Source organism: Saccostrea cucullata, unplaced genomic scaffold, assembly GCF_032062105.1.
Source record: "Saccostrea cucullata isolate Sc308-1 unplaced genomic scaffold, CSIRO_AGI_Scuc_v1 ctg44, whole genome shotgun sequence".
Taxonomy (NCBI): domain Eukaryota; kingdom Metazoa; phylum Mollusca; class Bivalvia; order Ostreida; family Ostreidae; genus Saccostrea; species Saccostrea cuccullata.
Window position 1 is genome coordinate 211,709 of NW_026938421.1, and position 282,458 is coordinate 494,166.

General features: G+C 33.8%; 19 protein-coding genes across 21 annotated transcripts in view; 8 read left to right on the top strand and 11 right to left on the bottom strand.

Moving 5' to 3' along the window:
- LOC134250184 (zinc finger and SCAN domain-containing protein 2-like) overlaps positions 1–18,586 on the top strand; it is a 58,501-nt gene extending 39,915 nt beyond the window's left edge. For 2 of the 3 annotated variants that reach the window (XM_062732535.1, XM_062732534.1), the window contains one exon: positions 15,363–18,586. In XM_062732535.1, coding sequence (XP_062588519.1) covers positions 15,393–18,236 — 2,844 coding nt within the window. In that variant the 5' untranslated portion in view covers positions 15,363–15,392 and the 3' untranslated portion in view covers positions 18,237–18,586. Of the gene's footprint in view, positions 1–9,307; positions 9,501–15,362 lie in introns of those variants that run through there. The other variant, XM_062732536.1, reaches the window with a different exon arrangement.
- Positions 18,587–28,425: 9,839 nt separating this feature from the next.
- LOC134250190 (solute carrier family 23 member 2-like) lies at positions 28,426–40,992 on the bottom strand. Its single transcript, XM_062732542.1, has 12 exons — positions 40,625–40,992; positions 37,343–37,541; positions 34,531–34,688; positions 32,625–32,728; positions 32,100–32,179; positions 31,652–31,833; positions 31,408–31,528; positions 31,001–31,145; positions 29,464–29,717; positions 29,011–29,284; positions 28,814–28,909; positions 28,426–28,717 (listed from the first exon to the last, which is right to left on the bottom strand). The coding sequence occupies exons 2-12, from the start codon at positions 37,526–37,528 to the stop codon at positions 28,551–28,553; spliced, it is 1,767 nt and encodes a 588-aa protein (XP_062588526.1). The 5' UTR covers positions 37,529–37,541; positions 40,625–40,992; the 3' UTR covers positions 28,426–28,550.
- A 7,250-nt stretch (positions 40,993–48,242) lies between these two features.
- LOC134250165 (uncharacterized) lies at positions 48,243–49,556 on the top strand. Its single transcript, XM_062732515.1, has 2 exons — positions 48,243–49,176; positions 49,284–49,556. The coding sequence occupies exons 1-2, from the start codon at positions 48,610–48,612 to the stop codon at positions 49,554–49,556; spliced, it is 840 nt and encodes a 279-aa protein (XP_062588499.1). The 5' UTR covers positions 48,243–48,609.
- Positions 49,557–49,582: 26 nt separating this feature from the next.
- LOC134250156 (uncharacterized) lies at positions 49,583–50,439 on the top strand. The gene has a single exon (XM_062732509.1). The coding sequence runs from the start codon at positions 49,599–49,601 to the stop codon at positions 50,034–50,036; it is 438 nt and encodes a 145-aa protein (XP_062588493.1). The 5' UTR covers positions 49,583–49,598; the 3' UTR covers positions 50,037–50,439.
- Positions 50,440–50,747: 308 nt separating this feature from the next.
- On the bottom strand, positions 50,748–51,410 carry LOC134250166 (uncharacterized). The gene has a single exon (XM_062732516.1). It carries the CDS (start codon positions 51,408–51,410, stop codon positions 50,748–50,750), a length of 663 nt encoding a protein of 220 aa, XP_062588500.1.
- Positions 51,411–54,908: 3,498 nt separating this feature from the next.
- On the bottom strand, positions 54,909–65,626 carry LOC134250157 (uncharacterized). The gene is made up of 12 exons (XM_062732510.1): positions 65,378–65,626; positions 61,941–62,009; positions 61,650–61,745; positions 61,268–61,370; positions 60,888–61,005; positions 59,153–59,217; positions 58,905–59,053; positions 58,494–58,780; positions 58,376–58,422; positions 58,226–58,298; positions 57,624–57,677; positions 54,909–55,374 (listed from the first exon to the last, which is right to left on the bottom strand). The coding sequence occupies exons 2-12, from the start codon at positions 61,984–61,986 to the stop codon at positions 55,243–55,245; spliced, it is 1,170 nt and encodes a 389-aa protein (XP_062588494.1). The 5' UTR covers positions 61,987–62,009; positions 65,378–65,626; the 3' UTR covers positions 54,909–55,242.
- A 3,078-nt stretch (positions 65,627–68,704) lies between these two features.
- LOC134250168 (histidine-rich glycoprotein-like) lies at positions 68,705–69,325 on the bottom strand. Its single transcript, XM_062732517.1, has one exon. It carries the CDS (start codon positions 69,323–69,325, stop codon positions 68,705–68,707), a length of 621 nt encoding a protein of 206 aa, XP_062588501.1.
- Positions 69,326–71,733: 2,408 nt separating this feature from the next.
- On the bottom strand, positions 71,734–72,354 carry LOC134250169 (histidine-rich glycoprotein-like). The gene has a single exon (XM_062732518.1). The coding sequence runs from the start codon at positions 72,352–72,354 to the stop codon at positions 71,734–71,736; it is 621 nt and encodes a 206-aa protein (XP_062588502.1).
- A 12,278-nt stretch (positions 72,355–84,632) lies between these two features.
- LOC134250187 (large ribosomal subunit protein P1-like) lies at positions 84,633–90,913 on the bottom strand. Its single transcript, XM_062732538.1, has 5 exons — positions 90,709–90,913; positions 89,947–90,007; positions 89,144–89,272; positions 88,596–88,652; positions 84,633–84,707 (listed from the first exon to the last, which is right to left on the bottom strand). Exons 1-5 carry the CDS (start codon positions 90,778–90,780, stop codon positions 84,694–84,696), a joined length of 333 nt encoding a protein of 110 aa, XP_062588522.1. The 5' UTR covers positions 90,781–90,913; the 3' UTR covers positions 84,633–84,693.
- Positions 90,914–91,067: 154 nt separating this feature from the next.
- LOC134250185 (thioredoxin domain-containing protein 5-like) lies at positions 91,068–101,165 on the top strand. The gene is made up of 9 exons (XM_062732537.1): positions 91,068–91,274; positions 94,648–94,738; positions 96,409–96,567; positions 96,680–96,883; positions 97,132–97,218; positions 97,599–97,751; positions 98,158–98,240; positions 98,430–98,556; positions 99,006–101,165. The coding sequence occupies exons 1-9, from the start codon at positions 91,123–91,125 to the stop codon at positions 99,138–99,140; spliced, it is 1,191 nt and encodes a 396-aa protein (XP_062588521.1). The 5' UTR covers positions 91,068–91,122; the 3' UTR covers positions 99,141–101,165.
- Positions 101,166–102,054: 889 nt separating this feature from the next.
- On the bottom strand, positions 102,055–122,347 carry LOC134250189 (WD repeat-containing protein 35-like). The gene is made up of 33 exons (XM_062732540.1): positions 122,205–122,347; positions 117,510–117,627; positions 117,235–117,309; positions 116,125–116,217; positions 115,890–115,991; positions 115,567–115,646; positions 115,302–115,382; positions 114,978–115,143; positions 114,672–114,817; positions 114,427–114,552; positions 114,052–114,144; positions 113,766–113,858; positions 113,334–113,530; positions 113,076–113,148; positions 112,259–112,279; positions 110,677–110,730; positions 110,468–110,577; positions 109,903–110,044; positions 109,223–109,291; positions 107,892–108,020; positions 107,685–107,773; positions 105,990–106,107; positions 105,735–105,820; positions 105,370–105,513; positions 104,580–104,712; positions 104,421–104,483; positions 103,911–104,123; positions 103,509–103,646; positions 103,220–103,352; positions 103,012–103,098; positions 102,755–102,884; positions 102,598–102,666; positions 102,055–102,394 (listed from the first exon to the last, which is right to left on the bottom strand). Exons 1-33 carry the CDS (start codon positions 122,226–122,228, stop codon positions 102,229–102,231), a joined length of 3,561 nt encoding a protein of 1,186 aa, XP_062588524.1. The 5' UTR covers positions 122,229–122,347; the 3' UTR covers positions 102,055–102,228.
- Positions 122,348–122,571: 224 nt separating this feature from the next.
- On the top strand, positions 122,572–124,070 carry LOC134250188 (large ribosomal subunit protein eL30-like). The gene is made up of 4 exons (XM_062732539.1): positions 122,572–122,703; positions 122,835–122,980; positions 123,730–123,860; positions 123,980–124,070. The coding sequence occupies exons 1-4, from the start codon at positions 122,632–122,634 to the stop codon at positions 124,027–124,029; spliced, it is 399 nt and encodes a 132-aa protein (XP_062588523.1). The 5' UTR covers positions 122,572–122,631; the 3' UTR covers positions 124,030–124,070.
- A 3,372-nt stretch (positions 124,071–127,442) lies between these two features.
- Positions 127,443–132,463, bottom strand: LOC134250191 (NADH dehydrogenase [ubiquinone] 1 alpha subcomplex subunit 4-like 2). Its single transcript, XM_062732543.1, has 4 exons — positions 132,305–132,463; positions 128,525–128,613; positions 128,181–128,241; positions 127,443–127,640 (listed from the first exon to the last, which is right to left on the bottom strand). The coding sequence occupies exons 1-4, from the start codon at positions 132,383–132,385 to the stop codon at positions 127,548–127,550; spliced, it is 324 nt and encodes a 107-aa protein (XP_062588527.1). The 5' UTR covers positions 132,386–132,463; the 3' UTR covers positions 127,443–127,547.
- A 734-nt stretch (positions 132,464–133,197) lies between these two features.
- On the top strand, positions 133,198–151,071 carry LOC134250193 (PHD finger protein 14-like). The gene is made up of 23 exons (XM_062732545.1): positions 133,198–133,329; positions 134,378–134,497; positions 135,649–135,860; positions 136,058–136,140; positions 138,170–138,225; positions 138,357–138,457; positions 140,268–140,323; positions 141,196–141,307; positions 141,413–141,507; positions 142,012–142,060; positions 142,152–142,292; positions 142,719–142,794; positions 143,028–143,122; positions 143,675–143,765; positions 143,961–144,067; positions 147,339–147,434; positions 147,676–147,770; positions 147,907–148,038; positions 148,311–148,455; positions 148,965–149,051; positions 149,192–149,310; positions 149,632–149,749; positions 150,318–151,071. The coding sequence occupies exons 1-23, from the start codon at positions 133,269–133,271 to the stop codon at positions 150,360–150,362; spliced, it is 2,292 nt and encodes a 763-aa protein (XP_062588529.1). The 5' UTR covers positions 133,198–133,268; the 3' UTR covers positions 150,363–151,071.
- Positions 150,907–153,169, bottom strand: LOC134250194 (uncharacterized). The gene is made up of 4 exons (XM_062732546.1): positions 152,840–153,169; positions 152,303–152,452; positions 151,903–152,052; positions 150,907–151,651 (listed from the first exon to the last, which is right to left on the bottom strand). The coding sequence occupies exons 1-4, from the start codon at positions 152,928–152,930 to the stop codon at positions 151,488–151,490; spliced, it is 555 nt and encodes a 184-aa protein (XP_062588530.1). The 5' UTR covers positions 152,931–153,169; the 3' UTR covers positions 150,907–151,487.
- Positions 153,170–153,641: 472 nt separating this feature from the next.
- LOC134250170 (uncharacterized) lies at positions 153,642–170,394 on the top strand. Its single transcript, XM_062732519.1, has 12 exons — positions 153,642–153,761; positions 160,624–160,768; positions 161,580–161,657; positions 161,847–161,975; positions 162,715–162,884; positions 163,131–163,242; positions 163,507–163,613; positions 163,933–164,045; positions 165,650–166,034; positions 167,290–167,435; positions 169,191–169,281; positions 169,737–170,394. Exons 1-12 carry the CDS (start codon positions 153,642–153,644, stop codon positions 170,010–170,012), a joined length of 1,872 nt encoding a protein of 623 aa, XP_062588503.1. The 3' UTR covers positions 170,013–170,394.
- Positions 170,395–170,506: 112 nt separating this feature from the next.
- LOC134250192 (major facilitator superfamily domain-containing protein 6-like) lies at positions 170,507–187,907 on the bottom strand. Its single transcript, XM_062732544.1, has 8 exons — positions 187,752–187,907; positions 184,765–185,662; positions 177,839–177,992; positions 176,380–176,545; positions 174,479–174,682; positions 172,625–172,860; positions 171,717–171,831; positions 170,507–171,382 (listed from the first exon to the last, which is right to left on the bottom strand). Exons 2-7 carry the CDS (start codon positions 185,451–185,453, stop codon positions 171,727–171,729), a joined length of 1,554 nt encoding a protein of 517 aa, XP_062588528.1. The 5' UTR covers positions 185,454–185,662; positions 187,752–187,907; the 3' UTR covers positions 170,507–171,382; positions 171,717–171,726.
- Positions 187,908–208,285: 20,378 nt separating this feature from the next.
- LOC134250159 (solute carrier family 35 member F3-like) lies at positions 208,286–226,060 on the top strand. The gene is made up of 8 exons (XM_062732511.1): positions 208,286–208,415; positions 211,280–211,604; positions 211,829–212,054; positions 212,382–212,507; positions 222,518–222,584; positions 223,484–223,603; positions 223,814–223,903; positions 225,815–226,060. The coding sequence occupies exons 1-8, from the start codon at positions 208,391–208,393 to the stop codon at positions 226,024–226,026; spliced, it is 1,191 nt and encodes a 396-aa protein (XP_062588495.1). The 5' UTR covers positions 208,286–208,390; the 3' UTR covers positions 226,027–226,060.
- Positions 226,061–232,113: 6,053 nt separating this feature from the next.
- LOC134250149 (uncharacterized) lies at positions 232,114–239,425 on the bottom strand. The gene is made up of 3 exons (XM_062732500.1): positions 238,906–239,425; positions 232,588–232,743; positions 232,114–232,310 (listed from the first exon to the last, which is right to left on the bottom strand). Exons 1-3 carry the CDS (start codon positions 239,423–239,425, stop codon positions 232,114–232,116), a joined length of 873 nt encoding a protein of 290 aa, XP_062588484.1.
- Between the last annotated feature and the right edge of the window lie 43,033 nt (positions 239,426–282,458).

The window sequence follows — 282,458 nt, forward strand, 5'->3', positions numbered from 1 at the left end:
AAATAGTAGCCTTCAAGAATTCTGTGATTTTGAGAATCAATGACTGTTTTGTTCTGTTTTTATGCTTGGGTTGCATGTTCATGCACATCAATAGCATGATATTTATGTTAGGATGGAAATGTTTAAAATGGCAAATTAAGATCATTAGGCAGTTTTGAAAGCCATTTAAATTACCTTTAAAATGGAATGTTAAAAAGAACATTTATTGCCTTTTTTGGTATCTTCTGTTGATCAGTAGTTGCATTATATTTTCTTTAGAAAACAAAAACATATATATCAGAGGCCTAGTCCACTGACAGAGCTGATTAAATTTACATCTCCTCTGATCTGGAAATATTCATGTACATGTGTGGTTGAAGTGCACATATTGGACAGGAAAAAACAACTTACGCAGTTTTACGTGAATGGAGTGGGAGAGCGATATCTGCATTGATTGCTTGACTGATCATAACCCGAAAAAGCTACGCTGAGTTAATTGCTTGTTGCGTACATTAAAATTTTTGTTCTATATGAGTGCAGCAAAATATTTATCTAGAGATGAAAACATTTCTTTTGAATTTCTTGGCTTGAATTCAATATAATCTCCAGGGGCCGTGGAAGGGATTTCCGTGCACATTTTTTTGCAGTCGTAGGCCTTGTGACTGTATACAGTCACTGGCCATGTGAATTTCCTTTCACTGGCAGTTATATAGGTCAGGGGTTTGCATAATTGCACCTTTTATAAAGAGGCCCTTATGAGATTAAGATTATTGTGGAAACCCAGTGATGCACAAGCCTTGTTTAAATAATAGTTTGTTTTTTGTTAGATCAAATTCCCTGCACAGCTTCATTCATAGATGCGCCTGATAGTAAAGGAAAGAAGTATGTTTAAAACAATCCTGGGCTGGCGTTTTTTTTTTAGGAGTAGGTAATGGGGTGAAACCTACGTGCCACGTACCCTATGCCAATTCCAGAGAACAAATATCTTTTTAAAAATGTTTTCTCCTCTCTTATCTTTAAAATTTTAAGATGAGTTTAATAATGGGATATGTATAACTTTACAGTTTTTTTCTATGCTTCATTCTTGTTGGAATTCAACTTTTTAACCATTTATATACTCTACCACTGATATACAGGATTTTATCATACAATCGGTTAATGCGACAAAGAAAAAAGTTATTTATTAAAAATTACAAGACATTGGAAAATTGATTTTAGGGATTCATCTAAATTTATCATTTATCGTTTAAATGTTGGAAAGGGTAACAATCATGACATATATAAAATTTATTTTTGTACTCCTATTATTGAAGATGCAGGGGCATATTTGGTCTGCCTCTCAATTTGTATGTTTTAAATCTGTTAGTTGGCAAAAACTTCTGAATAGTTTGTGTCGGGGTTCTGATATTTCAATTGTCATTTTGGCAAGACCTTTCTTTTGGAACTGATATATTCTACCTTTTGACCTTGACTTTGGAGTTTCTCTACTTTTAAAAATTTTACCAAACTTAATTTGGCCATTCACTTTTGACCTCTGGTGTAATGGCCTTTAAATTTCATATGTGTACCGGTATTCCATGTGACCAGACCTTTCTTTGGATACCAACATTTTTTACCTCATGACCATTGTGTTTGGCTTACTTTTGTTAAAATGTTACCGTAGTAAACTTTAAAACTTTAAAATGGTGCTAAGGCTCTCAGTGTCATATATTACCTACTTATAAAATGGTGCTAGGGCACTCGTATATTACCCTTTTTTTTTTACTTGTAATAAGACGTTCCTGTGGGTACCAGCACATTTGACCTTTTTTTCTTGACCTTTGAGTTTTGACATAATGTACATTTGAAAATTATGTAAATTGACTGGAAGTTTTAAACAGTTGGTGCTATGACATTCAAATTTTCTATTAATGTACTTCCTGTTACAAGACCTTTTCTTTAATGGTACCAAAAATTTTTGACCTCATGACCTTTGAGTATGACCTTCTTTTGAAAAACCAACCATAAGCAATATTTTATGAATAATTGGAGTTATGACATACATATTTCACACATGTACAAATGTATTTTTTGTGATGAGACCTTTCTTTGGGTACAGATTTTTTTAATTGACCTTGAAGCACTACACTCCAGTTCATTTGAAAAAAATAACTTTGACCTTGAACTACCATACAGGTGCAGCATTGTTTTAAAAACTGATAACACACCTTTCCTTGCTAATTTTATTGTTCTATAAAAATATTTTCCAATACTTAATTATCCATTTTTCCTGCAGTAATTGACATTTGTTCTATTTTTAAAATAAGGATCAACAATTTGAATGCCAAATTGAAAAATCGGGAAATTCTTGCATTTATTCAAAAAAGGAATACATGCAAGATACAAATCATCTACCCAGCTGCATCATTCAGTCACTGTAAAATATGGCACTACATATTTCACTCCCAGTGGTGCCATTTTCATTAGTTCCTGTATGGATCCAACCAACTGAAAACTTGGGTGGAATTTTGCAAAGGGACTACATGCACAAATATATGTGAATGATGTACTGTGTTTAGTTTGAATGCATGAGGTTAGGATGAAGTTGTTTTGAAATTTCAACAGATTTTATTGGCATGTAGTCCTTAAACCTTTAAAACTAATTTTGATTGGAGGAAATCATGCCAATGAATGGCCTGACCTTAAAAATGCTGTTAGTCGATGAGAACAATTGGTTGAATTTTGATATGTATCAAAAAAGTAAAAAAAAAAAAAAAAAAAAAAAAAACCAGAGGAAAAATTGTCAAGTATTTCTTTTAGTATCTTTATGCAGATAAATCTTAATTAAAAATGAACACCAAATATGGGGAGCAATTATTCTGCACCTTTGCATGCTTTATGGTACATAAATTTGATCCTTCGTTTGCATTGTAATTGCATCCTACACATAAATCACATAAAATTTAAGATTTCCTCAAATGTTTTTCATCTAAATCATGGCCCTAAATAGTCTTACTCTATCTTGAATAAATACATTAATTTGTGACAAATAAAAAGTTTCAAGTGACTTTACATAATCAATAATATGACCTTTAACTTTCTGCACTCACAAAATGTCATTTTTCCAACAATAAATTTGTAACAAGCAGTAGAGCTATTTTCTAGGTCTTAAAAGCTCTAATTGGCTCATGCTGCACAGGATGGTCATCTTCTATATTCAGAAATAAAATTAAAAGAGCTTATATGTGATAATTTGTTTTAAATATTACTTAAATTACTACAGGATGGTCCATCTTCTATATTCAGAAATAAAATCAAAAGAGCTTATGTGTGATAATTTGTTTTAAATATTACTTAAATTACTTATAAAATTATTGTACTTTTTAAGTAAAAATTGGGTTCAAGATTTAAATTCATAATACTTTACATCTGTTTTATAATTATAAAGACCAGCATAAAAAAGGACTTCTATGGCACAAAATAACTCGATCTAATTGTCCAGCCTACATGGAAAAAATGGGAATCTAAACATAAGATTAGTGTAAATATATACTAAAAAAGAGGAAATAAATGATCAATTTTTTAAAATGTCATTTAACCACAATATATGTTTCTTCGCTGAATGTGTTTTGTATAAAATTTAAGCATTTTTTTTCAATGAATATAGTTTAATTGGTGTTGTCGAGTCCATGCAAATTTAAATTGATAGAAGATAGAATGAATGAATGAGTCTTAATTCTTAGGACTGTCTGATTTAGGTTATTTAGTTTGAGCTTTCTTTCAAAAACAATTAAGTGCCATATCCTTAAATTATAAGTGCAAAAACAATTGTGATAAAGTGACCGAAATGGGAACAAAGTGCCCAAGGTTGCAGCAAAAGGTTTCCTTCCCTCCCCCTCCCCCCTCCCAAAGTCTTTAGGAAATGTGAAACAAAACTTCCTAAATCCTACTTTGTGCTTAATTGTGCATCTAAATGCTCTAAAGGCAACCTGTTTTTCTGCAACTTTAGTTTTGCGACTCTGCTTTTCCATGACTACTCCATTTACTGCTTTTAAGTCATGAAAAAATTCTTATGATAAGTGATCTAAGTTTGGCCATTGACTATATGTCTTAATGATTAAGTACTTTGAAATCATATCTAGTGTAATCTAAATGTCCTTGTGTACATGAAGTGGTAGATTTAAAAATGTGGCCAGCATATTTTGAAGCCATTTAGCAGATGATGATCTATAGTTTTGTGATACACAGAAAGAAAGTATGTTACATATGCCAGCATGCAGTATACTTTAACTCCGGTAGAAAACTTAAAACCCGATCTGTAGGATGTTTAGTTGAATTGATTACCAAGGAATGTTGGTTCTGCGCATCTGCACTGATGGTATATACTTCAGGAGAGGTAGCCTTGAAGTAAATATTAAACGTTCTCTAAAATGATCTTTGTGCAAGATCACTGAATTTATTTATTACAAACAAATTAGGATATATATAAGTATAGTATTTATAATTGGTGTGTCATTTTATTTCCTAATCTCTTTTTGAAAGTATATATCTGAAAAAAAGAAAATTTAATGAAATTCAAATATTGAAGCAAAGCGTGTAAATTTCTCAAGGAATTGCAGTACCATTGTACATGTGTATTTATATTCACATGATTCAATAAACAACTTTAGCTCAGATGCTTTGGAGCTCAACATTTTGGGTGCAGAGTCCATTAAAAGTATAAAGCTAGGTTATATACAAAGCATTATTATATTACAACTTGATGAAAACAAGTACAGTAAATCTTACAATGTTTTTAGTACCGTAGCTGTATGAAATATAAATTTTATTCTGATTGATGTTTAGTTCACCTTGACAAATTGAAATGAGCTTGTTTTAAAACCACCACAATCATGACAATGGATTTGGCATTGCAGTTAATATTTAAGGAGTCAGGAGTGTGTCCATTTCCAAGTATTAAACTATAAGTCTTACTTGGACCAAACTTGCATGATTGAGACATTTAAGGATAGAAACTACCAGATTTACCTCATATGGTGAATTTGACATACATTATCCAGAGGAGTAAACTTAGTTAATGTATTTGGGGCCAAAGCTAACCCAAGCATAAAGCTAAATACATGTACTTGTATTAGTTTATTCAGAATACAGTAAAACATGCTTCTAACAATTTAGTTTCAGGGATGTAAAAGTTTGCTTCTTTGTAAGTGAAATTTTTAATACATTGTCTGTTAAGTATTGAAGTGTTCAAAACATTTTAAAGTCAAGTTGAATGAAAATCACTTTGCTATAAGTGTAAATTTATTGTATTAAGCATGTTGGCTTTAAGTGTGTTTTACTCTATAACTTTGAGCAGAACACCCCTTCGGTATACTAATAACGACATATAGTTTTCTTTGTATGATCAGTAGATATTATAGGCCATTAAATTGCATTTATTGATCTTATAACACCAAGAGTATTCAATGTAAAAAAGATAAATGTCATCTAGGTCAAATGCAATCATTAACAAAAAGATTCCAATTATTCTAAGGTTGGGCATTATGTATGAATTATGAAGTGATTTTCCAAGTCTTTAACATAACACATTGAATAGTTTTGGTGGTAACACTTCACCCTGTAGCAGTCCAGTGTTTACTGGAAATCTTGGCTATCTCACCAGCATTCTTGACACTGGCATGCACAGCAATCTCAACTGGAGGATTCAAAGGAACTTTCCAGTGCATGGGTTACATTAGAATTATACAGTTTACAACAGTCAGCAGACAATTTATAATTATAAATCATTATATACCAGACAGGCTAGGGTATAGACCAAAATCTGTGAAACTGACCAACTAGCTAATATTACCCCCACAAAGTCAATCTGGAAAGATTTAATTATCTCTAAATCAGCTTAGATAAATGGATGAAAATGCTTACATTCAAAAACATTTTTGTGATTTTTACCGGGTAATTGAATTAAAAAAAAAAAAATGTGTTAAAAATTGCATATATTTTTTCTTTAACAGAATAACCATTCTTCCAACCAAGTAACTCGGGTTAAGTGGTTACAAATTACCATCCACAATATTTATCTTTGACTAATTATATACATGCAGTAAATGCAAAATCAGTAATGCTTTTATCAAATTCAAACGAATTAAAAAATTCATATAAATGGATTTACACTACATATCAGAGATACTAAGAAATATGATACATTTACAATACCTGCATATCACTTTGAATTCATTTTGTTGAGGAAATTCCAATCAATTTTTTGACCTAGCAAATGGTAATGTTCTGACCTAGCAATAGTCCGAAATATCTGACGTTTTTCTGGCTTTTTTACGATTTTGATATTTTACATGCCAGGAAAACGTCAGAACCGGCACCATTACGAAAACCGGGAATTTCACCGTCTCCACCCGAAGTTGATTTTCTATACTTGGGAACCGAATTAGATGCCGAAATCACAATTTATCAATGACACAATGCTCCTAGAATTCACCAATATCGATGAAAAGAAATTACCACTCCACATACCGATTCAGAACTTGCACGATTTTAAAATGCACGAAATGAAAACAATTCTCAACAGTCAGATAAAATGTGTTCATCGGATTATATTATTTCATAAACGAAACATAAAAACGATGTTGGTGAGTACTAAAGGTGTTGTACTATTGATAAAATGTAAATTCAGCATTTAATTCGGTTTACAAGTATGGAAAACAAACCTCTGAATGCCGCCTCCAGTTGGAGGCGGCGATTTCCCAGTTTTCGTAATGGCGCCGGTTCTGACGTTTTCCTGGCATGTAAAATATCAAAATCGTAAAAAAGCCAGAAAAATGTCAGATTTTACGGACTAACCTAGCAAATGATACTGTTTTTACCTAGTAATTTTTTTTTTAATTTTGACCTAGCAAATATCATATACTTGTCCTTATATATGTCATTAATGTTAAAAAAATTATGAAGGAATCGACCTTACTGCCATTTCCTACATTATATCTCATGTTTCGAGACATTTCGTACAATCTGCAATTTAATTATTTCCTGCACTTTTCTCTTGACTTTTCTTTGTATTACCTGATTTTCTAGAAAAAGTTGGATGAATTTAAGCTGAAACATTATATTTTGACATTTTCTGCTTAATAGATATGAGCTATCAATACTCTTTTACGTTTTTGACCTTTCAAATGACCAGATTTAGCTATTTGTTATCTGAATTTGCATCCATATTAATTTGCAAATTGAATCCACCAAGGGATATTCAAGTCTTCATGAATATTTTTAATTGATATGTGTGTATTGTACTAGGAATCAACAGGAGGAAAAAGTAGAATCTGTTTCCTTGAATTGGGCATTGCAGTGTAAAAAGTGTCTCTCTTGCATTTTCTTATAATAAGCTTGAAAAGGGTGAGGATAAGGAAGTAAAACATGGAGCCCTGGAAATCCCAGGAATGGGATCAGGTGCCTAGGAGGAGTAAGCATTCCCTGTCAATTAGTCACACCAGATGCAGGCCTTATGTATTGATCAGGTACACAGAATCATATTAAGTCCAAAAAATTTGTTTAAGGATTAAAATTTTTGTTTTTGAGGACCAATGCTGCAGGAAATTTCAAAGATCCAGAAAGGTTGTTTAAAAATATAAAAGTTTTGGGTTTTATATTTTGACCAATATTGGGTTATTCTGTATCATCAACAATATCAAGAATTTTTTTATTTTTTCAAGATATTGCTGATTGTGAGTAAAAATATTATAGAGGTATTTTTGAAAGTCCTAGTCAGCTTAAAAATAGGCAATATTTATCACCTGTGGTGCAGTACAAAACGTTAAGATTTCAAAAGACAACTCATTTACATAGTCTAAATAAGTTTAACATTTTAGGGTTATAAATATTCAATATTTCACCTGTACAAGTTTCACATATGTTTCTGATCTGATGATTTTTTGGTGATGTTCATGATTTATATTTATTAGAGAATAAAGTTTGTGTCATTTCTCTGATCTTTACATTAAATGTAAGTAGAATTGAGAAAAAACTCCCTAACAAATGTTATGAAATATTTCAGACAAGAAAGGATCCAGTTAAAACAAGTGTATTAATATATAAAAGCCATAGAATTAATGAAATGTTGACTTGAAACCAAATAATTAGAATCCCTATAATAACTTCTTTGTGAGTAGCCCACATCTGTTTAAAATAAATTGTATTCAATAATTTTGATTGACTTATAATTATTTCAAAATATAACCGTGACTACCTTATAGATTACATCAGATTTTGTTCAAAAATTAAAGTTCAAAAGTTAGCAAAAAGACAAAGATGAAGCAATTACAATATAAAACACACACCAAAAAAAATTTTTTATGAAGTTCACCTGATTTTAATTTTTAATTTAAGCAGCTTTGAAAATCTGTTTTGAATAACAATAATTTGAATATAATTAACTTGTTATTAGAAGATTACACATTTAACTTCAAAAATTAAATACAGCATGTATATAAATTGTTTAAAGGCTATCAACAAATTTCTGCACATTATCTTTGGGGGAAAAGGGGGGGGGGGTTGCTGTGGTCCATTTGTTGAGTTTTAAATACTATTTGCTTGTCAATATGCTTTTCAATATTTGTATGGATTGGCCTTATAAATGGCTATTCCTTTAAGGCAAATACGACAAAGTCAATATTGTATAATATGGTCATTTTTTCCCTTATAATGTAAAAATATAAAATATATTCTAAAATTGTTATGTCCAAACAATTTTTCACGTTTTCCCCACAGTGGAATTTGTCAAGATATCACAATGTTGTTTATAGTTCAAACTAAAAATTAAAACTATTTAAAACTGAAAAAAGGGAGCATGTCAACTTCTGCTTCTGATATAACTTGTACAATTACTGTGTTTCTAGGTGTCAAGCTGAACAGGACAAAACCAGTAGTAGGTCTTTTGTGTGGGTTTTTGCAGGCCAGTTCTTTTGTTAAGGTGAACAATGAATGCATTCCCAGGATTTACAAGGGTTATGTAATAACTGCTTGACCAATACCAAAGCTTGTGTCACACATTCTTCTTTGCATTTTATCTCAGTGGGGCCTTCCAGAGGGAATTTCAAAAATTAATCAGGTTAATTTTTTTATTTCTTGAACAAAAAAAATACTTTTTTATTTCAAACCATGAAAATGCATTGTGAAGCTGTGTTTATTCATCTTTCTTTTTGACACAAGATTGATCAATACTTTTTGATATTTAGCTTTTATCTCGCACACTCTTTCTCACTTTCTGAGCCCCAAAGCTATAAGTTTAGAACTGTTTTTCTTGACTGCATCCATTCTATTTGGGTAAACAGTCTACTCCTCCTACATGTAATGTGAAGGACTTGCATTGGCCATGTATTCACAGCCAGTTCTGTCAACTACTAATTTCTGTGTCTTTTTATTAACCAATGAGGCTTCAGCGGAGAATTTAACTGTTATTTGCACAAAACTGCAGTAAATGTTGTTAAACGAGCAATTGGATCCATATGCAGGAGCCCAGAAAGTACCCTTATATTGTAAGTGAAAATATAACTTCAATTAACTGTTTATCAATGTAAAAATGGCCAAAAATCCATTTGGCCTCATAAAATTGTACTCTTGGAATTAAACCCCTCTCAAAATGTTTTTGTACCATATCATATTCTTTAAAATTTAGGATGGGACCAAGTTTTTCCCAAATGGAAAATGAATTATACCCAAAATTGGACCTATAGTGTATACATTTTATTTTGGTGTAAAAATGATAGAAACTCTTCTTTTCGATTTGTTTTTAATTTTGAAATTCATGATCACTAAATTTTTAATTTTGAAATTGATCACTAATTTTTTGGCAGACCTGCAGTTTTATTTCTGTAACCTAGCTAGCTAATACTGTCTGTGAGATTGATTTTCTAGAAGTTTACAACTTAATTCTGAGATTCATTGAACAAATCATCCCAAATTTAACATAATAATTTAAAATCTTTCCAATTATTTTAATAATGTTTTAATGCTTTTACCTGTAGTATTGTTACATGATGAAAATAATTCTGTGATGTTAGTAATTAAAGTACATCTTTTTAGCTTGAAGAAATGATGGGGAAGAAAACATAAGTAATCATAATACCTGTAATAAAAATAAGCATAAATTGAACCATTAGTATCAACTGCAATATTGAAAAATATTATGATAAATTTCAAAATTCATTTCTATAATGAAAAAAAAAAACATGAAAGGTTGGTCTTTTTCCTTTATTTATTTTATATTCTCAAGCTCTGTATTGATAAAAATAATTATAAAATTAATGTATATATTATTTAATTCTTTTATGCAATGATAATTTGGGCAGAGTTTCTGGTTTTGATCAAGAAAACTGAAAATCAGAAGTTCTACAGCAAAACTTGGTTATAACGAAGTCACAGGAACCTATGAAAATACTTCGCTATATCCATAATTCGTTATAAACGTATAAAAAATTCATTAAATTTATATAGCTGGGGATCCAAGACGACTTTGCTATATCCATAAATTCACAATATCTGTGTTCGTACTAAACGAGTTTTGCTGTATTTGAATTATAAAAAAAGTATTAAGAAGCAAGTGAGAATGAAAACCTCAGTAACACACCAAAATAGAAACACACACCAAAAAAAAAATGGTGAAATGCAATGTGGCTGACAAGCTGTGCATCTGTTCTTATAAATATAGATATCTTGGAATCCTTTTTTTCTTTTTGTGTTTTGACAAGTACATGACAATTTCCCCTACTTTTGATTTAGTGTCATTTCACTTTTTTTTTCTCAGTGCTATTATAAAACCTATTTGCGTTTTAGAATTCATGTCACTCATTAGAATGCATTAGAAACTTCTTGGTCACATTAAGCTCAAACTGTAGTGTCAAGAAAGATATACTGTTAAAGGTTATTTTAAGAGGCATCTAAAGCATCTTACTGATATTCATGATATATACTAAATACTTCTTCTCACCCCCCCCCCCCCTTCAAACACACACTCTTTGTAAAAAATGTCTCTGTCTTCCTCTCTGTCATTCCTTTGATCATATATTCAATTCCAAATTTAGTATAAATTCATGGTGTTTTAATTTCACAATTAACAAAAAAAAAAACCCAAGAAAACTTTGTTTCAATGATCATGTTTTTCTTAAAGATCATCACATTTGTCTGAATGTACATGACTGTAATATGATTTCATGCACACTAGCTAGCCTTTTTATAGCTCCAGGCCAATTCATCTTTTAAATTTAACCTCAGAAGAGTATATTTTGATTAATTATATTTTATAAGCTAATTGAATATTTTTTTTTAGTGATAATGATTTATAATAAATGAATATTTGACACTACATTGGTCTTTGGTGAGTTTGATTGATTTCATTTCTACATCTATCTACTAGATATTTATAGAATTTTTCATGATCAAATCTTTATATCACATCTGTCTCTGCAGATTTTATTTAATTCCCAGTATTTGCTGCTAGTGTTTAATGTTTTACTAATTATTCATTTTCATATTTTTAATATTGATTGGCTTAGAATAAGCCATTTTTCTAGAAGAAGAATATATCAATCTTACATAAGACAATATCTTTATGAAAATATCGCCAAAATCTTAAATATTATCTCAAATTTCACATTTTTTATTGAATCTTGCATAATAGAAGGAAATAAAATTTTGATTTTTTTTAAAATTTCAACTTGAATTTTTTTTTTACATTTATATACGTTAATAATCCTTTCCATTTAAATACAGTAGTAAGGCAATGTACATATTTTCAATGAATTATGAATGAAAGAAAGAAAGCATAAGTTAAGTATTTAAAGCACAACATTTAACAAATCAATCTCAAAAAAAAAAAATCATTGCACAGAGTGATAAGCCTTGAGAGAAAAATAACTGTTGGAGCCCAGGTATTTTTGCAAAGCTTTCCGATGACATCAATATTGGTGCAGGAGCGAGTGTGGTAAACATATATTTACTTAGGGTTTAAACTGTAGAACTGCATTTAAATGTCCACTCCCATAACATGCCTGGGAACAGTGGTCAAGGCAAAACAAATATTCCCCATACAGAGTGTTCATTGATTTAAATGTGTGGGTATCAAGCCTTGCTTTACAGGTGCACATGGATTAATTTAAGCCGATTAAAGGGCAGTTACACAATTAGGACAATGCACAATACTAAGGGATATTTGTCTATTTATAACCTATTACCCCTGTTTTTAATTGTTACGTAAAGTGAAGGTCTTAGACTTAAATTACCTTGATTTTTTTTTATTGGGTTATAGGTTTAATTTTATATATTGAGCTGAAAAGTTGAAGAAAAGAATAGAGTATTGAACATGCAGAATGAAAGAAAAAATGTCAATAATTCTTTGAAACCTGCATTTTCTTGCGTTTCCAATCATCTATGTATGATAATAAACTGGTAACAGAAGAATCTGCCGTTTAAATCACTGGCATCTCATTCTGTTCTGGGAATGCTAATTAGAAAATGTTCAAATATCAGTACACTTTAACGACAATATACACTTTTGTGAAAATATTGATGTTTGCGATTCCCAATGCCTTTAACATGTAATGCTTAATACACTAAATATGCATAAAGGATAATGAATGTTTCATAAATTCATCATCACAAGCAGAAGTGCAACCAAATATGTCATGTTGTTGACTGCTAGCAAGGGTTTACTTCTACTGCATTCAAGTCTTTGGGAGGTGATAATGAAATATTGTTTTATTTTGCAGATAAAAATATCCACATATCATATTATGATCACGTAATGTCATAATGCCGTTAGGTGCAGTCATATCAAAATAATGTCATAGTAATTTATCAATAATGTATCAATTTTCGTTGTCACTCAGATTTAGACTTGATCAGTTTATTCCAGTATTTAGCGCTACCCATTTTTTACACAAATCATGGAGTAAAAGATATTTATTTTGTAAATGTACAAGTAACAGGGTGTATACATATTGCTTATTTAAATTTGAAGCTTAAACACTGATGCAATGGTCACACTAATTTTTTTTTTCCAACATGAAATCCCCTACTTTCTTTAGTCAGGTCCAGTCCAAAGACTATTTCTACCTACGTAGGTATTAATAGCTACGTAGGTATTTAAAGCTACCCAAAGTAGCTATTTTTACCTACTTTCTGCTTTACTTGCATTTTGTAGCCAAATGCAGGAACGGCGCAACATGGTGAGCACACAATTTCTTGATACAGTCACACTGATGATGAATATGACAAAAATTTGGCCAAAAAATGAAAACTTCGTATATTATCAATTTTGCATAGAAACTAATGTAAAATTGCCGATTCAGGAAGTAATCATTTTTTGGCAAAATTTTTGTCGTAATTAGTGTTCAAAAAATATGGTATTTACCATGGTGCGCCGTTTTGTTTTTTGGTCGCAAAATGCAGAAATTATATAAAGTAGGTAAAAATAGCTACTTTTGGTAGCTTTAAATACCTAGGTAGCTATTAATAGCTACGTAGGTAGAAATAGTCTTTGGACTGGACCTGTTAGTGTATGCACAGAGGATTTGGATGTTAGCATTCTTTAGCAATTTAATGCCCTGCAGTGATGGTCATTTAAGATTCCAGAGAATGAGAAATCTACAGCCTTTCATGTATCTCCTATCTTACAAACAATCAGAACACTTATGTCGATTTTTCCATATATAGACCAAGGTCAAATTGGTCATGCCCAGTGGAGCTTTCACAAATTGACCAGAGAGTGTATGTTAATATCTCTAGTGCAAACTTACACCTAAGTCATGTCAATTATCTTATGAATGCAAAAAGGATTGATTTTTAATCCATGATTTTTTTTTCTTTTTTAACATATGAAATTAGAATTTCCAAATGGGATAAAACTATACGTTTACCATATCTTATTACTATATGTTCCAGTATCAAAACTTTAAATATCTGTGAATTGATCTAGATCTGCATTAATTATTTCTAATGAATTTCTCTAAAACTATTCAAGGATATCCTGATAATCTCATTAATGTGCATAGAATTTATAGGCTGATATCTCTCTCACCTAATACAGCCAATCTCTACCATTGAATTTTTTTTTTAATTTTAAGTGACATATGTGTCCTGTTTTATTTCTTTTTTTTAAATTAGCGCATGTGTGATTTTTACTCAAAAGTGAACCTAACTGTCACATCTGTTTCGGGGCAATTATGACACCCGCTATAAGCAACAAACAAATTGAGCAACTCAAATCAGCTAGATTGATCTAGTTGTTACATAATTGTTACACTGTTATTACACCCAATTACAGGCCTAGATAAACACAGGAATGTAGAGATTATTATCAAACAACATGCAGAATGTTAAAAAAGAAATTAAAAAGCACCATAGTGAATGAGGGATTTTCTGGGATGCATGTGCTCATTATCTCGACACACTGAATGAGTGGATTTAACAAAAACATCTTATTTAGATTATATGGACATTAATTAATGCAATTGAATTCAAAATGAAGAATTAATGATACAATATATGGTATGTTCTTTTAAAACTTTTTTTTGGCCCTTTATTCTAAATATATTTGATTTATTAATTAATAAGGACAGATGATACAAACTTTTATAACATTTAAAAAAAAAACTGTTTATCGTAAAGTAAAATAAAATAAGTTGCATTGATTTTCATTTTTCTATTCAAATGAGATTTTAAAAGACAAAAGCTTGTATATAGTAATGATGATTGATGCAGAAAGGTGGAATTTTGGACACCATAGAAAGTTTACAACTTCTTGATAATTAAGAAGTTAATTGTTTTGCATCTAGTACAAGCATAAAAGAGAAAAAATTATACCAATATAGGCATCCATTTCTTGTTTGTATCTTCTGTCCTTAGATTTTAATAAAAATTGTTATTGAAATTTTAGTTTTTCTTGCTAATTGAAGCCTTAAGAAGAAAACATTAGGATCATGACTTTAAAAAGTCAAACCTAAAAAATAACACAATGTCATGAAGTTGTATGATAAAAAGTAGTCAACATGTAAAGAAGGAAATTTGTGGAGCCCTAGGCACTTTTCATTCAAGGAAAACATGCATTGAATTTAATTATATATGTAGCTTTATTGCACTGTGTTCGTAAGGCATTGCATAAAAAACTATTTACCTTTGTTTGTCAGGTTATAAATAATTGCCACATATACCAGGAAAACATTTTACTTGTGTTTTACTTGTGTGGTTTTTAAAAGAAAGGTCCTAATTAAAGATTCATTTTTCTGATTATTGCGAAGTTTGTTCACATAAGTTGTTTTTAATGGTTTGGGTTAAATAAATTAAACGTATTATAAATGGTTGCAGTTGAACTGATGACTGATGTGGTCCGTAATATTTTGCAGGTAATAAAGGAATCTTGATCTTCTGGATCTATGGTGGTTCAAGGCGAACAGAAGAAAAAAACTTTAAATCAGGGAACTGTTATAGACTTTTATAAGGATATTTATTCTACAATGGATTTGAGTAATAAAGCTCAAACGAGTGCTCAGGGATTACTGGCAGCTGCTGCCTCCAGTATGGGGGCATTGAACTTCAGTCAGGGGGATACATTTAGGGGGGACAGCCCCCTGGGTGGAGGGCGGAGTGGGACAAACGATTCATTTCCATACGGACTGAGTGGTGTTGCTATGCCAAATTACGGGTACCCTAGTGATCTATACCAATTTACCTCAAACGGTTATCCTCGAAAGTCCCGCACTTGCAGCTACTGTGGGAAGGTGTTCACCAGATCCACAACAAGACGTTATCATGAGAAGCGCTGTCCTCTTCTTCGAGCGGCAGTCTGCAGCATGGTACCTCAAGAGGACACGAAGAAACTTGGAGCCAGCACGGCATCCGATCATAGCGCTTCATGGCCTCTGTCATCATCTTTATCGGAATCTCGGAAATCAGGGGAATCTAAAGTTGTTCAGTCAGGGAAAATCTCCAACTCACTTAACAAATCATTACCTCCTCTCATGACCCCTCCCTTTTTAATGGATCGGAAGTACCTCAAAGAGATGGAATCCGCGGGGTACCCAGGAGTCATTGTCAAAAAAGAAGCTCAGGAACATCGTACATCTCAGGGCAGCAAACTGTACGACGCGTCATCTGATCTCTCCTCCTCTCATTACATGACCGAGCCCCGGAGGTCACCTCACCTCAAGCGAAGCGAAACTCGGGGTCATTCAGTGTCCCCTTACAGCACCTCGGCAGGACTGGACCTGTCCAAATCCCCCTCAGGAGCCTCACATGATGATGCCAGCTCAGTCACACACGAGGACCAATATCAAAGGGAACTCATTCAGGAAGAACTGCAGAGAGAACATGGAAAGGTGGAAAATGGTCGGGATGTAGATACAGAAAAAGATCTGGCAGCGAACGAGAGGATGAAAAGAGGAGAGCGAAGTACACAGCCTGGTCAAGATGATTCAGACTTAATGGATATTAATGAACCTACCTCAATGCCAGTGTCACAGGATGCTTCTCTCTATTCAGCAACAAATGGCGAGAACAGGATAGACTCAAAAGAGGGTGTGGAAGGAGGGGAAACCAAATGTGAAATCTGTGGTAAGAACTTCCCTTCATCCTGGCAGCTTCATGTACACAAACAGATCCACACCAAATTTAAGCCGTATGCCTGTCGATTTTGTGGGGACAGGTTCTCGAAGGCAGGACTGAGAATTACCCATGAAAGAGCTCACTTAGGAGAGGTTGCTTTTACTTGCGCTTTATGTACAATCTCTTTCAATAGCAAAAGCAGCCTCCAACTACACATCAAGAGCCAGCATGCAGAGAGTCCTTGGACCTGCAAGCACTGCGGAGAGACAGTGGAAGCTCAGAATGATCTGATCAGCCATTTACAGAGTCACAGTCTAACCAAGGAGGAGCAGGAGTCTCTGCAGTACATGCCTGGGGCCCCAGGAAGTGGTGACTATGACGACGATTCACTGGAAGATGGAGATGAAGAACAGGAGACAATGGACTCTGAAGCCCTGTCAGACTCCATCGAGGCCTCGCCAGAGAGAGAGGTTGAAAACCTGGAACAGACACCCAACTCCTCAGGACTGGCAGACTCGGACGAACCTAAGGAGATGTGCAGTATATGTGGGCATGAGTTTCCTGCAAGTCACATGGCATTTCATATGAAGGTCCATGAAGGTCAAAAGCCCTATAGCTGTCCTATCTGTGGTAAAAGATTTGGCTACAAAAACAACATGAAATCTCACATTAAGCTACACGCAGGCATCAAGCCTTACCAGTGCTCAATTTGTGGAGCTAAATTTACCCGAGGATCAACCCTGCGCAGACACGCCCGTCGTCATGGTATATCGGCTGAAAGCGTCTGGGACCTCTTTGTGAAAAACAGCGCATCTTCTCAGGAAAACATGCTACCACCTACAAACGGCAGCAACGGCACTCCTCTTAAAAACAACAGCAACAGCATGCCTCTGCATGCTTCACCAGATGAGCGCAAGGAGGAAGTCGCTCCTTATGCTGACTCAGCATACAACAGTTTCTTCAACGCACCTACCTCAGTTGCAATGTCAAATGCATTATTTATGAGTTACCAGAATCACCAGGCGGCTGTTGCTGCAGCGGCCTCGTCATTTCCGTCTATTTTTAATACCTCATTACCGACCTCTACCTCAGAGATCCCTCTCCGATCCTCGGCCGGATTTTTGGAGACTAGTCACCACACACCTCAAGCTGATGCCCTCAACCTCAGCATTCAAAAAGCAGAGAAAATTAGAAGCAGTGAAAGTCAGGAAAACATCCTCTCTCCTCCTACCTCAGATGAAAAACCCTGGGCGGTAACAGGGTCAAGTGTTCTAAGGCCATCTGTTACCCTGGCACCAGGAATCAAAGCTAACTCAGTGGACATTGGTATTCAGGTTAATAAATGCTGCAAAAGCAGTCTAGAGCCACTCCCAGAAGAGGTAAGGAGTCCAAGTGAAGCCAGCGTTCATTCAGATCACAGCGGCTCCACCTACCAGCAGGTTTCCAGCTCAGGGTTAGACAACTCCACAGAGAGTATATCAACACTACTTGCCACTGGTAGGCTCTACAAATGTGACCACTGTGAGTGCTACTTTTCGGAGTACGCAATGTATCGTATTCACAGCAAGCTGCATGCTCGAGGTGGAGACCAGAAGCCCTTCGCCTGCCCTGTGTGTGATGAAAACTGCCAAGACAAGACTTACTTCTGCATGCATATTGCAGATCATCTGAGATAAAGCTCAGATCGGTTAAAACGAACTATAGTATATACCTCAACGTTCTGTATTTTTCAGTGCATTTGTGTATTTTTGTTACATTTATCATATTTGTATGAATGTGTCATAGTTAAGAAGGGTAATATGTAAATGCCCCAGATATTTACATTTTTTGTCAATGATATATGTAGTACCTCATTCAATTTTTTTTCTGAAGTGTTGTTGAGAATGATCTGTCAAGGGGAATAACTCCAGTTTATCTCTTCATTATTTGATATACCTCATCTGTTGTGTGAATTTGTGATGTTTGTTGATTAAGTAAGCAGCAAAACTAATTGTTTATTTATGGTTTTTGTTAATATATATATATTTGCCTTTTTTGGGTCAGTTTTATAACTGTCATACTTAATAATAATGAAATACCTCATCCCCTAGCCAAATGACATGCCTCTGAATTCAACAAAGCAGAAAATATTTTCAAAGATATATATTTTATTCTACTGCAAGTCTTCAAAGTCAGCTAAACATACAATGACTATTTTTGTGCAATGTGAATGATATATATTATCGATTGTTGTATGATTTATATAAAAGGGGTGGATTTTTTGTCACGTTTTGCTCACAATGTAACAGTATTGTCATTCTCTGATGTTCAGTTACAATTCAGAAATTAGTTCCCCTCATAAGATTACAGAATGTTTGATATACCAGGTAGTTTACACTAGCAAAGCAATAATTTTAAGCTGAAATTTTGTTTATTCCAAATTTACATTTCAGTACACAAGAGCTGTTGTATTTTGTTTGTTTATGCTGAATTCGTTGTCCATTTCCACCCTAGATACATTCTTGTTGATCATCATTGTTCACTCCTGATGTTTGATCTGATGTGTGACTGACTAGTTTTTTTTTTCATGTAATTTACAACAGTTTTTAAAAAATTAACTAATGCAGCATTAAAGATATTCTGAATTTTTAAAGCATAAATTTTGAGATAAAAATGATGTACTACGGGTGAAAATGATATTCTTCCTCAAATAGAAACTATTTTGTGTGTATGTTTAAGTATTTTCTTGTGTGGAACTGTTTTTTTTTTTTGTTGTTTGTTGTAAGAGAGAAAAAGAATTCAGGCTCTCACAATATGGGTAATGTAAAGTCTTTTTTTTTCTAATTACAAAGGAATTGCTGCCATCTCATAATTTTTTCGAATATATTTTTTTCGCTACCTATTAAGAGATGACAAAGATATTTGTGTGAACAATTTCAAAGCAGACATTTGTAAAAAAATGTCTGCATGTGAAAATAATTTGTTCTTTGAAATAAATTCCCTTAATTATTATGAAAAAATTTACTCTGAAAAAGGTTGCAAAACTGGGATGCAGTTTGAAAGTGACCTATCATTGAACGTAAATGAAGTATATTTCCTGTTTGTGATTCCTGGGGGCATAAGAAGCTCGGACATACATTAATATTATCAATGATAAGTACGGGTATTATTCATCTTGGTCATTCAATATTTTGTATTGTTAGTTGTACATGTATTTGTTAAATGAAAGTGCTGAGTTTTCATGTACTAGTACATAACTATATATAAATATATATATTTGTATCATGTAAAAATTTCAGGAAACTTGTATATATGTATACATATTTGAACATGCATTTGTACATCTACATTTTTCTGATTGATTTTTGTTAATTTTCATCCCTCACCCCCACACATCTTATTGCCTAATACTAATCTAAAATAGGGGGGTTTTTTTCTTCAGAATTAGAAGATCAGAATATCAGTATACAACATGAAATCTCCAACTATGTGATGAATCTAAGAATTCTGCAGTTGACTTCTTTGGGTTAAATGTATCTTAAGTGTCAGTCCAGACCATATTGTCTACCTCTTGTATCTTTTGGTTCATTGAGGGATCAAAACAAATATCTAATTCTAAAACTTGGGGGTAAAATTATCAAGCAGTAAAGAGAAAAATCTCTTGAGTGAAGGAAGACATTCTTTTGAATTACTTCTCTTCCATTTTTTGCCAATTTTTCTGCATTGATATTTTTTTAGAGTACATTTGTGCACAGATTCATGTACATTAGATTATTTTTTCATTTTATGATATAGATATATATACAGTGTAGCTGTCTTTTTTTTTCCTCAATTTTTTTTTTCTTTGAAATCTTAAGGACACCTGTCTGATATTGCTACAAATGATTATTTAATACTGATGTTGAAAACACAAAAATAATCTACAATTGAATTACCAGAAGGTAACATTTTGATACTGTTTATTTGAGGTGTTAGCAAGTACTGTTGTCATATTTTGATTCATCTGCTCTGGCAAAGAAATGCAAAGGTCTTTTTTTAGTTGGTTTTGTATTTTTATTAAATAGGTCAACTGTGGTGCATTTGTGATCAGGAATTTCCATGGTGATAGTTGTCATAGACAACATGTTAGACTAGGTGTCCCTCTACAAATCTTAGTAAAATTTCCATCAAGGCCGGACACTTGGGAAACTTGTCTTTTTGATGTAATTTTTTTCCCCCTTATATACTGTAAGTATGGGGATATTGACAAGGAGGAAACAGGAAAGGCTTACAATTGACTAAATTGTCAATCAATATCTCGCATAGTTGGATCCACACTTGATAAGAGTTATGTCCCTTGTCACAGTTGTCATCTATGGGGAAACTTCCAAAGAAGCCTCGCAATTGTTTTTTGGGTTGTAATTTTGTCATCTGATTAAAAAAAATTTCAAAATATTATTCATATACAGTCAATTTATACAAATACACACAGTATTCAGTTGTTTAAAGAGGAGAAACCTGGTTTGTTTCCCTTTTGTAATTTTATTGTCCCTTAAAAGGACACAACTTTTGCAAAGTGAAGATTGGATTTTACTTGGAAATCAAGACTTAAATTAATACTAAATTATCAAAGTTTCCAAAATTTTCAATATAACCAGGTTTACAGAAAATAATGTGGAGGATGCTCTCTTATAAGTAACTTGTTTTGAAAATATTTGTAAAATACTGTCTCAAAAGAAGAGTTTTTTATAAATGGGGGGTAGTTTTAATTTAAAACATTTTATTTTATAGTAACATGTAAACTATAATTTACAGAGAAGACAAAAGTTGTGAAATATGTGGTTTAAGTTTATTTATAATGACTACAGTGTACTGTTTTAGAATTACTACATGATGTTAGAATTTTTTTTGTTTTTGTGATGGAAAAATCATAGAAATTGTAATTGAGTGAAATGAAACTAAAATATAGGAGTGAGAAATGTTCAAAAAGAGATGGAAATATAACGAATAACTTCTTTAAGGAGGCTTGTTAATTATGGCACAAAGTGCACGTTGATAATAGGGGGGCCATGTGATCTGGAAGGGAGCAGGATTTGTCGATTCTTTTCTCTGTTGATTTTTTTTTTTTTTTAGTATTTTCTTATTTTTTGAATGTTTTGAAGGACTACATGTTTTGCTCAGAGGATTGGCTGTACCACAAAGCTATCTATTTTTATAACCATTGAAATTGTATGTATGAACATTTGTGACAAGATTAGATTGAATACAAATTTTATAGAGGGAAGTTACCTCCAAGTTCAACACCCAGCAATGCATAAACTGAGCAAAAGTCAAGTCAAATCAGACAATTTGTATAAGTAACTCTTAGTACACAATTTTTTGAATTATGTTTTTTTACATGAATTTTTTGTTTGTTTTTTTTTTTTGATATGTTTAAATAAACGGGTCTCCAGTGTAATGGAGTAAATCATATGATTTCAATGGTTTTAAAATAATAGATGAGCAATTTATAAATATTTTATGTATACATATATTATTACCATTTATATATATATCACTTGTTAATACTTTATTATTTTCCTGTTAACTTGTTATCATTCTGTCTGCAGTCTTAGGTGAAAAGTAATTTTTTTCCTTCATTTTTTATTATATACACATGTATCATGATTTTGAACTTAGGGAAACTACAGCATTTCTGAATAGCTCACTTTTTTTTGTATTTTCTGTATGGTAGCCTTGTACCACAGAAACATGACGTCAGCTTTGCGGTGGTTTCTGTGGTCCAGGGCTCTACAAGTACCTGTTGTGTAGTACAGTGTAGATCGAGATAAACAGACTTAGCGTCACATGTACCTCAGGCAAAGCTGCCTTGTAGTTATATCAAATAATAAATATTTTGACATACTTACTATTTTGATTTTCATATATTTGTAAATTAAGTGTAATGAGAACTTGCTAATTGTACTAGATGTTAATTTAAGTTGACATTATACCTGCTGCAATAACAAATGAATTCATGAAAGCGTTGTAATAGAGTGCCTTGTAGAAGGAAGGCAGTTTGGGCTATATGGACACTGGAAAGGGGCTCAGCAGGTAAACGTGACTTGTTTGAATTCTATTTCTGATACAGCAGTAACTTTTCTCCTTTCCTATTACAGATTCCCTTGACCCCCCTTCCCTCTTAGGAATGTTAAGAATTAATTTAAATGGTGAATGTCTTTGAAAACTAAGACAATTTAATGTAGTGCATTGGTTAATATGGACTGTGCATATTGGCCTCAATAGCTCAGTGGTGAGAGCAGGGATCCCAAGTTCAAGCCCTGTAACTGTACAAAGTTCCCTGGATGACTCAAGACATTCTTTAAAGCAGAACTGTAACAGGAAATTAATCCTTTGAGAAGTTTTATAATAAAGATTATTGAAGCAAAATTTGGGCTTGCACAGAGGTAAAAATTACAACCACAACAAAAAAGAGCCCAGTCAGGCTTATGAGTCATCTGAGTATGAAGTTTTTCATGAGCAAAGATTTCTCTTCAAAAATGTTTGTGTGTCATGGTCATCATTTTTTTTAAAAACTTCATTTTCTGCCAAACAAACTAAGTGCATGGTTATGATGAGCAAGGGGGCCTCTTCCAGAATTTAGAACTTGTGGTCCATTTGCTTGGGGTCCAGGTGATAACGTTGGGCTCCTAGATTATACACAGAGCAATCAAACTAAGTGCATGGTTATGATGAGCAAGGGTACCTCTTCCAACTGGCTTTGAAATTCACCTGAGGAATGGCTAAAAGACATTTTTTTGGGGGGAGGGGGGTAGGTTACAGGGTACATAAGTAAGATAAGTATCCGTTCAAAAACCCAGTTTCCTGTCACACTGACATGCAGCTTTCCACTTGTTACACATTTCTATTTTATGAATAAAATCGTAAATTGATGCCGTAATCCGACACAGTTTTGTTACCATCTTCGCTAGCCAAGGGTGACAATCCGCTCGTCTAGAGGGGAGGAGTACATCATCACCCTTGGCTAGCGAAGATGTTTTGTTACCAGACTGTTGCTTCTTGTTTCCAATGCCATTTGGGTTTGGAATGTATTTGGCCAAATCTTTAAATTTGATATCATCTGTTCTATGGGGCACCGTTTTAATATTTTTAAGGTATTTTCTGATATCAAAAAATCATTTTGTGATATCAGAAATTTGATTTTTTGATATCAAAAAATCATTTTCTGATATCAGAAAATATATTTTTTGATATCAGAAAATAAGCAAGATTTTTTGATATCAAAAATTCGATTTTCTGATATCAGAAAATCATTTTTTGATATCAAAAATTCTAATTTCTGATATCAAGAAATCATTTTCTGATATCAAAAAATCTTCGGAATTTTATGATATCAAAAAATGTAAATTCTGATATCAAAAATTCGAAATTCTTGATATCAAAAAATATAATTCATTTTCTGATATCAAGAAATCATTTTCTGATATCAAAAAATCGATTTTCTGATATCAGAAAATGATTTCTTGATATCAGAAATTCAAATTGATTTCTTGATATCACAAAATTTATTTTTTGATATCAGAAAATAAAATAAAATCTCGAGCTTCAGATTTTAAGAATATTGTTTGAATGAAAGAATTTAATAAGTGTTTTTTGGTCATATTTATTTGCATGAAATTCAAATATATTACAATTGTATTTTTCAATTCATTCAATTTTGGATAAATCTGAGTAAACAAGCATTCTGAGAGTATTGCATAAGCAATACATGTCCCCTACCGGGTTCCCCCTTTTTCTCAGGATGTCATTTTATAACATGCAAAAGTTATGTCCAAGGTAAAGCTGCATGATTTTTATTTTGTGAATGCATTAAACCTATTAAAATAATCCACTTTAAGACAAAAATTCAATTCATTTTTCCAACGTCTTTTTCTCGCTTCATATTTATGTCGACCATCGGAAGTTAGCGCAACACGAACCCGATCTTAATTAAACAAATGTGAAAAATTCAAAATGCCATAATTCTGTCAAAAATCAATTAAGCTATGCAAAATTCAAACTTGATCTGTAACTAATCAAGATAAACTGGCATACCAAAATTCGGCTCACTATCTACAAGCGTTTAGAAAAAAAGTGCGGAAAACCCTGAAAAATTGAAAAGGCCCTAATTCCGTAAAAAATCATTGAATCGCAACGATATTCAAACTTGATCTGTAACTCATAAAGATACACCCACTTACCAAAATTCAGCACAATATCACCAGCGTTTAGAAAAAAATGCGGATTTTCTGAATTAAACAGACGGATACAAACAGACGGACGGACAGACAACAGACAGACGGACGGACGGACGGACGCTTGAGATCAAAAAATATAAGTCCCCTCCGGTTTCACCGGTAGGGGACTAATAATGTAGGTGTGCTAAAGGTCGAGCTTAGACTGAGAATTTCTCTGTGACCCCTATTAACAGCAGCCATTAGCTTCCCCAGTTGATTTTGTGTAAAGTGATGTTACATCACAGCTGACCAGCAGGTACGCGTTGAGTGGTCGCAGAAGTCCATTCTTCAAGGTGAAGTCTGAGCTATCCATAAACTTTTTGAATTGATTAAAAATATAGTCAATACTGAAAAATACCCAAACAACCCCCCTCCCCCCCCAAAAAAAACAGACGGCATCCTAACATCCAGACATGTTTTAAACTTATTTGAATTCAACAAAGTTTGCAACTAATTTGTGTGACGGGAAGCTACATGTTCATCACGGGGAGCATTCATTAAGTCAATTGTAATTTTACTTGGTTCTTATTTTCTGATATCAAAATTCCTGATTCTTTTTTTATATCAGAAAATATTTTTTGATATCAAGAATTCGAATTTTTGATATCAAAAAATCGATTTTTTTGATATCAGAAAATAAACAAGATTTTTTGATATCAAAAATTCGAATTTTTGATATCAGAAAATCATTTTTTGATATCAAGAATTCGAATTTTTGATATCAAAAAATGATTTTCTGATATCAAAAAATCTATTTTCTGATATCAAGAATTATTTTTTTATATCAAAAAATATTTTTTGATATCAAGAATTCGAATTATTGATATCAATAATTTCTTTTTTGATATCAGAAAATACCTTAAAAAAATATTAAAACGGCGCCTCATACTGTTCTGGTCTCTCACGTATATTCCAAATTCTACACTAGATAACGTGCTAAGAGCAATAACTCTTAAATTACGAAGACTGTCGGCCTAGTGTAAACTAACGTGATGGGCAAAAGACGCATTATACATTAAAAAATTTGTAAAAATGAAGAAATTTGCATAATATTGCTGCAAGTTGAATATTAAAATTAAGAAATTATACAATACAGATTCATGTAAAAAGATTTAACTCAAATGGAAACAATTTAAAAAACAAATAAAACATATGTATCTTAAACCTTATGAGATGTTTCATTATGCCTAGTCTGGTCTCTATCACGTTATGTACAGTTAGTGCACAGCCAGAACTGAAGGCTACCACAGCGACAATTTTCATAAAGCTCAGAATGGAGAAGGTAATTAATAAAAGACGTTTTTTTTTGTTTGGTTTTTTTTAACTACAGTATCAGTGAAATATGTATCATATAAGAACCATTCATAGGGAAATGAAATCGTTGTGGGAGAAGGCGATGAATACTGAGGTTTTAAGATAACATTTGCTGTAAAATATGTAAGTCTCCTACATATATAACAAGTTTGAGGTGGGGTTAATTATTTCTATGAAATGGGATAGGAAAAGCACGTACTAGTATCTATAATTGTTATAAATTTAATTTCTGGTGAGGATGACAATGAACTTGGCGGCACGTCAGTAACACTGTACGCCATTTATTTAAGAATGGTCACGTATTCCTTGTAAACAAAACCATTTTATATTATCGTTTGGCCATATTTAAAATAATTTTTGCTTGCTCTCTCCCGACTCAGGTTTAAAAAAGTAGGGTCGATAGGTAAGTAGGTAATTTTTTTTCATCCAGAAAATTTTAACATCGTTGATGGGATTGAAGAAGTTTGAAAAAAAGTTTTTGAGTCTGGACATTTTTAGCCAGTCAGTCGGGAGAGGGCAAACAAACAATTTTTGAAAAGCGGCCTTGCCTTTAAAAATCGTCCTACTAGCAGACTTAACAAAAATTAGATTCAGCAACACGATCCAGCCTCACGTTTGTGGAATTCTGAGCACACTGCATGTAAAATATCTCGTACACAAACATCCCATGCCTAAACATTTCTCTTTATGAATAGATAAGTTTCGTATCGTCATAATTTAACCAGTTGTTCGATGGGGTAAAAATTAATTCCATTTGAAAAAAAACTTTGTTATACCTTTAAAAATTTGTTCCTATACAAATCTATACGAAAAAAGTCTAACATTTCTAATGTTTTGCTGAGCGGGCATAAAAAAAAATCGATGTTGGACCGCTGAATGAGATGTTGGACCGCTGAGTGAGATGTTGGACCACTTACGTCACAGAATGGGCGGAGCTTAATCTCATTTTCATTCGTTGGTTTTTAAAAGTGACGGTCTTGTTGTTACATTACGAAATTAAAGACAGTACAAAATACATGTTTTAAAAAAAAAATAATAAACTGAAAGGTATAACAAAACATTTATTGACTGAGTTCTCGGGCAAAATGCGTTTTGTCGACCCTCGAACCAAACTGTCTGCCTTCGGCCTAATGGCCTCAGGCAGACAGTTTGGTTCTTGGGTCCGACAAAACGCATGTTGCCCGAGAACTCAGTCAATAAATGTATAATGTTGCGTAAGTTTTAATGACTTGCGTCAAAAACGTATCGATTAGAAGTCATAAGAGTAATCGTCTTATTTTCTTATGATAAGTGATTGAAAATTAAATTATAAATAGATAAATATTTATATGAAAAATTAAAAAAAAATAAATATAAGGAAAGAATTTAATAGCCATCCAATTTATACGCTATAAACTGGGTTGGAGCACTTTGGCTTCGAAGCAACTGAAAAAAAGGTCGTACGACCAGTAAATCTACGCTGGCGTCAGAGGCGATTGTCGTTTTCAACCTTTCTTTTCATCAATAGAAAATCCCCCCATTATTCATAGTATGGGGGATTTTTCTATTTATGAAAAAAGGTTGAAAACATCAAAGGCCCCTGTGGCTGGCGTAAATTCAGCACTGCCAGGACGACTTGCGTTTCAGTAAGAGCGTTTCATTACGTTAGCCGAAATTTAATCGGAAGGTGCATGTTCGTGCGTAGACATCAATTTTAGTTTGTGGTGGTGGTGGGGGGGGGGGGGGAGGCACAGCCATATATTTTCAGTCGGGGCCTTATCGACTACTAAAAATTTCACATACACACCCTCTCTCTCTCTCACCCTAGTGATCGGGATGTTCGTCCGTCGGTACGTCATCCGTCCGTCTGTCTCTACGTCCATCCGTCTGTTACGCTTTGGGGTAGCCATCTCTTATATTCAACTCCTCCTAAACCACTGGATAAAATTTTAATAAGGCTTTCATTGATTCTTTATTATAGAATGCCATTGTGCACCTCTTTTATTTTTACTTTTTGATCCAACACTTATTTCTGTTCTCTCAGAACAAAACATTGCTCACAGCACCTCTAGATCTAGTTCTACTAACTTGTCTTTAAAATAAAAAATCAAATTAAGACTTTATCAAGAGACATATAGCTTTACTTTGATAGAAATCTAGGTAAAATCTTAACCATTGGCTTTTGAAACTTTTTCAAGACTTAATTTGGTTTAAAATCTCCAAAGATCTCTCTCTCTCTCTCTCTCTCTCTCTCTCTCTCTCTCTCTCTCTCTCTCTCGTGTATAAACTTAAATAAGATAAGCATAAGATTTCTCAGAAAAAATAATGTAACTGCACATTCATTCATTCTTCTTTATTACAGTACAATGTATAGGTGCCTTTGTATAAAAATATTAAAAAGCATTATAAAATTAAGAATAAATAAAATGTAAAATGCTTATTCGTTCACACTACAAAAGGTTCTTAATCCCGTAATGGAGGAATAAAGGGAAGTCGTTGGATGAACCGATTGCGTTTTAATTTTTCAGGAATATAAATATTATAAACACTAGAGTCGCCTTGTAGTGAGTTACCTCCCTTATCGTCAATCATCTTTTTCCAGGCTGCTATCCCTCGCTCCTCTAGAGAGCCTAAACACAGAACATTTATAAACTTAAATATAAAACTACTTAATATCTGTTCTGAATACAATGTAGATTTAAAGCATGAAAAAATAAAATACCTACCCTTTACCGTGTTGTCAAGGAAACATGCTAAGACACCTCCACATAGATTGGGATTAGCCAGTAACATTTTTATCACGCCATCACGTGATTCCGAACCTGTTTAAAATCATTTTAATATTGATTTTTGAATATCTATAATTCAATTTCATTTCATAATAATTTCCAATTTTCGAAAGGTTTTTAAATCCGTAAAATACCTGTCTGTATTGCGTCCGGGGTAGTTTCCAACCAATACGGCACCATCATTCCAAACAAGATCGCGATGCCAATGATAGCGAGATTTCGGCTAGAATTCAGGTTGATGACTTGCAGATTGGACAGGACCACTCCGTTGAACATTCCGTACATAAGCACCAAAGCTCCGCCCAAAACAGGATAGGGTATTATGAGGAAAACTGCCGAGATTTTTCCAATGATTCCAAACAACACGTAAATGATCCCAACCACTATAAAAACGTCACGACTGGCTACCTAAAACAAAAGTCCTCATAAGCTTGAGTTTAATGGAAGCATACTAAAGGTTTACGAAACATTCTTGTGATATTCTTTCAGGTTTAGAAATAATGAAATATTAATTAAATCTTTGCTTTTTTTGCTCTTGCTACCCTTCCCCATCATTTTAAAGTAAAAATAGCAAAAACATTTCCTACCCTCGTTGCCCCGACTGCCCCAATGTTTCCACCATTAGTTGTTGTTGCATGACCGCAACCCAGCAACCCTGCAACAAGGCTACACAGTCCCTCTATCGCTATACCACGGTTAACACTATGAGAAGGGGGCGGAGGAACATTGCACGTTTTAGCAATAGCGTAATAATCTCCGATAGAATCTAGGATGGAAGTAATAGTCCCGAGAAGAAAGCCAGTAAAGACACTGGTGCTCCAAGAAATTCCTCCGAACTGACCTAAAGGTATTCAGTTTCTAATCACGATAACATCATTTTCTTCAGAAAAAAGCAGCATTAAAACAAATCCAAAATAAAAATAAGCATTACAATTATATGTTTAATAAAAACCAGAAGTCTCTGTCGAGACTGTAGCTCTACTGGTTTGTACATATAACAAAGGATGAGAAAAGAAGCCATTGCCATCAGACCAAAACTGTAGAAGGAGTAGCGTTTTAAAGGAATTTCACAGAAAATTCTATTTTTAGTAACCATGGCAACACTGTTCATCAAAATCGGAAACCGATGCATAGTTTTATGTATCTTAGTGTAGTCTACTTGTGTGCAAAGTTATTTTAAAATCAGACCAAAACTGTACAAGGAGTAGCATTTTAAATGAATTTCATAGAAAATTCTATTTTTAGTAACCATAGCAAAACTATTCATTGAAATCAAAATCCGATGTTCTATTTTATGTATCTTAGTTTAGTCTACTTGTATGCCAAGTAATATTGAAATCAGACCAAAACTGTAAAAGGAGTAGCGTTTTAAATGAATTTCACAGAAAATTCTATTTTTAGTAACCATGGCAAAAACGTTCATCGAAATCAAAATCCGATGCTCTATTTTATGTATCTTAGTTTAGTCTACTTGTATGCCGAGTAATATTGAAATCAGACCAAAACTGTAAAAGGAGTAGCGTTTTAAAGGAATTTCACAGAAAATTCTATTTTTAGTAACCATGGCAAAACCGTTCATCGAAATCAAAATCCGATGCATTATTTTATGTATCTTAGTGTAGTTTACTTGTGTGCCAAGTTATATTGAAATCAGACCAAAACTGTAGAAGGAGTAGCGTTTTAAAGGAATTTCACAGAAAATTCTATTTTTATTAACCATGGCAACACCGTTCATCGAAATCAAAAACCGATGCACTATTTTATGTATCTTAGTGTAGTCTACTTGTGTGCCAACTTATATGGAAATCAGACCAAAACTGTAGGAGGTGTAGCGTTTTGAAAAATTGTTTACAGACAGACAGCTAGACATACGGACGGATGACGGACACCTTACTATCGCATAAGCTCTTTTGGTCTCTGACCAGTAGAGCTAAACACCGTATACAGGGCAACTTTTAAAGAAGTTAGTACTAAATCATGGATTTCACTCATTCACTGATTTTCTTATTATTAAGTGTTTCTTACAGAAACAAATACCGGGGTACTATATCACACGTTTTTGTTTTGTTTCTTTAATTGCACATTATATCGTTGGAGCAAAAATATTCTTTTTTCACAATTTACCTGGATATGGTAATTGAAACCAAGCAGCATCGTATACTATATTGAGTCTGGAATCTGTTCGAGTATAAATGTCATCCTTATCGAACACGCCACAAGCGGTCAAAATGGCGGAAAATATCCAGCCTATCACAATGGCGATTAGAATCTGTAAATATACAGATGTTTTTTATACTGAAAGGTAAAAGAAAGGCATACATGTAATTAAATTCCACAATGGAAACAACAAATAACAATGAATACTTAGTAATTTCTATTTTCATTAAATATAGTAAAATCTGCAATGGGGATAGGGTTAAACACAAATCAGATCAAGACGATGATTTGTAATGTAAAAAGGCATATCATTGAATACTTGTAAAATATTTGTTTTGCACAAACAAATCTAGTAAACATGCAGTTAAACTCACAGAGTATATTTGGTGCAGAGGAAACCAAAATATATGGAATCTTTTCTTCTTGGTCCACATAGGTACCGGTGTTTTCTTATGACCGAGATAAAGGAATAAAATCATAGAAATAGCCGCAACACTGAAAATGTATTTTAAACAAATCATGTCATTTTGGTAATAAAATGTAAGGTGGGTCTTTAAAAATCGGAAAGACGGTCAAGAAAACAGTTCTGAGTGCTTAAATTGATAGCTTACTACTTACAGAAAAGCTATTCCCCAGTGGAACTTGACGAATTTGACTGCAGCGCGGACGAGAAAGACGACACTGAGAAAGAGTGTAGGAACGATTGTGATTGGTCCAATAAAACGTAGCAGAAGACTTACGAGACCTGTCGCTCCAATCAGAAACTGGAATGCTCCAGCTGCAACCAAACTTCCCTGTAACTGAATTAACATCATGATACAGAGTTCGTTTGCTCATTTGGTAATGCTTATTGTGATTTTGTTCATTCTTCTTATAACTTCCGAACAAATTAAACAGAGAGAAGAGACTTAATTCATGTAAACACAAATTGGAATCTGGAATGCTCGAGGAAGCTTAATTTGTGTTTAGTTTATTTGCTTATTTATCTATGTACTTCCAGAAAAGACGACCATACACAGAACGATTTTATAGAGACATATATGATCTAAACAAAAAATGGACATACCTCACGGATATTGTCCAGTACAAATTCCCTTTGATCAGATTCATGGTCACTTTCATTCATTGCAAGACTTATATTTTGAGCTGAAAGGTTAAAGTACATGATTGAATATAATTATATTAAATAGAGCTATCTACCAGATATGTGTCTTTTTATGTCGCGTGCAGTGCAGAACGTATAACGATAATTTCAAATCTCTAGAATAGGAAGTCGTAGGAACAAAACAATAAAATGCCATTAGCTGGTTTTCAATCCAATACCGGTATTTGTAAGAAAGAGAAACGTGGAATAGAAGAGCGTATCCCTTAGAGTTCCTGTTAATTTTTTTTTAGCATGGTAATAAAAAGCATTTCAATATAACTGTCATGCCTGATATTTACTTTTGGAAAAGGACAAGGGGTGGGAAAACAATCTAAAGGTGAAAAGACCATGGTTCATGCAGAAGTATAGCTGGAGTCTCGCTAATTTTTTGTTTTTGGAATCTCTATTTTTCTGAAGTATAATATGAAATACAAATCAATACCATACCTATAGCAATATGATTGGTCGGGTCACATTTAGTGGGATCCAATACCTGCATGGCTAACAAAGGAATGAGAAAATCTGAGGCCGCTCCTTGAAATAATGGAAGACTACAAAAAATGGGAAATGTTCTTTTTCCTGAGAGACCCACAAGTAGAGCACATTTTTTCTAGAAAAATGTTAGAACATGTAAAACACAATGCCGTGTGTCACAAAATTTCTGGCCATAACTTTTGATTGAGAAGAGATAGGGCTTTCGTATTTCACAAGTACAATACTTTTGACAAAATATTTCCAAATATGCTATAATTTTTTACCCCTTGACCTTAAAGTTTGACATACTTTTCAAAAAAAAAATTTAATAGTGCTTTTTACTTTCGATTGAGAAGAGAAAGGTCTTTCATATGTGACATGCGCATTTATAATTTACCTTTGACAAGATATTTCAGAGCATGCTTTCATTTTCGACCCCTTAACCTTCACGTTGATCAATTCTCAAAAAAATCCGTAACTTTGGTGATATCTTTTTGAATGACATATGATAGGTTATTCATATTTGACACAATATGCCATAAATAATAGCATCACATCCATTAAGACACCGAAAATGGGGGACCACAAATCTTTAAATCTGCTTGTTTTCTTTTCAAATTCCTCCATGCCATTTTGTAAATTTTATTTTTCCCTTGGAGCTGAACTTCTTTTACATTTTCGCAGTAGCCAAATAATATATAATTTAATGGTTTACGATTTAAATTTTATTTTTCCCTTGGAGCTGATTTAAGCTCCGAAAATTTAATGGTTTACAAAAAAAAAAGAAAAAAAAAAGGATTCCCTGAACTATTCTTACATATTTTGCAGCAGCCAATCTTTTTTGGAGAAGTTGTTTGTTAAATTGTTTACAGAATGATTCATCAATATGAAAATGGGGAGAAGGGAGGGAAAGACCGACCTATGAGCAAAATACGTTGCAACTACAAGAAAATTAATTGTCTCGTTTAAAGTCGATATTCACATAATCTTCTATCTGTTGAAGCAATGAATGCTGACGTTTTTCATATAAATTGTTATGCCATGATTTTTCTTTTTTTCAGATTTTTCCGTTTGTCTGATTATTATAAGAAGCACAAGGTAGGTGTGACCGGTCGACATGAAATGCTTAATCCTACAGTGTACATGATATCTGATACAACCTCTGATGTTTTTCGAGTTCTGTGTTTGCTCTACTTTCTACCTGTATTGTTCCAATGAACTTTTGAACCTAATTACCTTTCATTATTTTCATACGTTTGAACTTAATTAGGCCCAAATTTCGTTATCTTTACTATAGACTACTGGTATCCTTGTTTCATCAACTATTTGTTAGTAGTTTGCCTCATTTAGAAATTGTTCGTACGTAAAGCATGCTACAAGCATAAACCTAAGATTAGGTCTATGCTCCTAGCTATCGAATCAACTGAGAGAAGTAACCCCTGTTTGAAGGTGATATGGGTATTTTTCTTCATATGTAAAGGAAGTTGGTGGTTGGAAAGTTGAAGTCATAACGTTAAACATATAAAGTTTTAAGATACGTACTATTAACGTCTTTTTCTAAAAAAAAAAAAAATCAAGCTATGAAAAATATGCGTCAGTCTCTGTGGTATCTTTAATTTTAACAAACTCACTGGGATATATCGAGTCAACATTAATTGAAGTAACAATTGATAATGAGTTCGTCAGTAGGCCTATATCTAAATTTCGAGTTGAAGGTCACGACCTGTGTTTTTTTTCTCATGTATAATATTTAGAATAAACTCTGCTTCATTTGAATTCAAAATAGATCTGGTAATAACGGGGCACAATTTGTACCCATGAAATATCTCCAGTTTTTGAATTTCAAAAAGGATGCTTTGAAAGGAAAAAGAAGCTTTACCGAGAACCTATTAGCGACATAAGAAGAGTACAAATTCCACACATCAAGAGGGATGAGCTAAGGAGCCTGGTTTTGATGTCGTCATATCTCTCAGCACATGTGACGTCAGCAACCAGGAGAGACACGGCCACCACACCAGAGAGGGAAATCAAGGCATGCTGCAATATTGACATGGATATAAATTTACATGATCAAGTAAACGTTTGTTCCCTATATACTGAATACAAGTAAAAGTTAATATTGTCTGGCATTGCATGGAGTCGAAAGACGTGGCTATATTATTAAATATTTAGACTGAGAAGAGACGCCGAACTACAGGACACCCCGTGCTTTTTTAAGAAGGGGTGCCACATATATATACGAAACGGGTGCCTGTGCGCCGAACGGGCCAAAAATTAGGGAAACAATGATTTTTTTTTAGTGAATTAGCTTGATAACAAACATACAAGGACATGATAACTTTTTAGCAAAAAAAAAAAATTCCAAAGAAAACGCAAAAAATGCTCGGCTTCACGGTCGTGCATTCTGGGAAAACTGGGAAAACTACTATAGATAGACCGTACGATAACAATTTCGTTGTATCATTGTCATCTCCCTCGGGAGATGACACATTAAGATTGTATGCCGGCTCATACATAAAGTCCTGAGAGAGTAAGCCGCCATTAATTTGTAGGAGATTGGCAACTAACGTCTTTTACAATATCACAGTGAGAATCTACACAAGGAGTTCAGAGAGAAGCCTGTAAACTGGTTTACTTTTTTAGAAGAACTAGCTTAGAAGTGTGTGATCTACTTTCGGTTTAGGCCCATTTGCCTTGAAAGCCAAGGAAAATTTAGAAAAGAAGTACGATGCTTATAAAAAAAAAGTTTTGGTGTGTCGTATATATATATAGATCCTCAACACTATGCCTTATAAAATTGGTAACCCACACAAGGAGAATTGACAATGACGTGATTTCTATATATATATTTGTAGTAGTATCCATAGTTAAATCACTCCTAAAAGCACACTGCCCCTAGGACTTTTTCCTAAAAGTGAGCGAAACGTAGGTATATTTGGCTTCTTGTCGAAAGGTTTAAATACTTAAGCTACGTGGGTAGGAATAATCTTTGGACTGCTCTTGCTTTAGTTAGAATGATCTAACTTGGATCCGTACAAAACATCATTTTAAAGATATGCAACGTTCCATCTACCCTTGCTTATTTTAAAATACCTGTCAGTTTAGTTTTCTGTTTGCTGAATAAGTCATTGGGAACTTCAGGTATAATAATCCATATATTCATTGCATTAAGGTCAATTCCTAGTAAATATTTTTAGACTAATTTTTTGGTGCTAGATCCATTATGACGTCATAATCAATTTCAACTTTGTTTTTCCCGTACTTTACGGCTTTTCCAGAATTATGTAGAAAATAGGGTATTTTCATGACATTCAATTTGAAATCATATGAAAAAAGCCGGATACCTACATTAATTTTGATATTAGTTTAAAGAAGAGGCCATGAACATACTAATTACCGTTTTCTAAGAGACTGTAGGCAATCTGAATACATTTTCTTTGTTGAATATGAAAAAAACTCCCATATTCATGACTGGTTCTCTTAATTTTTCATTGAAAATGACAATATAAACTACAGTTTTTCATCTTGTTTACCTACAAATTATGCCTATATAAAATATTTGACCTAGCTAAAGTTGTAAAGCATCAATAAAGGAACTTATTTCTCAAATTTGATAAATCTGTAGGCACCTGTCATTTACTAGATCTCGACCTTAAAATATTTCCCTTCTGTTTTATTTCTTTGACATTATTGATACCAAAGAGATGACATTTCAGGCTTTCTGGAAAGCCAAACTTGTTAAATAACTATGTTTATCTATTGTGTAGCTTACAGTTTAAAGATTACTACGTAATTGTAATACTTCAAATTTCCTTTTTTTTCTGACGAAAAAGCCCGAGTCATTATCTGATTGTTCTAAACAAAGACGAGGGAGGTTTTTCTTTAGTCTAAGCACAACCAAAGATAGACTCTAATTTCTGATTGGTCAATTCAGCCAATCTTACAAATTCAAGAAACAAGAATTTACACTAAAAATAACGAATAAATCCAATTTTTATATAAAAAAAAATTCTGATGTGTATGACTTTTAACCGTTCTTGACAAAAATGACCCAAAGAACCAAACTACTTCACATCTTCACATTCGGAACTCTCTGGATTTCTTTATACAACATACACTTTGAGTTATTTTCTATATTCCTTTTAACTCCCCTGTATTTTCTTTGCTACATTGCCAAGAAATTCTATTTCTAAACCAGCTCGTACAATATAAAGAGTCCCCCCTCTCCAGTAAAGGTCATAAATGTTCCGTTGCGCCAACACTCCAATAGGTCAACCCCCCCCCCCCCCTCGTTTCTTACATATGAGTCTATAAAATACACTTCACAAAACAATTTATAACTTTATCACACTCCAGCCTCGATAAACATTAAAGAATTCTGAAAAATGAATCACTTGATCACGGACATTCCTTTCTGTGTTAAAAAATTGCTACGGCGCTAGCTCACCTATCTTTTTTAAAAGATAAACTTGTATGATTTCAATGCCATGCACGTTTAGGTTTTGCTGACAAAGGGAGACCATATCTTTTGGCATAATTGTCTATGATCGACTTATTGAAGGATTCAGTTATATCGTTAAGGATTCAAACTATGAAATAAAAGCTTTCAAAATTTATATTCTGCAATTAATTTTTATAGAAAAAAAAATTTTATATTGTAATATTGTTATATATTTAAAACCAATTTTTACCTGAAAGCCTGAGATGACGGTAAGGTAGATTGGGGGATGTTCCTCGACCCCGTATATGATGTGTCGATCAATTCGTTTGTTAACATTGACCTCATTTTCTATAACGCTGACCTCGTTTTGGTTCACAAATATCGTTTGCTCTACATCGTCCTCTGTTGCCTCTTTATGATTTGTCACGTCTGACATCTTAAAACGTTTGCTAAAAAAAAAAAACAAACACGAACGTACTCTTTCTATTGATAAAATAGGTTTAAGTCCAAAAAGGTCTTGCTATGAAATGCATAAAAATTTCTTGTACATATATATAAGCAAAGATAGTAAATGTTTATACAATATATTAGCATTTCTTGGTATTCGCATGTAAAAGAATTTCATTAAAATGAATCTTAGTCCATTCTCATTTAAACTGCTGCATTTTTTAATTGTCTAAATACTAAGTATCTTATAAATGTATTTCATATAGAATTTAAAACAAAGGGTAAGAAAACAGAAAAGTATTACTCGTTTGAATTTCCTGTGCGAATTAACAAATTTTTGGTCACCTGAGTTTTTCGGATGACCAGTGCATCCTTTTTCCGTCCGTCGTTGTGAGATGTGCGTCGTTCGTAATTTACATTTTCAATTTTTTTCCGTGAACAACTGAATATATTTCTGCTTAAATCATTTTTGGCATGTGGCATCAATTGATGGAGGGGAAAAATCGAATATCATCGAAAATCATTGAACCCTTGAGGGGTGGGGCTAAAACCATTTAAACACTATCTTTAAAAATCGCCTTCTTTACTCTTGAACCACAGACGCTTGTTTCGGAAATAATTTTTTAACCCACAGTAGAAGAATAACGCATATTATTGTCCTCTACAAAAATTTGAATTTTTCAATTAAAATTTATATATGACAATTACAAATTTTAATTGAAAAATTCAAATTTTTTTAGAGGACATTATTATACTTTGGGTTAATAATTTATTTCCGAAACAAGTACCTATATGTCTTGAACATCGAGTAGTCAAACTGTTTATAAATATTAAGCCTAAGTCTACCTTCCACCAAACCTGTGAATTTTGAATTGATTTTCAAAGCAACTAAGTTCAGAGATTCGAGTGTTAGGGTTGAGCTACAAATTCGAAATTTTATTTTAATTTCCTTGTTTTACTGCGTTTATTGTTTACTCATTTGTTTAGTATAATCATATGTATTTTAAGTTAAATTATTATTACATGTATTTTTTTTTTTTTTGTTATAGAGATCCATTGCAATCATGCCTCCTAAAATTAAAGGCTGTTCTCTGAAAATAAAGTTTTAGAGCATTCTGTAAGTTTTTGATCCTTCCGTCAACATTGCTGACATTATTTGTATCACATCACCCCCCCCCCTTTTTTTTTTGGTAATATAAAGATTAGCCTTAATATATTGCGCTTTGATTGAATTCAGTTTCAAGCTACATCGGCTCTCTCCACATTGTAAAACCATTGTAACAACAACCATCCCCCTTGGTGGGTGGGGGAAAGGGCAATGATTTTTTTCACTTAGCTGGCAGAAGTAGCAGTTTTAAGCGATCAGGGCCTCGACTCTCGTTATTTTTAAGGAGTAGACAAGTGATCGGACTTCAAACCCTATTCTACAAAACGTTACAAACACTTTAAAGATTTTGTCTACATTGTATCACAGAATGATTCCCCGCGGAGACAATCATATATGAGGCATCTTTCTGTACGCGGAGTTAGGTTTTGTTTTGCTTGGACATAAATAGCAGAGGAGTAGCATTGCATGTAACACAGTGAGTGGCAAACATGCTCATCAAAATTTAGAATATATATCTTTTTAATTTATTAGAAACAAAAGTTTTATTCTGGTTAAGGACCCTCTCTACACCAGTGCAAAACGTTTTTTGGACATTGAGAAAAATATATTCTATAAAGGTGTTAATATTAAGCTTCTTTGATTAATTTTCACTATATGGTACGTGGCATTTACCCCCAGGAAAAATAATCAAACACAACACAGTATCAGTAAATAGAAATTAACTGTTAATTACTTCAGTAGAGAAAATACATGTAAATAACATGTTCAGTTAATTTACTAGTACCTTGACCTTTTAAAATGCTAAGAATACTTGAATTGATTATGAATTTCTATTTTTTTTAGAATTTAGATCTAAGGGCAGATCACTCTAATTGCTAAAAAATACCATAGAATCAGAACTCTTTAGTGTGCAGTGTAGAGAGGGTTCTTAAATCTTTTGAAAATTATAGGTTTGTTTTAAAAAAAAGGTAGATATGGCCCAAGTCACAAAAAAGTTTATGTCTTCCTAAAAAGAACAAATAGTTAAAGGTTCCGTCACACAGAATAACGTTTGGTCAGGTTAACACCAGAAGCAGCACGTCATCACACGAGATTGATGTTTGTTGTTTTAGCAGCAGCAGACCTATTTCGGCAAATAGGAAAACATGAATTCTTGCAATACTCTTCAAGTTAGTATCAATCACATTATCCAGCGATAAGGTACACGATGGGCAACCAATGCGGTTTTTAAAATAAAAATGACGTGGTTGCCAGCCCAACACCCATAGTAATCGGACGGTGAATGAGGCCATCGGGCGAATTGATAAGGATTATCGGGAAAAAAATAAGTTGTAGTTAAAATTAAGCGATGTCTCTACCGAAGCCCACATCGCTCCTCATCGGCAACCCATCATTAATACATCCTTCAAGGATTAGTCGATGTATGGCCGATCATCGTTCAGTGTCCGTTGAATCTAAGGTCATCGGGAGTGAGTGGTGGGCAACAGACATCGATCATCGGTCAATATTCGATCAAATTATTGGAAAAACCAAACGATTTAAAATAATTGTAGATAATAAGTAAATGCCACCAAAGACTTTGAAGAATATCATGAAAGAATACAAATTTAACAGAAAAACTACACGTACAGTTACTTGTTCATATAAGCATTGTTTTCTAACTTCTAAAATCAATGTAGTCTGTAATCGTCGAAACTTTATTTCATTATATTAATTTTATATCATCTAAAGAAATGTCCATTAATTTGTTATTAACTTTATTCGTTTGAAGACGTGTTTTGAATATATTAACCATTTATATACATATTTTTTAAAAAGGTTTTGTTGTAATTCCAGGTTTTTTTTTTTTTTTGGATAAATACGCTAATACGCTAAATATTTGATTCAGCAATTTAAAATTTTTGCAAATAGGAAATTGAAAAAGTTTCAAGTTTTGAATTAGCTTTCCCCTATACCTGTTCTGAGCACACTTCTTACCTGGTGAATCAGGTGCTTCCTCAGACCAATATCAGAATACCGCCAGTTCAATATTTTGGTTAGAAATGAAATTTTGAAAAAAAAAATAATCCACGTGCTCTATTCACTCCCAAACGCAGCAATGGCGACCGTTTCCTCGGAGCATGCTTCTCTAAGTATGGGATCAGGTCAGGAGGGCAGACTCGTGTTTTGACAGGCTCTGCCAAAACTTAACACCTGTGCTAAGTGCACAGAGGGCTGATAACGATTAACGTCATCATTTGCAACTTTAGGAGAGATCGACCATGCAGAATCAAATAAAAGTCCCCAGGTATTATTTATCTTTTACCTCCGGCAATTAATAGTCACATCTCGTTATCTCGAATGAGATGGAAAAAAGAAAAACTTCGAAATCTACAAAGATTTGAGGTATAAAGGGAAACTAAGTAAATAAAGAAAAAATTAGTAGACTTCAAGCTCACTTTGACAATCCATGGTATTCGAGAAATCGATCTTCGAAAAATCGAAGTTCAACTTTCCCCCCAGATTTATCAGTACTAAAAAGAGCTTATTTAATGAAGATATCTGATATTTTCGTATGATGGTCCATGAGCTTACATATTTTTAGCTCACCTCAACGATGTTGGGGGGAGCTTATGTGATACCCTCGGCGTCGGTGTCGGCGTCGGCGTCCTGGCTTAAGGTTAAGTTTTTTGGAGCAGTTTTCTTTTTAAGTACTTCTATGTCCTATATTGATTAGACATGCATGGAAGATGTTTCTAATGTCTTTCATTGTACCAGTCAAAGTTTCAGATGCTGCAATTTCAGCAGAGGAATGACCAGGTTAATGTTTTTGGTGCAGGTTAACATTTTTGGTGCAGTTTTTGGTGTAGGTCTCATTTCCGAGTAAGTATAAGCCCTATGTTGACCAAACTTACATGGATGGTACATCTTAGGATGCATACTACCAGACTTGCTTCGGATGCTGAATCTGACCTACATTTTCCGGTTTAGTGAACAGGTTAAAATTTTTGGTGCAGGTTTCATTTCCAAGTTTCTATGAGCCCTATAATGACCAAACTTGCATGGATGGTACATCTTAGGATGCATATTACAAGACTTGCTTCGGATGCTGAATCTGACCTACATTTTCCGGTTGAGTGAACAGGTTAAAGTTTTTGGTGCAGGTTTCATTTCCAAGTTTCTATGATTATAATGACCAAACTTGCAATGGTACATCTTAGGATGCATATTACAAGACTTGCTTCGGATGCTGAATCTGACCTACATTTTCCGGTTGAGTGAACAGGTTAAAATTTTTGGTGCAGGTTTCATTTCCAAGGTACTATGAACCCTATAATGACTAAACTTGCCTGGATGGTACATCTTAGGATGCATAATACCAGACTTGCTTCGGATGCTGAATCTGACCTACATTTTCTGGACGAGTAAACAGGTTAAAGTTTATGGTGCAGGATTCATTTCCAAGTAACTTTGAGCCCTATAATGACCAAACTTGCATGGATGGTACATCTAAGGGTGCATTCTACTAGGCTGGCTTCAGAAGCTGAATCTGACCTACATTTTCCGGATTAGTGAAAAGATTAGTTTTTTATACAGGTTTCATTTCCAAGTAACTCTGAGCTCTATGTTGAACAAACTTGCATGGATGATACATCTTAGGATGCACACTAATGGACTTGCTTCAGATGCTGAATTCGACATACATTTTCCAGATAATAGACCTTGTAAAAGTTATGGGTGCAGGTCTATCACCTTTAACTATAAGGCTTATATAAACCAAAGTTGCACAAATGATGCATCGAGGGATGAAAACTTCAATCTTTTCAGATGCTGGATTTTAATTACATTTTCATTATGAAGAACTAGTTTTAAGTTTTTATATAGGTCTATTCCAAAGTATCAAAATTGCACAAATTTTGCATTTTTGGATGTACACTTTTTGTTGGTTAATTGTGTGACTTAATTTGCCTTACTTAAAGACAACATTCGTTGAGGTGAGCTCTGTAATCTCTGATCACCTATGTTTAATATAGAAAAAAATGTGAAACACTGATGTCCTGTCACGTGTAGGGGGACGGATTAGAGCCCAACCGGCCTCCCCACAACACTCAGGGATCGCGTCTGATAAGAATCAGACCTTAGGGATAGAACTAAGACACTGATGTGCGCTGCCAAAATATACAAATATGCGCAACGTATATACAGACTAAATATATTCAACGTTTTTACAGAACATGCCAAGAAAACATACTAAGCCAACGAAAGTGAAGACGAAAAGCAAACCAGTGCTCTACCGCACAGACAGATCCACAACAGAACAAGACACAGGGTACCACACTTTACAAACACCGTAAAGCGACAGTCATACACTTAATTAAATATGACCAAAATTCCAGCACCCTCAACAGGCCATGAATCAACAAATATTAAAGCAGGACAAAACAGTCCAACAACCCTATTGTCTAATAATAGTTAGATACTAGGAAATATAGTTTTAACTCCCCCAATCTTCCTAACTCAAGTACCGATGTACATACAATCAACCTAACTACGTCTGCATAAACCTAAATACGTCTGCCTATCTAAACAGCCTTCTTTGTTCTTCTCAAACCGCGTGCTCTGCACTTCCCACATCTACTTAGACCCCAGGTGTTACATGCCCCCTTGGGATCAAGTAGATAACCCGTCCACGCGTATTTCGTTGGACATCAGGTAGCAAATACTATTTTATTCACTGCAATGGCAATATTAAATACACAAATATACTAAAATGTTAATGCACAGCTTAGATTATCCAACTGATGCTAAGAATTCACTAAAATAAGAGAGTTGGAGAACTGAAGTCGAATAAATCAGGTACAGGTTAATTGACAAAAAAAGTTCAACATAAATTTAGATTTTTCATGGCCGATTCTCCGAATTCCGGAATACATCCGCGACATTACCCCCTCCTTAATTTTATGCGTCCTCGCATAAGCATTTTATATTTTATATATTTTTTCTTTTCTTTTTTTTTATTAGCCAATAAACATATAACATGCTCTATTTACATTAATCTATACCTCTACATTAATATACATATCAGCCCTCCCTTCACCAATATGTTCACTGGACATAGTCTTTATGCCAGATGGGCTGTTTTCTAATCCTCTTGTCAGATCTACATCTTGTCCCTAAACATGGGTATCTACCAAATCTTGTGTGTTGAACGATTCAACCTCATCTTCTTCATTGTCTACAACGACCTCATCTGCCAAAATCTGAGGTTTTAGCAGTCAACCTATCGGCATGTATTATCTGCGACTGTTCCTTCTACCTACAGTTGACTTCATACAATAGATCTGATTTCTTTGAAACGATGGTGAATGGGTCTCCAAAAGCTCGTAAATTTCGGGGAGTGACCCACCTTTCTCCGAGGAAAGAAAACATATACTTCATCCCCTTTATGAAAGCTTTGCCAGTTTATCTTTGCGTCGTGATATCTCTTCTGTCAACGCATTTCCTGACCCGTATGTTGGCGAACTGCACTATGAGCTTCTTCTATACGCTGTTTCAGTTCACAAGCCCATACATTATGCGGGACGACAGAGGCAGTGGCTGGCATTTCAAACATCACATCAAGTGGTGTCGCCATTTCCCTTCCAAGCATTAGGGCATTAGGAGTGCACCCTGTCGTCTCGTGTTCTGCAGATCTATAGGCCATCATCACGTACGGAAGGTGGATATCCCAGTCTTTCTGGTGTTCATCTACATATCCGCTGAGCATAGTTGCTATCGTTTTATTAAAACGCTCCACCATTCCGTCGGATTTGGGGTGGTATGGAGTGGTTCGTGTCTTTTTAATACCAAGAAGCTGACAGACATCTGCAAACAATTTGCTTTCAAATTGTGCCCCCTGATCAGCATGGATGACGTAAGGCACACCGAACCGAGTAATAACTTGTTCAACGATGACTTTTGCCACAGTCTCGGCTTCCATATTTCTCATCGGAAAGCTCACCGTCCATTTTGAATAGTAGTCCGATACTACAAGTATATACCTATTCCCCTTGTTTGTTATGGGTAATTCCCCAAGTATATCTGTTGCTATACGCTCCATTGGTGCCCCAACCTGGACAATTTGCATAGGCGATTGCTTTGTCTTTTGAAAACCTTTCCGTTTATAATTACTGCATTTTTCACAGCATGCGATGTACGCACGGACATCTGACTGAAGACCTGCATGGCCAATAGTACCGCTGACGGATCTTCGCAACTGCCTTTGTCATACCTAAGTGACCCGACACCCTGTTTTCATGATGTTCACCTAGAACTGTGCGCCTCTCACTAAACGGCACAGCAGCTTGTAACTTAGTGCCTTTACCATCGATGCATCTCCTATACAGTATGTCATCATCAACAATCAAAGCCTCAAATTGTGACCACAGCGATTTGACTACGCGTCCCTCACTACTTATAGCAGAATACTCAGGTCTCTTGCCCTCTAAAACCCAATTTTGACCAGTTCTAAAGCAGCATCTTCCTTTTGTAGAGACTTCATATTTGTGTCCGGAGCTATGTTGCGCACTTGCGATACAATCGGTTCCTCAGGCATGCAGCACTTCTTGCAAGGAAGTCGACTTAGCGCATCAGCATTACTATGTTGTTTTCCAGGACGGTGTTCTATTTTCATTTTAAAATTCCCTAGCGCCTCGATCCATCGCGCTAGCTGACCCTCCGAGTTTTTAAAATTGAGCAACCAGCGCAATGAACTGTGGTCTGTTCTCACGGTGAATTGCTTGCCGTACAGATAATGTTTGAAATATTTCGTGAAGTTTACCACCGCTAGCAGTTCTTTCCTCGTGACGCAATACTGGCACTCAGCTTTTGACAGGGTGCGACTTGCATACGCAATCGGTCTTTCAATGCCATCTAATTCATTCATCTGGGATAAAACAGCTCCAATGGCTTGGTTGCTTGCGTCTGTATCCAGAATGAACTCATGATTATAATCTGGCATTGCAAGTATCGGAGCCTTGCATAATCGCTGCTTTAGATCCCTAAATGCATCCTGACAATCCTGCGTCCAGTTCATCGCAGCCCCTTTTTCTGTAAGCTTTGATAAAGGTTTGGCCCTTTCCGAAAATTTCTCAACAAAACGCCGATAATACCCGCAGAGACCAAGAAACGAACGGAACTCACTGACGTTGCAAGGCTCTGGCCAATCCTTTATCACTTTAACTTTCTCTGGACCTGTGGCAACCCCCTCCTCAGATATAACATGGCCCAAATATAAAACTTCCTTCGCAAAGAGAGTACACTTTTTCGCCTTGAGCTTGAGACCTGCTGCAATGAGACGATCAAAAACAGTCATCAAATTCTGAATCATTTGCTCGAATGTTTTACCGACAATGATTACATCATCCAAATATATCAAACAGAACTCCCATTGAAGCCCCGTCATTATCTTCTCCATGAGCCTCTGAAATGTCGCGGGAGCGCAACTCAGTCCAAAAGGCATTTTCATAAATTGGTATAAACTCTTACGAGTAACAAAGGCCGTTTTTGGAAGGTCCTCTGGTTTGACAGATACTTGCCAATAACCGGAAAACAAGTCAAGGGTCGAAAACCATTTGTTACCTTTCAGACTGTCGAGGGACTCGTCTATGCGAGGAAGAGGATACGCATCCTGAATGTTCAACTTGTTCAGCTTCCGATAATCAACACAAAAATGTGTCGAACCATCCTTCTTCTTCACAAGTACAACCCCTGCAGCCCAAGTACTGGATGATGGCTCAATTATTCCATCTCTCATCATTTCTTGCACTTGCTTGTCAACCGTTTCAGTGGCATGATATGGGAGACGGCGAGGGGGTTCTTTTACAGGTTTAGCGTTCCCCACATTAATTTCAAGCTCGATAACATTGGTGAAGCCCAAGTCCTAATTATCTTTTGCAAAAAGATGGCCATAGCTTTTCAGCATATCACGAACAGTCTTGACTTGATCCTTTGTTAGGTCCTCACTACATCGTCCGAGAAGGTCCACCAGTTGCTCATTGACTTCCGTAGCAACTACCTCTTGACAATTGTTACTCACTGAAAACACCGGGCTTATCTGGCCCAAGCTTGTGCCCTTATGAATAAGACAAGGTTCATCAGTGTAATTGAAGACACGAACTGGTACTACATTCGCACCAAGAACCAAAGATCTACCAACTGCAGTAGACGACTCTGCAGTATTTTCCTCTAACGGTTCAACCAAACTTTCACGAGAAGGCAGCTGACCACCCTCTGGTATACAAACCTTTCCAGGTATTAAAACCTCTTTGTTTGCAGGAATGGTCACTGTGTTCAACGTTACCACCCTAAAGCACCCAAAGTGACCTTTCTTTTCCATGGTGAAGTTGTTATGTCGTCCCACGACTAACTCTTGGCTTTTCAGGTCTACACTACAGTCATGTTGTGTTAAGAAATCAAGGCCTAACCATCAACATTCAGCAACAACAGCTTTAACAGAACATTGAAAATTGCTTATTTGAAAAGTGAACATACCCTTTCCCATCACATTTAAATTATTTCCACCTGCGTCTAAAACATCTCGTTCCATTCGAAATAATTCTGGGGTGTCCTGGCTTACGATATGTTCCATCAATTTAGCAGAAACAAGGGTCAAAGTTGCTCCTGTGTCAACGAGAAGTTTTGAATTCAACCCATTGACTTTAGCATTAACAAACAACCCTGCTTCCAGACCAATAGTATTAGAACCCACAGAAGCATGGGAGAATGTCTCCCCATTGCTTTTAAAATCGCTACTGCTGCCTTTTGCAGCTTCCTTACCAGCTTCCATGCCCTTGGCTTTAAGATTTGGGCAATGTTTACGCATGTGACCCTGTTTATGACAATAGAAGCATTTAACCCTGTCCTTACCCCCTTCTTTGTGACCACCCTTACTCCAAACAGGGGAAGATGGAGATCTCCTTTGTTTTATTTCTTCTACATCTTTAGAAAGCTTCTCGAATTTGTCAGAGAGCTTCGTAATCAGGGATATAAGGTCACCCTCTTTATATTCATACACTTTATTGCAAACTTCAGGGGTCGCACTCCTGAGATGCCTTTTACGCTCTGCCCTGTTTTATGCCTCTAACTCTACAGCCAACCTTATGGCCTAATTTAAATTTGCTGGCCTAGCTTGCTTTATTCGTATCCTCATCTCGGAATCAACAAGCCCGTCAATAAATTGATCTTTAGAAAGAGTCTCTCTTATCTCGGCGTCTGCTGTTCGATACGCGAGGTTGGCAAGTCTCCGAATAGCCTGACCGAGTTCTGGCAAAGTTTCCCCTGGCTTCTGCCGACGCTCTCGCATCTGTACTCTATATAACTCTGTCTGACTTGGTGGAGCAAACCTCTCTTCCAAAACACGCACCAACTCTTCATATTCTGGAGATCTTCCTCTAGAAAGATTCCCCAAGACCCCCAGGGCATTACTACGCAAGGAAACAGCAAGGTAGGTACCTTTACTTTCCTCGTTCCAGTCGTTTATTTGCGCACGCGCTTCAAAGTGACTGCGGTAGTCTTGCCATGCTATCGTTCCATCATATGTAGCAGGCTTCAAGGCTACAGTGGCTGCCTTAAGGCCCTGTCACACCAACCGCCTCCCCACGGAGTTGTTACGGCGTTGTTAAAATTTGAAAATAGCCGTGGAATCGCAATGAAACTGCACAAATTTCTGTCAAATTTTCAGAATGTGAAGATGTCACGGAGTCCTTACGGCGACTGGCGCGTTTCTACGGCGTTCTCGCAGCGAGCTACTGCGATCCCACGGAGATCTCTAAGCGATTTATTGCGCTTCCACGGCGTCTTCCCGACGTTTTTACGGCGTTCAAGGAGTTGTCACCTCGCGTGCACGGCGTTCTCAAGGCGCGTGTTCGGCGTTCACAATACGTTCTTCACCTTGCTATATAAACAAAAGCAATACAAGCATCGTCATTCAGTTGCCTTTCACCATGACAAGGAAAAGGAAAACGAAATCTAAAAGAAGGACAAAAAATAGTCCTCGGACATTGGATTCAAATCCTACAGATTTAGAACCAAAGCAAAATCCAATGCCAACAAATTTGAATCAAGAATCACACTGTCAACCTCATCCAGAGCGCGAGAAATCACCTTGTTCGATTTCCTCTAGAGCAAGCAGTCCATCAAACCCTTCAACCTCAGACAGTCTTCCAATACAGTCACAGAAAAGATCTAAGACTAATCTCACCGATGAACAAGAGGATGAAATGGCTTCTTGGCTTGAGGCAAACGAAATTTTGTACAACAAAAAGCTGAATGCCTACAAGGATTTCAAAAAGAAAGACTCTCTTTGGGAATCCAAAGCAGCTAGCCTTGGCAAGGACGTTAAAACTTTGAAGACCTGGTACCGGTCCATCCGTACCCGGTATACCCGCCTCTTACATAGAAAATCTGGTGATGGTGCAAGTGAGCTAACAGAAAGAGACCGCTGGATCCTTCAAAATTTTGCCTGGCTGAAGGTTCATATCTTTGAAATCAAGAAGAAAACTACAGTCAGTGTAAGTACAAAAAGCCCTTTCATTTTAATGTAGACCTATTTAATATTTTAATGTCCACAAAGTTCCCAACTTGTGATCTACGTTTCTTATTTTTTGTGCTTTTACAGATGAAAGAGAAGATAGCTTCCACTAAATCCACAGAGGATGATAGTAATTTAGAGAAAGAATTTGAAACAGAAACAGAAACTGACACTATCTCTCATCAACAGCTGGAGCCTTCATCATCAGTATCGTCCAGAAAGAAAGCCATTCAAGAGGAAGATAGATTGCTCAGCAATATTGTGAACAGTCCATGGCTTTCCAGACGAAAGTATTGGAGATGCTGGCTCCTCCAAAGGCTACGGAGAGAACGGCATTTGCTGACTGGACAAAGGAAGTAATGATTAACCTGCATCCGTCCCCAAAGGGAATGCTCCAACCTAATGTACACATACCAAGAAAAGAGTGAAGAGCTCCTCAATCCAGTTGTTCATCAACAGCCATATTCTGCTCATCAACTGCCATTTTCACCACCACAGCAGCAGTTCTATGCCTTTTCGCGGCCTTCTCCTTGTACTGGATCGACTAGCGCACTTTGGCAGCCTCCGCCTCCGCAGTGGCCTACAACGGTCCAACGGAATATGTCTGTTTGGGGATCGCAGAGTCCGGCTTGGGTTCAGACACAGATGACTGAGCTACAGCCGACAACAGTAGTGACCCAAGGGCTATCTAACATAGCCACTACCAGCACCCCAATTCAATCTGGAGAACAGTCAGTAAACTTAACTAGCCTGGTCAATAGCAGTTTGGAAATGTGTAACTCCCCTCTTAACAGAGTTTCCGGACCATATGGTGAGTGTCGGGATGGGGAAGGACAGTAAACAATTGAGGGTTTTTCGATACACAAGAAAATATGAACTGTAACTGACTTCTTATTTCCTCTTTAACTGATACTCAAGAAACACAGGAAGTGTGAAATATGTTCTTATTTTGTTTGTTTGAATTTTTTTATCTGAACCGTTTTACAATGTACATGTATACAGATGGGAGTGGTGAACTTTATTTTCTACATTTATAGGTAAATAAATGATTTCAACATAGTTTTTTTACTTTGCTTATTCTAATGAAAAGTGGGTAATCATGAAATTTCATAAAATGCAAATAAAACAATAGGAAATTGATGAACATTCATAAAAATCATATTTAAGTAAATCGATTCATAAACACACATAAAAAATTAAACTTCTGTCCTATTCTCTAATGTTATCTTGGTAGAATTCAAATCATACGATCCTGCGAAGGCACAGAACCAGCTGTGGAGTTGAAATACAACTTCTGTCCTATTCTCTAATGTTATCTTGGTAGAATTCAAATCATACGATCCTGCGAAGGCACAGAACCAGCTGTGGAGTTGAAATACAACTTTAGATACTCCCGTAGTTTCTTTGCTGCTGTGCTATCTCGATTGGGGCCCACAGCATTCTCCACATCATGCATATTTGTCGTATCCCGCCATGAACCAGGGATTATTTGGTGGTCTGCGTTTTCTACGTGTATGTCAGGGTTTTGGAGTGCAGGGTAGTGCATACGCATCAAAATGTTTCGACGATTATAGCGATTGTTTCGGGTTCTTGTTGCATTGTTGTAAATAGAATCTGCCAGCTCTGCGCCATGATTCCAAACGCATTCTCAACAATACGTCGACTCCTCGACACTCGGTAATTAAAAATTCTTTGCTCTTTTGTCATTTGGCGCTGTGAATATGGCTTCATGAGGTATGTGCAAAGCCCGAAAGCATCGTCACCCAGAATGAAGTACGATGTTGGTATTTCATCATTCGGAAGTGGGTCTGCAGCAGGAAATCCAATGCTGCTGTCCTCTAAACATTCCTTCAGCTCGGACGCGTTGAAAATCTGAGAATCGGACATGTGTCCATATCCACCTACATCAATCCACAAGAATTTATAGTCTGCATCAACAAGGCCCATGAGCATGATTGAGAAAAAACCTTTATAGTTATAATACAAACTACCGCTGTTGCGAGGACGTCTACAAGCAATGTGCTTTCCATCAAGTGCGCCACATGCATGGGGCATGTTCCATTTGCGACAAAACTCTGCAGAAATTTCACGCCATTCTACTTGAGTGATTGGACATTGAAGACACTCGTCCTTATACTCATTTATGATGGCCTGACATACTTCACGAACGCATAGAGAAATTGTGTTGTGGGGTACTCTGAAGTCAAATTTCATGCTTGCATATCTTTCCCCGGTCGCAAGGTGGCGTAAAATCATAGCAAGTTTCAAACCTGGTTCGATTGCTTTACGATAATTAGTGTCTTAATTGCTTGGTAATATATGGTCGCAATCTTGCAAGGAGCTCATCAAACATAGCAGGCGGCAAACGGAGAAAATTTATAAAACTTGCAGGATCTTCGTTCCGTAACTCAGGCATTAGTCGATGAAAGTGACCGTAATCAAGCCTTCTGTTGACGCCCAGCCACAGCCGTACCCAGACTCTCCTACGCCTTTTGGCTCTCCTCAGTCTTCGTCTTTGGACAATAAATAAAGCGTCTTCTTCTTCTTGAGCTTGTTGCACGTGTATCAATGCAAGGAGCATTCCTGTTTGTCGTTGTGCAGCAGCCATTGCTGCTGTTTTTGTAAAGTGGCTGACAACGATTTAACAACGCCGTGAAAGCGCATTGTGATCGCCAACGGACGCTGTAGAAACGCCACGGGAGCGCAGTGATCGCAGTGACAACGCCGTGTTGTCGCATTGAAATCGCAGTCGAGAAAATCACAAGACGATAAATTTCATTAGAAGCGCCGTAAAAACGCGATAGAAACGCAGTGACATCTCCAAGGACTCCGTGGGGTCTCCGTAGGGTCTCAGTGGAAGCGCAGTCTACTATCACTGCGTTCATGCCGCGATCATGTGCGTCTTCACGGCGTTCGTACGCAGCTCCCACTACGTTGTTGGAGATCCTACCGCGCTGCTACGGCGATCATACAACGTTTCTACTGCGTTCTTATCAGACGGCGATCACACGGCGTGTACTTTGTGCATGCCCAAAGTGATCGCCGTCCCCTGGCGTTCCAGGAGACCCTACGCGACCCTACGGCGTTTAGTGGAGATCTCGTCGCGTTGTCACGGCGCTGTAGGAGACTCTACTGCGATCACCTCGGCGTTTTGCAATTTTTGAGGACGCCGTGCAGTCGCCGTGAGGACGCAGCCCCGGTGTGACAGGGGTTTTAGGAGAAGGTTTTTCTTTGGCGCTTACACGTGTCGGTGATGAAAACCTTACTCTTGAAGGTTTTCTCATAGTAATACCAGACGACAAATAGTCATCATCATCTGTTGGCCAATGCTTTGTCTATAACTAGGATTACCGATATTTTCTTTAGGCCTTGCACCCGAAAAAATGTCTGAGGTAGGGTGATGCCTCTCTACTTTAGGAGTTTCATGCAACAAAGATGAACTTTTTCTTGAAAACACTAACGGTCGCGCCGTCTCCATTCCCGAGTCAAATGATCTCGACCCTATTGTCTAATAATAGCGAGCGCAGCGAGCGTCGCGAAGCGAGCTCAATAGACTAACGTGTATGATCAGAGGAAATTCGGATTTCTGTACATACGTCAGGCAAATTTCTCTGTGAAACATTCCCAGAATTCCTGCACTACCCAATGTCCTTTGCGCAAATAAATAAATAAATAATAACGTAAAGTATAAAAGGCATTCAGTTTGTAGAAAAATTTTCAAAGAAACAAAAAAAACTCTGCAATGTTTCTCGACCAAAATTGCACAAGGTCTATAGTTGCAACCAGGCGCTCGGCTGTCTCCGTAAGCTCCGACGAGCTCCGTGACGACGTGTGACGTCACAGCTGGTCGAGATGTCTCGTTGCGGCTTGATGTTCGAAGTGGCTGATCAATTTTTCAAGAAATTTCAAGTGTTTTTGATGGTACAACTGCGCTTAGATAGAACGTTCTATCGTTAAAATGATATTGTCCTACGGACCCGGTTTAACGATAGAATTCGTTCCGTGTATTCGTAATGTAGCAAAAGAAACATGGGCGATAACTCGTACTCACTATAACTCAGTGCATTTACTACGAACAATCTAGAGAGTTCCGAATGTAAACATGGCAGGTAAATTTGAAGCGAGAGAAAAACGTTGAGAAAATTAATTAGATTTTCGTCTTTAGATGGATTATTTTCTGGGATAAAAGGCATAAGCAATCTCAAAAAGGTTTGTTTTGATTAATTTGGTAGTTATTTCCAGTGCAAATCCTTTTATATTCTTCAAAATCATTTTGGTGCGGATCTGCTCCAATTTGCTACATTGCAAGTACATGGGACGTATTCTAACTGTGGTGAGGGCTTGTACCGAGACACAGTTAGATCATTCTAACTAAACTGCGCTCGCCCCAATGGTCACACCGTAAAACATATTAGTTAGATACTAAGAAATATAGAGTTTTAACTCCCCCCAATCTTCCTAACTCAAGTACCGATGTACATACAATCAACCTAACTACGTCTGCATAAACTTAAATACGTCTGCCTATCTAAACAGCCTTCTTTGTTCTGCTCAAACCGCGTGCTCGGCACTCCCCACATCCACTTAGACCCCAGGTGTTACAAGCCCCCTTGGGATAATATTTACAATTCTAATGTCTTTTCCCCAGATAAAATTACAAATAGTTAATGTACTTTATTTCTACATAAATGTACTAGTTCTTCAATAGGCGCGGTTAAAAAAATCACGTGCAGGGCGGGACAAATAGCTAGACAGAAGCAGGGCTTGTAGAACGTGGATTGACGAAATCTAGAGCATGTAAATATAAGGAATAACTGTCTTATTTTTTCGATTTCTTGATGTGATCAATCGATTGGCTTGCGTGATAATTTTATGCATAAACGTCTTCCGCGTTTATGCAAATTATCACGCAAGCCAATCGATTGATCACATCATGAAATTGAAAAATAAGACAGTTATTCCTTAAATGAAATTATAAGGAATCATTGCCTAGTTTGTTGGGTATGCCAGGGACATATGATCAACGATATAGTTGGAAACGTAAGATAATTTATTCATACCAGGCTTTGCCCGTTATGCAAATTATCCCACGTTTCCAACCCAACCATTGTTGATGCCCTGGCATACCTAGCAAACTAGATGGTGTGATATCTTAAATATCCACAACCTTTAAACGTGATCATGACTGCGAGATTGTAGTACGACATAATGATTTATAGCTGTATAGTATTAATGTTTTTAGCCTCTAAATTCATTTCAAGAGACTGCACAGAAAAGTACAAAATACAATTCTGACATTTTTTATCTCACTATCTAAAATAATAAGATATAAGTCTCAATGTTTTTTAATAACAATATGAGTAATAAAATACAGGTCATATAAGCAATACTTTTTAAAATAGTAAAATCAACAATAAACAAAAGAAGTCAAAAAATAATTCCAGAATGCATAAAGTTATGTACAGTTCATAAGCATTACAGTAAAACTCGTTTATTACGAACACGAATATAGCGAAGTTATTTTAGATCCCTAGCTATATGAATTTAATGAATTCCTTACACGGATATAAGGAATTACGGATATAGCGAAGTAATTTCTCTGGTCCCTGTGACTTCGTTATAACTGAGTTTTACTGAAGTAATATAAATTTTGTAATTTATAAATAATACACATAATGGAAGATATGGAGATAATGGTAAAAAAGTCTTCTAAATCAGAGAGTTGAAACAGTCAAATCCGCGACGATTGAGTAGTGTTTCCAAACAAAACCCCAAAGACAGGAACATTCTTCAATGAATCAAGAAAATAAATTGAAATTCAACATTGCTCAGAAGAGTGAAGAACCGAAAAACTTAAGAGGGATATTCATACGCCAATCATACCGGTGTTACTGTGTTATTCGGTTGTCCAGCGGATACAGACAATTTCAAGATTGCCGCTAAATATAAAAAGTTTACTGTTGCATGTATTTTTGGATTAAAAATACTCAACTAAAGCATTAGCTCTAAATAAGTATTTCAAGCCCCTGTGTAATCTTGCTTTGCTTCATAATTCCATGTGTCCATAATGTTTTGTCAGCTTGCGTTGACATGGAAGATCATTTTTTCTATAATGATCCACAAGTTCTGAAAGTCGCTCAAAGTAGGTTTTCTCTTCAAGATAAATTTTGTCTTCTTCCTAGAATGACAAATTGTTTTTTTGTAATTAAAAGAAACAAGATGTTTTTGTGAAACACTGATGCCCCCGTATGGCAATATGGCAAAGATTAAACTTTTCTCAAGTGCAAATTTTTAAATATATTGAATATAATATATTAAATAATCATATTGGTACAAAAAGTAGGGTATTCTCACTGGAAATACAATTCTCAAATATGAAAGTAGGCCAAGGTTAAAGTTTTTTCATAAGTACGGAAATCTTCAAGGTTAAGGTAATCCAATGCAAGGTCTTGCCACAAAAAATACATACGTAAATTATGGAAGCCTTAGCCCTCGTTTAGAACTTATAGCCAAGCTTAAAAAAATTTAAAAGTAGGTCAAACTCCAAGGTCAAGGTCAAATTTGCTATCAAATGAAAGGTCTTGTCACAAGGATTAAATATGTAAAGTATGAAAGCACTAGCCCTAACCCTTTAAAAGTAGTGGTCAAGGTTTGCTTTTTAAAGAAGGTCAAATGTCAAGGTCAAAGGGTCAAAGTTCTTGGCATCCAATGAAGGGACTTCTCACAAGGGTTACATATATGAAGTATGAAATTACTAGCCTTTACCGTTCAAAAGTTATGGCCAAGGTTTAAGTTTTTTCTTGAGTACGGAAATCTCCAAGGTCAAGATCATAATGTCAAAATTGTTGGTATCCATTAAATGGTCTTTTCTTCACAAGGAATACATGTATGAAGTATAAAAGTCCTAGTGTCTACTGTTCAAAAGATATGGCCAAAGTAAAAGTTTGGAATTTTTGTGTAAAAGTGGGTCAAACTCCAAGGTCAAGGTCAAAAGGACAAATTTGGTGGTACCCAAAGAAAGGTCTTGTCACAAGGAATACACATGTGAATATGAAAGTCATAGCTCCACTAAATCAAAAGTAATGGGCAAGGTTAAAGTTTTTGCGGACAAACAGACAAACAGAGAGACAGACTGACAGACAGACGGACGGGCGCGACAAAAACTATTTACCCCGAAACTTCATTTACGGGGGCATAAATACTTCGTTTACGGGGGCATAAAAATATCGACTGTATCAGCTTTAAGTTTAAAATGGTACTTCCAGTTCCAGTACACGACCACTGTGGCACAGAGGTCGTGTACTGGAACTGGAAGTACGCGAAGTATGTCTACTCCATACACTGAAATACTATTTCTATAAACTTTATATAAAGAAAAAAATCAAATTGGTTCTAAAGAACTGCGAATGATAGTATTGTTCTCCCGCCTACCTCTAAGTCAATTTTCAAAAGTTAACATATTAGATGAATTTTTAATGTATTTTATAGAAAATTATATGGATTTTCATAAAATATTACTTATTTGGAAAAACAAAGAGAGATAACTTTAAAATTTTGGAAAATACTGTGTTTTTCACTATAGAAATCAACGGAAAACGGAAAATATTTTTAAAACATCTTTCCCCCCAGTGTCACAAAAATTCCTTTTTACAGGTAATATGGAATGTTATTTCACAAATTCATACCAAAGCTTTTTGTGTGACACTGGGGGGAGGGGGGGCATTATGTTTATTGACAAAAAACGATAAAACTGCTTATTTTTCACCAATTTCAAAGCGATTTACAACTGAAACATTATATTTTATTAATATATTTATGTTTTATTTATTTGCCAAAGACATAAGAAAAGATATAAAGAACATTTAATCATATCCAAGACTATTTCAAAATATGGTGATGCTTGAAACTCCGATTTCAATGGAAAATATCGTCTACCCCCCTTTTTTCAAGAGCTGGAATTATGGATAATTTACTGTTTAGCCCTGGTATTAAGACAATACATCAATTAGCATTGAACTGTTCTTTGTATTAAACAAAGATTTTATGGCCAAATTGCTATTTCTATTAAATTAAATGGTTCCAGAATGTAGGCGGGAATCGAGAGTTAGCGTGCGTATTTCTTTTCCGCATTTGGTCAAATTAATATATTTTGGTAATTTTAAAGCTGTAGATTGTCATCTTTATCAGAAAATGTCAAAATTTGCGATTTGCTAGAAACAAGCATGCAACAGTATCCCCACCCCAACCAATAAAACGCACATGAACAGAAACAAATAATATGCATATTAATTACAACATGAAAATGATTGTGATTTAAAGTGACCCCATCGTCTCAAGCCACGGTCCGGAGTCCGCATATAGCTCTCTCCTACAGAATGGGAGAAGATCGTACATTTTGGTCGCAAACGACGATGAAGTGCCGCATACCTTTTTGTATATCCTGTATTGTAATTCACCAGCAGGACCTGAGACAACCAATACCTACAGGCAAAAATAGGTATTGAATAAAATAAATAAATTACTTTATAACTATTTTAAAAATCCATTCCTTAATTACCCTATTTATATTGCAATTTACGTGTATCTGTTTTTGTTTGTATGCTACTGCACTGACCAGTGCAACTGTTATAAGTTTCTTGGTTTCTTACTCTCCTGGAATAAGCGCTAACTGTTACTTTTGTTGCTACCCAGTGTGTACATTAGTGATATAGCATACATGAAAGTCCGTCTACACAGGCACTGAACAATGACTAAGTGAACACCTTATATAGAGATCCTCAGATATAACGATTGAATAGAGGAATATGGCGGACGAATTCCTTCTACGAATCGATTCCAGCTTTACTGATCGAAGAGCAAAAAGGACTATGAACAAAACTCTTTTCGGACTTAATTTGTGTACGCCGTATTAAAACATAATCAAATACCAGGTATCTTTGTGCACAGAAATTTAATCGCATGTGCCACTTTTAAGTCCAGTTGGTTGTCTGTCAATTACATAACTTAAATTAGACTTGTTACATACTTACAAACATGACTTTATCGCCACCCGTATTAGACTTCCGAATGAGAAATGTTCCAACAGCTTCATCTTTTATTGCACTATAACAAATTTAAAGATTATCTAAATATTGATTTCAAATCTCTCTCCTCCTCCTCCTTCTCTCTCTCTCTCTTACCTTTTAGCCTCTGGAGAATTCCCTTCAAAGAGAGGCAAGTCAGCCACCTGAAAAATTGAGATTTCCCATAAAAAATAATATAATTCAATCACGGAATTATTAATGAAAGGATATTTACCTCAGCCTTAGGACTGAGATACGAATCCGGGCGCGATATTTCGTCTCTTTCATTTACGGGAACGGCTGGTTGGGGTCTAGCTTTATATGACTCAGACACAGACCGAGCTAGTTTACCCGGTTTAGCGGTCGGTGGCTCGGGCTTCGTGGTTGGTGGCTCCATTAGAATGTCGTCATAGTTATCAGATGGCGAGTCGTCAGAATCATTGCTCACCGAGTCGTTAGAACTACTCTTTGGTGTCATGGGACGAGCTGGCAAACTTTTGGTTCTGTTTATTGATGGTATTGCTGAAAAGATGGTCGTTTCATGTAAGTCTAGTAAAAAGCTCTTAAGAGTATTACCGGTATATAATGTATGTATATGGTACTGAGTATTTTAGAATTATAAAGACAAATATCAAATAAACTTTACGTGGCAACTTAGAGTAGCGTTTTTTGGCGGTTTTCGGTGAGTCCTTAGGGAGGTCTTTCAGGAAGTCTTCTGGCATCTCATCTATGTAGCTGTAACGATTAGGATCAGTCCCTTTCCCGAAAATATCCACCTTCCAACCATCTTTCGTTCTAGAAGTAAAATAGCTTTCAATGAATTGTTAAAAACACACGTGCATATTGTGAACACAACATTTCTGGGTTCTTTTTAATTCTATCACAGTCACTTACATTTCAGTTGGCAATGTCAAGTTGTTTGCAACATGTAAAGCCTTGTATATAGCGATAAGCCACCCCTGCAAAAAAGGGAGTACCCAACATTAAAGAGACGAGTATAATTTATTTGAGAACGATCCAGATCAAAAAATGAGAAATATTTGTAAGATGTAAGTTTGCCATCACGTATTGTTTCGATTCTGGAAGTCTTGGATAAGTGGAGGTTGGTATAAAAAATTAAAAGAATGAAACGTTTGTAGACATGTTACTACATGAAACTTTTTTTTTCAATCTTAACGACAGAGGAACGATATCAATCTGAAATGCAAACATGAACCAGAAATCTCTCACGAGACTGTAGCTCTGCTGTGTGTGTGTGTGTGTAATCATATGAATTGTGGTCCCCCGCTTTCGGTTCTTTGTGGGTGAGATGTTATTTTTATGACATACCGGTATTGTGTCTAATATGAACACCCTATCATATGTCATTTATTTAGAAATCATCATTGAAGTTCATTTTTTTTAAATAATCGTGAAGGTCAAGGTCAAGGGGTAAGAAATCATAACATGCTCAGAATCATCTTGTCACAGGTAATGCACATGTCATATATGAAAGCCCTATCTCTTCTCAATATAAGAAATAAGATGTGTTTATGAAACACTGATGACCCCGAACGGCAATATACATGTAACCAAGATTAAAATTTTCTTAAATGCAAATTAAATATATTATTACCCAAAGTAGGGTTTTTCTCACAACAAATACAATTGTGAACTACAATATCTCCAGAACCACCTGTTCAAAAGCTATAGTCGAGGATAAATATTTGAAAAGTAGGTCAAACTCCAAGGTGAAAGGGTCTGAGTTGTTGGTTTCTTAAGAAAGGTCTTGTCACAAGTAATACATATGTGAAGGATGAAAACCCTAACCCTTACCGTTCAAATGTTATGTAAAGGTTTAAGTTTTTCATAAGTAAGTAAATCTCCAAGGTCAAGAGGTCAAAATTGTTGGTATCCAATGAAAGGTCTTGCCACAAAGAATACATATGTGAAATATGAAAGTCCTAGTATCTACCGTTTAAAAGTTGTGACCAAGGTTAAAGTTTTTAAAAAATAGTTCAAACTCCAAGATCAAGGTCAAAGGGTAAAAGTTCTTGGTGTCCAATGAAGGGTCTTCTCACAAGAATTACACATGTGAAGTACAAAAGCCCTAGCCCTTACCGTTCAAAAGTTATGGTCAAGGTTAAAGTTTTTACATAAGTACATAAATCTCCAAGGTCAAAAGATTAAAATTGTTGGTATCCAATGAAAGGTGTTGTCACAAAGAATATATATGTGAAATATGAAAGTCCTAGTACCTGCCATTCAAAAGCTATGGCCAAAGTAAAAGTTTGGAATTTTTGTGTGAAAGTCAAACTCCAAGGGCAAAAGGTCAAATTTGGTGGTACCCAAGAAAGGTCTTGTCACAAGGAACACACATGTGAAATATGAAAGTCATAGCTCCACTAAATTAAAAGTTATGGGCAAGGTTAAAGTTTTGTGAGGACAGTCGGAGAGGCGAATGCGAAAGCGGGGGACAAAAAAGCAGCATTTGGTCTTAAACTTGTAGGTATGGAAACATTAATAAATAAATATTTTGATTATACGCTATTCAATCTGGCAGAATAAGTAAATAAATGTTGATTATGGTAATGTGTATACATAATGATATATTAAGAATAGATTAAAAAATGACTGAAGTTTGACTGGCCTGTCGCGTTTGGTTGTCAGAGGCAGAAAAGCAGTGCTCCTTCAGGAATTCCTCATGACCGGACCTAGGGATAACCTTAAAACAATTCTCCATATCTGCTCGGGTAAAGCATTCTAATCTAAAAATAGATTATTATAATGAATTGCCGAGAGTTTTTTCACAATTTTGTTTTGTTTTTAATTTAAAGTTTAGTATAATTTTTGCTGAACTTCTATTCTTCGGAAACATCTCAAACATTACTCGGATTAAAGATGTTCATATTTAATTTTTTGCAAAAAGACTAATATTTAATAGGACTGGAATTCTTTGCAATGATTATTAATATTCTACACTTTGTACACGATATCAGTTTACTAAATGGGTAACGTTATAATACCTACCGACAATAGTTCTCAAATGAGAACGCCGTTTTTGATTGTGTAGATTGGTCATTATCGAAAACATAACAACACCCATTTCTTAAGACGACAAAGAATTGTCTCCCTGTAATAAAACATCGAATTTTGATCTAAGTATGTATATGCAAAAATGTTTTAAGGTTCTTTTTAATAGCTACTATATAACTACAGATATGGATTATTTCGATGAGATTTCATATCCTTACCACAAAGAAAATTTTCCTTCAATCTTTTAAAAAAAAAAATCGGTGAACGGATGTAAATCTAAAATATTAATGTTTAACTTTGATCTATAAATGATTTCAGCCTATGATTAACGAGAGTATAAAAGAACAGTCGAAATGAGTTGAACATTAACACTTACACTTAACAAACTTGCTGAGCAGGGTCCTCTCTAACCCTCCCTCTTTTCTGAGATGTCCACATTTGTCAAATTCTAGTTTCAGGATATCTTGAGCACCTGTCAAAAATATCTTACTTATGTAAATTAGGTGTATAAATATTTTTGACCTTTTATCTTCATCTTACAGTTTGAGTATTACGAATACCGTTTTCGATGCAAGAATTACCTCACTTGTCAAGGAAACCATTCACATCCAACGATTCAATTTTACATAAGAAAAATCAGCAAAAAATAAAAGTCACTCTTTCTTACCTATTGATTTCAAAGGCGTTTTCTGGACAAAACCAGGGCGGTCCATTTCATTGATTCATAACGTAATTGCTTGGAGAGAAAAAAGGAATCAAATATATCTTAATTATTTTGTGTGTGTGTGTTTTGGATACTACATGTCATTCAATCAAAACAAGTCTTTTAAGAATTCCAAATTACTAGAAGTTGAATGATAACAGTAAGCATTTATTCTATTCAATTACATTAGAATAATATAAGATTATGGGGATACTAGTTCTAAATTTTAGAACAGTGTTTTAATTCGGAAAAGAACAATTTTAACATTGCAGAAAAACAGGTAATATTCAGGCAAGTAGTAATGGTAAGAAGGGACCCTCAATTTTCTTCTAAACGAAGCCTTTAAAATGTTCATAAAATGGGCGACTGAACCACTTTTGTGTAGCAGCATTCAAATCGATTTATGTAAATGCACACGTTTTATTAAAATTTGTTTGTGGAAAAAAGGCTAACCCCCTAACCCACCCACCCCACCCCCGAAAAAAGGGATTGTCGAGTTTTAAGAATTTTTTGGCTGTAAGTTGTCAAAAAAAAAAAACCAACTAACCAAAAAAAAAAAAAACTCTGCCCAACCCCACATTGATGAATGAACATAACAGTTAATCTTGATATATACTCGTATATTTTTTTTTATTTTCATGCAGTTTTAATAAAACTGGATTTAACAAGGTTAAAAGTTTGATTGTGTTTATGATCAACAGTATAATAACAAATATTGGATGTGTTTTCATATTTTTTCTCTCTTTATTCAATATAATATATAATGAAAGTAAAAAAAAGCAAACAAATATCTTCAAAGTTTTGTAATGACTAATACACATTAATCCACTTGATTTGATCATAAGACGTTTTGACAAACAATATGGTGGCATAGTTCTGCCTACACTTGTCAAATTATAATTTTTAAAACATTACTGTATCGACTGCTTGTCAGATCCTCTCACTGACTTGCCAGTTATTTACGTTACAAAAAAATAATCAAGAAATAGTGTCCACTGTTACAACGCACTTTGAAAAATTACGCACTTTGAAAAAAATTTTCAAAGTGCGTTAAATTTTGGGACCAAGTCAACGCACTTTGAAAAAATAAAATTTCTTTTCAAAGTGCGTTAATATGGACCATATTAACGCACTTTGAAAAAAATGTGTATGGATTTGTCAACATTTTTGCAAATCTTAGGTATGATAAATAATTGAACCTGTTTGATAATTCTTCTGTGAAGATGTCACTTCAGGATGTGAAAGTGAGCGATTTTTCTATACTTTGAAAATTCTTTCTCGCTTAAATGCTTTACTGTACTTATTTTTTTTTCAAGTTTGAATGCATTTTATCTAAAATTAAATTTATTGAAAGTTTTCAACGTCATACCAGTTATGGTAACACATGTATTTGGGTGTAGCATAGGCATCAGTTCTGGAAAAGGGGGTTACATGTAGGCATATAAATATTTTGAAAATATATACATTATATGTACATGTATGCATTAAAAATTGGGGCTTTCCTGTGGGGTCAACATTCAATTTGCTACCGACGGCTATGCACAATGTTTAAGAAAAAAAAGTTGGGATGAGAGACCTTCTACTCGTCTTCTCCTTGTTCTCAATGAGGTTAAATGAGTTCATGTAAATTTTAAAAAGTTTTTCAAATGATATAATTATTACAATTTGATTTCCTCTATTACTAAAATCTAAGTCTAGAATTTTTATTTTCATACATATCTTTTTTTTCAAAGTGCGTTAAATGCCTCCATGGTAAAAAATGTTTATGTGCATTCTTAACGCACTTTGAAAAATTTTTTCAAAGTGCGTTGAGTGTGTCCAAAATTTAACGCACTTTGAAAAAAATTACGCACTTTGAAAAATTTTTTCAAAGTGCGTAATTTTTTCAAAGTGCGTTGCCACAGTCCACACTATGGTTGTGTTATCTAGTTGACAATTTTTTTTTATCGACAACAGTCGACGTGATAATTAAGTATCTGACAAAATCAAAATAATATCTGACAAGTCGACTTATAAAATAATAATGTTGACTTGTATTAATATGGGTAATGTTATTTCGACTTATCAGATAAATAAGTAACCTTTTCAGATACTTGTGAGAAAATTATGTCTACTTGTCAAAAAAAGTATCATGTCGACTTGTCAGATAATTTTAATTTATTTACATGTAACAACTTGTCAGATGTAATGACACGAGTAGATATCAGTTTGTGGCATATATAATAACGAGTTGATACAAGATACCGAGTTTTTGTCAAAATGATTTTTACTGACAAGTCGACAGAAACTTTTGACAGGTTAACATAAATGTCAAAAATACGCCACCATATAACCGTAAATACTTAAGTCTTAAATTTCAATTCTATTTTTTTTGGTTTAAATTCAAGCTTTGCAAACAGTGCGCTATAGCGAAATTGATACCGTGTACTTCTCTTTTATTTATAATCACGGCAGTGAATTCTCCCTATAAAAATTTACTACATATTTCCTTACAGAGACCTTTGATGATAATTTATAAAAATTATTAGATATCAAATAAAATGTCACAAGACCCCGGAAACTGCTGAATTCTAGAGATTTCTCTGGGGAAATTGAAGCCTTCTACTATTTCCTTTGCCATGATTAATTATTTTCAGATAATATGAATCAAGCCCCCAGAAGGACAAGAATTGCAAGGAATGAATTAAGTTTTTATCAAACACTTTTACCCGATAAATCAGTAAGAAAAAAAAATCTATCTTAAATTTGACAATTTGGGGTGATACCCCCTTAAATCCAATGTTTTCCTCATAAATTTCTTGAAGTGTATAATTATACTGTTGATATTACTAGTATTTAGGAATTATTGAATTGGCTTTCCATGGAAGAATGAAATTGTATAAAAGGGTCAGAGCTTCAGGAGTAGTGCTTCAATCTTATTCACTAGTTTAAACATTTAATTGCCAGTTCTAAAATGAATACATGGATTCAAGGTCACAATACAAAACCTGTTGTAATTTTCGGTTCGCGGGTAAAAATAATTGCTTTAAAAAACGTGGAATTTTCTTTACATATATACCTGGTAGATATATCAATTTTTGAATACTGAGTAGGTTTCAAATGTCTGCAATATAGTACAACATATACTTATATATCAAATTATGAAATATTACTTAACAATCTCCAATCATATCGTCTGTAGGGTACAAAAGTCTGTTACTCATTGAACTGAAGAATAAAAAAAAATACGCTTAGAACTTACCAGGACCAGTTATGTATAACTCCTATCACAAGAGACGCTGACTCTTTAATATTGTCTCACCCCCATGTTGTATGTACACTGTGTACATGTTGTATATACAATATAACAAAATTTATATAATAATTGAAGTAAATCATAAATTGAGTGCACGTATACCTACCTGCTTGCTCAGGTGCACACGCACGGGTAGAACCAGGAAGTGTTAGATTTCAATTTTCTGTCCACAGTCCGAAGCTAGGAGCCCATACAAAAATCACTCTAAAATCAGCAAATATTCACCCAAACTCTCAAATTCAGATTCCGTATTACAAGTATTTCTTTTAACCTACTGACAAAACAAAATAAGTTCCATATCATTGGTAACTTAGGAATTTTATCATCATTAATGAAAGCTTTTCATATGCGTGGTAACTTTATATTCTTTTCAGACAAATGTTATTTAATATCTGGTTCTCAGTACACTTGTAACCCTCCTGGCCTTTCTTTCTCCCAACCAATTAAGTTCGTTATCATCCGGAAGTTCATTTTAAAATTCTGATTGCAACCATGTGTAAAATATAATGTAGAATGTAGTGATTTTGGATTACTGTCTAGTGCTTGAGTGATGTTTTAAACGGATGCAGCCAATCCCATATAAGGATTATTTTACTTCCACTCTGATCAAATAGTTTATACGTTTTTCATGTTATACTTCAAGAGCACAATTAAACTGTTGGAGTGAGTGTACGGAGTATATTGATATATCAGCGTTATTCAGTGAAAATTAACAAATTTGTAGAAATCTTTTCATACAATGCATTACCCTTTCTTCAAAAAGATGAAAAAAACCACCTACGGTGATGATTTTCAAAAGAAATATATAAATTAATCTATTATTAAAATGCACAAATTTTCAGCACATTTTTTCGGTCAAAATTAGGCAGAAATGTTTTTTATTTGATAACTTTAAAAGTCAATTTTCCCAGTGAGTGTTATCTCTATTAGAGATAAAATATGAAGACAAGCTATATAACAATGATGTGATGAAATGTGGTGTGATTGTAGGATGGTGTGATTATGGTGGCATCAACAAGCGCCGACTTTATATCTTGTCCAGTCAAGATAAACAATCGTATTTTTGCGATAGGACAGCTATTTTATTCCTGATGCAAGATAAGTTATCTCATCATGTCAAGATGGTTAACAGTACAAATGTGATAGCTTATCTTGACTGGACATGATATAAATTCGATGTTTGTCGACAAACCAGAAAGTTATCATGACCTGACGCGATAGTTATCTTGACTTGGCATGATACAAATGTTAACAGAAAGTTATGTGGATATTATCAATACGCCACCATATGTGAGACAGGATGGTGTGATGACATAAAGGTGTGATGACATAAAGATGTGATGACAGGATGATGTGATGATAAGATGGTGTGATGACAGGATGAATGTGATGACTGGATAGTGTGATGACAGGATGGTATGATGACTGGATAGTGTGATGACAGGATGGTATGATGAAAGGATGGTGTAATGACAGGATGGTATGATGATAAGATGGTGTAATGACAGGATGGTGTGATGACATAAAGGTGTGATGACATGATGGTGTGATGACAGGATGGTATGATGATAAGATGGTGTAATGACAGGATGGTGTGATAACAGGATGGTGTGATGATAAGATAGTGTAATGACAGGATGGTATGATGATAAGATGGTGTAATGACAGGATGGTGTGATGACAGGATGGTATGATGATAAGATGGTGTAATGACAGGATGGTGTGATAACAGGATGGTGTGATGATAAGATAGTGTAATGACAGGATGGTATGATGATAAGATGGTGTAATGACAGGATGGTGTGATGACAGGATGGTATGATGATAGGATGGTGTAATGACAGGATGGTGTGATGACAGGATGGTATGATGATAAGATGGTGTAATGACATAAAGGTGTAATGACAGGATGGTGTGATGACATAAAGGTGTGATGACATAAAGGTGTGATGACATGATGGTATGATGATAAGATGGTGTAATGACAGGATGGTGTGATAAAAGGATGGTGTGATGATAAAATAGTGTAATGACAGGATGGTATGATGATAAGATGGTGTAATGACAGGATGGTGTGATGACATAAAGGTGTGATGACAGGATGGTATGATGATAAGATGGTGTAATGACAGGATGGTGTGATGACAGGATGGTATGATGATAAGATGGTGTAATGACAGGATGGTGTGATGACAGGATGGTATGATGATAAGATGGTGTAATGACATAAAGGTGTAATGACAGGATGGTGTGATGACATAAAGGTGTGATGACATAAAGGTGTGATGACATGATGGTATGATGATAAGATGGTGTAATGACAGGATGGTGTGATAAAAGGATGGTGTGATGATAAAATAGTGTAATGACAGGATGGTATGATGATAAGATGGTGTAATGACAGGATGGTGTGATGACATAAAGGTGTGATGACAGGATGGTATGATGATAAGATGGTGTAATGACATGATGGTGTGATGACAGGATGGTGTGATGATAAGATGGTGTAATGACATGATGGTGTAATGACAGGATGGTATGATGATAAGATGGTGTAATGACAGGATGGTGTGATGACATAAAGATGTGATGACAAGATGGTGTGATGATAAGATAGTGTAATGACAGGATGGTGTGATGATAAGATGGTGTAATGACAGGATGGTGTGATGACATAAAGATGTGATGACAGGATGGTGTGATGATAAGATGGTGTAATGACCGGATGGTGTGATGTCATAAATTAGGGAATAACTATCTTCTAATTTGGTATTTGCGACCGTTAATGCTGATTTAACGGTCGCAAACATCCGTTTTACCGGCTCCGCTTACGCGTCGCCGGTAAAACTCAAGCGGAGCCGGTAAAACGGATGTTTGCGACCATTAAATCAGCATTAACGGTCGCAATTACCAAATTAGAAGATCAGTTATTCCCATTGTAATGCAATCTATATGCATTTTGTTTGTTGTTTACGTCTTATTTTGTTGAGTTTTGTTACATAAAATACGTCACGGGGCATTGTGTTTTTGCGTCGCTCTATTATGACGTCACAATGAAAAGCTCTCTGCCTCGTTAATGCTCGTTTCACTGCTTCAAACATCAGTGCAATAGCCAATGAAAGCGTGTTTTACAAAATAATTGCATTAGAAGATGTGATGACAGGATGGTGTGATGATAAGATGGTGTAATGACAGGATGGTGTTATGACATGATGGTGTGATGACACAATGTTGTGATGACACGATTGGGTAATGATAGGAGTGGTGTAATGAGAGGATGGTGTAATGATATGAGTGGTGTGATGACATGATGGTGTGATAACAGGATGGTGTTATGAGTTGATGGTGTGATGACATAATAGTGTGATGACATAAAGGTGTGATGACAGGATAAGATGGTGTAATGACATGATGGTGTGATGACAGGATGGTGTTATGACAGGATGGTGTGATGACAAGATGTGATGGTGTAATGGTAGGAGTGGTGTAATGATAGGAGTGGTGTAATGACATGATGGTGTGATGACATGATGGTGTGATGATAAGATGGTGTTATGACGGATGGTGTGATGACATGATGTGGGATGACATGATGGTGTGATGACATGATGTTGGATGATATGATGGTATATGACAGGATGGTGTGATGACATGATGGAGTAATGATAGGAGTGGTGTGATAACAGGATGGTGTTATGACAGGATGGTGTGATGACATAAAGGTGTGATCACAGGATGGTATGATGACATGATGATATGATGACTCGATAATGTGATGATATGATTGTGTTATGACAGGATGGTGTGATGATAGGATGGTGTGATGACAGGATGATGTGAAGACTGGATAGTGTGATGACAGGATGGTGTGGTGACAGGATGACGTGTTAACAGGATGTTGTGATAACAGGATGGTGTGTTGATAGGATGGTATGATGGCACGATGGTGTGATAACATAAAGGTGTGATGACATGATGGTGTGATGACATAATGGTGTGTTGACATAAAGGTGTGATGACAGGATCGTGTCATGATAAGATGGTGTATTGGCATGATGGTGTGATGACAGGATGGTGTTATGACAGGATGATATGATGACAGGATGGTGTGATGATAAGATGGTGTAATGATAGGAGTGGTGTGATGACATGATGGTGTTATGACACGATGGTGTGATGACGGAATCGTATGATCATATGATAGTGTGATGATATGATTGTGTTATGACAGGATGGTGTGATGACAGGATGGTATGACAGGATGGTGTGATGACAGGATGATGTGAAGACAGGATGATATGATGACAGGATCGTGTAATGTTAGGAGTGTTGTGATGACAAGATAGCATGATAACAGGATAGTGTGATAACAGGATTGCGTGATGACACGATGGTGTTATAACATAAAGGTGTGATGACATAATAGTGTGATGACATAAAGGTGTGATGACAGGATAGTGTGATGATAAAATGGTTTAATGACATGATGGTGTGATGACAGGATGGCGTGATGATATGATTGTGTTATGACAGGATGGTGTGTTGACAGGATCGTGTGATGATAGGATGGATGGTGTGATGACAGGATGATGTGAAGACGTGAGAGTGTGATGACAGGATGGTGTGATGACAGGATCGTGTAATGTTAGGAGTGGTGTGATGACAGGATGGCATGACAACAGGATAGTGTGATAACAGGATGGCATGATGATAGGATGGTGTTATAATATAAAGGTGTGATAACAGGATGGTGTTATGATAAGATGGTGTTATGACATGATGGTGTGATGACAGGATGGTGTGATGACAGGATGATGTGATGACAGGATAGTGTTATGACACGATGGTGTGATGACAGGATGGTGTAATGATATGAGTGGTGTGATGACACGATGGTGTAATGATAGGAGTGGTCTGATGACATGATGGTGTAATGATAGGAGTATCAAATTGTACTCTAAACGCACTTTGAAAAAATTTTTCAAAGTGCGTTGAGTGTGTCCCAAATTTAACGCACTTTGAAAATTTTTTTCAAAGTGCGTTGATTTTGTCCCAATTTTTACGCACTTTGAAAAAAAATTTTCAGAGTGCGTTGCCACAATGGTGTGATGACAGGATCGTGTAATGATAGGAGTGGTGTGATGACAGGATGGCGTGATAACAGGATGGTGTGATAACAGGATGGCGTGATGATAGGATGGTGTGATAACAGGTGGGTGTGATGATAGGATAGTGTGATGACACGATGGTGTGATGATAAGATGGGGTAATGACATGATGGTGCGATGACAGGATGGTGTGATGACATGATGGTGTTATGACAGTATGATGTGATGACAGGATAGTGTGATGATAGGATCGTGTAATGTTAGGAGTGGTGTGAAGACAGGATAGTGTGATGACAGGATGGTGTGATAACAGGATGGTGTAATGACATGATGGTGTTATGACAGTATGATGTGATGATAGGATAGTGTGATGACAGGATGGTGTGATGATAGGATGGTGTGATGACAGGATGATGTGATGTCAAGATGACGTTATACTGACAGGATGGTGTGATGACAGGATGGTATGATGATAAGATGGTGTAATGACAGGATGGTGTGATGACAGGATGGTATGATGATAAGATGGTGTAATGACAGGATGGTGTGATGACAGGATGGTGTGATGACAGGATGGTATGATGATAAGATGGTGTAATGGCAGGATGGTGTGATGACATAAAGATGTGATGACAGGATGGTGTGATGATAAGATGGTGTAATGACTGGATGGTGTGATGTCATAAATTAGGGAATAACTATCTTTTAATTTGGTATTTGCGACCGTTAATGCTGATTTAACGGTCGCAAACTGAGTTTTAACGGCGACGCGTAAGCGGAGCCGGTAAAACGGATGTTTGCGACCATTAAATCAGCATTAACGGTCGCAATTACCAAATTAGAAGATCAGTTATTCCCATTCTAATGCAATCTATGCATTTTGTTTGTTGTTTACGTCTTATTTTGTTGAGTTTTGTTACATAAAATACGTCACGGGGCATTGTGTTTTTGCGTCGCTCTATTATGACGTCACAATGAAAAGCTTTCTGCCTCGTTAATGCTCGTTTCACTGCTTCAAACATCAGTGCAATAGCCAATGAAAGCGTGTTTTACAAAATAATTGCATTAGAAGATGTGATGACAGGATGGTGTGATGATAAAATGGTGTAATGACAGGATGGTGTTATGACATGATGGTGTGATGACACGATGTTGTAATGACACGATTGGGTAATGATAGGAGTGGTGTAATGAGAGGATGGTGTAATGATATGAGTGGTGTGATGACATGATGGTGTTACGACAGGATGGTGTTATGACATGATGGTGTGATGACATAATAGTGTGATGACATAAAGGTGTGATGACAGGATAAGATGGTGTAATGACCTGATGGTGTGATGACAGGATGGTGTTATGACAGGATGGTGTGATGACAAGATGTGATGGTGTAATGGTAGGAGTGGTGTAATGATAGGAGTGGTGTAATGACATGATGGTGTGATGACATGATTGTGTGATGATAAGATGGTGTTATGACGGATGGTGTGATGACATGATGTGGGATGACATGATGGTGTGATGATATGATGTTGGATGACATGATGGTATACGACAGGATGGTGTGATGACACGATGGTGTAATGATAGGAGTGGTGTGATAACGGGATGGTGTTATGACAGGATGGTGTGATGACATAAAGGTGTGATCACAGGATGGTATGATGACATGATGATATGATGACACGATAATGTGATGATAGGATTGTGTTATGACAGGATGGTGTGATGACAGGATGGTGTGATGACAGGATGATGTGAAGACTGGATAGTGTGATGACAGGATGGTGTGGTGACAGGATGACGTATTAACAGGATGTTGTGATAACAGGATGGTGTGTTGATAGGATGGTATGATGGCACGATGGTGTGATAACATAAAGGTGTGATGACATGATGGTGTGATGACATAATGGTGTGTTGACATAAAGGTGTGATAACAGGATCGTGTCATGATAAGATGGTGTATTGGCATGATGGTGTGATGACAGGATGTTGTTATGACAGGATGATATGATGACAGGATGGTGTGATGATAAGATGGTATAATGATAGGAGTGGTGTGATGACATGATGGTGTTATGACACGATGGTGTGATGACGGAATCGTATGATCATATGATAGTGTGATGATATGATTGTGTTATGACAGGATGGTGTGATGACAGGATGGTGTGATGACAGGATGGTGTGATGACAGGATGGTATGACAGGATGGTGTGATGACAGGATGATGTGAAGACAGGATGATATGATGACAGGATCGTGTAATGTTAGGAGTGTTCTGATGACAGGATAGCATGATAACAGGATAGTGTGATAACAGGATTGCGTGATGACACGATGGTGTTATAACATAAAGGTGTGATGACATAATAGTGTGATGACATAAAGGTGTGATGACAGGATAGTGTGATGATAAAATGGTTTAATGACATGATGGTGTGATGACAGGATGGCGTGATGATATGATTGTGTTATGACAGGATGGTGTGTTGACAGGATCGTGTGATGATAGGATGGATGGTGTGATGACAGGATGATGTGAAGACGTGAGAGTGTGATGACAGGATGGTGTGATGACAGGATCGTGTAATGTTAGGAGTGGTGTGATGACAGGATGGCATGACAACAGGATAGTGTGATAACAGGATGGCGTGATGATAGGATGGTGTTATAATATAAAGGTGTGATAACAGGATGGTGTTATGATAAGATGGTGTAATGACATGATGGTGTGATGACAGGATGGTGTTATGACATGATGGTGTTATGACATGATGGTGTGATGACAGGATGATGTGATGATAGGATGGTGTCATGACAGGATGGTGTAATGATATGAGTGGTGTGATGACACGATGGTGTAATGATAGGAGTGGTCTGATGACATGATGGTGTAATGATAGGAGTGTCAAATTGTACTCTAAACGCACTTTGAAAAAATTTTTCAAAGTGCGTTGAGTGTGTCCCAAATTTAACGCACTTTGAAAAATTTTTTCAAAGTGCGTTGATTTTGTCCCAATTTTTACGCACTTTGAAAAAATTTTTTCAGAGTGCGTTGCCACAATGGTGTGATGACAGGATCGTGTAATGATAGGAGTGGTGTGATGACAGGATGGCGTGATAACAGGATGGTGTGATAACAGGATGGCGTGATGATAGGATAGTGTGATGATAGGATGGTGTGATAACAGGTGGGTGTGATGATAGGATAGTGTGATGACACGATGGTATGATGATAAGATAGTGTAATGACATGATGGTGCGATGACAGGATGGTGTAATGACAGGATGATGTGATGACATTATGGTGTTATGACAGTATGATGTGATGACAGGATAGTGTGATGATAGGATCGTGTAATGTTAGGAGTGGTGTGAAGACAGGATAGTGTGATGACAGGATGGTGTGATAACAGGATGGTGTAATGACATGACGGTGTTATGACAGTATGATGTGATGATAGGATAGTGTGATGACAGGATGGTGTGATGATAGGATGGTGTGATGACACGATGATGTGATGTCAAGATGACGTTATATCATAATAGTGTAATGACAGAATGTTGTGATGACGTGATACTGTAAATCAATAGGCCTAAAGAATTTAATATGAAATTATATATCAAGTTCAAGGGTCATGCTCCAAATTATTAACCGAGTGATTTGTCATGATCCCGGATAGCATTTACCAATTCATTCGGTTCATTTTACATTTTAAAAATCTTTTGATGTTATTCAGACCTCATTCCGATACTGTTTTAGGAATATCTCATCGGCATACTTCATATAGAATTTTATAAATTTTAGAGATAAAACAACTGCCTTTCATTGATCTAAATTTGATTATAAAAAAAAAATAGAACGTGACAAATTATTTGTCATGCATTTTATTTCAACTTTTGGCTCAAAATTAATAAAAGACCCCATGATATAAAATATCATATGCATTCCTCCTTTTTTCATTAAAACTTGGCAAACACAGTGTAATAGTGAAATGGATAAAATTGATGATAACACTTGATTAAAATTTATTTCCTTAGAGCGAATTTAAAATAAAATTTGTTTGAAAATATTATGAGTAGTTACTACATGTGCGATACTGAGAACCCATCTTCACTCCATTCTGATACCAACAGCTGACCAAGTGTAAATGAATCTAATTTTCCATTACATATGTCACATAACAAAAATTCGTTCAGGACTTCTTTATCTTTTAACTAGTACTTCATTAAATTACATTCGCTTTGCTTCAACGTAATGCACAAAATAAAGCATTCAAGATGCGTTGGAGTAATTGGCATTTATCATACATACTAGTAAATCAAGAGTGTCCTTCTTGTTCATTTGTTTAATCAGAAGCATCCTTATGGTTTTGTATTTTTGTACTCATATTTCAAGTACAAAAAGATAGCGATAGGGCACCAGTCATGCTAAAGTAGTAAAGTGTTGCACTATTTGAAGCGTTACGTCAATATACTTCCGTAGAATAAAACGTTAAAAACGTCACCAACATCAAGAATAACGTCAAGTAGGTGATATGACATATTAATAAATCAAAATTCAAGAAGAAAAAAAAATGTACAATGTGTATATAAACCTACCTGCTTATAAAAGCATCTCTAACAAGGAAGTGTTCAATTCTGCTTTGACAATGATTGGAATTTAACTCAGTTCGCTCTATCAAAACGCGGAATGGAACACCGGACAATGTTAAAAAAAGAAATGGAAATGTCAATCGTTTGCAGTACTGTAAAGTACCTTCATAGTGGTATATGAGAACTCATTAACTAAGCTTACTCTTAACTCATTTTCAGTTCTTCCTCTTTTGATATGGAATGTCAACTGTAACTACTTTGCCAGTTGAGCTGTATACAAGTGTTCGAAATATTCACTGTCATTACCATGAGACAGGTGCAATAGTAACTAGTGCTAATTGTAACGGGAACCGTTACAGATGTTCCCCAAACGCTCCCCAACTCCCTTTTGGTGCCATATTCCCTGTAAGCCTATTTAATAAGACAACATCTGTGCATTTTTGACTTTAAGAACCTTTTCCCAAAAGGATACCAATTATATTCAAATTTTAACATTGCACGCGTGCCTATGTGAATGCACGTGCATAATGATCATATAATCTTGTCTACACTTTTTATATATTTAAATATACTTTATATGAAAGCATTTAGTCCAAAAGTATTAAAAATCACTCATTCAAGTGTATTTTCAATTTCACTCGTTCCAAATGCACGCACGTGCGTGCACGTGCATGATGACCATACCTTCTTGTAGGAGGCCCTTATATCTATCTATGTTCTAAATCTCAACCTGTTTGGTTGAAAATCAAGGGAATTATAGCCATTTCAAGTTTCAGCCAATCAGATTGCAGCACACGTGCATCCACGTGATTTCAAGAATTTTTTCTTAATCATATTGTAGAATATCGTAACGCATAACTATGTTTTAAATTTCAAAGCATTTCGTCAAAAATCAAAGGAGATATGTCCATTTAAAGTTTCAGCCAATCAGATTGCAGCACACGTGCATGCGAGTGATTTCTTGAAATTATTTGTATATCATATTGCAGGATATCCTAATGCATGACTATGTTTTAAATTTCAAAGCATTTCGTCAAAAAATAAAGGAGATATAGCCATTTAAAGTTTCAGCCAATCAGATTGCAGCGCACGTGCATGCGCGTGGTTTCTTGAAATTTTTTGTATATCATATTGCAGGATATCCTAATGCATGACTATGTTATAAATTTCAAAGCATTTCGTCAAAAAATAAAGGAGATGTAGCCATTTAAAGTTTCAGCCAATCAGATTGCAGCGCACGTGCATGCGCGTGGTTTCATGAATTTTTTTTCCATATTATGTTGTAGGATATCCTAATTCATGACAATGTAAACCAGAAGTCTCTGTCGAGACTGTAGCTCTACTGGTTTGTACTGATCAAAAACCGATGCACAGAATTATGTATCTTAGTGTAGTGTACTTGTGTGATAAGTTATATTGAAATCAGACCAAAACTGTAGAAGGAGTAGCATTTTAAAGGAATTCCACAGAAAATTCTACTTTTAGTAACCATGGCAACACCGTTCATTGAAATCAAAAACCGATGCACTATTACACTGTAAATAAGTGTAGTTTACTTGTGTGCCAAGTGATAATGAAATCAGACCAAAACTGTAGAAGGAGTAGCGTTTTAAAGGAATTTCTCAGAAAATTCTATTTTTAGTAACCATTGCAACACCGCTCATCGAAATCAAAAACCGATGCACTATTTTATGTATCTTAGTGTAGTCTACTTGTGTGCCAAGTGATATTGAAATGAGACTAAAACTGTAGAAGGAGTAGCGTTTTAAAGGAATTTCAAAGAAAATTCTAATTTTAGTAACCATTGCAACACCGTTCATTGAAATCAAAAACCGATGCACTATTTTATGTATCTTAGTGTAGTCTACTTGTGTGCCAAGTGATATTGAAATGAGACTAAAACTGTAGAAGGAGTAGCGTTTTAAAGGAATTTCTCAGAAAATTCTATTCTTAGTAACCATGGCAACACCGCTCATCAAAATCAAAAACCGATGCACTATTTTATGCATCTTAGTGTAGTCTACTTGTGTGCCAAGTGATATTGAAATGAGACTAAAACTGTAGAAGGAGTAGCGTTTTAAAGGAATTTCACAGAAAATTCTATTTTTAGTAACCATGGCAACACCGTTCATCGAAATCAAAAACCGATGCACTATTCTATGTATCTTAGTGTAGTCTACTTGTGTGCCAAGTTATATTGAAATCAGACCAAAACTGTAGAAGGAGTAGCGTTTTAAAGGAATTTCTCAAAAAATTCTATTTTTAGTAACCATGGCAACACCGTTCATCGAAATCAAAAACCGATGCACTATTTTATGTATCTTAGTGTAGTCTACTTGTGTGCCAAGTTATATTGAAATCAGACTAAAACTGTAGGAGGAGTAGCGTTTTGAAAAATTGTTTACAGACAGACGGACAGACAGACAGACAGACAGACGGACGGACGCCGGACGCATTACTATCGCATAAGCTCTTCTGGTCTCTGACCAGTAGAGCTAAAAATTTCAAAACATTTCGTTGGAAAACAAAAGAGATATTGAGATTTTTGTTTCAGCCAATCAGAGGAAGGCGCACGTGCATGCGCGTGAGTTCATGCTAATTTGACAGTGTCATATTATTAACACTTTTAATATATCTTTATGTAATGAGTTTCAAAGCATTTCATCAAAAAATGTAAAAGGTATAGCTATATTAAGTATGTCAGTCAATTCACTCATTTCACGCGCACGCACGTGCAGGCGTATGCGCGCAAAATGACCTTCGTTCCGCACACCTACACTACACACCTATTAACCCTAAAAAGGTTTTAGCTCAGTTGGGTGAACAGTTTCTGAGAACACTCGCGGACAAAAAAGTACCGGAGAACAAATAAGAAAAAAAATAATAATAACTAGTGCTAATTGTAACGGGAACCGTTACAGATGTTCCCCAAACGCTCCCCAACTCCCTTTTGGTGCCATATTCCCTGTAAACCTTATCAAATAAGACAACAACTGTGCATTTATGGCTTTAACAACGTTTCCCAGAAGGATACCAATTATATTCAAATTTTAACATTGCACGCGTGCACATGTGAATGCACGTGCGTAATGATCATATCATCTTGTCTACACTTTCTATATATTTAAATATACTTTAAATTAAAGCATTTAGTCCAAAAGTATTAAAAATCACTCATTCAAGTTTATTTTTAATTTTACTCGTACCAAATGCACGCACATGCGTGCACGTGCATTATGACCATACGTTCTTGTAAGAGGCCCTTATATCTATCTATGTTCTAAATCCCATCCTGTTTGGTTGAAAACCAAGGGAATTATAGCCATTTCAAGTTTCAGCCAATCAGATTGCAGCACACGTGCATCCCCGTGATTTCATGAATTTTTTTCTAAATCATATTGTAGGATATCCAAATGCATGTCTACGTTTTAAATTTCAAAGCATTTCGTCAAAAAACAAAGGAGATATAGCCATTTAAAGTTTCCGCCAATCAGATTGCAGCAGAGATGCATGCGCGTGATTTCTTGAAATTTTTGGTATATCATATTGTAGGATATCCTAATGTATGACTATGCTTTAAATTTCAAAGCATTTCGTCAAAAAACAAAGGAGATATAGCCATATAAAGTTTCAGCCAATCAGATTGCAGCGCACGTGCATGCGCGTGATTTCATGACATTTTTTCCATATCATATTGTAAAATATCCTAATTCATGACAATGTTCAAAATTTCAAAGCATTTCATCAAACAAAAGAGATATTGAGATTTCTGTTTCAGCCAATCGTAGCATGGCTCACGTGCATGCGCGTGAGTTCGTGCTAATTTGACAGTGTCATATTATTAACACTATTAATATATCCTTATATAATGAGTTTCAAAACATTTCATTAAAAAATGTAAAAGTTATGGCTATTTTAAGTATATCTGTCATTTCACTCATTTCACGCGCACGCACGTGCAGGCGTATGCGCGCAAAATGACCTTCGTTCCGCACACCTACACTACACACCTATTAACCCTAAAACGGTTTTAACTTAATTGGGTGAACAGTTTCTGAGAACACTTGCGGACAAAAAAGTACCGGAGAACAAATAAGAAAAAAAAGAATAATAATAATAATAATAATAATAAGAAACCGAGTAAAAACAATATGTTCCCAAACTCCGTTTGGGGAACATAATAACTAGAAACTCTTGTTGCTACAGCAACAAATAAGGTCTTCCGTTCTCCTCTATTTATCTGTATGCAGGATGTTTTTTTCTATTTAAAAAAAGACAGATATATCATAAACTAGTAGACTAATTGTTCAGTGAACAATTATCGGCCTTTCCATCTTTTTAAGCATTTCAATATCATTTGGGCTGAAGAAAGTAGAAAAAAGCCAAAAAATAAATAAAACAGCAAAATTTTCATTTCTCTACAAGGATTTTAGATCGGGCTCGTAGTTGGTATAAATATACTCTAAACAGACTTCCTGGATTATACGAGTCGACTCGGGGATAACCACGATTTCATTGATCACGCAAAGAGAGCGCCTTCAAAACATTGTAACACGCTCCTAGGTGCATATATCAGCTTGAATGAGATTGTTTTCGAGTTAAGATGTAAGGGGTAGGGTCTGATTAAAATCATGATATACCTAATAATATGAATAACATGCATTTGATCTGCGCATCAAGACGGAAGCGTAAGTGAAAACGTTGTGAAATGTCCCATGTGTACCTGCATCATATGTGCATTATACATGTATTAAAGAGATGTTTGAAAAATATCCGATTTGAGTTGTTTTATGTTTGAAATGAATGGCGATAAATTATTTAAGAGCATGTGAGAAACATGAGCGAGAGATGCAAGCCAGTTTGTAATTATAGAAAAGGAAAACAGAGAATCGGGTTCGGATTTTAATAATCCTGACCGAAATAGGTATGGAATATGTGTGTGGATTAAATTCATTGTAAGTAGCATAAATAAATTCCAAATAGGTATTTCTAGATGTGAAACACAGGGAACAAATGTGTATTGCTTTTTACTATGTTGAAAGCCGCTATTTCTTATAAGATTGTGTTATTCTAGAAAAAAAAAAATCAAATTTCAAATGAAATCAAGATTCATTCAATTAATATTAAATCTAAATAAAATTGAAATAAATTCCACATAGCAAAGAAAGCTAGAATACTTGGTATTAAAATGTCGTATTAGAGCAGGAGAATCGAATGATATTAGCAACAAATGAAGAAATAGCCAATGCAAGCTTTAATTTATTTTATGCCCATCAGAATTTAAATTTCAGACAGAAACAAATGCAGTTTTTGCCGATATTCCGTAGAATTTCACTAAACTCAAGAGACTCACCTTAAAACTCTTAGGACACTTTCTTTAAGGTGTCTACTACTCAAATCCTTTATCTTATGTCGATCTGTGGTGTCTTTTCAGAGGTAGAAGTTTTTTCTATGTTGCTATTGATTTTTTTCTAGGGACGGGAGGGGGGGGGGGGTTTAATAAGCATTTGTTAAAATGAGAGTTGTTAATACCTGCACAAACTTAAGCTTGATTGTGACCTTTGGGTCAATGGGGGTCAAAAGTCAAGGTCATTATCAAGGTCAAAGGTCAAGGTCATCAAAAAGAGAGAGAGAGAGAAAGAGAGATATTAACTTGAGATTAACACTTGAAGCTGAATCTAGATAAAGGTAATGAATGTTTCTTTATTACTTTTTGAGTAAGGGTCAAAGGTCTCATTTTGAGGACAAGAAATCACATGACCTGAATAAAGTAAATTTTAAAAGAAGATATTTGAGGTTACTCTAGACATTTGCAGTCTGAATAAAATGTCCCAAAATCATATCAAATACTTTCTTATCAAAGATATGTATGGGATAGTGCGATACTCAATTTATGCAATTTTTCTCTCATAATTGAAAGTCGTCGTTTTTCTTACCAGTGGGACTACATATCTCGAAACTACAAGTAAGATGCTATAAGGTAACACTAAGAAAAATTCCATTAAGAAAAATTTAAAATTTTGATTTATTTGATCACTTCCTGTGACAACCGGAAGTGACGGCGGACAATCTTAAACTCAAAAGATGTATCAACTCATCAAGGCCTACCATCCCTATTAATTTGGTGTCTTAGTCTCTTACCGTTTACGAGATCTAGCTATGATAACTTCTGATTTTGAGGACAGGAAGTCACGCGACCGGAAGTGAATTTTAATGAGATATTAGACATTACTGTAGACATTTGCAGTCTGAATAACATATCTAAAAATCACTACAAATACTATAACTATAAAAAAATTTTAAGGGAAAGAAAGATACTCAAATTATGTAGTTTTCCTCTTTTAACCGGAAGTTGTCATTTTGTTTCCGTTGGGACTGATACATTTCGAAACTTCAAATAAGATGCTATAATGTGATGCAAAACAAGTTTCAAAAAAGAAAAGTTGATTTTTTTTTAATTTCTTTGATCACTTCCTGTGACGACCGGAAGTGACGGCAGACAATCTTACCCCAAATAGTTTTGCCTACATATCAAGATATATTACTCATACAAGTTTGGTGTCTTAATCTTTTACTGTTTACGAGATCTAGCTATGATAACTTCTGATATTGAGGACAGGAAATCATGCGACCGGAAGTAAATTTTACTGAGATATTATACATTACTGTAGACGTGTGTAGTCTGCATAAAATATCCAAAAATCATTACAAATACTTTATCTATTAAAAGAATTTATGGGAAAGAAAAATACTCAATTTATGTAGTTTTTCTCCTTGAACCGGAAGTTGTCATTTTTGTTTCCGTTGGGACGGATACATTTCGAAACTACAAATAAGATGCTATAATGTAATGCAAAAAAAGTTTCAATAAAGAAAAGTTGAATTTTTCGATTTCTCTGATAACTTCCTCTGACGACCGGAAGGGACGGCGGACGATCGTACTCCAAATGGTTTTGCCTCCTAATCAAGATCTACCACTTGTATAAGTTTGGTGTCTTAATCTCTTTCCGTTTACGAGATCTAGCTATGATAATTTCTCATTTTGAGGACAGGAAATCACGCGACCGGAAGTGAATTTTACAAAGATATTTGACGTTACTGTAGACATTTGCAGTTTAAATAACATATCCAAAAATCATTACAAATACTTTATCTATAAAAACTATTTATTGGAAAGAAAAATACAGAAAAAATGCAGTTTTTCTCTTATAACCGGAAGTTGTCGTTTTTGTTTCCGGTGGGACTGACATATTTCGAAACTACAAATAAGATGCTATAATGTGATTCAAAAAAAGTTTCATAAATGAAAAGTTAAAAATTTCAATTCCTTTGATCACTTCCTGTGACGAACGGAAGTGACGGCGGACAATCTTATCCCAAATGGACATGCCTACTAATCATGATCTATTACTCGTGTAAGTTTGGTGTCTTAATCTTTTACCGTTTCTGAGATATGACTCAGACAAAACTTTTTTGAAAAAAGCGGAAATCGGACATATCTGACGACCGGAAGTGAATTTTGAAAAACTGAAAACTGCATCTGAAAGATATTTTTACACTCTATCAACCCTGAAAATTTCATGAGAATCTGTCCTGTCATCTCTGAGAAATCGTGCTTTTAAAAAGGGAACAAAAATAATAATAGGAAAAAGAAAAAGAAAAAGAAACAGTAGAATCACTATAAGGTCTTCCGTCTGAAACGGAAGACCTTAATAAGAAACAGAGTAAAAACAATATGTTCCCAAACTCCGTTTGGGGAACATAATTAACGGTTGATGGGTCGAATTAATCTTGAAGAAGTAAAACACCATTTTTTTAAAGCAATATGAGCTGCAACTTTGAAATCAAAATTTTTTTTTGTAAATAACTACCAGGTGTAAGAGTCTGAACTAGGAACAGAATCCATTGCTAACCTTCGCTGCAGAACTGTAGCGTTATGACTTTAAGCATTAGTCTTTGACCATAACACTATAGATCCCCTGAAAGTTAAGGAATGTGGCTAAAACGAAGTGAAAGGTCTTTGACTGACTAATGCTGGGAGGTGAAGAAATTCTTCCCAATGATGCGCACAAAATCGCGCTCTGTAAATTACACTTTATTTGCATTAAGGGATCTGCGGCGTTTTCGTCGGAGACTAATTCAGTGGAAGTGTGTAACTTCATATTGAAACGCCATCACTTATCGGTGGCGGGCGTCATTTAGACCTAAACTTGACACTCAAGCCATTGATCAGTGAAGGATCTTTTTCGTTCCTGCACTTAGTGCGAAACGGGACTTCGGTTTATATGATCTCGTCCAAAGGATGGGTCTCTACGTCCCGCAATGGTATGAATCGAACCCGCAACGTAAGGATCAACTTCTTACTTCGCAATTTAAGAACTGCGTCACGCTGGCGACTATGACTGTTGAATGAATTACTTTTTATAAAAAATTAAAACAATGAAAAATCACATAACTTACTGGCATTCACGGTTGGTAGTCCGCATTGTAGAGCTGGCGTTTGCTCTAGAGTCGCAGTACAAGGAGTTGACCCTTATGTCGCTCGAATTCCACCGTAGGACGCTGAGACCGGTCCTTCGGATAAGACTGTAAAAACCGAGGTCTCGTGTCGAATTAGACCGGTGCTGGCACAAAAAAGGTTCCTCAGAGTACACGTTACATTGAAATAAGACAAACTCTAGGAGTAGCGTTTTGATAGAATTTCACAGAAATTGTGTTCATTAACCATGGCAACGCCCTTCAACATAATCAAAAACCGCTAAGGCCATGCAAAATTAATTACTTGGTTCTCAGGCCTTTTTTCAAGAAATATGATGAGGGAGGGAGGCATTTTTTTTTTCTTTTTTATTGCCCCCAAAACATGATGAGGCAGCTTTTTACATTGTACAAAACCTCAAAAAATGATGAGGGAGGTGATTTGGTATTTATATTTTATTGATTTAGCAATAAAAAGGGTCAATGAGGCACCCTTGGAAGAGATGAGGGAGGGCCTGAGAACCAAGAAATTAATTTTTTTTTGCCTAAATGGAATTATGTCTCAGTGAAGTCCAATTATTCTAATACTCGGGTATACACTGTATTAGAACAAAACAGTAGGAAAAATAGTATTTAAAATAATTTTCACAGAAATTTTTGTTACCATGACAACGCTGTTCAACAGGAACGAAAATATATGTTGTGTACCAAATTACATAAAAATGAACTTTAAACTGAAAGAAAAGAAACGTTTTGAAAGAATTTCAGAAAAATCATTTTTAGCAAACATAAATACATCTTTAAAATCGAAAATTGACAAAATTATGCATCTTTGTTCATTGTGTACCTATAAATTGTGTACCAAGTTATACATAAATTGGACCAATATGAAATCCTAAGCCAAACTTTCCTTTTCTGACACTTGCATGATGAAGGCACACTCCACAATGACATGCTCAAGTTGTTGCAAAATAGGTACAATCAGAAAGGGTCCAAAAAAATAACTGCCTTGTGATGTTGTCTAGAGTCCCTAGACACTACAACAGATGAACAAACTGGGCAGTATCCTACATAAGGACACCTGAATTCAATAAGGGAACACTTCACTGACAATGAAATACACCACTCCATACTGCTATCTTCTGTTGTTTTAGAATACCAATAAAAACATATCTGTTTGCTTTTTTTTTTTAATTTGGATTTTTTGTTTTTACACATATAAAAACTTGGTCTTGCTTTAGTCGAACAGACCTGAAATAGATAAAACAGAAAATTAACATTTGATTAATACCAGGAAGATTTATCAATCAGGTAATATGTTATTAAACTTACTCTTATGTCCTACATTTCAATCATTTTCCTATACACGTGTATATATTAAATTCTTGAAGTAAAATTACAAATTGCGGTTTTCATGTTCTTGACGATGTCTACATTTTTCTACATAAATCTAGGATCACTAATTTGTGACCCCAGCACTATCACTAGAGCACTGTTCAGTACAAACGTAATCTAGCCATTGTGACAATGCTTGTATATCAATTAAAGCTGACATGAATTCTTAAAAACGCAACTTTTTCATCTATGTACGACTTGTTTCATACCAACTATAGCCGTATTCCGCCATATTTCTTTCAGATACCTTGTCTTATTGTAACGATATATACCCCAATGCCCTCGTTACACTTGAATTATTTTTTGGCTTGGCTATCGACTTGTGCACATCTCCGATGGTAAAACATTTGAGAACACATGGGTTGATCAAGACATTTCAAAACCACAACAAACAACATAATAATCATATTTCTGAATAATTATTGATTTTAATCAAATGTAATAATTATAAAAAGAAAGAAAATGCAAGTTTGAAAGAAAGATTTAGTTGCAAGACAATGTATTTTCACAGGGCGCCAATTTATGCAGAATAAACTTGAAATAAAAAGCAGTAAAACCCGTAAACACACTTTGAAATTATTATCATTTGAATGGAACAAAACAACCAGCGTCTTTGATTTGCAAGTTTTATGCAGTTGATGCATGTCGAGAAAACGCGTCGAACGCTGTAAAAGTACCCATACCTGGTAATAAGATCACTGCATCGGTTCGAAGATGTGCACAAGTCAAGTGATATACACCCTGAATTCCATTTATTGAAATATGCATCACAAAAAAAGAAATAAACTCCATAAAAACTCAAAAGTAAACACACTGTTACTACTCCGTACAGTCTAGGGGGGGGGGGGCTAAAGTATAATTATAACGGCTTTATAAGGTATAACTGAAAATTGTCTATCTAGTTCTAATAACATTCTATTTATAGTCTGCAGTTGTTTTGCATCACAAAATTTTCATTTGTCAATTACAACTGATTATTTTAGTACTAATCTCAAATCTAAGCCAAGTAATTTGATATACGGTAATTATTTACTTCAAGACTTAAAAGCATTAAACCATGGCCAGTATACATAATTTCATGTGTACATCTGTACGTTCTTTAACACACACGCGGAAAAAAAAATCCCCTGTTTAGATTGACATTTAGGGGGGGGGGGGGGGGGAGGGGGCAGAAAGAATTGACATGACCATTACCTAAATATTTTAAGAAGACAGACATTTCTGCCTAATCCATTTTTGAGATTTTTTATTGTCTCACTCCGACCACAAATTATGTACATTTTTGCGGAATGTGGCTGTTTTATAATTATTACAGGAAGTCTTTCGAGATTTCAGTAATCAGTATCCCTGTCTGACAGTCTAGTTTTTTTTTTTAAATGAAAATAATTTCTGTTGCAATATTTGGGAGATATTTTTAAAAACTAGGGTAGGGATGCTTGAAACCTGGTTGAATACAGATAGGTTTTAATTACTCTTTTATTCATTGAACTCTCTCTCTCTCTCTCTCTCTCCTCCTGTAACCATCCGTAAGCGCAATAATAGATATAAAATCATATGCACTTTGTGCTGTACCATTTATCAGATCTTGGGACAGATCAAGGATTTTTTTTCAGGCGGGGATGTCGAAACTTGTCAGTTCAAAAATTAAAATACTAATTTTACTTTTGACAAAAAAATAAACCTAAATGCCGAAAATGAAAGGGAAATAAACATGAAATCTACATCATAGGAATGGGAACGTTAGCCGATGACTTCCAATTCTTCAAACCTTAGACTTTTCATACCAATTTAACACAAATTCGTGTTTACCTGGTAGTCTGCGTTTTCCGAGGGGATTCAAGGTAACTTTTTTCTTCCTTTAGTATATAAATTTAAAAACCTTGCAAATCGCAGGGGGGGGGGGGGGTCCTGACCCCCCTCTAGATCTGCGCATGGCACTCATGCATAGAATCACACCACGGCCACTTCAAATTATATTGAAGGGGGACCTCCAAAATTAGTTGACAAGGACACAAAACAAAACAAAACTAAAAAAACTATGCACCACACTCTAAAATCCTTTTTTTGGTAGGGGATAGAGGGGGGCTTCCTGTAACTTTTCTGTTTGATACATTACTTTTGAATGCTTGAATCTGCGTATTTTCCGGCAACAAAATATGTGGCGGGAGCTTCCAAATCAAAATATTATGTTTACAACTGCAGCAAAAGATTATCCTCAGAAAATTGAGCCCCCCCACATTATGAATAACATTAAACACTGTTTTCTGAGAAAATTGTGCTCGTTTATAAAGAAAAAAAAATAAAATATGCCCCCGGCCTAAATTCCCATACTTCACATTTATAGCAACCTACAATTTTTTGTTTAGTTTCTTATTCACGCATGCTTTATAGATCTACTGTTATGTATAAAATCACCTATATATTTTTGTGGTCTCTGTATACTGTTGTAAAATGGTGAAGAGATTCAAATAAATGATCGAAAAATGATTGCAGATACACGGAGGGAAGCAAATCCGCGAAAATCTACAGATCTAGCGAACAGAAAGGACAGAGATTTTTTATATTTCTTCAAATTATTAGACGTATAAATATCTATATTCTATATGACAGAAAAAAATTCTCTCTCTGTGTGTGTATGTGTGTACAAAAATAAAGGGGGTTCCAATCTCCGGAACCCCACCCCACCTCTGGATCCGCCAATGAATTCTATTTTGATCATTCATGTACCACAGAATCAAACTCGTTTATTGTGTATAAAATTATAAAACAAGTTTAAATCAAGTTATATTAAGTCTATATTTTAAAAAATAAAGCCAATACACAGTATTTAAAATGAAAATGTTTGATCGCAATGAAATCTGATCTTTTTAGAGAGCGTTATGCATTTTTTTTTATTACCCCCCCCCCCCCCCCTTTCACGGGAGAATCTCGTCAAAGGATAAATGATTCGTTTTGTTGCATGCTATAAAATAAATTTAATGTAGTTAAACCATGTTTATAAATTTTGTTTTCATTTACATATACAGACAAGAGTTGAAAAAAAAATTATTTGCGTTTTTTCAATCAACCAAAATACCAGTAAGTTTTCCACCTTTGAAATTTCCCCTAACCAAATAGACTGATCGTCATGGACCACGTGTGTCCAAGTGCTATGTGGTGACAATTTTATACTGTTCAGTTAGCAATGGATTACATGACTTCTGAGATGCATATTTCAATAAAAGTAAAATAGGATATTTCTTTCGACATGTGCACATCCCTGTAACGATAGCAGTATTCAGGTAAATGTCTTTATCACTGCGTTCGATGCGTATTCTCGACCTGCATGCGTGCATATCCAAACGGTTTTTGCTGTTTTCCGTTGTTTTTTCTTATTTGCAGCAAATGCATTCTAAAATAATTTACTTCTCAGTATAGTTCTAGTTTTTGTTGGATTTTAACTTTTAAAACATGTATTTGGTCAGTTTATGGATTTATGACAACTATGCTATCGGAGATGTGTACATGTCGACAGCCAGGCTAGAAAATCACTCAAGTGAAACAAATGTACCAGGCTTTATATAACAGGTACAGGTGGCCAAAAATTTTCAAGTAAATATGGCGGAATCAGAGAAATATGGCGGACAAAGGCGCACAGGAATGTAGTAAGTCGTACAAAGATGAAAAATGATGCCTTTTTAAGAGTTCATGTCAGCTTTAATATGAATCTATTTGTGAGTGGTCAATAAAACAAGTAAATCTCACCAAATCCCATGTCTTCATCAGACTCTGATTCTTCTTTCTTCTCCTCCTTCTTGGGAGCTATAAATAGAAATCACAAACTCCATTTAAATATACTGGCAATATCTTGTCACACACAGATTAAAACTGAACTCGGCTAATTAAGTTTCCTTTCAGAAGTATCCATTTCCCCACTGATTTCAATTTACTATTATCGGTCTTTTTTACTGATTTTCAATTTGATAATTTTTTTCCCTAAAGATCTGTTGTGAAATTGAAGCTGCACCAACTAAAATTATTTTTCCCTCGTAATACTGAATACTTTTACTGTAATACATTATACAAATGTAAAAAAAAAAATCATCCCCACTTTTATTTTCACCACTCTGCCCTATACACAGGTGGGAGAATTTAAACCCAGGTGAATTCAAAGAACAGGGTATAATTTCTTAAACAGATCTATGACTGTTACCTAACTTAGCTACCTGTATAAGGTAAGTAAATAGAGTAAACAGATGATTAATTTTCTAAGCTACCTATATAAGGTATACATGAAGTAAACAGATTTTTACCTTTCTTGTCATCAGCTGGGGCAGCAGCAGCAGCAGCTGGGGCGGCAGCAGGGGCAGCTCCGGCACCACTGGAAATGTTGGAGATCATCTCCTTAACATTGACACCATCCAAAGCCTTAGCAAACAGGGCTGTAATGCAGAAATTCATAAATCAATCATCTTTTATAAAATATCAGTTTTGTTCATACATTCTTGCAATGCCAGTATGGCTCAAGAGCTTAAATTCCTATCAACCTACACGGCCAGTAGGGTTCATCTGCATTTGAATTAAATATCTACTTTAATGCATCAAGATAGCTTGAATTCATATCTATACTTAAAAGGCCAGTACGATTCGACAGAGCTTGCAGAGATTTTAAACTACCCCGTGTAGGGCCGAATATGGACCCCATTCTCAATTGCAAAACTCCTCCCTTTTTCCCAAAAATGAACTGCCTATATTCAATTTTTGAAAGAACAAGAACTCAAGAAGGTTACCTGAACATAATTCACAAAATACAAACATACATGTTTAGGTTTGGAAATTTGAATGAAATTTGAATGAAATAAACAAAATTTTGAAGAATCTTGGGTAAAACTTTATTATAATGATCAATTCTCCAATTCATAGTTCTGAATAACTAAGTAAAGATCAATTTTTATTCATCTTAAGTATTTATTTCTTGAAAAACATCATACAATAAAATTTCCCAATAAGTGATAAAATGTCGTAAAATTCCCAATTCCAAGGGCCTGGGCCCCATTCCCAAAAGTGAGTGGAAAATCCCTGGCTTGAATTCAGTATGATCTATACATGTACTTACAAGGCCAGTATGGTTCAACTGAGACTCCAGCAGCCTTCAAGATGGTATTGATTTTCTCCCCCTGAGGAAAAAAAAAATTACTTCAGGGATTCTGGAATTACAGGATTCATACAATATCATTAAACTGCATTTCTTCTAGACATGTAATTCCCCTTTCAGTCTTGTGTACTTTCATTCTAAGAGTACTTGGTTGTATACATTTTGCTTTGAACCCAGCATAAAAATTATTGGAAATGTGACTGGTCCCATTTTAGTATGCTACTGATTCATGGAAAGTGATGAAAATCACAAATAAGGTCCTCATCCTAAGCTTCATTTGTCAAGTCCAATGAAGAACCAGTTATACAATGATTAACAGAAATATTTTAGAGCTGCCCTGAATCACTTGAGTATGATGGGAGATTGCAACAATACATTGGGTAGCTGGCTAGATGCACAATATGTTTTACAGAAGTTTCTCTACAAGTAGTCACTAGATGGTCACTTAAACTAATGTTTTGATTAAAATATCAAAGATTGTTGCACACTTATTGTTAAATACCATGTGGGTAGATTGAATTTCCTCTACATACCAAATGCTTTCGACAGTCGACACATAAATAGAATACTATGATCGACTTTTATACATCGCTTTTCCTCAGTTTCCACACTCTGTTATAAAAGCTCTGCTTTCTTGCGGTACCTTACAATGGGCAAAACATTAGAAACACCGAAACTCTTCAACCAATATATACACCTACATGTGAAAAGGGGGTTACTTACTGTGATCGCTACTTGATCGTCTGCGAGAATCAAAGCTGCATAAACGCAAGCAAGTTCGTCTGAAGAAGACATTGTTTTTACTTCTACTGATTTCGTTAATTGATGCCTAAGTATAACAGTGTAAGTCGCCGGATTGGCCTTAGCTCTTTTTGAGAACTGTACACTTTACGAAGGAAAATTGCGGAAGAGGCCGGAAGTAGATAAAAATTAAAGAATAGAAGTCAAGACTTCCAAATATTCACGAGGTCCTAGAAGATGTGTCCTAAGAAACATAATATAAAGCAAAATGCATAATTTGTATTTTGGTTAAAGGTTTCTGAATTAAATAAAATTGTATTCTCTTTGGTTTAGAGATTATATGAGGATTATACAATTTGAATCGGTATCGATTCATTCCGGCAAATAACTGTCAACATGAAAAACGTGTACATCTTTGTTTTGACAGTACTTTTTTCTCAAGTTGTGTCTGATTCGGACCATGGGGATGCAGTTATCAGTTACACATCAGAGAACTTTGATGACGCTTTAGACAAAGCTAAACATTTCGTTATGTTTTATGCTCCATGGTAAGATAAGCGTGATTCATTCGAATTTCCTCGGTTGAAATTACTATGTTGATTTTATCATGAGCTGAATATTTCATCTGCTTATTCATTTGAATTTTGACACAGAAAATTTATTCAGTGAAAGATATACTTACAAGTCACGTATGCCTCAAAATTGGTGATAATTTTTAGGAGAAATAAATTATTTTTCTTTTACACGCATCATCAAATATGTGAAAAAATTATGAACCATGTTTAAATATTTAAAGTAGTGTAGATTCTGATCCATTTTGGAATTTTATGGATAAATATCTACATTTTATAGAACTTAGAAGAATATGAATATAAGGTGCTCTCCATTAGTACATTTATGCTGTATCTACTGATATTTGTATTAACAGACTTTAAGAAAGGATTGTGCTGTACAATAAAACAAATGTATGTATATTCATTCGTCAGATAAACTGTTACTTGGATGAGCATTCTATGCAATATGGTCCATGCACTTTTTATATAAACGAAGATTAATGTGATGAATTACAGAAATCAAGCTTCTTTTTTTCAAATATATAGTCAGACAATACAACTAAGCAAGTTTCAATGAAACTAACAGAAAATGCTTATTTTGATACAAGTGTAAGTTTTTATGAAAATTTGTCCTATAATTAAAATGATAGTTAATATTAATTTTATTATCTTTATTATGTATTCTGATATATACTTGTAAATTATAAATAAATTTTAATTTATGGTAAATTAAATTAATGAAAAATCAAAACAGAACAGCTACACAAGAACTGCATGTATAAGGCACATATCATATAAAAAAACATCTATGATAGAGTTTACTAAAGATAAACCAAATCAACGCTGATTCGTAAAGCCTTTCATGAGTAGCCATGTTAACTTTAGATGAACTTATCAATGGATTTATATTACATTGTATGTGTATTACAGCCTTATACTTATAAGATAAAATATTATGCTACAGGTAGTTTTTTTTTTAATTCTTTAAAGTTATTTAGGCTCTTCTGACAATATATTGATTAAAACATCATTGAATCAAATCTTAGTAACACAGAATTTTAATGGGAATATACTCAGTAGAATAAATTGAAAGTGTTAATATGAGTGTGGGAGCTAGCCAGTAAGAATTGTTAAATTGTAAACTTAGATATATGGTATTGTGTTTACAAGTGTTCTACGAGTGGAGGAAAAAAACCCAATATCTTTAAACCTTTGTCAGTGGTATTGATCTTTACAGGAAAGGGATTAAATTTGTAACAGCTCCAGTTCTTTTAAATGTCCTTTTAAACTGTTTTAAGCCACTCGATCCTTAAATACTTTGAGTGCGTTATTGATTCTGAGAACTGTACATTATTTTCCTATGAATACGAGTGAAAGTGACATGACATAAATTAGGAATGAAGTCATTTAATTCCTATGAATGAAAAAAAAAATCCTCATGTACACATTTTAAGAGGGACACAATAGTGGACTAGTGCAGCCACTAACATATGGCATCCAAAACTAATGCCATTTCGAGACTGTTCAAGCCTTCTGCAAGAACTCTTTCGATAAAATTTAGTGGAACAAAAACAGTCAATATGTTACCTTTATGTAGGGTTTCATACTAAGTCAAATTCCCCCATCCTCACAATATGTCAGGGTCCTGTATAACCTCCAAACATGGTCATGGGACCCCTGACAAACTTTGTTCAATATTTTACAGGCTGACTGTAGCAATGTGGTTTGGGGAAAATTATAAATCTTGAATGTTTTTCTTATCTTTGGACAAATCACATTAAGCCTTTGATGTAAAACAACCTGAATCATATTTTTTCACATTTTATTACAATCTCTAACAGGTATATTTAAATTGTTTTGATTTCCAAATCTTTATTTTAATTCTCTGTAGCAAAAAAGGTGTGGGTTTTTTCATCTTTCATCATGCTCATTGTTTAATGCATAATGAAAAATCAAATTCGTGAAATCATGAATTTTTAGCTCACCTGAGCCGAAGGCTCAAGTGAGCTTTTCTGATCAAAATTTGTCCGTCGTCTGTCGTCGTTGTTGTCGTCGTTGTTGTCGTTGTCGTAAACTTTTCACATTTTCATCTTCTTCTCAAGAACCACTGGGCCAATTTCAACCAAACTTGGCACAGAGTATCCTTGGGTGAAGGGGATTCAAGTTTGCTCAAATGTAGGGCCACACCCTTTTCCAAGGGGAGATAATCATGAATTTGTTAAAAATTAATGGCATTTTTAAAAAATCTTCTTCTCCAGAACCGCTGGGCCAGGAAAGATGAAACTCATGTGGAATCATCCTCAGGTAGTGTAGATTCAAGTTTGTTCAAATCATGACCCCGGGGCAAGGGTGGGGCCAAAATGGCCGACCCAAGTTTTACATAGGAATATGTAGGAAAAATCTTTAAAAATCTTCTTCTCCAGAACCACTGGGCCAGGAAAGATGAAACTCATGTGGAATCATCCTCAGGTAGTGTAGATTCAAGTTTGTTCAAATCATGACCCCCGGGGCAAGAGTGGGGCCAAAATGGCCGACCCTAGTTTTACATAGGAATATATAGGATAAATCTTTAAAAATCTTCTTCTCCAGAACCACTGGGCCAGGAAAGATGAAACTCATGTGGAATCATCCTCAGGTAGTGTAGATTCAAGTTTGTTCAAATCATGACCCCCGGGGCAAGAGTGTGGCCAAAATGGCCGACCCAAGTTTTACATAGGAATATATAAGAAAAATCTTTAAAAATCTTCTTCTCCAGAACCACTGGGCCTGGAAAGATAAAATTCATGTGGAATCATCCTCAGGTAGTGTAGATTCAAGTTTGTTCAAATCATGACCCCCGGGGCTAGGGTGGGACCAAAAATGGCCGACCCAAGTTTTACATAGGCATATATAGGGAAACCTTTTAAAATCTTTTCAACAAGTACTTCAAAGCTATGATTAGTGATATTTATATGGAATCATCCTCAGGTAGTGTAGATTCTAATTTGTTCAAATGATGAACGCCTGGAGGGGGGGGGATAAATTCAAGCCCGATGTGCTCAGGTGAGTGCTGTGGCCCCTGGGCCTCTTGTTAGATTGTACTAGGAAATCTTTAGAGAAAAAATGGTACTTATCTTATTAAAATATTGCTCCTTCCTTAAAAAATTCAGAAAATGGCCCAATGACTTCTCAGTAATTTGATTCAGGTGAGCATTATGACCATAAACATTTTGGTGTAATCACAGGCACCTGACGCTACTTATTTTTCTTTTAATAAAAAAATATTCCCCCACCTAATAATTAGTAACGTCAGGTGCCTGTGGGTTTAATGTACTGTTTTATGTCTCTAGAAAATCAAGTATGGTATAACTATTTCTTTTCTTTACAGGTGTGGACATTGTAAGAGATTGTCCCCTACATGGAACGAGTTAGCTAAGTTATACAACCCCATGATAGATCAACCACTTATTATTGCTAAGGTAACACACTCTGAAGCATAAAACATGTAAATACATATAATATACACATAATCTCATTTAAGGACAGATGATACAAACAAATATTTGTCAAAAGCTATGAAATTAACAACCTGAGTCATGTTTAATTAAGTAAAATGAATATCTTTCACCGTGTAGTTTTTAATTTTTTATTCAAATTTGCTCAAAAATGGAATCTGAAGTGAAAAATATTTGTATAGATTAATATGGATGGTTTCAGAAGGGCAGACTTTTGAACAATTCACACAGGGTTTACAATTTCTTTATATTCTAGAAATTTATTATTTGCATCATTTGCAATAAAATTAGGCCAAAAAATATATACCAATCCAGGCATCCATTTTTAGCTCTACTGGTCAGAGACCAGAAGAGCTTATGCGATAGTAATGCGTCCGGCGTCCGTCCATCTGTCTGTCTGTCTGTCCGTCTGTCTGTAAACAATTTTTCAAAACGCTACTCCTCCTACAGTTTTGGTCTGATTTCAAAGGAACTTGGCAGACAAGTAGACTACACTAAGATACATAGAATAGCTAGTGCATCAATTTTTGATTTCGATAAACGGTGTTGCCATGGTTACTAAAAATAGAATTTTCTGTGAAATTCCTTTAAAACACTACTCCTCCTACAGTTTTGATCTGATTTCAATATAACTTGGCACGCAAGTAGACTAAACTAACATACATAAAATAGTGCATCGATTTTTGATTTCGATGAACGGTGCTGCCTTGGTTACTAAAAATAGAATTTTCTGTGAAATTCCTTTAAAAAGCTACTCCTTCTACATTTTTGGTCTGATTTCAATATTACTTGGCACTCAAGTAGACTACACTAAGATACATAAAATAGTGCATCGGTTTTTGATTTCGATGAACGGTGTTGCCGTGGTTACTAAAAATAGAATTTTCTTTGAAATTCCTTTAAAACGCTACTCCTTCTTCATTTTTGGTCTGATTTCAATATTACTTGGCACACAAGTAGACTACACTAAGATACATTAAATAGTGCATCGGTTTTTGATTTCGATGAACGATGTTGCTGTGGTTACTAAAAATAGAATTTTCTGTGAAATTCCTTTAAAACGCTACTCTTTCTTCATTTTTGGTCTGATTTCAATATTACTTGGCACTCAAATAGACTACACTAAGATACATGAAATAGTGCATCAGTTTTTGATTTCGATGAACGGTGTTGTTGTGGTTACTAAAAATAGAATTTTCTGTAAAATTCCTTTAAAATGCTACTCCTCCTACAATTTTGGTCTGGTTACAATATACCTTGGCACACAAGTAGACTACACAAAGATACATAAATTAGTGCATCAGTTTTTTGATTTCGATGAACGGTGTTTCCATTGCTACTAAAAATAGAAATGTCTGTGAAATTCCTTTAAAACGCTACTCCTTCTAAAGTTTTGGTCTGATGGCAATGGCTCCTTTTTACTCATCCTTTGTTATAAGTACAAACCAGTAGAGCTTCAGTCTAGACAGAGACTTCTGGTTTTGTTTGTATCATCTGTCCTTAAGCAACATAAACACAATTTTATGAATACAAATATATGTCATCTACAAGATGAAAAATTTTGTTGAATGAGAATGTTGATAATTGAAAATCGATGTTTTTTAACGAACTGAACACTGGAATTTGTTATTCAGGTGGATTGTACAGTAGAAACTGCTCTTTGTGCCAAACATGAAATCACAGGATACCCCACTCTGAAGTTCTTCCCTGACAGATATTCTGAAGTTGTACGCTACAAGTCAGCAAGAGATCTGCAGTCCCTTCAGACTTTCATTGAGGAACAGCTGTCAAATGTAAAGTAGACCTTGTTATGTACCAAATTGAATTACTTAAAGCAGCAAAACATAAGAATGGAGACATGTTTTCAGTCTGTTCCTCCTGACCTGTGTTTTGTCTTTGGGACAGGCTCCAGAACAGACAGAGGAGAAGAATCAGCCGTCGTCAGGACTGTTTGATCTGACCGACGACTCCTTCCCTAAACACATAGAGAGAGGGAGCCACTTCATCAAGTTCTACGCTCCGTGGTGCGGTCACTGTAAGCGACTGGCCCCCACCTGGGAGGAACTGGCCATGCATTACCTGGGGCAGGAAGAGGTGTCTGTGGCTAAGGTACAGGATACTGTATACAGGGTTAATTACACTTGTTGTGCTTGCTTTTCACACTTACAAACGATTTTGTCTTGTTCTGCCCAGACACAGTTGTTTTTAGAAATAACCTTGTCTTTTTATTATTCATGCCATTTTAAATTCATTCACTTGCAGTGAGGATGAAAGGAATAAAATAAACGAGGGAAACTGTGCATATTCGAAACTGCATCTGTTGTGGTATGACCAATCTTTTTATGATTATTTTATAGGTGGACTGTACTGTACATAGGGCTACGTGTGATTCCTATGGAGTCCGGAGTTATCCCACCCTGTATTTCTTTAGGAATGGAGAAAAGGTTTGTGTTAAAGATTTAAAAAGAAGTGTTGAAAATTATAGCTATTCTTCATCAGAGTATCCATTTAGTCAAATGCTGCTATTAAAACAAGAAAAGATTTCAACCTAGCTTGATTACAATTATCTTGTTTACATTTAGCTTGTTTACAGTTAGCCTGTTTACAGCTTGTTTACAGTTAGTTTGTGTACAGTTAGCTTGTTTCCATTTGGTTTAAAGTTAGCTTGTTTACAGTTTTTTATTTACAGATACAATGTAGTTTGTTTACACTTAGTTGTTTACAGTTATCTTGTTTACAGCTTATTTACAGTTAACTTGTTTATAGCTTGTTTACTTTTAGCTTATTTATAGCTTGTTTACAGTATTTCTGTTTTGATTTACAGGTGGATGAGTACCAGGGAGGTAGGAGCCTGGAAGATCTACTGAACTATATGGAGATCCAGCTCTCTGCGAAGAATGAAAATGCTGATCGCACTGACGAGAAAATTCCCGACGCCATACCAGAAGAAAAGGAACAGGAACAGGAGGAAAACCTGGTACAGTTAACACACCCAATCAATTCTAAGCTCATTTTGTTACTTGATCCCAGTAGTAGGATAGGTATACTGTATTGGAATTCTTTTGCTTTTTATCTTACAGCCAATATCAGTCCTGACAATAATTCAATACAATTGATATTCCCCCCTCTCAAAAAAAAAAATTAAATTAAAACAAAAAGAATAAGCAGTTGGGACTTTTAACTTACTTCAAAATATCTAAAGTGTTTTCAGATATAGAAGTTCTAAAGTTCCAGATGTCAAACTAAAGTTCCAGATGTCAAAGTTACCCCCCTTCAAAAAAATTAAATTAAAACAAAAAGAATAAGCGGTTGGGACTTTTAACTTACTTCAAAATATGTAAAAGTGTTTATGTTATATTAAATTTTCCTTTATTTCTTTATAGGAAGCTGTCTTTGAGTTGGAAGCTGACAGTTTTACAGGGGGAATCAGTGAGGGACTTGTCTTTGTCAAGTTTTATGCACCATGGTAATATTTTACTCACTGTTGTTCATAGCGTACAGATTTCTCTGCAGGATCCCTAAATTATTGATTTTGATGCATCGCCTGTTGGAAATACATGTACCGGGTATTCTGCACAGAAATGAAGAATTTAAAATAAAGTGAATTAGAACCTCCCACTATAAAGAAACCTTTCATTATTATCTGTATGTACAGGTGTGGTCACTGTCAGAGACTGGCCCCCACATGGAAGGAGCTGTCCAAGGAGATGGCCCGCTACCCTGTGGTCACCATCGCTAAGGTGGACTGCACCGTCAGTACGAACATCTGTAAGGAGAATGGGGTCAGTAGTCATATTCCGTAGGCCAAGGTTTACTCTAGAGTACTGTATCTGCCAAGACATGTATGCCTAATTGTAAAAAGAGTTTTTAAATGTTTTGGAAGAAGTGTACACATTTTTTGCCCCTTACTAATTAAAACTTTTATCAAACTCAAAAGTGTTCTTCTGCACTGGGCATGGTGAGCAGGGGAATTAATTTAATTTAAGAATTTCCCAATAAAAAAATATTAAATACAGTGTATTTAGATTTTTCAGCAATAACTGTATTTTGTTTTGGAAAGAGTTGAAAGAAGAGTCTGTTAAAGTGGAAAGTCATTTTCCAAAATATGATACCAATTTTCACATAAATTACATATTAAGTTTAAATTTATTAAAATAGATAAAACTATCTAAGACAGTCGCAGATAGAATATAGCTGATTGAACAAATCAAATCTTTCATTTCAAATTTAGGTCAGAGGATACCCGACACTGATTCTCTTCAAGGATGGACAGAAAGTAGCAGAATACACAGGAAGTCGTGACCTTGGTGACCTTGTGGAGTTCATGCTTGAGCACATCCAACAGGAAGTCCATGATGAGCTGTAACCATAGCAATCTGATCAAATTATTAATGATTTAGACTGTGAATGAAACCTGCTGAAATTTTCTTTTCTCTTTGATAGGAAGACAGATATATTAGTCCCACTTTTTATCAATTTTTGTTTTATGTTTTTCCGTCCAGTTTATATCAGGGTGGGTAAATACTGGTGGAATTCCCTCATTCATACATGGAAATTAATCAGTCAGTTTGTATTCTGAAGATCAGAGATATTTTCTTAGATTGATCTGGTCAAATATTTTTAAGTAAAAAAGATAAATTCATTTGTCTTTTTATGACTTTCAAGTATCGTATGCACTTTGTAGATATGTAAATTTTTAAGGAAAAAGTTTTTTTGATGAGTAAAATGCAGTCGTTGTCCTGTAAATTTAGTCCTTGTGACCATTAGGACTGCAATGACAATGTTTTTCTGATTGAATTTAGCTGCCTCTTTGAACATTTTACATTTGTCAGATGTATTTAAAATTGTGTTCTTTAGTGAGTGAAAGATATTACTACATGTAGTTCTTTGGTAATTGCTGATTGTGATGGAAGAGTGCTTTTATGATCTTTGAATATTCTTGTAAGCATTTTATGCATGCTGAGTCCTCCATTGTACTAAGAGCCTTTTCTAGAGAGGGTTGGGGTAAAGTGAACAGCTGAGAATCAGATTCATCATTATAGTACAGTATCACCAAATAACGCTTTATGTCACACATGTAAAAGAATCTGTCCCTTTGAATAGTGCAGAAGATGTTGTGTCCGAGTACCTACCCGTTCATAGTATAGAGACGGAAATTAAGTATATAATTATACACAGATTATATTTCTTATGAATTTGATCTATTTTGATTACCTTGGTAGATTGTGTATATTTAGCTCCAATTGCATACATGTACATGTATTTGTGTTCGGTAAAAAAGGTTGTGTGTCATGCTGCTTGGGATTTTTGTCATCATACCATGTAATGTACCAGCATTTAGTGTACTGGGTATATCACAAGTATTTATGTAATGAAGTTATAAACATCTACTTATATGAGACATATGATATTCAATTTGATCAAATTCAGTACATACACAACCAAGAGTTATAAAATGTTACTTATGGAAAATACACATGTATACAAATATCAACTGTGAATGGTTCATGAGCCATTGAAATGGATCAACAGAGTAACTAATGTAAAAGGATTTGTGTATATGTTTAGGCACAACAAAGATCTGTTTTTCTTACCTCATTTATAGCCTTTTGTTCATTAAATTTAAATGTATTCACATTTAACTTTATAAAACTTATTTTGAACACCGTTATCAATCAAAAATTGTTTTTGTCTATACCTTCATTCAACACCTTGTGAATATATATTCGAACAGTCACCTAACAATCATTTGTAAAATAGAGGATACGCGTTTTTACCGTTGATGTGTGCGAAATGTGTGTCACAGAAGTCCTTTTCAAAGTATGTATTTTATGTCATGTCATATTTCTTTTCATGTATACGTGAAAGGTATTTCTTTTTCTCCTTTATTATTGATCAAATTTTGACACAGAACATCCTGTACTGTATAGTTGGTGTGTGGCGTGATTGATTTCATAAAATATATCACTAGTTTGCCTCAAATTTTATATTTATTTTAAATCATTATGGTGTAAGCTTTTCAACAATTGTTTGTGCAGATTTTTTTTTTCATTTGCCTGTAAAGCATGTACTGTACAGAAGTCATACTGCGCATTGTTTATTCCACTTTGTATTTATCAAAAGTGACTTATAAATTAATATTAGTGTTGTCAAATCGGACATAAATTTATATACTAAAGAGGGATTAATTCTTAGAACATGGTCAATAGCATATGAATATTCTATCGTTGTTAAAAATTGCATCCATATGTTTAATGCAAACTGATTTGAAATCAATTGATAAATATGTTTATTGGAAATTAACTTCATGAAATAATTGCATTTTGACTTTAGAATTATGTTGTGTGGAACTTCAAGTGATGTATAATCAATAAAAAGAGTAGATATTTAATTGGATTTTTTATATACACTGCTGGTTTTGCCAAAAGATGTACAAGTATTTAAAGGTAGCTGAAAATGTTCAATAGTTTGCGATGCATGATACACAGTAAAGACAATGGGTGGGAATGGAGAGTATCAGGTCACCTGACTGGTGTGTCCTACAGGGGACAGCCATCTTCAAATTTCACAACATTTTAGATGTTAATAAAATGTTAAACCTAGAATATATTTATAGTTATACATACTCTTGGAAATATTGATTATAAAATTGATTGGTATACTGAGTCCTGTAGGATATAAAAAAGCAGGCCTGGACTATATTTGCTTCAGAGAAATGCAGTGACCTGAACTCCATTGAAAAGACAATGTCTGATACATTAACAGAACCTATGTTGCATAGTTTACCTCTGGCTGTACAAACATTGACATAATTGTATCTTTTGTTGCGGGCTCAGGTGTAAAAACTCCCTAAAATTACAACTCAAAAATAATTGCGAGTACCCAAATAATGAACAATTTCAAAAGACAACTTACAATTTTAAAATGAATGCTTTCTAAAAATAAACCACCATCTATCCATCTTTAAAAATCTTCGTAATCTTCAACATGATCATTGTATATGGCACAGCTCGTTCATTTATAAATGGCAGATATAAACAATAACTAAAGAAAGTAAGACTTAAGTCAGATTGAAAGTGATATTTTTTCGGGGTGGAATTTACTATGAAAAAATCAATTCGCAAATTTTTGTGAGTTGCAGAATTTTAGACGTGCAATTTGGATATTCTAACATGCATTTTGTGAGTTGTATATAGTGAGTTTGGAACCCTGGGGCCTGTTTTCTTTTCTTCTTTTGTCATTACAATCTTATCCAAGAGAATGAAAGAAAAAAGACAAAATAAGAAATAAATAGTTCATTTATTCATAAACAGGTCTAAAAATGGTCACAATTTGGACGGAAATCTCACAATAAACATCAGATCATCTGTACTCAAAAACAAGCATGTAGAAGAGTGTCTGAATGAAGGAGAACAGCTAGCCTGATACACAGGTATTCCTTGGGAGCTTGACTTCTACACAGGGGTGTGGCAGAGGGGACAGGTTTGTCGGTGAGATATCTCGGACTCGAAGGCTCGGTGTTTACACGCGCTACACATCCAGAACTGGTACTCCATCAGTGGACGACCAGTTACTATACAGGTCGGAAACTTGGTATCACAGTTTGGACAGGAGAAAGCACTGTATTACAAAAGATGGAATAATCATTATGCCATAAAATAATCCTCCTAGTAAATATTTCTTTTAAGCAAAGTGCAACTGAATGACAGAGAAATCTCACAGCATACAATTTTTTTATTCTTATTATGATTTATGATATGTGAAATTGTATCTGGAATACTTATATCATGCTTATGTGATTAGAATACTTGTGTAAAACTTACGTGTCTGGAATGCTGGTTGCACAACTTGAACACTCCACCTTGTTGTTCCGGCTGTCACGAGGGCCATGTCTAATAAAAATTATTTTCATTAAGAATTTCAAAAGTAAATTTCCTCAGTTCTTCTTTTAATGTACAAGTGAAATAAATGACAACATACTTTGTGAATATTTCCAGAGCCAGTTCCTCATAAGATGACCTTTGTTCTGGGGTCAGAGATTCCAGGGTCTCCAGTTTAATGAAGGCTTTAGAGCAGGTTCCAAAAGCCTTACAAGCACTGGCCGCCAATGCTTCAAACATAAACATTCAATGTTAAAGACATGAAAAATTTAATTTGTTCTTTTCTCTTAAAGAAATAAAAATCAGTTGAAATTGATAGATAATAAAGTACATGTACATAAATAAGAAAACAGTTACCTAATAAAGAATAGATATCACATGGATCTATAATGTCTTCATAATCTCTGAGGAATAAACAGGTCCTCATAGAAGCCTCAACATAACCTAAAATATGGAGAAAGAAACATCAGTTCTAAAAACCTGATCAGATGATAAGAAATCATTTAGGCTGCTAAATCAAAGATTTTCCAAAGACTTTAAACATGTATAGACTTGCTGGCCTGACCTTCGTAGAGCTGTCTCTGAGCCAGTAGGTAGAAGTGGTAGGCCTCGGCTCCTCTCCAGGCATTGTCTATAAGTTTACTGTCACTGATAGCCGTGGCATCTTCCTCTAAAAAGCCAGCTAGTGCTGAGGCAGCCTAAAAAATATAACATGTACAATAAAGCACTGTTTGAATGCATTGTGTAGTTTCTCACTGATACAAACTCAATACATATTAAAGCAAGAAACTGCTTTTTTGATCTGAGAATACAGAATATCTCATTGATTTCCAGAATGAACATAGAGTATTTACCATTCTTTTGTCCTTCACCTTTGACCTAGATGTCATCTTCATTTGTTCATGATACTGTTCTATCAAGAGGCCACCAAGGACATACATTTTCTTTATCAAGATAGGCTTGGCTTTCTTCTTCACTTGTTCATTGGCCATCTGCATAAGTCAAGGTTTCAGTTTCGTACATGTAGTTAAACAGGTCTATTCCAAACATAATAGTAAATTCAAAACAAGGTCATATTTGGTCACCAGTAGTAAAATTAAGTAATAGTAAAATATTAAATGAAATTAAAACAATGAATTAAATTTAACCAGACAAAATGGCGATCAGCAGAGGCTAATTATTTCCTTGCTTTCCTAATATGTCATTAACGTTACTATAATTAACCAGCAACACTATAGAGAGAATTCATGACATACCTTAAACAAGAGCTTGGCAGCATTAAGGAAGTGGCCGGCCTTACGATACAGCTCTATGGCGCTGACTATCTTGTTCTTCTCCAGGAGATGTGAGGCGTACTTAGCTAACAGGGAGTCTATTTCCCGGACATTGTGGGTCTTAGCCAGCTCTATAGCCGTGTTCCACTGATTCAGATCCACACAGCTGTCTATGGCCTTCTTTATGTGGTTACACTACAATAAACAGATTTATAAGGCTAGAGAATATGCTGATTAACTCCCTATACTTGTGTTACATGTCATGATTTATTAAAGACATTCATTCACTGTCACAGTAATAGTATAACCTTCATCAAACTTTTTCCTCATGAATGCTGAATATTAATGGGTTCTTATTTTCGTTATGTAGATGCACTTGCAAGCCCTAAGTTCAAAGCCAAGTCAGAAAAAAGTGCTTAAAATCTCATAGTAGAATACCTAAAGAATTTGAATTTTATTGAAGGGGAAGGTTGGGGGGGGTGGAATACCTACCCTTGTGAAGGCTGCAACAGCTTGTTCACACATCCCCACAGTGGTAAACATCTCAGCAATTTCCTACAAAAACAACGCATCATGAAAATCTTGTGGGACAAAGCACAATACCCGATGTAAAATTGAACATAAAATCCCTATAGTAAAGACATAACTTACAGGCAGTAGCTTGTGGTTCTCTGGCAGGGCCTGCACCATTTTCTCCAGACCGCCATAGTCCTCCAGTGTATAATAACACTCAGCCAGTCTCTCCTGATTCCTCCCCTGGACGTAGTAGGTCACGGCCTGCTGCCTGTCATCAGAGTACAATACGGTATTTTAATAGTTAATGTATGTATAATGAATTTTTTTCTCAGCTGAGTTAATGGAACAAAATGCAGAGAAAGGACATTACATTACACAAACATGTACCTAACATAAAATGTATATACAGTATAAAACTTGGATCTAAAATAACTTTGCTTTATCCGTGAATTCGCAATATCCATGTTCGTACTAACTACTATATGAGTTTTACTGTACATTAAATAAACTTGCATATTTTACAGTTCTCAAGATTCAATGAATTGAATCAAACCTATTCCAGGGCTCTCGATTCTCTATAATTGGGGCCGTTTATGGGCCCCATTCCCAATTCAAAAAAGGTACCTTTTTTCCCAATAGAATGTGGTTTTTTCCCCAAAAGTCATTTCTCCAAAAAATTAAAGAAAATATAGCTGGATATGTAATTATAAAATTGTTTTTCACATTCCTCTGTATTGCTAAACAATATAATTTAGTTGATAACAAAGATCAGAAACCCAGTATATCATGTTTTTAAAGAATAATGGTTATCCCCAAATTTCCCAAAATGTCGCTATTTTTCCCAATTTTGACGGACCTGGACCCATTCCCAAAAAGTGGTGTGAGAGCCCTGTATTCTCCCTGACTTGTTATAATGTAGACGCACCATTTTTGTCGGTCGGCGTAATAATCCCCGATGGCGTTCCAGGCCTCCTCTAGCTGTACGTCATCTCCCCCTGATCCTGTCTTCAGTAGCTGGACCACGCGGAACCAGTCACCCAACTTCTTCCTCAAACTCACCGCCAGGTCTCTGGAAGAATTCAATAACTCACTTCTAGCTACAGTCTACTTGTTTAAAACTAAGCCATACAGGGCAAGATATAAGGAAAAGATACATTATTTCTACATCTTGTTACGTTAAACTGGCAAAATTCTTCATATTTTAAAGACTTGTATGAAATATCTGAATTTTTGCACTGTGGATGTGATGTTTATTCATTACGTCTGTGATTTTCATGTCTGAATACATACCTTCTGTCCATATCTAAATACTTTCTCTCAGCTTCCTCAAATCTTCTGAAGTAAGCACATACTTCTGCTTTCTTCATGTTTTCATTCTGAAAAATTGAATTTCCAATTGATAAGATTAATAACAAAATTATCTTTCCATAGAATAAATGCACGAGGAGAGACAAAATCATAAAACTTGATCTCTCTAGAAACCCATTGAAAAGAGAGTGACATTCCTTGATGCCTCAAGACATTACATATACTGGATCAGTTTACCTGTAAATTCCCGAGCCTTTTGACGAATTCAATCCCCTGATAATCCTTACATCTGACAAATGCTTGTTCTGCGACCTTCAGATTCAGTTGTTCTAGGGCAGACTCGGCTAGCAGTCGCCTGTTGTAGAAAACATTTACTGTAAACCAACTTTTATTCGCGACGACTTTATTTCGCGATTTACCAGGTGTAAACTATTTCGCGGCGATTAATTTTCGCGAACAAGACTTTTTGGATATATTGTTAATAGACACATACACTTTAAGGACCGGTTCAAGGTGAGAAATATTCGCGATGACGAGCCTCTCGCGAACTTCGCGAAAATTTCTCGCACGCGAATAAAAGTTGGTTTACAGTATCTAGCTTTTTGGCACAACTCAAATTCTCAGAGATAAATACATTTCTTTTATGCCTTTTCCTATCAATTTAAACCACTATACGGATATTCCTGAAGAATTCTACATGAGACTGTATGTATACACTACAGAATAGTAATATATTACCTAAATGACTCAGGAAAACTTTATATATAGAGAAATACATATACATCGATCAACACTGATGTACCAATAATTAAGTTGATACATAAATGTATGTACATTATGAAGGAGACTAAAACTTAAGATGTGGATATATGTGATAGGGTGATTTATTTCTTATAAATTATTATATTTCAGGATTAAATTAATTCAGTTGAATTATCATATTTATTTCTTTTCAGTATTTCATTTATTGAATAAATCCACATGGAATTATTTACATCAATCTGTGTTCATTGAGTTATTTATAGATGTATGACATCACAGTGGTCATTTAAACCCCTGTCCCTTTTCTATTTATATCTTGTGTAGTGTCAGGGCCAACTTGGATTTCATTGGTTGGTTAGTTTCCCTCTCTTTTGGTTTTAGCTAAGTTAATTACTTTTGTTTGAGATCTTGGTCTGACCAGAAGACATATTGGTTTTTGTATATATGTTGGTCCATTTTCTATGTTGACTGAATATTATGACCATGACCAAGAAAGGACAGAATGTAAGTTGACTTTTACTAATTTCATCATCTCTATATAATTGATTATCTATTTAATTCCCAAATATTAATATTCTAATAAAAAATATGAAGATTCAGTCTTTGTGATTATTTTATGACTTTGTAAATAATGAAAGTAATGATTTCATATATCGGCGTATTTTATATTTTTTAGAGCAATACAGTAAAGTTGTTTATTATTTATATACAGATCACTGAGTAAGAGTTCACTCTTCATTTGTAATTGGAGTATTGGCTTTATATCACATATAGGTATGATGTATATATATTTTGAATATTGTCCATATAATTATATTTTTCTGGAAGAGTTCAGTATAATTTGATCTTATTGTTTTATCTGTAAATTCCAGAGTATTTATACTTTGTACATATTATTGATTAAAAAAGACAACTCTTAATGTTTTATCAATGAGCACAATTAAAGGGCAATAACTCTTATTTTGACCGTGCTATCTGGCAAGTGATCTACATGTATGTATCGTTATCAAATATTTATGATTGTTTATATGTATTTCAGAGCTGTGATAATACTGATTGAATATATTTACCGCAACTACAACATGGTGTTTGTCTTCATTTGATTATAAAACGAACCCATTTCATAAACAAACCAAAATGATGATACTGTGCATATATAATTGTAATTACCAGAGTCTGGGGTGAGGGTTGTCTTCTATGAACTGCTGAGCATCATTGATTCCAACCTTCTCCAGTAAATCTCGGGTATCCCTCAGAGACTGTAAACATTTAATGTAATAATAGTATACAATTCAGTTGATCGAACTGAGGCAGCTTGATAGGCATTAAACATCAGGTAACACAAACAAAGGCCACAGTCTTAACTCTGAAACTCACCTTAATTTCCATTTCAGCCATGTTGTCTTTGGTCGGATTTTCAGGGTCTTTCATTATTTCATCTAACAATACAGACTTTATCTGAAGATCATTAAACTGGCAAATGTATCCACTGCTTAAGATAGGCTCCTGCAATAGTTTAACAAACAGTATTTTATAATTATAGAGTCTTTTAAAAAGAGAAATGCTTACTCTAATCCACCTTTTGAGTTTAAAGTGTTTTTTTCCTTTTACATGTATTTGCAAATCAAGTTTTTTAAACTGTACATATATACATAATTTCTGAAAAAAAAACAACAAAAAGAATGAAATCAAACACCTTTAGTGGTAAACAAGTATTATTTCACTTTCTTTTTTAGATTAACACTCATACCCTTAAATTCCTTAATGTGCAAATTATTTCCATAAAATACAGGCTTGATAACAACATAAGTGTGTTAATCACAATAAAAACACAACATGCAATAAAAATTCTCCAGTTTACAGAAATGTAAGAAGAAATAGCACTGATTGGATTTCAAAACAAATGTGAATCTACCGGTATTTAACATAATTCAAAACATATACATGTATATTGTTAAAGTGTACCACGCAGGAAAATGTGCTTCTTGTATAATATATTTAAAAACACACTGTTATTTGTCCTGTGAAAATTCAAAAGAGGCCACTATAAATAGTTGTCATTTCTAGCAAATAATTCTCGTGCTTCATTTTACCAAAGAAAAATGTCTATAAAATGATTTGCTAAAACATATATCAGCGAAAAATATTTAAGGGGCAATTATTCCACAGCTGAAAACTGATGATTTTGACTCTACATGATTCCCATAACCCTCTGCAGTAATTTGCTACACACTTCTGGAGAAGAACGGTCAGAAATAGAAACAGGTGAAAGATTTAGAAAGGCTAAAACACATTTCTGATAGGGTATCTATATCCTAATGGTGTCAGATTTCCTCACCTTGGATGCCTACATAGGAGTTAAATAGTGGTAAAAATAGATTTTGATTCATTGATATTCAACTGATTCGTAAAAAAACTGGATTTGCAATAATTTCTAATGAAGTTAACCATACAAAACAACTTTTAATTTCATAAACAAAAACCTTAACAATTTTCTTTAAAAAAATGAGTCTGAGTATACCTAATCAAAATAGTGATTCTTTATACTGTCATATTACAGTAGTGTTGAAAACCTTACAAAAGGGCATGATTAACAGAGCATGCACCTGGTGTTGCAGATACCACATTATTAAAAGAATATATTCATTACATGAAATATAAATGATTCAATGAACATTGTTTAAGGTATGAAGGGTTAGTGATATTACCTCTGGGTCTAGGTTCCTAAATATGTACATCCTTGTTTTCTCTGTCATAGCAAACAGTTCTGGGTTATCCTGTAAGTATAAACATAACAGTATACTGGTAAGTATATACCCTATACACTCTACATCTAGGTACTATATTTACTAGGAATTAAAGCTAAAGACATATATTGAGGGTTAGTAATATACATGTTTAGGGAATTTAGGCACTGTGTCTGCAAATTTTTTTTGTGTAAAATGAACATTTTGATTAATAAAATTATATGCAAAGCCTTCGAAAATTCGTGGTGAAGGCAAGAATTGCTATAATTGTTATAGAATAATGTGCTAAAAAGGAAAATGTCAAAACATAAATTGAAATGCATATACTATTTTATGTTAGAACTTTAAAATATTGTGATGCCAAACCACAAGAACATTAATTAGAGAGAATACCATTAATCAAGAATTTTTACATGTGTATCAGCAAGTCAAGAATTTAAACAAGTTATTTTATGTACTGAGAGGGGCTCCTTGCAAAAATATGCAATAATACTTTCTTCTCATAGATAAAAAAACATTTCACGATTTCTGATGTTCTTTTTTAATAATTCAAATTGACTATATTCCCAGATACAGAGTATCAAATGTTGACTAGACTGAATTGATTTTTTTTTTATTATGCAATAATATTTTTTTTTTACCTCAGCCCATCTCATATCCCAGACATCTTTTCTCTCAAACTTAAGCTGTTCTCCTACAATTTCTTTGCCATCTTGGTCAGTGATTCTCGTGTCAAGGTCAAAGAAGGTCAGTACCCCACTAATGTCAATAATGGCCAACCGACTGAAAATATAACAGCATTTCTTACAATCCCTATACCCTGGTATATCAAGTCAAACCTACCAGTAGTTTGAAAACTTTGACATCATTGGATTAAAAATTTGAGATTTATGAATACAGTAAAGAAATGGTGGTTGGATCTTCCAACTCATTTTGACGACTTCATGGTATTTGGGATATATTGGTTAAATTGTATAATTATAACAAAACTTTGACTGAAGAAAAGTATATGATACAAATTCACAATAATTAAAATTCATCAATTTTTCAGAAAATCAGAACTTTAATAATTTTTCTTTTGTTATATTATAAATGATGACCATTTTTATTCACAGAAAAGCCATTAGGAAGACCTGGAAGTTCTAATACAGACCTTGATGTACATACAGTTAATGGACAGCTGGTGTAGGAAGTTCTAATACAAACCTTGATGTACAGTTAAGGGACAGCTGATGTGGCCGGCACCCGACAGCATACTTATGTGTCAAGGACAGCATGGGCATTGAGTATCTGTTGATGGTGCCCGATTCTCTCCCCTACATTTTAAAAGCAATAATTAATACATATGGTATATGTAACTGCAATGTAAAACTGAATCTTTATTGAAAAGACATTCATTTTAAATATCTACTTACCACAATCAAGACTTTGTCAGAAGCACAGATGGCACACACAGGATCCTCAGTACCCTGTAAATATTACACAGCTTTGTAGAATGTAATCACAATGTTTGGAAAGCTATAAGCTAAAAATGGATCGTGTAACTTTAAAAGTCGAGTACCAGGGTGTTATTCTAATATAACTAAACTTTATTCTTCTTTGAAATTTTATCTTTAGAATTTATGAACACTTTTAAAATTACATGCAACATTACATAAAATCCAATTCTGCATTTAAATTATTATATCACTCAGAAAACTAAAGATGTTGGAGATTTTCATGCAAAACTCAATCAGTTTGATTGAAAGATATGTTATATATGATGTGATCATTGTATTCCTTTCATCTAGGCACAAAGATTTAGTCAGAATGTGTATTGCCATGCTGAGTCATGCACATACACTTAAACAATAAATAAAATGTGGAGTGACACTGATCTTGGTCAAGGTCATCTCATCAAGGTCATATGGTAACAATCTATGTTCATTTGGGAATGCACAAAAAAGTCATAAGTTTTACTTTAAAGGGCATAAGCATCAAACACACTTTATCAATATCACTTGATATACATGAAAGTTTGGGCCGAAAAGCTCACTTGACCTTTGACACAAAGTTTTTCAAGAGAAGGAATTTTTTTTTAGTAAACATGGTAAAAGATCTAAATTAAACTCATAATAATACACAAAGTGAAAGAAAAAAATCCAAATAAAGTCAAAACAGAATAATATCTACATTCAACAGTATCAACATATCAATATATTGAATAAAGAAGAGGAAAAAAAAAAATTTTTAATATCCAATTACCTTCTTCGGCTACAATATCAAAAACAGGCCTGTATGTTATTTTATATCAGCATCAACTTCAGCCAATCAACTAGCCCAGATCTTTTTATCTCACTTTTTTATTCTATTTGTAAGTATAATAACTACTGAAACTTATAGAGCTTCATAGTGCTATTTCTGCTATAGAGCTATAGTTTTATCAATTCTGTTGAAGTGTACTGTTTTGCATCATGTCAAAAGCTATTTTGACGGCTGCGCTCGAGGTACATGGTGTAAACAGTACATGCCTCATAACCAAAAGCTTTTTTTTTTTTATTTTGTTGTGATAAACAGACATGGGAGGGGGGGGGAGGTCAAAAGGTATACAAGAAATGATTCTTAATACATAGTTACAAACACTGAATGCAATACAAATGCAATGACATCAGCAAAAAAAGCACAATGCTCATGTTGAATAGTGACAGAATTTCTTTCAATTTAGGAGACGATTTAAAGGTAGGGATCATATAAATTTTCTACAGTTTGACAAAACAAATCTAATTCATGTAGTATCAGTGAAAAATGTTTTATTCACAATGTATACTGTGCAAATACTTTATCTAAGAGCTAAATGGTGTCCTGAACTTTACGATTGTAGATAAATGATGCAGTGAGATAAAAAGACCAACCAAATACATTTCAGTAAATATACAGATAAGTAATGTAACAAAAATAGCCACACCGCAGCCTAGTAACAAGCTAGACATTAATAAGAAATGGTCATTCTGTCTGTACCTTGTTCCTCAGGTGAAACCGCTGTTAGAAGTAGGAACTTAGATTAGAGGTCTGTCTCACAGGTATAACACACAGTTAGGCCATAATAAAAATACACCCGGATTTTATACCCCCGCCTCGATTTTTTTAATTTCTGTTTTTCTTCGTCTTAATTCTGATCGGTATTCATCTACCTTTCTACTTTCGTTTTAAATCCCACGAAAGTCGACATGATTTTGACAGCTGAAAAGATGGTAATTGCTGTAATACATGCGTATATATTTTAAACAAGGGTCATTGGTTGAAAAAGATTGGTGATGATGTGAAGTAAGAGATAATTGAACCTTTACTATGACTTTTATTCCGGTATTATAGATAAAATTACACCGATTGACCAGGTCAATAAAAAATCTGCAAAATTGGAAAAAATAAAAAATATAAAATAATAGCTCATCTAGCAATTTATTTATTATGGCCTTATCACTGCATGTACCTGCTGTAGCATTATCAGTACATTCTCTACAGAATTTCATCATCTTAATATATAACATGCACTACATGGTAGAATATTTATTCACAGTACTAATGATAAGAAGTTGCAGTAAAGAAATACTATAAAGCTGAGTAGAGAGCATCAACATCTTGTAAATTCCATAAAAATAATACACAGTTGTAAATAAAATCAAACAAAACAATTCAGACTATAATGGAAAATGAATAGCACTGTAAATTATTCATTACTTAGTTCCTATTTCTATCTCAGAAGAATTCATATGCTGTATATACATGTAGTATACAAGTGAAGACTGACCCTGTCTGAGATCAGATTAATACTCACATTGAAGGCTTTACTGAAGTCTACTTCCTCTGTGGCCGTCGCCCCGGTCGGCTGGTCATCAATATGGTACAGTCTGTAAATAGTACATACAATTACAGTATGAGACAGTTTAACAGGTAAGAGAGGAACCATTCTTAAATGACCCTTTGAGGAAGACAGATTATTAGAAAAATGAAATTCTGTCAGGTTCAGAATAAGATAAATGTCCATGTTACCAGTAATAGTCGAGAAGTAGATGCTTCTCCATCACTGATTTACCTCTCCGTTCCCGTGCGACGACGCCCCGGCATATCCAGGGTGGCCAGCTTCTTGGGGTTCTTAAACTGCCAGGTGTAGAGAGCCTCTTTGGAGGCACACACAATGTGTGTCTTTGTCATGGTCAGATACACTGGGTCAATTTCTACATACTTAGAATCCAGTGGTGTTCCAATAGAATTGCAAAGTACCAAAACAAACTGAAATACATGTAGAAAAATTTGATATAAAACAAGACTCATATACAAGGCAAAGATAAAATATTCATTAACATAAGTTTTTAAATGTATTATACATATATGATTATTATATCTGATTTCATTACAGATAATGTTCAATTCATGTGTCTCAAAAAATATATAGCCTTTGATTATTTTTTAAAAAGTCATGATTAATCAAACCAGTTTAGAATAGATATGCCTCCCTATTACATACCTGTCCCGTAGTCTCATCTGCTTTGGTTGCCAGGCAACAGTAATCACCACATGCTGTTATAGCGATGAGATTCCTAACATACTTCACATATTTCTATGACAGGAAAAAGAGTTTTATTTGAATAACCTTATATATACATGTACATGTATATACAGTGTAAATACATGCACAACATTGTTATTTAACATAGTGCATTTCACTATAATCAGTTGATTTATTAAAAGACAGTTCTAAATGTAGAACTTTTCACAGTGGTTCAAACACTTGATATACATGTATATCATACCTCTCCATTCTTGGTGTCCCAGAAAATCACACAATGTTCCACTCTCTCTGGTTTCGTGAAGGAGTACACTACTGTGTTGGAACAGAAACCCCACTAGAAAAAGAAAATTAAAGTATTTCACTATTACAAAAGTCAAGATATCTTTATTAATATCATATTTGAAGTATTGTCAATTTTCAACATACAAAATATGAATAATTGATTAGTGCTCATAATGTTTATTAGTCTCTTTAAAAACATTCTCATTAAAGTGGATCATTATAATTTGATTCAACCATCTGCATGCAAGCATCACATCAGGAATGTCAAGAAGAGATTTGTTATGTTTTTCCATCATTCCATTCTTTATGCTGGCCTTTTCAGTAAGACACATACCTTGTAATCAGGCCTAATGTTGGCGAAGTAGATGAAGCTGTCTACAGCCAGGGCAATCCTGAGACTACCACCCTCCCAGGAACAGCTGTACATTTGTTTTCCAGGAACCTTCAATGTCCTCAGGTGCTGAAATTACAACACATGGTACATTAAAGTCAGTGACATAGTTGTACAGGTATGTATGTTGTCAATGTAAAGTTTCTTCATCACAGTGTAAACTATTTCTATGGTTAACTCTTCCTTACCTCTCCAAAAGGATTGTAAAACTGGACCACATTGACCTCCTTTTCCTGACCCAGAGCTCTCTGTGACCCGGCCACTGCTAGAACTGACCCACAGTGGTTCCACTGAATCTGAGCCACCATCATCCCAGTGTCTATCAGAATTGGATCTGGTAAAAAAAATAAATCATATTTTAATTTCCTTGCATTTACTATGAAAAACATATTTCTTTGTTTTGTCTCAGCAATAAATATAATTAAGTAGTATTGTTGATTACAGCTTGCTAAAGAACTAACATGTTGTACAACATTCTCTATTAGATTACTTGCTTTCATCGATTTCATTCTTCATGATCTGACAGCGTCCAGATTCAAAACAGATGGCCAGCGATGGGCAGTTGGGCTCCAGGTAGCCATTGAGGCCATTGTACCAGGCAATACCAGCAATGTGAATGGCACCACTCACTCCAGACAGGCAGTAAATGTTCAACTTGGACTGAAAATTCAACAAAAAAAAAATACAAAATCTTTAAACTCAAACATATAATATACCACTGTGGTAATGTAAAATACCACTGTGGTACATAAACAAGAAGCCTTTATGGTGTGTGTATATATTTTGGAATTCAACTAAACATCACAGTATACACTTACAATGAAATTTCCCATGTTGTCATAGATGTGAACCTCACCGTTGGTCATTCCAAACAAGAGGATTTTTCCATCTGGAGACCACTATAAAGAGTAAACAAATAATCAATCTGACATATAATAAGAGACATGCCGTCTGTTAACATTTGTTTGTTTTGAAATATTTAAATGGACAAGATTTTTCAGTACTTTTTTTTAACTATTAAGAAACAATAAATTCAATGCTTTCTGAAATATGAGCTACAGCAGTGTATTTTTGGAGACTTACCACAACATGAGCCAGCTGTTGACCCCGTAATTCTTTTCCCCAAATCCTGTTCCCATCCACTGATCCCACAATAACACAGCCTGCAGATTAAAGTTCTATCATTATAATCACAACATACTTCTCTCATTAGTCTTGTTCAATTAGCATTTAAAAACATTATTTCCATTACATATGTTACTTAAAAAAAAAAAATTTGCTCTATTGTTGCAGTTCAATGTCATAAAATATGGTCAATTAAATTAAATGTGAAGTATGCAGGAAACATTATAAATAATTATTTAATAAATAATTTATTAATAATAAAACAGAAGTTAACTACCCACCATCTTCATACACAATGCAGATTTTCTGTCCATCTGCATTCCAGCCCATACTTCTGACCACAGATTTGTTCCTGTTGTTGATCATTTCTTCATACCAAGAACCTGAAAATAAATCCTGAATGTATTTCTTTTCTTTTCATTATGATACATTTATAAGTAGCAGAAAAATATTCCAGATGCTGGTCTTTGTTATTATTTTTTATCTGTTATAAATACAGACTTTTTTAAATGTTACCTTTGTACAACATCCACACTATGATCAGTCCATACTGGTCACTAGTGGTCAATTTCTGATAATGTTCATTCCAAGTTACAACCTGCACAGCTCCTAAATTCAAAATTTACAAAGTAAAAATAAAATGATTCTTTATACAATTAGCAAATTCTGCCATTAAAGAAGGTGAAAAAGTATTGATTATCATATTGAATTCCCTTGGTGACCATCTTATAGCATAGTCAAAACAGTAACTGCAATAATGTAGTCCTCTCTCCTTTTTTGGGGGAGAGGGCTACAACTCCTTAGGATCTCCGTAATGTTGCAACAGCAGGAGGGATTTACTCCCACACAGATTTTGGCTTAAATTATCAGTAAATGGCTATTCAATTAACATTTCTTAAATACCCAAATTCATAAAATGTAGTTATACAAGATCTATTAAGGATTTTAAGTATAAATATTGTTGCTTCTAAAAAACATCACATAGAATGCTTTCATTTATCAACGTTTACTGTAGATTCCTTATTTTTCGCGAGTACTTATTAGCGCGAAATGGCTCTTTCACATCAAATCGCAAGAATTTATATTCTTGAATGGAAGGTTGATCAAAAAATTTTTCATGGATTTCAGCACCATAAAAATAAAAGCAAGTATTTTTATTTCGCGGGTGATGCTTCTCACGAAATTACTTGATAATAAATTCCCAGCATTTAATTAGGAATTTAGTGTAATAATACAATACAACATAATCATTTATCAACACCAACATTTATCAAGTTATTCTAAATTTCAAGCACAAGTCTGACAGTACATCACATGTCTCAGAACTGTCACAGCCGCTAAGAGAACAACTGGTAAACAAGCAGATTTATCTTACATGGCTTTCGCATACATAAACGGATATGTTGTTGATAGTGAACAAAATGTCCATCTTAATTAGTGAGAGTATCAGTAAGTTGAATGCAAAAACAATCTATTTTGCCTGCAGTCACCCGTATCTAAAAATAATTATTTGCACCAATATGGAGATGCTTTGGAATTGAAGCCCTCTCCTGAAAATATAGGACTGAATAAGAATTGGAGAGGGCTGCATTATTTTAGCCATTAAAACAGTATATAATCACTTACCACTGTGGCCCTCAAGGGTCTGGTTCATAGATAAGTTACTGGGAGCTGCTAATCCTTTCACCTTCACATCTTTCCCTGAAATTACAAGCATAACAGTTAAGTTCTAAATACCTAATCAATCTTTCTAATATTCATAAAAAATCCTTCTGCAACAAGAATTTCAATACTTGAGACTCTCTGACAACTAGTTGATTAACTTCACAGAAAACTATGTATGTATCTATAAATTCCATAAGATTACATCATCTGACCAATGGTTATAAATGGAGCACTACCTGTCTGAGTTTCCAGTCGGAGTACTTTCAGCAGCCCCTCTTCCCCGCCACAGGCAATATAGCCCTGCTCTTTATTCCAGGATACATATCTAAGTTTTGTATTGTTTGGAATGGCAATCTTTAAAAAAACATAAGGTATATGTTAATTTCAAACCATGAAGTATAAAAAATTATTTGCAAAAAGCAAGGAATGGACCTCGATTAAATACACATGGTGTGATATGTACCATTGTACATGAACTATTTGGAATTTTTGTCCCCAAACAAGGGATCATGTTTCAATTCAGCTCAATTTCTAAGCAGTCCTGAAAGCAAGATGGTTCTACAGCAGTGATTGGGAATGCAAAAAAGGTCAATGGGACTATTGTGCAACTGTCACCATTTTTAACAGGCCATTTTGAAAATGAACGGGCCATCAATATAATCTGAGGGGCCATATTAAGAAATAACAAAATGACAAAAAGATATAAAATACAAAAGAAAACACGTTTTGAAGTAACCAAATCTATTTTTAACATATGCAATGCAGCAAATTTAAAGGAACCTGCATAGAATATAATTTACCCGTATTTTGTGTTAAATTACGTCAAAATTTAGATTGAGCACCAAGGGCCTACCCTACAAGTGAATATAGTAATTTTATAAATCTAATCTAAGTGCTTTGTTAGCTGGAAGCATTTTTGACGAGCTTCCACCAATGAGCTTTGTTGTTTTTAAATTGACTGCATTTAAAACGAAAGTAAAACAAGTAAGAAAGACATAAGCAAAAAAGTTTCCAAATAAGATCACTAAAAATTGAATGTGCAGGCTGCACCTTGGAGCAAACATTGATTGATTTAATGTGCCATTTTTCACTTCAATGTAACTATGGCGCAAGTCTTCCCAATCACTTCCACAGCATGCCAATTAATCATTAATCTGAGATTCTTCTGACTCTAATCCCTGCTGTGACATGTGCAGGGGAGAGTCAGAGAGGAGGCCATATAGACCGTTTCACGTTAACTGCGGTACTTCACTTTTGCAGGGCAAAATGATATAGTTTGGTGAAATATGACCTAAAAGTAATTGTTTAAAATATGTCATTTAATTATTTATCAACAAAAACTCCGCCAAGCATTATTATTTTGCCCTGCAAAAGTGTAGTACCACAGTTACCGTGAAGGGGCTAATTGAAAAGCAGGAATTCAACGACACCAGCTGGTGTCATGACTCTGCACACTCTTTACAACTTTATTTCGCGGATCTTACTTCTGAGACCCGAGATTTTACTCAATTTTATGGGGTTTCTACCACTTTATTGGGGTTTCACCCCTTCTGTATGGGTAACACTAAAATACGCCTGCCGACGCCTGCCAGAAGAAAATACGCCTGCCGAGGAAATCTATACGCCTGCCGTTTTACTTTTTGACTAAAGTTAAATTTTATTATATATATTAGCGAGCGCAGCGAGCGTCGCGAAGCGACGCTCGTGAAGCGAGCTCAATAGACTAACGTGTATGAACAGAGGAAATTCGGATTGAAATCTGTACATACATCAGCCAAATTTCTCTGTGCAACATTCCCAGAATTCCTGCACTACCCAATGTCCTTTGCGCGAATAAATCAAAAATAGTAAAAAAAATTAAAGGAACATTGTTTCTTACCGAAATCTTAACGAAATGATTTTGCCTTAAAAAAATACCCCCACAACACCGGCCTTCACCTTGCCCTTCGGAAATGATACAAATGACGTCACCGGAAACTTACGAATTTTGACGAAGTTATGTCGGTTGCTTCCGTGAAACTCGGAAAACATGTTGCGGTGCATAGCAACATGGTGGCTAAAACACAGCAACAACTTACTTGAAAGGAATGATTTAATGCAATCTCCATGCCATAAAACTATCGTTTGCGTCCAAAGTCAACAGGACTTTTTATCTGACGTCATACTTTCGTCACTTCAACGGTTCAGGTATTTATTTCGTCGGAAACTTGGTCGATCCCGATGCTTGGGAAATGATTTCTTTTTATTGTTTTCTTTTATTCTTTTTGCTTTCTTTTTCTTGAATGATAGACAGTACATGTGTAGGTTTATGATAGTAAATAAACTGCGCTCGCCCCAACGGTCACACCGTAAAACATATTATTTTAATAGACTATTTACTTAATGTTTTACCAATCAGAAATAATTTAACAAGCACATATGTGGTGTTTTATTCATTTTATAGTTTGCATGCGTCGTAGAGCACGCCTGCCGAGAAAATCTACACGCCCGCAGTGTTGTTTCTTTTATTGTGCACTATTTTAAAACTATATTACTTTAGTTAAGTATTTGGTTGTCATTTAATTACAAACAGATCAAAAATGAAAGAAATATTTGATTTAATAAAAATTTACACACGAGTTTGGAAGTAATATAAAAGGAGAAAACTCATGCTTCACAATACTTTATATGCCTTATACCAGCATTTTCTTTTCGTCTAATAAGACTAACTTTTATAAACAATGTAGGTGATGTTTGTAATACAAATGAATTAAAATATATAGATATATTTATAGATATATTTATTTTATTTTGAAATTTACCTAGGTATACCTTGAGACTCTGGGGTGTATCATAGTTTGTGTGATACATTGTATAAATGTACGTCAAATAGTTATTATATCTTTTTCATTGCATCTATATATTAATCATCTTTTCCGTTACTGGATTTAATACATTCTCAGTCATGTCAAATTTTTAAAATGCAACATTCGAATGCAAATCGACGATCTTTTCAATAGTTTGATAGCATTTGATTAAATTCGGAATTTTCTCCATTGATGCATATTTTCTTAAAATTCATTTATATAATAACCAGATATATGTAAAATTTACTAATTATGATTTTGTGGTTCATGATATCCAACCATGGAGTGTGTATAGCGCGCGTGCACATCTTCTCAGTTTGTCAGAACCTAATTATGTAATACCACATAATATTACGCACTGGTCAGGTAAACAGGAAGATCAATTGTGAAGTTTGTGTATACACAGTAAACATAAATTTAGACATTCATATCATTGTAGTCTTATTTGTAGACAAATTTTAACAATTTTGATAGAACAATAACTTATAGCGGGATTATTTAGAACTTTCGGGGTATTAATTTTTCTCTAATTGAAATAAATAAATAAAATCGATTCCGAGTTCTTTGCATAGACGAAACTTTAAAACGTTAAGATGAAAAATAACGTGTTTATATTTTGAAAATTAGTAACTTTGCCAGATCGCTCATACATGTTGCATACATGGTATAAACACATCATGTTTTCAGTTAAATTTACTGTACAAACTGTTCTTTGACGTTACATAATTATATCTGAAAAAAAAATAAAATGAACCCCCATACCGAATCATTTGGTGTGGGTGTCAAGTTTTATTATTATTTTTTTTAAAGAAAAGTGTGGAAAATCAACATGATCAAGTGTCTGTGTTATTTTTTTCTTCAGAATATTTATTTTACCGTATCTTCGGAAGTTCCCTTTCTCTACACGAATGAAAAGGAATGATTTGAACATAAAAGTACAAACGATATTTTGTACACGTGTCATGATCAAATACATACATGTATACATGCTGATTTTCTTACTCATTTCGTTTAATCAATTTCCTTCTCTGCTTGACGTATGCATGGATGTGTAGGAATAGCTTAATTATATATTACCCTTTCTCTTACCGGTAACATTTTATATTTATTTTTATAACTTTGTTGCATATATATAACCTGAAATAATAATTCAATTTACAGATGTTTTAAAAAGTTCGATAGACATTGGGATATTTCAGATTCTGATTCAAAATAACTACCCGTAAAACGCGTAGTTTTTACTGCATGTGTGTTCCTGAACCTTTGTAAATTCTACAAACAAATACGAAAATCAAATACCTAAAATTTTATGGAAAGAAAGCAAGAAAATTTTTAACACAATGTCCGTGGTCTTCACACAGCAGTTCTAATTGTCAAGTAAGAATTATCTCCTTTAATACTAAAAATTCTTGTATCACACACTAAACGAATAAATTATATATATATTTAAAATATATTTTGGATTAATTTTTGGTTAAATATTAACCAAATACTTTAAAAAAGTAATATATCAAATATTGTAATAAGAAATTAGAGAAACAACATCGCGGGCGTTGGATTTTCTCGGACGGCGTGTTGCTTGCCGTATGCAAACTTTAAAACGATTAAAAACTTTATTCTGTGCTTTTATAATTATTTTTGTTTCCTAAAACATCAACTACAAGGTCTGTAAAAGTAATATATAAAACAAAAAACAAATTAGTTCAATAAATAAAACGGCAGGCGTATGGATTTTCTCGGCAGGCGTATTTTCTCCTGGCAGGCGTCGGCAGGCGTATTTTAGTATGACCGCTTCTGTATGGGTATTCTCCAAAAAACGGGGGGTTTCTAGAATTTCCAATTACCGATTAATCAGTAATCATTAGACATTATTTAGAAATGCTTCTGCTAAACTTATTATCATAGTTCCATCCTTACTGATGACTGTACTAACTTATGTCTCATTCACTAACTTTTTATGATTTAGAAGGTAAGTATACTGTACGCAAAGATATGCTTAGCTTCATTGGCAACAGATTTCTAACATTACTTCTACATTACAATCAAAGTCATTACCTTGTGACATTCTTTAAAAAGCATAAATACCTTTTTACTCAGGTAAACAAACATTTTTTAAATGTTATTTTTCTCTGTAACAGTAAATATTAGATATTCGATGTGTGACCACCGAGTTCAACATCTCTTCGACGCCATTACATTGGAATGCGAGATTTAGGCGATATGTACGTCGAGATTTGTGTTGAATCATGGGTAGTCATTCTTTCCGACAACGTGCTCGAACGGTGAGGAGGGTTGTGTTCTAGCTCTGAAATATATTTGTACTTTTAATGTTATATATGTAATGTAATGATGACATAATAAACATTTTATGTATATTTATACAATGATGAACTACTTTGTGTACATCAGGGAATATGAAAAGCAAACTCGGACCACAAGTATTAAGTAAAAAAAAAAGGGGGGTGCATTTAACTTTTAATGGCTTATTGACCATTTATGATACAGTTTCAGAATGAGATTTGATTACCAATTTTGTAGGTGTAGCTTACTGAAGAGTGACAATATGGCACCACAGAAGAAAACAGTAGGTTTTTACCAAACTCATCAAAATTAATAAATTTTGCAATTTCATCTGCACCAATTCCCATATTCCAACTTAACTTTGATTATTTTGAAATGTAAAAAGCATTAAGTTTTAATTTGTTTATTCTCTAGAAAAAGAGCATTGAAAACATTAACTCCAGGCTTGCCTTGGTGATGAAATCAGGGAAATATGTTCTGGGATACAGACAGACCCTGAAAACCTTAAGACTCGGCAAAGCCAAAGTGGTCATCATTGCCAACAACACTCCTCCTCTGAGGTATGCAGCACAAAAATGACTTGAAAATATCAAATTTTATGTTGTTATTCCAAATTTTTTGTTGGCTTCGGAGTCTTGAACAGGTGAAGATGAAGTCAAATGGTGTTAAGCTCTCGTGCTGAAAATGCCTGATTGAGCTTTTCTGATCCTGGTTTGTCTGTTTGTATGTGGTTATTTAAATATGCTGTGGAAAATAATTGCAATTTTTTTTTATTTAAAGAAAAACATTGAATTTAAATTTAGTTTTGGCATTCAGATATTTAAAGGCAAGAAATGGAAAATTATTATATAGATGAAGGGAAAAATCTGAAAAATGTTTGCATATGTAAAATTATCTTCCTATTATCATGATTGTATAGTATAGAATTCCTTTACCAGGGATTTATCAATATTCAAGGACAGCAATTTTACATGAATGACTTAAGTAGTAAAACATGGAGAGCATTTGTTCTTTACCAAAGTCTGAACTTTTCAGGTGAACATTGTGAACCATTGGACATACAGTGTATTTCATTTTACATGTCTGTTAATGAACCTGAAAAAGAGGCAAGGATCTCTTGTTTGAATTTCAGGGTTGACTAAAACAGGTAATTTTGATAGTGTATGATTTAATGACAGTGAGTGAGTTTACATCAGACAAAGACTAAGACATTATAAATTTTAAGTGTAATTTTCTAACGATTAAAAAAATTCTAAAATGCTGTCAGTGATTGCTTTGTGACATATTTAAGCGGGTGATTATGTTACAGGAAAAGTGAGATTGAGTACTACGCTATGTTGGCCAAGACTGGTGTCCACCACTACACAGGAAACAACATTGAGCTGGGAACAGCCTGTGGAAAATACTTCCGAGTCTGCACAATGAGCATTACTGATCCTGGTAATATCACACTCTCTGCTATAAAAATTCTGCTGCATGTGAACATCTACTAAGTATTTGAATACTGTATGATGGTATATGTAAACATGATTATAGGCAGTTTTATTTTTATCTTTCAGGTGACTCTGACATCATCAGAAGCATGCCTTCACAGGAAGGAGGACAGTAATGTCATTCAGCTGAAATAATAAAGTTTTAGTTGATGTAAAACTTGTTTTTCTTTTTTAACTCTGCTTGAGAGGATGCTGAGTGTTGATTTGTGTTTTCTCATTGGTCCTGATGAATGGGCATGTGGGTAAAAGAACTTCAAAACTTTATATTTTCATCTCCCTAAAACAGCATTCTAACTGCTCTCAACTTGAAAACTGATTTTACACCACAAATGCTGTGTACCAGCCTCTTTCAGAAAGCAAATTTAAAATCCTGGAAATATTTGCAGCATTGAAATAAATTTTACCTTTCATTTTGCTTAATCCTTGACCATATTTGTCCTATGTAAGTTTAGAAAAGGTCTTTTATGAGTTTTATCCAATTAAATTTCATTTTGAGATTTCCTGTCTAAAACTAGTGAATAGTACTTTGAAGTGTAAAAACCAGTTGTACAGATGGCAAACAGGGTTTTGATACTGCTTGGGGGTGGGGGGCAAGAAATCCATGCAATACCGTAAATCTGGAAATTTTTGCTGTACATAAATTTTTAGCAAATTTGCGAGTGCATCGAATTCGCAAAAATATTTTTCTTAAAAATAAATCACCAATAAGAAAATGTAAACAAAGCAGTGGTCATTCGCAAAATTTTGAAACGTAAAAATTGATCAACAGCATTTTGACCCGAATTCGCAAAATAAAATCGACGTAAAAATTTCCAGATTTACGGTATAGGGTTATGTAAATTATTGTAGATCATAGATGAGAATCCTAATATTTTGCCACTTAAACTGCCATTGTCTGACTGAAAACATCAATGAGTGCAACTCCGTAAATTGGAGTTGGATATTGTGCCCCAACGTCAGCGGAAGTCAAGAGAAGGTCAAGAACTCTGTACCAGTCATTTCCTGAGTCAGGTGACCAATTGCTATCTTTTGTCTGCTATCGATATGTGTTAACATTTGAAAATTTTAAATCTCTTTTTCTGCAACCGCTCAACCAATTTTGGTATAGAGCGCCTATGGGTGAAGGGGAATAAAAACTGAATGTCATAGTCCCTGCCCCCCTGAGGGGTGAGGCTAAACCACCAAAATTAATGCAATCTTGAAAAATCTTCTTTACTCCTGGACATCAAGCAGTCAAACTGCTGGCATGATTGTAATAAGCATGGATCCCTATACAAAAATTGTGAAATTTATGGCCCCAGGGTCAGGGGTTCTGGTGCTAGGGAGGGGCTATAAAGATCATATAATGAAAGTGCACTATTTCTTTGAAAATCTTCTCTACTCCTAGGTCTTAGTTTAAACTAAGTACACACTTATGATGAGCAAGAATGCCTCTTCGAAGATTGTGAATTTCAAGGCCCCTGGGTCAGGATTTTTGGTATTAGGGTGGGGCTCTATTGATAGTGTAGTGAAATTGTGTGAATTCTTTCAAAATCTTCAATTGCATACAGGCATGGATCCAGGAATTTTTTTACTTCTATAAATGCTTCATGCCTATTATTTTCCATATCAACTTAACACAGGTTTACGTTTTTGAGGGGGGTCTCCATTTTCTGGGGGGGGGGGGGGGGTCCAAGGTCACTTTTCACTTGGTTTAATGTATCAGTTTAATATCAGCAAATTCCAGGGGGGTGCGGACCTCCACTCTAGATCTGAGCATGGCATAGTTATGATGATGAAGGTACCTCTATGGTGTGTTTATATATGATCCTCTACATTGCTAAATTGTTGTACTCAGATGACTGTTAAGGCCCTTGGGCCTCTTGTTAAATTATTGTTTAGGCCAAAGGATAATCCCTGTGGCAAAAGGTGAAGGTCATTGCAGCTTATAAATGGTTAAAATATAAAGAAGCAAGATAATGAATTATTATTTTTGTCATGCAAAAAGAATGCAAAATATTAAAGATGAAAATGTCAGTGGAACATGAGGTGAGCTGATCTAAAAAGCTTTATTGTTCATGACATAGTAAACCAGTGAATATAGAAGTTCATTTTCGCTTATCCCAATTTTTTATTAAATGAACAAGAGAAGTTAAACTTCATTCAAATGAAAAGCCACAACTTTTCCAAAGGGAAGTTTATAAAGTTCATAAATGTAGAAAGAAAGAGCAAAAAGAATAAAGGCATGTCATCCCACAAAATCTCAAGAACCACTGCTAGTTTGTGGCCACATAATGGAAGGAAAGGGATTTGCACTGGGTGGTAGAACATTTCGCATGGCAGTATGAGGAGGTAATCTGCTGCTGGAAAAGAGTAAGGCCATGGTTATTTTATTGTATGTAATAGCAAGCAGCTATTGATGTCCCTACGGAGTGTGTGTGTATCTTTAGGGGGGGGTCCATCCAGACAATAAGTGCCCCTAAACACACTTAAATAAGGGCACATTTTCTGGGAGGACCCCCACCACAATCTGCAGAGGCAAGGTTGTTTTCCAGATTAGTGCCCAGATTTCTATTTTACAAACTATGGGCCTGGGAATAGGGTGAGAATAGGGATATATATTAAGGAGGAGGTGGGGGGGTGAAAACTCTTCTGACAATAAGGTAATAATTGTATACTATAGGGTTATTGAACTTATATTGGTAAATATTGGCACTCGTTGGCTGTTCAAATGCACGAGCTTGCGAGTGCCAATATTCACCAATATAAGTTTCAATAACTCCTTTATTATATAGCTAAAACATTTTCACATAATTTATTATAATTATTCCAACTAAAAAAAAACCTCAAATTAATGACTTTTTAGTATCGGTATTCAAATAAACGTCTGTCCTGTTAGCGTTCAATATCGCATCATTCTGATGACCCTACCGAGCCATATGATTTGCATATTTAGGTTTAATGGGTCTAATACATACTAGATTTTAATAATTTCATTTTTGTGTGAAAAATAAAAACATCTTATCTAGATGCCACTTCATTTCTTTAATTTTAAGCTCTGAGAATACTCGACCAGACGACTCTTTTTGTTTACAACGGGGCGTTCGATATTGAACGCTCGTATTCTGAATGTTTGGGGCATACTCATATACGTAATACAAAGTCAGCGTTCAATAACACGTCTCAATATTGAACGCTAAAATTCTCTAGATTTTTGGTAGTATTTTATTACAGACTATTTATTAGCTATATAATAAAAATGTATATCTTCATACTGGCATAAGCACCAAAGTATAATATAAATTCATATGGTCAAACAATAGCCCAGATATTTTGGATAGATTAGGGATTCCAAAATATACAAATTGTTCCATAAGTCATAATCCTGGGAGCCAGTAATAAAAGGTTCCTTACCCTTTCACTGACATTACTCTTTATAAAACAACAGCCAAAAATCCTCAGCGTCAATACTGTACAGAAAAAGAAATCACATGGATAAACAACTCTTTATTCATCACAATTCAAAACCTGTAAGAACAATACAGTGAAGTTCTTTTTGATCTTAGCTGATGGTGACCAAAAATCATAAAACAAAGTCTACAATTTTTCTCAGATAATCTCTGTATTTGATGTTGAACCACAGACAGACAGACATTTAGGATTTGACTGGTGGGCGGAGATCAATATCGGGTCTGGCTGGATCTGGGTACATTCCCCGGCTCTTGTAGTCAATAGTTGGACTGTAAAACTGTAATACAAAATAAAGCGCCTGTTCAGTTTATGACACCTTCTCTTCGTTTTCAGCCTACTTACACACAACTACTCTACAATGTAGTCATACTTTTTTCTATGTTCTATTAATTTTCACTGTGAGCAAGGTCACAATTTTTCTGCAAAAATTTGTCACAGCTTACATAAAATGCATTTTGAAGATATACCCTGGTAACAAAAATACAAGAACTCTGCGTTATCAAATTCTCCTGGCTTCAGTGATTGAATTCAAATTGTAATTTGCTGAAATTATGACCCCATGGAAAACTTATTATCATTTGTTATAAAGTTTTTAAATCAAACACAGCATTAATGATACAGGATTTTTAAGGAGGCAATAAAATGGAGCCCTTATTCTCCAACCTCTGAAGAATCCTTAGGGGAGGAGGATTTCTTCAGAAAAGAAGGGGGTCCTTACTGCTTGATAGGGATTATAGGACATTCATAGCAATGTATAAAGCCTATTTCATAATCGTCTGTCCTGAATTGATACACTGTACCAATATTGCTGACTTACTTTGTACTGTATATTCTGAGGCATTTTCTCAAAAGGCTGGGGGTTGCTTGTGTGTCTCCACCTAAACAGAGTAAAGCACTTATTTTTTCACTAACATAAAACATACAGTAAAATCTGTTTATAAATGCATTAAATTACATATAAATGTAGTCTTATCATATAATGATTATCTTAATAAATAAGTGTTCAGTGTAATCTTGACTGTGAACACTTTCTATTGAAATTAAATTACAAGAAATGACACATAAATTAAACTACTAAATTACTAATTAATTATCATAAACTGTAATACTGACCTTTGGAAGTTATGATTATCATAATTTTAATCTCCAATGAAAACTTACGTGACATCGGGTGCTTTTCTGCCGAGTCTTTGGAGGTACCAAGTTGCTAGACCAAGGCCTAAAAAGGTACAGGTCCATATAACCTGCATCTGTAAATAGAAATAAAATCATCTCACTGTAGTCTGTGCTCATGTGGTCAGTTTTAGTTATTTATGGTGTAGGTACACATGTACTTATTTCAGTGTTAGTATTTACAAAAGATGGTTGAAAGGTAGAGATAATGTGCCTATCCTAAAAATGCTTTATTGTGGAACTTGGTGGGCATTTGAATTCCATGTCCATTAAGCCATATGTATGTGGCGGTCAGCCAGGTTCGATCACCAGTGGCCAGAATAGCTCAGTTGGTAGAGCACCTGACCTGAGTTTCAGGGGGCGGGGTTTGAATCCTGGTCTGGTCCACTGCATTTTCTCCTCTCCCGTTACATTTGGTGCCGTACGTGCCATGCCCTGGACTTGACGGGTGAAAGAGCTTCCAGGGATGAGCCTGGGTTGGGGTCTTTCGAGGGCCAAAGACCTTTAACAGGTTGGGCACAGTTCCTCTTTTCGGGGAAGTATTACTATAAAACGGGATTATTCCTCTTTTCAGTGATAAAAACATAACTGAATTCGGGAATTTTGTCATTTTTTTTAATAATGCCTCAAAACTATTTATTAAATTAAAAGTGCATAAAAATACGATATGATGTGTTTGTTTAATCTTTATTAAACAAACCTTGCTGACTGAAAAATTCGGTCCTTCAGAGCTGCAGTCAAGAGTAAGACGAGATTTAATCATACGACATCAGGAGTATTCTTCAAATGGATGTGAAAATTTCCCTTAAAAGTATTTTATTATTTATTCAAAAACCGAAAACTTTCATAGCTTGGTTTCATGGAGGTGACATCCTTTGAAGGTGCATAGGAATTTAAACTCACATGCAGCAGTAATCCAAGACTTTTACTTTAATTTTCCCTGTTGATAAATGGAACGAAGAGTATGGAATCTAATAAAGGCATTCATTTTAAAACCATTTTAAAAGAAGATCATTTGAAATTCAATATTTCAAATAAATATTGTCATCTGTAAAAGAAGAAGCAGTTTTTAAAATGATTTTCACGATGTCATTTATAGAAATAGTATAAAATAAAATTAGAACGAATAATTTCATGAACGAGTTAGCAAGTGCTGAACGTATTCAATCTCGTAATTTTAACATAGGCAGGGTTTGAAATTAACAGTCGCCCACTCGCAATTTGCGACCAATATTCTTTGTAGGCGACTTAAAATTACGTTCAAGTAGCCCACATGGTGATTAAAAAATTTACGTTAATAAATATTTGTTTTCCAATTTTGTCCGAATGTTCCGTTTTTTTTTCTTAAAAAATTTCGTAATCATTAAAGTGCGTATATTTACCACTGAGAAGTATTTATACATAAAGTATCTGAGTGATTGTAACGGACAAAATCGGGCATCGACGCGTCAATGAGCCCAACAAACCAAAAAGTATATTGGTTGTATCTGTGAAAAAAACTGCCATGTGCTTGAATATATGATGTTTAATAACCATATAAATCTTCTTAAACAAAAACTTCAAATTTAGATAAGTCATGCATAATATTTCTACGGATAGAAAAGAAACACGAAGCATATGTCGTGATATAATGAAAAAAAAAAAATAACGAAAAATGAGGATGTTGTATTTTTATTCAATAGAAGGTGTGATAATTTGTGGGCGAATAAATTTTGATATGGGCCCCAGAATTGCAAGGTTTAGTAGCCCACATGGCTATCAAGGATTACAAGTTACCGGTAGTTTAAAACCCTGATAGTAAGCATCCGTAAGAAATCTATATCAAAGGAATATTTCACCACCCTTTTTCAGCTTTCTGCAGCAATCAGTATCGCATTTTTTGGCAAACATACACTTATTAGACAATAAATATTTAGAGGATGTGAAAATATTCTTGCACTTTATCTTTTATTCAAAACAAACACGAGAATAGAGGCTACCAGAGTGAAAATTCCTGAATACAGTAATGTTTTTATTAGTACTGAAAAGAGTAATAGTTCCCTTTTATAGTAAAACTTCCCCCAAAAAGGAACTGTGACCAACCTGTTCAAGAAGGGAGGAATGTGGCGGTCAGCCATGCTTGATCGACGATGGCCAGATAGCTCAGTTGGTAGAGCACCTACCCGGAGATTCAGGGGGCCCAGAGACGAATCTCGGTCTGGTCCACTGCATTTTTCTCCTCTCCTGTTACACTTGAATCTCCTTCACTCAAGATACTTAGTTGCTTGGCAAATTGGCCCAGTGATTTTTGAAGTGAGAAGTCGAAAATGTGTAAAGTTTACAGATGGACAAATATAGACAGATGTACGCCGGAAAAATATGACCAGACAAGCTTGCTTGAGCCTCCTGCTCAGAAGAGCTAATTGCTTAACTTTGTCTGGCCCTATAACAGGTCCAGTCCAAAGACTATTTCTACCTACGTAGCTATTAATAGCTATGTAGGTATTTAACCTACCCAAAGTAGCTATTTTAACCTATTTTCTGCTTTACTTGCATTTTGTGGCCAAACGCAGGAACGGCGCAATATGGTGAGCACAAAATTTCCTAATACAGTCACATTGATGATGGATAGAACAAAAATTTAGCAACAAAATGATTACTTCGTGTATTATCAATTTGCATACAAACTAATGTAAAATTGCAGATTCAGGAAATAATCATTTTTTGGATAAAATTTTGTCGTATTCATCATAAGTGTGACTGTATCAAAAATATGGGATTCACCATGCTGTGCCGTTTGGTCTTTTGAGCACAAATTGCAGAAAATACAGAAAGTAGGTAAAAATAGCTACTTTGGGTAGGTTTAAATAGCTATGCGACGCTCGTAACTGCAAGCTCTAAGGCCAAAATAAAAAATACTCTTGTTTCCTGTCACCCGACCTACCCTACATTTTACCCTCCGACCCTAAAAGTTTTTATTACATTTTCATTTTTTGGATAACTATTTTTCTAAAATACAGAAGTTGACCAATGATATTTACAGAATTAATACATCACAAGTGTACAGGTTACCTTTACTTTATAAATCTTGATTAAGAAACTTGCTTTGTAAACTGTTAACATATCATTTTCTTGTTATTACATGCTATATGTTCTGCATTCATTATATTTTGAAAATAAAATTTTCTCTCAAAATAAAATTTTTTCCCTACCTACCGACCCTAATTTTTTTTGTCAGGGGACAGGAAACAAGAGTATATTTTATTTTGGCCTAACGACAACGCCTGGGCGAAGAGAAAATTCGGACTACCGCACATTCATTCCTTAGAATTTTTTGCCGCAGTAATTTTGACCCACAATGCATCACTTAGCAAAGTTGCGTTCTCGCGAGAATGACGGCAAATGTTCAACAAAAATTTTACTCGCCTTGATAAAATGGATACATATTGAAGATAAATTGTAAACGTAACTTTTTTCATTAACTTTCAGCACTGATCAGTTTTTTTCTTGGTATTTGTAACTTTCATACGACGTCATGTGGCGTCAGAGTCTAGACGCACCAAATGTCACGTGTGGTTTGACGAGCCCGATCTAAATTAAAACAACAGAAGAGTTTGCGCTCGCTCTAACGCCAGTAACGGTCGCACCGTCAACATATTAGCTACGTAGGTAGAAATAGTATTTGGACTGGACCTGTACAAGCCATACTGCCATAGTTGTTTAACCGGGTCCTAAAACAATGCTGAACATAAATGTAACATCTCAAAATCAATAAATTGAAGTGTTTACCCCTTTGTGGTAGGAAACTTCCCTCCATCGCATACCATACATCCAGTTTTCTGGAGTAAGTTTATTAAAATCTATATGCATTGTTGCGTCCTAAGTTTTTCGTGTCGTCAGTTTGAAGGACGTTCTATTCAGGTGGGGCTTATAACCGCTAAATGATTTTAATGTCCAGAATATTATCAAATTTATTTTTCTCCGATATTATATGCATTTTCCCTACCTTATGCTAATGCATAAATTAGTAAATACAATGTAATTTGTTCTAAGTCGTAAAGTTTCTATTTTTATTCATTTTTTAAGAGGAAGAGGTAAGATATTTTTAAAACATGCTGTGAGTGTTAGAGTTGGATAGAAATACATTTGTGATGTGAAATGAAATATGAGTGTGTTTTGCATTTTTGTTTCATTGAAAAATAATTACTGCTTTTAGTTCTTCCTAAAAAAAAAATCTTATTCATACTTTTTTTCCATTTATGACCATTTATATATTTTAGAGTAATTAGGATACCATTGGTGAATCGTTGTCATTGAAGTGCTTTAAATAGGTGTCGAGTTGTTTTGTGTATTGTGTGTTTCAAACTCACATCTAGAGGCGAAAGCTCGGAAATGGTTGGGAGAGGGGACACAGAAATTGTTTCTGTAATACATTTTTGACCAATAGTATAATAATAACAACATTTTGTGCTATTAATATACTATGCTTCTAAACTTATGTACAGAAAGAAGTGCCTATGATTGGAGAATTTTTAATAAGAAAAATAATTTTTTTTATTATTTTTTTTTATTAAATTCTTTTATCAAAAAGTATTTCAATTAAGTGTTTAAAAAATTATTTCAAAAGATATACACCTAGAAGACATGTAATATAATTAATGAAAAAAGTTATATACCTTTATCATGGGGAGGGGGCGAATTTATTACACACCGCAAAGAGATCTTGGTCAGTTAAGAGCTTATATTAACCAAAATGGCCGACAATGTGGATCTTGAAGTTGACCCAAGTGTTGAATTTTTATATAAAACTATGTGTAAGACTAAGACATGCAAAATTTTATTCTGAATTGAAATATTTTGATTGATTTAAGACTTACTCATATATTTTAATGATTCACAACCATTTTATACGCGTAAATGAAAGAACTTTTCTTCTTACTTGATGTATTATTGCAACAGAATATGGATTCTAATTCTTTAAACAATGGAATTCTTGTTATTCTTTTATTCTTCTGAACTCGCATTATGTACGGGACTAATACCTAGACAGTCCTGTTACAGTTTTTTTCCTCACAAATATATATCTGTAATATTGTAGGTGGCCATAGCTTAAGAAACTTATGATAACTCAGGTGATCATAATAGCCCATGGGCATCTAGTAATTTAATATACATGATTTACAAGGCATAGTAAACAAGCAAGGATGTACAAAGTCAGTTTCAGGGCAATTTTGGGGTTTGGGATGGGTGGGTGGGGTGAGGTTCACCTACTCCAGCATGCAAGAGGTTTGCAGTGAGATACTTTTGACTTGGCGCCGTGTAACCACTAGCATCCATTGTAAAATTACTTGCCGCTGAAATCATAAGTGGAAATAAGTTGTATATTCAAATATTCAGGCATTGAAATTACCAAATGACATAAAACAGTAAAATTTTCATTATTTGTGATTAAACTTACACATTAAACAAATTGTTAATCTTTATCAGCAATAAATTCAATATTTTCAAAATTGAAGCAGAAAACAAAACAAATCTTCTGTTTAACGATCGGGATTGGAATGCAGAGAATCTAACAAAACGAAACTTTTTCGCTATGAAATAATAGGAATTTATGTTTTCTGACAAGCAGTCAGCAGAAATAACTTGAAGTCAAATCAAAAGTACTTTTGTTGAAAAATTGAAATAATTGTAGGAGTAAGGTTCCATGCAGCCAAAAAAAACCAAAGTCCAACCCAGACATTTGCTAGTTATGTTGCATACATTGTGGTGTAATATTTAAAACTCTTATATAGTAAAAATAATTGGATTGTTAATTTTGCATATCTCTAATGAAAAAAAAAATGTTTTGATGTATTTTTACAGTACAAAGAGACCCCAGAAAGAGGAGGGTGAAGCCAGTGCAGAAGCACCTAATTCAGGTGGACTTTGGCGGGGCTGATGACAGTGATGACAGTGATTTTGAATTGGACAAACACCATAAAGGTATCATCTTCATCCTAAAATTAAAATGTTTATTAAAGCTTAATTATGAGAACCTTGTTTACATTTAAAGAAAAATTGTTTACAGGGTTCGAAGTTAGCGAGAAATACTCGCAAAATGCGAGTTGATTTTTAAAACAGCGAGTAAAAATAGAAGACACTCGAAATTTTTAGCGAGTGGTGTTTTTGACCCAAGTAGTCTTGTATCCATATTTTTCTGGTAATTCGTCTTGCTTTTTTGAAATTTGAAAAGAGTCACAATGCATTCGCCTGATTCGGTAAACCTCGGTTGATTCTGTCACCATTTCCCAATCAGCTGATGCAATTTATACAAAAATGTTTCATTGTAGTTTATTTGACATATAAAATGTGTCAACCTTGTCAAAATTTACCTTAGATAATCATTAGTTTTACACCAAATAATTTCTCCCATGACTTTTTGAAGATCGTTTTCTGCAGCTAGACAGCCATGTTAGGTGCCCGCTGTAAATATCACACCTGGTTAATTATGCCCGGGATGTTTGACCCCATTATTCAGTAGCCAAAAATCCCAACCTACATACCCTTGATCATATTGATTTTCTTTTTTGGAATGTTACAGGAATTACAGGAAATAAATATATTTTAATTTTTTTTTGTGTGTGTGTTTTTTTCTTTTAGGCCAGATTACTTTTTTTTAATGTAAAAACATTGATGTTCTTAATTCTGTACTGACCTACTATAGAAGGACCTGTATTATTATTGATTTAAATTAGCATGAAAAAGACATTTAATCCTTCTTTTAATTTTTGCTTGTTGATCTTCATTTTAGCCTGTAGATTTTATATGTACAGGCTAAAATTAGCCTGTGGTTAAAAAAGTTAATTTCGATCCCTGGTTTAGGGGGAAACCTTTGAATTCCCTCTAGATGAAGACTTTGCATCGTTGTTTCGTTTATGGGTCTACGTCACAAAGAAACAATTTTTTTACTGTACTAAATCAAAGGAACTTATTGACATCAACATTTTTTATTACACAGTAATAATCAGAGAATTTTATCTGTTTTGCCTGGTGAGGAGGTTCCCCAGTAAAATATGGCCATTTTTTATCAATATGTGATATATTTAGTTTTTTAAGTTTCATTTTAGAGTTCTATTGATTTTCATTTTTCAAAGGTTTTGATGACTCGGATGAGGATGACAATCAAAAATCTGAAGAAGAAGAAGAGGAAGATGATGAAGATGGTGATGGTGATGATGATGATGATGAGGAGGAGGAGGAGGAGGACAAGAAAGAGAAGAAAACAGAGGCGAGTGTAGAACCAGACAGTGTCCTTGAGGAATCTGGCAGCTGTTTGTCTAAAGACGACGCTGAAAGGACGGAAAAGGTGAGGATCAGGAAACTTGTTCTTAATCATTGTTTGAATTAAGATCTGAAATGTTAGATACAAATAGAATTGCTTTATAATGTCACACAAATCATTTATATACATATTCTTTAAAGTAAATATTGCCAGTATTAGAGCGAGTAAAAGTGTTATTGGAAGTAAAATTTGAAATGAAATGTCTGTTTACTTTGTTACAGAGTGAAGGAGTAGTGCCCTACATTCCATTCAAACACAAACCAATCAAGGTCACCATCTGCTGTGTGTGTTTAGGGGACATCAGGTAATCTGTCTTCTCTTACTAGCTCACCTAATCTGAAAGCTCAATTGAGCTTTTCTGATCAGGCCATTCCAAGTTTTTTCTATGTTTAGTGTCCGCGTGCGCCTTGGTTTTTGACATCCCATATGAGTAAAAACACACAACAACAGGAGTCCTGAAATTGATAAATATAGTCGAAATTTTGAATGATGGACAACTCGCCCCCAAGACAGGTCGCCCCCAAGACAACTCGCCACCTATTCAGGACAACTCGCCCCCAATTTAGGACAACTCGCCCCCATTCAAGACAACTCGCACCCAGTTTAAGAAACCAGCAAATATTAAATATATTTTATAGATATTTGAATTCAATTTGTTTCTACAAAATTAAAACAAATATCAGAAAATATTTTTTCTCATACTATTAAAAAACGAAACAAATATTAATAATTTAAACACTATCACTATTGTCACACTGGCACTTTTTATCTATATCTTCGCTAAATTCACAGATTTATTTTAAACTTTCATCACAAAACCTATATAAACTAAATAAATGTAATTTTCAGAGCTTGCATGATAAAATTCTCCATAACGTTGAAACTGCTTCAGAGCTTGGATACGACATGCCAATTTTTTTAACACTAAAAAAATTCGTAATATTGGAGCGTGCAGGTACTAATTTGAATTAGTTATCACTTTGAAGTATCAAAATTAGTTGTTAGCTTGGGTGTGTCATTAAAATTTCTGTCTGATGTTTTTATTATCATTATCATCAGTTTCCTAATGCCGCCGATTTTACTTTAACGTTAATTTCGTCATTAAATAATTTGGATGTTTTAACAATGAAGAAAATGTTCATTAAAATAGAAATATTTGATAAATAATATTAAAAATATATATAAAATAATAAAAAATGAAAAGAAAAGAAACTATGCATTTTTTTCATTCTATTTCGTTAGAATAAAATGAAAGAAAGCATGGATATTATGATAAATCTTTTATGCATACACAATGCATTTATACAAAAAAATGACGTTAATGCATCATGGAAAAAATAAATAACCTAGCTATTACAACTGTAAGTATTGTTTATGATTTAAATTTGCATATAAAATATACATTATTGAATAACAGGTATTTTTTTCCTTGGAGTTCACAAGAAAATAAACAGTGGGGGCGAGCTGTCTTGGGGGGTGGGGGAGTTGTCCTAAATTGGGGGGGAGTTGTTTTAAGAAGTGTTGGGGGTGACTTGTCTTGGGGGCGTGTTGTCCTGATTCCGAAATTTTTGAGTTTTGTAAATTTCTCCAAATAATTCTGTACAGTAAGTTACATTGGATGTATTGTAAGCATTTGTAATTTGCTTAAGAATAGATATTTCTTCTATTAAAGCAGTTTATTTAGATCAAATCATTTGAAGGACATCATTTTTATGACTTTTAAGCTTGTGTTTTATGTTTTGGCTTGTGTGTTTTTTGCGAATAGGTAGGTAGGTTTTTGAAAGATGAGTGGACGCTAAACAGAGAAAAAACTTGGAATGGCCTCACCTGTTGTCTGCTTTTCGACTTCTTCTTAAGAACTGCTGTACCAATTTTAACCAAAGAAGTTAAAACACATTCTTGAGTGTAAGAGAGTTTAAATTATAAAAAAAAGAAGCCCAAATCTCATTTATAGGAGAGATGATCAAGAAAAGTCAAAAATAGGGTTGGGTCATTAAATTCCCTCAAGAACCAATGGGTCAAAAAAAGTGTAACTTTTGTGGAAGCTTTCTGGAGTAGTGTAGTTCTTTATTGTTCAAACCATGATCCCCAGGGGATAGGGATGAACTACAATAAGTATTACAAGGGAGGGAATCTGGAGAAGAACGGGAGAGTCAAAGAAACATATATCATGAAACTCATTTATTGTGTAACAATTTGTTGTGGATAAAATAGATTTGGATACATTTGTTGTGTATCAATTGTTTGTGGATAAAATAGATTTGGATACAATTGTTGTTATCAATTTATTGTGGATATTTTGTTTACAATTGTTGTGTATCAATTGTTTTCAGTGAGGAGGATGATGAGATTGTGGAGTGTGATAATTGTGGAGCATCCGTTCACGAGGGTAAGATTATTTTATTTGTAAATTAATTTTACATACAATATATTTATTATATGCATCGGTCAGATTGTAATTGTCATTATAGTGGAATTGAAACATATTTATGAAAATTAAGTTTTTTTGTTGCTGGGCAGGTTGCTATGGAATCAGTGAGAACCATTCGTCGTGTAGCACTGAGTCATCAGCCAGTACTGAACCCTGGTTCTGTGATGCTTGTAAAGCCGGTCTTAAACCAGTGAGTATTACAGTCAAATAATGGAAATCTTAATCAGCAATTTATACTTATATCAGCAAGCATGAAGTTTGTTTATGCAAAGTGAGGTTTTATAAATTTTATTTATTTTAAAAGGTGAAATAGTTATGCTGAACATGAAATGAAATACCTGTATACATCAAGTACTGTGTCAAGATAGATCTGTGTACATAAGAGGTGTTAAGAAAGTTCGTTCCAGGATGAAATATTTTCAAAAATTTCAAAGTAGTGCTTAACTAAAGAGATGAATTTTCAAGTCTGACAAAATCACAAGAGTGTGCTTTAGATTTCTAGCAATTCATTTCTAGCAGGAAATTATAGGATTTTTCTTCCATATGAAAATATATATAACATCTTTAAAGTACTCGAATGATAGAAATGCTGGTCATTTTGAGTGAAAATAAAGGATAGTTTACTGTTTTTTCTTCATATGATCTTATCTTGCATCAGACAAGCTGATGAGCATAGGTATAAGAACGATAGATCACTTTTCAATAGAATAGAATTGTCGTTTTGGAATTTTTCACAGATTTGATAATTTTTGCTTAATATTTGAAAGGATGTTTTGACCTGTGTGCTTAATATACGAGGGGTGATCAAAAAGTTCGCGAACTATCTCTATATCTACAAAACCACAATTCAGATTAGAATGAAATTCGGTACACACGTAGCCATACACAAGTTCTAAAAATAGCGTATGCTGAATAAAGTTTTTCTCCTTGTTTGTGACATCACAATATGAAAACGACGTCACTATGTAGGTCACTTGTGACGAAAAATGGTTGTCTCAGTCGAACTTGTTCAACAAACGACTGAACAATTTATTGTATATCTTAGAAATCCCTCTACAGTATCATATAATAATTTGTACACAGTTTATTGAGATAAATGAGTTCCTATAAATTCAATTAATGATTGTATTGATCGTTTTAGTGAAGGAAGACTGATGGTTAAACATGATACTTGTCATCTTTCCCAGTGAAAGCAAGTTTGAAAAGATATGTATTTTTAATTAAGCAATATGCTATCAAAGATCTCCAATTAACACTTTGAAAAATAAATGAATATTTGAACAATAATATAAGTATTAAATACCTAAGATGTCATTTACTTTAGATTTTAAACATATTAGATATGATAAAAAGGAGGCACCCATTCTCTATCCACCTTGAATAAAGGTCTCTCCCGAGACAGAAGATTTGTGTTTTAATGGTCGTCATGCTTATTTTTGGAAAGGATATTCTTATTCACCCATTCTGTTGCCGAGATATGACCATTTCTGACAAATGACCTGTTCTTGTCATAAAAATTAACTCACATGGAAAGAAATATAAAACTCAGAAAAATCTTTCAACTTTTGTGACAGAACGCTACGGAGGGGGTCACGTGACCGCCAATATCACGTGATTCACACATGCGCAGAACGGTGGCAGATGTGCATTAAAATCGGGGAGGATTAATTTAAAATATAATCAACATTAAAACCAAATATTGTTTCTTTTATGGAAGTTATTCAATTAGTTCGCGAACTTTCTGATCACCCCTCGTATGTTACAAATATGCGTTATCCCTAATTTATCTGAACAGACATAATCTGTTTTAATACCTGCCCTCCCCTTATTGATTTAACAAAAGACAGTTAAAACCTTATCAGTAGCAAGAATGGACTCTGTAAACATGAAATATCACAAATTGTAAATATCTTCTCATCGTATTTCTTTTTGAAAATAAAAGAAAAATGTGGAACAAACTTTCTTAACACCCTTTACATCCATTACTTTATAATTTACAGATCTGTGAATTATGTCCAAATCCTGGAGGTATATTCAAAGAAACAGATGCAGGAAAGTATGAACTTATGAATGTCAACATTATGGAGAAAATATTTTTTAGGGGTGGGACAATACACAGATCTTGCGTTACGATACGTATCTTGCTACATTAGCACGATACGATACGTATCTCAATATTATGATAAATTATAAAACTATTCAAAAGAATTAGTATTTTATTTCATTTTTTTTTGGTCTTGACATTAAATCAACAAATTATTCTATATCAAATCATGTGTGCTTTGAAATTAATACTTGAAGTTCATCAATTTCATTGATTAAAACTTTAAAAATACAATTTAATATAATACATGTATATATTATTATTAACAAGTTGTTTAGAAATAGTTGTGTAGTTCATATAAGAACACTGACTAAAAATTCATTTAAAAACATCACATTTACATTATTAATTGCTGAAAGTCTGTGGCCAAGTTGAGATTACAAAAAAAAGTATAAGACGGACTAACAATTACATGTAATAATATCAAATGTTCAGAAACAATACTTTCTGTGTATAGCACGCTTTACATACTGAACATTTCTTGTCCAATCTTCCAAGGCTGCTTAAAAGTGAAAACATTGTACCCCAAATCAACGACTTATTAGTTCTACAGTATGTTTTCAATATCAACATCATCTCTGCTTCGTACAAGCCGACATTTTCCAAGGACAGGTACTTTCATTTTCAATTTTTGGATAGGTCGTTCGTGTATCGTTTCGTACTGATATATGAATGCTTGTATCGTAAACCGTATCTTAGAGGAAAATTTCGGTATGTATCGGTGTATCAGTATATCGTCCCACTCCTAATATTTTTCACATTTGATGACATACTTCAATACCTACAAGTCACATATAGCCTCATCAGTATTTGTATTGTTTCAGATGGGTACACCTTGTGTGTGCACTGTACACCCCTGGGGTCGCCTTTGGAGATGTAGATAAACTAAGCCCTGTCACATTGTTTGAGATGCCATACTCACGCTGGGGTGCTAGAGTAAGTGGACTTAAGAAGACTGTATGGAATAAGATCTTAACATTGCAGTAATTTTAGTGCTGATTGTACTCTAAATCAATTAATTGATTTACATGTCTGTTTTAGGAGTGTTCATTGTGTGAAGATGCCAGATTCAGTAGAACTGGAGTTTGTATTAGCTGTGATGCTGGGATGTGTAGAACATATTTCCATGTCACATGGTATGCTGCAGAACAAACAGGGACACATGCTCTATTTACAACTCATTCATTTATCAAACATATACTGGGTACACTAGTTCATAAATGTACTATTAGTAGTTCTATGACGGTTATTGCAAAGATCAAAGAGGTTACACAGCCATTATTCTCCAATAAATCACAAATGTCATCAACAAATTATTGATAATTTTTTTCCTCTAATTTTGACTGCCTTCACTAGGAAAAAGACGACAGAGATATTTTTTGATTACGATACAAATTGGTGGGAAAATTTACTTTGGGTTCTGATCACATACTTTTTCTAATCCTTGATATGAAAATGAACAAGGATTGCATCTGGGCTGCATTGTTTTTTGCCAACCAAATCTAAGCTATCGGGTATATACTCCAACAATTCTTCCAACGTGGGAAATTTTTCTTAAATAAAATTGTATTATAAAATCCTTTTTTATATCCTTTTTAGTCTGAAAAAAACATCTAAGAGACTCTATATTTCTGTTTTAGTGCTCAGAGAGAAGGACTGCTATCTGAAGCCGCTCCAGAAGAGTGCATGGTAAGGGGACAGCATCATTAATTTTCTTAGAACTGTCATCATTGTTTTTTTTACTTCAATTAAAGATTGTCTTTTAATTTAAACTTTCTAGGACATTGCTGATCCATTTTTTGCTTACTGTAAAATGCATGCAGAGAAGGTGATGTCTCGAGCCAAGAGAAGAAATTGGCTAGCAATACAATCTCATATTAGAAAACATCCAGAGAAAAAAATTGAGGATGAAAAGGAAAAAGTAAGAGTCCATGCAAATTTTGTGTCAAGTAACCATTGTGAGTATTCAGAATAATGACATCTTAATGACTATGGAAACTACTGCTTTTGATTAGAATTTAGCCAATTCTTCAAAATAAAAGTTATTTTAATATATACATTTTTTTCAAGATGTATATCTTCATAAGTTAGAAAAATAAAAAAAAAATGTATTTTTGTGGAGTGAAAATAAAAAAAAATATGACAATTTACATATCCCATATTACTCAGAAACAGTTACAGCTGTGCATTGTTGTATATGAATTAAATTCTTTGGCTAGAGAACGATTAAAGTCTATTGTTATTTATCTTAATGTTATGAAATGAAAATAAATGGGTGACCAATAAAGTAATTTTGTGAACTTCTTTTGTACAGAAGCTTACATGTACTTATGGCATTGTTTTGTAGACAAGATTTGAAAGGAAGTTGAGGAGACACCAGGCAAAATACCAAAATGCAAAACACAAAAGACCACCTTCGTGGGGTAAGTTACTCAACTTTGGAAATGTGTACAATTAACAATCCAGTTGTATTCCTGAAGGTCCTGTTTCATGAATTGTCCAGCTTATTTAAACATTACTTTTATAATTGATGATATAAATGCAAATTATGTTTGAAACAAATATCACTTGGAAGTATCCAGACTGATTAATTGAGGTGCCAACTGCATATTTAAGGATAACTTTGGTGGTTTATTATTTACCTCCCTTTTTACAGTGCCGACACAGAAACTTGTCAGACATTTAACCTCGAGTCCTGCTGCTGTAAAGAAAATGTTACGGAAAGCAGAACTTATGGGCATTATAACCCAGGTAAATCCAATCTCATTCTCTTATAACGCTGGATATTCAACATATACCCTATAAGCAGAATTTTTAGTGAGGATTTAATTTTGGCATTTTTAGTGAGGGTGCCGAGATAGCTAAAATTAAATATCACTAAAAATTAATTGTGTTTTATTTGTATAAGCTTCTTTAGTAAGCATTTTTAAATCACTAAAATTACATCTCGCTTAAAATAAAATACCAGTTTTTAAGGACAAATTGCTAAATTTGCGTCACGCTAAAATTTCAACATGTACGGTATTTAATCTTGAAGAGAGAATTTTAGAAATAATAATGATAAATTTATAATTACATGAGCTTGCAGTAGAATTCTTGTAATTCTCTGTGAAGTAATACATAAAGTAATTATCTGTTTTTAGATCTAGCTATAAATGAACCAGTCACTATCAAATTATTTTATTCCAGTCGCACTGTTCATCTAGATATCAATGTACTAATCTCTATCAAATTATTTTATTCCAGTCGCACTGTTCATCTAGATATCAATGTACTAATCTCTATCAAATTATTTCATTCCAGTCCCAACATGTGACCCATGAAAAACAAGAAATAAGGAAGAAATCTTTTATGGTGCCCTCTTTCTCTGTGGAGTTCATCACCCATTTCCTAGGTTAGAACTTAACAAATTTCTTCAGTTTTGTATGTATCTGTTTTTAATATTCTTCAATAAAACATATTCTCAATGTTCTAAATTTTTTTTTTATTTATCTGTCTATCTGTATTGTTCAGGTTCAGTAAGTGAATGTCAAGGGGAATAACTCTTATAGATGTTTGTGTGAAATAATTTTTTTTTCACCTACGATAGAGCGTAACACAAAGATAGAGAATATGAAGACTTGTATGAAGGATATTGTGTCACAGAATGAAAAACTCCAGGAACAGGAAAAGATTCTACGCAGGAAGTATGATCAGGTATTACAATGACACAGAGCTCAGCTGAGTTGTAGGTAACAAAATGAGAGGGATATATTAAAGGTCCTTAACTCTCTGCTCTGGAATACACCCAAGAGTTTGAAGGCATGTTTTTAGCTCTACTGGTCAGAGACCAGAAGAGCTTATGCGATAGTAATGCGTCCGGCGTCCGTCCGTCTGTCTGTCTGTAAACAATTTTTCAAAAACACTACTCCTCCTACAATTTTAGTCTGATTTCAATATAACTTGGCACACAAGTAGACTACACTAAGATACATAGAATAGTGCATCGGTTTTTAATTTCGATGAACGGTGTTGCCATGGTTACTAAAAATAGAATTTTCTGTGAAATTTCTTAAAAACGCTACTCCTCCTACAGTTTTGGTCTGATTTCAATATAACTTGGCACACAAGTAGACTACACTAAGATACATAGAATAGTGCATCGGTTTTTGATTTCGATGAACGGTGTTGCCATGGTTACTAAAAACAGAATTTTCTGTGAAATTCCTTTAAAACGCTACTCCTTCTACAGTTTTGGTCTGATTTCAATATAACTTGGCACACAAGTAGACTACACTAATATAGATAGAATAGTGCATCGGTTTTTGATTTCGATGAACGGTGTTGCCATGGTTACTAAAAATAGAATTTTCTGTGAAATTCCTTTAAAACGCTACTCCTTCTACAGTTTTGGTCTGATTTCAATATAACTTGGCACACAAGTAGACTACATTAAGATACATAGAATAGTGCATCGGTTTTTGATTTCGATGAACGGTGTTGCCATGGTTACTAAAAATAGAATTTTCTGTGAAATTCCTTTAAAACGCTACTCCTTCTACAGTTTTGGTCTGATTTCAATATAACTTGGCACACAAGTAGACTACACTAAGATACATAGAATAGTGCATCGGTTTTTGATTTCGATGAACGGTGTTGCCATGGTTACTAAAAATAGAATTTTCTGTGAAATTCCTTTATAACGCTACTTCTTCTACAGTTTTTGTTTGATTTCAAAATAAGTTGGCACACAAGTAGACTACATAAAGATACATAAAACAGTGCAATGGTTTTTTTGATAAGTACAAACCAGTAGAGCTACAGTCTCGACAGAGACTTCTGGTTGTGGTTTGCCAGATTGGTTGATATTTTATTCAGAATCAACTAATGTTCAGTTTCACTTCAGTATCACAAACACCATTATTTCAAATACCATGGATACATCCAAATGATATTGAAATAGCAATGCTGTATTCTTGAAGTATTTTACCCAGGATCTTGATTCTTCAGAAATACATATCTCAAAGCTTTTTCCTGGTAGATTTGGAGCTTGAGATTATGAAATTTGACTGTATATATATATATATATATACATGTACATGTACAGTAGGGGGACAAAAGTGTTGAGAAAAAAATGGCGTCACGTTTCCAACAAGAGAGACAACTCAAGCGGGAAACCGTCTTGACAGCTGACTTACTAGGACAAAATCACAAAATAACTGACCTTAATACTTAGTAAGATGACCTTTTAATCTGATGACCTGTTGTATTCTTCTTGGAATCGATTGATAAAGATTTTTGACATAATTTACGTTGATGTCCTGCCATATCCTAAGTGTTTGTTGAAAAAGTTCGTCTGCGGAATTTATATTGTGCATCCGTGATTGGAGTTTTCTTTTAATATAAAGCCATACATTTTCTATGATATTTAAGTCTGGAGACTGTGCAGGCCAGCTCATGTTCTTAATAAAGTTTCTGGCAATAAAATCCTGTGTAACACGAGAGCAATGTACGGGGGCGTTATCATCTTGAAAGAGGTAACTTCCTTGTGGGAAATGCCGCACTATAACTGGCCAGAGGTTTGAATCTAAGATGTTAATATATTTTTCTGAATTAATATTCCCTTCCACCCGACACAAAGTTCCGATACCACTGAAGCACAGGCACCCCCACACCAGTTCATTCCCCCCAAGTAGGACTACCCGTTCATCTCCTTCCCTCACCTTTTGACAGATACAAACTACAAAAAATGTCTATAAATATTTCTTTTTCCCTCTTACAATAGTTTAGTGGAACAGACTGCCGGGCAGTGTTGTCTCACTTCCAGATGTTGAACATTTCAAACTGGAAGTGAGCAAATTGAATCACACCAGACCTTAATTGTATTACAGTGTTTTATATCTTTTAACTGTGAATACTGTTTTTCTAAACTTTCTATCTTCACTAATAACTTAATACTGTTCTCTTTTCACCGCATTGAAATTTACTATTCTCTACTTTTTATATCTTTTAATCAGCTGTGCACCCTACTCAAAATTTGAGGGCGAGTAGTAACGAGAGATAAGTAGATGATACTGAATTTGCAGCCATTTGTCGTGGCACTAAGTCCGGTCTCCAACCCTCGCCTGCTTTTTTCCAAATATAAACACAATTATTTTTCTCAACACATATCTGAGATTCATCGCTGAATATAACTTTGGACCACTGAGTTTGTACACCCCACCATCTCTTTTCCCTACACCGTGACAAGCGTTTCTTTTGGTTAATATTTTTAATCACAACTTTTTTCTTAAACACACCTCTAGTGAAACCATTTTCTTTAAGTCTACGTTTTACAGTCTTCTGAGACACAGATGTTGCTCTGTTTTCATTAAATCGCGCTGTAATTTCTCCTAAGGGTGCCCTCCGATCTCTATTAACAATCCTCTGGAGCTTCTGATAATCCCGATCGTCGAAAGAACGAGGTCGACCCGACCTTTGCAAATATTCCACTGATCCTGTGTCGTGATATTTACGTACAATACAGTACACTGAAGCCAGAGACCTATTGACACTTCTTGCAATCGCTGACATTTTTTCTCCGTTTAAGTAAAGTTCCACAATAACTTGTTTCAAGGGTTGTGAGATTTCCTGATGTTTCGTGTCCATTTTGTTACCGAGATAGATCATCAACGAAACTATAGCAGATGACGAAATATATGTCATGCTAGGCCTATAAGTCACTTGTACTGACCTGTTTATATTTCAGGGGGATTTCCAAAATTCCAGCTCTGAACAAAAATACACGACTTTTAATACGCGCGGATCTATGATTTATTCTAGTGACGCCATTTTTTTCTCAACACTTTTGTCCCCCTACTGTAGTTCAAATCATGTTCAGATTTAGTAGAATTAGATTTTTGTTCCTGCAACCTTGTACAATATCAGTATGTATCATGGTATATATGAATTTGTTATATTACCCATCATCTTGTATTTTGGTTTGTAGTTGTATTCTGATGTGGAGGGACTGAGACACTGCGCCAATGAAAAAAGAAAAACGGGGGAGAAGTTGTGGAATCTGCTGAATGACTTATCTGACAAGGTGAGGAGGGGCTCCCATTTCTCTTATGTTTCTTTTTTATTTCAAGAAAGTTTAAATGTGGATCATCATGATTGGAAAAAGACTTCTTAAATAATGTTACCCATGGTCTCGAATATGACTTAACATTTTTCTGCTCCTTAATATGGACTTCGTGTTATTTAATGTTCATTTAAAATTGGAGAATGTATGAAATAAGTGAAAATAAGTTCACAAATAAAATTTGATTTTTTTTTGTAAACAGAAGTTTCCTATCCCTGAAGATTTTAGAGTTCGGAAGCCATCCCCGTCTCGAGTGATCAGTCGTAAGAACAGCGTAACACCAGCTGTGATACACCAGTAAGTATAGACTCTCTATAAAGGTGTCCAGTAATAGTGGACAACGTCTGAAACCCTTCTATATGAACCGGTGTTTTCTTACTAGTTGAACTTTTTGACTTAGGACCTGTGATATGGACTTTTGACATTTGTCTAGGTGTGCATTGTGCCATAAGACCAATAACCAGCATTTCCTGGCCCACTGTGACAACTGTAAGGAGTACTACCACCTGGGATGTCTGGATCCACCCCTCACACGCATGCCAAAGAAAACCAAGATCATGGGCTGGTAAGGGGAGATTCCTTAGTTCAAATTAAGTCAAGTTTCAGGACATCAGAAAAGCACACCAGCAAAGAGTGAAATTAAGTGCTTTTATATTCAATATGAACTGATTTCATTTTGTTTCTCAATAAATATGAACTTATAATTTTGATTAAGGTATTCTGAATGTTATTAAAGATTGAGTTTTTAATTGTTTCTCTCTATACTTATAAGTCAGGTTGCACAGTCGTGATCATTTGTACATCCCATGTAATAGGGCTTCTCTATTTCATTACTAGGCAGTGTTCCGAATGTACTAAATCCAGCAGTGGGGAATCAGAAGTAGAAACCAAAGATCTAGATGCCCCTCGCAAACTCCGTGAAAAGATTAAGGAGCCCACAAAGTGGTCTCCTGATATGAAATTCAAATTTGAATTTGAAAAGGTAATGATATTTGTCAAAAATAATTATAAATATTTTGGTAGATATTACAATCTCAAATTTAAGTTTAATGATTTCCATGTATAAATTAAATTTATACAGAAAAAACTTGGATTAGGCCATGCAAAGTTAATTACTTGGTTCTCAGGCCTTTTTTTCAAGAAATATGATGAGGGAGGGAGACATTTTTTTTTTCTTTTTTATTGCCCCCAAAACATGATGAGGCAGCTTTTTACATTGTACAAAACCTCAAAAAATGATGAGGGAGGTGATTTGGTGTTTATATTTTATTGATTTAGCAATAAAAAGGGTCAATGAGGCACCCTTGGAAGAGATGAGGGAGGGCCTGAGAACCAAGAAATTAATTTTTTTTTGCCTTACAGTGAAAGTAAGTCTGTAATGCAAAAGAGATTATTTGCAGGAAGATTGAAGATATGAAATAAATGAAACACACTAATGCATATATAGTGTTTGAGCTGGTGAATGTAAAATTTTATGCTGTGTATGTTCAGTTGACAAAGTACAATATGAAGGCAAAGAAAAGAAAGAAGAAGAAGAAGCCAGGAAAACAGGGAGAGGAAAATGATGAAGAAACCAAGGTATATAAATTATAACATTGACAAGGAATCTGGAGGAACCGTTCTGTTAAATCAGATAAATATCCTAGGTCTTACATTTAATGTATTAAAGAGAGAAGAAATACTCAAAATACATGTATAAATGTTGACTTTCATTTCAGCCAAAGAAGCAAAGACAGTCCGTGGGGTCGGCCAATAAGAAGGCTAAAGTGGACGAGATTCCAGAGGGCATGACGTGTGCTGTGTGCAGTAAGCCTGGGGATAGCTCCGGCATGGTCAAGTAAGGCTCCCATTAAATACATGTATAATCATAAATAAGTACCTGTATAACATAAAATATGGTAATCAATTTGTGAATTTTACCACGGTCAATCAAGCAAAGTGACACGCTGTTATTTGAACAAGAGTACAAATATGTACAATGTAGATCTATATACTTTGTAGCTGAAATCTTTTAGATCGGTGAACTAAGAAGTAAAACCATAGTAGGTTAAGATGTTATTTTAATTTAAAAGAAAACAAACTGACAGTTGGCATTTAAGGTACATTGTACCATCCAATGACAAAGCAAACAGATTTACTTGTGAATTGCTGTTTGTAGGTGTGATGAATGTAAATTGTGTTACCACTTTGGATGCCTGGATCCACCCATGAAGAAGACCCCTAAACAGAGGGGTTATTCCTGGCACTGTGAAGCATGTGACCCCTCAAACAGCTCAGTAAGTACAGTGTAGATGTTGAAAATTCTTCAAGATTTAAATGTGATGTTTATGTTAAATTTGGCTATTACAGTATAGTATATGTACATGTTCACTTAACTATGTCAAAGGCTCAAATGAGGTTCTCTGCTTAAAATCAAGAATTGCTGGTTCAAATTTAATCAAACACAGGGCAGGGTATTTTGTTCGAATCATAGCCCTCCAGATAGGGTTTACATGTATCTCAATAAGTGATCAAAGTTTCACATGGGAATAACATCGGAAAAAATATTTAAAAATCCCAAATATTAAAAGTTCTATGAATTTGCAAACATCCTTTTGGTCTCTCGTAGGAGGGTAGGATGAGGTCAAAACAGGGGAAAATAGGCCAACATCAAAAAAAAAAAATAAAAAATCTTATATTAAGTAGCAGAGTCTTGATTGGTCTTGTTGATGTGCAGGCATCTTCGTGTAGTGCAGAACCGATTTATTCAAATGGTGACCCCTGGGGGTAGGGTAGGTGATATTAGGGGGATGGAAACTTTAGATTGGAGTATAATTACTGAAGGTTATGATTTTTTTGTTGCAGGAAGAAGATGAAGAGGTAGTGATCAATAAACCAGAGGATGAGTGATTGTGTGTGAACTGATGAGACTGTGAAGTTTACAGGGAGACTATCATTGTGTTGTCAGTTCAACTAGAACAAGTCATTAAAGGTTGTGTTCAAAGAGCATTCAATCGGTCAGGCTGTTTCTCTGTAACAATAAAATTGTATGAAAAGAATTGTGAGAAATTTAATGCAGGACATGTTTTTCTTCAATTTGTTATTACAGTTAATCATTGTTTGGACTCTTGAGATCATAAATAGGGCATTTACTGAAATTAAGGTTTTTTTTTTTTTAAAGAAACAGATACTTATTAAAATGTAGATTTTTCATTTAAGTTTTTGTTTCCCAGTGAGATAGAAACAATATTAAGCAGGTTTTTTTCCCCACACATGCTTATTCTGGAACTTATATGTAAAAATCAAATTCATTAAAACTTACAAATAATTTTTTTTTCTAGATTTCTTTTCAATATATTTAATATGAAAGGTAGATTTAAAAAAATGAAAGCATTGTATGTGTACCCCTTGTATATGAACATTTTGTATGTTGAGAAATAAATTGCAGATACTCTAAATTTACAAAATTTATTTCTTTTGTTACATTTATACAAATTAAATAATGAGTATCCCTGAATATCCCTTGTTTATAAATTCAGCAGTGATACTGTGTCAGATGATTAATATTAAAATTATATACAAGTATGCCCGGTAATAATAAAAACTTTATATACAGATATGCTTCTTTTCCTCCAGTGATCTGATGTAAACATGTAAAAAAAAAATATACATAACCATGGCAATGAGATTTTTAAAAGTAAATTAGTCTTTGGAGAATGAATCCAATCAAAAATACAATTTTTCCACGTTCTATATAGTGATTTGCTGAATTATGCCTATGGCTTCATACAATGAGTGTACATAAAAAAAGATGAAGCAACGGTTTGTACAATGAAGGAATGAATGGAAAGGATATATTAAAATCATGCATATACATTATTACATGTACTTTCAGTTTGCACCTGTTTATACACTTGCTCTACATGAATATGTCATATCAAAGCAGTTTGTAGAAACGAATATAAAAAGAGTCGCTGAATATGTGATTCCTTTGTGATATATACACTAGCAGTTTTGATGTTTGTATGAAGGCATTCATCCAAAGCAGATGAGGAAGGAAGTCGCGATGGATCCGAGTCCACCCACGAGACTGAAGTAGAAACTCCAGGAGAGTTCCGCTGTAGATCCCGGCATGTGTCGCGCTCGGAGGGTGTTCTTCAGGGACGCGAATATGATACAGGAAACCACGATCAAAACCCCTGTAGGAAAGAAAAGTCAACCATTGATAACAATCGGAATGATCAACTGATTCTGTAAAATGGTGAAATATATATATTTAAATATACAGTATATAAAATGTATTAACTATCTGTGTTGTTTTCATGGGGGGTTAGACCTTGAATTTGACTGATAGACAAATGAAAGTTTCTTTGGATCATTGTGTAAGTATAAGAGGAGAGGGAGTATCTTTGAAGTCGTTGACTGCTTATTTCTACAGATTGATACTGACCACACAGGATACAGAGGGTGACTAGGAGTCTCTTGACCCCCTTCTTCCCCTGGAGTGGAGTTCTAAACATGTAGGCCCCGATCAGGACAACAGTTGTCAGCAGGCCCACGAATCCCATAGCCTCCATTGTCTGAATCGTACGGAACCAATCTGAAACAAGATATTCAGAAATTAATTTTACAGTTTAACAATAGGTGTACCTTAAACTTACTTACTTATCCTCTCCATGCCCCGGAGGATGCATGAGGCTGTATGTATGTACCAAAATGATGTTACAAGTTTACTTTGAACATTGTATTAAAAAACTCACAATTTTTAAATTTTTATGAGAGAAAAAAGTGCATCATTGGCTGTTAATTATGAGTTTAATGATTGGCCTTGGTAAAAATTAACCACTCACGGGACACCTGGAAATCCTCCCAGACAAATCCGGCACACTTGTAGTCATGGTAACCAATGGACAGGTCCGCACATTTCTCCCACAGTCCCGAGTACTCGATGATGCCATATTCCGCACTTACAGATATCACCCAGTGTGACGAGGCAAATCCTATTAAAATAGTCCTGGGAGTTTAATGGTAACCAGAGGCAATCAAGCTGTGTGTCCTGGACATTAAATCTTTTTATATGATTTTATTTACATCTTGATTGCCTTGAATTATTAATAAAAAGTATTTAAAGTGGGAAAAAAGCATGCATAATCAAACCAGAGACATATAAACAATATTTTTTTCCCTGGTTATTGAAACAGATCATATTTTATCAAAATCAAACCCTTAATTTATTGTTTCTAAGCTTCCTTTTGTGCTAGAATCAAATGAATAGTAGTTTTCTCATCTTATTAACTGTTTATTTCATTAATGTTGTTATTTGAGTATTCACTTCCGGATTCGGATGCTATATAAATATGATGAAAAAAACAATAGAATATTCATACCTATCAGCTGAAACAAAGTTGTTACAATTAAAACTATCGTTGCAATCTTCGTCAGCAGTGAAACTTCATATTCTTCTTCTGGGCGTCCCATTTTAAATCAATGATCTGCCTTTGTGTTTTGTTGACGGTTTCTGCACAAGTAATCTGTCTGGTATCAATTTACCTGTAATTTAAGGTATCACCTGGGTTGTTTGATGTCCAGTCTCCTTATATAGACAATAATAAAATTATTTACAAACGATAACACTTTTGTATTTCCCCTAAAATGTTTTTAAAATTTGAAATATTTTGGCTACATTTTATACAGGTGCGTCATTAAGCGTCTTAACGATACCGATTACAGGTGAGAAAGTCTTGATCACCAGAGCGCTTTAGAGTTGAAAGAGAAAGGGGTGGGGGGTCTGAATTAGGTGATCACAGAAATACTAAGTAATCTTATTTTTCATAATTTTTAATCTAGAAATAATTTAAAAAAAAAAAAGAATCTTCATCAACTGCATCAACTGCACCAAGGACTCATTTAATTCTTACAAGCCTGCAAGTTTTTTTTGGAATGTGATTATAAATAAATTGATTGTTTTATTCAGTGTTAATCAGTCAAAAATCACATTGAAAGACTTACAGCCTAAGTGTACTCAAGCATTTTGTTTTTGTGACGGCTGTATAATAATATATATAAACATATACAGAATATATACATGTATGTACCTGTGATACAATTCATATCTGTTAAATTATCGGTTAGATAAACTATAAAGATAAGGGGAACTTTTTAAACTAAAACTAGAGATGGGGAGCGATCATGGGATGTTATTTTAGTTTTCTATTTCTATTTCAGTGTGTTTTACTTGGGGGTTTCTCAACTGACAAACTTCATTTCTCAACTGACAAACTTCATTCCGTTGCTAGGCTACAAAGACAGGTATCTCTCTCTCTCTGTGGTTTTATCGATATTGTCAGATTTATTGAGCAGGTAATCTGTAAATCAGGTAAGTCTTTTTGAATTTATATTCTAGAATTATGCATGTATCCAATGGGGACCAGATACCCCATTTCCCCGCCTTAATGTTAAAGTGTTCAGGGTTTAATTCATACAAAACCTTGGACCCCCTTTAAGGAGTACGCATTTATTGCACTGAAAGCTTATAAAATTTGATGCTTTCCTTGTGAACATTTTACAAAACTGTTAAAAATATATTTTGTATAATAATATATTTTTTTTTCTGTCTATATAATTATATATATGTTACGGTCAAACAATTAATTTTTGAGTAGGTCTTCAATATTTTTTTTTTTCAATTTCTTGTGACCCCTAGCTGTTACTATATAGATTTTTTTAATTAATAAGCGAATTCAAAGGACTGTGGTCCCCCGCTTTCGATGTCTTAGTAGATGAATGTCATTATTTATTGCATTTTGTGTTAAATATGAACATTCTATCATAGTTCATTCAAAAGTAATCACCAAAGTTAACTTTTTTGAAAATTAGATCAAACATGAAAGTCAAGGTCAAGGTTGAAAAAAATCATAAAATGCTCGAAAACTTCTTGTCATAGATAATGCACATGTCAAATATGAAAGCCCTATCTCTTCTCAATCAAAAGTTACAAGGAAAAATAACATTTTTGAAAAGTAGGAAATAGGTCAAACGTCAAGGTCACAGGCTAAAAAAAAATATATGTATAGTATATTTAGAAAGGTTTTACCACAGGTAATATACATGTATAATAATATGAACGATCTATCTTTCCGCTTTAAAAAGCTGTGACCAATTTGAAGTAATGTTAAAATTGCATTGAAAAGTAGGATACACTTGAAGGCTAAGATCCCGGGGGCAAAAATCATAGTATATTTGGAAACGCCTTTGTATAGACAATATACAATTAAAATATAAAAGCCCTATCTCTTCTTATTCAAAAGTTATGACCAAGGTTAAAGTTTTTGTGACAGACAGACCGACTGACAGAAGAAAGAAATGAAATGTCCCCTCGCTTTCGCGAAAGCTTTATGTAATCAACTCATTGATCCAACACACATTGTGGGTTTCCCATAGCAAAACATGGACATTGCCATTCATTCTATTATATATAGAAGGGTACCCATGCATCTCTAATCCGCAACTCATACACTTACTTATCCTCTCCGTGCCCCGGAGGACGCATGGGGTCGTTCAAATAAGAACACCACTTACGGCGGTCACTGGCAACAACTTGCCCCTCCCTCCAAATGTTCCAGCCCAGTTCTTCCCTTTCTCTCTCAACAGAGCGTCGCCAGGTGTTCTTTGGCCGTCCTCTTCGTCTCTTTCCCTCAGGGGCCCATGTGAGAACTGTTCTAATGTGTGAGTTCTCTTCCCTTCGGAGGATGTGGCCTATCCATCCCCATCTCTTTCCTTTGATGGTCCTTGATAGAGGTATGGATCTTGCTCTTTCATACAGTTGTTGGTTAGTTATCTTTTCAGGCCAGTGTATTTTTAGGACCCTCCTAAGGCATTTTCGATGGAAACGTAATAAGTTTTTCGTCGTCTTTTTCTGTTGTTCTCCATAGTTCAGCGCAATACAGCAACACAAACAGAACATTTGTGTTGAAGATCTTAAGTTTGGTCTTTGTGCTGTATTGTGCTGACCTCCATGCATACATTGGCAAGGGCTGCAAGGCGGTCCTGGCTCACCCTAGCCTTCTCCCAATATCTGTCTCAGTTCCTCCGGTCTTGTCCATTGTGGCACCCAGGTAGAGAAATGTTTCGACCTCTTCTATTTCTTTATCATTTATCCTGATGGCATCCGCCTCCTTTCCATTTACTCTCATGCTTTTTGTTTTCTCAACATTAATTTTTAGGCCTGTATATTCCGCAACATCGTGTAATCTACTGGTCTTTTCTTGCATGTTGCTGTGTTTGCTGGAAATAAGTGCAAGGTCGTCTACATAATCCAGGTCTTTAATATTGACATAAATTTCCAACGTATGCCTCTCTTCTTATTGTTGGTATTTCTTATAATCCAGTCAACCACAATGAAGAACAGGAACCCCAACAGAACACAACCCTGTCTCACTCCTGTCTGTACTTTGAACCAGTCTGTTGTTCTTCCATTCTCTATAACACAACTAGAACTTCCATAGTATAATTTCTTGACGATGTCCACATATAAGTCAGGAATTCCATACTGCCTTCGTATGTCCCACAGTTTCTTATTATGCTGTCAAAGGCTTTTTTTAAAGTCTATGAAACTTATGTACAGTGGTGCTTGCCACTCTATAGATTGTTCTAAAATATTTCTCAGAATCTCTGTTCTTATGTTCCTCTTCCTCTTCGATATGCAGCTTGCTCTGGTCTTCATCTGTCCTCTAGTACATCTCTAATTCGATCATTCTTCTGCAAAGTACTTTGATGGCAAGGATAGTAGTGATATTCCTCTATAGTTGTCAGATCTCCTTTCTTAGGTATTTTGACAATGAGCGAGTTCCGCATTGATGTTACGAGGGTTGTCCAAAAAGTTCGTGGACAATGGCGTTTTTGTGAAAATAAATGGTTCTATATAAATCTGTTGTACATCAAAATATTTCTTATGAAAAAACAAGTCAGAATGATTTAATTTTTATCGATGGAACGTAATAATCTTGTAAAAATCGGTGTCTTTAAAGATTTCAGATAGTGCGCACGGACCAAAGCTAAAATGACATAAACTCTGATATAAAGTGTTCGGATTAAAATGATTATTTTCTAAATAAAACAAGTCAAAAATTGATAAAAATTTTATGTAACACAAATAAAAAGGCTATAATCATTTTTTGATATCTCAATTTTCGGTTACTACATACAGAGTGGAATAAATGAACTAAAACCCTAACGAATATGTGTCAAAACTCGACAAAAAAGCGACGTCGGCCGTCGGCAAGGGGCAGCGTCCGATCCGAGATATAAGTTTTAATATAGTTGAAATGGCGTAAGAGACAAAATATTTGTTTAAACAACTCAAACTTATTGAAATATATTAAGTGTATCGATTTGAGATTTGTATATACGGTTTTTCAACGGTGTGTACAAATTCGAAGACACTACAAGAATTTAAAACACATGCAATTTACTGAAAAAGGAGATTTCTATTCATGACGTTGTTATAAGTCTGTGCAGTTTGTGTATACAAACTGCTTATTTAGATGATGCTCGTAAATTTTTGTGCATCGTTTTGAATTTTAAAAATTAAATAAATTATTATCTATACTTAAAAATCATTGCTAGCACTTGGAAGTGCGGTGCGCCTTAAAAAAGAAATGCAGTGTGTGTCCATGAGAATGTGTTAAGTCAAAATCCAAAATTTTGACGTTAAAATAAAGTTAGCTTAACGTCAGACTGGTCCGTGCGCACAATCTGCGATCTTTAAAGACCCCGATTTTTTTACAAAAATATTAAGCTTCATCAATTAAAATTAAATCATTCTGACTTGGTTTTCCATAGGAAATATTTTGATATACAATAGATGCATATAGAACCATTTATTTTAACAAAAACGTCATTGTCCACGAACTTTTTGGACAACCCTCGTATCTATGCCGGGACTCTTTACATTCTTTATTTTTTGGATTGTTTTTTTTTTGACCTCTTCCTCTCTTATTGCAGCCCGGAGGACCGGGCTGCTCTATACATATAAGTTTAAGTGTTGGTGTATGGTGATTGGGGTGGGAGAAGTTATTCAGAATTAAAGGTTTTCTAAACATTGAAAATATTGTTAATCAGAATGTTCTTTCCCTTTCTAAATTACGAGACACATAATATATTTACTTCTATAAAATGAATATGTAAAAATAAATATGTTTTACATGTTTAATATATAAAGTTGCTTATCATATACAATCGAAAAAACGACAGATCCCTTTTTTTAGAATATTGAATTTTACTTCTCGCATAAAAACGCACTCTGCGTAGTTCCTGTTTTATATTCTAAAATTGAAAATTAATACATTTTTGAATATAGGTGATACATGTGTCTAACTTCAATTTAAATTTTATGCAGCCAACATTTACATGAGGAATTGATCAAGTTTAAAATGGTATCGTTTTTGTTTGATTTTTATCCGACTGTAAGTTTTCAAAATACTAGCGACTATCGTCGCCATCAATTAGACGCATGCCGTTTCACACATACCAAAGCGGTTTGATGATCAAGACTCATTTCCATTGCTTACTTTATATATTTCCCGGGCGACAATTGATGGTTACATCAATGTTTACTTGTTGGTGTTGTGTCAATTTCATCAATTCTGTTCTCTTGGATGGTGCATTCTTCAGCTAATTCTGTTGTTTCTGTTGGGACATCAAAGACCTCTTCAAAATGCTCTTTCCATCGATCTCTTCAATATTTTTCCATCCTCAATTATTAGTTCACCATTCTTGGACCTTATGCCGCTTGTCTTGTTTCTTTTATTCCCACAAAGCTGCTTGGTCAGTGGGTAAATTTCGCTCAGACGGTTTGTATTTGTTGCATTCTCTGTTTGGTTAGCTATATTTTCCAGATTTTTCCTTTTATCAGCTCCTGCTCTTCTTTTCACTTCCTTGTCTTCGGTCTTACATTCTTCTCTCTTGATTTCCTTTATTCTCTCTGAATTTGATCTTCCTATTTCTACCTTTAGTTTTTTTAGCCAGTCTTTGTGTTTCCTTTTCTTCTGGCCCAAGATCTTTTCTGCTGTTTCATTATATACTTTTTTAACACCAATCGGCAAATCCTCAGCTGACTCCGCTACGCTCCATTCACACCTCTGATGTGATAGGTGGAGTAATACGCATCAAGTCGATACATTTCTCCGCCGTAAACTGCCTTGTCACTCATTTCATATTTCGCTCTGCCTAAAGTTCTTCGAAAAGGTTTCTTTATTTGTGTAATTCCTCATGTTAGTTACAACGATATGTTAGTAGTCTTTGAAAGCCAGTACACAGTGTTGGGCGTGCAACAAAGTAACTCGGATTTCAAAAGTGTTACATTTGAATGAAATTCAAATACGATCACATGACTGAATCAGCAAGATGGTAGATCACTGTTGACGTCCGAGGTTAGTGTGCGAGGTACGTACGAGCCACCCGAGGAGCTCCGAGTGCTTTAACAAGGGTTCATTTTCATTGATTGTGTTTTCATCATCAGCCAGTTGCTGAAACCTATTTCTTAATTCAATTTGGAATCCTTTGCTTATTCTTGGATCTTTCAGCTTGTTGACATTGTACATCTTCCTGTTGCTTTCCTTTGGCTTTAAGTTTCTGCAGAGCTTCATCTTTACTTTAGCCAGTACTAGATGGTGATCTGAATTGGCATCTGCACCACGCATAACCTGTACGTCACATACAGATTTTCTGTATCTGCCATTCACCATTACACGGCCAATTTGGTTCTTATCTCTTCCATTAGGTGACTCCCATGTAAGCTTGTGTATGTCAAGGTGCTTAAAGAGGGTTCCGCAGATGATTAAGTTATTAAGAACACACATTTCTGATAACCTCATGTCGTTTTCTTTCATATATAGTCCCAATGCCCTCTTGTCCTATGACTCTTTCCGATCCTTCATTCGACTTTCCAACTTTTGCATTTGCATCACCCATTACCATCAGTATATCATGATTAGACACTTTTGCAATTTCTCTTTGTAGCTGTTCGTAGAAGGTGTCCTTATCCGCTTCGTCTGCTTCTTTTGTTGGGCTATATAATTGTTTTATTGTTAGCTCAGCGCAGCGGGAGGAAAAATGTGCGCTGATGATTTTATCATTAACAATATTCCATCCCATCAAGCTTTGTCGGCTTTTCCTGCCAAGTATAAGTCCTACTCCTCTATGATGTCCTTCAGCTCCAGAGTACAAGATGGTCTCTCCAGAGGTTGTCTTTAGTTCACTAAAACCTGTCCATCTAACTGCAATTAGTCCCATTTTGTCCAACTTATATCTGTTAAACTGTCTTACGATGTTAGCTGTTTTTCCAATCTGGAACATTGATCTTACGTTCCAACATCAGATCTTGGTGATGTTTTTAGGTGTTTTATGGATGGTATCTGTGTTCCTTTCAGGCCATTAGGGTCCTCTGAGCTTTTCCTAATTGCCGTCATTCTCTCGAATTCCCAATGAAGGTAATCCTCATCTGGAATCTCGTATGTCGCATTTGCCCTTCCTTCAATATTTCTAATTGTTGTAACGATTTCCGTAATCAATTCTTTTATGGAAGGAGGTGATTAGCTTCAAGTCCAACCTCCAAGTTTATGTCGTGGGGGGGGGGGGGCAACATAGTAGTTGCTAACGGTCTCCTACTTAATCCGGATTGTAGTAAGTTTTCTTCCCTAGATGAGTTGCCAACCAAGGCTTTCGAGCCTCATCTTCCCCTGCGCCCTTGCGAAGTTAGCCTGGGCCGAAAGGTACCCAGTATCCGTCTGCTTCCACGAGGAGGCATTGCATAGACTTGTTGAGGAGAGGCTATGTACTGGCAGAGGAAGACCTACAAATTGCTTCCCTTTTCGCATTGCTGCCAGCGGTGAGGGCTGAAAGCGAGAGGTGACAAGCACACAGACACCAACACCAACACACTAGACGCATCACACAAAATTTAGCAGAACAACTTCTCATACCACTGATTAAATTTTTATGATACTTTCACAGATCTTTATTACATAATGCCATTGTGAACTTGCTATCTTAATTTTTGATCTGACACTTATTTTGGGTCTCCCAGACTTTGCCATTATAATCATATGGGGGAGGGGGGTGTATCATGAAGCGAACTTAGTGCACACAGTACCCCTGATTCTCTTTTTGACAGGCGGATCTAGTCCTGATTGAGGTTCTCCAGGCACGTGGAGATGGATCAGACATTTCGTTTACTATAGATTCCACCGTGTCCTATGTTGTTGTAGAAATACAGAATGTCAGACATGAGCAGAACTGTACACTAAAGGATCCACACGGTATTGTGCAAATCAAACCCAACATTTATTTTGCAGCTTTTGAAGAAATACTAGTAATATAATGTCTGTTGATATTCTTGTTTCATCAACTTGTTTGTCAATAACTTACTGCGTTTTAGAAATTGTTCATACCTAGAGCATGAATCAACTGCGAGATATAAACTCCGTATGCATGTAGGTGATGAAGGTACTGTATATTGCTGCATTAGTACGGAAAGTTGACGATTGAAACAAATTCATCACGTTTATTGTAAAGCTTGGTTGTTAGATTACCATCAACGTCTTTTTCAAGTAAAATATCCAAACATGAAACAGATGTGACAGACTATGTAGTATCTTTTATTTCAAGGTCACCTGGATATATCGTGTCGACTGAATGGAATTTGCCATTGTTGATTAATAATACGTCATCGATATATAAAATGTCGAGTTGGAGACCACAGCAAATGTTTTCTCTTCATGTATAAAAGAATCAAATGAAAACAAAAAAGGCCAGCTAATAATGTGACGCTAGTGATATCCTTAGGAATTCCTACAGATTAGGAAGACGTGGTCTTCAAAAACCACATAGATATTGTCAACAAGAAACTCAATCGTCTTTTAGTATCAACTGTAGAGTACTTGTGTGTACAATCAGAATGTTTTTACAAAATAATTTTGTAAATGACTAATGACAAGGTACTCAGTAAGTTATATTTACGAGTTTCATTTTTATGGTAAATGCAGCTGTCTATGATGTCAACTAAAGCAATTCTCCATATATCAAAATAAATTGTTTTTGTTACTAGTGATTTTTAATGTTTGTCCTCAGATTCTGTCGTCATAGCAACAGATGACAATGAATCAAGTGGGTACAAAAAGAGAGCTTCCGAAAGGACTCCAAATGCAGGTAAATAGATACACGTATACATGTAGTTAACAAATTACGCTGTTTCTGTGTTATGAAAATAAACGTAAAATAAACAAGTAATGATAAATTAAGAAGAATAATACTGAGTAATTAAAGTAGAACCATCAACAATCCCCAATGACATAAAGTATTTAAGTTTCTATGAAATAATACCTTCTGTTTATACAGGAGAGTGGTCAGTGACGTGCTCGGGCGAGCAGACGTACACCGTATTTGTCTGGGGTCTGAGTGACGTCACGTTCCAAGTCCAGTTTATGGATCTTTCTGACAATCCCACTGACGGAGACCCGTTACAGGGTATTGTATTTTCCTTTTCTTTTTTGATTAACCTGAACCAAAGGTTTTTGAGAACAGGAAAGTCCCCGTGCAATGCTGTTCCAATACAAACGTCCACATGCAATATAAAACCCAGCACAAACGTCTCCCTTGCAATGTTGATCCATGTCCCAAGCAATGTTGATTCAATACAAACGGTCCTGTGCAATACTGATCCACACACATACTTCCCAATGCATTGTTGTTCAAACTATGAAGGTACCCGTGCAATGCAAGACAAACGTCTTAGTGCAATGTTGAGCCAATGCAAACATCCTCATGCAATGTTGAGAGGATTGTTTGCAATGCAATGTTGATCCAACACAAATGTCCCACTGTCATCTTGACTTTTTGTCTGCAATAGCGTAGTCATTGACAAGTCAGGGTCCACAACAGAGGATTGGGTTCAATATTTTCGTAGGAAGGCATGTGCATTCATGTTTAATATACTCAGTACTAGTAGTTAGATATTTTTCCCAAACTTAATCTCATGGTCTACAACGGGCCACTTAAAAGGTTCAGTATTTGTAGGAACAGAAAAAAAAGAAAACTTTTCACCTATTGATGATTGTGGCCACTGGAATTTTTGTTTTATGATATGTTACCTTTAACAAATCAGTTATGTGGTATTGGAAATTCTTTTAATTGTATATAAATTGTAGCAACTGGTTAAACGTTATGCATAATTCTGAATATTTAAAAAAAAACAGCAATATTTTAGACAGCAATGTTACCCTTGGTGTTGAGGTGTCTGGAAGAGAATATCTACAGTTGGTTTCCAGTGTTGGGATTATTTGCCTGAACGGGTTTTCTGATATTTACAATGTGTCGACATTAGGCGCTGGACGACAACACAGTTTTTACGAAGTTGTCATTACTGTCCCAGATCAGGTGAGTTGTTTTATTCTCCGACTGGTAAACACGTACTTATCTATGCTCTTTCAGGCTTTGTGTTGTTATATGTATATAATTATATATATCAATGTTCTTTATTCTGTTGTCTTGGCTTCTTGGCTCTTGGTTAAAGGTTCAGTTCCAAAGATATCTTGTTTGTTATTTCTAGATATTAAGGTTTGAGACTTTACAAGGAAAAACCATTTCTTTGATTCCTCTTACCGTGGTTATTTGATGTTTTAGGCCTTCCGAGTCGGTCTGATAGCTAGAGACAAAGAGAACAACATCGTCCATAGACAGAGCTCTGTGATTCTACCCAAAACATTTACCGTGTCAATTTCACAAATTACGAAAGGTATGGTATTGCTGATATAGGACATTTTCACTAATTGTTCTGTCTTCGATCTTTCGAATGCTAACTCTTTGTCTGATGAGATATGCAGCATATACTTCACTATTTGACAACTGGAGTGAGACAGTGAGTCTTAGCCAACTGACCGTCTACAACACACACAACACTTCAAGGCAGTATGCGAAAAAGCGAGAGTAAATAACAAACATACTTAGCAATCTTTCAATGCGAATCATCGATAAATATTAGTAATTAACTGTTTTGTAGATACTTCACCAGGCAGTAACGTCGTGTTTCTCTATAGTTTATATAACAACCAAGACAGGAATCAAACCCTCAATATACGAGTCCTATTGGATTCATTTAATCCAAGTGTAAGTTTTGATGGTGTATAGTTTTTTAAGAGAAGAAGAACATTCATATGGTATAATAATTTGTGCCATATTTTAAGTATATGTCGGACCAAGATTAAAAATTATTATAAGAGGTTAAATTTCTGAAAAGAATTCGAAGTTTTATGATAAACACGATGTGATTTCACCATCTATAATAGCATTGTTTTTAATAACTAGACGTGAACAACTCAATGTACTGAAACTACAGGCTTATAAAAACCCAGTGATTATGGCAATATTTGAAGAATCTATTTACTAATGAACATAATATATATTCATTTTGCAATTTTCAAACAAGGAGTTTGCTAGCAATGCCACGTCAGGGAGTGAAGTTCAAATCCCTTCTCACACCAAACAATATGGAGCCTTTGATGTCACGATATCTCCTCAATCCTCTGTTGGGTCCACTTGGTATGTCCTTGTAATTTGTTAATTGTTACTGTAGAAGCTTAGATTATCAGCAAACCAGTTTGTTTGAGTTTGTCACACGACGGATGTGACTGGTCGACAGGGGATGCTTTCTCCTCCATGTCATCTGATCCCACCTCTTGAATTTCCAGGGATTCGTGTTTATGTTTTCTTCACAGATTTGTATTGTTTAAGATTATTTGAAATCGATGGAAATGTTCGTTATATTAGTCTTTTTCATTTAAGCATTATCGCAATCCAACATATGTGTCCATTTTATTTCCACAAACAGGATGGACACACAATTAACCCGTGCATGGCTTTGCGACGATGAAGTGTGCGTTGATATGTGATGGCTAAATTGATGTTTTTAAATGGGCGCGCATAAGACATCCAATATAGATTTGCATCTTATATTTTTTTATTTTGAAAGTGTTTGCCATCGCACTTTTACCATGCATACATTTTGAAACTGATACTGATCATTTTGTTACTGTTTGACCCTTCTGTCCTCTAAAACGTAAAATTGACATGGCATGATGTCCATTCTTCTTTAAAACTCATTGCAATTAGTTATTGTTTGAATATTTTCTGATTTTTATCAAACAAATAATGAATACTATTTGCATTTATAAAATGCACTGTAAATCATAAAGTTTGTGGGTACATATACTTTGGGTATCACACGAATAAGGAACTGATTTATGATGGTCACATAAACTCTAGATCTGTCATAAACGCGATATGTAAATATAAAAAAAGGAAATCATTTGAGGTAACTGCAAAGATTGGTTAAATTGACTGGTGAAGAGTATTGATATGCTCTTTTGTTTTAAGAACAAATATTCCGAAAAACTGACGCAGAAAATCAATCAGACTAAATATATTTGAAACTTCATATCTGTCATCTTAATTAGATAAAGCTTAACTGACAATGTGCATTAAAAACTCACAAACTAAAGTGCGATTTTTACCGATATTTTTGGCCTTTTAATAAAACAGAAGATAGAAGATCACGCAATAGCATTTAGTTTCTGTCACACCAAATGCAAATAGCTTATTGCAAGGATTCCAAATATTTTTGCCATCGATCGGTCATTATATCACGCAATCCGGCTGTCAGTCACCGGCTCTACTTAACTCCATTTTATGAATAAAAAAATGAATATAAAGGATGTGGAAATCCTCTTACTCAAATTGGAAATAATGAGATTTTGAAAAATAGAAAATGTTTTTTTCAGAATCGTTTTGTAGAAAAACCATCGTTTAAAGCTTTGTGAAAAGATTGCCTAATCTAAGACTGCGAAATTCTGTGCTTCTTTTTGTTTTCTAAATATTTTTTGATTATTAACGAAAATTGAGGAAAATATTCCTCGTTGGCAGTGATCAATTTACACAATCATAAATTAAACATTAAATACTAGTAATGATTTTCATCATGTACAACATTGAAAGTGCATAGTAGTAGAAATAAATTATTTTACTCATCATATACATGAAAAAAAAATTCTTTTAAGGGATGTTTATCGTGAATTAAATTACATATTTCAATGCTAGCTTTTGGTTAATAATGTGACGTCGACATGATTTTTCCTATTATTTTCCAGCGACATAACTTTAAGTGTAGAAGGAACCAATCACAGTATAGAATTTACTAAAGTCTCATTGGTTGTGAAACCATCCAATAACTCACCTTCGACAAAATCAGATGTGATGACGTCACCTGGAGCAATTTCAAAAAAGAGTACTTCCGCTTCTAGATTTACTGAGGTCAATTCGCAAAAGATGGTGTCATATCAAAGCACGATGATTACAATTTCTAACGATACAATTGTTACGGACAGAAGTTCTGTCATGATAACGACAATATCTCCATGGACTGGAGACACGACGCGGGGCACTACAGGAAGTAGTCCTGAGGCGGATGTATCACCCCCGGCCTTCAGCAAACTGTCCTTTATAGACAGATGTTACAAAAACGTCAGATGCTCGGTATGGACTGGTGATATGTATCAATAACAACACAACCACGTTGTAGATGTTGAAGTACAACAATCAGAAAATCGTCGATCTTTAGCATAGGCGCTCCCCATGTAATTCTGTAAATGACGTATGATAAGTATATATAGGTCTACCCCTCTATACTATAAAATATCCAAGGCCTGCAACTGGGCGCCATTGTGGATTTCGCCTGGGACCTCTGACTGACTTACTTTAAGGATATCTGGGGTATACTGGGCTGGTTATCAGCATCGGGTACTCTAATTTATTGAAATAAAATATTTGCAAACTTTAATCCAGCACCATTCCGTTGCTTTCTCTTGTCTTCAAACATTTGTCTATTACACCGTCACACTTAGCTGATCTCGGCCGGAAGAAGTCGATTTCGTCGATTTTCAACAACTCGTACGAAAATAACTTTCGGAAGTTTGACAATATTTAGTGGGGAAAGTACATAGGCGCTTGGTTTCAGGGTGGTGTATTTTGTGTATTATGTGTTTTTTGGTTTGTCTGAATACCCTCATTAAAATAAAAATGAAAAATGTTTCTCTCTGGCTGCCCCCCCCCCCCTCACTTTCAAAAACGATGCTACATATACGTGCCTATGAGAGTATATATACTGTACATATGACATTTTTAAAACGTGCTAATTTCAGCGAGTTTTCATTTTTATTTTAATGAGGGTATTCAGACAAACCAAAAAACACATAATACACAAAATACACCACCCTGAAACCAAGCGCCTATGTACTTTCCCCACTAAATATTGTCAAACTTCCGAAAGTTATTTTCGTACGAGTTGTTGAAAATCGACGAAATCGACTTCTTCCGGCCGAGATCAGCTAAGTGTGACGGTGTAGTAGAAAAATGTTTGAAAACAAGAGAAAGCAACGGAATGGTGCTGGATAAAAGTTTGCAAATATTTTATTTCAATAAATTAGAGTACCCGATGCTGATAACCAGCCCAGTATACCCCAGATATCCTTAAAGTAAGTCAGTCAGAGGTCCCAGGCGAAATCCACAATGGCGCCCAGTTGCAGGCCTTGGATATTTTATAGTATAGAGGGGTAGACCTATATATACTTATCATACGTCATTTACAGAATTACATGGGGAGCGCCTATGATCTTTAGTTGAATTTCAGAGAACAAATATCCTCATTCTGCTTAATTATGAATCAATGTCGGTAAATCTACTTTTTGTACAATACACAAATATTGAATAATATTTTCCTTTTTTGACTAAGATAGGAGAATGGGTGGTTTTGTTTGTGGTCCAGGATAACGAGTCCGGAGTTCACCGTGTGGTGGCAGAGGATACAATCCATTCCTTTGTCCGGACAGAGAATTTCACTGATGGCCTGGCTAATGTACCAATACACGGAAACATAAGGTATTTCTCTCATTCTTCAAATCTAAAACTAATGCATGTTCAAGTCCTAAGTACACTGCGCCAAATGTAACAGAAAAGGAGAAAATTTATGTCTTTTAAAACTGAAAAGAAAAACTCTAGGGCCTTGAATTACAAATGAGGTGCTCATTTGTACCGAGCCAGTCTTGGCGATATCCAGGATTTTTATTTCAAACCTAAAGAAGACAGAGTATTACAAAATTGCTATATCTGTGCATAATTGGAGCCACTTTAAATGATGCAGGGAACAGAGATTTGTCTGTTTTGTTAGTTTTGAATATTTTTAATATCCTAAAGAACCAAAATGAATTAGAACTACGTACGATATCTATATTGGATTCCGAAACTTCTTACAAACAAAGATACATTCCAGTAAATGTTTAACCAAGCCTCTTTCTTTACTCCTCACTAAGATATTAACAGCAGTGAAGGAGAGACTTCAAGAGTACTGCGCAGCAATATATTCAAGAAGTGGTGTAAAACAGATGTGGATACTTAAAAATTCCAAATAAATATTGGACAATTTGAAATCAAGAATTTACCAAAATCAACAGCATAAAACTTACGAGCTTCCAACTCTATACACAATCATTCTCCACGATAAATTAAATTCTAAGCTTTTTGATATCACTGACAGATGCTTTTTCAATAAAAATGGAACTCGTAAATTCACTTACGTTGTCATTGGTCATTTGCAAAATTATTTTGTTAAAAAACATTCTGATTGTACACACAAATACTCTGAAGTTGACATCAAAGAGATGCTTGAGTTTCTGATAGACAATATCTATGTGGTGTTCGGAAACCAGGTCTTCCAACAATCTATTGGAATTCCCATGGGTATTAATTGCGTCTCATTATTAGCAGATCTATTTTTGTATTCATATGAAGCAGAATTTGTCCAAATCTTTTGCGTTAAAAGAAGAAAACACTTGCTGTGGCCCTCAACTCAACATTCAAAATTATCGACGGCGTATTGTCACTTAATAGTGGTTATTTCCATTCTTATGTCGATACGATATATCCTGGTGAGCTTGAGATACAAGACACTACAGAGTCTGACACATTTGTTTCATATTTGGATATTTTACTTGAAAAAAGATGTTAATGGTAATCCAACAACCAAGCTCTATGATAAACGTGATGACTTTAACTTTTCAATTGTCAACTTCCCTTTCTTATGCAGCAATATACCTTCATCACCTGCATACGGAGTTTATATATCTCAGTTGATTCGATACGCAAAAGCATGCTCTATGTATGAACAATTTCTAAAACGAGGTAAATTATTGACAAACAAGTCGATGAAAAAAGAATATTATCAGTCTCGTTTAAAATCATCATTTCGTAGTTCAATGGTCGGTATAATCAACTTGACAGCAAATGCAATTTATCTTTGAGTCAAATACTAACGTTTTTCATACTAATTGTTAGTCCATTATTTATACACTGAATTGAGGAAGGATTTTTACATTATTTCCCGATCATGACAAGGAGCACACGGCGGGTGTTACCGGTCGGCAATGGATGCTCACTCCTAGATGGCACCTGATCCCACTTATGATGTTTTGGAGGTCCGTGTTTGCTCTGCTCCTATTTTGTATTTTTTTCATGGATTTTTGATGTTGAATACTGTTCGTTATCTCCATATGTTTCATATCAATTAAACAATAAATAAGTTCTTTTGGATTCTATAATACCAGTTGAACAATAGCTAAGTTCTTTTGGATTCTGTAGTACCAGTTGCTGTCAGAACGAGGCTGTGTTGATTGTAGAGGATGTCAAGGGAAACAAAGGTCGTTATAACCTAACCTATGAAGATCATCAGGTGAGTTAACTGTTTTGTCTGTAAGCTTTGATTTATTTAATATGACTAAAATGCTAGTAAGGATCCGATTCGGTAATTTATTAGTATAAATAAATAATTTTGTTTTTGAATCTCCATTTTCATTGCAGTAGACTCTGGCGGCAATGTAGCTGAGGTTGAATTCATGAACTCGATCTAAGAACCTATAATTTAAATTTGATACATATAAAACTCTTCTGTTAATATTTAATACTCGATATTAAAACTTATTCCTTGTTGTGTCTATTTAATCTCTCTTCTACATTATGGTTAATGGCCCCACGACTTGTGGAACAATATCTTGCTTCTTACGACAAATAAGTTAAATGAATGTCCATTGTATCACTTACACGTATGTAAAAATTACTTCTCTGTGTCTTGTTATCACAAATTATAAATATTTCCTTGATAGAACTCTTCGCTCTTTTAATTGACAGAATTCAAATGGAACAGACACGAATACTTCAGCTACCAAACATAAACTCAGAGACTTGGCGGCCATTGTTGTTGGATTCTGCGCTGGAATTCTCGCTCTCATCATATTTTTAACACTTATAATTCAGTTTAAATCAAATATAGTCTCCATTTTTGCCAAGATCAAATTCCCTCATTCTGAGAAGGAAGTTGAACTACGTGTACCACACAAACTCTCGATTAACCCTGGCACCAAGGAAGACGTGTCAGTGTCAAAGAAAGATGTGTCAACATCATAGAAAAATGTGTAAATCGCTAAAAAGATCATGAAAAAGATTTTAAACACTTGAGTGATGTCATTTGCCCAAAAGCTGGAAATGGTACTCAGAAATGTGGTTGTTCTCTAGTTAAATCGATGGAAAGTGAAATCTTACTAGCAAATACCAAATTTCACTGACAAATCTAATACAGAATACTGAGAAACATCAATATGGGTAAACAGGTCTGGAATGCTGTTTAGAACCCGAGGAAATATCCCTTTGTTATTTATTATTCAAAGTAAAATATCGCGATTTCTTGAATATTTTCATCCGATTTTAAGACCTTACTCAAGTTTTAACCAGTGATACTAGTTTTTCTTTCTATGTGCAAGCATATAGGTTATTTGTCATTTTATATGATGATCACGAACCACTGCAATCTCATACAAAATCATGTTGTAATTCCATCTTAAAAAGAACATAATTGCTTCATATTAAATTAATAATTCTTTAATTTCAAATTGGTGATGAGTTTTATACGTGAATCACTTATAAGAAGCTTATGAGTGATATGTTCAAGTTTGTATTTTATGCTCAATAAAATATATGTTTTGTAAATTAAAGAAACTGTTGCATTTTCTTTGCTAGTCAGCCAGATACAAAGGTGAGTGCTTTCAAACACCGTCTTATGATAGCGTCTCATTTTAGTTGAAAATATGTTTTTGGGAAGAACATGTAAATCAATTTGAATGAGTGAATCAAAAAGTTTGCTTCTTCAAAATTGTATAATTACATGTTTTAAGATCAACCTTTTCTCTTGAGCTATATCTATATAAATATCAAGCATTTGATTATTTCGATACATGTTAATTTTCATCAACGGCACGGTATTTTCATATAATCTCTATATATTGATGAATATATCTTGTTTGACTGGGCTTAAATATAGTGTATAGTGGAATAAAAATCTTCTTCAAGGTTCATCGATACTCTGAGGAGAGATAACTCTTAATTACATACATGTCTATTATTCCTTTATAGATTTGCCAAGTTGCAGTGTCTTTTTTGCCCAATTTTGCCCCGCAAGATATGTCAAAAGTGTTTGTTATTTACTTATCAAATACATTTCTTTAGGAAAATCATTAAGGTTCAAGCAACATCTAATATGAGTGAGCAGAGGATTTATGAACCTTAAAATTATTTCAGACGGAAATTAATTGTTAAGCTAAAAAAAAGTATATATTTCGATATTTCCAAATTTTTTTAAATTTATACAACTCCAGCAATAAATGTTTTTGATAAAATTGTACATAATCACAATACAACACTGTGTCAATAAAGTCCATTGTCACTAATACTATCACTATCTTTAGGGAAACTTCTTCCACGGAAAATATCAACACTTATACCTGTAAAGAATGAAAAGAAAATTGATATAAATTTAAAGATCAGTTTTACTGGCAAATATACAGTGGAACTCGTCTAATTCAGATGTTGTGTAATCCGCAATTTTGCCCAATCCGATCTACACTTTAAGTATCTTTGTTTAAAATGTTGTCTTAACCCAAAACGTCCAATACAGCTAATTTATTTGGAACCACTGGTGTTTGAATTAGACAAGTTTTACTGTAAAATAAAACAGAATTACTAAATTGTTCAGGATCAAGAGAAGAGTGAAAACAATTCTGCATGTTACTTTGAGATCAGAGATAGAATTGTTGTCAGATTAAGTACTCCACTTACGAGGACAATATCAGTGATACGAGAGTTTGTCATAGTCTATTTCACCATTCTGCTTCTGTGGAGTATAGCTCACAATTTCTTCATATTCCTCTGCCAAGGGACGGCCTTTAGTGAACTGCAAGAAAAATATAAACTTTCTATAAAGCACAATCCATTTGACTGATCAGTTTGTTTTATATAATGTTTTAAATCATTTGAGAATTTTATAAATAACTTAAACTACATGTATAAGATATTAAAATGTCAATGACATTTAGAAGTGAATTGGACTATTCAACATCACAGTACTTATAGCAGCAGGCTCGTTAAAGTAATCATTTCGTAAGTTCTATGGTAGATACAATGACCTTGTCAGCAAATACAATTTATCATTGAGTCAAATGCTGACTGACGTTCTTCATACAAATTGTTTATGCACTGAGTTGACGACGGATTTTTCCGTTAGTTCCCGATCATGACAAGGAGCACACGGCAGGTGTGACCAATCGGCAGGGGATGCCCACTCCTCCATGGCACTGATCCCACCTCTGATGTTTTGGAGGTTCGTGTTTGCTCGTCTCCTATTTTGTATTGTTTTATGGACTTTTGATCTTGAATACTGTTCGTTATCTCCATATGTTGCATTTTAGAGGAGGAAATTTATATCTGTTTCAGTTTATACATTTTAAAATTATTATTAAAAATGGCATCAAATGTTTTTCAATTAAAAAAAAATAGATATCTTAGCATCAACCATTTATCTTTTATAGAAAATTGAGTCTCATACTTTGAAATAACAAACTGAAACCATGATAGAATGTATTAACTGTTTATACAATTCGGTTCTTTAGTTCTTTTAACCAACCCCAATTTCCATAATTTACATAAAGATTTTATCTTTTTTGAAAAAAATATATATATATACTTACTTTTTGCGCTATAACAAAAAATACTAGATGAAAACCGGAAGCACCGGCAAAAATCCAGAAAGTCATTGGAGCACCTAGTCTCTGAACCAGAATTCCGCCAATCAAACTTCCGCATCCGGACCCCAGACCCCAATAGACGCCGTGAAGGATCCCCTGCATAGTAGCCAGGTTTTCCTGAGGTACTGCAGAACACATATAGGCCGTCATGGCACTCCATACACCAGCATAGGTACAACCTTTGAAAGAAATATCTTTTATAATATTTCGTTTTGTTATATAGTTTTTAAAAGTCAATAACCATGTATTCTATACTAAAAAATGAAATGTGAGATAAAACAAAATGATTAATGTTCCCAAACACGTCATTAAAGTACATATGGGTTTAGTTATCACAGATTTCCGTTAGGATTATGAGGTATATGAATTATATTTCTAATTTAAGAAATACAACATCACAAAGAGAGAAACAATACATATCAATTAGGTCTAATCTGGCTTGTATTTTTTTTTTCAATCACGATCTTAATATTTTTTTCTGTTAAAAATAGAACTTCAAAAAATATAAGTAAAGTAAGATCTCACGTAATTTTTTTTAACCTTCCCAAAGATTTAAAGTAAAATATAGGTAGATAACGAATAGTATCTAAGGTAATTCTATTTAAACAGTGCAAATCAGGAGCAGCGCAAACTAAAATATCAGAGGTGGGATAAGGTGCCATGGAGGAGTTGGCATCCACTGACAACCGGACACACCTGCCGTGTGCTCCTTGCCAAGATTGGAAAAATCCGACGACAATTCAGTGTGTAAATAAAGGTCTAACAATAAGTATAAAAACGTCATTCAGCATTAATTTGCTTTCAGGAATTTGCTGGCAAGCCCATTGTATTGACAATAATGTTGCAAAATGGTAACTTAGAAATAAACTGTTGATATTCTTATTTTATCAACAAATTACCTCGTTTCAGAAATTGTTCGTACGTAGATCATGCTCTTGCGTATAGAATCAACTGAAAATATATTTATAAGACCCCGTAATGCAATTAATAAGGGTACAGTGTATATTGTCCATACGTAAGTTGACGATTGATAAGTTGAAGTCATCACGTTTATCATAAAGCTTTCATTGTATGGTTAGTATTAGCGTCTTTTTCTAGTTAAATACCCAAATATGAAACAAATATGTCAGACTGTTTTTGATTCCAAGCTGACGGGGATACTCAGTATATTATGTCGACATACGAATGGAAATAACTATCTTTAATTGATAATTCGTCGTCGATATACCGGTATCTTATTGCTAAGTTGAGGCCACGACAAGTGTTTTCTTCTTTTCGTGTATAAGAGTTTGAATAAATTATACTTCATATACGAATACAAAATAGGTATGCTAGTAACGGGGCGCATTTGGTAGTCATGGGGATTCCGACATATTTTTGGAAGGCCTGGTCTCCAAAAAAAACCACGTAGATATTGCCGATCAGAAACTCAAGCATCTTTTAAATATCTTACTTAGTACTTGTGTGTACAATCAGAATGTTTTCCAACAAAATAGTTTCGTAAATGACCAATGCCAAGATAAAATAATTTATTTATTCCAACTGTTTTTTTTAATTATTATTAAAAAGCAGTTGTCAATGATTTCAAAAACCAGAGATTTGTCTTGGGGAGTTGTTGTATAATTACAGAATTAAAAGTTTGCTGTTCTTGACTTCCAAATGTTCCTTTCAATATTTTACGTAAAGCTTTTATCTCCCACTAAGTAAACTCACCAAGCAATTACTCAGAAAAAAATTCAAGCAATAAAATATTAAAGCACGAAAGAAAAATAAATAGAAATTGACACACATACACACCTTGAAATATTTCTACTGGTAGTACTAGCCAAGGGTTTGTGACCGATGCAAACACACAAAATCTACAGATATATCCCAGCAGACCGAGCACCATAAAGGTCGAGTAGGATATATGTTTAAAAATGTAGAATACAACTAAAAACATCAGTGCCTCGGAGGTACAGCTTACCACGGAGCCTATGCCCACTAATAACTGGGTGGCCCCTATTAAAATAAAAAAAAATGAAAGGTTCAGAAAATTAGAAAAAAGAATTTTTTCACAAGAAAAGTTTTTAAAACATTTTGATGCCAAAAGTGAGTGTTAAGTACATCTTTGAGTATAATATTTCACAATCCGATATCTATATTAAAAAAAAATTGCAACTTGCATTTAAACATGACATATGGCGTTTTCAAAAGGTATTAATGACACTTTAAATGTGTATGCAACAGCTTGAGATAAGATTTTTAATATTTTAAACACACAAACAAGAGGCCCATGGGCCACATCGCTCACCTGAGAAGCTTTGACCATTCTGTTCTTTACCAGATTTCCCCCTTGTAATACATAATGCATCCCCACCCTACCCCAGTGATCATAATTTAGACATTTTGAAATCTACACTACCCCAGGATCCTTCCATGTGCACATAAGTTTCAGCTTTTCTGGCCCAGTGGTTCTTGAGAAGAAGATTTTCAAAGATTTTTCCTATATATTTCTATGTAAAACTTTGATTCCCCATTGTGGCCCCGCCCTTCCCCCGGGGGTCATGATTTGAACAATTTAGAATCTACACTACCCCAGGATGCTTCCACATAAGTTTCAGCTTTTCTGGCCCAGTGGTTCTTGAGAAGAAAATTTTCAAAGATTTTTCCTATATATATTTCTATGTAAAACCTTGATTCCCCATTGTCGCCCCGCCCTTCCCCCGGGGGTCATGATTTGAACAATTTAGAATCTTCACTACCCCAGGATGCTTCCACATAAGTTTCAGCTTTTCTGGCCCAGTGGTTCTTGAGAAGAAAATTTTCAAAGATTTTTCATATATATATTCTATGTAAAACTTTGATTCTCCATTGTGACCCCGCCCTTCCATCGGGGGTCATGATTTGAACAATTTAAATCTACACTACCCCAGGATGTTTCCACATAAGTTTCAGCATTTCTGGCCCAGTGGTTCTTGAGAAGAAAATTTTCAAAGACTTTTCCTATATATTTCTATGTAAAACTTTGATTCCCCATTGTGGCCCCGCCCTTCCCCCGGGGGTCATGATTTTTACAATTTAGAATCTACACTACCCCAGAATGCTTCCACATAAGTTTCAGCTTTTCTGGCCCAGTGGTTCTTGAGAAGAAGATTTTCAAAGATTTTTCCTATATATTTCTATGTAAAAATTTGATTCCCCATTGTGGCCCCGCCCTTCCCCCGGGGGTCATGAATTTTACAATTTAGAATCTACACTATCCAAGGATGCTTCCACGTAAGTTTCAGCTTTTCTGGCCCAGTGGTTCTTGAGAAGAAGATTTTTTAATGACACCACCCTATTTTCGTCTTTTCTTGATTATCTCCCCTTGTGAGGGAACTTGGCCCTTTATTTTAACAATTTAAATTCCCCTTCACCCAAGGATGCTTTGTACCAAGTTTGGTCAAAATTGGCGCAGTGGTTCTTGAGAAGAAGTCGAAAATGTGAAAAGTTTACGGACGGACAGACGGCTGGACGGACGGACGGACGACGGACAAAATGTGATCAGAAAAGCTCACTTGAGCCTTCGGCTCAGGTGAGCTACAAAGGACTAACAAATTATCTATCATCATATCTGTAAAACAGAGTATATACTGAATTTAGTTCATGCCCCTTCATATAATAAATGTATACTGCTAAATCATTGAAACCCAACCTGGTTAATATTTTACATGTACCTATATTCTCCAAGTGCCAGTATAAAAAGCCCCATATAAGACCGTTGGACACACCCATAAAGAATGCAACAAACAGCCAGGAGGCATAATGTATAGAGCAGAATAGCTTAAAAGTCCCCATCACAGCTGGGATTGGTTTCCCATTGGATTTTTCTTCTTCTTGTTTCTATTAAAAAAGGATATAAAGAATTAAAACTCATGTATTGATGACTCTAGGTCTAAACTTGCATCTCTAAATCTAAACTTGCACCAATAAAAAATTTGAAATGGAATTATAATTTTTAAAGAAAATGTTGCAAATGTTATAGCATAAGTTTCGTTATAAATGATGACGAAATGTCAGTCATCAAAAAGATATGATATGCATGTAATAACTAGAAATATTCGACAAGAAAATTAACAAGCTCAACAGCTCTTCTTCATCGTCAGCAGATTCTTTTCCTTGTATATTCTTATGCAAATTGGTCATATATCATTACTACCGCCTCTCTCTAGGAGGTTATGATTGAACCAACTAAATTCTACATTACCTAGGTATGTTTCGATTTAAATATGACTTATCGTGGTTTTGCTGTTCTTCAGAAAATTTTTCCGTGTATTCCTACATTTATGTAAAACAACCTTCTCAAAGGATCATGATTTGCCATTTGAATCTACACTACCTGCAGATGCTTCCTTTTAAACACTGTATGATATATATTATGGTTTTGCTGTTCTCGAATAAAAGATTTTTAAATATTTTTATTTAATTCTAAGTAAACTTTGATCCCAAATTGCTGAAGCCCTTACACCCAAGGGTAATACACATATGACGATCATGACTCTGTAATTCATTAAAGAGGGTTTTTAAAAAAAAATTCCAATATACACTGTATTTCTATGTAAAACTGATCCTCTGTTGTGGCCCAACCTGCCCCCAGTGGACATGATTGGAACAATCTTGAAACTATACTTCCTAAGGAGTCTTTTATCTTAGTTTAACTTAGATTAACTTTGTTGTTTTTTATTTTTTTTTTAGATCAGTCCTATATATCTCTATGTAAAACTTTGATTCCTTATTATAGCCCTGTCAACGCACATGAAATATAATTTATTCAAGTACCTGAGGATGCTGCTAAATAAATAAATATACAATGTATATGATTTATCAAAGCTGTGTTGTTCTTGGGAAGAAAATTATAAGGTATTTCCTTTCTAGGTTTGATCCCCTGTACAGTAGCCTCACCCCTCCTCTTGGAACATGATTGGGACAATCTTATTTTGTTTTTATAATACAATGACGTAACAGCTGGTCTTGGGGAAAAGATTTAAAAAGATATTTCATTTAATATTCCTATGGTAAAATTATGATCTTCTGCAGTGTCCCATTCCTAAAACACACAAACACCAGACACTTTTCGATCAGAGAGCTAACTTGAGGATTCAGCTCGGGTAAGTTTAAAATAATTTATGAAAATACCGGAAATTTATACATCAGGGCAGCAATGAAAGTGAAAACCATGCAGCCAGCAAAAAAGTAGAAACATATTCTGTAGTCACTCATCTGGAAACTAAATCCACAGATCTCAAACTTGTATCTGTTCAAGGCGACCACTCCTCCAGCGCTGATAGACCTAAGGATGAAAAAAAAACCTCTCAGTTTAAAATTGACGGATGTAATATTCAAACTCTTTTGTAATAGTGATATACAGTACTCATTCATTTAGATTTTAAGATATAATACTTTGAATGTTAAAATATAACAAGTTTCGATTTGTTTTAATATGCATCAATAAGAGACCCATGGGTCAGAACGCTTAGCGGCATCAAGTTGGCATTGTGTTCTTTTAGAATACATATAACTTTAAGACCCCTCCCAACCCATTTTTCTTCACATGAAAGATTTGAATTTCTTATAGGTCTATATGTTGAAGTACTGCTTTGATCAAATATTACATACAGCATAAAAACCTATGACTTTTCAACTTTATATACAACCATTTCCAACGATAAATTAAACTCTAGGCTTTCTGACATAACTGAAAGCTGCTTTTTCAATAAAAATGGATCTCATAAATTTACTTACCTTGTCACTGGTCATCTGCAAAATTATTTTGTTAAAAAACATCCCGAATGTACACAGAAGTACTCTGAAGTTGAAATTAGAATTAAAGTATTCAAATTATCAAAGATGAAATAACCTTAAAAGCAGGGATTACTGTTGAATTACTGTATCAAACAACAGAATAACAATAGTACTGAGTGATTACTATTTTATTTGGCTGAATGGGCCACGGTTCTATTTGTGGTGAAAAAGCAGCTGTTTATATGATGTCACAAAGCCTAAACCTTAGTTTACTGTGGGGAACTGTTGTATATTTAGTGCTGAGGTCGTACATTTTGATGTTATTAAATTTCTGTAAAATTGAATGATTTCAAAATCTTTTAAGTACTCATTTTTGATGTACAATACTTTTAGAATATACTGTTGTACAGTTCTCCTGAAGCTGTACATATGTTAGTTAGAAGTAAAGAAATAGGCTTGGTGAAACGTTTGCTAGGACCAGCTACTAGTATGTATTGTTGTTTGTAAGGAGTTTTGAAAAGTTAGAAGTGTTTGCCCTACTGCAGGCTTGTATTGTTTCTAGGGAATTTTTTCTTGGTCACTGTTCGTTATCTCCATATTTCATATTGTATAACATAAAATTAATAATTTATACAGTATAGACCATAGGTAAATAAGATTTTATATAGAGTGAGATGCAATTACCCTGTACTTACATATCTGGAATTTTTCTTTGTCGAATATCTTATGTAAAACTACGCCAAACGAGAAGCGCGTTATAGAACAAATGCTAGCAAAGCAATGTTTTTGAAGTGCTTTTCATGCCGTGTTAAATGAATAAAATGTATTTTCTTCAATAGACATCTAGAACAGAGACTATCAGTTTACGCAGTTATAAAAAAAATATTAAATCAATTTGATAATTAAAACATTATAAAGGAGCATAATAGAGATATTTCCTTCAGCCGACCAGAGGGTGTTGTGTTGTGAAACAAATAATTAAACTTACTTTTAATAATGTTATAACTCATTTGTGTATATATTATTTCTATTTCAGGAGATTGAGGATAAATTATAAAATATAATCAATTTGATGAGTTTCACAAACATTCCATTAATCTATCCTGGCTGCTCCTGTCTTGGTATCTGCCAAATAAAATAATCAAGTCATGTGACGGAAGTCTATAATTAATCGCAGGAAGGTTGTTTCTTTAATCTTAACTTTGAATAGGTTTTGTTGAGAGTGGTTGCATTTGATAAAACATATAATGTACAGGGAGTTTTTGATGGAGAAAAAAAAACCCATATTGTTGAGTTATCCATTAATGCATTAATTTTTTAAGATATATATCTAGAGTTCTATTTTTGTACTTATGGATGCATTAAGCAGTGTTCACAAGTTCCTCTTTCATCCAAAATACACAATAACATTGTATTTTACAGATTTAAAAATCTGTTCGTGTGATGATGAGTTAAGCATAGTCTGATTTATGACGAATTTTGAATACATGTAATAAATAACAAATTCATAAATTAATTGACCATTTTAATTCATTCTTAAGCCCAAGAATTTCATCCATTCATTTAATATTGTTTTATGTTCCATGCAAGATTTTTTTTCACTCAAATAAGACGTCACAGAATACCAGTGAAGAATTTCAATTTTAGACTTATAATATATACTCTGCACTATATAAGCCAATTAGGAGTGAGGTATCTTTAGCGTGTCAACATCTGTTGTGACATGGAACCTTGTTATCTCTATTCTCATCCGATAGCACCGGGTGTTTGGCAAAGGAACCCTCATTGGACCTTGTCTTAGTATTGACACAACGCCACGAACGAAGTGAATGCCTTAGCAGTAGGCTATGTTTTTAATTATGCTTTAATAAAATGCATTCAAATATATCGATCGACAGGCATATGTTTTAATTTTTTTAAGGAGACATAGTTGTGAAATTTCACAGAAATTTTTATTTTTAGTAATCATGGCAACAACGTTCATCGAAATCAAACTGATGCCATTATATTATGTATCTTAGTGTTGTCTACTTGTGTGCCAAGTTATATTGAAATCAGACCAAAAACTGTAGATGTAAATGAATTTCAAAGAAATTTCTGTTTTTAGTAACCATGGCAACACCGTTCATCAAAGTAAAAAAACCGATGCTCTAAATTATGTATCTTAGTGTTGCCTACTTGTGTGCCAAGGTATATTGAAATAAGACCAAAACTGTAAGAGGAGTAACATTTTGAAAAATTGTTTCCAGACAGACAGACAGACGGACGACGGACACCTTAATATCGCATAAACTCTTCTGGTCTCTGACCAGTAGAGCTAAAAATCACACATTTATAATCATTTGTGCTACAATGACCTTTTCAACCAATATAGTCTATCATTAAATCAAATGCTGACTGAACTTTAATTTACTAAATAGTTAAGCCATTATTTACACACTGAATTGTCAACGGATTTTTCCCGATCATGGAGCACAAGGCGTGTGTGACCAGTCGACATGGAAAGCTCACTCCACCACGGTACCTGATCACATCTCTAATGTTTTGGAGGTCCGTGTTTGCACTGCTCCTGATTTTTAAATACTGATCACTATCTCCATATTTTATACAGATCTCAATATATAAAAATCTCATTTACCTTCTTTCTGTACATGTACTATATTAATCATTGATGATATTAAGCTACACACGAGTTTTATAATTAACATTTTGATCTAATTTCACGTTTACGTATTTGGCAATCATATTTGATGTTCTAAATATTTTGAATAATCCCATCTTCATTTTCAATTCTATTTTAATTCAATTAATGCAACTGTATCAAGAATTTCTTCTATGTTTCTTTAAGTTTTAATTTAAACAATAAAATGCTTTCTTTGTTTGTTATTACTGGAATTAACAGAAGCAGCTGTTGCAGAAAAAATACATAACCCGCGTAAGCGGGTTATGTATTTTTTCTGCAACAGCTGTTTATATGTTGTTTATATATTGTTTATATTTATATCTGTTTAAATAATCATTTAAAGTAGGATTAAAAAGATTAATTATTGTATTAATGATGCGAACGTCTTTATACGTTCCATTGATGAAACAGCCACTGATCAAGAAATTTGTACAGGCGACATGCCTAATGTAGTTCATGCAGTGATTAACGCAATGGGTTTTCTTAAGAAATAAAGGAGAAAATATTCAGTGGATGTAAATATAGTAAAATAAAAACAAAACCATTAGATTTATGACTTCGTTATTTTAGTAAAAACGTTTTGAATTATCTACAGAGAATAAGCCTTTCTACATGTCCGAGTTATGTAAAATTAAGAATTTTGAAATTGATCAATAATTCAAAGATTCGTTTGTGCAGAAATCCGCTGACAACGTGAAAGCTGCGAAAAAAGTAAAATAAAGGTATTCCCGTTACCAAGGAGATCAAACGAAAAAACTAAAGAAGAAAACCTTAGAAGAATTCTATTGCAATTGTTATAAACGGAAAGGCAGTGTGTCATATGGATAAAATCACTCGAGCTTTTTACGAGATTTTTTGAGGGATGTCTTGGATACAGCATTCTCTCTGAGTCAGAAGTAACATTCCGCACATCCTGAATACAACTGAACATCCCAATGAGATATATGGAGATGTGCTCCTTGTTATGATTGGGAAATGACAGGAAAATCCGTCGTCAGTTCAGTGTAAAATAATGGACTAACAATTAGTCTGAAATACGCCAGTCATGCAGCATTTGAGTCAATGATAAATTGTATTTGCTGACAATACTTCAAAGGATATAAGTCGTGTTAAAATCCAACATCTACTAAAATCTGATCAGAAGATATCATTACACATGTTTACAAAAAGGGGTATTTAAATGACTGAAATAAATAAATAATGAAAGAAAAAGTGAGCTAGCTCACATACCCCACGCTCCCCCAAAACTTGACGGTGAAACACATAATGAAAGGCACAGTGCACTTTAAATACATAGTATAGATCAAAAAGGGCAATAATTAAAAAAAATCTTCACATCAAAATGTCTTGCACATGAGGACATTTAAATGTGGAATGAAGTTTCTATATAATTAATTGAATCAAAATTTCTTGGCATTATACAAATCCAAACATTAATTTGAAGTGTTCAAGACAGCCGGGGGGGGGGGAGGGGAGAAATTTTCTTGAATAATAGGCAAAACTTTGGGATAAAATAATGGAATATGTCCTAAATAACTCCATAGGTTGAAACTATGTACAACAGATTAAGAGGAGTGGTGCTGACAAACTGTTCATCTCTATATTCAAAATATGGCCAAAAAGTCTAAGTTGGAAAATGTGGAAATTCCCGGAAAAATAAAGGAATCGGAATTTCCTGGTAATATGCACATCTACATATTGTGTCCTAAATACCTGCAAAGTTTGACGAAATTCTGTGCAGCGGTTTATCAGGAGTTGCGCTGACAAACTGTTCATCTCTATATTCAAGGTATAGCCAAATGCCTAAGTTAAAAAGTGCGGAAATTCCCGGAAAAAATAACGGAATCGGAATTTCCTGGTAATATGCACATCTACACATTGTGTTCTAAATATCGGCAAAGTTTGACGAAATTCTGTGCAGCGTTTTATGAGGAGTTGCGCTGACAAACTGTTAATCTCTATATTCAAGGTATGGCCAAATGCCTAAGTTAAAAACTGTGGGAAGTCCTGGAAAAAATAAAGGAATCGGAATTTCCTGGTAATATGCACATCTACATATTGTGTCCTAAATACCTGCAAAGTTTGACAAAATTCTGTGCAGCAGGTGTGTCCTGGTAATATGCACATCTACACATTGTGTTCTAAATATCTGCAAAGTTTGACGAAATTCTGTGCAGCGTTTTATGAGGAGTTGCGCTGACAAACTGTTAATCTCTATATTCAAGGTATGGCCAAATGCCTAAGTTAAAAACTGTGGGAAGTCCTGGAAAAAATAAAGGAATCGGAATTTCCTGGTAATATGCACATCTACATATTGTGTCCTAAATACCTGCAAAGTTTGACAAAATTCTGTGCAGCGGTTTATGAGGAGTTTTGCTGACAAATTTCCTGGTAATATGCACATCTACACATTGTGTTCTAAATATCTGCAAAGTTTGACGAAATTCTGTGCAGCGTTTTATGAGGAGTTGCGCTGACAAAATTTCTTCTAATATTCAAGGTATGGCCAAATGCCTAAGTTAAAAACTGCGGGAAGTCCCGGAAAAAATAAAGGAATCGGAATTTCCTGGTAATATGCACATCTACATATTGTGTCCTAAATACCTGCAAAGTTTGACGAAATTCTGTGCAGCGGTTTATGAGGAGTTGCGCTGACAATCTGTTCATCTCTATATTCAAGGTATGGCCAAATGCCTAAGTTAAAAAGTGCAGAAATTCCCAGAAAAATAAAGGAATCGGAATTTCCTGGTAATATGCACATCTACACATTGTGTCCTAAATATCTGCAAAGTTTGACGGAATTCTGTGCAGCGGTTTATGAGGAGTTGCGCTGACAAACTGTTCATCTCAATATTCAAGGTATGGCCAAATGCCTAAGTTAAAAAGTGCGGAAATTCCCGGAAAATTTTGGAATCTGAATTTCCTGGTAATATGCACATCTACACATTGTGTTCTAAAAGGCAAAGTTTGACGGAATTCTGTGCAGCGGTTTATGAGGAGTTGCGCTGACAAACTGTTCATCTCTATATTCAAGGTATGGCCAAATGCCTAAGTTAAAAAGTGTGGAAATTCCCGGAAAAAATAATGGAATCGGAATTTCCTGGTAATATGCACATCTACACATTGTGTCCTAAATACCTGCAAAGTTTGACAAAATTTTGTGCAGCGGTTTATGAGGAGTTGCGCTGACAAAAAAAGAGGACTGACTGACTGACTGACTGACTGACGGACGGGTCAAAAACATTATACCTCCCGCAACTAGTTGCGTGGGGTATAAATATTACACTTGTTACTTGTTTATCAAAATTTTTTCGTATTTCCACATTAGATTGGGTATATTTACTTGGTCGAAAAACTACAGCGTATGCCGTTATTACAGTTGCTTATTTTGTTTAAAAGCAAAATGGTTGGTGTCTTCCCACTTTTTAAATTTAAAAATCTTAATTTCAACTATTCCCACTTGCAAATAACAATAGATGTTTATTACATGGATACAATACAACACTGGCAGAGGCAATTTGTGTTCTTCACTGGCAGGATTGCTTCAAAATATTACAAATGGGGCCATTTAATAAATTGTTGAACATAACCTTCAGATAAAGTGGCTATGTTTTTTCCCTGTTGGATGGATACTTACAGAGCTCCAAATCCTAGGGAACCCCAGCTTCTCTGGAAGCCATACTTGTTCATGTTCTCGCTTCCAAGGTGTTCAAGACAGCCGGAGTCCGCGAGAGAGGAAGTGGGAGACTGAACAAGTTCTCCAAAAATCACCAAAACAAAGACAATATAGAAAACCCTCTGAAGATCATCCGTGTTGAACATCCAGCCCCGACTTTCCAGGAGTTCTGCACGATTTATCCTCAGACCCTCGTTCATTGTCACATTAAGGTCAAATGGAACAGATGCATTATCTGGCTCAGAAATGTTTAACCCAACGTCTCGACATTTCTCCTCGGATTTACGGGGAGGGGTCACGAATCCTATACCCATTATAAATGCCACCCATCCTAGGGTACTGACCACAAGGAGGCATCTCCGCATACGCCATCTATCGGCAAATGACCCCCATAAAGGACCGCTACAGAATCCTAAGATAGGCCTAACTCCAGCCAAGATTCCGATTTCTCGTGGACTCAGTCCTAACTGCTTCAGATATAGAGACATAAACGGAAAAACCGCCCCGAGAGCTCCATAAAAGGAGAAGTAAAATAGTTTGAAAGGGAGGAGGTCAGTTTCCAAAGTATAAAAATATTTCTTTTCCGAATTGTTTTTCACACATTTTTTCTCCTCATTGGAAATGACGGATTCTTTATCCTCCGCTTTCATTATTTTCACTGATTTTTCTCTCGGATTTCTTTTTTAAAAATCCGTGTTATAGAAATTTCCTTGAGGAAACATTCTGTTGTGTCATTTTCCAGAGGACCACCTGTGACTGACTGTTGCTAATGTCATCTTTCCTTAATTTTACAATCCCTTTAGTGTTAGCATTCACACTGACATTCGCCAAATCAAATTTCGTCACAGATCGACATCTCCTGCAATTAGATTCAAAAATGCAATAAACTACAGTCACACATTTCACACAATGCGGTTATTATAGTAAACGGCTAACGTACTCTGAAGATTGAATTATAGGAATTATGCAAAAATAGCCCTATTATTTGTGAGCCTAAATCCATTATTCAAATGTGAATCTGGAAAGTCCATCAAATAAACAACGTTCAAGCTTCTAAATCTTGTGAAATAATGAAAATACTAGCTTCAACTCCAATGTTATAAAATATCAGTAAATCACAACTAAGTACACTCGGTTTTTATGATCTGCACACATAGACCAAGTCTCGGGGCATTGATCTCCGCTTATATATATACACATATACATTAAATCAGTTGTAGCAGATGTTTCCCTGAAATGATACCTCTGAAAACACTTAAACTTACCTGTACCTGCAAAAAAAATTGACTTGTCATCAAACTTTTTGTAAGGGGTCAGTGGACGGAATTTTCAGTCCCTCGTTAAGTATCTTGATAAGGTAATCATATAAAAAGAGCATTATTGGGTTAGAGTAAATCGTTTTAGCCTAAGGCAGTAAACATTAGGCGAATGTCATTTATAAGCTTGTTCCGTGATGTGAAACATTTGTATTTCATATGTACAAGTCAACCTGTAAATACCTTTGTATAAAAATTGATTTGGTGTGGGGAAAGGAAACCTGCATGGTTATGTTTTTGGAAGCTATGGGATAAATATTTGCTCCAGTCCCACAACACAAACTTAACTGGATAAAAATTAACTTTTACTTCTTCAAAAAGGACGTCTGACTAGGTTTTTTTAAATACCCGTCTATCTGTGCGTGCACTAATGTGGCTGATTGTCTGTCTGTCTGTCTGTTTTATCGTTGCCCATCTAACCATCTTTTTGTCTGCATGTTTGTTTCATTGCTTGCTGTCTGTATATATCTGTGCGTTCCACTGTTTCTATATGACCCACTGTATATCGGTATGTCTTTGAATGCTATAGTATGTGTGTCTATTTCATATTCTGTTCTCCCTTCAGTTTGCAATGGTAAAAGAAAACGTTATATTTGAAAGAATACAATTTATACTTTAATCAGTTGAGTATAATGTGTTTCTCTAGAAAATTTCTGATTGCATCGTTAAATTTAATTAAAATATCAAAACTCTATTATTTTTTCCTTTGCATAAACTTAAAAGATACGGTCTTTATTAAAGTTATCTGAAGCACTATAAATAATTTACAATTTATCTGGAGGTATATTGTTAAACTAATTTAATTAGTTTAACAATATACCTCCAGATAAATTGTAAACCACAGATCTCAGAGAATTCCTTGTAATACAAATCTTAGAATGATGAAAGGGCTTAATTGGTATATACATGTAAGTGATTTGAAGAAGCTGTGGTTGGTTTTTATATAGGATAGTCATGTGAAAATTGTGGAAATAACTGACTTTGCCCAATTCAATTATAAAATCATGTACAAAATACTAAATGCTTATTTGTTTTAGTCAGGGCCTCCAAAGGACAGAATCTTCCTCTACATCGTCTTTATACTAGTGGAATTTTGCCGACTTGGCTTTGTAATTGAAGATTTCTTGTTAATTTTTAAAAATATATTTTGTCGAATAAAATTCAATAAGGATTAGGATACAAGCTGAGCCTATGAGTATATTTTTTCTTATAATTGAAGCGGAATAAAAAATAATATTTTTATTATTCGTGTTTGATTGTTGAAGGATGAATATGACTTATCTGTATCGATTTTTATTGGAGTGTTCTCGCGTGGAAGTTAATCTTGTTTAGTGAATTAAAATTTATAGAAAGAGCGATGAAGGTAATGCCTATAGATACAGAGCTTTCAGAATAACACTTATATTATACCAGATATAAGCTTTCTTATAGCAAACAATGTTTTAGAGGAAATATATAAAGGAATTCACATATGATTAACATGTACAAAAAAGATATATCACTGTAATATTAATAATCAAAGAAAATAAGGAGCTAAGAGAGGTAACTCTAATCCTTTCTACAGTGTAAGCAACAATAGATAGGAAATTTTGAAGTGTCCAGAAATTTTTTTAAACAAAAAAGCAAACTCACCAGTTGGATAACAATCCTGGTCAGTCGTAGTATTAAGTATATAAAATAATTTTTAGCCCCTATATAATTGTAAGCGAGAATCGTACAAGGAAATGTCCCAGCTGATGTCACGGTTAATATTGTCCTTGAAGGTGTCTCGGCAGGCAAGCGTAGAAAATTAAAACTGCTGAACTGTTTAAAAGCGAAACAATCTGAACCAAGGCCACCTCGTGATGTCCTCTCTTATCAACGGAACTGTTCAAGTCATATAAAAACACAGTACTTAGAGCGCTTACAAGAAAATACCTTTCATCATGCTTGACGTGAAGGTAATTTCAATGCAAGAACTTTTTGATTGAACAATTCTTTTATGCTAAATATTTAGCAGTTATATTTTAAGTCCAATTTAATAATTAGCTACGGAATAAATAATACAAAATTTTTAAATGTGTAAAATCACATTTATTGATTGTGCATTTTTATGGACAGTATAAAGTGTAGAGGTTCACGGAGACGTATTTTATTCATTAATTATCAGTATTATTTAATTAATTTGGGGAGGGGGGGGGTACTTGTTATGAAAGATAGAGGATACAGAGTTTGTAATTACCTGGCTGAGAAGCAAACAGAAAATCTATTAAAAAAAATGAAATTTAAAAAAAAACCCACATAATCTGAAGTATTTCAAAGGTAAAGGTATTCCTAAACTTTTAGGCTTGTAGTCCACACAAGCAAGTTTTTAATGCATGTTTGGTGCCATTTATGATCAAAATGTAAGCAAAAGAATTTATTGATATCAATATATTGATAAAAAAGGAAGGAAATTGAAGAGAATACGAGAAATTGGATACACCATTGTCACACTAAGAAAATTTACCGTAAGGTGACCTGCAGAAAAGAAAAATAACCCCTAAAATGAAATAGAAAACACAAGTTCTGAAATCTTGTTTTTGAATCTGTGCTACACAAAATATGTGGTTAGGTTTAAGTTTTGTTTAGTATTCAATGCCACCTTCATATTCCAGTATATAAAATCAAGAAGTGTTTGGATAGATGAGAAGACACAAAGACAAACCCTGAGGGTTTACAAAGTACCTAATATTCAACAAGTTTACTTCCAGATTGTAAAACGACGACATATTTGGAAAGTGAGGTCAAAATGCCTTCACTGGAAACAATTGCTGCCCAAGGGGAGATAACGCATTAACGCATGCTTGACTACTTGGTTGTGTCCTTATGAACTGTTAGATCAGGATACGCTGCCCTTGGTATATGAAACTTTCTGAATACAAACAAAATAGTCCGTTCTGTAATTGACCGAAAAGAATTGAATAAACTCAAGAAAATATCTTCAAATACAAAAAAATAGCTTGTGAAGTCATGTAAATAGTAAATTTTACAATTGTGAATAAGAAAAGGTAAGCCCCATTCCAATGATGCGATATTGACTAGCCTTAGCGTGTCTATATGCGATTGTGCATCAGACTGAAACATTATATTTTGCAAAGTAATGCCATCGTCATGAGCAATACCTATCCAAGCATCTTTGAATAGAATGGTCAATTGTTGAGAAGATTTTTAGCGAATTATTTTTTTTATCAGTGAAGTAATTGTCAGCAACTGCAGCATCTTTACTACGAGGGTCTTTCAATAAATAATGCAACATGTCATCTAAAAAATATGAAAAAGTACATAATACTTAAAAGTTTCAATCCTTCAAGGCATTCCTTGTTACCCTTTACACATGTATTATGTCATTGAATCCATGTACAGAAAACTTCAGCATGGTCATCTTTAGGGATGCACCAAAGGCACTGACGAATATCTTTTCCCATGACATAGTTGACATTGTACATCTTCTTTTGATCGTTTTCATATGTTTTAGGAATAAAAAGATACCACAGTGTCTTAGATCTATCTAATATGACCGATGGAAAAGTTCTGTTCACTTTATTTTCTTCTAAATCTTATTTATTTCTCTAAGCTTATATGCAACTGCGTTGCCAGGCACAGGAAAAATACCCTGGTCACCGAAATTTGGATACCCTTGCAAGAAATCTGCTTAACTTTACTTGGTGCAATTCGAACATAAAAGTTACCATTGCTAGTCCTTCATTTGGATATATGTACATGTTCTAATGGATCTCTCTAAATACACGAAAACTAATAAAATGTTTGGAGCACTTGCTTTTCTTTATCATAATAAAATGACACATTTTCTTTGATTCCACATTTTTTTTTAATTATTAATCTTATTTTTCGGCTATAAAAAGTGCACTTATGTTTTGTCATTTATCAAGCAAGATTATCAAATCTTCAATTTTTAAAAAAACATTTTTTAAATAGACCGTTGCCACATTTACCGCATGTTTTCTCTAAGGCATTTGTAAGAAAATAGGGCACCTATCTGATAACAATATTATTAATTTATTTTCTTTGTCAAAATTCTTCCAAATGCTTTGTTACAACGCACTTTGAAAAATTACGCACTTTGAAAAAACATTTTCAAAGTGCGTTAAATTTGGGATCAAATCAACGCACTTTGAAAAAATAAAATTTCTTTTCAAAGTGCGTTAATATCGACCATATTAACGCACTTTGAAAAAATGTGTATGGATTGGTCAATATTCTTGCAAATCTTAGGTATGATAAATAATTGAACCTGTTTGATAACTCCTCATTGATGAGGTCAGTTAAGGATGTGAAAGTGAGCGATTTTGATTTTTCCATCCTTTGAAAATTCTTTCTCGCTTAAATGCTTTACTGTACTTAATTTTTTCCAGTTTGCATGCATTTTATATAAACTTAAATTTATTGAAAGTTTTCAACGTCATACCAGTTATGTAAATACATATATTTGGGTGTAGCATAGGCATCAGTACCGGGAAGGGTGGGGGAGGGTTACATGTAGGCACGCAAATGTTTTGCAAAGATATACATAATATATGTACATGTATGCATTAAAATTGGGGCTTACCTGGGGGTCAACTTTTAATTTGCTACCGAGGGCTATGTACAATGTTTAAGAAAAAAAGAGTTGGGATGAGAGAGACTTTCTACTCGTCTTCTCCTTGTTCTCAATGAGGTTAAATGAGTACATGTAAATTAAAAAAACGTTTTTCGAAAGATATAATTATTACAAATTGATTCTCTCTATTACTAAAATTTAAGTCCAGAATTTTTTGTTTCATACATATTTTTGTTCAAAGTGCGTTATATGCCTCAATGGTAAAAATTGTTTATACACACTCTTAACGCATTTTGAAAAAAAAATTCAAAGTGCGTTGAGTGTGTCCAAAATTTAACGCACTTTGAAAATTTTTTTCAAAGTGGGTTGATTTTGTCCCAATTTTAACGCACTTTGAAAAAAATTTTCATAGTGCGTAATTTTTTCAAAGTGCGTTGCCACAATGCTTTTATGATTTAATGTTTAGTATCTTTCTGATGTCTTTCCATGTAAATTTAGCATTTTCAGATATCGTGTGGCACACAACATCGATATTTATGGTGTCCCCACAAATTTCAATCGGCCAGCCTGATTGTTATATTTTCTTCTAAGTTATAGTATCCATCTGAAAAGTATACAGCATTAAAGATGACTTTTTTCTACGTATAAAATCATATCTTAAATATGAGTTCCTCGGCGATTTATATAAAAGCACAGTTTTCACATACGCTGTTTTCATTTTCTTGGTAGAGATAATTTATAAACAGCTTTTCGCTCAGTGTAGTGACCATGCTTACTTTAAAAGTGAATTTCTTTGCGAAGACAATAAGAAAATTCATGGGGTTTTCTGTCTTTAGGACCTCTTTAATAGAAACTTTTAAATGTGAAAAAATAAAATTAAAATTAAAGGCCTCAACGTTAATTATGATATACTGTATGTTGCATTACTTATTGAATGACCCTCGTATTTTTTATTAACGAGAAATAATAAGTTTCCAAGGAAACTATGATTGCTAAATTATGAATTACTAATAAAAATGTACATTTCTCGTAGGGAAACTTTCTGATTTATGTTGTATTGCCTGCTTCTTTAAGATGCTTCAGTTATCTTCCTGATCAATAAGAGAATGACACGACGACACCATCTGTAACTAATGTTGTCCACTGCCAAGCACAATGAATATTAAAGAGAGCTGAATAAGTACATAACAGCCATAGATGTTATATCTAAATAAAGACAAACTTAATTCAGTAGTCACGGAAGTTAACGGTAACACTGAATAAACTGTTCAGTAATTAGTTAAATATAGAAACATGCATGCCTGCTAAGTAATAAATTATTCCTCATGATAATTATATCAAAATATTCGATATATTATTTGATGGACAGAAAAAAAAAAATCGAAAACTTTATTTAAAAGAAAATATGATTGTGAAACATTGATGCCAGCTTATGGCGAGGATTGAAGTTTCTCAAATTAAACTCCTAAGATCAAGGTCAAAAAGTCAAAGTTGTTGGTACCCAAAGGAAAGGACTTGTCACAAGAAAGCCCTATTTTTTACTGTTCAAAAACTATGGCCAAGGTTAAAGTTTTTCAGATTGGGTCAAACTCTAAGGTCAAGGTCAAAAATATTTATGCATACTAAAAATTTCTGTCACAATAAATACACAAGTAAAGTATGAATGCACGAGCACCAGTTCAGAATTTGTACACTTGGCTAGTATGGTAATTTTTTGTAAAAGTGAGTCAACTTCAAAGGTCAAGAGGTCAAATTCGGTGGTATTGTTACAAGAAATACACCTGTGCATTATGAAAGCCATAGTCTCACCCACTCAAAAGTTATGAACAATGTTAACGCTTTTGCAAACAAACAAACAACAGACTAACAATGAGACAGACAGGACAAAAACTATATACCCCGAATCTTGGATTACTGGGGCATAGAAATTCTTGTTTTCTTTCTCTCTGTGTTAATGTTTTCTTTCTCTAGCTGAAGAATATAACAAACAAATGTTGTACATTTCAATTCGTTGGACGTATATGATGAGTTACAAAGTCAGTTAGGGACCTAATACGGAGTCATACAGGGTGTGAAATGGAAATCCGTATTGGGCTAGGAAAGCACACGATATTCAAAGCTGAAATAGTGATCATTTTTATTTCAGACTGTCTTCAAAACAAAATAAATAATTAAAAAAAAAAATTTAATAGTAGAATTTTTATTGCATTTGATCATCAAATGGATTCATCGATGTAATCAATTCACTGATAAATATTTACTTCCACTGAATATTTCCTCCTTTATTTCTTAAGAAAAACCATTGCGTTGATCAGTGCATGAACTACACTAGGTATGTCACCTGTACAGATTTCTTGATCAGTGGCTGTTCCATCAATGAAATGTAGAAAGACGTTCGCATCATTAATGCAATAATTAATCTTTTTAATCCTACTTTAAATGAATATTTAAACAGATATAAATTTAAACAATAAAATGTCTTTCTTTGGTTGTTAGTACGGGATGAATGTCACAGCTATTGCAGAAAAAAATTACATAACCCGCAATTACATAACCCTCTTACGCGGGTTATGTATTTTTTCTGCAACAGCTGTGACATTCATTCCCGTACTAACAACCGAAGAAAGCATTTTATTGTTTAAATGACAAGAATTATTTATTGTCATCAAAATGAAGATATAAACCTCCCAAAATGAACCTTGTGGTAATACCAGGTGGATTTTTGTCCCGTGATAAATATCACTGGTTTCTGCAGGGTAGGCTATGGTGCAAGGCTCGGTGCAAAATGTAGAAAACACTGTCCTTGTGTCATTCGCAGCATACCATATTCAAAATAATTTTTAATAGTTGTACAACTTTTGAATTTTTATTAACCATACCTTTTACAACGTCAGTATTATCTGGAAATCACGACGATTTCCTTTCATATCTTACCTATTGTACCTATTGTAAACTCTTTGTATTTATAAATTGTCAGTTATCTGATGAGAAATGATAATGAAGTTGAAACATAATAACAAAAATTAATACTTAATTAATACTTAAAGCAAGGCTTTGAAATATTTTACTTATATGTTATCATTTAAAAATTATTTTACTGAACTAATACAAAAATAACGTCTCATTTCCCCAAGTGCAAACACAACCACAAATAGATCTGCGGCCGATAATGAATGTCTTGAAAAGGTAAATGGCGTAATTCACATGCAGAGAATTTGTACGAAAATAATTATTTATTTTCAATAATGTAAGTGAACTACGAGGGACGTTCAATAAATAATGTCACTGGGGCTCGGAAAGAAACAAAAAACGCTTTTCTATGACTTAGTCTTAATGATTTAACTAAGATATTCTCTTTCAATTAAAACGCACATCCGTAACATTTTCATTAAGGTCTTCCGTTTCCTTCTACTGATTCTGTTGGTAAAGATTATTAAAAGTCTTCAGCGGCTTTATTCTTAGGTTTCTTTTCCACTATTTTTCCTATTATTATTTTTTTTCTTACCGATCGATGGATTTTCATGAAACTTTCAGGTCTGATAGAACATCAAAAAATCTAGAAATAAATTTTTTATTTTGATGACGTCAAATTTTCGCGATTTTGTCATTTTTAGAGGGTCACTTTGTCCGGCAATGTTCTCAAAAACCGTTGAAGATAGAAGTATAAAATTTTCTTTGATGATAGATCATCCTTCGTCGAAGTGCATTGAGTATATCATTTTCACCGGAAATAGGTAGCGCCGGCGCTTGCTATGGCCCGAAAATAGTCTTATCAAGAATTTCAAACTTTTTAACACCTTTTCTACGATAACTTTTTACCTAGAAATATTTTGTTAAAACATGTAGAACAAGAGAAGTGTAGAATTACAAGATCTTTCATTTGATATCTCCAAAAAAGGGCTGTCCCCTAAAATGAAGGGCCTACAGGGGCCGAAAGTTTTTCCTTTATAACTCAAAAAGTATTGACAATTTGTAACACGTCAAAGAAGCAAAGTTGTTCAAAATGTCAAGTTTAATCTATTGGATTCGTCAAAATACGTCCGGCGACGTCACCTCCGGCCAAACCGGAAGTAGTCGAAAAAGGCCTATATTTGCCGTTCTTGACCAGTTTTTAGGTAACACCTGTCATTGGGAGCACAAAAATTAATTTTCCGTCCGTCGTCATCCCTTCCGGTCAAACCGGAAGTAGCAATAGGGAACAGCACCACATTACTGATTCTTTAACCCACCTCTGCTATTTAAAAAAAAAAACAAAAACATCAAGAATACTATCCTAAGCTCCTTGTAATTAGAGATTTCATTAACAAAAAATGGCCTTGACCTTTTATTTTGACCCAAATTTCATGCTCAAACTCTAGAATATAAAGCACACTCATAAATTCATTAAGCAACCTCAAAAAAATATCAAGAAAAAGCTCCTTGTTAGAAGAGGTTCAATTTAAAAAAAGTGACCTTGACCTTTCACATTTGACCTTGACCTTTCACCTTAATTTAAAAATTATACCCAAGCTGTAAAATACAAAACCGGGTTATTTATTATTTATTATCCCCCCCCTTCCCTTATTAAACATGAGTAACCTAAATTTCTTCTCTTGAACTCAAACTCCACCTAGAATACACATAACACTGCGGAAACATGTACAAGAGACCTCAAAGAAAGCGTATTTAAAGTTTTAAAGCGATTCTGCACATTATATAGGAGTTATAAATTTTCTCGGCAATTGAAAAAAAAAATCAAACCTGGAACGACGCATCAGCAACGTAGAATATTTTTTTAAAACTCACGCCAAATTTCAGATTTACTTGTAATATTCAGGAAAATGTAGAACAGACCAAAGCAATATCTTCTGTGATCGAGTTTCACGACCAGATTTTATGGGATACAGAAATTATCAATTTTTACGGCATGAACATCTCATTTTTCGTTATGGAAATTTCCAGTGCAAATGATAAAACATGTCATATATAAAGCTTTTGTCGCCCATTTTTTTTTCAATGTTTAAGTTGCACTTGATTCTACTAATATGATAGGATATTTTAATACCGAACATCTTTCATTTAGCTTTCTTGGGGAGTAAATGCGATGTTTGTTTACATTTGAGCTATACACAGAAATACACGGAAATAGCGGTTCTCGGTATAATAAGTATAATGTACCCTTACCATGCTGTATTTCCCATTCAGAAATAAATGTTTACCATAAAATAAATCATTTAATCTTGAAACATGATTGTCCACACATAAATTCACGGTGATTTCGCTGTGATTCATGTAAATTCGGAATGTGTGTCAAGTAGCGAACCCGACTTTCGCAGATTTTATTCTCATGTAAATAAACAGGCCAGCTCTTCTTGTAGACATGAATTAAACATTTCCTGATATATTTAAAACAGAAAGCAAGTGCAGAATATTTTTTATTAAACAACGTCTCATTATACACCAATCAGGTAAAGCAGCAATCTTTTCTGTCCGCGCAATCTTGTGCCACAACTGGTTATTAAGGTCTTTCGTCTTCAGCGGAAGACCTTACTGTTATTCTTAGGTTTCTTTTCCACTATTTTTCCTATTATTATTTTTTTTTCTTACCGATTTTGTGCACGCGAGTTCTCGGAAACGGCTCGATGGATTTTCATGAAACTTTCAGGTCTGATAGAACATCAAAAAATCTAGAAATAAAACTGAAGCAAAATGTTTATCACAACATTTATTTTGATTTTAATGTCGTATAATACATGATTAGGGGCCAAAAGGGGCCAGAATGCTAAATCTTTGACGCTTTATATCTCGAAAGTGAGAAATATTTTGACAATTAATATTGAACAAAAGATGTTCAAAATCATGTTTTGAACAATATGCAACCTTTCGTTTTTCGCTAAAAGTCCCCATTAGGGAGTTGAAGGGTTGGCCCCTAAATATTTCTTTTACAAATAACTCAAAAACGAAAAAGAATCTCTGAATAGTTGTTGAACAAAAAGTGTTCAAAATCCTAAGAGCTTCAAGATGAAATCAAGAAAAAGGGGCTGGGCACTCAAATTAGGGGCCAAAAGGGGCTTAAAGTCTTTTTTCCAAAACTCTTTAACAGTCAATATTTTGTAATACATTACTGAAGCAAAAATGTTTATCTCAACAATCTAAAGCTATATATAATGATTTTTGTGTCGTATGATACATAATAAGGGGCCATAAGGGGCCAGAATGCTAAATCTTTGATGTTTTATACCTCAAAAGTCGGGAATATTTTGATAAGTAATATTGAACAAAAGATGTTCAAAATCATGCTCTGAACAATATGCAACCTCTCATTTTTCGATAAACGTTCCCATTAAAGAGTTGAAACGTCGGCCCTTTAATATTTCTTAAGCAAATAACTCAAAAAGGAAAAAGAATCTCGCGAGGGGCCAAAATTCGATTTTTTGTCTTTAATGTTCAATGTCTTAATACAAATTATGGAGAGTCATTATTTTAGAATAAAAATCTCAATCAAAATCTCACAAATTTAGACCCACTCGTTGCTCGCAAAATTTTTTATCTAGTTATTCTTTTTTTTCTTCTGCTTCCTAGACCGCAACTTTGAGGCCTCATATCTCACTCATTTCTCAACGGATTTCGCTCAAATTTTCAGAGATTATAGACGTTTATAAACTCTATCAGAATGCTGACTAAAATTTCAAAAAGTTACTTCCGGTTTTGAGTTATTTCCCTTTAAACGAAAATTTACATTCAGAGACGGCTAAAGCTGGAGCAGAAATTCTACTGATTTTAGATAATAGAAGGATTGACGTTGTGCACATCTGTTTTTGTTTTTCGATTTCTCTATTCAAAATGGCGCTATATAGGTGCCAAAAATTAGAACGCTTAAAAGAACCAAAAATTACTCACATTTTGCTTTTCATCTTCTAAACTAAAAATATTTTGTTAAATTATATAGAACATGACTTGTGCAGAATAAGAAGATCTTTCAAATGATATGTCGGAAAAAGGGCTGACCCCTAAATTAAGGGATCTAGAGGGGCCAAAAGTTTTTTCCAGATATCTCAAAAAGTATTGAGAATTTGTTATATATCAAAGAAGCAAAGTTGTTGAAAATGTCAAGCTTAATCTAATGAAGTCGTCAAAATAGTCCAGCGTCGTCACTTCCTGCCAAACCGGAAGTAGTCGGTAAACGCGTATTTTTGCCGTTTTTGACAAGTTTTTGGGTAACATGTCTCTGGGAGCTTAAAAATTAATTTTCCGTGCGTCGTCGTCACTTCCGGTCAAACCGGAAGTAGCAAAAAACGGCTTATTTTTGCTTTAATTAACATAGCTTTAGAGGATTCAAAGCATTTTTGGGCGTTATTTCTCATTTTGGTTAAAAATGAAAGCTACTTCCGGTCAAACAGGACGGAAGACCTACTCGTTGCTTTGCAACGAGCTTTGCTCTAGTTCAATTTCTAATTGTTTTTCGAACACATTTTTGAGTATGACCCTTCGTATACTGGAATATGACAGATCCTATGATTTGCTGTACTTGTTTTTTTTCTTTCTGATAGATGTTTTTCTAAGTTTAGGAAATGCAACAGGTCAAAGGTTGAAAGATCTGGCAAATTTTGTTGGTGTGACAAAACATTAACTTTCTGTTTATCCCCAAAACTCCTTTACTCTTCATGGCCTGTGGGTTTGGACGCCGTCATGAATACAATTAATGTAGTGAATTCCTCATTCTGTTTCCTTCCTCTCATAAACCTTTCAATTTTTTTTGCAAAAAATTATTTTCTAGACTCCTCCAGATATTGAACTTCCTCATCGAATATGACTTTGAACAACAAGACCGCTAATATTTAAGAAAATAGCATATAAATCTGTTTTATGCTCTTGCATTTCTTTGCTCATCTTAGGCCTTTGCAGTTTTGTCAAGTGCATCTTATTGTAAATTTATTTTGAGTGCTTAAATCAAAATGGATTCAGGTTTCATTATCTGTTAGAATTTCATATATACGTGGATAAGTATAATTTTTGATTTTTTAAAATAATTGTTTGGATATATCTACACGCTGTCGTTTTCACTCATTTTTCAAAATACTGTAAACGTATTATATTTGGCGGTGTATTCTATTTAGCGTTTTTGGCGGAAAGAAACTTCCGCTAATTAAACGCTTTTTAAACATATATAATTAATGTTAAGAAATGCGCTAAATTAAAACTTGTTCAAAAATCAATTTCCGCCAAATATTGTACACTCTAAATATAATACATTTACAGTATATGGTGTCCTTTGAGTATTAAACCTTTTTACTATAAAAGGTTTCTTTAAAACCGTATGAACTATCCCCAAAATGATTTCTATCAATTTTACTATGTGTCTTAAAGTCAATAAAACATAATCAGTGATAATTTGTTGAATTTTCGGTTGTTGTAAGTCATTGTTGCCAAGGACGGTACCCATTTTTGATGCACATTATATAATTTTTGTTTATTGAAATCTACATGTTCACCTATCTATAAAACAGGCATTGGTTGCTGTAAATTTCACATATTTCAGTTAATATGTTTTTGGGATATTAACAAGTTTTACAGCTGCTTTAATGAAGCGTTTAATTTTACTCTTGTTTACTGATTCTTGACCATTCGTTTTTAATGCAGTGTCTCGAATATCCCTTGTTTTCCAGCTTCCCACGATGAAATAATGCGATGAAAAGTGGTCAACCAAACTGTTATCAATTCGTTAAAGATTCAATAATGATAGAAAGTCAAGCTTTATGTTATATGACTACTATGTTGTATGAAATCGAGCTAATGACATTATTTATTGAACGTCCCTCGTATATTATGATATTTACTATTTAACTTAAAATTTCTGTTTTTCTTTTTGTTTTGATGAAATTCATATTGAAGATTAATTTATCAATTAATTTTTGATAATACAAACCATGTACAGTGTATTCCAGAAGTGTTAGAATACATAAGAGGAAACAATGATAAACACCGAGGTTAAAACGTACTAGAATACCACATTATAAAACAAATATATATAAATTATCTAAAAGTGAAGTGTAATAATTCCTATATAAATAGTGTTGTTCATGAGAAAAGTACGCTTGCTTGACTAAATATCTCGAGGTAAAAGGAAGTAGAAAAGTGCACTATGCTTATTTTTACCTTTTGCGAAACTAAAGTTTATGCGAAGCTCTGAACATTTAGCTTCATATGGCTGCATGTAGCTAATGCATTAAGTATCTGTTCTGCTCGTCAACCTATCTGTTTAAACACACAAAAAAAATAAATAACAATGAAAAAAGTCATTAAGACAAAGGAAAAAGGAAAAATGATTTTAGTGAACTAAATAAAAACCTCATCGAAATAAAAAGTGAACTAATCATGAAACATATGGAGATAACGAACAGTATTCAACATCAAAAGTCCATAAAACAATACAAAATAGGAGCAGAGCGAACACGGACCTCCAAAACATGAGAGGTGGGATCAGGTGCCATGGAGGAGTGCATTTGACAAACAAGACTATTATCTCGAAATTGTGTAAGTAAAGTCAACAGTTTATATAAGAAATATTAGCAATCACAAAAGGGTTCAGTCTTGTATTCCACCAGATTTCTAGTTGAAGATCACACCTTGGAAATGTATTGAGCTATTGCGTCCAAATTTTTAATTACAAAAAAAATTACAGTACCTAAATATTAAATATCTGCATCGTATAAAAATGTATGAAAATTCTGCGTCGTCTTCACGTTCTTCTTTACCGTACAACTATAGTTCTTCTTTACTGTACAACTATAGTACTATTGAACACGTCGTTATTTGAAGTAAATATAGTTAAGAAAATTCTTTCTCACCGAAAAGTTATCCAACAGCTTTAATTATTTATCATACCTAAGATTTGCAAGAATATTGACCAAGCCATACACATTTTTTTTCAAAGTGCGTTAATATGGTCGATATAAACGCACTTTGAAAAGAAATTTTATTTTTTAAAAGTGCGAGTGCTTTGAAAAAAATATTTCAAAGTGCGTAATTTTTCAAGTATAGGTTACATCATAGAAGCCGAGTAGTATTGATTATATCGTTTTCCACGCCCCATGAAAACGATATAACCAATAGTACGAGGCATCTATGATGTAAGCAACTTGTTGCATGTCTGCTGACGTAAATTTCATTGAGGGTGTCAAAATTAAATAAAACAAAAATTCAGCGTGTCATGATCTTAAGATTCATTTCAAGCAACCTCTCCAACATGCCGGACGTTCTTAGTGAATTTTTATTTGACTTTTTAACCGAGTTTTAAGATTTTGACAATATTTATCTTCGAGCCAGGCACTCGACAAATATGAAATCACAGAAGCAAATTTCAAGGAGTTTAACTACAGTGTATATAAAGTTTGGAGATATTACTGTAACTTTCAAAATGGATTAATCTTTTAAACGACTGGGAATTTTCAACCGAGTTAAATACACGTATTCTAATTTAGTTAAAGGCTAAGAAATAGCTTAACATGTTCATTTTTCTCTAGTTATGAACTTGTGAAACAAAACCAGTTTTTTTTTTCTCATGACCCGATTTCTGCCTCCTGCATTGATATATGAAGGGGCGTGGAAAGTATTATCGCATATGTGATATGGGATATATCACCACAGAAAGATCAAAGAAAATCACCGCAGATATGCGACAAAGTGGGTTGTAACACTGCATCAAGATTGTTGTTGAATGCTGTTTTGATTTTTGATTGGGAATGTTCCTTGTTTTAGTTGTTCTTAATAAACGTGATAACTTAACTTACTTTTTTTACCGTTCGCCATGGGGATGCTACTTTCCCAAGACATCTGGTACATCTCAGATATTTTTTATTGGTTTGCGTTTCCTTTTTTTACCGATTTATATTGTGTCATTGGGATTTGAGCTTGATTAATGTTTGTTATCACCATATATCATTACCAATATCAGTTTTTATATTACTCATACATGTGTAAACTTATTTCGATAAAAATTGCAAATAAAAAATTATAAAACTCATATGTCGATTCGATTTATATTGTAATTGAATTTGCAATAAAAAATACCAATAAGCCAGACACATCTGTTTCATTTTTGAATATTTTACGAGAAAAAGACCTTGTAAATGGTAACCTAACAGCAAAACTTTCTGATAAAATTAAAGATTTCAACTTTACAATGGTCAACTTCCCTTTTTTATATTGAAATATACATGTACTGTAAAAATAAGTAAACATTGTTGAAAGTAGACCCAGATGCAGGGATGAAATGGAATAGCCTGTCTTTCCTCAAAGTAGTCTAACTTTGAAGGGTATAAAATAGACGGCTTTGTAAGCCGAAGAAAGGGTACAGTAGATAGGTTTGCATAAGAAACAAGAATTCTGGGGAATTGGAGTGAGATACTAGGGTCGGTGTATCTGAATAAGAACGAAGCTACTAGTATCTGTTATTAGTAGGAACCAGGGGCAAGGTCAACGGTGTCAAAAGCAAGATTAACCCAGTCATTAGGATTCAGCCCACTTTATATATTCTGTAATTAAGGATAATAGAAAAAACACAGATAGGTTTAAGAAAACGTACTATATTGTACATCGTGAAATAATTAGGCTACACATTGGCTAAACATTGGCTACCGAAAAACTGTTTATCATGTTTACATACGTCAATGCCAGATAATATTACAAGCTTAGCAACACCGGGAACAACCAAAAATAACATCACCAGAGGAGGAACTGCATTTCTGATTCGAAATAACAGTGACTTTTCTGTAAAGGATGTTCAGATAACGAATGAAAGAATAATGGGAATTGAAATTGCCTACGGATCGAATCAATTGTTTATTATAGGATGCCTCCTTCCCTCAACAAACCATCATTATGAGGAATATAAACGTGTGATGCAGGATGTATTCGACTTGTTTGATGAACTTAGTGAAACTGGTCCTGTAATTTTATGTGGTGATTTTAATACAGATATTAAAAATAAACCTGGCAGTCCAAAATCAAAGCTGCTCACGGAAAATATGCTAGACAGAAACCTTTGTAGTATATTTTCGACTGGTAACCAAATCGAACATACATTTCAAACAAAGGATAAAAAAATTAAGTCACTTTTAGATTACATTTTTGTTCCTGAATGTCTTTTCAAGAAGTAAAATATAAAGAAGTATATCAAGACTTTGCCTATAAAGTTTCTGACCATTTTCCCTTGCTTTGTGAAATTGACATAGCTAGTGTTTTCGCTCAGTTACCTCCCGACTATTCAAGAATCGTTCCAAAATGGAAATTAGCTGACTCCACCAAACTAGAAGCGTTCAAAAATTCGTTTGCTAATCTTTTAAACCCAGTAAATACAAGTTCCCTACATAAGGATAATATCGATACTTTCCTTGTCCATATTACAGCTTCATTGTTAGCATCCTCCGACCAACATATACCACATGGAAAATTTAACCCGCATTTAAAACCATACTGGAAAAAATCCGAGCTAAACAACGCCCATTATGAAATGAGATGTTCTAGAAGGACTTGGAAATCTATGGGATCTCCTAGAGATAAACAAAATGAATATTATGAAAACTATAAAAAGTCAAAACGTAAATTCAGAAAACTACACAGACTTGCACAAAAAGATTGGCACAATTCAATATTTGACGAAATTGACAAAGCTACTGAAATTGACATAGGAACCTTCTATAGGACAGCTTGGAAAAATAAAAAACGATCAGGTTCATCTTTTCCATCCAAACTTAGTTATAAAGGAAAAACCGCTGAGAACATTAATGACATGTGTAATTTATGGCAAGAATATTATTCTGACCTTGCTAATGAAGAGTACCATCCAGATAAATTTGATGAAAATTTTAAAGACTTTATAGATGAAGCTGTGCAGAACATCGACAATGATCTACAGAACAACGAGAACTTATTCACGGACGGAGTCGTAATATCCATCGAAGAAGTCAAACACCAAATTGATCAGCTTACCAAAGGGAAAGCTCCTGGACCAGATTTTCTCACCAATGAACACCTCATATACAGTGGTCATTTTGTAGCAGAACAACTGTGCTTACTTTTTAATGCTATAATTAGAGAAAAATACGTCCCTGAAATTTTTAAAGTAGGAAAAATTATATCTATCTATAAAGGTAAAAACAAAGATAAAGGTATTCCTACCAATTACAGAGGTATTACATTGACATCTGTAGTAAGTAAATTATTCGAAAAAATGCTTTTGTCAAAAATTGAAGATGATTTAGTTAGAAGTGGCAAATCATTTCCACATGATTTACAGTTTGGGTTTAGAAATGATTACGGATCAATTCCAGCTTGCTATGTTCTAAAAGAAGCTATTAGTTACTATGTAGATAGAGATTCTCCAGTTTTCTGTGCATTTTTAGACAATGAAAAAGCCTTTGACAGAATCTGGCACAATGGTTTGTTATTTAAGTTGTATAATCTTGGATTAGATCCCAGATTTTGGCAAATTTTAAAATACTGGTATAATGACAGCAAGTGTTTTGTTTCATTTTGTGGTGTAAACTCCAATTTGTTTAAAATTTCACAAGGTGTAGGACAAGGAAGAGTACTTAGTGCTTTTATGTTTCTTGTGTATATTAATGATTTATTATATGAGCTATGCAAAAATGGCAAAGGCCTTTTACTGGGTGATTTACACATTCCAGGTATTCTATTAGCAGATGATACTGCTTTAATGAGCAATTCACCAACATCATTACAGTGTTTACTTAACCTTGTAGAAAACTATGCATTTACCTGGAGACTCTATTATAATCCAAGTAAAAGTGTTTTTATTGTATTTAGAAAAACCAAAAAATGTTACATATCTTGTAGCGCTACGCTTTTTGGCAGTGAAATACCTCAGTCTGAAAGTACAGTGTATGCTGGTTGTCTTCTCCAGGCAAATATGAAAAGTGACAAACTTACAGAACGAGTGTGTAAAACTGCGAGATCAAAAATCCACTCTTTATATTCTATTGGTGTTAATAACTCTGACATTCATCCCGTTGTATCCGCAAAAATATGGAAATGCTACCGTCTGCCCTCTACTCTTGCGAGATATGGCCTTTATTACCACTAACAGACATGCAACAACTTGAATATGTTCAAAGACACTTCGCCAGGATTATTCAAGGATTCTCAAAGTTTTCTCCATCGCTTTCAAGCATATCGAATATTGGACTGTGGACCATACAGGGCTACATTGATAAATGTCGACTTTTATTAGACTCCATAGGTCAGAACAAAACTCTGTACATTATCAGATCTATAAGTTTATTTCTGATATTCATGTATCTGAAAAATTTTTTGTAACCAAAAACATGTTACAAACGGCTAGGAAATACAATCTCTTAGATATGTTTGAAAACAATTGTAGCATTCTATACAGTAAAAAGGAATTTTCAAGAATGATTATCAAAACAATATGGACAGCAGAGGAAAATCAATGGCGTGCTGCTCTGTCTGTAGATCCTGATATGTCTTTTTTCAGTAAAATACATACTATGTTGAACCCAAATAAATTGTGGCAGATTGCTAGAGAAGATCCCTCAAAAAGATTATTAATCAATTTTTTGATTCAGGTTTCATCGATGAAAATTGTTTGTAAATTTTGTCAATTTTGTAATAAGGTAACAAGTAACTATAATATGCACTTGATGTTAAGTTGCTTTACACTATGACGACAGAGAAAATATGTTTGAGGACATTTTAGATATACTTGATGTAAATGAGTATGTTTTGTTTGAGGATCAAGATCCTGAACTACAGTTTTTATCTTTAATGGGGTGTGTTCAAGGCACATGTTTTGAAAACATATCATTCACAAAATGGAAATGCATAATGATAATAGTTGCCTCAACAGTTTATAAAAACAAAAGTCTGTTTGCCATAGACTGTCGAAACCTGTAATGTCCTAGCAGAAAATTGTACATATATATATATGTTTTCTTTTTTGCAATTTTTGTTGTTAATTAGTTAATTATCTGTTAATTCATACAAACTCTCCATTAATTTGGAGGAAATAAAGAATATCTTATCTTATCTTATCTTATCTTATCTGTACTGTAAAAATAAGTAAACATTGTTGAAAGTAGACCCAGATGCAGGGATGAAATGGAATAGCCTGTCTTTCCTCAAAGTAGTCTAACTTTGAAGGGTATGAAATCGGCTTTGTAAGCCGAAGAAAGGGTACAGTAGATAGGTTTGCATAAGAAACAAGAATTCTGGGGAATTGGAGTGAGATACTAGGGTCGGTGTATCTGAATAAGAACGAAGCTACTAGTATCTGTTATTAGTAGGAACCAGGGGCAAGGTCAACGGTGTCAAAAGCAAGATTAACCCAGTCATTAGGATTCAGCCCACTTTATATATTCTGTAATTAAGGATAATAGAAAAAACACAGATAGGTTTAAGAAAACGTACTATATTGTACATCGTGAAATAATTAGGTCGTAAACTCATGTAGAGTAAGAGAAAATTTATCCCCTGAGAACCTTTCGCAGAGGTTACACGTTACAATACTATTATCATCTAGGGTTTATGTTTCTACATTGGTTGATTCGAAACACAAGAAAATGCTCTATATATGAGCAACTTCTAAAGCAAGCAAAACGAGGCAAGTTATTGACAAACAAGCTATAGAAACATGGATATCAACAGACTCATTTGAAGTAATCATTTAGCAAGTTTTTTGGTCGATACATTGTTCGCACACACACTCAATTATTGAGTCAAATGCTGGCTGACATTTTTCATATTTATTGTTAGGCCATCATTTACACTCTGAATTGTCGACGGATTTATTTTCCAGTTACTTCAAATCATGACAAGGAGCACATGGCGAATGTGACCGGTCGGCAGTGGATGCTCACTCCCCCATGGCACCTGATCCCCCTCTGATGTTTTAGAGGTCTGTAATTCCTCTGCTCCTTACTTGTATTGGTTGGGTGGAGTTTTGAGCTTTAATATTGTTATTTATCTTCATATATTTCATTATACATGTAATTTTACTTTTTTAAGTCAATGCATTGTATATTGTACAATTTTTACCATGTCTTATTTAATATCTGATAAATATAATTTGTTCAATTTTGTAAAGTTACATCACACAGACAAGACATGGAATCGTTTCAAGCTTTTGATATCTAGATTTAACATTAATCAAGCTCCAAGTCCATGGAAACAATATAAATCGGTAGAAAAAGAAACGCGAACCAATAAAAAAAAATTACTAGTATCAGAGATGGTACCAGATGTCATGAAAAAGTAGCATCCCCATGGCGAACGATAAAATTTGTCACGTTTATTGAATCACAGTTCCTCTTAAAAAACGACTAAAACAAGGCATCGCAAAGAAGAACATTCATAATCAAAACAGCATTCAACAACAATCTTGATGCAGATTACGTCAGTTCAATTTCGCACACAGGCGATAAATTAACGAGCCCATTGACAATATAGCGCTTTACTACAATTAATGAGTACAATGTATAAAATACATTTAAGCCTATTAAGACAATATTGTTTGTTAGTTGGGACTAATACAATGATCTTATAATCTACATATTTTCACTTCGGAATTTTCATGGTTTTCATTTTGCCCCTCAGTCGCTTAATTCTAGATTTCGATATCTACTCCGATTTTTTGTTGTTATGCTTTTTCTATTTCCTTCGATCTTTTTAGTTCCCAGTCTTTCCTTTGTTCTGAGAAGGAGACAGCAAAATTTGGCAAATTCTGCTGTTTTACATTACAAATTTTTCCCTTTTATACTAGAATGTCTTTTAATTTCAATGTTTTTCGGGAACAGTGTCATAAATTTTGGAACTTTTGATGAGACAATGCGCCACTATGACGTATATTACATCACAATGTAGGTGGGATCAGCAATAACTTATCAGTTATAGCAAACATGGAATATGTCAAAATAAGTAAAAGGTTTAAATAATTTATTTATTCGTGTCGTTGGTAATATTCTTGGTCTGTGTAAATTTCCATCCGTGGATCCGAAACAGTGATATATGCAGGTTCGGTGTTGTCGCCTAATCTGGTGCTATGCTTAAAACCGATTTTCTCCACATCTCGGAAATAGGTTAAAGAATCAATTTTAGGACAGAAAATTTAAAAAATATCTATTAGAAGTAATTAGTCATGGCAACGTCTGAAATTCAGGAAAAGAAATAATCAATGTATTATATTCGCTCTAATGATGATATATTTATATAAATTACATTGTAGTCTTATTATCAATAATACGCTGTAAACATTCTTTTAAAGAAATATCAGATGATTTGTTAAAAAAAAATACGCTTAAGTTCTTCATTCCGTGCATGCAATTGAGAAATTTTGTAGTCTATGTGTGCTCACAACTAATTCATCGTCATGTGATTAAATTGTATTGATCTGAAAGCGAAGACAGATCTCACACGGATGAGATTTTTTCAGGTAGAAATGCACGTTTCAGCTTCTGTAGTATCTTATATAAACGCATTCCAATAATAAACTCATGATTTCCTCCATGCCGAATAGGGGCTGATTATATGAAAGCTGTTTGAGACACCGTCTTTCATCAGCGCCAATACCTGTTGCTGCGTTTATTGTGTGCTTTTTGTCGGTGTGTGAAACAGAAATGTGTCACTTTTTAAGGCCTACATGGATATCCAATATGAGACAGAGTTTACCTGAGTGATAATGGCAGGAAACCTTGGAATCGAAGGTAATTAACATGCTAATTTCCTTATTATACCCGAAATTTGTAATTATTTGAAATAAATTAGTACAATCCTTAATTACTAGTATTCCTTGAGAGAAAAAAAATACAAATAACATTGTCTATATTCTAAAAAGTGATTGAAAAAGAAGAAATCATCGATCAAAACAACAATGAAGATAATAAATAATCTAATTTGATACTACGCTGAAATGTGGAAAACTAGAAAGTCTCTTTCGATTATTATCAAATGATAAGTAAGGCTGGAATTCTAAATTTGACCTTTTTTGTAAAAGCTACGTATTACAGGGTCGTTTTTCTGTCTGATATGTTTCAAACCATTTAAAAGGTATTGTCTTATTACTAGTTGACTATGGACTACCCTGTCTATTTTATCATACAGGACTTACTTTGGGAATGAGTGGTCGACAGCAGGGGATATTTACTTCTTTTAGACTTCTGATCCCACTTCTGGTGTTTCATGGGTTTTTTCATGCGTTTAATGTTTAATATAAAATACAAATTATCATTGAGTCAAATGCTGACTGACGATTTTCATACTAATTGTTAGTCCATTCTTTATATACTAAATTGACAACGGATTTTTCTGTTATTTTCCGATCAATACAAGGAGCACACTGCGGGTGTGATCTGTCGGCAGGGGATGCTCACTACTCCATGGCACCTGATCCACCTCTGATGTTTTGGATGTCCGTTTTGCTCTGTTCCTATTTTGTATTGTTTTATGGTTTTTTGATCTTGAATCATTATGTTTTGTTTTCTTAAGCGAGTGGATTATGAGATTGATCACCGTTGATTACCTCAACATTTCATACTAACTTTTTTCCATCTCCATTACCTTTTTAAAAACATTTTGCCTTTAACATACAATTGGAAACTCACTGTGAAACAACGTCAGGATATTTAAATTTGCGTAAGAAGAATCAGAGTAGCATCATATTTGGTTAATGGTTTATTTTTGATACATTTTATTGTGGTTTATCAATAAAAAATATCTGAAATAGGGATGAAAAAAATAATGTATATCATGATAAAAGGCGAACAGTTTGTATGTACATTCACAAGGAAAATGATCATGAACAATTGTCAGGTCAAATGTTCTCCGACGTTTTTCATATTAATTGTAGGGACATTATTATCATTTTTGTTATAAATTTAGGAAGCTTCCACTTTCTGTGTACTATACGAATATCAATAATGAATGCTATTTAAATTAATATCAAAAGAAAGATTGGAGGACAATTTTTCTTGATTTATTCTCTCATGCTTAAGTCCCCTTTGAAAAATATACAATGGGTAAAGAAATCAACAGCAAGTAATAGTCGAGAAAAGTATTAAATAAACAGCTTTACATAGTATACAATATATTGAAAAAAAAATCCTAGATGTTTTATAAGAAATTAGTTTTATGATTACAAAGTTCAAAATAAAGTACTCTTTTTGACGCCCCTTTTTTAATAATACAAACAATATATCCTTGATCCTTAAAATGCGGCATTAGCTATGTTGGGATTCCTGTCTCGTTTCTGAATAAATGAAATATTCAAAGCATACTTGCTTATATGATTATCTAGATTATTCTTTTCCATCTCATAATTCTAAAACTTTAGATTAATATGGGAAGGTGAGATTGAAATTTAATAATGGCTATATATGTATTTTTGTATCTTGATATAACCACTTTGTAATAAAAATGTATATAAAAATAAATATATAAAGCATTTAAAAAAGTAATGTGATGTGGAGTTACAGTCTGAACACAATTTTGGTGGCACACAGACAGACAACAAGCATATCAAAACCAATGTGTCTCTTTCCGCTTAAAGAGATTTTTTATCATATACAAAAATCAACGAATTCAATAAATAAATAGATGAATAAATAAATAAATAAATAAATAGATGAATAAATAAATGAATAAATAAATTAACAAACAATAAGAATATCTTTTTAAGAAGCAACACTGATGCAATATGTTTTCGAAAAATGTTTTCGTTTTTTGACATCGACTTCTATTTCATTATTTGAAGTTACAATAATAACAAGTATCGTATAGCAGAGATTTACAATGTCATTGTATCATGGCCGTAGGTAATTATCTCATGACTATATGTTTCCATAGTTCTACCATGTGATATCCTTTAGTTATATATATGAGAAATCGCTCATTTGTGGGAGGAAATCTTTTTAAATGCAGAACAGAAAAGCAAAATCAATCATTATCTCTGTAAATCACACATGACACCTGCTTAAATACATCAATATGTACCTTTTTAACTTTATGGAAGACTCTCTTTAAGTCTTCAGAAGTGCATTTTGCGAGTTGAATCGGAACTCTGAGTGAAAATGCATTATCAATTTCTTTAAATTGGAAATGCTTTCACTTTCAAGAAGTAAGCAGTAAAAAGAAAAGTTAGATGAAAAATGTCGAATGATTAACAGAATAGAAAGTTCCAATGTTTATTGCCAATTTTACCTGAAATTTAAGACTTAGTAGGGATTCATATAGTGGGGGCTATCTTATAAATAGTTTTCACTTTGCACCTGTTTACCTTTAAATATCTATTCAAATAGAAGGAAATCAATTTATAACTCTTTTTTTATTGCAAAAGGTGGATGTTAGACAAAAATCAAGTATAAAACAATACCAACAAATTTTAGCATTGGTTTGATTTTCATTTATTTGATACTTAATTTTATGTTTTCTTTGATTCACTGTCGTGTTTCAAATGGGTATTTCTTGTCTTTAAAGACTAGGTTTTTTTGCAGCTAAGTTTATATAGGAAACGCATCAAAGTATAACTTTTATTACTTTGAATGAATCGGTTTCCTTATACCTCTTTTTTCAGTTGAGAGATCAGATTTTGTAACATGTGATTCCGCTACGTCCAACAACGAAGTCAGGCCAGAGTCGAACAATGGCGAGAGTTGTCTTTGCGAAACCAGCATATCGCAACAGAAATATTTCATGGCCTGTGTCATCATTTTGTGCCTGGCTGTTACCTGGGTTACAAGCACACAGCTCTGCCAGGAAACCTATGTTCCCAATCAGTTTCACTCACCTCTCCTGTGCATGTATTTTTGGACAGTCTGGCTATTATTGTTTTATCCTGCCTATGTTGTTATTGAGTTGATCCTGTCAAAAGGAGATTTTCCTGTTAAACAGACTTTGAGGTAAATATTATGTTAAATTACTTTAAAAAACAAAATTGGAGATAATTAAATTTGTCGAAAGTTTTGAACCATATTTCTAAACACAGTTGTGTGTATTTGTTCAAGTATTTCAATACTGTTTTAATTGAACGTGAACGCTGAAGAATGAAGGTAAATTAAACTGAACACTCTTGAATCTTTTACATTTTGGCAAACGGAATTCCAATTTAACTTCGACTTTTCAGAGAGAACATACTCATATATGGACCATACAATTTTCACCCGGGCCATTTTGCTGTTAAAACATTCATCCTTTGCTTTCTGTGGGGAGTGACTGGTTATTCCTACGTTCGAGCCCTAGACCCGAGTTTCCTGGGAGCCACTGATATCTCAGCATTATTCTCCACCAATCATACATTCGTTTACATGCTGTCTTGGATCGTTTTGTTTGAAAAATTTGTGCCACTCAGGGTAAAAGTTTTTATCAGAACAATCTACCACAAAAAAGATCTTGTTTGGCCTCCTTGTCGCAACTTAGTAGAGTTTTTTTTATTTTTGATAAATATATTATCAAATATCTACCTTCATAAATATTAACACTGGATAAAAAAAAACCTTTTTTAGTCATAAAGCAGCGAACATAAGTAAGATTGTAGTTTTAAGTTTAAACTCAGATTATTTTGAGAGAGATCTGCATAACACATATTGCACTATCAGATATTTTTAATGATCCAATTAATTCATTTGCAAATTTATTAAACAATTAGCCAAATAAATGACAGAAGAATTTATCCTCAGGTAATTGCGCTCATTCTGTCCATTTCCGGAGTTGTGTTGTTTGCTTATGCCGATGGATTGGGCTCTCACTCCACTTGGGGCGTTGTTCTAGCCATCTGTTCCTCGTCATCTCTGGCAGTATTTAAGGTTGTATAAATCAATTTTTTTTTTATCAGATAACGAAGCTTATTACTATCAGAATGACGCTCAGTGTATTTTCATGTGTCTATCATTTTGTTAATTTAATCATAATAGTAAAATTGATCATAATAATTGAAACATAAGAACTGTTCCTTTATCATGCGCTCGGCACCTTGAAGTGAAAGTTGTGGGTCCTTCGGATGAAACCTTAAAAACTGAGGCCTTGTGTCACGGTAAACAATGACACGATAAAGAACCCTCGATGCTCCATGGCCGTAAGTGCTGAATAAATGTCAAAATTTGAAGCCCTTCATATTGAGTCGTCTCTATATTAGTGTAAATATTCTCGAGTAGGACAAAAACTGCATACAATCAATCAATCAATCAATCAATCACGGAAAACATCAGTGTAAACAATGGAATACAAAGATAACGATCAGAAATCGAGCTCAAGAGTTCATTGAAGAAAAAGAAATGGAGAGCAGAACAAAAAGGAAACTCTACAAGCATCAAAGGTGGAACCAGGTACCATGGAAGCGTAACAATCCTATGCAGGTGTTAACCCATCACTTGCGTCGTGTACTACTTTTCATGATCCAGTAAACAAAAAAAAATCCGTATATATTTCAATGTGAAAAAAACTGGTCTCACAATAAGTATGAATAATATCAGCCAGTATTCGATTAAATGATAGATTATATTTTTGTTGACAAGGTATATATATCAACCAAATTGCGAAATGATGACTTTGAACGAGACTTTGATATCCTTGTCTCATCAACTTTTTCGTAATAAGGTCTCTTCGTTTTAGAAAAGTTGAACTCAACACATTTACATAAAGTTTTGTTGTAAGATTACCATAAACGCCCTTTTGTTATAAAATCTTCAAATATGAAACAGATGTATCGGATTCTATGACATCTTGATTTTAAGTTCACTGAGGTAGTTCGCATCGACAAATTTATGGAAGTAGCTAGTGCCCCCCCCCCCACCCCCCCCCCCACCCAAGGTTTATTTCAACTTTCAAATTTACATTAAAAACATTTACATTTATATTAGCATAAGCTCCACTCTCGTATATTTCTATCGATTAAAAATATTATTTAATTGCTCTAAAATCTGTTTCTCATAATTCTTTCAATTTTATATATGACATCGAAACCTTTCACCTAAAAATATTTTGTTATGTACATTGCACGTTTCTTTTCTTTTTTTCCTTTTTTATTTTTCCAACTTATTTGACGAAACTCTTTGGTCAATTCCTATGCAGTTTTGGTATATGTATCAAGTCGACAGATCTCTCCGCTGAAAAAAGAAAATGTGGAATTAATGCAAAAAATGAAAAAAAGAAGCTTCTTTTAATCTGAAAATTAGCAACTGAACTGTATGGACGTGGATAATAGACAATACTCCAGTACAAATTGATAAATTATTCTAAGTAAAAATAGGTTAACACCCTCCAGGGAGGGGATTAATTAATTCTATGTCGAAGTTGAAGAATGTGTGTATGATTATGATTATAAACGAGTCATGTACCAATATTGTGAAAGTCATATTTCATGTGTCCAAGTTTGAGATCAAAGGATGAGAAAATTGGATCATTTAACACGTAAACATTAAACAGTTTAACAATGTTATTTACTCTGTGGCACCTGGGTATCGAATGCCGAGTTTAAAAGTAAAATGAAGCCCTTTTCTGTCCCAAGTAGGTAACGAACAACGGAAAATCGGACCAGGAAAGTAATCGATGAACGTGTAAAAATGCATTTCTTTTTTTCTAAACTATGATATGTCTAACAAGCACTTGTTTTTTTGTTTTTTTTTATTTTAAAAGATGATGTGACTTTTACATAATCATGCAGTTTCATGATTGTTAATTGTATTTATTGGCTGGATAAAGAATTGATTTCTACACACAAGTACATGTTACTATGAATTCTCCATTATTACCTGACCTTTTATATATTTTAAAAGCATACTTCTACTTGAGAAGGAAATAACTGCTCCTATTCCCGTTACTTTTATATAGATGACAAATTTTCAATTAAAAAATAAAATATTTTCATTCATATTTTAACTCGTTATACCTGGTATCCCAGTGCACTTGAAATGAAGAATATCACAAAGTCTGCAATATCTGCTTCAATTTTGCATATTTTACTGCTTATTAACGTTTAAGGCCAACTAACAATAAAGCTCTATTTTTAAAGAGATACATGTACTTCGTTTTTTTTCATTGTGAATTTTCCCTTTTTATATAGAAATGTTTTAAAATCACCTGCATATGGCTGTTGTGTCCTCTTACTGATTCGATACTTAAGGATATCCGATCCTCAGCAAGGAAGGATAACTCTTTAATTTATAATTTAATTCAAAAAGTCTTAAAATAAAGCTTGAAACTGAATTTTTTTCATGCAACAATTTTCATTTTATGCCCGTAAGTATGATTCAATGTTCTTTAAAGTTTTTATATACGAAATTTAAGATGCACAAGTTCTTTTAATTCAGCAATAGTTACCAATGTTTATAAGCATGATTTGAAATTAGAAGTGATTTACGGTGTTTTCTTGAATATATACACTATGCATTATGAAAAAAAATAGGAGAAACAATAGTATCGAATAGGTATAAAACTCATGCAATTTTCTTTAAAAGCCTGGATACCTATGATTTTTATTCCTAAAATGTATTTATTGATCAATTATCAATTAGAAAATATGCAGTAGGTAGTTCTAATTGCATTTTCTGAAAATATATTTGAGATTTACTAACTCTTCCTACATAATATGATTGACTTTAAAGATGAAATTTTGAGAAATACCGTGGGTGAATATATTTTACTTTGAGAATTTAGAGACATCTTCGTGAGCATTTTCAATTACTCAATGCTTGATTTTCAGATCCTGAGGATCGGATTACCTTAAGGCATGTTATGAGTACGCTTATTTTTTATACAAAGACACCCACTAAGAAACAGGATGATTATATAGGTTTTCCTCTGTTTGCAACTACAACCTTTTGATAGGTCATATTTTCAAATACGTCGTTTCCCATCATATATGATCATATTTTATACCATTCATATGATCAATCCAAAGGGCTAATGACGACTGTGACCGTTCAAAGGGGGTGCTTACTCTAACTACGCATCTGATCCCACCTCTGGGTTTTTCAGAGATCCATGCTTCTGTTCTCTTCACTTTTCATCGGTGTTATGGGACTTGCGATATTGATATCATTATCTTTACCTTTCACATTCTGCAAATACTTTTTGCTTCTATAAGAAAGTTTGTGTCTTTCAGCTAAAATCTCGTGTTTTCCCGTTGATTTGTCCCTCTAAATTTAACATATACTAATAAATTTAGGTTTTTGGTTTGTGTACCACCCAAGAAATTTCTACACCAGAGGAAAAAAGACTACATATCATTTTTATTAATGAAAACTATGTTAAGCGAGGAATACTAAGTATCTATAAACTGGTCTTTTCGTTTGTAAAACATGATGATTCAAATTCGTTTTAGAACAATACTTAGTTATGACCCTGTTAATGATTTTAACTAAGAAGTAGAGTATACGATAAAAACAATATTTGGATCATCACATTTTGTTTGTAAAATAGCAACCAATTCCAAGCTTTCGAGCCACCAAATCAGAGATCTTCGCAAGTCTCAGCTTACATGCGACGAATTTGTGATAAGTTGTTAATACAGCATTTTTAGAAAATATCACATGGTGCAGAAATCAAAGATTTTGGGCTGGGATTTGAGCTGAGATTTTCATATGTTGGTTGCCCCGAATCCAGCTAGATATAAATTTAGACTTTTGTTTCAGTACAAACTGACTGTACGCATATGTGGAGTGCAATACAAAAAAAGTTTTCATACAAAAAATTTCATTTTCCGTCAAACATACGTCTTGTCATTCTGATTATCTAGTCATTAAAAAAATCAATAAAACTTAAACCGGTTTTTACCTCTCTTGTCATTAAGACATGTTTGTCTCATTCAAGTCAGGCAGTCGGTAGTTTACTGTCATGCGACCACAAATTATCGCTAGAAAATTAATAACTCTTCTGTACTTTGACGTCAGTGTTCAGAAACTAAGAGTAAATCTTCATGATTACAATTCCTCTCACATGTCGTAGAACTCTAGACCCTGCAGAAGCGAAGGAAGACAAAGTAATTTGCTATTTAGTCCGATATCAAATAGATTTTTCATGGTTTTTAAGGATAAAAAGACATGCAATATGGATGAGTGTTATTTTTCAATTGTTAAACGTGCGTTCTCAGAAGATTAAGATGAATGTTTTAGAGTCTTTAACCTTCCTTAGGAATCAACAACCGTCCATTTTGATTAGAATCTCATTAATGTTAATTACTTTTGTAACTATAAGAAACCGATGATTCAATACAATGCATACCGGAAATTTTTACCTATCGTTCAATCTTTAGTTGCAATTTTTAATTTTTGACCTGGCCTTTTTCGATAGAAAATTAATTTACGGCGCTAACGCTTGCGAATGGAAGTGAAAATAATATTCCTTAATTATAATGGGGAAAGCATGTTAACTTTATGTCTTCACAAGGTTTAGTGTAAAAAATCCCCCAAGCAAATTTTATACAGATTTAATATTCAACCATTTTTCTTAATGAATCATCAATATAACTTGACAATCATAATTTCCTTGATAATTCTAGATTAATATTTCCTTTCGTGGTCGAAGTTGCTTGTGCCAACTAGTCTGGAGCTAAAGATTTATCATAATCATATGTGAAAAATTAATTAAATTCAAGTTGTATCACTTACTTAAGTATAAGTCACAGAAACCGATGCTTTTTTTGATAAAAATGGCGTGGTTACCGGCCAGACACCTATAGTAATCGGACGGTGACTGGGGCCATTTGGCACATCGATGGGAGTCATAGGCAGAAAATAAGTTGTAATCAGCGATGTCTCCACCGATGCCCACATTGCTCCCCATCGGCAACCCATTATTAACACATCTTTCAGGGATTGGCCGATGTATAGTCGAGCATCGTCAAGTGTACGCTGAATCTGAGGTCCTCGGGGGCTTGAGTGGTGGCAACAGACATCGGCCGATCATCGGTCGATGTTCGACCAAACATTGGCCCATAGTCGACCGATGTACAAACAATGTTCACCAATGTATGAGCGGTGTAATATACATCGGCCGATTGCCCTTGAACATCGTTTTAGGATTAGCAATACATCGCTCAGCCTTTGTAAGTCCGGCAGGCAACCACGCCATTTTTATATATACGAGGGGCGTTCAATAAATAATGTCATTGGGGCTCAGAAAGAAGCAAACGACGCTTTTCAATGATTTAGTCTTCATGATTTTACTTATTAATCTCTTTTAATTCAAACACATGTCCGTAACATTTTTTATCCAATTTCTGATTGTTTTTAGAACTCATTTTTGGGTATGACCCTTAGTATACTGGAAAATGGCAGATCCAATGATTTTCTGGACTTGTTTTTTTCCTTCTGAAAAGTTTTTTTTTCAAGTTTGGAAATAGAAACAAGTCAAAAGGTCAAAGATCTGGCAAATATTGTTAATGTAAAAAAAACATTAAGTTTCTATTTACCCCGTAAACCCCTTTACTCTTTAGGGCATGCGGGTTTAAACGCTGTCATAAAGAAATTCAATGTAGTGGATTCCTGATTCTGGGTCCTTTCTCTGATAAACCTTTCGATTTCTTTGCAAAAAAACTGCTTTCTAGACACCTCCAGATATCAAACTGTCTCCCCGAATACGAATTTGAACAATAATACCACTAATATTTAAGAAAATTGCGTATAAATCTGTTTTTGTGCTCTTGCATACCTTTGCTCTTGAAAAACCTTCGCCGTTTTTATCAAGTACATCTTATGTTAAATTTTGTTTTCATGGTTTTAAGCAATAGATTCATGTTCCAATATCTGTTTGAATATAAAACAAACGTGGATTACTACAATTACTGATTTTTTAAAATAATTGTTAAGAGTTTTGTACACGCTGTCGTTTTCACTCATTTTTCAAAATACAGGGTGACCTTAGAGTACCAAGCTTAATTACTGTCAAACGTTTCTTAAAAACAGTGTAAACTACTCCCGATATGATGTCTATCAAATTTGCTATGTGTCTTAAAGTCAATCATACATTATCAAATATTATTTGTTGAAATTTGGCAAACAGTACGTCAGTTGTTATAATTTTTGTTGGCAAGGAGGGTACCCATTTTTGATGCCCATTATATAATTTTTTATCTTTGAAATCCACCTGCTAATTTGTCTATAAAACAGGTATCGGTTGCTGTAAATGTCACATATTTCAGTGAATATTTCGTTGGGATTTTTAACAAGTTTTACAGCAGCTTTAATGTAGCTTTTATTTTCACTCTAGTTTACTGATTCTTTACCATTCATTTATAACGCAGTGTCTCGAATAGCCCTTGTTTCCCAGCTTCTCACGATAAAACTATGTGATGAAAAGTGGTCACATAAACTGTTATAAATTCATTAAAGATTCAATAATGAGAGAAAGTCAAGCTTTATGTCATATGACTACTATGTTGTATGTCATCGAGTTAATGACATTATTTATTGAACGCCCCTCGTAAAAAAGCATTGGTTGCGAATCGTATACCCAATCGCTGGGTAATGTGACTAATACTTAATGCCTTAGTCACATTTCCCGGCCGGTGGCCGTAGACCGATGGTAATCGGTGGTAATCCGTGGTGTGAGCGATGCCCCAAACAACGTTCCACATCGGTCTAATAGTCCTTAAAGTATCAGTCACATTATCCAGCGATGGGTAAACGATGGGTTCGTACGTCGGTCGACTATGGGCCAATATTTGGTCGAACATTCACCGATGATCGGCCGATGTCTGTTGCCCACCACTCAACCCCACGATGACCTCAGATTCAACGGACACTTGACGATGCTCGGCCATACATCGGCCAATCCTTGAAAGATGTGTTAATGATGGGTTGCCGATGAGGAGCGATGTGGGGCATCGGTGGAGACATCGCTGATTTTTAACTACAACTTATTTTCTACCGACGACCCCGCAAAATGGCCTCAGTCACCGTCCGATAACTATAGGTGTCCGGCCGGCAACCACGCCATTTTTATAAAAAACGCATCTGTTTCTCATCGTATACCCCATCGCTGGATAATGCGACTGATACTTTACTTGTCCTTTATTAAAGTATCAGTATTTTTCAACTTTTGTGTATAAGTCTTCATAGACTTTCCTTGAATGAGCGACTCCTTCATTGTCATTGTGATATACTTGGGCATACAAAATGACTTTAATATGCCCCTTCATATAGGTAAAATTTAACTGAAGATATTCGATATCAATTGCACAAGTAAATGTATTACAAGGTGAAATGAAGATAAAAAAATATCTTGTATTTGTTGAATTAAAATGTGTACAAAAGAACAAGGTGTGATATTAATATATTACAAGTATAGCAGATATATGATGAGACGATGTAAGGAAAGCGCAGGGTTTACCTAACTCAGGAGATAGAAAAGCTATGTGACGTATGTCAGTTTAGGTCAATTGCCGACTTTAGTTTTTTCACATTGAAATTGTCATGGTAATTTTTTCAAACGAAATTGTCTAAAAACGTTACCCGATGACTCATGGCAAGTAGCACATGGAAGGTGTGAATTGTCTACAGGGATGTTCACTCCTAAATGGCACCTGATACCACTTCTGATATTTTAAGAGGTCCATGTTGCTTCGATCCCGATTTCCAATTTACTTTTTAGCTTGATCACTTTTTGGTGTTTTCATATTTTTGTTAAAATCTTGGGTTTCACATTTAATTACGAAAACTGAATGCATTTATTGAAACTTGCATCTGATTATGAAATTTTCTTGAATTGATCATTGAAATCCAACAAAATTATAGAACTAATTATTAGACAAATATTTGCTGATGTAAAGCCTGAAAAGGACATTTGAAAATATCTTAATTATATACATGTAGTCTTGAAAATTCCGTCTAAATAAAGTAGAATGCCCGAAAACTATTCGATCTTTAAAAGAAAAAAAATGTTCGATAACCGTTAACCCGAAATTAGATGTTTTTCGTGAGGAAGAAAACATTGAAAATCTTTCTCCAATTTAATACAGAATGTTCCATTGACCCATAGGACATTGTCTTCAGAATAAAAAGTAGCAGGCTATTTCACCTCTTCAAAGTTTTAAATAAGAAAAATTGTTTAAAGGACACGTAGGTATGATTAGTTAATATTTATTTGCCATATTGAATAATTATTTACCATATAAACAATACTTTCTAATAAAACTGTGTTAATAATTCTTCTTAATCATACTTTGAGGAAATATCACCTAAATATTTATATTTGACAATTTTTGTAGTTTCCTTTGAGTAACACATTTAATTTGATATCTTTTTTAAAAAAAGATAAATGCTGATACTTTGATGGTAGAGCGATTTTCAGTTAAAAAAATTATCCGTGGATAAAATACATTAATGTACATTTCGTATGGCTTAAAATATAAATAACCACCGGTTAAGGCTTTTCTTCCAAAAAATGTAAATTAAGATAATGTAAAAAAAAATCATTAATTTCATGCAATTTGTTCAGCATGAAAATTGTATGAAGATGAAAGAAGCCGTACATTTTCTAGATGTCGAGATGCTAAGCAATATCAATTATTGAAAAAGGGAATAAGGGTAATGTTCTTAGAAGTGAATAACATTTTTAGGGAATTGTATGATTAATTATATGGGATAATGTGATTAAATACATTGAATTTTGTGATTAATAATATGGAATTTCGCGATTGATCATATCGGATTATGTGACACCAAAGAAAATGGTTGTAGTACACTTTTTCAACTAATTTCTTTATCACAAAATAACGTTGCATGATAGATGTTTCAAAATAGTGGGATTTTTTTCCAAGAAAATTGAAGAAATACAATATGGAGACAATGAACCGAAATCAAGCTCAAAAATAAAATAATCGGGAGGAGAGCAAATCATATTTAAAATTAGAATCAAAGGTTTTCAATGCTTACTTGAAGTGAAATGGACACACAAAACTAACGCTGGTTAACTCTAAATTATTGCCTGTGTTTTACACAATATTATTCAATATTAATTAATGGAGATTTTTTCATGAAACTTTTTTGAACTGAGAGTAGAGATCATATTAAGTGATTTATAAATAATTATAACACCAGAGTAAAAAAAAAAGTCATTGATTGTATCTTTTTCTATTAAAGGGGACGGAGTTAAAAAAAATTCATTGTAAATTATAAAATTCGTACAAAAATGAAAATTTTATTCATCTCTTCAGAGCAATTAACCATAAATTCTGTTGTTTTTTTCTGTGAAACGATAACATGGTATATATTGAAAAAATAGCTTTTATTTACTAAATGACGAAACTACTAAAACAGGAGTTGTATCATACTTTCAAGAAGGCGAAAATAATAAAACTCCATAAGAGAATCGTATTAATGCACATGTATATAGCTTGTAAAACTTACACTCTGAGAAAATATTTGACGAGTTAACATCGAATGGGGGAACCACTTAAACGAATGCTTTAAAAACATTTTCTGTTTTTGTTGATTTCTTTACCAAAACTATAATGCTTTTCTTATTATTCTCTATCCCTTTTTTCAGTAAATAAGTCATATGTGAAATATAAGGAGATAACGAACATTATTCACGCTCAAAAGTCCACTTAACAATACAAATTGAAACAGAGCAAACACGGACCCCAAAAATATGAGAGGTGGGATCAGATGCTTATATACATATATTTCTATTTAAATTTTAAAAAAGTCATTAAAATATGTTGACCTTTGAAAATAGAGTTCGAGATAAGCGGCGGTTGATACTATCATTCACAGTTCTTTCAGCCGAAAATTTTCTCATGCTTTTATTCAGATTTACGTTAATTTTATGTTAGACTCTTTTGAAATGAAACATAGAATATGTATTTTTAATTCAGGTCCTATTCAAGAAATGGATAGGGCGTATAGGCTTTGGACAACTCTCAATGTTTTTATCGATTATGGGTAAGTAATTCTATGACGGACGTTTTTCGTATCTTTTTTTGTATTGTACATATTGATCACAGATATGATACAGGTGTAATATGACAGTTTTCCTAATTAAAAACACCTAATATTACTTTTTGATTATCTGACCATTGTAATATATATATATATATATATATATCCTTGATTAATGGTCGTTTCAAAACAATGTCAACCTTTTGATCTTGTCTCTCCTCTAAGAATTTTCATTTTTATTTTGAATTGAAATCAGAGATAAACCATTATCTATATCCTCACATAATGGTATACGCAGAGGAATAAAAGAATCAGCATTAAAATCGTTTATTTGTAAGAATATGTAGGTTATAATGACCGTTACTTCGGGGATAAGTCTGTGATAATACAAATAGTACACATTAGAGATAAGTAACACAATTAAACAATTATGGTTTAGAAGCGTTACATTTATATTTCATGTATAAATTATAAATCTCATCAAAGTAAAAAAAAAAATTTAAACTATATTTAGAATGCTATCTAAATAATTGTTTGAACATAAATCGGTTCAGTGTAAAAAAAACTCAAAAAACACCAGGTCGATTTTTTTTGTTACCAAGTCAAATCTGTTTATGTGGAACGGGCTGGATCAGTGTCCTTTGACGTAGGAAAATTATATTTTGTAGTTGATTAACACTTTATCTTTAATTTATTATGGTAAAACATAAAAATCAAAGAAAAAGAATAATAAAAACCCAGCTACCTTCAAGAATCTAACCAGAAGCATATTGAAAAAAGTTAAAACTTGTTATTTCATTTACTAATAAAACCAAAATCTTGTAATATTGCTGATAGTTGATATAGCTTATTTAAGATGAATACTTTATTTTTTCTGTCTTATTTATTTCTTCCATCACAAGGCCTGGGTAATCTTCTAATGTTATGGCCAGTGATTATTGGACTACAATATTCAGGGGTGGAGTATATAAGAGCCAATGTACCCTGGAATCATCTCCTTGGAACAGCTGCTTCAATGATAGGTTTGTCTGAAAAACCAATCAACACAGTGGATAGTAATAACTACATGTAGCAAACAAGAATAGGATGATTCCCAACTCTACTAAAATATCAATTGATACGCCAGTATCAATTATATACGATTAATTATCATATCTACATACTGTAACTTGACAAATGTAACACTGCTACAAAATTCAAACTAAGAACAAGCCCTCTTTTTTTTGTTTCAGTGTTCCAGTTTTTATCAAACTATACAGAGTGTCTGACTAAGGAATTGGTGACGGGTCTAGGAATGGTCGTGGCGGTACCCATGTGTGCAGGTGAGACAATCAGACAATTTGCAGATGTTGGAAGGATATTAAAGTGGAAAGACGTTATCATAGAACTTTGTATCATTATTGAACATTTTCTCATGTAAATAAATCTTCACATATATTGTAATACAATTCTTGGTTGATAAAAAATGACCAATATATCAAATTTACGACTGAGCGAAATGCTGACTGACAAATTTCATTCTAATTATTAGGCATTTTTTGTCACTTTAACACGCTGAATAGTCTACGGATAATTTCCCCCCGTTTATGACATTGGGGACATGGAGGGTATGACCGGTCGGCAGGAAATGTTCACCCCTACATGACACTTGATCTTACCTCTGATGTTTTTGAGGCCTGTGTTTGCTTTTCACCTGATTTGTTTAATAGACTTTTGAACTTCAATACTGTTCGTTATCTCTATATTTAATTTTAAATAATGAAAGTTGTGTATTATTTACAAAGAATATCTAAATGTTTTTATATTCATAAGAAAATATTAAATAAGTATGCTCTGAGTGTCACAAAAGTTCAGTCTCATTGCAAAATTAACAGAACTTATAAATGCTTCACTCAACAATATGAGAAAAATGAAAACCTTTGTCGATAGGAGTACCTAAAACATGTATATTTTGTTAAAAATCATATCCTGAACGAACATATAAAATAGAAAAAAGATAAATCCTCTTCTGTAAATTTATTTTACTTTTAATGCATAAAAAAAAATTGAAGACAAATTACTAGTATTTATGAGATTTCTCAAGACATTTGTTTTGGGGGATGCATTAATTTTAAAATATAAATATTGCTTTTCTGATGGAAATAATTTTTTTATTATATGCTCTATACTTATAAGTCCATATTTTAAAAAAAGGCATTTATTTATCATCAAAAGCTCGCAATAATGCCAGTATGGTAAAAATACTCCACAAACGTTAGTTTGATTAAGAAATATTTTGGTATGCTTTTTAATATCTAGATGAGGCACCTTGATTACGAAATATGTTGGTATGCTTTTTCATATTGAGATTAGACACCTACATTGTACTACTGTTATACTGATTAGCTGCCCTAGCACCCCCATATACATGTAGCGCAAGAGCTCTAGTCCAATCCAACTGTCAAATTCAGGCAGCGATTTCCTAACTTGGATTGTTAATATATTAATAGAAACAACATCTCTGGGGTTGATAGCAGATATTTTTAGATTGAACAGAAGTAATATAGACTATACAAAATATTACACTGACTTGGAAATCAAGATGAAAAAGATGACGAAAACGAAAAGTTGTCGATCAGAAAATTCAACAAATAATACAAATCAGTAAATAAGGTTAAACACGAACTCCAGGAATCCCAGAGATGGGATCGGGTACCTAGGAGGAGTGAACATCCTGTGTTGATCGGTCACGTCTGCAGTGAACCCTGTATTTTGATCAAGTAGACGGTACATTTTCAAGTAAAAAAAGGATAAAATTAAGGCCTTATAATTGGTTTCAAACAGTTCAGCGCAAAATACGACCTATTTAGTAACAACTTCAAAATAGGATTTTTGCAAGAAGCACTGACTTTTAAAGTCAATGACAAACTCTTACACTAGTTAATTAATGAATGGAAACACCTTTGCGATATAAATATTTGGACTCAGAGTCAATTCAGAGGTAATTATGGCCGATGATAAAGCACATAATGATGTCCAGTTCTAAAGAGAAACGGTAACTGCCTTATCCTCAACCCTCTACCTCCCCACTTTCACTAACTTCTTTGCTTATAGAATCCCCCCGTTTATTTTATTTCTTTAGAAAATGAGATTGGTCATTTTTTCCTCTGTTTTTGTAAATTATTGTAAACATTTTTCTTTTTTGTCTGAAACTATTCATCACAATCATTTATCTTTATTTTTTTATATTCTAGTTTCGGATTATATCTGGAGGAATCGTTTCTTCAATGGTATGAAGTTCTCTGGAGTGGTGCTATCTACTCTAGGCCTTATACTGGTACTAATGCCTGACACGTGTTTCAGCCAAGCCTGTTCATCATGCGCGAAATATACTCACACAAAGCAAACCATTACACAGCCAGAAAGAAGAGGGAGGCGATCCAGAAGGGAAATTAGTCGAGCCTGATGTTACATCTATTTAATTAATATCAATATCGAAGTTTTAATAGACGATAACTGTTTAAATTATTATATATACGAGGGTTGATGAAAGTTTGAGTACAGGGTGATTCACATGAAAATTATTGTCTTTTGAAATTCGAAACATGTTTGAGTTAAATAGTATCTTTTACTAAAAAGTTTACATAAAAGTACATTTGCAAATATTTAAAAAATATATAACTTTGTTTACTTTCCGGGCATAGAACAACGACGTGGATTTTTTTTACGTTAGGAGACAGACGAGCTGGTTTGAAACCTCGCAGTCTTGTTCATAATTTTGAATAATTTAATTATAGTTATAACACGTCATTTGAATGGATAAAAGATTTATTTAATATCAAATTGTATAACGTAAGTTGCTTACGTCACAATGAGTTACGTCAAAAACGTATTACTCCGCTTGACCTTAAATTTTCAAAATATGCTCAGTGTGAAGCCAAAAAAATTGCTTTAATATTGTCTACATTGAAATTGAATTATAAGGAATGAAGCTTATTTTAACCTAGGTTATATGATATAACATAACTTGGGGCAGTTTATGATTTTTTATAAACCGCTTTCTGGTTTTTAAAGCGTAAATAAATGGACTTGTCCTTTTTTTTAAATGTTACTATACAGGTTTACTCGATATTTATATCTAAGAACAAAAATATAAATTTCTTAATGAGCATGTGATGGTAAAAGAGAGAGAGAGAGAGAGAGAGAGAGAGAGAGAGAGAGAGTAACATAATAATGAAACTATTTGTAATGAACTTCGTTTGTTCATCTGTGTCATCTCTAAAATGAATATTGGTAAACTTTTGTTGAGCCAGTTACTTAATTTTTTCTCTTTGGAAATATTCTTATCCAAGAGATAAAAGAAAATATACGGATCTTTAACTTATTGTAGAATATATTTCAATGTTTTCTTTGACTATTGATTCGCCAAATGTGTCTTTAAATTGTGCACACTGTAAGATTATGCAGGGTAAGCATACGAGCTATGAGATTTGTTCATTTGAATCTAAATGTCTTAATGTATTATGTACATTCATTTACATTAATATAATTATTATGATCGTATATTAGAATATTTCCTTCGAAGAACATAAACTATTTATAATCAAACGAAAAGCCATGCAAATATTGTACACTCTATATTTACTTAAAAGTGAATGTATTAATGTTCCTTTTGTTTTTATATACATTTTATAAACCATATTGCGATTTTTGTTCATATGTATAATTTTCATGATATCATGTAATTGTTTTTCATAATCTCAGACGAATAATTTAATATTAAGTGTTCTTATCAATGAATATAACACATATTTTCTCTCCATATGTATGTCAACTGCTTTTTATACCATCTGAATTAATATCATCAATTGATAGATAACATTCCTTTTTGGAAGATTAATTTGTGAAAATTGAAATGATACAAGTGAAATTAAATCTATTGATTAAAAAAATCTTATAAACAGTACACATCTGTAAATACGGATGAAAATACTGATTTTTTGAAATTCAAGAGGTTTAATCGGGTGCCTAGAATGAATAAGCATCCCTGGCGACCAATCCCACACACGTGAGCTCTATGTTTTGATCAGATTGACGGAAAAATCTGTAGGAAATTTAGAATAGGCTTATTTACTGAAGCGGTCCTAAAACAAACATTGAAACTGCTGACTTTAAACGAGGTTGTTGAAAAATATGGAATCAAAATTTCCTAGCAAAATTCAGTAATGATTTAATTGCAACTTTTTTGATCATTGCAAATTATTAAAGATAAATAAAAAGGGGGAAAGGGTTTCAAAAATTCTTAAAGTAACGCTGCATGTCTATCTTAAGAATAAAATCAAACATACAATTAAAATCGCAGAGTTACATAGAAAACACATCGAAAAGCACAAATTCAAATATAAAAAGTTTAGGTCTGGGTATGGGAGAGGGCTAATGCAAACAATATGTCTCTCGCCAAATCATCTGTAATTGTTTCTAAATTGTATATTGATTTGAATTATCATAGGAATCAGTGTAATCTTTTCAAGAGTTATATCAAACTTTCAAATTACAAATCTTTTTTTCCGCCTAAGTGTGCGGTTTTGACATAGGTAGAGTAATTTTACTGAAAAATTATCATTTTGGTATAGAAAAAAGGCACCTATTTAAGCAAAGATGTTTGAATATGTTATTTATCCGTAATTTTCAGTCTAGTAGGACTACTAGGTCGACACAGAGGACTTTCAAAAAGTCATAATATGTAGCTTATAATTTCCTAAATGTATTTTCCAAAGAGTATCTACATTTTCAAATTGATATTACAAATTTGGCCCGATTTTCAAAAATTTAAATATAGGTTAGCTACATGTGAAAACATTGAACTTTTAATTAATAAATCATTTGATATAAAAATCAACTATATAAGGTATCAGTAATACTCAGTAGCTAGAGGCTTTTCAAAAAAGATTTTTCTACTTTTGCATTGATAAGTACTCGCAATAGTAGGTTACATTTCTTCATGCATAATAATTTTGTTTACAAATATTAAAGGCAGATCAAACAAAATGCATGTAGATATTATATTTAATGCACACTATAGCAATTATGTTATAGGTATACATTTTGCATTAAAAATGACCAATGTTCATTTCTTAAGTCTTTTTTTTTTTAGTAAAATATCTATAGATGAAACAGGTGTGTCAGATCCTGTGATATCTTTTTTCAAGTTCACTTGAAATGATAACTATTGTTGATTGATAATATGTCGTCAATATCTAAATGTCGAGTTGAAGGCCATAACTATTTGAATAAATTATACTTTACATGAACAAAAAATAGGTCTGACAATAATACGTTAACATTGGTACCGATGAGAATTTCAATAGAATGTTGGGAGACTTAACTCCCTATAACTACGTAGATGTTGTCAATCAGAAACCCAAGTATATTTTTATATCAACTTCAGAGTACAATCAGAATGATTTTTAAAAAAAATTATTTTGCTGATGACCAGTTATAAGGTAATGAAATTTATTTGCTTCATTTTCATGAATTCTGCTATGTATCAGTGTTTGTAAGCATTTCTATGGAGTAATTTTTAAATTTAGTATAGGTATGGTTATTCAAATTCAATTAAATTGTTGTAAATATGGGAAAAAATATTTAAAACTGACGCATGATTTTAGAGATTTTTCACTTTTAAAAGGGAGTATGGGTATAAGCTGGATTACCATTTGCAGAAAAAAAAATACCTGTTCCTCCAATATACAATGAAAAAAATGAGCCTGGCAAATAAAAACAATATCGTTACGTGCTTTGTCAGCTGCAATCGGTATATAACTGCTTTACCCCTCCTTGTTTATTAAAGGCAGAAAGATTTATGGTTTTAAATTTCCCCTCAATAGCTGAATTCAAGATTTCAACATTCATTTGATACTTTAAATTAAATCAATTCTGTCTAATTATCAAGATCTTATAATGTTTGGCCCATACAGTATTGTCTGCGTAGTAGACTACAGAATTCAAAATAATATTTAAAAATTTTGACCACACTTGAATAACCAAGGTTTAAACCTTGTACATGTGTAAAATTAGTTGCAGGACTATAGTTGTAGGTGATAAAGAACATGAACACACTCGAGAATTATTTTTCAATTGTTCGAGAAATTAAAGTCCAGGCTTATTGATATAGCTGCCTTTTCAATACATATGGAACTTGTTTTACTTACCTTGCCATTGGTCATTTGCAAAATTATTTTATATTGAAAAAACATTCAGATTGTACACACAATTACTCTGAAGTTTAAATAAAAAAAATGCTTGAGTTTCTGATTGACAATGTCAATGTCGTTTTTGGAGACCAGGTCTTCAATCTTTTGGAATTCCCATGGGTATCAATTGCGCCCCGTTATTAGCAGACCTATTTTGTACTCACATGAAGCAGAATGATAATTTCCATTCTTATGTCGATACGATATATCCTGGTGAGCTTGATAAAAGATACCACAGAGTGTGACACATCTGTTTTGTATTTGGATATTTTACTTGAAAAAGACATTAATGGTAATCTAACAACCAAGCTCTGTGATAAACGTGATGACTCTAAGTAACTTTTATATCGTCAACTACCCTTACTTATGCAGCAATATACCACCACCTGCAAACGGAGGTTATATATCTCAGTTGATTTGATACACAGGAGCATGCTCTACGTATGAACAATTTCTTAAACGAGGTAAATTATTGACAAACAAGTTGATGATACAAGAATATCGGCAGTCCAGTCTCGTTTAAAGTCATCATTTCGTACGTTCTATGGTCGATACAATGACCTTGTCAGCAAATTCAATTTATCATTGAGTCAAATGCTGACTGACGTTTTTCATAAGAATTGTTAGTCCATTATTTATACACTGAATTGACGACGGATTTTCCCGTCATTTTCCGATCATGACAAGGAGCACACGGCGGTTGTGACCGGTCAGCAGGGGATGCTCACTCCTCCATGGCACCCGATCCCATCTCTGATGTTTTGGAGATCTGTGTTTGCTCTGCTTCCGTCTTGTATTGTTTTGTGGACTTTTGATCTTGAATACTGTTCCTTATATCTATATGTTTCATCCATGCACTGTGGGATTTATTTGTATTGAAAGCAACCTCTAAATAATTAGATTTTTTTTCTTGCAACGTGTTTTAATGGAACCTGTTGGCCTGCCTGTATACGTCTGAGGAACGTAAATGACATGGTAGTTAAAACCAGATTTAATAATCTTATTGAATAACCTAACGGAGGTTTTACACTTGTTCTGACTTATGTCTTCTCTACAAGCATTGCCCACCCTCTCAATAACATTTTTAACGACCACATAACTGGCATCTGCTACAGAATATTAAGAACTTTTACCTGTCAAACTGACAATTGCAGATATCTCATCAGCTATAAGGGTTTGACGAAAAAGTCTGTCGGAGAAACGGGAACTTTTTCTGCAGAAGAGTCAATAATCATCGTTCATCATTAAGACTAAGAAAGACAGTGAAATAATCAGGGAACGATTCAACTTCAAAAGGTTATAAATGGGAGGACATGGCAGTACAGTGAATATTTACCCATAACCCAAGATGGACAAACGCTTAAAGAAAAAAACAAGGAAGAGTTCTTCCCCTGAACGTTTTCATACCTGTATCAACAAACTTGATTCCTGCTTTGACATGTTTGACACAAAACTTTTCTCCTTATTAAATGGTTGATTCACATTGTCAAAAAACATTTTTTACTTTATTGCTATATCTTACACTGTTGTTTTCTCATATGATATTTTCATCACATCAAAATCTTTTTTTTCTTTCATTTTTCAAAAACATTGTTTCATATTTTTTAATTTAACTACTCGGTATCTTTCAAAATATTTCTTTATCATTTACAGTTTAACTTCACCTTATAAACAGTGAGTTTTACTTAATGGTCAGAAATTATTTTATCACTTTTTAAATAATTTTGTAAAATACTAAGTTTAATCGTTTAGTTGTTTATTGCATCACAAGTAGTTTTTGACCTTCCCTTTCTTTTGATTTTATATATAATATGATAGTAAAGAAAATTTTCCATGGTTTGTGGTCAGATATGATTTTTAGCCAATTAATTTTCCTCCAAATATATCATTTTAAACCCAATCTACAAAATAGAGTTTATAGAACACTTAGAGTAAAGGGTGAGCCAACGATAGTTCTTACTTTTCATACGGAGAAGACCTTACTTTTTTCATCTAAAAACGTAAATGGCTAAGATTTTTCGAAAGCCATTTGCAGAAAAACATAACTTGGAAAAAATCCTCAAATGAGGAAGTACCCTACCCTCACAATTTAAGACCCAGGAACAGAGTGGTTCGATGTTTCCGAGTCTGACAATACTTTTGTTTCATTAATTTATGTATATTTTGATTCAAAAATGTTGAGAATAAACAATACTTAAATGCATTACAGTTATGCGTCCAAATTCTTACCATCTTCCTCATGTACTCATTATAAACATCGAAAGTTACTGAGCAACATAATGTACAAAGTAGCACTTAAGTTAGAAAAACACTAAATTAAGTCCCAAGAAGATAACTGTCATGGCTGCCGATGGGATAGCACTGGCACTAAGCCAACATGCCCATGATACTTTAGAAACTAACATCTGAAACATGCCCATGTTATTGAACATCGTGTGCTCATCCAGCTTTGTGTGATTGGTGGTAAAGATGAGGATACCCACCGCTATGCTGCCCACTGAAAAAAGAATTTAATCATTATAATGCTTCAAGGGTTTAAAAACTGACGAAAATATAAACTGAAGGTTTTTCCTATCTGAGTTATCTAAGATAATATGATTGTAAGACTTAACCGGTCAGCAGGGCACCTGATCCCATTTCCGATGTTTTGGAGATCCGTGTTTGCTCTGCTCCTGTTTCGTATTGTTTTATGTATTTTGATCTTGAATACTGTTCGTTATTTCCATATGTTTCAATGACAAAAGTAGTGAAGACCATACAATAGTAGGTGTTACCTGAGAGAATGCTGGTGAGGAGAGTCATGACATGGGTGAGCAGCATGTCAGCAGCGATTGAGAGGAACAGACACAGAAGAATGAGGACCACCGTCAGAAGTGCCATCCCCAGGGCCAGGATACAAAACCCCCGTGACCGGCGGATCCAGTTGTGTCCTGAAAGGAAGAGATTAGATGGTACAAAAGCCATACATGTAACAATATCAGTTTACATCTAATTACCAAATGACTTCTCAGATAAGAAAGAATCGCATGCAAACAATACACTTCAAATTGACATTAAGCAGACTAAAACGGATACAAATTTTTCCACCGCAACGTAGATCGCACGTATAATATTCTAAAAATGATAAAAGTTTAGACTGATAATTACATTTGCAAAAATAAAACTGTGATGTTATGAAAAAAGAAGTAAAAGTCGAGTGTCTAATGCAATAACATCTTATTTTAAGTTTTTACTCTTTGAATTATAATTTTCTTTTAAGATTAGTACTTTCTTGGTTTTTGATTAAAAGCTGTTTTGCAAATTACGTATAAAACAAACCGTTTGATTATATACACGTGAAGCACTGTAGTCTTGCTTTAATTTAAAGTTACATTTACAACAAACAAGTAATTGCAAACAATAAAGTTTTCACAGAATTTATAGCCAAAATCAAAATTAAAGTTTTTTCCCTCAGCGAACCTTATTTATAGAATTTAGAGTCCAATCACTATATGTAGTTTATCCCTGGAAATAAAATCTAATGCAATCTTTCTTCCAAGTTAACATCTTACCAAGTTATTCTCTGAGGTATTATTCTTAATTCAAAGAACCAATAAACATATCTAATTTTTTTCTCGAATTAGTCCGACACAGGCGCAAAAATAATTAGATTCGATTAGTTAATAGGAAAAATAACCTTTATCAATTAACTGATTTGGTAAGATAACATCCACATCCCATTGCTTCAAAGTAATTTAATTATTTTTACGATAGACACTTTTACCGCATGAAAGATAGAAAAATGAAAAAAAAATTATCTCAATCTAGGAAAAACATGCTAAAAATTGACCATCAATTTTTGTAAAAGAAAAAAAAAGGGGGGATGTTCCCAAATGAAATGTTCGAAAGCATTGACATGAGATTGTCTCAATGCTGGATACATTATTTATTGAATAACTATGTTTTATACCGTATAGCGGGTTAATTTAGCGGGGTGCTAATTTTGGCTTATTTTGGCGTTTTGATGATTGTCTGCTGAAATTTTAATTGCTAAAATTGTCTGAACTCTGCATAGAGCTTAAACCCTGCGTCCGCTAAAATGAATTACGCCAAAATTATTGGCATATTTTAGTGCAGGCAAAACGCCAAATTTTACATCCGCCAAAAAACCCGCTATACGGTATTCCAATGACCTAAATAAGTTTGTTACAAAATTAAATGTTATAAATCTTCAGATGTTAAGAAGCTATTCCTTTTTACGCATGAAGTTGACACTAAAAAGATGCTTGAGTTTCTGATTGTCCATGTCTACGTGGTTTTTGGACACCAGGTCTGTCTTCCAACAATTTATTGGAATTCCGATGGTTACCAATTGCGCCCCGATATTAGCAGACCTATTATTCTATTCATATAAAGCAGAATTTGTGCAAAATCTTATGCGTAAAAAGGAGAAAACACTTGCTGTTGCCTTCAACTCGACATTTAGATATATATATCGACGACGATACGATATATCCTTGTGAGCTTGAGATAAAAGATACCTCAGAGTCTGGCACATCTGTTCCGTACTTGGATATTTTACTTGAAAAAGACGTTAATGGTAATCTAACAACCAAGCTCTATGATAAACGTGATGACTTTAACTTTTCTATCGTCAACCCTTACTTATGCAGCAATATACCTTCATCACCTGCATACGGAGTTTAAATATCTCAGTTGATTCGATACGCAAGAGCATGCTTTACGTATGAACAATTTCTAAAACGAGGTAAATTATTGACAAACAAGTTGATGATACAAGAATATCAGCAGTTCCGTTTAAAGTCATCATTTTGTAAGTTCTATGGCCCATACAATGACCTTGTCAGCAAATACAATTCATCATTGAGTCCAAGCCTGACTGACGTTGTTCATGGTAATTAGTCCATTATTTATACACTGAATTGACAACAGATTAATTTCCCGATCATGACAAGGAGCAAATGGCGGGTGTGACCGGTCGGCAGGGGATGCTCACTCCTCCATGGCACCTGATCCCACCTCTGATGTTATGGAGGTCCGTGTTTTCTCTGATCCTATTTTGTATTGTTTTATGGACTTTGATATTGAATACTTTTCGCTATACATGTACCATATTCTTTATTTTAAAAAAAAAATGAAGAAAAGAAGAATACGATGACGTAGTCTGTTTCTCTCTTTTAACATATGACAGGGATGGTGGGGTCAATGTTCTTCACATATTTGTTTGCACTTCTTTGAGATCTTTCACTCATAAGAGCTAATAATTGCGTTTGTAAGAAAGAGAAATGCCAGACTCTGTGATATTTTTCATTTCAAGCTCACTGGGATAAATAAAGGCGATAAATGCACGAAAGTAAGTATTGTTAATTGACAAGTACGTCATCCACATATCTAAATATCTAGTTGAAGGCTACAGGAAGTACTCCTCGTGTTTATGATTTAAAATAAATTCTGCTTTAGTAGAGTACACAAAATAGGTCTACCGAAAAAGGGACGCAATTGGTATCCTGCGATAGGAATTCCGACAGAATTATTTAAAACTTGGTCTTTATTTGTCTGTATAGACATGTATCTAAAATGGAATTCTAATTTACTAAATATGGTGTTACTGTTAAAATAAGCTAATCAGATCTATGCGTATCAAATGTACACGCACTGTTTATATTGTAAATCAGAAACTCAAGCATATCTTAATAACAACTTCGGAGCATTTGTGTATACAATCAAAGTGTTTTTAAAACAAAATAATGTTGCAAATAACCCATGTAAGTAAATTTAAAATAGTAAACTGTAAAATATAAAGATACATGGTATTTATTCGTTTTTAATTTTATTCAACAGAATTTAATTTTTTTTTTCTGGCTTTGTTAGAGTTAAACCTTTTGTACGCCAATTTGGTTATCACGTTTCCAACATGGTACTTCTTTATGTTCTCGGTGCTAAAGTGAGCTTGAAATCTTAGAATATAAAGGTTTTTTTCATTGTATCTCCCAAGCAAATCATGTCTATATGCATGCATATAGTGTTCTGTGAAGTTTGGTTTGATTATGACCCAAGGACTTACTCTTAGCCAAGAATTGGCTGATTTATTAGCAAAGGAATATGTAGAGGAACCTTTAGAATTAAGTTGATAGATCAGAATTTACTAAAAAAAAAAAAAACTTTATTGTGACTTTGTGAATACTAGTAGATTGTTTAAATATCTAAAATTAGTTTTATTGCCTCGAAAATTAAAGTTCACAGTCTTTCTTTGGGTGCTTTCATATTAATATGACTCACTGTAATTTAACTTTTTTCGAGAAAAAAATATTTTCCCTATGCATCTATGTAGTTTTCGGAAACCAGGTCTTCAAAAAATCAGTCTGAATTCAGTTGAGCATTTATTCTGCTTCTTTATTGCCGATAAGTTTTATGTTCTTATGAAGCAGATTTAATTAAAAACTTCTTGATAAAAGAAGAAAGCGCATGCTGTTGCTTTCATCTCAAGACGTAATCAAATATATCGACTGAATTTTTGATAATTAACAATAGTTGCTTCATTCCTATGTCTTCTCGATATCTTCCAGTGAGCACAAATAAACATATAATTGAAAAATATGGAGATATTCAAACTCGTGGTAAAAAAGTCAATTCAAACAATACAATCAGCATTAGAGTAAATTAAACACGGATCTCTAAATCATCAGAGGTAGGGTCGGATGCCGCGGAATAAGAAGCAACCCTTGCCGACCGGTCACACCTTGCTTCTTGTCAGAATGGGAAATAACGAAAAATCTGATGACAATATAGTGTGTAAATAATGGCCTTACAATTGGTTTGAAAACCAGTTCGTATCAACCATTCTTTTTTATATAAAAAAAAACTTGAAATACATTTCCTATTTTTTATTTCTCGGTTTAACATTGTCCTTTTTTGGTGCCTTACCAGCCGATAAAGCTTTATTTATTCATTTAAAATAAAATTAAATAAGCTTTACTTTACACCCAAAAATTAAGTCTTAAAATGTACAGTAATTTCTAGAAGATTTTTTGGTTAGTTAATATTTTCCTTTTATTAATTCCCCTTTAAAGAGCGTGTGGTCCTTCATTTAAACAGTAAACTTGAATAAGAACACATCAGAAACTTCACTACACATCTAGGAGTTTAACTGATTATAGACATTGATGGTCAATTAACTACTTTATTACATTTGTATATTTGACAAAAGGAACGACTTAAGTTAACCTTTTGTCAACTTTTCACTATCATCTGCTTCTTGCATTTTTGTCTCCCAGTTAGTTAGGGATGTAAGGAAACGATGAAGTTTTAAACCAGGGCTTTAAACATTTTTTGAATGTAACAATGGATACCTTATATGGTTGTTTACAAGTAAAATCTTACATTGGGTCATATTTTGACTGTCAAGTTTCATTCTAATTGTTAGGCTATGGTTTAAATACTAATTTTAAACCAATGGGCGTTTACCAAATTTGATTCATGACCGGGAGCACGGTCTCAATTCTTGTTTGCAGTGTCAAAGCTAGGATGAGTGCCACCAACTGCTCGTTATTTGCAGAGAGAATGTATACAGTGCTAGTCATGCTTTTTCTTCAGGATATATCTCATTTATTAAACACTCGTGATGAATAATCGTATCTGTACAGTATACTGCATCTTACAACTTACCTTCTGATGAAAAATCGACCGTTGATTAAAATCACACGATTCACAGTGTGTATTTTATGCAATTATGGTTTTTATTACAGTCGAAGGAGGGTCATATAATAATTTCATTCCAGGATCAGTTTGCTCAATTTACTTTCTGTACTTGTACATTTAAAAAGAAATTGTAATTTATTTGATCGCTTGAAATGAACTTATTTCTTTAAATAGGGACTAAAATTTTTACACTAATTGTGAAGTTGGCTTGCCAAAAACACAGATGAGAACATTTATGTACGCATTTCCAACTTTTAATTTTTGACAAATATGTGGTATGTTTCACATATAAAGTCCGGTTCCTTTATTCGTGTTTGCTTACACGGAATATATTTATATTTACACTTGTAATGGTTATTTCCACTATTATGTCGTTAGAAAGTTATAGAAAAGTTAAAGTCATCACGTTTATCATAGAGCTTGGTTGTTAGATTACCATTAACGTCTTTTTAAAGTAAATTATCTAAATGTAAAGCAGATGTGTCTGACTCTGTGGTATCTTTTATTTCAAGCTCACCAGGATATGTCGTATCGACATAGGAATGAAAATTAACGTTGTTAATTGTCAATACGTCGTCGATATATCTAAATGTCGAGTTGAAGGCCACAGCAAGTGTTTTAAGATTTTGTACAAATTCTGCTTCATGTGAATACAAAAATAGGTCTGTTAATAGCGGGGCGCAATTGGTACCCATGGGAATTCCAATAGATTGTTGGAAGACCAGGTCTACAAAATCAACATAGATATTGTCATTCAGAAACTCAAGCATCTTTTTGATGTCGACTTCGGAATACTTGTGTGTAAGGTAAGTAAATTTTCGAGTTCCATTTTTATTGAAAAATCAGCTATGAATGATATCCAAAAAGCCCTGACTTACATTTATCGTGGGGAATGGTTGTGTATAAAGTTGAAAAGTCTTAACTTTTGACAAACAAGTTGATGAAACAAGAATATCAGTAGTATCATTTAAAGTCATCATTTCGTAAGTTCTATGGTCGATACATAAGCTCAAAAGTCCATTAAACATTACAAAACAGAGGCAGAGCAAACAAGGACCTCTGAAACATCAGTGGGGGATCAGGTGCCTTTGAAGAGTGAGCATCCCCTGTCCATCGGTCACAACAGCCGTATGCTCCTTGTCATGATCGGGCAATAACGGAAAAATCCATCGTCAACTCAGTGTGTAAATAATGAACTAAAGATTGGTATGAAAAACGCCATTCAGCATTTGACGTAATGATAAATTCTATTTGCTGTCAAGAAGGAAATAAAAAAAGAGTCAAAGAGTCTTTTTTTTTTCTTCATTAGAAGTCGAACAGCTGCAAGCTAAACGACAAGAGAAATAGATAAAGAAAGAGAGAAAGAATACGTAAGTAATTTTTTCAAACTTTACCTTGAGTTTTGAATGGTGGGATGCAATTTTCTTCTGCGAGAAATTTGGTACAGACCCTCGTTTCCCATAGTCCAATGACAATGTGTGCAGTGAAAAGTTCTAAAGTATCATAGGAAGAGTAAAATAATTCACTGGAATGATTTGAAAAATTCATTGTGTTCAAAGAATACTCTGCAAAGTCAAGATCTTCAAAGTAAGAAGTTAAGTTATATTCCTTATTCCAGTTTTCGTACAACACTGATGAATTAAATTCAGAGGCTACGTCTTTAAGATGTAAACTGGAATCTTCAAACACTGAAGGATCGCCAGGATCCAAGATGGAGGGATCGTTTGTGTCTAAGTTGTTGAAATGAAGAGTAAACTCTAAATATTTCCAAGACGGGGCAAAAAATCCCGTAACAAATATGATGAAGGTGATACTAGCGGAAAAGAAGCTGATACGGAGAAAAATGGTGGATTCGTAGAAGGCTTCGTTAAACTTTTCCACCATGATCCCCCTTTTTCTGGTTCCCTTGTTCATTGTGCATCAGATGTCAGAATCACACGACAACGTCTCTCATGTCTGCTGGGAATCTTTGTTATAGATGTATATTCTGATCAATATTTTGACAAGGTTGGCCCTGATTAAAACACACAGGACTGATGTAGCACCATCTGGGGATGACCGTTAATTATCCTTCCTTCTAATTCTAGATTTTACAGGACTATGTTGATAACATATGAATCCTTGAAACAGCCTCCTCAAGATATTTCTCTTTCCTCCAAACAGAGGAAGATTGAACATTAAATTTCAATTGTGGAGCTGTTCAGAAAAAATATAAATAATGCATACTTCCAATTATAATGCTTTTTTACATTGTAATTTTGATGAAAAAGTACCTAAATTAACTTTATTTTTCTTCATGCTATATTGTATTAATATCTTGCCATTTTCGGCTCAGTTTCTTCTCAGAGGGAAATTTTTAATATTTTCGGACTATATTCACGGAAAATGTCTTGCCGTTACAAAAAGGTAGTCGTAAAGTTCTTTTATATCAATTTCTCTCTCAGAATTTTATTTTCTCGATGACTTAAATTATCCGTCATTTGTTGAATCGATTCAGGTTCTTTGATCTGAACGTTTGTAAACTGAAAAAAATCATTTTTTAACAATAAACAAAAACATCAAAAGGTATATTAAAATAAGATTTTTGGTCATTTGATTTAACCATCACGAAAAGCTGTCTCTTGCCAAATTACTTACTTGTAGTGGATTTTCAAAGTAAAATGTACTCATGTTAAAGAAAAATCAAAATATCACTGAAAAACAATTTCTGCTAGAAAATATTGGATGGTATGTGAGACATATCAATGTTACCTGTTTTATATTGTAGATTCCTCCTATTTTCTCAGTTTATCCTGATTCTTGAACCCGATGTACTTCATTTGGTGCGAAATGTCCGACAGAATAATTAATTTTTATGTTTATTTCAAGTATAGTGAGTAATCAATATTTCAACTGCAAAGTTTGGTACGTTGTGTCGGCTTCATATAAGGCATTGCATGGTTATGTTGTTAACGTCTTTCCTCAATTAACTGGATAGCAATTTTATTTCTGTGGGCTGTGTAAACATCTGATTATCATATTCTCCTGTAAACCTGTACAGTCATGTTTGTATTTGTTCGTACTGATAAGCTATAATGCTCAAAGTCAATAAAGAACTTGAACTTGAACTTGAGATCCTTGCCTTCTGTGTCAGTATCTTATAAACAAGAGTCATTAAAAGGATGGTTTTAATCCTAGAGTAAAATTGTTTTATAATTACACTAATACGAAAGTCACTGTTGATTTGAGGTAATTAGAATTAGAAATCAGCAACTCTAAGTTCGCTGACTCTGAACGAAGTATTAAATCGCAATAAACACTTACAATTAGTACGTGGAAGTTTTGAAAGTCATTATTATTTTGACGAAATGTTATTTTGAGAACTATTTAAATAAAGAAATACAATATAGTATTGTCTACCTCAAACTCCCTGTTAATAATCATATTTCATTTTATTTTGTGAAAAAAATAGGTATGCCATAATTTTGTGTATTTATTTATTCTACGCGTACTACACGGTCTGTTGAAGTTTTATTTTATCGATGGATGTCTTTGGGCAAAATGCAATGGACAACAGAAAAAGATTGTTACGTAATATTAGCATCTGTAATTCATATATATTATGCATCTTTTAATAGAAAAGGTTGAAATACCTGCTTAGGGTCTCCTACCTCTGTTTTTAATCGAAAATGTAAATGACTTTCTTTTCGCCTTTCTATGTCATGTTATTTTAATTTATATTCATACCATAATTAAAAGCATCAAACAGTATGTATTTACAACCCTTTGCATCCTTTCGACAACGGTAATGCAATAACCTGGATATAAAAAAAAAACCGAGTTCGTATCACCAGATTATCACGAGGAAACCTAAATGCTATAAAACGGATATGGAATTCCAGTCTCATTTAGCCAAGAAAGTTTTACCGTAGACAGTTAGAGATTTTGGAAAATCGCAATTTCTCAGGCCTTTCCGCCTAGCGGGAAAAAAAGCCTTGAATGTACTACGTAGACGCTATGACAACCCCCCGTTTCACAAAATTAGAAATAAATGTTGGTAGACCTCTTATCTCTGGAGTATGGAGTTTAACTTTATTGATTGTAAAGATATTACCTAAAATATACTTCAGAAGGAACTTTTTAAAAGCCTTTCAATTCTATATTCAAATAGACAGTAAGATGTATAAATTTTTAAAATCCGGTGATGTTTAAAATACATTCGAGGTTGTTTTTCCGACCTCTTACGGAAAGACCCGAGATGATGTGATTGAGATTTTGGACAAAACCTTAATGAAACATATGGAGATAAAGAACAGTACTCAAGCTCAAAAGTCTATTAAACAATACAAAATTGGAGCAGAGCAAACATGGTCTCTAAAACATCAGAGGCAGGATCGGCGACCCTGCCGACAAGTCACATCCGCTGTGTGCTCCTTGTCATGATCGTTAAGTAACGGAGAAATCCATCGTCAATTCAGTGTATAAATAATGGACTAACAATTTGTATGAAAAACATCAGTCAGCATTTAACTAAATGAAAAATTGCATTTTCTTACAAGTCATTGTATCGACCATAAAATGATGACCTAAATGTTTCGTCAAAGGTCAACATGTCAAAAAATTTATTTTCAAAATAGCTCCAAAACTATGTGAGGTATAATGTTCAAACTTTTCGAGTTTATAAATGTATCATTGATTAAGAGATAGAAAGTATCATCTGGAAACAAAAATTCTAAAAATATATTTTTGAGAAAAAATTATGTTTAAAAGAATGTGCATATTTAAAGAAAAATGCACCTGCTTAATTCTGTCCTTTTTGTGAAAACCATCGCAACAGAAATATATTTTTATATTTCCATTTCTAGTTTTTTTCTTCTCTATGATACCTCTTTGAAAGTTAGCAGAGTTGATTTCTTGATAATTCTACCGGCAAGTAAATTAGGCAGGTCGATAGGTCAGGAGCTAAGGAGGAAATGCAAATCTAGTACGCATCTGTCTCTGTATCTAACACTATGGAGGTGAATATGCATGTAAATCTCGTGCGGCTGCCTTTGTGTTTGACGTCAGTGGGCGAGAACTACTGAAATTGGCATGGGAGTCCTCGTGTAATTTAAATCTATGTCTACATTTTTGAAGTCTAAATCTACAGTTTTATTTCAGAATGAAATGGAAATATAAGAAATCACTGTCTAGTTAGTATAGTATGCCAGGGACATCAACGATAGTGGGAAACATGGGATAATTTATGCATAACGGGCTTCGCCCGTAATGCAAATTATTCCATGTTTCCCACTATCGTTCATGCCCTGGCACACTATACTAACTAGACAGTGATTCCTTAAATCAATGAAGGTCAAGTTGGACGTGAATGGGCTCTGATAGACTGTTATTGAACGCATAACATGTATGAAGACAAGACCCCTATAAAATCTGCCATTTGCAAATCTTACTTTCGGTTTCAAATATACAACTTACCAGAGGCAATCGAAGTCCAACTTGCCCTTCATTAAAAATGAAGCAATGATGACTTTCACTATAAGCACCGAATTAATCAGGTGTATTTTAAAAAAAAATATGTATGTTTGTTAAGATAATTTTTCTCGAGAACTATTTTTTAAGTATTTGTTATCAAATGATGCATTCTATCCATTAATCAATGATATATTTATAAACTGTAAAAATTTTAACTTTATACCTCGCATAGTTTTTAAACTATTGTAAAAATTAATTTTTAGACATGTTGATCTTTCACGAAACCTTAAACGAAACTGTTGATATTCATGTTTCTTCAACTTGTTTGTCAATTAAAAACCTCGTTTTAGAAATTGTTAATACGTAGAGCATACTTTTGCATAACGAATTAACTTGAGAGATATAAACTCCTTCTGCAGGCGCTGAGGGTATATTGCTGCATAAGTAAGGGAAGTTGAAGATTGAAAAGCTAAAGTCATCACGTTTATCACAGAGCTTAGTTGTTAGATTATCATTAACGTCTTTTTCAAGTAAAATATCCAAATATGAAACAGATGTATCCGACTCTTGTTTCATACCAATTGTGAGGCTTTTGTTTTTATACTGAATTGATGGAATGTTCCACCTACTGGAACAAAAAATAGGGCTCAAGGCGGATGTGACCGGTCAACAGCAGATAAATACTCCTCGTAGGCACCTGGTCCTTCCTCTGGAATTTCTAGGGTAGATGGAGAAACAGGTTTATGGCAAACTGAAATCTATACTTTGTGAGAAATCTAAAGCATTCAACATTTCTATGTCAACATCTATTCATATAGTAATATACCTTTATCACCAAAAGTGTATGTTTCCACTTTATTCTTAGGAAAACAGCGTGTTTACTAATAAACAGTTCCAAAATCAAGGCAGGCTACCTTCAAATAAGTTCATATAATAAAGGCATTTATAATCTTGTTCAAAGTCAGCTATTTGAAAACTTTATGATCGAAAGAAAGACTTCGTTTTTAAATACATGCCACTGATAGATTGAAGGATGGCAGGCATATTATATACAAATTATTGGGCTATTATTGGCATACCAAATTCTCTACGGATTTCTCCCATGACTTGTCAGCTGTGAAGTCTTACTCCTCCGCAATACATTTAACGTTACGGGAGACTTTACTAGTTCTTCTATCTCTCTCAAGATGTGTTGATATTTTTGAGGTTTTAAACACGACTTTCTTTTCTAAACGATTACTTTTAGGTACGCCGCAGACGATATATGCAAAGTAATTTAAAAAACGGCTCTAACGTATTCAAAATTTCGCGGATTTGGTCTAATATGGCACAAATGATCTAAATTGAAAGAATCCTTTGCTAATAGCTTGTCCAATTCAGTACACTTATGGTAAAAAATCAAAAATCTATTCTAACGTTCTCGGCTATTCGCCGATGGGAACTCAGATTCTTGTATGTGGTTTACGGTGCTACTGCCGTCAAAATTTGGTCATTCTTGTAAATGTGCATTTTTATAGAAAAAGAATAAAGCGGCCTTCAAAAACAGTGTTTAATATTTAAAAAAAAATTCTTTTCTTGTAAAATTTACACTTTTATAGTTGCATGGCTTTCTAATTAAGTTTTCACAATTATGCTTTAAGCATTGTTTGTTCGAAAAAAGAAATACAGACAAACAGAAGGCGGTCTTCGTTCATCAGAAAACTTACTTAATCTAGGCTTTGGTGAGTTGAATCTATTCATGCAATTGCTATAGGAGTTATCTTTCATACTACAAAGCATTAGGTTCATTGATTCAAAATAATAAATATCTTTTTCCAGCATTGAGGCTGGGGTGGAGGTGCAGCGGAATGACACAGGCTTGAACACTTGAATCATTACACACAATGCAGCCTAGGACCGACCTAAGTGGAGAGATTTCCAAACCTCTTGTGCATCATGCAGGAAGAGAATTAAGGGAAGTAATGATATCAACCTTTTTCATGCTAATTTCTTTTTCTTATGTTGGACTTGTATCTTCAGAATGCATAACCCTTGTAAAAAGACATCGTTTACATGTAAGTCAATGCACCTATTTCCTTGCTCATTCCTATTGTTGCATTGGACTTTTGTTTGCTTGTTTGTCCACTCCAAAATTTTTCACTCCTGTTGAGGCCCCATCAATAATCATTTGGAGGGCTACCAAAGAGCTGTACTATTGCCTTATGACCTTCAGGCAGTAAGTGTTGAGTAAGTGTTTTCGTGCCAGCAGTCACAGCGATACACAATCTCATCCACGTGACTGGTACCCATGTCCCACAATTGTATTCACACAAACTTATTAGACTTTTGACCATTCTTACTTTTCGCTATCTTTGCAATTCATCTATGAAACATTTAAATGTTAAGCAGATCTACAATATTCTGTCTCATCAACTCATCAAAAAGAAAAAAAAACTAGATGAGATCTCGTTGTGAACAACGAGTGGGTCTTCCGTCCGATTCTTGATGAGATAAGATAAGATTCTGATTGAGATTTTTTACAATGATAATATTGTTAAGAAAAACGATTTTGCTACCATTATGTTTTTAAAGAAATATTAAACGTTAAATAGTCATAAATTTGAATTCTGGCCCCTCTTGACCCTTTATATGAGGGACCAGCCCTTTTTTCTTCAAATCATCTTAAAGATCTCAGGCGTTTAAACTTTTTTGTTCAACAAGTGTTTAGAGATTGTTTTTATTGGCAAAAGAAATGTTTAGGGGCCATCTTTTGTTTACTATTACTTATCAAAATATTTCCCACTTTTGAGATATAAAACCTCAAAGATTTAGCATTCTGACCCCTTGTGGCCCCTACTTATGTACCATACGACATAAAAATCATATATAGTTATGAATGGTTGGGATAAACATCTTTGCTTAAGTAATATATTACAAAATATTAACTGATAAAGAGTTATCGATTGAAGACTTTTGGCCCTTCTTGACCCCTAATTTGAGTGCCCAGCCCCTTTTTCTTGATTTCATCTTAAAGCTCTTAGGGTTTTGAACACTTTTTATTCAACAAGTATTCAGAGATTCTCTTTCGTTTTCGAGTTATTTGCAAAAGAAATATTTAGGGGCCAACCCTTCAACTCCTTAATGGGGACCTTTAGCGAAAAATGAAAGGTTGCATATTGTTTAGAACATTATTTTGAACATCTTTTATTCGATATCACTTATCAATATATTTCTCACTTTCGAGATAAAAAGCGTCAAAGATTTAGCATTCTGACCCCTTGTGGCCCCTAATTATGTACCATACGACATAAAAATTATAAGATATAGTTGTAGATTGTTGAGATAAACATTTTTGCTACAGTAATATATAACAAAATATTAACTTATGAAGAGATATCGATTGAAGACTTGTGACCCTTCTCAGCCCCTAATTTGAGTGTCCAGCCCCTTTTTCTTGATATCACCCTAAAGCTCATAGGATTTTGAACACTTTTTGTTCAACAACAATTCAGAGATTCCTTTTCGTTTTAGAGTTATTTGCAAAAGAAATATTTAGGGTCCAACCCTTCAACTCCCTTATGGGGGCGTTTAGCAAAAAATGAAAGATTGCATATTGTTTAGAACATTATTTTGAACATCTTTTGTTCAATATTATTTATCAAAATATTTCTCACTTTCGAGATATAAAGTGTCAAAGATTTAGCATTCTGGCCCCTTGTGGCCCTTAATTATATACCATACGACATGAAAATCATAATATGTAGTTGTAGATTGTTTAGATCAACAATTTTGCTACAGTAATGTATAACAAAATATTGACTGTTAAAGAGTTATTGATTAAAGACTTATGGCCCCTTTTTACCCCTAATGTGATTAGTCAGCCCTTTTTTCTTGATATCATATTAAAGATCTCGTTGTTCTGCACAAATATTGTTCAGTATGTTTTTACAAAGTAATTATACTTTAAAAGATATGATGCAAAATGTCTCAAAAAATCACTAATGATTCGTGTCCTAAATTTCGACCCCTACGAGCTTCCATACTAGGCACTTCCGGAAAATATTCTGACGTTTGTGAAACATGGCAACATGTCCTCTATCATCCCTGAAAATTTCAGCGTTCTCGCTTGAGCCGTTTTTTAGTTTACTTACGGACAAGGAGGTCCTCTAAATTTCGATCTAAGGGCGATAACTTCCGACCGGAAGTGAAGTTTTCGAAATCGGTTTGCCGGTGTAACGTTGAATATTGACCCGAGTTGAAAATTGACCCGGGGGTCATTTTTCAACGTTGAATATTGACCCGGGGTCATTTTTCAACGTTGAATATTGAGACCAAAAGTCGTTGAATTTATACCCGGGGTCATTTTTCAACAGTTTGATAATTTTTTTCTTACACCTGATGACGTCAACAAGTTGAAAATTGACCCTGTTGAATATTGACCCCACCTCAAAGTTTGAACATTTTTTTTTAGCTGGGAAGTTGTTTTACGGGATTTATCATGCAATATCACTTTATTTATATTTCGTTTTCAATTTTTCCCTTTTCAAGAATAATAGAAATAAACATACAGTATCACCCCGTGTATATATGTACATTTTGATCAGTGCACGATTTCAGTTATCTTCAAGCATGACAACTTTATTTTTGAAAATACTTTCCAAAATCCATGGCATCCATAAATAACTACAAAACAACAAATAGTGCATAAAACAAAAATCTTAAAAATCTGCTGTCTAGAAAGTGAGCCCTATATATATTTATCAGGTGGGTGGAACATCCCATTTAGTCAAATTCAGTATAGAAATAACAAAATTAATAGCATAAAAATTACAATGAAACACACCGACCAAAATGATTCCAATGATAGGTTATATTTGTGAAAAAGAGCAATATTATAGCGACCATAGCATGTAAGTAATGCTGACTTTAAATAAATTGTTGAAATCCATGTAACAATTAACTTATTTGTCAGTAGCCTGTCTCGGCTTGAAAATTGATCGCTTCCGGACCATAACCTTGAGAATGAGATTATTATTATTCTATACAATGTGATTCCTATTTGATTACTTGTTATTTCTATTGCATTATTTGTAATTTGTATTCGATAAATTGGTATTCCAATTACAGGAAATGTGAGAATATGATTCATATATCATAAAATTTACATTTTGTTTTCGAAAACACGCTTTTCCTATTCGATGTCATTGATATCTAAAACAATCGGTTAATAGTCGCTAATTTTGTCATTCCAATTCGATAATTTTATCTTTTTTATTCGATAATTTTTTGGTTTATATGCAATAAAGTTGTTGTTCGAAAACATACTAGCATCCATTTCTTTTCGAAAAAATACGATTCCTATTCTATAAACTTCTCATCTTATTACATAATGTTTTTTTTATTCTTTTTTCAATAATTGCCATGATTGCATTCTGGGAAATATGACAACTTAAACTAGAATTGGTTGTAAACTCAATTAAATAGGAATGTAAAGTTTAACATTATTATCGGATATGAATCATTTTGTCACATAGATTGACAAAACAAAATTTGAAAATATGGGAATAAGGTACAAGTTTTCTTTCTTCAAGACTTAGAGACTAGATATCAGCATAAATTAAGCTGTTGCTGTTTAATATTAAATAAATGTGTTTCGTTTTATACATTGATGGAGTAATTATAGAGGATTTAGTTATTCAGAATACTAATTTAATTATTTGACAAGTTTATCTTTTAAAAAGATAAGTGAGCTAGCGCCGTAGCATTTTTTAAACACAGAAAAGAAGATCCGTGATCAAGTGATTTATTTTGCTGAATTCCTTAATTTTTATCAAGGCTGGAGAGTGATAAAGTTATTATTGTTCTGTGGGGCGTATTTTGTAGACACAAAGGTTAAGAAATAAGGGGGGGGTGAACTTTTGGAGTTTTGGCGCAAAGGAACATATATGACCTTTACTTGAGGGTGCGAGTGGCGGATTTAAGGGGGGGGCGCACCCGGCGCCCCCCTTAAATTCTCAAAGTTAACGTAAATTATAGTTTCGTCTAGAGAATGTTAATATATCTACTTGGTAGACCTCATTTTTACCCTACAAAATCTCTAGAACCCAGGAGATGTAAAAGCCCCCAACAGGGCTTTGCCCTAGACCCACTGGGGGCCTCAAGGCGGCCCCCAGACCCCTTGCCTACCTTTGGCGCCCCCCTAACTTCAATTCCTGGATCCGCGCCTGGGGGCTCTGCATAATATGAAGAAGATGCCGATTGAGACATTCCATGTATGAGCTGATTGAAAGAAGAGAATTTCATGGCAATGTAGAAAAGAAAATACATGGGAGCTGAAAGGAATATAGAAAATAACTCCAAGTGTATGTCGTGTAAAGAGTCCAGAGAGTTTGGAACGCATGTGAAGTAGCTTAATTGGTCCTTTGGGTCATCTTTGTCAAGATATGTTAGGTTAAAAGCCATACACATCAGAATTTTTAAACACAAATAGTGGATTTATTCGTTATTTTTAGTGTAAATTCTTGCTTCTGTTTCTGGAATTCGTAAGATTGGCTGAATTGACCAATCAGAAATTAGAATCTATCTTTGATTGTGCTTAGATGTAAAAACAGGATGTGTTTGTGAAACACTATGCGCCCGGCGGCAACAAATTAAAAAAAATATTTTTAGCATAAAGGTCACAGTGAAGGTCACAAGGCCATTGATCTTGATGTCATTTGAAAGATCTTGATTAGTGATGTATATGCATACCAAATATGATGTCTCTATCTTTCATGGTCCAAAAGTTATGGGGAAGGTTCAAAAAAGCTATTTTTAGCATATGACACAGTCAAGGTCACAAGGTCATCGATCTTGGTGTTATTTGAAAGATCTTGATTAGTTAGGTATGCATACTAAATATGAAGTCTCTATCTTTCATGGTTCAAAAGTTATGGTGAAAGTTTAAAAAAAAAGCTATTTTTAGCATATAAGACACAGTCAAGGTCACAAGGTCATTGATCGTGGTGTCATGTGAAAGAGCTTTATTAGTGGAGTATGCATGCCAAATATGAAGTTTCTATCTTTTATGTTTAAAAGTTATGGCAAAGGTTAAAGTTTGCATTAAAACCTCTATTTTTAGCATATAGGTCACAGTCAAGGTCACGAGGTCATTGACCTTGGTGTCATCTGAAAGAGCTTTATTACTAAAGAAGCATACCAAATATGAAGTCTCTATTATTCATGGTTCAAAAGTTATGGCAAAGGTTAAAGTTTGCAGACAAACAGACAGACAGACAGACAGGACAAAAACAATTATGTCTCGTATCAATTTTTGACAAAGATATCCAATATGTTTTAAAATAAAGTACATGTAGATCCTAATTCAAGACTTTAAAGCATTGTTACGTCTCATCAATTACGGAACATTAAAAAAATATTGATACAAGTTGTAGTAATTTTTTATTCAGAAACATCAAGTCATACTCTGTATTATCTTTAATTGAGAAATCAATACTATTTGATGTCACTCACTTTAATGAAATTTTCTAAAAGGACTCCTGCAATATAGCATATGATCACAAGAAAAAAAAACATGAAGTCAATATGCATTTCAGATTCTATAAATAGTAACTCAAGTCTTTATGCTTTTATACTTAATCATGTGATCAAGTTTGAGCCAATCAGAAAGCTTAATAAAAGGTGATATCACCTTTTCGTGCTAAATACTAGTAGGTGCTATCATCTATTTGAATAAGTGGTATCATCTATTCGAAAAGGTGATATTACCTATTTGAGTTTCTTACAACAGTCAATAATGAATGCTCCCTTGTTAAAAAAAAAAAACTACAGCTGTTCGACGGATAATGGTGATATCACCCAATCGAATAGGCGATATCACCAATTCGAATAAGTGATATCACCTTTTCGAATTGGTGATATCACAAATTCAAATCAAATAGGTGATATCATCTATTGGAACAGGTGATATCACTTATTCAAATAGGGGATATTACTTTTTGCAGTAAATACCAAAACGGGGCCTCATACCTATGAATAAAATCACAGTAGTAAAAACTCAATCATAAATATGTTTTTTTATGCTGTTGAATTTTGAACCGGTTTCATGATCAAAATTCCACGACCCAGCTCAGTTTTCAACGGATTAGGGTCTAAATTCAACACCTTTGGTCTCAGTATTCAACGTTGAAAAATGACCCCCGGGTCAATTTTCAACCCGGGTCAAAATTCAACGTTACACCGGTACAAACTTCAGATCAAAACACATTAACTCCAAAATTTTGAACCAAATCGATCGAGCCATCTCCGAGAAATCTTCTGCACAAAATCGGTAAGGAAAAAAAGAATGATAATAATAAAAGTGAAAAAGAAACCGAAGAATAATAGAAGGGTCTTCCGCTGAAGACGGAAGACCCTAACTACGATTTTTAAAACAACTTTTCACCATCTCAACTGATAATTAGTGATAAAAGGTAAATGTAACAGACAATTATCAATGTTAAAAAACTACAAACAAAAAGGTTATGTAAAGAGGCAATCTAATTAAAATCGGACTTCTTAGTTGTGTGTTCCTTAAGACTTGTACTAGGCACCTACGGCCTTCGAGAAGTGAAAGAGCTTTTTAGTGTCAGTACCTACTGCAACACAGGTTATCGGTGTATATGGATTATTGACAAGCAAGTTGATGAAACAAGAATATCAGCAGTCTCGTTTAAAGTCATCATTTCGAAAGTTCTATGGTCGATACAAAGACCTTGTCAGCAAATAAAATTTATCAATAAGTCATATGCTGACTGACGTTTTTCATACCAATTGTTAGTCCATTATTTATACATTGAATTGACGACGGATTTTTTCCGTTATTTCCCGATCATGACAACGGGCACACAGCGGGTGTGACCGGTCAGCAGGGGATGCTCACTCCTCCATGGTACCTGATCCCTCCTCTGAATTTGGAGGTCCGTGTTTGCTCTGCTTCTGTTTTGTATTGTTTTATGGACTTTGATATTGAATACTGTTCGTTATCTCCATATCCTTCTATGGTATCATCCAAAGTATTAATCTTTTCGTCCTACAAGTGGAATCAAGCATGCAATGTAAAAAAGAACTCTTTACTTCGATACAAAGACCTTGTCAGCAAATAAAATTTATCAATAAGTCATATGCTGACTGACGTTTTTCATACTAATTGTTAGTCCATTATTTATACATTGAATTGACGACGGATTTTTCCGTTATTTCCCGATCATGACAACGGGCACACAGCGGGTGTGACCGGTCAGCAGGGGATGCTCACTCCTCCATGGTACCTGATCCCTCCTCTGAATTTGGAGGTCCGTGTTTGCTCTGCTTCTGTTTTGTATTGTTTTATGGACTTTGATATTGAATACTGTTCGTTATCTCCATATCCTTCTATGGTATCATCCAAAGTATTAATCTTTTCGTCCTACAAGTGGAATCAAGCATGCAATGTAAAAAAGAACTCTTTACTTCGCAACCGTTAACGAGATCAAACTCTATTACAATACGCCATGCAGGCGACTACTATTAATGGACTTTTACGAGTAGCGCTGACTTTTACAGTATACAGCTTACTTTTACACTACAGCAATGTAGGGAAGCTCTTTTGTGTTATAAATATTTATAACTCAACAATTAATTCAACCAAATAACGGGTTATTTCAAACCGTAAATCGGTTATCCTTAAAGAAAACGACAACCACCCTACCCTCAACTCCCAGTCGTCACATGTCAGAGCCCTAACAACATTGGAGGCACTACCTTTGACCACTAGAAAGGTGTTCTTATCTATTATCAATTCTGTACCTCCATACATGATGCAGGTTTTAATGTCAAGTAAACTGTCAACTGTCAAAGTCTGTGCTTCTCGTAAAAGTCAACTGTATACAGACTTTATAATAAAATATACGCGAGATTAAAATTTTTGCAAATAGATAAAATGACATAATAAAGAAAAGTTCTCGCGAAAAAATAGCTTTTGTAAGTGGTTTCACGAGATGGTCAATGAAATACATGGAGACAATAAGCAACACCCAAGCCTAAAATCTATCAAACAAAACAAAACAGGAGAACAGCAAACATTGACCTCCAAAACATCAGAGGTTAGATCAGGTGCCATGGAGGAGTGAGCATCCCCTGTCGACCGATCACGCCCGCCATGCGCTTCCTGTCATGACTGGGAACAAACAGAAAAGTTCGTTGATAATTTACATAAAAAATTATTCAAACGTATAGCAAGCCCTTGCGTATCGAATCAACTGAGAGAAATAAACCCTGCATGTAGGTGATGAAGGTATATTGCTGCATAAGTAAGGGAAGTTGACAATTGAAAAATTTAAGTCATCTCGTTTTTCACAAAGCTTAGATTCCGGACCACTACCAACGACCCTTTCAAGTAAAATATCTAATATGAAACAGATGTGTCAGACCTCGTGGTATCTCTCACTTCAAGCTCAAAGGGGTAAATCGTATAACGATTGTTAATTGACGGTACGTCGCCGATATCTCTAAATATCGAGATGCAACGTCCTCTTCTGTCCACGTATAAGACCTCAGACAAATTCTGCTTCATATGAATACAAAAATAGGCCTGCTCATAACGGGCGCAATTGGTTCTTAAATGCGATTTCTTTGGAACCTGGGAACCTGGTCTCCAAAAAAACCCACAGAAACTTGAGCATCTTTCTTACACCAACCTCTGAGCACTCTCGTGCTCATTTAGATTTTTTTCCCCCTTCCTTAGAGAGATAGTAAAGCAATGGTTTTAAAAATATAAAATATGATTTCTTAACACACACATATTCACCGTTTAAATTTTTCGCTGAAAGAAAATAATATTTTGGACTTTAATATTCGGTGTTCTAAAGATTTTTAAAAGCGTTTTAAAAATTTAAGTTTAAGTTGCATTCTATACATTTGCTTAATCTATTTGGACTATGCTTGGCGGTGTCCTGTAAATAAGGTTTCAAAATTTTCATTTCACCGTCTCAGCAAGTTTATTTTAAAAACGTTAGAAAAACCTTGTTTAAGAACATCTCAATTTTTTCGGCAGTAAATTCATCTTTTGATCAAGTAATATGAAAGGGGATCATGAAGCAAATTTAAAATACGATTTCAAAAAAGTGGATGAGTCATATTTATATATACCTTTAAATTTTTATGTCCCTTGTACAATTACAATGACAGCAAAATTCAACGAGAATATACAAGAGTTATCTTTCTTTGAGAGCAAGTGGGCACTATAAGATTTTTTCCCTATCATTTCTTCTGGAATAAGCTCTCTCTCTCTCTCTCTCTCTCTCTCTCTCTCTCTCTCTCTCTCTCTCTCTCTCTCTCTCTCTCTCTCTCATGCCATTAAAATAGAAATGTTATTATTGTATTAAACTTGATCAAACTGCTGTAATTTAAGTTCACAATATTATGCCTAATAAGAATATATATACATTTTTTTAAAAATCGATTTCTTTCATAATATGATATGAAAAATGTTTGAAATTCTTAGTGGTTCCAGGCGATGGGCTTTGTTTATATCAATTTTTCCCGAAGTGATTAACTAATTGAGCATTTTTCTACTTAAATAAATGTCAAAGGTGTAAAATATCTATTGGTGATTTTTTAGTTACCAATATTTCTTTGAAATAGCTGTTAATAGATACTTAAAGTACCGATCCTAATTATTTGTGTGTGTCAAGGTTTTCATGATGTCTTGGAAAGTAAAGCAAAATTATTTCATAAATTCTGTGAATCAAAGCGCCCATCCCACATTACAAAATGTATTTAAACTTGATTTTAGTATCTTGAAAGGCAAGCTTGGTCTACAGTAACCAATTCAAATGTGGTAACAAGGTATGAAACAAATACAACCGATTAAGGATTTTATAAAAACATTAATTAATCAGCTACAAATTATACAAAGATAGAACGATAGAAGAAAGGTTTATAAATTCAATTAATACAACTTTGAGTTTATAAATATAAGTTATGCAGAATGGTAAATATGTAATAAACAACTAGAAGGAAAAAAAGATGGCACATATATCAACAAGTAGAAAAAAAGTAACAACAAGCATACATAGTTGAAGCAGAATTTCAAATGATTATCAATTTAACTGATACATAAGTTAACCAGAGATTATAAACGATTCATAGATTATGTACATGGATGAAAGGCAATTATTACTTATATACCGACAGATATATTGTTGCTACAGAGATTTCAACAATCTTGTTTAAAATCAGTATCCCACATGGTAGCTATAATTTCTTGATGTATTTTATTTTTTCTCGTGGATCAGTGCAGGAAATCACTATAATTAACCAAATCTCTACAAAATCGGAAAAAACCATGTCTTTATACATTGTGTTTTCAATTCCATTGGCTTTTGAAATTTTAAATTTAATAAATAATTTTATATTGAAAAGTCTTTACTCCAGGGCATATTTCAGAGAAATGTTTGCATAATTATAATTAGCAACTTGATGCAAGTCCTCAACAACTGTTGTAAATGTGATATGCGCTGATCTCTAATAAGGTTGGGACCTGCGATGGAGGCTGAACTGGTGACGTATTAATAACCATTTGAAAATTTTCTACCTTAACAATTTGTATTAAAAGTAAGGCAGGAAAACGCTGAACTATCAGACAACTAAATCTTGAAACAGGTGTCCCAGGAGCTTAAACACTAATGTAAAGCTAAGCTAACTATAATATTTTATATGGTATTTTTAATCTTTGAAATCTTATGGGTAAAATGAATCAAGCATTAATAATATTAATAATAGAATGAAAAATAAAAACAAAAAACTTTGGCAAAAAAGTCTTAAGTCTAAGTACTTAGGTAATCAAATATCGAGACCATCAGAGCCTAATGAGACTATTGTCTTGTTACTATTACATAACAGAAAAAAAGAAACTTCTTTCTTTACTTATCAGAGCATCTAAGCTATTCTATATGCGCAGAAAAACTGCTGGAGTCCAATGATGCTATTAATTAAAAATCATCTTAGCTTGTGTACAATTATCTGTAAGACGTCAATAGCTATATGTTCACATAGTTTGAAACATCTATTGTGATGTTGCTTTTATCAGCAAAGAAACATGCCATTAAATGGTCAATGTACGAAGTTGAAGTGTTTGTGGAACATTAAAAGTGAAAATCTTCCTATCATATCCTTATTCTATATACCACAACGAAGATGTGATTAAGGTGTGATATGTTCAAACAAATACAACATATCTTTCTTTGAAGCCATTTTTTATTGTCATGATTTTCAGTCTGAAGGATATTCACATTTCAGCCAGAAATCATAATAAATAATTATTTAATTTTAAGAAAACACTTGCTGTGGCCTTCAAATCGACATTTAGACATGTTGACGACGTATTGTCAGTTAATAATGGTAACTTCCATTCTTATGTCGATGCGATATATCTCGATGAGTTGAAATAAAAGATACTACAAAGTCTGACACATCTGTTTAACATTTGAATATTTTACTTGAAAAAGACGTCAATGGTACTTTAACAAACAAGCTCTATGATAAACGTGATGACTTTAACATTACAATCGTCAACTTCCCTTACCTGTGCAGCAATATACCCTCATCACCTGCATACGGAGTAAATATATATCTCAGTTGATTCGATACGCAAGAACATGCTCTTCGTATGAACAATTTCTAAAACGAGGTAAATTATTGACAAACAAGTTAATGAAACAAGGACATCAGCAGTCTCGTTTAAAGTCATCATTTCGTAAGTTCTGTGGTCGATACAATGACCTTATAAGCAAATACAATTTATGACTGAGTCAAATGCTGACTGATTTATGTTTGTTATCTCCATATGTTTCATTTAAAAAGTATAATAAAAATACGCTGAAATTATTTTTTTATTCTTGAACGATTTTTATTTAATGCACCTCAGTGGCAATAGACACAAGGTTCTTTGAAGCTTAGAAACGTTTTCGTAGAAAGATGCCATGGTATCCCCCCCCCCTTCAATGTGCAAAAATATTCCTAATGTGATTGTGTTTTAGTAGCGTTTTATATCCTTTGCAATTTAGAGAAAAGTCCTATTCATCATTTAAGTTGTGAGCTGCTCTTTGTAAGTCAATATCTATGCAGAATTCATTTGAATAGGGAATTTATCCTTCGTATAGAATCAGTGAAATAATGTCAAGTGGAAGAATACCTTTACTATTATGAATATAATAGTAACTTAATGTTGCTCAGTTACATAAACATTGACCCAAATCTTCCTTCCGATTTTGAGTTTAACTATAATTGATTTTAAATAGTACTTCTACATCTTCAAAAGCGAAAAAAAGATTTTAAAATCTTTTTAAATATATGATTGAAAGAATTAACCAACAATATCAATTTAAAAACAATGAATGTACGTTTATGATTGTACAATAATAATTATTTTGCAATTGTTTTGTCATTGATAGCAAATTTGGTAAAATAGGGCAGCTAAAAATGGATTTATTGATTCAGAAAGTAAAAGATAAAAATGGAAGACAAGGCAAGGAAAACGATTTAAATGAGACTGTAAAGAATAAATCAGAATGATTACTTACTTGAGGACCAGTGACAATTCTAACTACTTAAATCTTTCCCCATAATAATCCCATAAAAATAAGTTATTACATATAAAAAGCCAGACAATTTGAATTGTGATATCTTTCTCACTCCAAAGTTTAATGAAATATCGCTAACACTCTTCTTTTTTCTTTTGGGTACCTATTGTCTAGTAAAACATCACTCATCCGACTGAGATGATACATCCAGAGTTGATACATGTAGGCATGCTGTGTAGTGAGATGAATAATAACATTAACTATCATATTTAAAAAGAAGATAATTTCCTCTGAGTTTTCTTACGCTTCTTCTTTCAACTACAATCCGACAGGACGGGTCCTTAATGGGGACAGTAATAATGTTGAAAATCACGTCCTAAAAGTCATTATCTTAAAAACCTTGACAACATTGGGAGCCAATATATTTAATACATAACGTAATTCTTTTAATAATACTGTTTAAGATCATGCCAAATGAAGAGATATACCTTTTACAGAAATGTCTTTGAAATATGTTGAAGAATTGTGAATATTTAAAAGCAATGTGCGAACTATTTATCCCTTCGTTCACACTAAATTGGAGATGCGGTAGGAAATAGAAAGACTACAATTAATTTTTGGTTCCAGCAGACAAGGATTGTAACAAAAACGTCTTTGTTTGTAAAGGTCATGATTATTATTATACGAGGGCCGTTCAAAAATTACGCGGACTGTTATTATTTACTCTTACAGACGTCATATAGTTATGAAATTTCACAGAAATATGTATCTTAAAGATTCGAATAAATTTTGGGCCAAATTTCTGTATTTTAAAAAAATTCTACTAAAATTATCGGTATGTTGATATCGCTGATGGAGAGGTACGGAGCACGACAAAAAATTAGAAGCAAAAGCATGCGGAATCCAAAATTAAACTCATTAATTTTCTATAATTCGCGATATTTTTCGATGTTTTTCTCAAATTTATCTTTTAATTGCTCTATTATTATGTATTTAGATTTCTGACGTGATATTTGAAGTACTAACAGAAATATAGTGATTTTTCTCTGATGCGATTCCCGTGAAAACGACTGTGAAAATGACGTCTCCTGAATTGACGGCGCACCACACTTTTGTTAAATTATGTGTAATACTCGAGATATCGCCAATATAGATCCATAATTTGCATAATAAAACAAGAAGTATACTAGGGTATTCGTGACATTCGTCCACAAATAGCAAATTGAAATTTAGACCGTTAGACCTCTGTAAAAAGGCTATACGGGAGGAGGGGAAGAAGATTATCGAAGAAAATTTTATCCGGACTGTAAAGAACGTGATTGAGAGTCACCAATCTCATAAATACCTGCAGTTTTTGGTTTTAAAACAAAAAAAGAATATCCTTTATTTGTTTAATAGATTTTAAGCTTGATAAGAAATGGTGTTTGAATGTTGAGTAGATAAGGTAACTCAAACTGTACAGCTACTCTTGGGAAAATGTTGAGAAAATGAAAGATCAATCACATATTTTTTATAATGCCAGTGACGATTTTGCTGCTCCAAGACTTAATGATATGTCCTGAAAAATCACTCAAAATTGATATCAATTTACAACATTTTGATAGGAAATTTCGAAGACCATATAAGTAAAGATTCTTTTATATTATGTGTGACATTTTGCCCGATTATGTCGTCAAATATTTTTTCTGTGCAACAAGTCCGCGTAATTTTTGAACGGCCCTCGTATTAATGAATAATTTTTATATATAAACCTTAATTCCAATTTATACTTATAGATCACTTCCTTAAGTAGATATTCTTGAAAATCATACATCAATCTAAAAAAAAAAATAACATTTAACATTTTATTAATCCAAGTTTATTTCCATGCACCCTACTTGTATCTACTATTATCTTCTATTATACAGTGCTGGATCCGTAAACCTCATACAAAGTTTTAGTAAACAGTGATACATTGCCGCATGCGGCACTTGCTCCAAAACGTTCCTTTCTTTATTCGTTACAAAATGTTAACATTTGATGAGAAGAAACCTCAGTATTTTGATACATCATATTCTATGGGTGGTAGAAATCAGATATGGATTCCCCAAAACTCAAAAGAGCTTTTCAAAATTAATATATCACCATCACCAGTCAAAAACATCAACACGTAAAACTCGTCTAAGCTCGGAAAAACTGGTTTGGGAAGTTAACCGTACGGAGAGAACGCGAGAACACTCTTACTTGTCGAATAAAATCAAGGAATAATACAATTAAAGAAGAAACACATAACACAAACAAAGAAACGTTAACCAGAAGAAAACAAAATCTCAGAAATGTGTTGTTAAAAAAGAGAACTCTTTAGAAAACCATTTATTTTCTTCTGTCACGTAATTAGTATTAAAAAGATACTAAACGTAACGCTTTCGTCGATACAAATGTCATTTTTACACGACTTGTCAGGAAACTGACTTTGGCTAGGGTCGTCACGTCAGTCGCCGATAAAAGGTCTTAATGCGTGGATTATACGACTTCAACAATTACCGAATGATTGAGATTGGACTTCAAAGAGGGAGCGTTTAATGTTTTTATACGCAAATTGAAATTAAATTTTGCTCTAGTCTTGCAGCATATTTGAATTAGATAATTTCCTGTCTTGGGAGTGAAGGCTTATGGAGGTGCTGAAATAAAGCACATTTCTACAACAAATTACATTATAGCTGAAACGGACATCTTGTGCTTTTGCAACTTTTGATGCACTGAATATTTTCAATTACAGTGAAGTTAGTTTCTGTATATTAAATACATTATTTTAGACACTTTTCTTCAAAAAAAAAGTTTATTTCCCAATAGAAAAATCATCGGCAGAAAAAATCAAATAAGGACCAAATTCTTATATTTTAGGAATTTTTTGTATATACCAAATAAAAGAAAATCAATTTGTATGTGTGTGTGACTATGCGTGTGTGTCTAATTATAACATTCATGTTGATCTGAGATTAATTTTCCCCTCATATTTGAGTATTCAGGATCGATTAATCAAGTCTCTAAATGACAACAAATGAATTGTATTTTGAAACAAGGAATTAATAAGTTTCTTAGTTTTCGTCATGGACAGACGCAGTTTACCGAACCTATAGAATTTAGTATTGGGAAGCTATCTATGATGTGACGTGCTTCTTTTCCTCCCCCTACATTCCCGCTAATGGTCAAGAGCGATAGAAAAGGCCAATCGACGGCTAACCGCGATATAGAATAAAAATCGTTAACAATCTTAATGAACAGAAATACATCTCAATTAATTTCGAAACATCCCTCGCTTTTGTCGGCAGACTCATTTTTATAGGATTTAGGTATTTGTGCATGAATAATGTCTTTATTTAAATACATTGATAATTAAACCAACGATAAGCAAAAATCCGCTTTTCCACAGGAAAATGAACAACCCTCTAATGGGGCATGAAAAATTCGGAATGAATGTCTGTAATCGCTATGAAATAAGTCACGACCGATTTTTTTTATTGTAAATCATTGTATATCAAAATCAATCCCTGATCATAAAAAAACTATATTTTCAGGCAAATAATATACTTTCTAGATAGATAGGCATAAAAAAGCTCACCAAGGCTCCTGAAATTCAGTTGTATACATGTACATGGCAAATATTTTTATCATAACATTTTAATAAAAAATTAAATCTACACAGTAATAAAGGCGTTCTAATAGTTTACAATCATTTTCACGTATAACCAAGAATTATACAAGATAATGAAAAGAAAAAAATAAGATAAAGTTCCCCCCCCCCCCAAAAAAAAAACTAAAAATAAAAAAACCAACAAAACGAAGAAAAATAAAGAGTTTTAAAACTGTTATTCAAAAGTGAAAATTTTGAAGTCAAACATGCATGGGTTAGAAAGTGAATTTTGGAAGCTAGTTGAAAAGCACTTTCAGAAGTTGCTTTCTCATTATAAATATTATATAATTTTGAGTCACGATTGAGGAATAGGGTTAGTTTGATGAATACAGTAAGATCTATTTTACATGTACATTGTTCTACTCATTACTACATTAACTTCTGTAAAATGTGTTAATCTATTGGATTTTTTGGTTTTGGTTTTGTTTTGTGAGGGTGTGTCTGACGATATGTGTGTTAGTTTGTTTTATTCATTTACTTGTCTAGGTCTCCAGGATGCTTTTCATTCTGATTTCTTCAAATCAAATATATTGAACATTAGATTGAAGGATATGGAGATAACGAATAGTCTTCAAGCTCAAAAGTCTATTCAACAGTACAAATTTAGGGGCAGAGCATACATGTATCTCTAAAATATCAGAGGTGGGATCAGGTACCATGGAGTAGTGAGTATCCCCTGTCGACTAGCCACACACGCTGTGCATGTGCTCCTTGTCATTATCTAGAAATACCGGAAAGTCAGTAGAAATTTGATGTGTAAAAATAGCCTAAAAAATTGGTATGAAAAACGTTAGTCAGCATTTGACTTTATGATAGGTTGTTTTAGTTGACAAGGACATTCAACTGATCATAAAAGTTAAGAAATGATGAATTTGTATGAGCCTATTTATATGCTCGTTTTCATCCATTTGTTTGTCATTAACGTACCTCATTTTATAAATTGTTCGTGCGTAGAACATGGTCTTGTGTATCGAATTAAGAAATATAAACCCAAAATGCAGGTGAAGAAGGTATATTGCTGCATTTATATCAGGGGAGTTGACGATTGAAAAGTTAAAGTCATCCCGTTTATCATAGAGCTGAGATGTTAGATTACCATTAATGTCTTTTTTTCTAATAAAATATCCAAGTATGAAACAGATGTGACAATCTTTGTTATATATTTTATCTCAAGCTCACATTGATATATCGTATCGGCATATAAATTGAAATAACCATTGTTAATTGACAATATATTTGTATATCATCGTTATTTCTAAATGTCGAGTTGAAGTACACAGGTAGTGTTTTCTTCATTTCATGTATGAGATGTTTGACAGGTTCTGCTTCATATGAATACAGAAATATGTCTGCCAATAACGGGACGCAATAGGTACCATGGGAGATCAAAATGATTGTTGTAAGACCTTGTCTCAAAAAATTACATAGATATTGTCACTCAGAATCTCAAGCATTTTGTGAATATCAACTTCAGCGTACTTGTCTGTATATTCAAAATGTATTTTACAAAAAATCTAGTTAATGAACAATGATAAGATAAGTTAATTTACGAGTTCCATTTTTACTGAAAAAGCAGCTGTCAATGATGCCAAAAAGTCAAGAATTTAATTTATCGTTAGGATCGTTTTCATATAACGTTGAAAAAACGTGTTTTTATGATGGTGGTTTTTGTAGAATTTTGTGATTTCAATTTTTTCAAATATTTCCTTGGAATTTCCAAGTTCTAACATCTTATTTACACAGCTTCTCGCACAGTACTCCTAAAATTTCCCCTTCATTACTGTTAACATTTTAATGACGAGTAAAGAAAGAAGCTTGGCAGAACGTTTACTGAAATTTACTATGTATGTTTGTTTTAGGGAATTTTATGAATAATTTTTTTGCTAGCTTTAAAATTTTAAATATAATTTAGTACAAACATACCCGTATTTTCGGGACAAACAATTAGTCATGTGGGTACCCATTTTATAGTCATGTTTCTTAGAAATAAATCTTATTTTATGGATAATATCAATTAAAATTATAAAAATAAAAGATTTTGAAAAAAAGAGATCTATGTATGTAATATCAAATAGAATACTTCCGTGATACTTCTTGTTTTATCCCCATATCATTTTTTTAAAAAATCATACTCCTTTTTTTCAAACAATTCAAATTTACAACTAAAGTTTGTGTATCTTTCCACACTTGAAATCTAATTAAGGGACATCCTTAATAAATGTTTTTCTGAGTTTCAAGATTTTTTTTTAATTTTTGTACATAATACATAAAATTGAAATAAATTAAACTTAAATATTTAAAAACTGGAAAAGCAATACCTGATGAAAACCTAGTGTCAAGAGCAGTGGCTGTTCACAAAGAAATTAATTTTCTTCTACATTAATTTTTCCTCAATTTGATATTATTGTTTTAATATAAAGATAGCGAAAAATCGTTGAAAAATCCAATTTATTTGTAAAATCTAACACAAACTGGAAATAAAAATTTGAAAAATATAAGCATTCGCATCTTCAGTATAATACAAATTGCCATAGGTATTTTGATACATCAGTGAAACAATAGCATTAAAATGTCTTTCAAATTCTGATTTAGTCAACATACCTTTTTTTCTCTATTATATTTCTAACAAGGTTTTTAATTTTAAAATGAAAAACATTTGATACCAATGAATAGTAACATTTTAACGTCAAATTGATTTTCAGTCAAAAAAGTTTGTCCAAGTTCGCCATTACGTAAGATTGTAAAATAATCAATTTATAAATATCAGAGAATTGATTCCAAAGAAAAAAATCGGATAAAAGTCGGAAACAGGGAAAGTTCCAATTGCCACAATCTTGGGTAATATAGTGTTTCATGTAACTCAAGTATGGACATAAAAGGGGTCAAATAAAAGCATGGCATCGAATGTCAATATATTGCATTATGTAACTGCTAGGAGGCGAACCTTGTTGCTTTCTAATTAATCAGGTACTGAAGCGAGAAAATTTGACACGTCTTTATTGAAAGTTGTCCAAATGTTTAGAAATACGTCTTTGAAGTGACGTGTTTTGCTAAGAAAATAATGAGTCTTTTTTGCTAAATTTAAACAGTTTTTATGCTGCATAATGATGCGATTTGTAAGAGGAAGTGTGAAAAGTGAAACATTTCCTAGAGGTTTCATTCAAAACTGCAACCACCCATTTCGTCTCTTGCGAATTTATTGAAATTATGAAATGCAAACACTAACTGCATATGAGCAAACCTTGGTCATTTAAGCAATGTGTAATTTTTGACTGCAGCAGTCAAAATATGTTACATGTTATGCATCAAGGAAGAAAAAATGCCGATTTTTGTTAGAAAGCACACTAAAAAGTTAACCTTATAATAATCGTGATAGTTTCAACTTTTCTATCGTCAACTTCCCTGAGACAAAAATGTTGCAACATATACCATTATCATCTGAATCTCTATCTCCTAATTGATTCAGTACATGTAAGCACAATTTCTTAAACGAGATAAACGTTTGAAAAAATTATAGTCATGGATAAATACGATCCCGCTTTTACCCAACATTTTGCAAATCTTATCGCAAATACAATACACTTGCTTCAAGGACATTCTCTCGGCAGGACGAATGTTGACTGACGGCTTTTATATAAATATTAGGCCGTTATATTCATATCGTCTTGACAACGGATTTCTCTCAGTTTACTCTTTATGAAAAAGGGATCACGGTGACCAGTGGACAGGGAATATTTACTCCTCCATGACTACTGATCCCACCTCCGATGTTTTAGGTGTATGCATTTACTCTACCTACAATTCTTTTTTGAGCATGATTACTGCTTTATTTTTTCATATTTCATCATTTACTGAGTATTAACTAATAATGATCGTCAGGGGCGCTTCATAAGACCTTAAACAAACGGACAAAACGATGTCACTATAATGTTTTATATCGACAAAGCCGAAGACATCCGCAGCTAGAGAGCAAAAGCTACTGCTTAACAAAATGTAACTTGTTTTTGTGTAGACCTTCAATTGGTTTAGATTTGTTTTCCTGACAATTAGGGGTATTAATTTAATAACTGTATTGAGAAAGAACATAAAAATCCTCCCTAAAAGATATCGATATTTAATCCTTAAATAATAGCCCGCACAATACAACAATTAAGAATTATATTCTTACTGTTCATTTTCTATGATTCATTTGCTTTATGCTATGCTGTTTATGAATAAACAGTTTGAAATTATATTTTTATTTTGTTACTGCTGATTTCCGTGTTTACATTCACGCTTCCGATGCGTGACGACTAGTCTTAAACTAAACATATTTCAAAAGTACGTACAAATGTAAAGGATTTTAGAGAACTACGGAGTTCCTGTGTTTACTTTATACATCATGCTCGTCATATTGTCTATGACGCGTGATGTTTAAATTTAGAAGATATGATATCATGAGTAGACATTTTTTTTCTAAAGGTACACAGAAATCGCATTACCTTATCGTCTTTTTTACGCTTTCAACGATGTTACTCTTTTTAAAAAAAATACTTTAAAGCACATCTATATTTCTATTCAATAACAAGAAAATAAAAAGAATTCTTTGAAATTGATAAACATTTTTTTAAACGAATGAAGAGCAGTTTTTAGTGCATTATCAAAATAAGATCCTTATAAGACCCAAAATAATTTAGAATTCTTCTACAGACATCTTTTTTTACATCGTCCCATGTTAAAATAATGATACACTCTTTGCAAGTTTGTAAAAGCTTAAGAGATTCATTGTAAATTTTACATTTTGTTTTTATTTCTTCTCTCATTACTATTAACAGTAGTGAAGAAGAAGGGCTGTGCAACAATATATTCGAAATGTTGGGTAATTCAGATGTGGATGCTTAAAAATTCCATTGAACTTTTGAAAACATTGAACTCATAGAATTTTTACTAAAATCAACGACAAAAAAAAAACTTGCGACTTTTCAACTTTATATACAACCATTTCCCACGATAAATCAAATTCAAGGTTTTTTGACATCATTGACAGCTGCTTTTTCAATAAAAATGGAACTCGTAAATGTACTCACCTTGACATTAGTTAAGTTGATATTAAAAAGATGCTTGAGTTTCTGATTGACAATATCTATGTCGTTTTCATATACCAGGTCTTCCAACAATCTATTAGAATTATCATGGGTACCAATTCGCCTGGTTAAAATCTCATACACGAAAAGCGAAACACTTGCTGGTGCCTTCAATTCGACATTTAGATATATCGACGACGGGTGGTCAGGTAAAAATGGTTATTTTCCATTCTAACGAAGACTCGAAATATCCCGGTGAGTTGGAATTAGAAGATACCACAAAGTCTGACCAATTTGTTTCATATTTGTTTTTACTAGAAAAAGATGTTTAGGTAATCTAACAACAAAGATTTATGATAAATGTGATGATTTTAACTTTTTCATTCGTTAACTTCCCTTACTTATGAAGCAATATACCCTTATCACCTACATGCAGGGTTTATGTCTGTTGATTCGATACGCAAGAGCATTTCTACGTATGAACACTTTCTAAATCTAGGTAAGTTATTGACAAACTAGTTGAAGCACGATTATCAACAGCCTTGTTTAAAATCATCATTTCGTAAGTTCTATGTTCGATACAACACCCTTTTCAGAAAATACAATGTATCATTAAGTCAAATGCTGACAGACATTTTTCATACTAATTGTTTTAATAATATTTACACATTGAAATGTTGATGGAATTCTGCTCTATTTCTTAATAATGAAAAAGAGTTCACGATAGGTGGGACCGATCGGCATAAAATGCTCACTCCTCCATGGCACCTGATCCCACCTCTGATGTGTTAGAAGACCTCGTGTATGCTTTGCTGCTGATTTGTATGGTTTAATGACTTTGCAGTTTCAATGCTATTCGTTATCGCCGCATATTCCATTCCTTCAGAGTTAACCATTGAGGAAGCATGTTTCACTTGACTCTCGATATAAATTTCTTTAAGTTTCTTGTATTTAGAATGGAAATTTTTACAAATATTCATGCATATGTAACTTGTATGTTAGTGTTTGGTGTGATAAGATTAAACTCAATTTTTCAAATGAATTCAATTTCAATTTTTCTCGAACCGAATTCTTCAATCCCTTTATAAAGGGGCTTCCTCTGTCCACATCATACCGGATGGAAAGCTTACTTCTCTGTGCATGTAAACTACGACGTGCCGAGTATTGCTAAATTAAAATTGAATCTTTAAAACGAATACGGAATTTATGTTCATAAAACAACGATCTCCAAGACAACATTAAGACATTTTGTTGATGTTTTTCCATTATTTTTAGGATTCACTACACCCATATTTTTAAATTTAAAAATCGGTGAAGTGAAACTTAAACTAAGATTAATTCTGTTCTGTAAACTCCCCGGAAACATTGGGATTTTATAACAAAATACGGAAAAGGTCCACAAACTTAAAATTATTGCTTTATTGTTGTTTTTTATTCTTTCCTAAATGTTTAATAATTGTTGAATATAACTGATTTCCGATTTTCCTCTAAACAATAGTCTTTTGATTTCAAAATTCTTAAGTGCACATTGCAGTGATTCTAGGTATTAGACGTCGTTTTCTATTCCGGTTGAACAAAGTGCACAGACCACATTAAAAGATTTGTCATTTTGTTTCAAAGAAAATTATCTTCATACATTATAACTCGGTTAAGACCACTTTTCCTCGATTTAATGTAAGGAAAACGGAGTATATTCATGATCATATTTTCAAACAATTCTTAATATTATTTTTGGTTTTGGAATCAGTGATGAAGAAAAATTTAGTTTAATCCTTTTGAATATTTTTATTTCAATGGTAATTCATGTACTAAAGAGTACTTTTATATTCAGATTTTCTTACATCCTATTTTAAAGAGAAAAAAACGTACCCTATGTTTTTTGGTTAAGTTGTTCTAAAGAAAAAATCTTTCAATTTAACGAAGAAGATAGGTACACTTGTATATAATTGTTCTTACTACTAGATTCCATAAAATGAAACATAATGAAGCATGGAATACGAAATCCCTCGATATGAATATTTTTATATAACTTTACACTGAAACAAATAATTATGACCTTAGAATAAGGAAAAGTTAAAAAAAATATAACTAAAACACCCCTTTTCTCCAGAATATAGGAATCTCGTAACCTTAAATCATGTTGGAGAAAAAACCGTAAATATTTTTAATTAAGTATTAGGCTAAGCATTTTTATTTTTCTAAAGGACATGTACTCAGTTTTTTTTTTATTTCAAATTTGTTTTTGACACATTTCTCTAAGCTTGCCTTCTCTATTTAAGAAATTAGGCCATAGTGCCTTCAACATTCCTGGTTTCATTGGCTAAACGAAATAACCGTAGTTGCTCCTTTACTTTGCACTGGAATAGAAAAATTATCATCGACTTTTCTGTATTGATAATATTAAGTAAATAGGTTTCACATTTGAAATGCACCTATAAACAACTAGTTAACCTTTTGCAAGGAGTGTCAAAAAAAGTATTGTATCTCTCTCTCTTCCAGAAATTTACAAATCTTTCTTTTGCCAATAGCTCAGTCATCAATGTGTCTACATTAAAGGCTTGACCATTCTTCAGCAGAACATATCCTAAAAATATGCGCACATTTTAGAACGTAAATCATTTCTGTAATTAATAAGCAGTAAAACACGATTAATTTCAGTGATTACTTCTCGTAAACATGGAAATGAAGGAAAATGTGAGTCTGCTCTGCGATTCTACGTCTAATCGGGTCTCTCTCTGCTCTCTTCTGATAGCTTAATACTAGTGTTGGTATCACCAATGATTTGTTTTGGATAAAGCATTTCTTTTGATAAACAGAAAAATGTCATGGGATGTATGACAACTCAGCAGTTTCTTCTGGGTTTTTGTTAAATTTGTCGAACGCAAAAGGGCATTCACATACGAAAAAACGTAATGCATATAACATGTAAATGGCTACTTCTAGTAATACTTCTAGTAGATTAATATCGCATAGAAATCTGCAATAATTATCATATTAAATTTCTTTTTTAGAACTGCTTAATTTTATAACGCATGACCCTCTAGAATTTGACATCAAATATATATTAACTGAACAACGTAGCCTCTAACCATAAGTATGCCTTTCTCCCGCTGTAGATTATTTTGTTTTTCAAAGGAATATCTTGTTTTGATGGTTTTTCTAATGAATTTTGTATGTGTATGTTTGTTGGAAATGTTTGTCCATTAAACAAATATTTCCGAAACATAGAGGTGCCTAGAAACCCGCCGTGTGCCGTTGTCATAATCAGGAAAAAACGGAAAAAATCCGTGGTCAATTGTGTATAAATAATGGACTAACAATTTTTCAGTCAGCATTTCATTCAATGATAAATTGTATTTGCTGACAAGGTCATTGTATCGACCATAGAATTTACGAAATGATGTAAATAATTTCTCAAAAATCTTTTTCCTCCTTAGCTGTTAATTTAGTTTCCATGTTTTCGTTTTGGTCATATGCTTATGTTTTGTAATATACTAAATACAGCAATTGTTTTGTGTACTTTAGATTGACGTTTTAATTTAGATTATGACAGAATATGGTTTTAAACTTTACTCAATGATACAAAACATCATAGCCTGTAACTTTTTCATGCAAGATTTTTGTAGAAAAAAAAATACCATATTACTGCGTATCTTCGTCAAAAGTTGTTTCTTAAGCCATAATCATCTGTTATATGTACTAAAATAGATTCATTAATAGGACAATCATCTATTTTTTAAATATCTAAAAGGTCTTAAAATAAAATCACGGACTTTTGGAAGTAAAGTTTGTTGCTGATTTGCATTGAATTACATCCATTTAAAAACAATGCAAAATATCATTTTCTTGCATTTATTCATACATCAACTTAACTAACAAAATAATTTGCAAGATATATTTCGCTCTAGTCAGATATTGATTTTTTATGGCAACAATGTATGGACATTGCATTACTAAAATAATGATTGTTTATTTTTTTAAAGATAATTTTAAATTTTATTGAAATGATTGACATAAGTCATGGAACAGGTGAAACTAAGGAACAATGATCTATCTCAATGCATCTACATAAGGAATACAAATTTGTAAAAGAAAAGGGGACATATAAATAAACCCCTGGGAATTTTAACAGTGTGTACAGATGTCTTAGTGTAGTCATCTCCTGTTGACTAGTCCCTCCCGCTGTAAGTCCTACATGTATGTATTGACTTTTAGATGGAACGTTCTGTAGTCAATTTCATTAAAAAAAATCAAAGGCCTTCCATTAACATGAAACAAGTCAGCCAAACTACAACACAAGGGTATAGGGTATATTTGATAACAATGTCATAACAACGACCATGGAATTAACGAAACACTGACTATAAACAAGGTTGTTGAAATTCCTGTAACATCAACTTATCTGTCAGTAGCCCAACAGATACAAAAATAAATAAAGAAAGTTATCATCGTACTCGGATCATGCTCTTTAGTAATCAAAATTAGTAAATGTTAATACTATATGCAGGAGTAAGCGGATTATTCATAAAATGACACAAATAAATGACCATAATAAAAGAGATAAGATATAAAATATCAGTAACTTAACAAATTGTGGTGTAATAAACCGGTCTCAAAATGTTAAATGATTTGATATTTTTTCAAAAATAAATATCCCTGTGCTTCCTATCTCAAATATACGATGTATGGTATAAACTTTTTCTTTGCTAGATTTAAAAACTTCTGTTTCCATAATAATGCTTCTTTAAAAAACCAAAACATGTATTTTTTTTAAATTACACTTTTAAACTTGTCTGCAATCGTCTCGTAATCTTTATAAATATCCCTTTATCCACACATGACAGCACTCTCTTGTAAAGTGACATGTACATCTTTAACTTTTGTGTGCTTATTTTTGTCGAAGTCGACAAAGACTGCTGACTAACAATTCTAACGATGAGGAACTGGAGCCTACGGCGGTATTCTTTAGATCTATATTCTGTGTGCAGGAAATGCATCTATATTCTCTTGTCAACCATCATACTTAATCAATATTTTCTATTATCTGCACCTATCTCCGTAAGAATAAAGTTTGTACTTTAAGTCGCGGCTAATCTTTTAATTGAGTTAAATTGTACGATTGTTTCATTCGTGAAAAATCACCACAAAACAGAAATGTGTTTCAATAAAAGCTGTTCAAGTCTGATCACATAATGGTGTTCCACACAGAAGAGTTTGTTCCAATAAAATTAAAATCTTGGTTACTTTTTATGCCCCCGTAAACGAAGTTTCGGGGGTATATAGTTTTTGTCGTGTCCGTCTGTCTGTCTCTCTGTCTGTCTGTCTCTCTGTCTGTCTGTTTGTCCGCAAAAACTTTAACCTTGCCCATAACTTTTGATTAGGTGGCACCATGACTTTCATATTTAAAATGTGTATTTCTTGTGACAAGACCTTTCTTTGGGTACCACCAAATTTGACCTTTTGACCTTGACCTCGGAGTTTGACCCACTTTTACATGAAAATTTTAAACTTTTACTTTGGCCATATCTTTCGAACAGTAGATACCAGGACATTTATACTTCACATATGTATTCTTGTTAAAAGACCTTTCATTGGATACCAACAACCTTGACCTTTTGACCTTGACCTTGTAGATTTCCGCACTTGTGAAAAACTTTAATCTTGGCCATAACTTCTGAACGGATAGGGTTAGGGCTTCCATACTCTACATAAGTATTCTATGTGGCAAGACCTTTCATTGTATACCAATTACCTTGACCTTTTGACCTTGACCTTGGTGATTTTTGTACTTATTGAAAAACACTCTAACATTGGCCTACTTTCAAATTTCACAATTGTTTTCCAGTGAGAATACCCTATTTTTGGTACCAATTACTTAAATTTGCATTAAGAAAAGTTTAATCTTCGCTATGTTGCCATACGGGGGCATCAGTGTTTAACAAACACATCTTGTTAAACTTTCAAAAGCTAGAGTTTCAAGATCTCTCTCTCTCTCTCTCTCTCTCTCTCTCTCTCTCTCTCTCTCTCTCTCTCTCTCTCTCTCTCTCTCTCTCTCTCTTAGCTTGTGACAGAAGCTTGGCTTGGACACCTCTTTTCGAATATTTTTTTGACTTATAGTTAAGGAGCTTTCACTCGGCCGACAGAGTTTCGATGTTAACAGATATAAACGTAAACCAGAGGTACTGTGAGCAATGAGCTCCTTTATTTAAAGCTCACCGGGATAAATCTTAACGAGATAAGAATAGAAATATATGGCACGCCAAATTCACAAAAATGAGATAAACCTAGTTTTACAATTGATAAACTAGGTTTATCGACTGTAAACTATAGTTTACAAACCGTAAACTATAGTTAACGATTCGCTAAGTATAGTTAACGATTCGGTAAGTATAGTTTTCATCTGTAAAACTATATTTAACGGTCGTTAACTATAGTTTACGAATGCTAATCTAATTTTATCTGTCTGAATAAAGCGTTAACAATAGATTTTGTTGATAAACATAGATTCACATTTGTAAACTATAGTTTACAATCGTAAACTATTGTTAAGAGGTGTTAATCATAGTTTCATAAATCGTGAAACTATATTTATCAGATCGTTAACTATAGTTAACGGTTTGTAAACTATAGTTTACAAATCGTGAAACTGTATTTATCAGATAATCTATGTTTTGCAATTGCAAATGATTGTTTTCGGTGTTAAGTATAGTTTACGGTTGTGAAACATAGATTATCGCGTTAACTATGGTTTACAGATGTAAAATATAGATTAACGTTGTTAACTATAGTTTACAGTCCGTAAACTATAGTTTACAACCGATAAACCTAGTTTATCGACTGTGAAACTATGTTTAGCTCATTTTTGTGAATTTGGCGTGCCATAGAAATAACCATTTTTGGGGAAATAACCATTGCTAATTTACAAAGCGTCGTCGGTATATCTAAATGTCTAGTTAAATGTTTTCTTCTTTTTCACGTATGTGATTTTTGACAAATTCTGCTTCATATGAATACAAAAATAGGTCTGCTAGTAACGGGGCACAATAGATCGTCAGACTCCAAAAATCATATAGATATTGTCAATAAGAAACTCAAACATCTTTTTTAATATCAAATTCAGAGAACTTGTTTGTACAATCAGAATTTTTTTCATAATAATTTTGCGAAAGACCAATGACAAGTTAAGTTAATTTACGAGTTCCATTTCTATTGAAAAAGCAGCTGTCAATGATATCAGAACGTCTGGACTTTAACTTAATTTGCTATAGTATTTCCACTGAAAGTGTAAATGAAAGTTGTTCTGGAGAGGGAAGGGATTAACTACGAAAGCCCAGAAGGCTCATTCGAGATTCAAGTTTCGAAATACGAGATTCGAAATTCGAGATTCGAAATTCGAGTTTCGAAATTCAAGATCCAAACTAACCAATCAAAAGCGGGTTCAACATTTGATTACTCCCCTTTGTTATGCTTTTACTATCAAGAAATCGTTGAATATATTTATATCAAATGGGTCATTTGCTAAAATGATAATGCAAGAAAAAATGTTTTATGTATTTAAACAAAATAAAAATAAAATTTGGATTACATTTTGAAAAATACATGTATAATTTTATTTTTCTCATTGAACAAAATAGTAAATACGTATATATGGAATATTATATGGTCTTATCGTTGACTTACGCAACAAGTATGTCGACTATTTTGTTTTATCAGATCATTGCTTCAGGGAGAATATTATATTTGATTATAATTAGATAAGAAATACTAGTACTATGAATCGTCTCTATACTGCACAGTAATTCAAGGGTATATATTTCATTACATTTATAAAGGGTACATTTGTGCAGTGAGACTTGGCTGCTGAATCGAACTGTAGCGTAATAAGGTTTTAGGAGCATATTTTAGTCTTTGGTCATAACGGTATGGTCAGAGACTAGACTTTAAAACTATAACGCTATATAATTCTGCATCTGATTTAGACCCATCTTCTATTGATATAAAATAAAATAAATGCCGCATTCATTTTAATTCATATTGCAAATCTGTATTGTATATATGATTTTTAATTAATTCAAGAAATCAAAGCCTTAGATGAAGATAAGTAATTAAGTACTTAATTTTTTTATGTATTTCCTCTATCAGTTTTTCAATGCTATGTCGCCTTTCAAGTTTTACAAAGTAACAGTTTCAGTGTGTTTGGAAAAATAGGCAGGCGAGGTGGGTAGGGGTAGGGTTATAGTTTATCTTTAGGCACTTGACACTTATTCATAACTTTATTTATATGTCATCAACCCCGGAAACCAAGAAAACAATACAAAAATATATAAACTCCTGATATATGTATTCTATTTAATATTTAAGAAGCCATAATATAAATTGAAGTATATCTTGCTGATCAAAAATCCAATGATTATTTAAATTTCCTTCTAATATATATAATACTCTTTATTGCATTGTAATTTAATCAAATGACTCATTTGTTATAAATATATTTAACGATTTCGTGATAGTAAAATCATAATAAAGGGGAGTAATCAAATGTTGAACCCGCTTTTGATTGGTTAATCTGGATTTTGAATCTCGAAACTCGAATTTTGAATCTCGAATTTCGAATCTCGTATTTCGAATCTCGAATTTCGTATTTCGAACCTCGAATCTCGAATGAGCCTTCTGGGCTTTCGTAATTAACCCATGTAAGTAGGTAGTTAAAATACAATGGGTTAAAGTGCGTCTGTATTAAGAAGGCAAAATCACATAAATTAAATACAAAAATGTACATCTACTTGTACATGGCAATGCAAAACATAATCATTCTACGCCTATAGCCGACATTTATACGTCTGTACAACTTTTTATTATATGATGAACAGAACGTGTTTAAGTCTAATTATTATTTATGGCCTTACGAGTATGTACATACTTTTTACATAAAAATAAATCAGATCAGATTCCGAGAAACTTAAACCTTCTCGTTCAAATAGCCATCCATATCAAAGTCCAAAAGATTTAAAGAATTTATTTTCGTGCTTCTTTCACGTTAACTTACACAAAACCAAAAACATATTTCGAGTATCGTGCAAATATCATTAGAAAAAGTTGCACCTGGTTGGAAACATCGGAAAATCCTAATCAAATATTGTTTTCAACATCAGAATTGACTGTTCTAAAGTCTTAATTCTTAGGAAAATATTTTGAATGAGAACTCTTTGTCTGAAGTCCCCAAAATAATTCTTCTAGACAGACGCTGTGGGATATGTTCTTGTGATATTTTCTATGCAATATTTAAGGACAAATCGTAGAAATACTTTTAGCTCTGTCATGCCATGAATCAATTAAATTGCTTCTCTGTTACGCCTGTCCTTTACGTATCTCTGAGCAAACTTGCCTGACGACATTTTTCATTGGTTATTTCTTTGTGATTTTTTTTTTACTTTTGCTACATGTCCCGAAATCATTAAATCTGCGATTATGTTTGGTTAACCAGCTTTATTGGATTTTTTTTTACCTTTTATCCTAGAAACTTGACCCACTGAAATACTTGACATTCCAAAACATTTTCATTTTTTTTCTTCAAAAATGCATTTATCTCTCTGAATATGATTCCTTCTAACAATTATACTTTTACGAATTCATATAACTTGTAAAGTAAAAACAAACACACAAACACAAAATTTTCATTATTTTGTCATAACTTACCGAAAATAACTTAAAGTTTTTTTTTCATTTATTTTGTCATGATTTACAGCATACAAGTAATTCATGGACATTCCTTTTTTTATATGTTTGTTAAATGCTTTCAATGTAACATTTTCCTACCTTACAACACAAAACCTTCTCAATTTTAGCAATTTGCTTCGATGCGCTGTCATCATGTTCCATCTACTATTTAAAAAAAGTTCTATGAGTGCAGGCAGACCTCTCAATATATGCGTTGTACATGCCCTTGATATCACATCCTTGAAAAGTGAATGTAACCGGAAACCAGTCGGTTGTTAAGATATGCGTGCCAGGGATTCAGCTGTGGAAGATGTTATGATTTCCTTAATAAACTGCATTAGATTACAGAAGATAGGACCTTATTGCTACCCTGAAACTTATATCTACTGTAGATGAAAGAACTGCAGGTTAGAAACATGATGTGTAGGAGTATATAAAAGAAAGAAACCTGAAACTACACGTTTTTTTTTCAGGAAACATAATGTTCCTCATTAGATATTTAAATTTAACTTTTAGTAGTTTTGGTCGACAATCGTATCTGTGATTAAAACATGAGTGAATGTTGTAAAAATGTATGTTCCTATTCGTACCTTGTAAATGAAAACAGGGAAAATACTAAGGTATAGAAAATAGCCTAGCATAATTAAACTGTAGCAGGCAAGTTAAAGCAAATTTTTGTTTCATTTCTAAATATCCCAAGCTTGCACTTTCTGTTGTACAATAATCTGAATATAAAATTAAAATCTTTTTCATGCCCTGAGCTTCCTCAAAGAAAGATATATTGTACATGTAGACACCTTATGTTGAGGTGTTTTGTTTGAAACAAATGATACCAAAAGGTTCGGATTTGAACGGTTATTTATTAATAAATACTTGACAAAACAACTAAAATATGTCAATACATAGAATAATTGATAACATCAGATTGAAGGATATGGAAATAACGGACAGTATTCAATATCAAAGTCCATAAAAGAATACAAAATAGGAGCAGAGAAAACACGGACCACCAAAACATCAGATGTGGGATCAGGTGCCATGGAGAAGTGAGCATCCCCTGCCGACTGGTCACACCCGCCCTGTGCTTCTTGTCATGTTCGGGAAATAACGGAAAAATCCACGTCAATTCAGTGTATAAATAATGGACTAACAATTAGTATGAAAGCCGTCAGTCAGCATTTGACTCAATGATAAAGAGTATTTGCTGACAAGGTCATTGTATCGATCATAGAATTTACGAAATGATGACTTTGAACGAGACTGCTGATATTCTTGTTTCAGCAACTTGTTTGTCAATAATTTACCTCGTTTTAGAAATTGTTCATACGTAGAGCATGCTCTTGCGTATCGAATCAATTGAGAGATATATAAACTCCGTATGCAGGTGATGAAGGTCTGTTGCTGCATAAGTAAGGGAAGTTGACGATAGAAAAGTTAAAGTCATCACGTTTATCACAGAGCTTGGTTGTTACCATAAAAATTTTTTCAAGTGAAATATCCAAGTATGAAACAGATGTGTCAAAATCTGTGATATCTTTTATCTCAAGCTCACCAGGATATATCGTGTCGACATAGGAACGGAAATTTTACGCAATTAAAAACATTCTGCGTTAAAAAAAGATCCATGTAGTAAAAACATCAAAAGTAATTTCCATTCATATTTCGACACAAAATGTCCCAGTGAGCTTGAAATTAAAGATACCACGAAGTCTGACAACTCTGGTACATATTTGGATATTTTACTAGAAAAAGATTTATGGTAACATTAAAATCAACGCTTGTATATAAACGTGATTACATTAATTTTTCTTTCGCCAACTTTTCCATAATATATAACAATATACCCTATCACCTGCATATACAGTTTCTGTCTCCAAATTGATTTTACCTTTAAGAGCATACTCAACATAGGAATTCTTTTTCAAGAGGAAAGCTATTAACAAACATGTAGCTGAAACATATAAATGAACAGTCTCGTTTTAGGTCAATATTTCACTTATTTATTGATAAAGCCGAATTCTGACTCAGGCTTTTCGTACTGATTGTGAGACCATAATTTACACCCCATCATACCATCATATCCCACCTGTGATAATTTATAGGTATATGACGTCTCTTTTTCAGATTTTAACTGTTTGAATTGAATTTTTAGCTTGGATACTGTTCTTAATCTCCCTATACCGGTATTTTAATCATAAATTCTGAAATTTACCATTGTATGCAACGAAGTACTGAATGTAAAATAAACAGAATGTTTTTTTAATTAAACAATGTCAAAGATTGGACAATATCCGCAACCGATCAAAGCCTTTAAAGATTTTGATCTGCCCCATCCACGTGCGCTTCCATGCAGTCGTTTTTCTCCCTTCAGAACTTGCAGATCCTTTCCGTATGAGAAGGAAACATAAATAAGGTTACTATTCACCCATAATGCAAATTATAAGGCCTACGGACTGATATATCCTTTAAAACACTGAAAATTGCGTTCCCTTGTCAATCACTTAAAGCTTCATTTAATTTTTTTTCAATGAAGTCATTTTATCTAATAGATATAAATTCACTACATACTTAGAATACCGTGCTATTTAAAGTGGCTGCTAGCCGAAATAGACAAAAAATGTAATTCATCCCCATTTGAATGAAACCTATTGGCGACAATTTAAAGCTTCTTTGCATTTACAAGTAAATATACAAGAGTCAATTCATGTGTTTATTTTGATATTAACAATGAATTTTATAAGAAACAAATTCCTATCATGTTAATACTCAATATTCTCTTGCCTTAAGTTTTATATTTTACTCGAGAAACTAAGTAGAAATTAGGTTCTTACCTGAATACCAACAACTGAGTTGAGTTAAGGAAGGAGTTGAGGAATAACCTTGTTTAAGGATTCAGACAGTTGAATACAGGTGTAGATTTATGTAAAATCAAGAGAGTGTCATACTAAAAGACTGTCATTTTTTAAAGTTTAGACTGAAAAAAAAAATACGACAAAAAACGGAAAAACTAAACCTGAATGACTCATTAATGTCAGGTATCTGTAAATGCTTTTAAAAAATCTAATTCTTAACAGTTGCTCCAAGGAACAGCAAAATTAGAATCAAATACAACAAAAAAGAAATTATTTCAGTTAAGGAGATGCATTCATTTGCATTCAAAAATGTTTCAAACATACTCAATCAAGGTCATTATCGAACCAGAATTCATAAAAGAGAAAATTATTCAAATTAAAATTGTAATACAGTTCAAAATAAATGTCTTATTCTGAAAGATTTTTAGCAGGAACGGTGCTCAAATCCAATAGACTTTATGTGAAAATTTCATTCATGACATACCCTATTGCAATACATGTACAGTTGTTATTCTTGAAAAGATAAAAACAGCAAGAAGTTACACTGAATTTTATCAAATATGAAATAAAAAATAAAATGAACTTTTAAAATAACTTTCTGTATTTTTTGTTTGCATTTTTTAAGGCATATTCTTATTAGATTATAATATTACATGTATAAGGTTGTAAAGCTCTAATGCATTGCAACTCTTACTATAGAAATTAACCTGATTGTGAACATTTTACATCAAGTTAATAGGGTGCTTCTTTAAACTATTTGTGTGTGTGTGTGTGTGTGTGTGTGTGTGTGTGTGTGTGTGTTATTTATTTAGTTTTTTGATTTTCTTTTCATAATTGTTTATTTTTTTTCCATTATGGGATACTTAAATCTTATTGTACATTTAATTACAAAACTTGACTTTTAATTTATAATAAGCATTTCTATGTATAGAGTCATTACCATCTTTTCAATGTTATGGATAATAATATTTTTACACTTAAAGTTGATTGCTGAATTATTCAGAATACTAGTAAACCACAATTTTAGCAACTTACAAAACCTAGACCTATGATTTGGTGTTTTGCAACCCTTATTGAAAATTACTTGCCCAATTGTGAATAATCTTGACCAAATCCTAAATGAAATCATTTCTCCGGTGTTTTGAAATCATTAATCAACAATCAATTATAAACATTTTTTAATTTAAAGTAACAACTTTCACAAAATAATTATACCAATTTTCTTCAGTAAGTTATTTGACAAAATCATATTCACGAAGTAGACATTTACTCAATAGTCAATACAGAGGAAACTTTTTTTTCTCTTCATACCCGAAGTTATATTTATTTATTGTTTGCCACGAATAAGGTCTTTGTTTGCTCTTATTTTGAAGGAAATAGCTTAATTTCGCTTTCTTTGTTTCATTTTATAATTTCATTGTTCTGTGTATATGTTTTTGATATGGTTAAGCATATTTTTGTGCTGAGTTTATTTTTGGTGGTGTTGGGGGTAGTTATTTCTTATTTTAATATCCGTTGAAATTGTACACGTAAAAAACAAAGATCCATTCTGTGTCGCATTAATTTTGTCTCACTTTGCGATTTGTACATTATCAAAACAGCCATTTTACATCCTTTTAGATAAATATATCGATTTAAAATAATCTTATTATCTCTATTTTGACTAGATTAGCAAATAAATTCTTTGTAAATCAATAGCATTATATTGATCTTATTAACAATACCTGAACCAATAGATATATAAGGCGTGCCCTTTGATGAATAACATTTAAGGAGTGTACATACATTATGAGAGGAAACAAATACCAATCTTGGGGGCATTACTGGGATATTGGAGGCGCCTCATTTCTTTTTATTTAAACGGCATACATTACTCTTTTTGTTGATTGAAAATGAAATATGCTAACTTCGTGTCATTAGGTACTCCAATAAAATGGGAAACATTCTTAAAGTAAGACATAAAATTTGTTTTCGTAATAACACTTGGCGTCGGCCTTTGAGGATGCATTTTTAAATCTCCCACGATATGTTAGAAATTATACCCTTTTTTCATCCATTTCCAGTATCCCGTTTTAGCGAGTATATTTTTAATATATACGCTGAGTCATCTTTGACTAAATTATGTAAAATATGAAAATATTGAACCTGTGTCAAAATGGAAATAATATACAATTTTACTCTTTCGGTGAGAAATATTATAGATTCTTTCATGAAATATACAAATAATCAGTCTTAATTGACAGATGACCTGTAAGTTAAGCTATTTGGAAATTAGGAAACACTTTGGTACAACCCCTACCACAGGAAGTAATAGTGGTACAACTAATCAATTTCCCCAACTTCCTTTCACATCTTCCCGCCAAGATAGGTACATTGTCTTGCCAAGTCAGTCTTAAAATCAAGCAACATCAACATCATGCCACCAGTCAGAACAAAGAGAAGGACCCTGTCCAGGAGGCAGATCCAAAGCCAGCAAGTGTCACTTTCCAGGGGGAGAGGATGGCCTAGGAACCAAATGAGAACAATTGAACCAGCTGCAGCCCAAACAACAACGTCCGCAACCATTGCTAATGCGGCTGCACAACCTAGTCCAAGGGACTCATCCACAACAGAATATGGTTAGTCAATCATGAATTTGGCAACAATTTTAGAGGAAACACCAGCTCAAACTCTAGATTTCACCCCTTAAGCATGTGTAGATGTAAATGAATACCAACCTATTCAGACTCCAACAACCTTTAACCCGTTAAGTGGTCACATTCCACTCAAACTTAAGCAAAAAATATGGGAGGGACAATTCACCGATTTGGTTATACTTTTAAAATCGTCTCATGAATTAGCTAGTGAGATGGACTCTAAGGGGGGACTCCAAATTAGAGGTGGGAAAATATGCCTCAGTAAACAAAGTCCATCACATATTTTTCAATAGAGAGGTGAACATAAGCCTTTATTATTTTCTCCAGCGTTTAACTTGAAAAACACATGACCAGGGCACAAGAGCTTGTTCAGTACATGCGCGATATTTGTCTTGCTGCATCAATATACGATGATTTGTTTAGATATGACGAAGAATTCAGACTAAGAAAGGCTTCTGACCTTCATTCATCATGGGGGCATATCAAAAGCGAGTAATGGTTAATACACATCTCTAATGCTAATATCACCTACAATTCTGAGCCAACATCTAAAACTCATATGCCTCCTAACAATGATCAAGAAATAAATATCCAGAGTTCTTGTGTTTAGAATCAGAATGATTTATTGAAGACATTTTTGGATGATAAATCAAACGATATGAAAATTTTCGCGTTCTATTTTTACTGAGAAAGCTGATGCTGTCATAAATACAGAACTTTAAAGGTTAAAGGAAAGGTTGCAAAAAGCATGAAAAGTCATATACCGTATATCCGTTGTTTTCGCGATGATCTATTTTTCGCATTTTTTGCGACCATATTTAATTCGCAAAATACAAAACACGCAGAAATTATGTCAGTTATGATTTGACATAAAACATTACCATTTTAAACAAAAAAAAAATTTCAATCGTAAAAAATAACATACGCAAAATGAAAACTGTACTTAGCTACCCCTTTTTCGCAAAATTTTCAACAC

Bases quoted from the DNA above. Each gene is read 5' to 3' on its own strand.
- LOC134250190 (XM_062732542.1), bottom strand. From the start codon at position 37,528: ATGTCAGACGTGACAAATCATAAAGAGGCAACAGAGGACGATGTAGAG. The intron at 29,285-29,463 runs GTAGGAAATGTT...CTTTTGTTTTAG, and splicing joins GGGCAGTCGGGGCAACGAGG to GTAGCCAGTCGTGACGTTTT. The intron at 28,718-28,813 runs GTAGGTATTTTA...TTCTGTGTTTAG, and splicing joins CCTTGACAACACGGTAAAGG to GCTCTCTAGAGGAGCGAGGG.
- LOC134250165 (XM_062732515.1), top strand. From the start codon at position 48,610: ATGACAAGGAAAAGGAAAACGAAATCTAAAAGAAGGACAAAAAATAGT. The intron at 49,177-49,283 runs GTAAGTACAAAA...GTGCTTTTACAG, and splicing joins AGAAGAAAACTACAGTCAGT to ATGAAAGAGAAGATAGCTTC.
- LOC134250156 (XM_062732509.1), top strand. From the start codon at position 49,599: ATGTACACATACCAAGAAAAGAGTGAAGAGCTCCTCAATCCAGTTGTT.
- LOC134250166 (XM_062732516.1), bottom strand. From the start codon at position 51,410: ATGAAATTTGACTTCAGAGTACCCCACAACACAATTTCTCTATGCGTT.
- LOC134250157 (XM_062732510.1), bottom strand. From the start codon at position 61,986: ATGGACCGCCCTGGTTTTGTCCAGAAAACGCCTTTGAAATCAATAG. The intron at 61,371-61,649 runs GTAAGTGTTAAT...GTTTTATTACAG, and splicing joins GCTCAGCAAGTTTGTTAAGT to GGAGACAATTCTTTGTCGTC. The intron at 59,218-60,887 runs GCCAGTCAAACT...CCTTTTTTGCAG, and splicing joins CTGACAACCAAACGCGACAG to GGGTGGCTTATCGCTATATA.
- LOC134250168 (XM_062732517.1), bottom strand. From the start codon at position 69,325: ATGCCAATACACCATCTTATCATGACACGATCCTGTCATCACACCTTT.
- LOC134250169 (XM_062732518.1), bottom strand. From the start codon at position 72,354: ATGCCAATACACCATCTTATCATGACACGATCCTGTTATCACACCTTT.
- LOC134250187 (XM_062732538.1), bottom strand. From the start codon at position 90,780: ATGTCTTCTTCAGACGAACTTGCTTGCGTTTATGCAGCTTTGATTCTC. The intron at 89,273-89,946 runs GTAAGTACATGT...TCTGCATTACAG, and splicing joins AGTTGAACCATACTGGCCTT to CCCTGTTTGCTAAGGCTTTG. The intron at 88,653-89,143 runs GTAAAAATCTGT...TTCTATTTATAG, and splicing joins CCCAGCTGATGACAAGAAAG to CTCCCAAGAAGGAGGAGAAG.
- LOC134250185 (XM_062732537.1), top strand. From the start codon at position 91,123: ATGAAAAACGTGTACATCTTTGTTTTGACAGTACTTTTTTCTCAAGTT. The intron at 91,275-94,647 runs GTAAGATAAGCG...TTTTCTTTACAG, and splicing joins GTTATGTTTTATGCTCCATG to GTGTGGACATTGTAAGAGAT. The intron at 98,557-99,005 runs GTCAGTAGTCAT...TTTCAAATTTAG, and splicing joins ACATCTGTAAGGAGAATGGG to GTCAGAGGATACCCGACACT.
- LOC134250189 (XM_062732540.1), bottom strand. From the start codon at position 122,228: ATGTTTGTTTACCTGAGTAAAAAG. The intron at 115,144-115,301 runs GTAAGTGTATAC...TTGAATTTTCAG, and splicing joins ACAACATGGGAAATTTCATT to TCCAAGTTGAACATTTACTG. The intron at 109,292-109,902 runs GTAAAAAAAAAA...TTATACTTACAG, and splicing joins GGGATATGAGATGGGCTGAG to GATAACCCAGAACTGTTTGC.
- LOC134250188 (XM_062732539.1), top strand. From the start codon at position 122,632: ATGAGATTTGATTACCAATTTTGTAGGTGTAGCTTACTGAAGAGTGAC. The intron at 122,704-122,834 runs GTAGGTTTTTAC...TTTATTCTCTAG, and splicing joins TGGCACCACAGAAGAAAACA to AAAAAGAGCATTGAAAACAT. The intron at 122,981-123,729 runs GTATGCAGCACA...ATTATGTTACAG, and splicing joins AACAACACTCCTCCTCTGAG to GAAAAGTGAGATTGAGTACT.
- LOC134250191 (XM_062732543.1), bottom strand. From the start codon at position 132,385: ATGCATATAGATTTTAATAAACTTACTCCAGAAAACTGGATGTATGGT. The intron at 128,614-132,304 runs GTAAACACTTCA...TTCTATTTACAG, and splicing joins AAGTTTCCTACCACAAAGGG to ATGCAGGTTATATGGACCTG. The intron at 128,242-128,524 runs GTAAGTTTTCAT...TACTCTGTTTAG, and splicing joins AGAAAAGCACCCGATGTCAC to GTGGAGACACACAAGCAACC.
- LOC134250193 (XM_062732545.1), top strand. From the start codon at position 133,269: ATGGCCGACAATGTGGATCTTGAAGTTGACCCAAGTGTTGAATTTTTA. The intron at 135,861-136,057 runs GTGAGGATCAGG...ACTTTGTTACAG, and splicing joins ACGCTGAAAGGACGGAAAAG to AGTGAAGGAGTAGTGCCCTA. The intron at 149,052-149,191 runs GTATATAAATTA...CTTTCATTTCAG, and splicing joins AAAATGATGAAGAAACCAAG to CCAAAGAAGCAAAGACAGTC.
- LOC134250194 (XM_062732546.1), bottom strand. From the start codon at position 152,930: ATGGGACGCCCAGAAGAAGAATATGAAGTTTCACTGCTGACGAAGATT. The intron at 152,453-152,839 runs GTATGAATATTC...CTATTTTAATAG, and splicing joins AACTTTGTTTCAGCTGATAG to GATTTGCCTCGTCACACTGG. The intron at 152,053-152,302 runs GTGAGTGGTTAA...ATCTTGTTTCAG, and splicing joins GGAGGATTTCCAGGTGTCCC to ATTGGTTCCGTACGATTCAG.
- LOC134250170 (XM_062732519.1), top strand. From the start codon at position 153,642: ATGGGATGTTATTTTAGTTTTCTATTTCTATTTCAGTGTGTTTTACTT. The intron at 153,762-160,623 runs GTATCTCTCTCT...TCTTTTTGACAG, and splicing joins TTGCTAGGCTACAAAGACAG to GCGGATCTAGTCCTGATTGA. The intron at 162,885-163,130 runs GTGAGTTGTTTT...TTGATGTTTTAG, and splicing joins TCATTACTGTCCCAGATCAG to GCCTTCCGAGTCGGTCTGAT.
- LOC134250192 (XM_062732544.1), bottom strand. From the start codon at position 185,453: ATGAAAGCGGAGGATAAAGAATCCGTCATTTCCAATGAGGAGAAAAAA. The intron at 177,993-184,764 runs GTAAGTATCCAT...TTTCATCCTTAG, and splicing joins TCCCTAGGATTTGGAGCTCT to GTCTATCAGCGCTGGAGGAG. The intron at 172,861-174,478 runs GTGTGTATGTGT...TTTCTTTCAAAG, and splicing joins ACCAGTAGAAATATTTCAAG to GTTGTACCTATGCTGGTGTA.
- LOC134250159 (XM_062732511.1), top strand. From the start codon at position 208,391: ATGGCAGGAAACCTTGGAATCGAAG. The intron at 212,055-212,381 runs GTAAAAGTTTTT...ATTTATCCTCAG, and splicing joins AAAAATTTGTGCCACTCAGG to GTAATTGCGCTCATTCTGTC. The intron at 223,904-225,814 runs GTGAGACAATCA...TTTATATTCTAG, and splicing joins GGCGGTACCCATGTGTGCAG to TTTCGGATTATATCTGGAGG.
- LOC134250149 (XM_062732500.1), bottom strand. From the start codon at position 239,425: ATGAACAAGGGAACCAGAAAAAGGGGGATCATGGTGGAAAAGTTTAAC. The intron at 232,744-238,905 runs GTAAAGTTTGAA...TCTTCCTTTCAG, and splicing joins CCCACCATTCAAAACTCAAG to GACACAACTGGATCCGCCGG. The intron at 232,311-232,587 runs GTAACACCTACT...TTCTTTTTTCAG, and splicing joins CCTCACCAGCATTCTCTCAG to TGGGCAGCATAGCGGTGGGT.